The 249,051-nt window shown below is 45.7% G+C and overlaps 2 protein-coding genes across 3 annotated transcripts in view; one reads left to right on the forward strand and one right to left on the reverse strand.

Annotated features, from left to right (window-relative positions):
• The first annotated feature begins 6,032 nt into the window (after positions 1-6,032).
• LOC118570222 (sine oculis binding protein homolog) lies at positions 6,033-170,816 on the forward strand. Of its 2 annotated transcripts, XM_036168576.1 has the most exons (7): positions 6,034-7,197; positions 20,582-20,720; positions 23,345-23,530; positions 52,752-52,903; positions 104,007-104,102; positions 150,476-152,404; positions 169,078-170,816. In XM_036168576.1, exons 1-6 carry the CDS (start codon positions 7,102-7,104, stop codon positions 152,399-152,401), a joined length of 2,595 nt encoding a protein of 864 aa, XP_036024469.1. In that variant the 5' UTR covers positions 6,034-7,101; the 3' UTR covers positions 152,402-152,404; positions 169,078-170,816. The 2 variants fall into 2 exon arrangements, with proteins under 2 accessions (XP_036024470.1, XP_036024469.1); XM_036168577.1 differs by lacking the exon at positions 104,007-104,102 and having other exon boundaries at positions 6,033-7,197; positions 169,078-170,361.
• A 46,113-nt stretch (positions 170,817-216,929) lies between these two features.
• Scml4 (Scm polycomb group protein like 4) overlaps positions 216,930-249,051 on the reverse strand; it is a 115,166-nt gene continuing 83,044 nt past the window's right edge. Inside the window, exons 4-8 of the mRNA XM_036168981.1 lie at positions 248,441-248,641; positions 244,880-245,074; positions 230,644-230,928; positions 221,194-221,339; positions 216,930-219,573 (exon numbers count right to left, since the gene is read on the reverse strand). Of these exons, the coding sequence (XP_036024874.1) occupies positions 219,448-219,573; positions 221,194-221,339; positions 230,644-230,928; positions 244,880-245,074; positions 248,441-248,641 (953 nt within the window). The 3' untranslated portion in view covers positions 216,930-219,447. The remainder of the gene's footprint in view (positions 219,574-221,193; positions 221,340-230,643; positions 230,929-244,879; positions 245,075-248,440; positions 248,642-249,051) is intronic.

Raw genomic sequence — 249,051 nt, forward strand, 5'->3', positions numbered from 1 at the left:
CTTTTGTACATAAAAGGCTATAGGTTACTTCCAGGTCATTGAAATACATAGTATGAGTCATCATAGCAATATTCTAAAATATAAATTACAGTGCTCATTTCACAAATGATCAGTAAACTAGGATACCATATTCAGGGGCCCCCATAAAGATGAGATCCCCCATTCTACTGGGAGTGCCTCAAGTTCACATGAAGCTGATAGGAACCGGAGAATCTGTGTGCCTGTCATGGAAGGAAAGCCCACCCCTGTTCTTCTGGTTGGGTTTGTCTTCAGCTGGCATGGCCAAGGATGTAAGTGTTCCTGGAGCAGAAGCAGGAGGGGACTCCACTCAAGGGTGCTGGGCTGTCTTGGTATTTAATGGCAAAGCTTATCAGGGCCAAGTAGCCTGCACACATAATAGAACTGGAAAGAACTTGGGCCTTCCCAGGCATAGCTGAATGAATGTCTTTCTACATGAATCTGTCCACCCCACTTTTCAAGTCTCTTTCCTTTACCATGACTACAGGCTCCCTATAATCTTGCTATGTATTCCTTTCTCCTCACCATCTTCATCTAGCTCAGGGGTTCTCAACCTGTGGGGTCACAACCCCTTTGGGGTCAAACGTCCCTTTTGTAGGGGTCACATTCAGATATCTATATTGTGATCCATAACAAAATTACAGTTACGGAGTAACAATGAAATAATTTTCTGGTTGTGGGTCACTACAACATGAGGAACTATATTAAAGGGTCACAGCATTAGGAAGGGTGAAATAAATGAAACACTTCTCAGTATATCAAAATCTTAACCGCACCACAGCCACCTTGCAAAGTCCTCAGCCCTGCTGAGCAGCTGTGCTTCATTCAGCTCTTATAAAATTCTGCCCACAACACTTACTCCCAGAGTCTGGGATCTCTGCATGGCTAGCTCCTTCTCGCTTTTCCAGTTACAAGTCCAAAGTTTTCTCTCAGAGGCCTTCGTGTCTTAGCTAAAGTAGACTTGCCACCACCACATCTTCTAAGTTCTTTTTAACAGTTGATCGTGGTGGCTGTAACCCCAACACCTAAGAGGCTGATGCAGGAGGATTGCTACAATCTAGAGGACAGTCTACATGACATAGTTCTAGGCCAGCCTGAGCTACCAAAATGAGAAAAAAAAATCCAGTCTCAAAACTAACTAGCTAACTAACTAACTATCCAACTAAGTAACTAAACAATAAAATAACACCATCTGCTTTGTTACCTTGCTTGCTGTTTTACTTCCAGACTCTAAAGTCTTTGAGGGTTGAACATGCTGCCACACACTTGGACATGCTGCCACACACTTAGACATAGTGTCACACACTTGGACATGCTGCCACACACTTAGATATGGTGTCACACACTTGGACATGCTGCCACACACTTGGAGATGCTACCACATACTTGAACATGGTGTCACATACTTGAACATGCTGCCACACACTTGGACATGCTGCCACACACTTAGACATGGTGTCACACACTTAGACATAGTGTCACACACTTGGACATGCTGCCACACACTTAGACATGCTGCCACACACTTGGACATGCTGCCACACACTTAGATATGGTGTCACACACTTGGACATACTGCCACATACTTGGACATGCTACCACATACTTGAACATGGTGTCACATACTTGAACATGCTGCCACACACTTGGACATGCTGCCACACACTTAGACATGGTGTCACACACTTAGACATAGTGTCACACACTTGGACATGCTGCCACACACTTAGACATGCTGCCACACACTTGGACATGCTGCCACACACTTAGATATGGTGTCACACACTTGGACATACTGCCACATACTTGGACATGCTACCACATACTTGAACATGGTGTCACATACTTGAACATGCTGCCACATACTTGGACATGGTGTCACATACTTGAACATGCTGCCACACACTTGGACATGGTGCCACACACTTAGATATGGTGTCACACACTTATAATTCTAGCCTTGGGGAGACTGAGGAAGGGAATCTCAAGTCCAAGGTCAGCCAAGGCTACAAAGCAAGACTGTCACAAAAAAACAAGCAAGCAAACAAAAAGCAAACACATTGTGAGATTTGAAAACCTGTCAAGTTATGCTTGCTGCTGCCAAGCACCCAGAAACAGTGCTGGGGCCTTCCACACGTATTTATTGAGTTCATGAATAAATAAGCAATAAACCCGGACAGGTACCCATTCTCAAGAAAACAAAAACAAAAAGCAAACAACAACAACAACAAAACCCACAAAGAAGTAGAGTGTCTGTGTAATTTCAGGTCTCAGACTCCTGAGAACCCCTCTGTTGTCCATAGTTAAAACCCCATGTTAACTAGAAATATACTGTTTCTACGACTCTTCTTTAAATTTATTCTACAATTTTGTCCTTTGCAGTTGAACATAATCACAAGTTCTGAAGCATATTTTAATAAAAAAAAGACCATCATTGAGCTGGGCGGTGGTGGCACATGCCTTTAATTCCAGCAGTTGGGAGGCAGAGGCAGACCTCTGCGAGTTCGAGGCCAGCCTAGATTACAGAGTGAGTTCCAGGAAAGGCACAAAGCTACACAGAGAAACCCTGACTCAACCCCCCCCCCAAAAAAAAAGACCATCATTGTACATTTGGTCTAGATAAAAAAGAGTCCCAACGTTTACGCTGGTAGGTCCTAACAACTACATTTCAGTGAACTGATGATGTGTTTGTGATACAAACACTAGATACTTGCCTCTGCTTCTCCAATCTTCTGGAGGACTTGGAAGGATTAAACTTCGGGCAGATCTCTGTGACTAACTCTAGACAATGTATATGTTCCTGCCATGGGAAGTTCCCCAGGCCCTCATTTTCTCTATAGTGACCGTGAAAGCATGTACATGTGTGATGTTCATCCCAAGCCATTGCACAGAGAATAATTGCTAAAGAGATCCACCATGACACTTAGACGACTTTGTTAGAGCTAGAAAACAAATCTTGTTTTAAGCCTCTGGGATTTTTCCTAAGATTGGTTGTTGCAACCTAACTCAAGGAAATCTAATGTGCTACTGAATGGGAAATATGTTGTTAGCCTATGTACCATTAGCAAGAAATAGATACCACTTAAAACGCAAGAATTCAAGGTAAAATGCATTTTAATCTTATATCTGTGGGCCTTAGATTAGGTAAAACATAGATTGTTATAGGAATTCATTTAAATCAGATTAGCATAGTATTTAAATCTCCAGAACTGGAATTGGACAGGAAGTTATGAGTCCACATCCCAGTACTTCTCACCAACTTGTGTAAGATTCAGCTTCCTTATGTGACTTGGAGATAACAAAGTAGCTTCATGGGTTTATGAATATTAAGTGAGACAATTCCTATCATGTGTTCAACATCATAATTATATTTTAATCCTCACCTTTAGCTAGAGCACAGAGTTTGTTCAAGATGAACACTCATTTCAAATATTGCACAGGAAAAAAATTAAGATGTCTTTTAGGATACACTAGTCAATGCTGCATGATAACAAATATCTATAGGAGGGGGTCTATAGATAACAAATACCTACTGAAGACCACTCTGGGGTCTTCCCATCTGCTTTCTGATGTGTTTTCTAAGTAAAGTAGCCTCAAGTAAAGACCAAGAGCAACCCTTAAGAGGAAAAACACACCAGAGGAATACACAGAAGATGGGGCCTGTGTCCATCGTGGTGATTGGCAGGGCTAACAAGAGGAAAAATGAGGAGTAACTGTATACTGGGAGGCTTGGGTACTGTGTGGGGGTGGGGTGGAGGAGTCTGAGGACTAACTGTATGCTAGGGAGGCTTGGGTGCTGTGTGGGGGGTGGGTGGAGGAGTCTTCAGAGAATTGTTTATGTTATCGTTTCTACCACAGTTATACTTTTACAATGAAGCTATCCAGGGAACATGATCTGACTCGATTCCAAGTGCATACGGCATCAACTCTTGCTCTACTGACGTTCTGTAGTACATTTGGAAAAACACAGATTCATGCACAGGTAGCAATGGCAGCTCCGAAGTTTATGTGAGATCAGCAGCTTTCCTCAGATATATTTTCTGTGCTTCCATTGCCAGTAAAGATGTGCTTCATGGTTCTGGCCCAATCTTCTTACCTCAGTTTTCTAGAGGGCACAGAGGAACAGGGGGCTGATTAATGTTATTATTTTTATTAAACACCTGGGCTATTTCTTTAAAGTCCCTTTCTTTGAAAAAAGTACAGCTGCTTCTAAATATAAGTCTGGGCAATAGTTTACCTTTTCTGTTTACTTGTTTCTTAACTTGTGAAACTGTATCTCAGATTCAGGGTATACAACTTGTTACTTGATATCAGTGAAGCAACAGTGAATCAATTGTGACAGCTCTGGCACCAAAGGAAACAGAGCAGACTTAAATATGTTTCCAAGAGACAAAGGCGTCCTATTGCATAGTTTATTTTACAACACGTGTCTGAAGTTTTACACTTTCCCAAAGTAAAAAAAACCAAAAGTTTTCCCAGCACTTCTTTAGCTAAGAGGACAGAATACAAAGAACAAACCTGCTCCCATCCACATATTGTCTGGGTGAAATTCTGATTTAAACCCCCAAGGATTTCCTCCTTTTCCTCTCCCAGCAGCAGTATCATGGAGGCACTCCTTGCTTAAAGCTCAGCCCACCAAACACCACACAAGTTAGCGATCTGGAAAGGGGTGTAGACATAAATAGGTCTGGGCTTCTCTCAGCCTTCTTACTACTGGGTCGCTGAAGGTTTGCCAAGGTCTACTTACTGCAAACAAGGACTTAGGGCTCCCAAGCTGGGTGCACCTGGATATGCTCCCGTGGCTACTGTAAAAATCTCACGGAGGCACAGCTGTAACTGAAAATGCTCCCTGGATGCATTTCCATCCCCCCTTTCTTAATTTCTTGAAAACTTGCTAAGGGTCCCAAGTGTTATCCGCCCCCCCCCCCCCCCCTGAGTCTTTCACCAGGACCTTAACAGGGAAAGCTGACTCCAGCAGTTCCCTCAGCCCTCCTGGAGGGCTTGGGATAGACGCTAGAAGGAGTAGGAGGAGCCGGGTACTGCTTCCCTTTGCACGTTCAGCAGTGCAAGCAAGAGTTGCTTTCCCTAGTACACTCCCGAATATTTGGAATTCGGTGTGTACGAAACAAATTATGCTAAAATGCAAAGCAGGCTTCATAGAGGTGTTGTTCAGCCCTCCGGAATATGCTCACAGATATTTTTAATTCGACGCTTAAGAGACAAAACGATGCTAAAATGCAAATTAGGCAATGCAATACTCAGAATGAACCCCACTTGATAGGCCGAGCTGAGATTTTAATGAAAAGCTTACTCATACCCCCACACCGATTTCATTCTATCTTTTTAAGTGCTTAAAAATGTGTAATTTTAAATTCCACCACTGTCATAATGAACACTCTGTAATAACAAGCCGCGGAACAATGGACACCCCCATATCACATTGTGTCAGGTAATTACAAAGTGGAGCGGCGCGGGAAAGCTGAACCTGAACTGGGAACATCGAGGTGTCCCTTTGCAGTGTGTAGGAGCTTTCAGAGCTATGTGTTGTCGCTGGAGCCTGATCAAGTGGTTCACACCAATATCTCAACCCAAAAGGCAGGGACAGGCGCAGCCGACCTTGGCCCAGGGCGTGGACAGAGGCGGCCAAGAGGGGACACGTGAGCGCATCAAGGATGAGCTGGGCTCTTGAAACCTGCAGATTCGAGTCTGGTGGAAGAGTGTGGCACCCCGCGGGGAGGAGAGGGTCCTGCTGGGCGTGGCGAGGGCGTCGGGCTGCTGGAGGGAGGGGTCCTGCGCAGGATCCTGCGCGCACAGCAGTACCCACTAAGTCCAGGGCAATGGAGGGTGCACGCGGGGTCACCGGGTAAAGACGATACTTTGTAACAGGGCATAAGAGTGCTCGTGGGGCGGAGGGGGAAGGGAGAGAGAAAGAGAAAGAAAGAAACCATAGAGCTGAAGGCTGAGTTGTCCTACTTCTAAGTCGGGCTCAGGAAGGCGAAAGCCTCCTGGCAAACAGTCTGAGGGCACGCGGCGCTGGGGACCCCTCTAAGGGACATCCAGCCTCCGCACAGTCTGCCGTGGCCCCTGGGGCAGGACACTCGAGCCTGAGCGGTGGGTCGGGTCTGTGTTTCAGTCCGCTACTCGGCTCTGCAATCCCAGGGCCGAATGCTCGCTCCGCTTTCGGGTCCTGCGCCCTTCCACGCTCCACCTCCACCCTTCACCCCCATACATTTTGCCTTAGCGGCCTCTAGGTCAGACTCAGAAGCCAACTCTGAGCCCACAGGAGCCCACGTCTCGAAGTTCAGGAGCAGGTAGGGGGTCTGCCCGTCGCCGCCGAGCAGGGATCGTCGCGGGGAGGCGGCGGCCTCGAGGAGTGCCGGTGCCCGGCGCCCAGGAGCAGGCGGCCGCCAGCAGCCCCCGAAGCGGCGTAGCATCCGCGTCTACAGCGACCGGGAAGCCACGCCCGCTCGCGAGCGGGGGGCTGGCCTAGTCCCCCCCCCCTTCAGCCTCCCCTCCCTCGGACCCCTCCCCGCGCAGTCCCTCCCTCCGCCCGCGGCTCAGCTCGCGGGAGGCGCAGGGCGCCGGGGCTGGCGCGCTCTCCCGGGCGCACACACATATCCACGCACGCACGCCCAGAGCAGCTGTCTCCGCCGTGGCCGGCGCTCCTCTCGCCCATGCGGACCGACAGAGCTCAGGAAGATGGCTGACGACTCCGTGGGGCCCCGAGGATGCAGCCCGGCGGCGGCGGGAGCGGGAGCGGCGACGGCGGCACCGGCAGCGGCGGCAGCAGGAGCGGCGGCGGCGGCGGCAGGAGCGGCGGCGGCGGCATCCCCGAGACTCCCCGGGCTACCCTTCCCCGTGACGGCCACTGACGGTCTCCGCCGCTAGAAGAGACCCCGCTCCTCCCTCGCCTGCCTCCCCCCTCCCAGCCCCGGACCCGCCAGTACCGCTACCTCCGCCAGTGTTGCCACCATCAGCACCACCTCCACCTCCGCCACCGCCACCGCCACCGCCGCCGCCACCACCACCACCGCCGGCGGCGGCAGCAGCCATTTCATCTCCACAGAAACCAGACACAAAAACATGGCAGAAATGGAGAAAGAAGGGAGACCGCCGGAAAATAAACGGAGCCGGAAACCGGCTCACCCCGTGAAGAGGGAGATCAACGAGGAGATGAAGGTATTCTCGGACTCGAGGGCCGGGGAGACCGAGCTCTTTCTTCCGTCTGCTCCCTTTCGGGCTGTTGTATAGGCTTGGGGGCGGGGGGGGGGGGGGACGACGACGACAGGGGCGCGCTTGTCAGTTTCTGTCGGGTCCCAGGGACGCCTCAGCTCCCCCTCCAGGTGCAAAACCGAGGCCAACTCACGGGCTGCATCCCCGAAATCTGCCAACCTCAGATCTGATGGGGGCGGCGGGGGGGGGGGGAAGCATACTATTTAACCTCACAAACCCTAGATTAGTGCAGATGTTTCAAGGCGAGGGTACCGGACCCCAGCTGCGAGTGGGCATGGCGCAGCGGCTTTCCCAATGGTCCGTGTAGCCTTTCTTCCCTTTTCGGAAATAAGACTCCGGACCCCTCCAAAGTTAAGAGCTGCCGAGCCGGGGCACAGGGATACCTGGATTCCACCCCTCTTCCCAGTTCGTCCCCAAGCTGGATGATCCCTCTTTGCTCCAACTCGCCAGCTGCGACCGACCGCGTAGCTGTCAGTGCTCGAGGCTTGGGCCGGAGCGGCGCCGGTCAGGGACGGTGCAGCCAGCGGGCTCGCCTCTGCCGCCCCCGGCCGCTCCTCTCCGCTGCTGCCCCGGTCTCCAGCTCGCCTCTGCACGCCTCACTTTCCAGTTAGCAGACTGGGCAAGCCCGGCTGAAAGCCAGCTGTCTGAGGGGCGGCCTTCACAGCCGCCTGCCCATTGTTCATGAAGGCCAGCCCCGAGTCCTCTCTGCGAGGCCGGGCTCCCTGCCAGGCCAGCGGTGCTCCAGAGGTGGCGAGCGCAGCCTCCTGGCGCTCCAGCTGTTCGCGCTGAAGCCCGAGAACATCGGTCAGCCTGGACCCCTCTGTCACCCCCACTTCTTTATTTTCCTCAAAGTTGTGCGTTTTGCCTGGACGAGGATTTTTGTCTGGTGTGGATTTCACGATTTTTTAAAAAAAATCTCTTTATGTATATAGTTTTGTTTCTATGACTTACCAAAAAAAGTATAAGGCTTGCTTTTTGCGTTTCTTGGTGTTCCCCACTTATGCACAGAATACTCAGCATAGTCAGGTGACTTGGTCATATTCAGTTAAGTTTATATTTGAAAGGCAAACTGGTTAAAAATGGGACTCATTCACTGCGTTTTGGCGTCTTGGTTATAGCAAGCGTATTTAGTGAGAGTGCCGAGGTGTAACCCATGCTTAGAAAGGGCAGACACAGCTTATGCGTTTGTGTAACTAGGTGCATGTTCATAACTTGACCTCTCTCCCGGAAGTCTCACCAGTATTCCACATTTTGGAAGTAGGGCTTTTATTTCTGGGGTGAAGAATTAGTGTCTGGAAGCAGAGGGAATCGGTCTTGGAAAGTAAAGAAGCTTTGCCTTGGAAATTAATACCATTCCTTGTAACAGAAGCCACATTGATTCCAATGATAGACAGTGAGTGTGTGTGTGTGTGTGTGTGTGAGAGAGAGAGAGAGAGAGAGAGAGAGAGAGAGAGAGAGAGAGAGAGAGAAGAGAAAGAAAAGTAAAAGTTGTTTTCTCTCCACGAGGCAGAGTGTGCCCTGCAATTCTGGCCCTTCCTTCTTGTCCTGTGTTTCTACATTACTTTTCCGTGTGGTTTTAAATGGACAGTGGGGGACGACAGGAGAAGGCCACTAGGAAATCACAGCTAGCTCTAGCCCTTTAAAATGCTGCCTAATGCCCTCTATATGGATGGCAGCTTTTAAGTTTCATAGGTTCTAGAATTACAAATTAGCTAATTTTAATCAAAACATGTGAAACGTTATCCCGGCTGGATATAAAGGCTGACTGTGATCGGTGCTTGGGGCGGGTGCTGTTGGCTTTGGCTGCAGGCACACTCCGTGGTTTGGGAGATAGTTTGTCCTTCTGCAGTATAACAGATGTTTGTCTGAACTAGTGAGGAAGAAACAAAAACAACATTGTGTGAAGGGGAAAATGACAGTGTTCAGCCCATGCTGCAGGGCTGAGTGTGGGATTAACCTGGATGCACAGAATTTCCTCTTTTTAAAATGTTATTTTTTCCCCTCTAGATTGCTTTCTACTATTTGAAGTCTTAATTCTTGTTTCAATCTGTAGCATTAAATGAGAAGATTTCTTCTTCTCCTCCTCCTCCTCCTCCTTCTTAGCACATAGTTCAATTGTGGCATTGTCTCTCTAGTTTGGAACAATATGAAAGACCCTGGCATGTCCATGTATACCATTCCAGGGTGTCTAGTGGGTTTATAGGCATTCTTATAGTATAACATCACCAAAAAAAAAAAAAAATCCTTACTTAAAAAGTAGGTTCTGAAAGTCACAGAGTTATTTTGAGCACATTTCTATTTTCTGATTTTAATATTAATCACCACACCAACAGAACCCCTCCCTACCCCTCACGGTATTATCCCTTCAGCTTCCTGAACTGAAGTATAGGGTAACATAACAAGTTGGTTGCCCTGTATAAAAATGTGTGCAACAAAATGTCATCGAGAACACAATGTAGCCTTGTACAGCTTCATATCAGTGCCGCTGGGGCAGCTTGGCTGTATTTGCCTTCATCTGAACAGCTTTCATCTGGACCAGTGTAAACTAAGCCCTGGTAAGTAATCACTGCCCAGCAGAGAGAAAGGAATGTATACAGCTAGCAGGGCCCAAGCTGTAAAAACGGAAACCTGAGCCCCCACCTCGGATCACATATCAAGGCTTGAAGGTAGGGAAATGAAAGGGGAAAGAGGAGAGAGCGAATGGAAAAGTCAGCCTGGGAAGTGGAGGATCAGGAGGAGGCCCCCCTTGGGGAGATTTGGCCCGGGGATTAGGGAATTTTATCGTGGTGTACAGTGACCTACTCGGGTTTCAACACTGCTTGGATTGAGTTGCTTCTCTGTGAGCTGAAAGAAAAGGGATTGGTGTGTGTGTGTGTGTGTGTGTGTGTGTGTGTGTGTGTGTGTGTGTGTGTGATTTTTTTCCCTCCTCTGGGTAACAGAAAGGACACTGGTACAAGTGTCTATTTTAAGTGCAGCAAATGTGGAGGGATGAGAATGACCAGCAGCACAGCCTCACCCAGAGACTTTCTTCAGGATTTCCTGAGCATGGCAATCACACAGTTAGTTCAAAACGGCCAGAGAAGACAGCTGGCTGAGGGTTAGCTGAGCGCAGCCAGGGCAGTGGAGGTGGTCTTCCTGTGGCTGGAAGTTGCTGCTGCTGCTGCTTCACTAGATCAGATATCCAGTGCGTTTTCCTTATCACTGGTTTAATGGCTACGCGGTTGTAACCAATTTAAATTTGATACAATATAATTTCGTGTGTGAAAAGTACACGACTTGGCATAGCTTGGCTACGATGTACTTGCGGGAAAATGTCTTCCCGGCAGGAGCGTGTGTCTTATTGTGAGATTTATGATGTTTCTTCATCTCCTTTTCACTCTAATTTTTCCTGGCTTGAGGAAAAACTACATGCTCTACTCACAAATAGTATGCCTTACTAGTGACCAGTAAAGAGGATCTTAAAAACAGATAGCAATCAAAAAGGTTTTTTTAAAAATTACTCTGGACTTCTAAAACAACCATGGGGATTCTAACTAAGTCAGTGGGACCCTGATACACGGTCAGTTCACATGAAAGTCGAGATGGAGGGGTTCAGTCTGTAGGAAGTTAATTAGCTTAGGAGGATTATATTTACCAGAACATGGTAGATTTAATGTAGAAACTGTGTATTAATGAATGGGCAAATATAAAGGTATGTATAAATTTTCTGTGATCAAGACATGTATTTGTGCACATAAATCTTAGTGAACTGTGGTCAGTAGGTCCCAAACAATGGCACAATTTTTAAAAATTCTATAAGTAGAGATAATGAGTCAATTTTTTTCCTTTAAAACTCTTTGACAAAATTAATGTGATCAGATTAGGCACTCTGGCCTGGAAATCTCTTAAATGCCCCATTATTAACTTACTTACAACATTTGTTTTGTTTCATCAAGTATTCAACTACAGGGTCATTTGTGTAAGATGTCACAAGGTCTCACGTTTGCTGAAGGTTGCTGTCTACAAATATCTTCAATAGCTAATTTGTACTTAAAGTTATACCTTGATCTTGCTTCCCACAACTTGAGGTGTGCACATCTGTTAGTGTTAGCAGGAAACTTTCCATAGGATTCTCGAGTTTGTTCTCTGATGGTCTCTGTGGGGCTTTAGAAATGGCCTCTGTTGGTTGCAGGAACAGTAAAGCAAGCTGCAGAACTGATGAGCTGAATAGCTTGATGTTGCAAATGAAAATTAGAGAAGTTAGAGTAGGGATTGGAAAAGCCTGTGTGTTTAAGGCTGACATGAACTTACGCCCAAAGCAGTCTGATCTTGGGAAACACCATCCTGGTGTCAGCTGCAGTATGTCCCAGGAACTTAGTAAGTGGGCTTGCGACCAGATCTCACCTTCACACATCCTGTCAGGCTGAGCAGGAGCCTCAGGTGTGCTGTGTGACTGAGCTGAGTCCCTACTCAGGTAAGTCAGGCATGGTCCTCGCCTCTTGGGAGCAGAGTTGGGATGTTGCCAAGCCTTTGGCATGGCTCTCACGGCCCATCTCGGGGATCCAGGCTATAGCCATCGGAGATGGTGCAGTAAGGGCTCGGAGACTAAGCTCCCTGCTCTGGTGGGATGGAGGTTTCTAGAAGAGTCTCCACTGGTGGCCTGCCGAGTATGGTGACTAGGAAAGTGCCATTCTCCAAGCCTTAGACAACTTGTAGGTTCCAAATACTAGGAAATGGAAAGGAACCGCTCCACTTCCTCCCGAATCTGAAATAAACATTTGAAATAGAAGAAAATGAGTCTGACAGACTCAGTCCCTTCTGTGTTTCCTGCCTCTGCGCTTGCCAAGCCCTGCTCCGAGGAGCCAAGCCCTGCTTTGCTTGTGTGAAAGACAGACTTATAGGAACCAAGAGGTAACAGAGTTGTAAGGAAAGTCAAAAACAGAGCCTCAATGAAGAGTAAATATTAGTGAGTGCAAGTGACCTCTCCAGACGGAGACTCCCAGAGAAAGGCCAGACTCTTCGGAATTTGGTGTCCAAGGAAATGTCCATTTGACTTATTGAGGCTTTACACTTCTTTTTGAAAAATAACATGTTACAATAGAAAAGTGAGACGGTGAATCATAAACAGTATTCCTGTCGGCTAAAACTTCCTCTCTGGGACTCAGATGTCTGCCACACTTGCTCTCTCTAATGAAATGACTGAATATTTTCCTGAGAGAGACGGGATAGTACGGCGTAGAAGGAGGGGAAAAAGAGACCACTTTTTAAAATTGTGCCAGTTGTAACACAAAGACATAGATGCTCACGTGAGCAGAGCCTGCTGATGTATATTTTAGGGTCTGTAGACGGATGGACGGTCATTAATAGCTCTCATCTAAACCAAAGCCTAGGGAATGTATCGCGTGAAGGCCAGTGGCTCCGGCACAGGCAGGAAAATGAGGCAACAAGTTTTGGCGATTTTTGTCTTTAGGCTAGTTCTGCAGCTGTGATAAGGCACAGCTGCATGCAGCTGTGCACCTGCCATGGCTGCCCCGGGCCAGCAAGGGCCAATATCCACAGTTTCACAGTGCTCCTTTGGCCCTGTTAGGACGGTTAATGTCGTGGCAGCAAAGTAAAATGTGGCACGTGATGGTTTGCTGTCTATCTCATGGAAATAACCCAGGCTGTATTGTGGCAGCACATGGTTTTGGTTTTATATGACGATTGTATAGCCATCGAGTTTGGAATCGTATCAGTGGAAGAGTAAAACTGTCCTCAGCTGTGCAGCGTTGTTAGAATGCATCCTTTGCATTAAGGTTAGCATGGAGATGGCCGATGACAGGGCAGCAGAGTGACCCAGAACAGCACAGTGGTTGTCTCTAAAGGGTTTGAAGCCAGGAAGCTGTCGCCAGACCCCCAAAGCAGAGCTCAGTGTCTAAAGTCTGTGCCATGAGTGCCAGTCAGGCCACTTTTACTAGTTTGTGCCCAGTGGTGGCTACCTCATCAGTCATCACTGGGAGTCTGTCTTACGCCGGCTGACCCAATGGGACTATAAATATGGAAGTACTTTGTAACTGGTGAGGGGCTCTTTACACATCCCCTCTGCACTATCTAAATTCCACTCCATGACCTTTTTCTTAGCGTAACCATAAAATAAAACTAGTCCACTGGGTCTGTGTTACGGGAGACAACCCAGACTCAGCTCTGGGCCCGTGCTGGAACTGATCTAAGCAAGTTCATTATCACCTCACTCTGGAATGGAGCAAGGCCCGCCTCTCTCCCTTCCCTTAAATCTCTCTTAGCAAACCTATGAGGCTTTGAGGGCCAGCCCCACAAGTCAGGCAGAACATATGGGCATAACCAGAGAGAGAAAACTAGTTATCACCCTCTTATCCAAAACGGTACCTAGCGGAGAGTGGCGGCATCCCCCTCCCCAGACTCTTACCCAGCTTGTGACTTGTTCAGGATTGGGAGTTTCCTTTTCCTTTGAAAGTATTTCTCAAGTGCGCTGCTTCCTTGATAATACATGTCAGAATGTTGTGAAGTCAAGTAATGTAACTGACAGATCCTTTTTATTATCATTTAAACGGTGGATCTGACTGATATAGTTGCCTATGAGTGATACTATATGTTAACTGATTTTTAATTAAAGTTAGCCTTTTGTTTTTATAAAAATGGCATACTGTCATGACAGAAACAGTTGAATGAGTAATAGAAATGGGCAAAAAAGTGGGGCTGAAGAGATGGATTAGCTGTTTGGAGCACACATTGTTCTCACAGAGGCCTGAGTTTCGTTCCAAGCACTCATGTTGGATGGCTCACAACTGTCTGTAGCTCTATCTCCAGAAGATCTATCTGATGCCCTCTTCTGGCCTCCATAGGCACCTGCACACACATGTGCTTATACACTCACACACATACAAATACATATACACCACAAATAATAAAAGCAATAAAATAAGTATTAGACAAGAAATAGACAGAAAGCAAAAAAAGGTTTGATTTTCCCACTAAACACAATTATTGTGGGCATCATATATTTTATGCTCTTTTCCATGTGATATAAATTTTTTTGAAAAAAAGATCAATTTTCCTTTAAAACTTAATGTATTGTTAATAGCTTTTCAAGTCACTAAAATTTATTTACTGCATATATTTCAGTGGCAAGATAGTATTCTATTGTATGATTAAACTGAAATTTCTAACCAATTTACAATTGTTTGGCAATTAGTTTTTTGTTGTTTTTTTGTTTTGCTTTGGTTTTAGAAAACAACATTGAGATAAGTATTTCTGAACATAAATCTTTTTGTACCTATTTTCTTAGGCTAAAATGGATACAATAAAATTACCAAGTCAAATGGTATTAAATGTTTAAGCCTTTTAATTCATGGAGTCAAATCATCCTTTCTTTATTTTATTTTATTTTTTAAATTTTTTCAAATTATCCTTTCTAAGAGTTGTAGGGATTAGAGTTCTGTTCAGAAGTATGAGGGTGTTCACTAGTATTATCATTCTCTTTGAGTAGCCTAGGCTGACCTCAGCCTCCTTGTGTAGCAGAGGTTGGCCCTGAGTTTCTGCCCCTTCTGCTTCCACGTCCACAGGGCTAGGATTGCAGGCGTGTGCCACAGTGCCCGGCTGTGCAGTGCTCAGGGCTTCGTGCATGGTAGGGGAACATTCTACCAATTGACCTGCATTTCTAGCCCAGAACTTTGACATTTGTATAAGACTTCTAGTTGAATGAGAATGTCAAAGAAATGTTATGAAATTAAGGTTCAACAAGAAATACATATATACATGCATACACACACATACAACTTGCTAGTATTAAAAGAGCTTGAGAGGGGCTGGAGAAATGTCTTAATGTGTAAAACTGCAAGCCTTAGGACCTGAATTCAGACCCCCAGAACCCATATAAAAATTCAGGTGCAGCACGCATGCCTTTAACCTCAGCTCTGGAGAGCCTTGGGGACAGAAAGAAGACTCGTAGGGCTTTATAGCTGCCCAATCTAATTGAATCAGTGATCTCCAGGGTCAGTGAGGGAACCTGTCTCAAAAGAAATAATGTGGAGAAGCAATTGAGGGCACTCCAGCTTCTTCCTGTTCTCCATACACACGTGCACATGCACCCACATACACGCGTGTGCGTGTGTGAGCGTGCATACACACAAACAAATAAAAAGGAAAACAAAAAAGGAACAAAGAAGCAGTAAAATTTCTTCCTACAGATCGATGACCTAGCTGTTTACTTAGCTCTCTGAGAGCATGCCTTCTGACTAAGTGAGAGTGGGGTGATCTTCGGAGGCCCAGAGGAAAGGAAGGGAGCTAAGAGAACATGGAAGAGACAGGCAGGCGGCGATTGGCAAGACAAAGCACTCAGCTGCATGCGATGTCAAAAAGTTGCAGAATGGGAAGATTCAGTTTTAACTGTGAAATTTGAACATCCCATCTCCAACAATACAACTAATTATGGAGAGTAGAGGCCAATGAGCCAATCCCAATGCAAGCACAGTTTCACCAGCGGCAGATGTGTTCGAGTTGGAAATCACGTGATGACTCTGACAGCCTGTGGTCCGATTTCTCTGTAAGTTCTTGATTGACCCAGGAGGTAAATTGTTTGGGATTGCTGGTCCCTTTGCCACTGAATCTCTAGTAGAATTAAGCCTGGCATGAGAATCAGAAGAGTGACCTCAGCAACGTGGCTGCCCAAACCAGACCTGCAAAATGACACCACCAGTTGACACACCAAGGATGGAGGAACTCTCGCAAGGCCCCACCGCTAAGTGAAGATCTATGGCAGTTAATGGCTGCTGAGATGGGGAGACACAGTCTTCTCCAGGGATAAGCCCTCCGATAGTATCCAATCTCAAGTGGTCAGCCTTAAGCACATATAACATGTGCACAATAACCAAATGGACCCAGTAGTAGTGTGTGTGTGTGTGTGTGTGTGTGTGTGTGTGTGTGTGTGTGTATTTACATGTGTTTATATGTGTAACAATAATAAAGAGGAGGTAATAAATTTGAGAGGGAGTTTGGGGTCATTGGAAGAATTGGAGGGGAGAGAGGGAGGGATGAAAATAGTGTAAATATACTACTCACGTGTGAAAATTTTTTAAAAATTAGAAAAGAACGGGAAAACCTCGTTTGGTTTTATGATGCTCCATAATGCCATGCTCTGATTTTCTGTTGTCAAATGAGGATTTCACGTCAGTTCACCAGGAGTTTATTGTGGAAATTAAACACCCAACACACAGGGCCGTTGAAAGGAACATAGATTTAAAGGATGTGGAGACACTGCTAAGTGCTCTAAGACTTAGAATTACCATTATAATTTTAGTGACCTATTTTCCAAACCCAAATTGGACCACATAGTATGAGAGAGGATTTTTGTGTCACTTCCAAAGGCAAGAAAGCAGTCTGCAAACTTCAACTCAGATGCCAAAGCACTGCAGTTTTTGGCACGTTTTGATGGTTCCTGAGAACAATGATAAAGTATTTGAAATAATGACTGCTCAGTAAAATTCATGTTGTGTCATCACCGTCATTTCAGATTTATTTGCAAAAGCTGCTTTGTTTTTCACATAAGTAGAACTTCCTTGATTTCATTTAATTCTAAAGCTAGGAGGAACTTTTAAAGAAATTTTATTTTATGTGTTTGGGTGTTTTGCATACATGTATGTCTGTGTACCACATGTGTGCCTGGTGCCTTTGGAGACCAGAAGAGGGCGTCTGAGTCCCAGAAATTGGAGCTACAGGTGGTTTCAGGGCACTATGTAGATGCTGGGATTGGAATTTGGGTCCTTTGGAGGAGCAGCCAGAACTCTTAACTGTGGAGACATTTCCCCCACCTTAGGTCTTCAGGAGAAATGCTGCTTGAAGATTTGAGGAAGCACATTCCAAGCCCCAGTCCTCTCCTCCCCGGTCTAGCAGCATCTGTCTCCACTTCATATGGAGCATTGTTGCTTTTGCAGTTATCCAGAGTTTTAACTCTTATCATCTTTGCCCACCCCCTTTAAATAACAAGCAAGAGACAACACAGAAAGGACTAACTTTTAAATTGAAAATTGCTTTTTAAAGGTCATTAATGTAAGAATGTTGGAACATGAAGCAAGGTGCGCCTTTAATCCCAGCACTCGGTGGCAGAGGCAGGCAGATCTCTGTGAGTTTGAGGTTAGCCTGGGCTACAGAGTGAGTTCCAGACAGCCAGAGCGATATAGTAAGACCCTGTTTTGTTTTAAAGTTGAAACAATAGTTATTGGAATTCTCTACAAGAAAGGCTTGAAAACTTGTCTGGGCCATAAATGTTTCATAATTTTCCTCTCCTGGAATGTAAGGTGACAGTGGCAAAGATCTCCCCTTTCATTTATTTGGTTTGCAACATAATGAGTTCATGTGCTACCAAGCAGATTAAACTCTGTCTAGAAACTTAGGCTATTAAATGATTCACTCCTTGAGGACATTTGGCTTCTTAATTCAACAGTGGGTACAGGAGAGTTTATACTCTATCTCTTTTTTTGTTTTAGTTTTTTTAAAAAAAATTATTTATTATGTATACAGCATGTATCCCTGCAGGCCAGAAGAGGGCACCAGATCTCATTACAGATGGTTGTGAGCCACCATGTGGTTGCTGGGAATTGAACTCAGGTCCTCTGGAAGAAGAGCCAGTGCTCTTAACCTCTGAGCCATCTCTCCAGCCCTTTTGTTTTAATTTTATTATTTATTTTTATGTGTGTGGTTGTTTTGCGTGCTTCCACCTGTGTGCAGTACCCCTGGGGGTCAGAAGAGGGCATTCAGATTCCCCCTAGAACTTGAGTTACTGACAGTTGTGAGCTGCTTTATGGGTGCTGGGAATTGAACCTGGGTCCTCTGGAAGAGCTGTCAGTGATCTTACCTGCTGGGCCATTTTTCTCACCCCTCTAGTCTATTTCTTATGAATATGTTCATATATATATTCAATTTTGTTTGATCATGTTCTTTCCTTCTCAGATGGTTTGAGATTTATCATTTGAGTTCCTATATGCCCCATGTTTCCTGACCCTGCACTCATACATCAGAACAATATGGCATTTGAGTTCCTATATGCCCCCTGTTTCCTGACCCTGCACTCATACATCAGAACAATATGGCATTTATTTTCATTTTCAGTGACAAGAAAAGGAATATTTCATAGTTACTTCTCTGACATTTATAGTAACTCGAAAATCATGGACTAGATCAAATTCATATCAACTGTTTCATGAAACCTCTGAGTTACAACAGAAAACAAATAAACTGAGGGGTTTTTTTTTGTTGTTGTTGTTAAAATGTCCAAATACTGTGACTTTGGTATTAATAATCAGTTGAGGTTTCAGTGTTCATCTGGTGTCTGGAAATTCTGCATGTATCGCCCAGATTGGTTCTGATGGATGGGTTTGCAGCTGGACTGAAACAAACATCTCTCCCTCCTCAGCTGGGAGGTTGATGCAGGAATTATGCATCTGTAGCCTTTGTGTGATTTCAGACCGTAGACACAGTGGAGAGAGTAGTGTCTATCAAGCAGGGTACCAGGAGCCTTCAGATTGAACTAGGAAAGGGGACACAAGACCAGATGTAGGAGCTGGGAGTCACTGTGCAGAGGAACATCTATCTTGTTGGCACAATTCTCTTAGAGATCAGGACAAGCAGCAAATAGACCAACGGGATGGCTTGAGCATGTCTTTTAATACTGCTGGGAATAGATTTTGATGCAAGGCAAGAATCATCTTCGGAGATTTCTGCTGCCAGACCTCTGGTGGAGGACCTTGGTTTGTGTGCTGAGATGCGTTCATTCTAGGGTTAGTGAAAGAACTGGGTCTGAGGGGAGAGTGGCATCTCATTAAATGGATCTCCCTTGATCAAATGGAACAGCACTTAGCCCAGTCTTCCTCAGTGGTATTCCTGAAGTTGCTATGCTTATTATTCAGAGTGAGCATGTCATCTTCGTGCATTCATAGAAAGAATGTCTATTTAATGTGGACATGGGCAGCCATCAGAGAGGATAAATGACTCACTAAAGATTGATATGACTGGCTGTTGGCCATGTGGATGGTGACACTAAATCAAGCTGGCTATTTTTTTTTTAATTGCTAGTGCTCTAAACCATCATAGATAGACCCAGTTGGATCTTAGAACTTAAGTGGGTACTAAAGAAAAAAATAAGTAGCATCCTGTAGGTGGTTTGAAATGTCAGGTTTTATTTCTGTGGGATCAGCACTGTAACAGAACCCTTCTGAAATCTGAAGTCATAGAATTTAAGGAAAACGAAACACATGCTGAGGGTCCCCACACTCAGGTTTGGCCTTGGTGCGTCATTTAGGTATATAAATTATATACCCCAGTAGAATTCAGAAATGACAGTATCTAAGAAGAATGTAAGATTCTCTGAACTACAAAGGGTTAGGATATATAGTTTCCCAGTTCAGTCTAGGAGGCTTATGGTTGCTTGAGACCTGTTTAAGCATAAAGATCAATAGCACACACAGGCTCACATTTTGTTTCTGGATCTAGCAATTGATAAATTGGTAGACACAATCACTTGGCCTAAGTATTAAATCTGTCAGCCATATATACACTATTTTCAAACTTTGATATCTCCAGTAACAACAATAACACCTTACAGTCACATATCAGCTTATAGTTGGTAAAATTGTTTTATCCAAAATCTAGCTGACTCGTAACCTTCCAGTGTGTTGACACTTTTAAGTCACTTATCAGAAGAGGTAGTGACCTTGATTTCATGGAGAATGAATCTGTCACTAGGACAATTTATAAAGCAAAATATCCATCAAGTTAACAAATACCTTTGTAAATGGAAAATTGTAAAGAGGGACCCTTGAAATTTAGTCATGTTTTTGTATGATGCTGGTTGACAATTGAGAAATTATTTTTTTTGTTGAGACTGTTTTATTTGCAGTAAGAGGCACATTAAGTAACAGAACTTAAGTAACATTAAGTGAGTCAGAAAGCAATTCTAATTTAAATTAATTAGAACTACAAAAAGCCCATTTTTATTTTCAAAATATTTTCTTAGTTTTTTTGCATGTTACAATATTTTTGTATTACTGCAGAATTTAAACTTTGCAGAATGTGCTAAAGTAAGTTTTCCTATTCGTAGATGAAATCGACAAGTACCTTTTTATTGTCTTTAAATTACCAGTGTCTGAAGACCTGTCATAATTAGATGAATCATTCTGCAATTTAAATGCATTACAACCTTGAACATGATTGAAAAACGTACAGTCCTCTAGGGGAGTGGGGCTGCTGTGAAATGGGATAGGCTCAAAGAATTGGACTTGTACATTCTTTTCAAATGATTATTGATCACAGAATTGAGTAGTAGCTTCTTCTTCTCTTTCAGAACTTTGCAGAGAACACCATGAATGAACTTCTTGGCTGGTATGGCTATGATAAAGTTGAATTAAAAGATGGAGAAGACATTGAGTTCAGGAGTTACCCTACTGATGGGGAGAGCCGGCAGCACATTTCTGTTCTCAAAGGTAAAGGTGTTTTGTGGCTCTTTGCTCATGCAAAGAAGAATGAACCATCTCCACCTGCCAGAACTGAATTCTTGCGGGTCTCATTTTGTTGTTATGCATACAACTAGCTTAAGGCTCAGCTCCTCACACTGTGGGCTGTGACCCACATGGGACTGTGTAACTAAATGTGGGAGCTGGCAAACTTTGGCAACAGTAAAAGGTTTTTGAAGATATAGTGGCCCCAAACTCATTGCAATGTGTAATGCATCTGAGGTGTTCCTGGAAGTGCATGCATGTGATGCATCATAGGACTTCACTGCAACCCTGGTTCCAAACACACAACATGAGTGCTTTGCCTCATGCAAGCTGTCACGACACACAGTGACAACAAATGCCTCCTGAAACACCAAAGCTCAGATTCAAGAGTATTGTGTATTATGAGTTGCATTGCTCTTACTATATATACAAAGTTCTCTGATCTTGTAGAAGGCTAATTGCTTAATTATGGAAAGCAAAGACTTCATATTTTCCAATGTCAGTACTCAGTATTTAAGTACCAAATTGGTATTTTTTGGATTTATTGTCTTAGAATATTTGACTTTTTAAAAATGTCATTTGGGCAGCTGACTTGAATTACATTTTAAAAATCACTCAATGAAGTTTGGATTGGGATTAGGACAGAATTTCCAATAATTCCCAAAATGGCTACAAACATACTAATGCCATTTTGTAATATGTATTCTGTACAGTGGCATTCTCAATATTTATTATAAGTCAAAATATAGATCAACTTTGAGGAATGTTGAAGATATTCTATATCACACTGTATCAGATATTCAGCCAAGATTTACTTCCTTATGTAAAATCGCAAAAGTACGTCTGTCTCATTAATATACAAATTTGCCTTTATCTTTAATAAATGACAAAATTGAATGTATAATGATAAAAGAACTGTCTTAAGATAATTTCTGTATGATGTGTTATCAGCAAATGTCTGATTTGTACACATATTTTACATACCTATACCTCTAGTGTGGTGTAGAATTCCTTGGTGAAGGGAGTTGGGAGAAAAGGTTCCAGAAGTGCTGCTGTAAGTGTATTCCCACCGTGCTTTCCTGTCAGCAGAGCTGCACAGAACAAACAAAAACAGACATGGCTCCGTGTCCTTGCAGCAACGGGAAAACCAGGCCAGGACCGAGGCCCGCCCTTAGTCCTGTGGTCTTGCCGAAAGTTCAGAGAGACAGTGTTTGCTGACTTTGAGCTCCATGGACCTTTTAACTCATCTTCCGTGCTGGGGACTGGGGCTTTCTGTGCAGTGCAATGCTGGGTGTATGTGTTAAGATAGCAGGGGGAGTTCGCTGTGTTCTTGTGAACCTCCTTCACTATGTGTGGATGGGAATTCTGAAAGGAAGCCTTATTTTCGTTCTGCGTGTTGTTCCCCTCTTCTGCTGCCCCGGGGCTCTTGAAGAGGGTAAGGAGAGCAGAACAAGTTGTAGATGGTTAGCTCAGAGTCCAGCGAGAGCATGGAGATTGCAGAGGAATGGCAGAGTGGAATTTACACGGATCCTGAGTGGACAGCAGGAAGCCTGTATGACTCCAGAATTAGTAAACCTAAATTTGGAATGAGAGTCTGTGTATAAGATAAAAGAGGAGGAACATGTGAAGGCATTTTAGTCAAATGTGGGTACAACTAACTGTTCATTATCACTGGCTCTTGGCTCAGTGTTTGTGTTACATCGAAATCTATTGGCATAATACCTGTTCAAATATTTCCTTCCCAGTCTTTAAGAAAGAGTATTTTCTTCTTAGGTGCCAGGCAATGAGATGTAAATGAGCCGTCCTACAGGCATGTGGAATTGAATGTTCATGAGAAATTTTATGTTAAGCTTGCTATGAAATTGTACACATCACGTTATGAAGATAGTATCATCAATTTCACTGTAAATGAAAAAATGCAAGTCCTGAGCTTATATTCTATAAACTAACAGCCTCTGTAGAACTTCGCCTGGGTAATCATCTTTGCCTCTGGGGAATGTGGAAAGTCTCATGCTTCTCATGGTTGAAACTCTTTCTCCTCCCTACCTCCTCTCTATTTCTGTGTGACCCAAGGATATAAAATACACTACACTGTAAATTTTATTTCCATTTTTGTTAATTTTTAATGTGTATTACTAATACCCAGTGCAATAGTAGGTTTTTTGTTTTTAAAATCACTTGGTTTATTTGATTATACCATGGCTTAGATTTATAATGTGGTGGGACATGGTTACCGTTCTGGGATACATTTTAGGCTTCCCCCACATAGCCAGAGAGTGACGCTTGCTATATATCACTTTGTACAAGGAAAAGGTTAATTGCCTCTCAGTTTTCTGTGGGATTTTACAGTGCTAAAATTCATCACCATGATTCAACTGGGATATTAGCTATCATAGTGGAGCAAATTATAAAGAAAAGCCCTTTGGGAAATGTTGGTAGCAGAACTATAAAGCTTCAGGATGGACTGTGGAGTTCTGGGAAATTGCTTAAATGTTTGCAAGGAAAATTTTATTCTGTTACATAACCAATGTACTTGAAGAAATAAGGAAAAATTAAAGGCTAATGAATAAGTTCTAGGTTATATTGAATGATTTTTTTTTCTCTTACAGAAAATTCTTTGCCAAAACCAAAATTACCAGAGGACAGTGTTATTTCATCATACAATATAAGCACAGGCTACTCAGGCCTTGCCACTGGGAATGGACTCAGTGAGTCACCTGCAGGGTCAAAGGACCATGGCAATGTGCCCATTATTGTACCTTTAATCCCACCACCTTTCATAAAGCCGTCAGCAGGTAAGCACCGTTGGGATTCCCGACCGTAACAATCCGTATGCGCTTGTTTTCACTGTCTTGAGAGAAATTATTAAAAACTCAACTGAAACGAGGATGGTTGGGCAACTGCTGTAGATAAGTGTTAGCTCACATATTGTTTAAAGGATTACTGCTGTTATCCAAAACCTCTCCTCTTCTCTTTCTGCTTGGGCTATATAGCTTTCAACTGGCTCCAGACTCAGAAAAACGATGCTTTCCTTTTCTGAAGTCACTTTTTTCTCCTTTAAGAATAAAATATATACCATGACTGGTAAACAAAATGTACACATGATTGAACAGGGTGGTGCCTAAGGAGGGCCAGGTCTCTGGGGGTTTTCTGAGGAAAGGGACAGCTCTGTAAGAAGACACATGGCAGACATGTTCCTGCACGTGCCTTCCTCTAAATCCATTCAAGAAACAAGTTGTATTTTACATTGTCTCCACAGAATTCTCTCTTAATTCCTGGGAAGCTGTCTCTCTGAGCACTTGAAAGGATAGAAATCTGAGTTCCACTTGTATGAAAACGTAATCGGTTGTTTTATATTTCCAGAAAACTAGATGGCTGTGCATTAAATCTTGGTGTTGGAGGACTGAGCACCGTGATGTTCATTGTTACTTCCAGATGTAGTTCATGCAAATACTCAGTGATACTCTGGCTTGCTGTACATGTTGGAATTATGCTGGAATGCTTTATTACTAGTGATTTTTGTGTGTGTTGAATGGAACATTGACAAATACTGAGTTATAATAGCAGGATTTATTGTAACATGCTAGTGCCGATGCTTGTGTTCATATTTGAAAGGACAGATGTTTCCATAAACAGTGAGGGCATTTTCAGGCACGAATTCCTCAGCTTGTGTTACAGATGTGATAATGCATTGTCCCAAGCATTCCTTCATGGTGTTGGCCACATTCTCTTGTTGGCCTACTATATTTTAACAAATAAAACTGACCTATCATACAGAGGTCATTAGATATCTTAGTAAATTAAAACTCATTTGTCATTAAAATCATCATTAGTGCCAATTACTATCATAATTGGCATATTATCTACTTTTTTCTTTATTGGTGAGCCTATTTCCCTTTGGTAAATTGTTTTAATGATACAGGGGGACCAGAGTTTATCTCCCAAGGACCAAAGATACATTTTGCACAGGCCAGTTGGTGAGAAAAGGGTAGGTAATTTTGTAAATGTAGTGTTCCCAACTGAATGCATAGTCTGTGGCTTAGATGAGGCCGCAAGTGTGTTAATTAGTGGGTACGATGGAATAGTGGGAACTCAGGCTTCAGATTGAGAAAACCTGGGTTTGGATCTGCGCTTTGTTACTCACCAACACTGTGAAAGGGTGCAGGTTCTGCAGGCACTGCTCCGTCCAGTTCCCCAGGCCTACCTCGGGGGTTGTGGAGATGAGGAGGTTTACCTGGCACCTGGCGTGATAGCTGCCAAGAGAAAGTTAGGGAGCAACCCGGTACCTTGTTTCCTTTTTTCTTTCTTTTCTTTTTTGAGCCCTAATCTGCACTCGAGTCTTCATGCACATAATTTGTGCGTAGAAAGGTATGCATCCAAATGCAGATTCATCTCTAAGATGTATTTGAACAAAGAAAATGGCATATGGAGAGATTAGCGTAGCTGAGGCATGGAGCAGGAGTGAGGCCGGAGGACCTGCCCTGAAGTCTCCTGTGGAGCCAGCCACGTGGAATTCAAGCACACAGCTTCTATTTAACTGGAATTCCACACCAGATCAGGAAATAAAGATGCAAAAGGCTGGAGGCCAAAGACTGAGCCTTGGAAGCCTTAGCCGGAGGAACTCTGAGGAGTTAGAAACCAGGGTAACCAAACACCAGTGGTTTTCTGCTGTCTGCTGTGGAACTCCAAGGCACTCATCTGTGGAAAACAGAGTGTAGAGAAGGACATCTTTACTTTTCTGTGTCTGTTCTAACCCTGCCCTGTCTGCCTCGAGGTTCTATATGACAAGGTCCTGGATGTTCTCTGCCTTCTAGGTCTTACCAAACAGAAACTCACCAAAGAGACGACTTTCGATTTCATCAACTAGAGCCAGTCTAGCAGACCTTTCTAGTGAAGAGTCTGGCAGTATCGTAGACTTTGTGAGCCCTACTGTCTCTCACAGCTGCCCAGAACGTTGCTGCTGTAGCAGGAATGCAACCTTAGATGATGCGTTAAGGAGTGTGCCTGTGTTCCAGCAAAACCTTATTTACCAAAAATTGAAACTCAGAATACATGGTGGGCAGGGCTTTGGCTGGACCTCATGCTAGGTGGGTTAAGATTGGTCAGTTCTTACAGTGCCAGAAAGCTGAACAGGGCTCCCGAGGCAGGCTGTGGCTGTGGCAGGTGTCCTGGGTAACATTGTAAGCACTGGCTAGGACAGGGAAGCATGGTTTTCCTGGGCTTTACAAAGTGGTCTGCTCTAGTGTTTGTTGAGTGAATGTTTTAAGTTTAAATTTTTGTGTGTGCGTGATGATGTGTGTGGGAGCATGTGCAGTGAGGAGGGACAGAAGGACATCTTTGTGAAGCTGGTTCTCTCTTTCCACCTGTGTGGATTCTGGGGATCCACACAGTTAGATCACCACCTTTCCACGGCCAACGCTTCACCTGATGAGCTGTCTCATTGGTCCTCCTCCACATTCTTTTATTTAATTCAATTTTTGTAGTAACTGAGCAATAACATGTCAGGTGTCATTAAAGACATGAACTCCAAGCAGGTTAAATAGCTTCCTTGGATCATGTGTCCTCTAAGTACTCAGGGTCTCCTGACTCCTAATCCAGCATTCTTTTTCTTATAAAGTAGCTGTTTCATTCCAAGCTGTTTCAGACTAATCATGCTTAGTAACCTGCCATTACTTCTAGGTTCCACAGTGGCTGGAGGTACAGCTTATCCTTGCAAGTCCATCCTAAAGGTCCCCTGTCTTTGGACGAGACTCAATCCCTTCATTGTCCTTGAGAATCTGTGGGGTTGTGAGTCCAATGCTCATTTAGAGGAAGGGCCTAGCTTCCAAGGGCTGCTGTCTGAGGCACTTGCCTGTCTTCTGGGTGTTAGTGGCTCTGTCTGGGCAGGCACTGGTTCCCAGCAGTTTCATGGCTGTGGCAGACTCACCACTGGATCCCATTCACGTCTTGGCAGCCAGTAAACCCAGTGGAATGCTCGTGACTGGGAACACAGAGATACCACATTCGCTTGGATTTCCACTCCCCTTGTACAGCTGCATACAAGAAGTTTGGGTGAGCTCACTTCTGGGCCTGCCCCACCTCCTCCTTTTCTCTGGAGAAGGGAGCTCCCTGTTTCCATGATTACCTCGGCGGTGGCAGCGGCAGCGTTGACCCGGCTTTGGCCTCACGGGCTTGTGTCCCTTTTCCAAAGCTAAACTGCCCTTCCCCCTCAGAGACAGCTCCTGGCCCTGGGTGTAGCATTTGTGACATCACAGGCGTTACTATGGCAATAGACTTGTTATAAACACAGGATAATAGCCCTGCTTTTGCTGTTCTTTATTCCCCCATGCAGTGAAGGGAATCACCGTGATTCTTAAATAATAATCATGGACTTTTGCTGCAGTCTAGGAAGGGAACGGAGTGAGGCTGTGATGCAGCCGTTTAGAAAGCTGTTTTAACAATATCAGAAAACATTAAAAAGCAACGACCAATTCTTTTTATGCCAACACATCTTTATCCTTTTAACTTCAATAGATTCACAAACCTCCAAGGCTAATTTTTGTAATCACATCATGAACACAGTCTGAATTGGCAAAAAAAAAAAAAAGTATATTAGCAAGACTTTTGAAATAGTGCTCAGGTTAATTGTATTGTCACCTTGCTGCAGGTCTCATCCTAGAGACTTTAACACAGGCTCAACCCTTCCGGACTTCATTCAGACAGAATTATGCCCAGAGAAGGTGCTGGCAAGGAAGCAGGACCTACTATAGCAGCTCTCTACTAGACCCCCACCAAGTTGGAGAATGGAAGCAAGGCATTCGGGATGGATTTTTTAATAAAAACTGTTGGTTAAGACCTTATGATCGTTATTGCTTTATAGTGTAACCGTCACATTTAGCCACTGACCACTGATCAGTCTTTGTAGTAGTACTTTCTCAAAAGATTATCCCATAACAAGTCCTCTGCAAACATTAGGCAGGCTTAGGTCTCTCTGCCTTGCCAACCTCTGTTCAAAGGTATGTGGTACAGCTGGGACCACATCTAAGCCCCCCCCCCTTTTTTTTTTTTGGTCTGGGGCTTACTTCATGATAATATTTTACTAACAAGAACTAGAAAAAAAACAAATAAAAAAATCAATGCAACTAGTGGTGTAATTAGTTTGTTCACAAGGAAAGATGACACGAATTTGTGTACTGAAGGCACCACCACTGTAGGAAACTCCACGTGGGGCAAGCACAGTATAGATGAGAGTCTTAACAGGTCTCCCCGGAGGCTCACAACTTGCCCGTTCTGAATCTAGAATCCCTGTAAATCCCTGAATACTTTTAAAATGAAATGAAATGTAAAAAAGAAAGGACTGTGCTTCTCTTGGTGCATTTATGTGGCCGTTTTGAATAGAATGCCTTTTACCTCAGATGATAAGTGTGCTTATTTGTGTCCCCCTCGATGCTCCCAAGGGGGAGATAAAATGTGGAGCTATCTACATAGCACACACGGGCTTGTGTGGAGGAAGTTGAAATCAATCTCCAAAAATCAGCTTGATTTCCTGTACGCAGACACATCTTGCTTTTCTTTGAAAACAATGACCATTTCCTGTGTCCCCGCAGGGGGTTTACATTCAGTGCGCTTTCCCAATTTGTGTTCAGGGAAAGTCATGGAAATATGATATATTTTTTTTTTTTCAAGGAAAATCTTGAAATTCCTAAGTGATTTTAAGAACTGGGCTTCAAGGAACTGTTAGCTTAACTGAAAATATGGGAACCCCATGTGATCTCTAAGCTCTATGTAGATAGCTGAGTAACCCACAGTTAATAAGCATGATACTTTTTGGCTCTTGCCATTCTTACATGGACTTGGTATAACCAGGAAAGTGGGAATCAGAATGTGGTTTGCATTATGGTCATTATTTATTTTATCTGTTATTCAATAGTCTTGGGGCTTGCATGTGAGTGATGTATTCCAAATAACCATTGAGAAAACAGGATTTAATAAAAATTGCTTTGGCATTTATTTATTTGTCCAACTTGAAATATGATTATTAAATAAAATTACTTCGAGTTAATGGGATTTGGATGACTTACTATTTATGTACTAGATATATTTATCGAGAGAGAGGGAGGGAGAGAGAGAGAGTTCACTGAAATCTTGGATTTTTAAGTAATTTTGGATAGGCAGGAGGGGTAATAATGAGTGGTAGGAATGGAATAGGAAAAGTTAATAACGCAAAATCATTTTGTCACAGCTAATACTTTTAAACAGTCATTATGGGCCAAGATAATAGACAACGTCACTTAACTTTCCCCAGGAACTATGAGAGTGTGCCTACTAAAATTGCTTTACAAACAAGGAAACGGAGACACAGCAACTTGGCTGGGTCATGTAGGTCATAGTTGGTAGACCTGATACTTGAACTTGTGTATTATGTTTCTTATATTCACAACTGCGGACTTACCCAGAGCTCTGTCAATCTTCCGGTTGGGGTTCAGTTACTTAGTTTGTTGCTGTGACAAAATAGCAGAAGAAAAGCCAGCTGAAGAGGGTTATTTTAGCCCACAATGCAGCCAGCATGGCGTAGGAGTTGGAGGCGGTTGGTCACACTGTGTTCACAGTCAGGAAGAATTAGGAATGATTGGACTCAGCCTTCTTGCACAATCTAGGGCCTCAGCCCGGGGAGTGAGTGGTACAGCTCACAGTCAGACTGCATCTTCCACTTCCATTAACCTAATCTAATAATTCCTCAGAGGCATGCCCAAAAGCTTGTCTCAGATCTGTCAAGTTGGCAGTCAGTATCCATTAGTATTTCCAGAATGCTACTTACATTGCATCAGACAATATGGATATACATTACAACCCCTGGTAACCAGGAACTTACAGTTTACTTAGTATATAATGGAATCATTTCACCAAAGCCAGGTGTTGCAGTGCATGCTTGTAGTCCCAGCACCTGGGAGGTGAAGGCAAGAAGATCAGGAGTTCAAGTCCAGCATGGGCTATGTAGTGAGTTCAAGGATAGTCTGGGTTACGCAAAACCCTGTCTTAAAATCTAGAAACCAAGCCAGACAAGCAACAAGCAAACAACATAACAAAATAAACAAGCAAAACAAATAGCATCATTTCAGTTTGACCTTGAAAGTATGGCACCATTTTACCTGAAGTTGTAGTGGACATAGTGGGAATAAAAATGCTGTGAAAGTTCTTAGTACATAGGAGCAGAAAGTCTCTTGACAGGCAAGACTTGTACATGTGTGCACTCAAATCGGAGGGATACCGAGTCATAGTAATTTGAAATTCAATGTGATTGGAGGAAAAACATGGAGCCCAAAAGTCTTCGCTACTATGGTACAGGTCCTGATTTATCTCTGTCTACCTGTCTGTCTCTCTGTCTATCCATCTATCTATCTAATCTATCTGTTTTGCTTTGAGACAGGGTCTTACTCTGTAGCCCAGCCTGACCTGAAACTCACTATGTAGCTCAGGCTGAGCGACTCTGAGAGTAATTCTCCTGCTTCTGTCTCACAGTTATGGGATTACAGGTGTGAGTTGCCAAGCCCAGCTCGTTATCTGTATACAATCAAGAAGAGAGGGGTAAGGTAGATTTTAGTGTGATCATTCTTAATTCCAGAAGGAATGTATAACCTGAAGGGTAACATGGTACAGTGGAGAGATTGTCAAGGCAGTAACCAGGCAATCTGAGTTGTTGATCCTGGCTCTGTCATTATTGCCTACATAATGTTAGATAGGTTACTTAGTCCACTCATATTTCCTTGCCTGCAAAGTTATACAGTTAGTTAGTTACCTGATGACTAAAATTGCCTATATCTATACATTCTTACCACCTCAGTTAGATTCCCAGAGCCACATAAAGGTGGGAAGGGAAAACTATCTTCAAAAAGTTCTCCTCTGAGCTCCACATTCTTAGTGTGGCACATACTCATATGCACACACAGATACACACACACACACACACACACACACACACACAATTAAAACAACTACAAAATCCCAATTTTGTGTTTATACAGCTGCTTACCTGATTTTATTCCTGGAGGGAGTATATTTCAATATGTTCTCACATGTACTTGTTAATTGGCCGAGCAAGGTCAAACTAAATGTACCCACGTGTTGAGTTACAGCAGCCAAAAGCCTGTGGGAGCTTTGTACCACTTGGAAAAATGTGTTTTTTAAAGAGATGCATTTTGTGTGTTTGTGTGTCACACCCATGCCTGCCACAGTGAGTGGACAGTGGTTGGTGCTCTCCTTCCATCATGTCATGTGGGTCCTGGGGACATAACTCAGGTTGTCTAGTTTGGTGGCCTTTACCCTCAGCACCATCTTATTCCCCTCCCTTTTAAGTGTGTTTTGTTGTGTTTATTCATTGCATGTGGGCCTCACATAGGACATTTTCAAACAAGAATGTAATATACTTTGAGCCTATACCCCCCCTCCCCTTTCTCACCTTCTCCTCCCCATCAGTCCTCATTTGTTCCTTCATTTCATTTCTGTTTTCATGTCATATGTATGTGTCAGTGTGAAAATCTAGGAACCACAAATGAGAGAAATAGACTGTAATTGTCTTTCTAAGACTACTTTATTTGTATAATATGATTATCTCCAGTTGTACTCATTTTCTTGCAAACAACATTAACTACATTTTATTTTTTATAATTTTACTTTTTTGTTTCCGAGACAGGGTTTCTCTGTGTAGTTTTGGTGCCTGTCCTGGATCTTGCTCTATAGACCAGGCTGGCCTCGAACTCACAGAGATTCACCTGACTCTGCCTCCCGAGTGCTGGGATTAAAGGCATGAGCCACCACTGCCTGACTTTTACTTTTAATTAAGTTATTACATCATTTCTTCCCTCCCTCTCATCCTTCCCATGTTCCCCTTTCCTCTCGAAATTTCACTGTTTATTTTTTTTATTATTGTTACATAAACACACACCCACACAAATAAATAAATATTTATGAATACAACCTGCTGGGTCCATTTAATGTTGCTTGTATGTATATGCTTTAAGAGCTGACTACATAGTATTGGATAGCTGATTAGGGATCTCATCCCTGGGGAGACTGATTCTCCCTCTCTTAACATGACTATTAATATTAATTAATATGAACATGACTATTAATTTCATGTAGCTCTTTATCTAGGGGTCAGGCCTCAAGAGCTTTCCTTCATCCATGTTGGGATGGCACTTGGTATTGCCTTTGTCCAGGTCTTGTTTAGGCCGCCATGTTGTTGAGGAATCATAGGTGCAGTTTCTTTGTTACATCTAGAAAACACAGTCTTGCTGCGGACTTCCTGGTTCTCTGGCTCTTACAGTCTTTCCGCCTCATCTTCTTCCATGCGCCCTGAGCCTTGGGTGCAGGGGTTGTATCATAGCTTATCATCTGGGGTTGGAGCACCCGCCGGTCAGTTGTTCTCTGCACTTTGACTAGTGATGGTCTCCATCTGCTTCATCTTTGATGAGGGGTGAGAGTTACACTTCCCTGTGGGTCTAAGGATAAATATCTAGAATGTAGAATGGTTTAGGGAAGTGGCATAGTAGGTTCTCTTCTAAGGTTCATAGTCCCACTAGCCAAGGGTAGTTAGTTGGCTAGATTTACAGTACTGGGCACAATTTCCCTCCTGTTAAATGGGTCTTACGTCCAATAGACAGCTGTTAGTCACCGCCCGAAACAGAAGTGCCACTACTACACCTTTAGGGATCTCTTGCTGTGCTGGTCATTGCTGTGGTTAATCGGCATCACAGCTGGGTAGGTCTACTGAGTGCTTCTCCTCCTTTGTGCAGCCTACATTGTACTGGAAAGTACTATGAGAGGTAGTCCTCAGGGAGGAGGCTTTTAGGTGAGATCCAGCTTACTGTCCTATGTCTGAAGTGCATGATGTCCTCAGCAATGTGGTCTTTTTTTTTTTAAAACCTTCAACACCTGGGAAGCAACCAAAGGCAACAGCAATAGTCTATGTTGTTTGCGGGATGTCTCTTGGACTTCTTTAACCAACAATTCAAAAGGACCACACCTGGTACTAGGGTTTTGGTAGATAATCCATGGCTCTTGGTGGGAGCAATACCCCAAGTAGTTAATCTCTCATCTCTCTCTGTCTCTGTCTCTGTCTCTGTCTCTGTCTCTCTCTCCTCCCTCCCTCCCTTCTTCTCTCTCTCCTTCCCTCCCTCTCTTTCTCTGTGTATACATATATACACACTATTTAATTTTATGTAAATATAAAATATTCTCTGTCTTCTTCAAATATCCTTAGTACTATTTATCCCTCTTCCCTCTCTCTTCCCTCCTGCTCCCCAGTTAAAGTCTCTCCCATTTGTCTCATTCTCCCTTCATATCACCTGTATCTCACTTCTCATCTAGCTAGAGTTTCAATCCCCTCCCCCCAAGTTATGGTCCTTTTTACCTTTCTGATTTCTGTGGTTACTCCAGGCTATACACTCACATCTGAAGATTGGAGCTAGAGACTGCAGAAGAGAGAGAACAGTGGCATTTGTCCTTTTGGGTCCAGGTCATCTCACTCAATATGATCTTATTTAGTTTCATCCATTTACCTGAGAATTTCATGATTTCCTCTTTCTTCACAGTTGAATAGTATTCCATAGTGTATATGTACCACATTTTCACCATCCATTCATTAGTTGAAGGACATTTAGGTTGGTTCCATTTCCTAGCTATTGTGAACAGAGCAGCAGTGAGCATGGCTGAGCAGGTATCTGTGGAGTCAGATGGCAAGTCCTTTGGACATATGCCAAGGAGTGATATAGCTGGGTAATATGATAGATCTATTTTTATCATTTTGAGACTTCTCCACACTGATATCCAGAGTGGCTAGACCAGTTTGTAGCCTCACCACCAGCGGATGAGGGTTTCCTTTTTCCTGTGTCTTTCCAACATGTGTTCTCAGCTAACTATGTTTTTCTATATGGCTGAAAAAATTCTACTGTGTCTATACGTCACATTTTCTTCATCCACTCCTCTGCTGTGGACACCTAGGTTGATTCCATAACTTAGTGCTGAAGAAAACATTGATGTGCCAGAATCTCTGTGATGTGTTGAATTAGAATCTGTTGACTGAATTATTCCAGAAGTAGGATATCTGTGTCGTATGGCAGATCTATTTTTAGTTTTTACAAAAAATACATATTTGCTTTCTGTCTGCATCCTTGTCAGCATTTGCCTGCTCACATGGTCTTTCCTTCCTTTCCTGCATACTCCCCTCCCCACACCGCACGCAGAGCCTCATGTACTCCAGGCTAGTCTCAAACTTGCTGTGTAGTGGATGGTGACCTCAAACTTTAGCTGCTCCTTGCCAGCACCTCCTGAGTGCTGGGATTGCAGGTGTGCACTATCATGCCTAGTTTTGTGAAGAGCTAAGGATTGAAATCAAGGCTTTGTCCATACTGTTGGGTATTTTTTATCAATTGTGCTATATGCTGAGGCCAAGTTATTTTGTTTTCTTAGTGACTGTGATTATATCTGAAGGGAAATAGGGGCTTAATAAAGTTTCCATTTGTATTTCTCTAATGTTGGTGAGGTTGATCATCTTTTCATGTTTATAAGCTATTTGTAGTTCATCTTTTGAGACTTTTTTGTTCATTTCGTTAGCCTATTTGTTGATTAGGTTGTTTGATTTCTTGCTTAGAGTTCTTTGTGTAGTTTTAGCTATGAATCCTCTGTCAGACATACAGCTAGCAACTGTTTGCCCCATTCTGTAGGCTGTCTCTTCATTCCATTAGTTATATTTGGAACAACTTTGAAAAAGAGTTAGATTAATTATACAAAATAATGAGTGTCATTGTGACCTTTGTATACATCTCCATGACTTATTTCAATTGTATTGAAACATTTTTTCTTTCTTCTGTTTGGAACGGTTTTTAATGATTATTAATTGTTACTCGGAACAACTCTGAACTGAAATAATAGATCTTTTTAAAGACGAGAAGTGCTAGAAGGTGAAAAGTGTCTAGATGAAAGGATTGCCGTTTCTGTCAGGAGACTTGCTTTGGTGTTACACGTGAATAGTGACCACTGGAAGTAATTCCTAGAATTTCTGCAGAACAGAAGTCATATTCTATTTAATTTAACTTACCAAACCATGCACATGAAGAAGTAGAAAAACTAAATAGTCCTATATCTACTAAAATCAAACGATTAAATCCTTTTCTCCAAAGAATAGTCTAGATATAGATGCCATCAGTGATAAATTCATGGAAATATTTAAGAAAGACAGACTTTTCTAGAGACTAGAGAAAGAAGACTACTACTTACTTAATGATCTTAGCACAGCTTTGACCACTTTGCACAGCAAGGGTGTTCTAATAAAGAAAGGTGTATTTTAAAGTATTTATTTAGGTGACATTGAAAACTTCTGTTTGACAATGTAAAATCCTAAACAAATTATAGCAAACCAATGGCGGTGATATATACAAAAGGGTAGTGAACTGGGACTAATTTATTTTTTTGCCCCCTACGAGCACAAGGCTGATAAAATTGATATAATTCTAAAACTTAGTCAATATAGTTACATTAAGAGAATAATTCAAAACCTTATAAATCTTAATAGCCATAGGAAAATAATTAGATTAGAATGTAACACAATAAAAATCCGTGGCTAAAAACAGACGAGTGCTTCTGTAACATGAGAGAGGAATCCACAAGCACCTGTGGTGACTGTTCAGGAGGCTGAGAGCATTCCCCGAGAGACCAGGAGGAAATGAATCTCTTTAGGTGGTCACTGCCATCATTTGTATTAAAATATAAACATACTAGAATTCACAAAAAAAAAAAAAACTTGGAAAAAGAAATGAAGAAGATTTGGAATGTTATTTTGTGTAGATCCACAACCTTAATCTATAGGTAAGTATTATAATTAATGAGAAGCTTTATCAAGATCTGTATATATATTAACTATGAAACATTTTCTAAAACTTACATAATACTATATAAACCAGCTTTAAATACTTAAAGAAAAAACTAGCAAAATATATCTAAGATTGCTTCAAAGATTTCATTGTTAAGAAAATTAAAGAAGACATAAATAATTGAGAAATATATTATGTTTATAGACTAGAGACTAATAGTGTAAAAAGGTATGTTCTTCCCAAATTGATTGATATATTTAATGTAATTGTGATTAAAAATTCAAGCATAAGTTTTTGTGGAAGTATGAAAGCTGTGGTGGCACATGGAAATGAGTCTTTATGAGCGAAAGATGATGGTTGGATGAGGTCACTGAGGTGAGGTTCTTGTCAGAGGATTAAGTCCCTCATAAGAAATTAGAAACTTTGTCCTACTCAAGACTGTGCATGCTCTCAAGGAGACCAAAATTTCTTAAGTTATGTACTTAAAGCACTTATAATAAAAAGACGTTGTTTTGATTGATGATTAAAATCAAGTTCTCAGTTGATTAAAAGATACTTTTGACTTGGCAGATGGCTCAGCTACTGAAGGTGCTTACCACTAAGCTAATTACCTGAGTTTAATGATCGGAGTCCACACAATAGAAGGAGAGAACCGATTCAAGTTGTTCTCTGACCTCCACATGTACACCCCACGCCTTGGTGCGCGCGTGCGCGCACACACACACACACACACACACACACACGCACACGCACACGCACACGCACACGCACACGCGCACACACACACACACACACACATACACACGCTGTTTTATCAAATAAATGTAATTTACAAAAGATACTCATTTGCTTTTGTTTTTGTCTTTTGAGACAAGGTCTTGTTATGTTGTCTTGTCTAGTCTAAAACTTGCTTATATACTCCATATTGGCCTCAAACTTATAGCCATTCCTTTCGTATTTCCAAACACTGACATTAGAGAGATATGCCACCAGGTCCAGCCTTATAAGGATTGTGAATCCAAACCTAGCCTGGGCTATATAGTGGTCTTGTCTCTACATTTAAATAAAATGTATATGTATATATATAATTTATGTATATTTAAAGATTTATTTATGTATATGAGTGCTCTATTTGCATGTATGACTTTATGCCAGAAGAGGGCATCATATCCCACTATAGATGGTTGTGAGCCCCCATGTGGTTGCTGGAGATTGAACTCAGGACCTCTGGAAAAGCAGCCAGTGCTCTTAACTGCTGAGCCATCTCTCCAGCCCCTTAAATACATTTAAAATTTTTATATATTTAAAATAAAATATAAGAATATATATACATATATATATTAAAGATTATTTTTAATGTGCATTGGTGTTTTGCTTACATTTATGTCTGAGTGAGGGTGCCAGATCCTCTGGAATTGGAGTTACAGACAGCTATGAGCTGCTATGTGGATGCTGGGAACTGAACCCAGGTACTGTAGAAGAGCAGCCAGTGCTCTTAACTGCTGAGCCATCTTTTCAGCCCCATCTACCAAATACACTTTTTTAAAGAAGGTCTCACTGTGCAGTGCTGCATGGCCTGAGGTCAGACTGGCCTCAAACTCATGGAGAGCTGTCTGCCTCTGCCTCCACCACACACTGGGATTAAAGGCGTGTGCTATCATACCTGGATTTTTTTTAAAGTTATCTTTAAAAGAATGAAAGATGGGGCAGAAGAGATAGCTCAATGGTTAAGAGCACTGGTTGCTCCTCCAGAGGTCCTGAGTTCGATTTCCACCACCCACATGGTGACTAATAACCACCTATAATGGGATTGGGTGCCCTCTTCTGTCATCCAGGCATACATGCAAATAGAGCACTTATATACATAATTAAATAAAATAAATCTTTAAAAAAAATGGAAAACTTAATCACTGAGTAGGAGATGTTTTAATTTATGCCCCAACAAAGGATCCATTTTTTAAAATGTAGAGAAGACATATATAAAATATAAAACTACCCAATATGGTAATGAACAAAAACTATGAGCAAAAACACTTCACCAAAGAAATATCCAATGAACTCATAAATGTTATAAAATTGTTCAATCTCACTAGTCATTAGGGATATAAAATTTAACATTATAATGAGATGGGCCTGGAGAGATGGCTTGGACCCAGGTTCAATTCTCAGCACCCACATGACAGCCCGCATCCATAACCCCAGTTCCAGGGGCTCCAGTGCCCTCTTCTGACCTCTGCCGGCACCAGACACACAAGAAAGCAAAACACTCATCCACATACATACATCTCCATAATTATAATGCGTCAACATTCACACCTGCTAGAATGGCTGAAGGGAAAGTGACTGACACTGTCCCAGTGATGGGGAGGACTCTCGTGTGCAACCAATGAGAGTGTAAATTAACGCGCAACTCTTGTTGATACTGACAACACATAAATCTTACTACCTGATAACTGCATGTTAGAAGATGGGTCCTCGAAACAAGCATGGGTATTTGTAGGAAAGACTGAAGAACTGTCATTGTTACATTAACTTATCATAATGGAAAACAAGGAACAAATTCACCAACAGTGCTTGGCCTGGACTCCTTCAGGTCTTGAACTTGGCCATAAAATTGTGTGTATAACATTTATTCACAGATTAAAAAATATCAGTCCTTCTTTTCTTCTAAAAATAAACCTTCGTCTCAAAGATTACTAAGAGTCTTCCTGATACAGTACTCTATTTCCTCAGCTTTACAAAAGTCTTTTAACTCCCTATAATTTAAGCAACTGGACCTTAGAATACAATTTTCACATTTAACCTGTATCTGATTTGCTTATAGCCACCCTGAAACAAGTAGATATTTGGGGGTGTGGGGTATAGGGCCTCTAGCCCAGACTGGCCTCAAACACCATGTATAACTAGGATGACCTTTAATTTGGGCTCGTCCTGCCTCTACCTGAGTGCTGGAACTGACAGGTGTGTACCGTCATTGAGTTTTATGTAGGATGGAACATTATCCACATTGGGGAAGCACTCTACCAATGAAGCTACATCCCAGCCCCCACCCCTTACTGAGGCATTACCATCTAGTTAAGTGCAGGTGAGTCATGGTGAAGTCTGAAGGGTAAGATACAGGCAGTGTGGGTGTGTGTAGTCAGGAAGCTCCTTGCCTCATACAGGTGGTGTGTGTATCTGGACCCCTGGTGTGAGGCTGCTCTAACATGGCAGCAGAGTAGCCTGTGGGGACTGTTACATTGCCACTCACACAGACAAACCCTGAGAGTGTAGGGGGCTTATCACACTAGATTAACGGGGAAGAAAAGCTGAGGGATGCATCTTCCTTCTTTTGGCCCTGGGTGGGTAGCTATGACATATGTTTAATAAACTCAAGAAGAACCGACGTGATTGCACGCCAACCTCCCTCAGCAGTGGCTGGTTCAGCAACACAAACTTCTGCCGGCTCTTCCCCTTGGTCCTTGCATCTACTTGCTGGAATCACAGGCCCATTCGAACACTTGTTTATCTTTGCCTCAGCTTCTATTTTCTGGGACACTTAAGATGAAAATAGCATGTGTGTGGAAGACCACAGAGAAAGACCAGAAGCTGATGGAAGAGAATTTAAAAAGTTCTAATATGAAGAATGTTTGTCTTTCCATATTAATGTTTAATATACAATAAAGGAATAAAAAGCAGAGTACTGTATTACTGGTGGTTCAAACATTGTGGTACTCAGAAAAGCTCATTTATAAAACTGTCTCTCATCCAGCTAGTTTCTTAAACCTCCTCTGGTGAGGAGATGGAGTAACAGCAAGGAAGTTAAGTCAAGGACAAAGAACAGCCTTTGCCTATACTTTTTAAATAGATAAAATGACCTCCTCAGGGTTACTGCTTCCGATAATGGAGGGCCCAGGACTCCTTTTTGGAAGGGGAAATGCCATCAGATTGTGGGTCCTCTGTGATTCCACAGGCAGCCTTGAGACTGTTCTTTTGTGTTTGTGACCCGGCTGGGATTGGACATTCAGGATACCCTGCCCCAGGTCACCAGAGGGTAAGATTCTGAGAGGAAACATCAGATCCCTCCCTTGCTTGTCAGGGGTGGCTGTTTCTGGAATCTTTTGTTATTCTAGGGGCATTCCCAGTGCTGACTTCTCTAAGTTCCTGTACAGTTGAGAAGACTTGCTTTGTGGACTTGGCCAAGCAGCATGGAAATAATGATCCCATTTTGTTCCGGAGCTTTTCCTTGCCCTTTCCCTGTGAGGCAACTTTGTTCTGTGTGACTTCCAAAGATGGCGTTGTTGGCTTCATCTCTCCATAGCACCCCCGTGTCACCCATTCAAGGTGTGCTCAGCAAATGCCTTGTTTTTCTTCTTAGGATGAGGCCCCAAACAGACATTTCATTCTAATGAACAGAGCAGAACAGATTCCCATCTTACCTGACTTGTAATCTAGTAGAGGAGACAAGTATTAAAACATAACAAACAAAATCAAATCCCAGTAATGTCTGAGGGTTATCAAGCCCAGACTGTTGTAGGATCCCTCCAGGTGTGAAGACAGGAAGCTTTTGCTAAGATGAGGTTTAATATAAGCTAGAAAAACTTGCACTGGTTAAGGATTTGGTATAAGGAAGGATCACAAGGAATGTTTCAGAGCTTCAAGGAAGCCGAGAAGCCAGAGCCTAGAGAATAGACAGGCTGAGAGGCTGGTCGAGGGAGCCATAGAGACCAAGCCAAGGATGTCCACCTTCCAGGGGGACGAGGGACCAAGCTGATGAGGGCCCTGAAGAATTTTCTGCGTGAGAGAGAGAGCAATGATCATATTTTTGTTTAGAATTCCTTGCACGCCAAGTGGGATGAATTGGGCAGGAGTGGCGTAGAAGGCTACGTGTACTTTAAGTGAGAGATGCTGGTGACTTTGCTTGGATGGGAAGCAGTAAACTCCACGAGGACAAGACGCTTAGAGTGGCGCCTTTCATATAAGTGGACTAGGATAATATTTAGTGAGTGAATGGATAGATACGTTTTGAAAATTTTTAGTGTATTTAGCATTCTTTTTCCTTTCTTTCTTTCTTGTTTTTGTTTTTGTTTTTGAGACAGGGTTCCTCTGTGCATCCCTGGCTACCCTGGAACACACCCTATAGACCAGGCTGGCCTTGAACTCAGAGATCTGCCTTTATCTGCCTCCTGAGTGCTGGAACTAAAGGCGTGCACCCCGTTCCTGCTGCCGGCGGCTTATTTAGGGTGTTTAGGACATGGGATTATTCAGAATGTGGGAGGTTGAACGGCAGAAAGGACACCAGACTTCCGTCACTAGATTATGGGTGGATGGTGGGGCCGGGTACTGAGGTAGAAAGCATGACAAAGTGGGCTGGTTATGGGGAGGGGTTCATGTGCAGCATCTGATGTGATGTCTCGGGGGCAGTCGCCATGAGTGAAGCGAGGTCATTTTCTTTGTTAACAATGTCCTAACCAGCTTTTCTTGGTTCTTTTAACAGTGTTCTTATTCTGAACTCCTGTACAGACAGGCTTGTTAACCTTTTGGTCCCTATATGCTGCCAGGTTTTTGTTGTTCTTTTTTTTTTTTAACATAATGTCCTTTGAGGAAGGGCAGGCTTAAAACTGCTTCTCTCCCGCCAATGGAGATGCAAGGACACATTTTTTGAGTTTATTTTCTTGTTTCTAATAATGTGTGTTTGTGAATTAGCTACTCAGTGAGCTTCAAGTATGAGGAGAGAACGAATAGAGATTCTGTGATTATAGTGTCTTTGTCCCAGGGCATCTTGGGTTGGTCAGACCTGAGGCACAGGTGTGGGGACACGGTTTGACTTAGCTCCTTGTCTGTGGCAGCCACCCGGGGGTGTGATTTAAGTGTTAAGAGCAGTATTTTCTTCTTTTTGCTCTATTGTTTATATTTGCCATTTCCCCCCAGGATCTTTACAGGGAAAGGGTTGCCTGCTCTGTATTTGATGGCTGTAGCAGATACCACGGGACTTTGTCATCAAAGATACCCAGGCTTAGCCACATGACCATCTTTCTACCCAGTGCTAATGAAAGGTGTTCTTGGCAGCTGAGTAATTCTACACAAAAAGGGGCAAACCTGATAATTAATGGCTCACAGAGAAGTGCTTATGCCTTGGGGTAATGTAGGCGCTGACCTGGTGCTAACTTAGCTGACCTAGGGAGGGGCTTCCTCACAAGTTCTATCTTGAGAGTTTTAATGAAAAGATCCTCAATTATGTGTTGGTGGGACCAAAACATCCTTCATAAAAAAAAAAAAAAAAAAAAAAAAAAAAAGGCCTGTTGTTTGCTTTTGTCTAGCCCAGTGTTTTCCACACATTTGACTATGGAAGTCTTTTTAAAAATAACAGTCAGTTAAGTTCCCCATAACATTAGTGTTCTGTGGGCTATGCTTTGGGAAATGTTCCATATAGGGCTCTGGTTTTGCTTATTCTGAAGTCAACCTTTTCCACTTCCTTTTTGAGTCTCTTGGGTGATTATATAGGGAAGACACACTGTCTACAGTGAGTACTGAGAGGCAGCGGAAGGCTGTCACAGAGACCTGTGGGCTGAAGCCTCTTCACTCGTGAATCAGCTGGCACCAGGAAGCCAGAACCATGTGCTTAGGAGGGTAGTGCTGAAGGTTCCAGGTTCCGTGTGCTATTCAAGAGGGACTTAGAGGTTGTGGATCCCTTGGATCCTCCCCCAGATTTGAGGATATTTGCATGTGCATAATAAGATAATCTAGGGGTGACATGAAAGTCTAAAATCTAAATTCATTTGCACTTAATGTATACCTTGTATTCATAACCCGAAGGTAACTTTGTGTAGTAATTTTCGCGCCTCTACATTTTGACCAGGACCCATCAGGGGATTTTCCGCTTGTGTCACGTTGGCCTTGAAGGATGTCAGAGTTCCAGGCTAGGGTTGCTTGGTGCCCAGCTTTGGGGATTCGTGGGCTCTCCTTGTATTTTCTTTCTCTGTCAGGTGCTGGAAAAATAAGCAGGGAGGGATGGTGCGTGGAAAACTTCATTCTGTGTGAACTTGATTCCGGAGTCAGTGTCCAGCAAGAACTCTCTGGATGACTTCGCTTTGACTAGAAACACAGTGATATGAGGTGTCTGTAACTAGAGTTGTTTCTGGGTCAGTTACACCCCTGCATTCGGGTCCTTGTTTAAATTTCACTCTGAAGTCCCAACCTGTTTTCACTATTATTCTATAAGAACAGAACTGCATCACCTTTCTCCTGCGTCCATCCATCTATCTGTCCATCTGTCCATCCGTCCGTCCATCCATTTGTCTGCCCATCCATCAGCCTGTCCACTGACTCATTCATTCTTCATGGTCTAAAAATTGTTACACATTTGGTGCCAAGCACATGCAGTGAACGAGATATATAATGCTCTCAAGGTATTTAGTGAAGCCTCTTCTCTCCCATTGCAAAGTCACATTCAAGAGACCCTTCTTCATCCCTGTTTGCACCAGTATTACCTTTGACCTATCCCTTCACACTGTCTTGGTCAGCTAGATGTCTTTAGGAAACCCTGCCTGCCACTTCCTGGGTCCTGCAGTTGCCACTGCCTTTCTCTCCTGCCTTGTGCTCTGTCTCCCTCCAAGCCCTCCGGGATCCAGCTCACCCACTGTGTCATGGTCCTTCTCTTATTGCACTCTGAATCCTGCATGCTGCATCTTGAGCCACACACTTCCTGTCTTTCAAGTGATGCCATGTCCTGTTCAACTCAACCTAGTATGAGTACCTTCATGTAAACTCCTAATTATTTCAAGAAACACAACCTTGTTTTCTCTATCTATAATGACATAGGATAATAGGTACATAATTAGAAACTAGCTACAAGAGTTTCATTAGAAAATAGAAAAATTAATTTAAAATTCTATCATTTTTATAATTTGGGTTAATATGCACTCATTTCTTTGTCTTATTGGAGCCAAGTTTTAGTCTACAATGTAGCAACTAGATTTTTATTCTTTTAGTTTTTGAGGTTATAATATAATCACAACATTTCCCTTCCCCTTTCCTCCCTCCAAACTCTCCCATACATCTCTCCTTACTTTTTCAAATTCATGGCTTCTTTCTTCTATTAATTGTTGTTACATGCATGTATGTATATTCCTAAATACACAAATACAGCGGGCTGAGTCTGTATGATGTTACTTGTGTGACTATCTTTTCAGGGAAGACCACTGGTATGGATAGCCTGTTGGAGTGCTCTTCCCTGGAGGGTGACTGTTTCTCCCACTCTCCTCATTAGTTGCCTTTGTTCTTTGTGTAGGGTTGAGGCCTCGTGATGTCCATTGTCCACTTGGGCATGTCTGTAGTCATCCTTGTTCCTAATATATTTAGGTAGTCATGTTGGTGAAACTTTATAAATATCGCTTCTGACATTGCACAGACTTACAGCAGACTCTTCTATCCTCTGGCTCTTACGATCTTTCTGCCTCCCTCCCCGCCCCTCAGTGTTTCGTGAGCCTTAGGTTCAGGCGTGTTGTGTAGATGGATACATTGTGATCAGGCTGTGCAACTCTGCCTTTTGGTTGGTTGGGGTTTCCTGTAATGGTGTCTGTCTATTGCAAAGAGACGTTTCCTCGCGAGAGGGTGAGGACTATACTTGCCGTGGGTATAAATACATATTTAGAATGTAGTGGGACTGTGCTGGTTCACTACAGTGGTGCTTGTGGGCTCTTCTCCCAAACTGTGGGGATTGGCCCTGGGGATTGGCCAGGTTCCCAGTAATGGAACGTTTCCCTCTTGTTGAGCAGGTCTGAAATACAACGAGAGAGTTGTTGGTTCCAGTCAAGGAATGTGTGCCGCTCCTGTACCCTTGGGTTTTTTACCATGCTGATCAATGTTTTGGGTCATAAGTGCCATAGCTGAGGAGGACTGCTGGTTGCTTCCTTTCTTTGGAAGCTTGCTTGGTGCCTTCTGGTACCATGCAAACTAGTCCTCAGATGCATGGTATTTTAAGACAAAGGGTTTACCTTCTACTCTAGTGATGAGATTTTATCTGGGAGTTAAGTGCTACTCAATTTAGAATAATGTGGAGAACTTATATTCCTGAGATTAATTCAAATCTATTTTCAATAGAAAATTTGTGATCTTTAGGTACTTCGAAGACTCATGTGTTGACTTTCTCTTAGTTAGTTACCTTTTCAACCTGTGGCCATGAAACCCAACAGAAACAACTTAATGGAGGAACTTTGTATTTTGGCTCAGGGTTTAGGTCCACTAGGGCGAGAATGACAGAGTGGAAGAAACGTGGGGCAGAGGCTGTTCTCCTCATGGTGAACCAGCAGGCAGAAAGATGCTAGGAGCCAGGAGCAGGTATAACCTCCCAAGGATAGCCTCCTGTGACCTCTTTCTACCAGCTAGGCTTTTCTCCCAAAGGTTTCACAACCTCCCAAAATTTCACCAGCAGCCAGGGAGCAAGCTTCCACATGTGAGCCTGAGAGGGACATTTGGATTCAAGCCAACAGACCTTTATCATTTAATTGTATCTATCCCTTTAATGGGAATCACATGCATAAAATTTCAGTAATTTAGACTCTTCTCTTTGGAAAGTTTTGATAGTTCAGTTACCAAGGTGGTAGACATTTAGCTGTTACTCTGATACTTTATAAAAGAGCAAACTTCTCAGGCACTTAGAAAGATCCACCCATGTGTGGATTGTTAGTGTAATAATTACAAAGAAATTGCATCTATTAATTACAGAATATCTGGCAGTATGGTGATATATTTGGTAACATCTTGTCAACTATTAATTCAAACATTTAAAAAAGGAATAACTGTAAGGGAGGCTTTTATTAATTTCAATGGCGTTGTTCCGAGTCTGAGATAGCAAGATCTAACCAGTTTCTGGATTGCTCCTTTTATTCAAAGACAGCAAATAGTTCCACAGATGTCACCTATGGGAGGGGTGTGGCTGAAGAGATGGGTGCCTCTCCAGATTATACACAGAGGACACTTATCATCTCTTCTGTCTTTCATTTGCAGTAATTCTTGGGGTGTTTCCTGTATGGGTAGCACAGCAGTAGTGAGATGGTCATTACTACTCCAGAGATGACTCCCCTCTTCTCCAGAGACTCCCCTCTTCTCCAGCAAGAATGGTCAATATTAGTAAAAGCATTCCACTATGGGAAGAGAAACCAGGCACTGAATGGGTCATATTTGTATCCGTGTTTCTGTCTCAGTCTCGGTGATGAGACATGATGAAGTCATGCTGTGTTTCATGCAGTAGCTGCTTAAGTGTGCAACGCAATGTACGCTATTACCTTATTTGCATGAAGAATGTCACACCTTGAAGTTGTCATAAGTAGATCTGCCACTTGCTTTTCATTTCTAGTGATGATTCCTAGCTATATGCCATTCTTCCCTAGGACTTTCAAATCTGCTGTGCTGAATTTTAGCTCGCAAAAAGACTCTGAGAGCTGGGAAATAGCTCAGTCTGTAATTGCTTGAGGACCTGAGTTTAGCCCCTAGAATCCATTTTTAAAAGGTGTGGTAGGGTTCCTGTAACTTTCTGGGGAGGTAAAGACAGGCAGAGCCCTGGAACTTACTATAGTCAGCCTAATGTGAGCTCAGGCCAAACCCTGCTTCAAAGAAAATGGACCTTGTTCTTGAGGATGACATCTAAAGTTGTCCTCTGGCTTTCACAGACATGCACGCACAGACATGCATGCACACACACACACACACACACACACACACACACACACACGCGCGCACACACACAGCCATACACTTAGCAGTAGCCAACGGCTTCTTGCGTCCTCGCTTCTCCCATGTCTGCTTCTTTGCTCTTGTCATGGGAGCCCTACCTCAGAACCCCACGCCCTCAGCATCCCTCGCCCTCAGCGCCCCACACCCTCAGCATCCCACGCCCCCTTACCTGTGAACACTTTCCACAATAAATCTGAATTATAAATATGATTTACAGATGTGGAGAAACTTGTTGCTTTCAGGAAATTTATACCTGGTAGTAAGATAATAAAGCCAGCTGGGCGGAGGTGGTGCACACCTTTAATCCCAGCACTCGGGAGGCAGAGGCAGGTGGATCTCTGTGAGTTTGAGGCCAGCCTGGTCTACAGAGTGAGATTCAGGAAAGGCACAAAGCTACACAGAGAAACCCTGTCTCGAAAAACCAAAAAAAAAAAAAAAAAAAAGCCAAATCAATGATCCTCCAGTGGTTGAATTTTGAATTTACTGTGAGTGGGCAACTGAAGGATAGTTTTTTGAAACTGGGGTATTCACAGTGGCACCTTTGAAATCTGGCATGTGGGTGGTCACCCTTGCCCACATGGAAAGCCAGTCTGTCCCATGCCCCAGTGGTTCCCTCTCCTGAGAAGGGCAGTGAGGATGTTGTTCGCCTGTGGTTAGAAGAGCTGTTTCCTGCCCACCATTCCTTCTGCCATCTCATGTCTCAGTGGCTGTGGAGTGTTTCCTGCTCCAAGTTCAGCTGGAGGATTTGCAGCACATCTGTGTGTCACAGTCATAAAACAGCCAAGCTTGCACTGTGGGCTTTAACTTGTTAAAAAAATAATCCATCAACATTGATGAGTAACACTTCATCTGTCTCCTCAACGACACTTGACCCTTTAGAGTTCATGTTCCACCTACCTGCGTGCCCCTAAGCTGGGTGTTTGTGAGTAGCCCAATCAGTGGTAGCTTTTGTTCCTTTTTCTTGGGAGTTTTATGTGTGAGTGGTGTGTCATTTTACATGCTTTGAAAAGCCCTGGTCGCTAAGGTACAGCGGTCGAGGGCTCAGCCTTCTCACATACAGGCATTGATTGGTATGTGCTTGATATGCAAGCTGGAGCAAATTACTTCACCTCTAAACTCATGTCCCCATCTCCACAATGGGAGAAGATGAGTATCCACCTGGTAGTGGGTGTTGCAAGTGAGAGTAAATGATGGAGAGGAGGGTGAACCATGCTGTGCCCGGCAGCTGGAAGTACTGAATGGCGGGCAGCCATGACTTCCTTTTGGTACAGTGGTTCAAGTTTTCCATGGCCCTCTTCATGGGCTCACTTCCAGAGCATGGGAGTTGTGCAGGAGTTCCTGCAGGAATCTGTAAAACAGTGGTTCTCAACCTGTGGGTCACGACCCCTCACAGCGGTCACATATCAGATATTTGTATTATGATTCATAACAAAAATAGGATTATGAAATGGCAATGATATAATTTTGTAGTTGGGGGTCATCACAACACGAGGGACTGTATTAAAGTGTCACAGAGTTAGGAAGGCTGAGAACCACTGCTCTAGAGACTATTTATTAACTTGGACTGCCTTAAGATCTGTAGAACTGAATCATCACAAGATGAAGTTTCTTTCTTTGCAAACAGACTGAAAAGAAAATCAAATTTAAACTCTAGTTTTTCCCACCAGTTATGTATTAATTGATTGATTGATTGATTGATTGTGTGTGTGTGTGTGTGTGTGTGTATGTGTGTGTGTATGTGTGTGTGTATGTGTGAACAAGTGTGTAGAGAGAGAGCAGAGGACAACTTTTGAAAAGTTTTTTTTGTATCTTCCCTCCATGTGTGTTTTGGGTATGGAACTCAGGTCATCAGCTTGGTGGCAAGTACCTTTAGGAGCCAATGCCCTCTCACGGGCCCTCCCCTTTATCCTGTTCTTAAATTAGCTGTTCCCACCAACAGATTGACAAGAGTGTTGCCCAGGCTCTCATTTCATGGTATGAGGAGCACACAGGAGCATCTTCAGGCAACTTTGCAACGTGTTTCAAATATACTTGAGGTCTTAAAATGATTGTTTGAATGTGTGAATTCCAGGAACTGTGGCAGGAGATAGCACCCCCAGCAAATACTTCCCAATTTTCCCTCAGTTTTGGGCTCTCATGAATGTGACAATTAAAATTACAGCAGAATTGTTTGGGGCCCGTGAAGGCCCTCTTGATTTTCCTTGAGCTCTGATCAAGCAAGTCAGTATATGTGTCCACTGCCTCAGTTGTAATGGCCTATGAAAGCCACTGACTGATGGCCATCTCTATTTTTAAAAGCCACCAGGTAAGGCAATTGCTCAAGCCACTTCAGCGAGGCATTCCAGAAATGTTCAATCTCATACTTCTGTATTATAATAAATAAACACAATTTTTATTTCATCTTAGAGTTATTAACCTGGATTTTTTCTTCTGGAATGCACAGTAGAAAAGTGTATTATAGCTCTTTGAGCATTAGAAAGAAAAATGCTACAAACATTTTGCTTAATTAAATGAATGCTAAAGAGGAGACATTGACTTTCGTGATTAATCGAAACATGACTGATATATATTTATATGACAGCACATGAAAATTTTATCATGGTATGCAAACTGTTCACTTTGGGAATGTTATTTAATGCTCTAACATTTTGCCTTTGTTGCTACATTGTTCATTATGAAAATATACTGGCTAATTGCTGTAATTTAAGCCTGTCATGTGAATGTCTTCAATGATATAACTCCAAGTCTCCGATAGTGTAGACTTTTAGCCTACATAGAAGATAGGAAATAAGATATTACCCAGTTTGAAGACTTTTTAAACAAAGAAAACACTAAAACACAGATCCACTTAGGAACAGCTAAGTTGCCAAGCCCTCTCTGTCACGGGGCGGAGTGCACATGCCCTTACCAGAGGTTGCTTTCCTCTCTGTGGCTGTGTTGAATTCTCTGACCCAAAGCAAACTGGGACGAGAGGGCTTGCTTGCTTTGTACTTCCAGGTCACAGTCAGCCACTGAGGAAGTCAGCGTGGGAGCTCAAGGCAGGAGCAGAAGCTAGGGAAGAAAGCTGCTAGCTGGCTCATTCACGGGCATTGCCCACAGTGGGCTGGGCCCCTACATCAATGAATAATCATGATAGTTCTGTACAGACACACCCACAGGCCAAGCTGATCGAGGTAGATTCAACTGAGCTTCCCTCTTCCCCGTGACTCTAGGTTGAGTCAAATTGACAATAGAAGCTAATCAGCATACCAGACTTAAAGGTGTTTTTGTTTGTTTGTTTGTTTGTTTGTTTGTTTTTTAAAGACTTAACCGAAACACATTTTGGCTGTAATTTCTTAGGAAAAGTTCTCTTTTTAGGGGTGCCACTGTGTGTGGTGACACACTGGGTCTACTGACAGACTCTAAACTGTATTTTGACTGGCAAAATTCATTTAACCGTCACAATTATTTTAGTTTCCAAAGTGTGGCGTCAATTGGCTATTGTAAGACTGGAGTACCTGTCATACCTGAAACTCTTGAGAACTTTTGGAATAACCCACTCCTCAGACTCATCTTTGGGTCATTCATGGTTGACAACTTTGATGACAGAGCAGGAGATGACTGCTGGGCCTTTCCCAGAGCATTTGCCTGGAGGAAGCAGGATGGACAGGAATACTGATTTATTTAACAAGACAGATGCTAACTACCATTCTATGTCCCTACTCACCACAGAAACAGACATGCACAAATCCTTTGTCTTATTTCCCACACTGTAACTTTCTAGTAAGAATATTTTATAAGCCTAATGTGTTTTAAAATTTTATGCTTTTATTTGTTAGATCCTGTTGTAAGACGGTGTTCTGACACTCTTTAGAATATGACAAATGGGCCTATCTGGTGGCCCGGGATGCCCTTTGACCCTGTCCTCCTCAGGGCCAGGCCCCTGTGGTGGGCTCAACACGGGCCTTCCTCCAGGCTGCCTCTTGCCTTTTCTAGCCTGCTCTAGTCCATCACACCAACAGAACCAGGACTTTAACAACTCAGGCTTTCTTTTTCAAACCGGACTATTTAAAGGAAGAAATGCTGAGGGGAAATGAGTGTTCTTGAATGGCTCCTTGGGAGATGGGGTCCTTGCTAAAGTGTGAGACCGAATTATTTCCTTCATGGCATCTTTTTCCTTACAGATTTCACCAGAACCAAGACCATTGCCACTGGGTCATATGTGAGAGCTCCACGGTGTCATCTTCTTTTTCAGGAACCTAAGATGTATCAACTGGGACAATAGGAATTATTAGTGCCAGTTCGTGTAGTAGTGATGGGCGATCATTTTAAAACTATTACTAATCCAAGAACACACTTGATATGCGGTCACTTGGAGAGCTTTTGCTAACTTTTCATGCCATGCAAAGTCTGTAGACAGGTGTCATACAGAAATCACATGAAAGAGAAATAAAAGCTTTCTGAACAGAACACACTCATCCAATGCATAATTGTGTGACATTTGAATTCATATTATGACTTTATTTAAAGGATGTTACATTATCAGAAGTGTTTACTAACCTCAAAGAGCCTCTTTCATGCTGTCTTGTTTGATGATGAGCCATAGATTCCGATGTGTGATTTGAGAAATAGTATAAGTTATTAAAATGACAATGTTTATTCTTTTATGATAGATAAAGTGCTGCCCGTGGTTCTGAGTCGATACTTAGGGAGAAAAGCCATGTTGCTGCATTACAAATTAGTTTGTTTCTGATTTTGCAGACTGATGACCATAGTGCCTCAAACCAAATCTTTTCCCTGGAAATGGAATGATTACATGACAGACTCTGTGAACCATGAATATGTCAACAACTCATGGATCAGGCCTTGCTTAGCAATTAGTCTTTGGGGGATTTTACTCAGAAATCAGACACACTGCACCAGAGCTCATTGGGGGTTTTGTGATTCCCATTCATGTCTGAATTATGAGTCTGGGTTAGTACAAAACAGATTCCATAAAGAGGGACTGCTGCTAATAGTGGCAACTAGAGCTTTGCATGTTCACACGCACGAACACACACATGCACATACACACTCAGGCACATACATATACACAGACACAAACACACATGCATATACTCATGCATGCACATACACCATACACACAGACACTGATACATGCACATACACACTCAGACACACAAATATACACAGACACTCAGACATGCACACACAGACACATACACTCAGACATGCACACATACACATACACACTTAGACCTGCACACACACATATATACACATACAGACATATATAAACTTACACACAGATACTCATAATGCACACACACACACACACACACACACAGTCAAATGAGAGGGCAGGGAACACTATTCAAAATACTGTGAAAGCTCCTAGGAGGCAGCCAGAAAATATTTTAAAAATTTTCTAACATAGTCTTTTATTTCCCCCCAAAAGATCAATATTCCCAAGTTGCAGGCATCTGAGTGTCCTCAGCCCCATCCTACGGTCATCCCTTACTGTCTGCACTGCGGTTTACTCAAGATATTTTATTTAATTCATTCTCTTTGCTCTCCCTAACAGCCCATCTGTCTTAAGCAGTAATGGATGTGACAGCCGTGGTAGCTTATGCTAGTTAAGTTTTTCTTCTCATATAAGGAAATGAAATATAATATTAAAATATTAAAAATATTTGCATACCATCTAGAACCCATATGAGCACCTTGTTGACATTGTTGAGAGGGTCTTCCAGGAGCTGAGAGGACACCCCCACTCCTGTCTGGCTGAGAATACTCTCACACCCTCATTACCATCCCTTCATCTAGGGCCCAGAAATGACATTAAATGGAGCCGAGTTAAATTGGGCCCATGTTTCTCTGAGGTCACCAGTGCCTGACGGTGCATGGTAGAAGAATGCCTAGGAAGCCAGGCCTCCCCACTACTCATTGCCAGAACCTGGCCATTCACAACTTTTCCTTTTTTGATTAAACACCTGACCTGGCAGTCATGTTGTACTACTGAACAACAGCACTGTTCACTTACCTATGATGGGAGCATGGTGCTGCTGGCCCCTGTCAAAGTTCACACACAGGCTCACATGGCACAGACCGCCCCCCCCCCCCATGCCCATTTTGAAGACTTTCTGCAGGACCTTTGACTAAATGTTCTGTTAATTTACAACCTCCTTCGCTTATCACTATGGCTGGTTTGAAGTCCTGGAACTCTTGTAACTTTGCAGTCATGCTCTGGTTTCTAAGTAAAATGTCTTTGGAAACACCAGCACCCAAGTGCCCCTAAGCAGAGGAACAGACTAGCGCACCCTCCCTTTTCCCTAAGACTGGCCCTCCTACTCCATAGAAAATGGTGAGGTTTGGCAATTGCCAGCCGACCCCGGGAGCTCTGTCAGGGTCAGGGTGTGTCTAAATGCGAAGGATGTTTGCTTCTGATATGAACATTTTTCTTATACTTTTATTATAGAAGATGATGTGTCAAATGTACAAATAATGTGTGCCTGGTGCCAGAAAGTGGGGATCAAGCGCTATTCCCTGAGTATGGGAAGTGAGGTGAAAAGCTTCTGCAGTGAGAAGTGCTTTGCGGCCTGCCGGAGAGCCTACTTCAAAAGAAACAAGGTAAGCCACCATAGTGAGGCCGCTGGCCACCTCCCGTGCGCATGCGCCTCCTAGCCCTCGCTGGACATGCTGTGGCCCTGCCCCTTGCGGATTTTGATTTTGTTTTGTCCGTTTCTTCCTGTCATGCTTAACTTTTTTGAAATAAGAAACCCCATCCTAACGTAACTTGTCCACCCATCTCTCATGGCTTGGTGTTGGAGTTCTGAGAGGGCGAGTGAATCTGAGGAAGACAGCTGCTATCCTAACCAGAGGGGGCTTTCCAGCAGGAGAGGGTACAGTCCAGAGCCCACCAGAGAACAAGTGACAGGCTCCTTAGGAGGGTGAGACACTAGCTGTTGAGGCTTTAGTACACCTGTACAGTGGAAATATAGCTGCTGCTTTTGCAAAACCTGATCCACAGAGTCTAGTCAAGATGAAAACTGTCAAATCTCCCTTGACACACTGTGTTAAAGCTGATGGATCTTGACGAGAGGGGCAACGGTGGAGAGCTCACTCCTGAGAGTGTGGTGGGTAAACGCAGGAAGAGCCGTAGTTACAGTTTCTGCTTTGTTTTAAAAGACAGTTTAGGTCTGAAGATGGCCTTTTAGAATAGTTAGCCACTCTTGATGGGAAACAGGATGCACGATGTTTTAACAAGCACACGTACACAGATCTGCACATGAACTTCCCAATCCTTAAAGAACTGCTAACGCCTTTTGCCACCAAGTACCCAAGTCCGTTTCTAGGCCTTGATTATTTCTCATTGATCTGCAAAACTTCCTTAATTCATGCAACTCTATGCACATTTTTGCTAAGCACTTGCATTTCACTTTCTGTAATACAAGATACAAACCTGTCCATTCTTGCAGCAAGAACTTGCCTTTTTCAACTCTAACATTTGCAATCCTGAATGCTAATCATGGCTCACTGCGTTGCAAGCATGGTTGCAGCAGATAATCTCCTGCAAATCTGGGTCACATTCATTCTGCCAAAAACCATAATGCCGCCTGCAGAATCAGGCTGCAGAATTCAGTGGGTTGGAATTTTAGAAGCAGTCTGTAAGAATTAGGCTCATGATCTTCACTGGAGCTGGGAGGCAAGTAAGGAAATTGTCTACAAGTCTTTGGGGATGGTCAAGAGTGGGGCTCATCTTCCCCCGGGAGGGGATTAGAGTGATCTCCAGGAGCCTGGGGCTCCCCTTGTGAATGCTGAGCACTGAGGGCATCAATCCTAGGAGTGGGCCCAGTGATTTCTTCTTTAAAGCCCTACTTACCGCAACAAAATGCTTTGCATTCCTCCACAGAATATGACTACAGAGCAGGGCTTCTTGTCATTCTAGAATTCTGAAGGGCTAAGGACCTGAATCTTGATGGGCTGCTTCTAGTGAATAAGGCCAAGCAAGATGAATTTGTCACAACCCTGATGATACCAGTTACACTTTATAAAGAAAGCTTACTACTTTGTAGTAAGCCTTTGAAGAAAGGCATCGGATGCCATTGGAAAAGGAGTCTAGAATCCTGTTATACAGTAGATGTGTATAGATAGACATAAACATACATACATATACACGCATATATGCTTTTAAAATATCGTGGTAAAGTTTAAGGTCAAACTGAATTTAAGCTTCCATAACATCTATTTTTGAAAGATGGATAATGGGAAGCAGGGTAAGAACCAGTATTTCAAATTCATCGGAAACAGAATCAGTGCTGATAGGGGCCCATTATACCTTTCTTTCCACAAGGAGCTGCTGGGATGGGGGTCCAGCACCTTGCAAACCTTGGGAGTTGCTGTGGTTTGACTTTCCCAGTGCTTCTGCCTGCTGGTCTCTGTGGCCCCTCAGTGCACACATTACCTGTCTTCTCTCCTGTTTATGTATTCCAAAGCCCGGCCTGTTCAGTTTTTCCAAATGGAGAAATAAGCGTGTTACCTTACCTGCTGGGTTCCCTCTGAAACAGTATCCTATTGTGTTACTATAAACATGTACAGCTGCTGCATTTCGCTTAACTGGTAGGATTTTGTGGTCATTTCATTTAGGGATTAGGTTTCCTAATGGCTCGTATTAGATCCCAGCCCTGCATCCGGCCATTTCTAAGAACTGCTGTTATAAGCCCTGGCATGCTCCCCACTGCAGACAGTGGCAGAGAGATAGCGCCATCTCCTCTTGTATTGTTTAACAAAGTCCTTGGTCTTCATCATTAGAATTGTGAACGTCATCTTAGAACTAGGAAGAAATTCTTCCCATTTCCACTTAACAACAGCTTCTCTCTCCTCGTGTTTCTAAATACCAAGGAGAAGATGGAGGACAGTGAATAGTGCATACACAGAATAGAGTTTTGTCTTAGGAATAGAGTAGACTTTTAAAAAATGTAAAATTAACTATGCTGTAAATTATGCTTTATAATGACAGCTCATTTCTTGCTGGATAGCATGCTGGGATCTAAAAATGGCCTCCAAGTTGAACCCAAATTGCATGCATAACTTTACAAAGGAAAGCCCTCATAGACAAGGTAGGTAATTATGAGCAGCATTCAGCCGACCTCTGCTTTGTGTCTGAGCAACACCTGCATTTGTGAATGTAAATTGGACAGCTGTGCCGTGGGTCCCTGTGCCACGGGGCCCCTGTGGTGGCCTCGTCACAAATGCTTGCGTATACAGGCAGCATGGCATCGCTGCTAAAGAAAACGATAAAAATAGCCCAACACTCAAAATGAGGCCCATGAAAATGAGCTCTTTAAATTTCATTTGCTTCTCAAGGCTTCCTTTTTCCTTGGGACTCAGTCAGCTGAAAACCTGTCACATTCGTCTCTCCTAAAGCTTGGCACTTTAAAGTGAGGTGAGCTACGTGGAAGCCGAGTTAACCTGCTATGGTATATTTTAAACTGAACTTAAATTGTGTTTGGAAGCGATTTGGATTGCTACAAACATGCCTTTTGCAAACTGCTCCTGCTAACGTTCTGTAAGAGGCCCATGAGTCACAGCTGTATTCACTTAAGGAGTTCAGGCAGCTACGGGTTTACACGTCATTGCAGGGTGGTGGCTCTGAGATGTGTATAGTGCTAATTCATAATGTATCTTACAAAATCCCAATTTTTACAAGGTTCAACTGCTGGCTTGAAGGATTTTAAGCCAGTGTAGGAGGAGGGGCTTATGTAGACTGTGGGCACTGGGTGAATAATGGCAGACCAATCTCATTATTTGAGACAGGGACAACTTTTCTTTCTTTTTTCCCTCCTTTTATTAAAAATACATTTTTTTCTCACACAAGGTATCCTGTTTACAGTTTCCCCTCCCCCCACTCCTCCCAGTTCCTTCCACCTCCCCTCCCATCCAGATCCATTACCTTTCTGTCTCTCCTTAGAAAAGAACAGGCTTCTAAGAGATAAGAAGACATAACAAAATAAAATATAAGAAGATAAAACAAAAGCCATCACACTGAAGTTAGATAAGGCAACCCAACAGAAGGAAAGAGCCCCAAGAGAAGGCACAAGAATCAGAGCCCCACTCATTTACACTCAGGAGTCTCATAAAAATATATGCAGAGGACGTGGTGCAGACCCGTGCAGGCCCTGTGCATGCCGCTTCAGTCTCTAGGAGTTCATAGGAGCCGTGCTCAGTTGATTCAGAGGGCCGTGTTCTCCTGCTGTCCTCCATCCTCTCTGGCTCTTATACTCTTCCTGCCTCCTCTTCCATGGGGTTCAAGACAGGGCTAATAGCTCCAGAGGGCTAATAGCTCACTCTTTTCCAACCCCCTGTTGAGGCCACAGTGGAACAGGACTTGAGAACATTTTATCCTGGAGATTCATAGGAAGTTGGGAGGTCACAAAGCATCCTTACTGTTTTTGCAAGAGATGCAGAAACATTGAGTTTAACCTTTTCTTTTTCTTTTTTTCTTTTACTTTTGTTTTGTTTTATGTTTGTTGTATGTGTATGGGCATTTTGCCTGCATGTATATGTCTCAGATCTGAAGTTACAGATAGTTGTGGGCTGCCATGTGGGTGCTGGAAATTGAGCCTGTTCTTTGGAAGAACAGCCAGTGCTCTTAACCACTGAGCCAACTCTCCAGCCTGAGTTCAACCTTTTAATAACAGTTTTACTTTGTAAAATAGCCGAGTGCTTAAAAATATTCTTTTTATTATCCCGCTAAAAAAAGGAGTAACCAGACTGCAAATAGTAGTCTTTTCCATTTAGCGTTTATTTAATCATCTTTTCTTTTTCACGGGAAATAAATATCCTGTCGTCTAAGCCAATATCTAGAAATAAATCAGGAAATCAAAACTGAAGAAAAGCAGCCAGTGAAAGCCAAGGATGACTGTTTTCTTTCCTTGTTCAAATCTCAAGTTTGTAGTGTTCTGAATGGCATTGGAAATTTAAGAAACACAACTCCTAAGAGCATCAAAGTTTTGCTTCCTCATTTTACTTTCCATGAATTGAGACAGGAATAGGTAGATTCTTCTTCAGGATGTGCTGCTGCTCCCAGTGGATCAAAGTGATGTAGAGCAAAGGGCATAGCTGCCAGAGATGGAAATGTCTGCAGATGACGTAACTGCGGTTTCCTGAACTATAGTGACGTATAGCAAGGATCATAGCAACCAGAGGTGGAAATGTCTGCAGATGACGTCATTGTGATTTCCTGACAACTACCGTGAAAACAAACACTCTAGGGGAGGGTGTTGTGCAATAAGCATTTATTTTACTTTCATACTACATCCCTTGATACATCCCAGGCTTTTATTAGAGCTCTCTTTTGGAGGGATCCATCACTAATTAGCATCATCACTGTGTTAATTGTAGTTATACTTTATTTATACACATGGTGCTTAGTTTTTGTTTTTTGTGGGTTGTTTTTTTTTTTTTCTTTTTTAAAATTAAACTTGAGCATAGCTCAAAAAGATTTCTTGGTTTCAGACTTAATTATAGAATTATAGTAGTGTAAAAGAAATGTGTAACAATCTCTCTGCTAATCTACTGATTAACCTGTCCATTTTTTTCCCTTTAAACACCTGCAAAATTTAATTTGTAAAATGGCATCATTCACAAAGGTTTGAGAAGGACATTAAGACATTACTTGTAATTAATATCCTCTAACTGCCGGAAGCTCAGGCCAAACACTAGATTTTGCTTGGCGCTTGCACATTGGCTCCAAAGTAGATGAGGCCAGGAGCCTAGGGGTGTTCTGCGGATTTCCAAGCTTTGATTGGGCCTAGGGAAGCTTGCAAGATCTGATTGTCTGCACTTGGCCTGCAGGAGGATGACCTTGGTTCTTCAGTCTCTTGAATCAAAGGTTATAAACCTGCCCAGTGCTTAGCATGTAGGGTGGTTCTCTCTGCAGGCTTTTCATTTGGAGGCTGGAGGCTGGAGGCTGAGGGTTCCCTTTAGACACAGCAAACGGGCATCCTCAGAAAACAGGAAAAGAACAACAAACCCAACTGTTTTCCTATCCCCTGGTATTTTGAAATATGGAGTGGAATATCAGTGAGCTGCTGTAAAAGGGAGCATTAGCAGAGGAGGGACCATGCTAGTCCCCAGAAACACATTTCAAGTGGGATGAGCAGGGAGGCTCTGGCAGGTGAAGTGAGATGTAAATGGGTTTAATGCTTAGAACACAGGCTTCTATGGAAAGCCAAAAGGGGATCCAGGACAGACATTCTGCAACCAGGTGGGACACAGTGCCCTAAGAATGCCACCTGAAGCCTGGGGATAGGTACAAATCTTCATATTTACTAAAACCCATGAAAAACCTTTGTGTAAGGGAGACCCACACACAAACAGAATGGGTGAGTAAGTTTGTATTGAAAAGGATTCAGCAAACACTTCCGGTTTCTAATGGGCTACAATTTTAGAGATTGTGTGGGGAAACAAAGAAATAATTTTAACCTGTTATTCAGAATGCATACTGACTTCTGAATAATATCAAGTATTTTAAATTAAAGGTGAGGAGGTGATCTATCTTCAAGACTCAGTGTTCTCAATGAATGGAAAGCAGAGTGGGGATTTTCGATAAATCTGACTCTGGTTTCCTGTTGATCAGTAAGCACATAGGGCTATTGCCTCATACGCTGGGATGTTAATTTCCAGACACAGTAAATCTCTGGCCAGCCCCTCTGGTGATGGCTAATGCTAGTCACTTAAATCAAGTTTTTCTCATCTGAACTGCAGGTAATTATCCAATCCATCTAAGAGGCACACTCCCTTCTAACATTAACCACAGTGTCAGATTGCATCAGCCACTTTGTGTCCCAGCGACTACTGCTGCACGGTGATGAATGTGCATGTTCGGAGTTCATAGTCTGTCTGTTTGGGCAGTGGGCAGTTCAGCAGACAAGCAGCCAGGGAAGGTCTGTTTATTTGGGACGTCCATTCTCCTTATTGATCCAGTCACTTGCATTGCCAAGTCCCTTGACTTGTGAATAATGGTGTTCAGGTTTATTTGAAGAGTGAGCATTGGACGAATTATCTGAGGGTCATTTTGATGGCCTCTCTCCTCATATCCTGCCTTCAGTAATGAGCTTACTCTGTCTGCCTGGCTGCTAAAGGAAGGCACCATGAAGCATCTGGATGAAGAGAGAAGTGGGCAAGTTTGGGCAGTCTGTGTGAGCTAGCCAGAAAAACAGACAAAATGATCATGCATCTTCCTGGAGCTGAAGTTACAATCCGTTAATTCTTGCTTTGCTTAAAAATGTTGAATATCTAGATAAAAGCATGCTAAAGAGGCCTGGGGGCTTGTGCTGAGATATTTTAAGGTAGTAGAATGAGTCCAGAGGGTTTTTTTTTCCATAGACATTTGCAGTATCTTATTCTAAAACCTAGTATACTCAAGGTCATGTACACCAGATTCCAAGCTTTGGGTATGCCTGTGGTTTATTTCCAGTTCCTTTTCATTTCAATACCTCTGGGTGGCTTTTGAATACATAAGGAAAATATGAACTGGGCAGGCTATGTATCCATCTTTGTTCCATGGGTTCCTGGCTTTCTGCTCATATTCTCATGGACTGGGATGGACTAAAGAAAAATTTTGCTTCAGAGAGCCACTTAATTTCTGCCCCTGCATATTGGATTGAGTAGAAATTCCCTTGTCACAATCCACTCTTAGGGTGACTGTGTACACAGTGGAGTCTAATGTATGTTAATGGAGAGGTTTACAGACATTGATTGTGGGCATGCCTGAAAAGGCTCATCAATGGTTTAATGAAGCCATAGAAAACGCCCAGATGCTGCTATAGTTTCTTGAGCACCCTGGGTAAGCGACACTCCTGTAGTCATTAACAAAGATGGAGATGGTCAATGGCTGGGATGGAGGTCAGTGTCCAACGTTTGTCTCATTGCTCAGATTCAGGCTGAGGCTCACCAAGTCAGTGCTGATGCTTGCTCACGTGGGTTTTTGTTTTTGTTTTTTGTCTTCCTGTTTTCATCCCTAATACTGGGGATTGAAACTGGGGTCTTGCATATATTAGGTAAGCATATACCACTGATATATATATATATCTCCCCAGTTTTAAAATTTTTTATTTTGAGGAAGAATCTCATTAAGTTGCCCAAGCTGACCTTGAACTCACTGGGTAGACCAGGTCCCCTTGAACTTGTGGTCTTGCTTCTTTAGTCACTTTTTGTAGCCACTGTTACAAGCATGTGCCACTGTGCCTGGCTCATACTTGTTCAATGTTGGATTGCTGAATTTAACCCAGAGAAGACATGATCTTGGTAGTGAGGACTGCTTTTAACCTGTGTAATATTATTTAAAATAACATTTTTTAAGTGATGAGATTAAGCTCAAGAATGACATTTACTTGAATGTATGGTCTTCGTCAGTCACCCTCCAAATGAAAGGTAAATAGGGAATAAAATCCACTCATGATTGAGTCCCTCAAATGGCAAATTGCATAGTGTTAGAGAGCCCTGATTAATCCTTCCTTGGTAAAATATTCCTCATTAGTTTGCTGTGGTTAAGGGTTAACTACTCTATTATAAATTCAGCTATTAATGTATTTTCTGCTTAATTCATCTCCAGATAGATGTAAATTTTTTACTTCCAAATGTACTTTGGAAACATTATAGTGATTTATGAGAAAGCTTTACAGACATGTAGGAGAAATCATTCATAAATATGTTGAAATGTATTTAAATCTATTTAACCACTTTTGATTGTGGGAAAAAAAAACTGCCTTGACTTCGAAATGATTATTTTTCTACAGCAAAAGAATTTATGATATAAATGAAATATTTTACATGTAGTTTTTAATCATACAAATTTGAATTTTCTTTTAAATTTATTTTTAAATTATCTCTTTTAACTTCTAAATTTTTTGACTAGCTCATTAGCATTAAGAACTACACCCTCCTGGGTTTGGTCCTCAGCCCTGGCGGGGGGACTTAAAAAAAAAGGGGGGGTTGGGGATTTAGCTCAGTGGTAGAGTGCTTGCCTAGCAAGCACAAGGCCCTGGGTTCGGTCCTCAGCCCTGGGGGGGGGGGAGAACTAGGGATTTTGAGATATTTATGATCTCTAAAATCCCACCAAACATTCAGGATAAAGTGGTGATTTCTGTATAGATCCAAGAAGAGATGTTATCTTGCAATGTGCCTCGACAGAATCATTTCTAATTGAAAGATGGTGCAAAGTTTTATGATTGTACCTGTAAGGCCCTCCAAGCATGGGCTCTGCCTCTGCAGGTGTGTATGTTGTTAAAATTGCTGCAATGCTATGTGTATTGGCTATGTGTATTGGCCCGTGGGATTTGCCTGGTGGGAGGTAGCTACTTCCTTCCTGCTCTTATTTGTTTTCAGTCTAGGAAAAAAAAAAGCACTCTTAAGATTTGTTACTTATTCATCTAATCATTGTAAAAAAAAAAAAAGTTAAAATCCAGATGTAGTGGCTCATGTCTGAAATCTCTGCATTTGGGAGGTAGAGACAGTATTCCAAGCCTGCCTTGGCAACACAGTGAGTTCCAGGACAGCCTGGGCTATATGAGATCCTGATTCAAAAAAAAAAAAAAAAAATCAGAAGATGAAATAAAATTATATGTGAATCAGAATAAAAGAAAGGCTTGAGCCTTAAAGGGACTTTCAAAGGAAGTTATATTCCAGTGGGCTAGATAGATGTATAAATGTAAACATATGTCTGTGATATAATTTCCAGTGTTGATAAATGCTATGAAAAGGGTGGCGTGAGGGATGGACAGTGATGGGTGCTTTACATCTTGTGATTACTAATGGCACCGTAGAGGAGGCGGCATGTAGAACAGAGGAAGTGATAAAGCGAGTTGTATGATGGGCTAGTAGCAGAAGCTTCCGGAAGGGAAGAGGACTTGGGAAGTAGAAGGCAGAAACAGGCTTGGCGGTTCTGAACAGCCCAGGAAGGGCGGGGTGTCTGGAGATGAGTGATGTGGATGGCTAGGGGCCAGACAGTGGAACTAGAGAGGAGGTCATTTGGGTTTTGTTCTAAGTGCAATGCAACCCCCAGAAGCTGCTGTGGAGGGTGGTGAAATGAGCCGGTTCTCGTTGCTGATTGAACTCCCATTAAGGCGGTAATTCATGTAAGATCCTGCATGCAAACGGGTTTTGGAAAGTAAGAAAGGCAACAGAATTCCCATCAAAGTTGGGTGTGCCTGGTATTAGAAAACTAAAAATATCTTATTTGCTGAATTATTCATTAGTAATTATGAAACATTTCCCAGTAGCTAAAGTCAAACCAATTCAGTGCAGTTTCTTCTTTAGGGGAGGAGCCGAGGTGGAGGAATGAGCAACGCTGGGGCCTACCCCCAGCCTGGGGGGAGGTCAGGGCTAGCGCCTCACAGAATGGCACCCACAGGCTTCTCAAACACTGCCTGTAGAAGCCAAACAGTGAAAGGAAGCAAAGACCTTGCAGGATCGTCTTTGGGTACAAGGATTATTTTGAAGTTTATGCTGTCCAAAAAACCAGATGTACTTGGGTAACCACTTCTAGAGTATAGCAGGCCTGACTGGGGCTGGTTTAAACAATACAAGGCATTTGTGCTCCTGAATTAGTTCAGATGTTGGGGTTGCTGGGCACAGCAGTGTGGCAGTCTTCCATGGACCCTGCTGTTTTACCTTCGCCGTCTTTATAATCAGTGTACAGTGTTGGCTGTATTCCAAGGCAAGTGCCCAGATGTCGTGGAGGGTCTGCTAGCAGCGTGTGGACTCCACGTTTCCTTGTTCTCACATCCATCCGGGTGAGTGGCTCTGTGCTAACATTGCACCTTTATCCACACCTGCAGCACAGGCTTGTCCCTGAATGAGGGAGCCGGGTGAGGGCTGTAGAACTCTGGTTATATGGAGCAAGACTGAGCTTTCCTCCAATCTAGATGTTGTTCTTGTCTCTCTCTAAGCTCCAAAGGCTATGTGGGGAGTAGTAACTGTGACAGTGACAGTCTGGGAAGAGAGAGAGGGGACCCAAGTGAGAGCTGATGGTGGGGGATGCACGTCCAGAGAGCGAAAGCAGTGATCTCAAGTTATTTCATGAGGTCAAATTCTTTACTCACAGACTGTGCTGTCTATCTAGTCTTGTAATTTGGAATCTCAATGTGGCATTATAAGCTTAAACTGTGGTTAGCACTCAGGTGGCTTAGATGAACAACCTCTTCTACTCAGGACCAGCTGTTTGTGAAATCTGGTTTTTTAGAATGCTGTAGTACCAGGCTTAAAGAGTTGACTCCCTTTGCTGTTTTCAGTTTATACAGACCCAAATACTCTGTGGTTAGTTGTTACTTTTCTCTATTCACAGGGAGTAATAAAGGTACAGTTCAAACAGAGAGCCTGTACATAATGTGTTTTCATTAGAGTGAATGCTCTGGGTTAGGCTGGCCCGGTACCATCTGCAGATGCAGATGCTTTGGCCTGGATATGTGATGGGCTGGGCTGCTGTTTTTAATGGCTCACCATCTCACACATTGAAGCCACTTTCTTTGTCGCTCTAAGCCATCTCTGCAAAACAGAAGGGAAAGGAAAATGTTCAGAAAGAGTGATGCACTTGACCATCCTGTTCAGGTGGCTGAAAGGGAACCGCAACCTTTACAACATCAGTCTACAAGTCTTCCAACAAATATTTGCCAGGCAGGTACCGTGAGTTAGGCTGTTGTGCTTACGGTGGCCAACGAAAACTTGGTTCCTGCCCTTGTGAAGATCCAGGTTGAATGATAACACAGACGCGAAGGTCACTGTGACGTGCTAGGACAGTGGGGGTGGGGCCAGGAGAGCTGCAGTGGGGATGTGACTAGTCGGGACATCTGGACGTTTCACGGATGCTAGACTTGGAATCTGAGGAGAGAAGAGCTGTTGCAGAGGAAGAGTGGAAGGAAGGGTTTACTGTGCAGAGGAAACATGATCTCCACCTCTGCACTGACGCCTTCCTCCAGCCCTGCCTGTTTGGTGAGTTCTAGGCCACTGAGAGGCCCTGTCTCAACAACAAAAATGCGGGCGGCACCTAAAGACGGACCCATAATATTCTCCTCTGACCTCTGTGTGCAAACATGTGCACCCACATACGTGCATCCATGCACATATGAACATGCACACACATGTAGACATTGCATATACATGTACACATACAGACTCACAGGGGAAAAAATCAAGCAAATAAAATGTCCCTCAAACTGTAACTCATGTATCCATTTGCTTGTGGTTTTATTCATGCTACCAACTCTTGGGGGTTGTTACTCACCTGCTGGCCTTGTCCCCTGCCCCCAACTTTTCATTTGGCATCATGTTCTGTAGTATTAGCCAAGTATTAATAAGCTCATTCATTTCATAGAGGATACAGACAGTTCGAAACTCCTGAAGGAAATAATAAGAACAGTGATAACTGTAAGAGAACTGGTCTACATGGTCAAATATGTCAGAAAAGCAGCATGCAAACCAAAGACTGGAGAAAAATACCCTGAATGAGGGGCGTGAATGAGGGGCTGCAGTGACGGAAAGAACCCCCCAAAGGGCACATGTCCATCACCCCGCCACCATCCTGTGTGGGGCGAAGAGGTACAGTTATGTTGAGTCTATAGGCAGCACTCTGTAGCTATGGCATCATTAAGGCAAGGGCAGACAGGAAGTTTAGAAATGCTGATCGACACGCAGGTCCCCAGACTGGACGACAGCGATCAAATGGAAGAGTGTAGCCTATCTCCTGCCACAGCGATGGAGGGTGATTTTTGTGGCACAGCAGTGTGGCGGGAAGACACGGGTTCTCCTCCTTCCTTCGTATCCTTTGTTCTAGTCTGCCATCTAATTTTAGTACCTGGGATCATGATGATAATTCTGTAGAAATGTAATAACAAACAGCCAGGTAAGTAGTTCAGATGTTACCACCCCGGTTCCTGACTGGGTGATGTGCACATGAATATTCCTAATGAGAGATGTCTGCTTTGCTGTTCAGGATGCCAGATGGAGGAGCTGGCCCTCACCAAGGCTGCCCACACCTGCAGCTGCCTCAGGTGGCTGTGAACTGCCAGGGGGCCTGCAGTTCGGCTGGAGATGGCAGCCCTCTCTCCAGTTCCAGGAGCGCCTGAAAATCACCCAGAGTGACAGCCATTTCCAAAAGAGGCTGATTTTAAAACTGTGATGAAAATGGCTAACAGCAGGCTGAAGGTTAAAGTAAAAAACTTAAAAACCATAAAATCTGCCTGGAGGCTATTTAAGCAAACTGTTTTAGAGGCACAGATGGTTCACATACCTCCGAGCCAAAAACAAAAAGTAAAAGGAGGACAGCAAAGCTGGCGCGATTAAGCAGACAAGTATGAAAGTTTTATTAGTGCTGAAAAGGCACCCTTTAGAAAAGAGAAAGATCTGGCCCGGGAACCCAGAAGATTTGTCAAAGACCAATGGGGAATGGAGAGGGCAAATGGACGACATTTCAGAAAGCCAGCAGAGATGGGGACCCTCGGCACCGTTGTGGGCACTGGGTACCAGAAGCTAGGCTCCGTGGTAACGCAGTGGAAGAGACATGGTATAAAGTCGGGTGTGGCTCCTGTCCTGGGTCAGTGTTTCACATAGAACAGATTTCATAAAGGCTGGGTACAACCTAAACGGTAATTCGAGCGTCCAGATGTCACCAGTGAATTCAAGAAACCCAAGTTCCAGAAAGCAGAGGGCCCAAACCTATGATGGAAATAAGTGTTGTTGACAGGACCCAGTGAGCACCCACAAGAGTGCTGAGGGACACAGTTCTCAGCGGTGTGAGCTTGCTCGTCACACACACACACACACACACACACACACACGCTGGCTTTTGAGACTGATGACTGGTTATCCTCCAAATTTTGAGAAAAGCTAGATGTTGGGGCCCAGTGGGACAGTACGGAGGCCTCAGGGTCCCCTTTCAAGGAGTCTCCCCAGAGGAAATATGTAAACAGACAGACAGAACTTGTGTCTTGAGTTAACTTTCAATATAAATCCAAATAAAAATGGCCAAATATAACCTGACCAAAAGTAAGGTTGTCTGGCTTTTCAGCAACTCACCTAATTCTCTTGAAGTTTGCTGACTCCCTCCACAGGGCCCCTTGAGGGAAATACAGAGCAGGAGATGAGGACAAGAGGCTTGTCTTGGATTAAGAACCTGGGTGATACTTGTTGGGGTACAGATGATTTAGCAGCTCCTCCCCTGAGGGTATGTATTGGGAGTTGTGTTCTTAACAAGGGGGCTGCTTATTTGGAAGTAGAAATCATGGAGTGGATTTCACTACTTCCTTTACGGTGCTTTAATGTGAAAACCCACAGATTATGCACCATGGGCCTCCCCTCAAAGCCAATAAAAAGTTTTCACTGTTGTATTTGCTCAGTATCAGGAGAGGGACTCTTGGTCTGGTACACTGGGGGCTCGCTGTGGTGTCTTCCTAGAATGAAAGAAGTCTTTCATATGCTTGGCTGTATTAAGGATCAGTTTTCAAAAATGGATAAAAGGTATGCCAAAGTGCATGGTAATAACTGAGCTATGACCCACTTTCACGGCAAACATGTCCGTTCTTCTTAACCCGGTGTTATGAAGGGCTAACGCTGAACTTTGAAAGAGTTGATATAGAGGACTAGATAGATTTTCATTAAATTCCGGGTTTCACACACACGAGAAACGAAAGGCTGCACACTCGCAGTGCTGAGGACAAAGGAACTGACCATGAGGCTTCTCTGCTCTGAGTGTACCCTGCCTCTTGACACTCAGGGGTAACCTTTGCAGTTGGCCACTTCAGTGAAAGTCTGGGTCAGACTCTGTGGCAGATGGTTTAGTACACGGTGCCTATATTAATCCGTGGAGGCAGCCCTGGAAACACAAGCAGGTTGCTAATGACCATGGATAGCGCTTGCAAGCTGCTTCTGCTCTGGCTGAGGGATTCTGGTGTCTTGCTCCAGGGTTTAATCTGGTGAGCTGGGTTGGGAAAACTTTGTGTTAGTTAGCTTTCCATCACTACGACAAGTATCTGAGATAACTAGTCTATAATGAGGTTTAGTTTGGCTTGGTCTGGGAGGTCCTGTGCATCACAGAGGGGTGGGGCATGGTGGAGCCAAACTGCTCATCTCCCGGCTGGGCAGCACAAGAGGAAGGACAAGGGCCCCACAGCACACTGCAGGGGCATGGCCTCCAGTGACCTAACACTTCTCACTAGGTCCTACTTCCTACAGGATGTACCATTTCCCAAGAGTTACACCCTGGATTCAAGGCTTTAGCACACGGGTCTTTGGGGGGACATCTGTGGCCTAAACTCCAGCAATGTCCTTCTGTACAGTGAAGGGCCATGCCTTAGGAAGAGGTAGTATCACTTCCAGGTGAATGGAATCGAGAGCAAGTGGCACACATCCCATGTCCACGATTTGTTTTGACAACTTTTTTCTTAGGCTTTATTTGGTGCCATTGAAAGAGAACATTGAGAATGAGGAATATGAATCAAAAGTGATCAAAAGTGAAGGCCCCAGACACCACTTCCTTAAACCCAATATAACTCTTCAAGCCTAACTTTATGTGAGCACAGTTAAAAAGAATACCTGATCTTCTGGATTATTGGCACCAGAAGGAGTCTTGTATTGGTGGTATAATTTTCAGGTTTTTTTTTTTTTAAAATCCTAGATTACTTAATAAGTAGAAAAAATATTAGCCTCCCAAGTTCCAGTGCAAACTTGACTTTAAAAAATGAATTAGCCGGGTAGTGGTGGCCCACGCCTTTAATCCCAGCACTTGGGAGGCAGAGCCAGGCGAATCTGTGAGTTCGAGGACAGCCTTGTTTACAGAGCAAGATCCAGGACAGGCACCAAAACTACACAGAGAAACCCTGTCTTGAAAAAACAAAAAACAGGCCAGGCGGTGGTGGCACACACCTTTAATCCCAGCACTCAGGAGGCAGAGCCAGGCAGATCTCTGAGTTCGAGGCCAGCCTGGGCTACCAAGTGAGTTCCAGGAAAGGTGCAAAGCTACACAGAGAAACCCTGTCTCGAAAAACCAAAAAAAAAAAAGGAAAAACAAAAACCAATTAATTAAAAGGGCTGGGAAGATTGTTCAGTCAGTAAGGTGCTTGTCATATAAGCGTGGGGACCTGAGTCTGATCCTAACTCCCACATAAAAGCTAGGTACTAAGGCACTCATCCAAAAGTCCCAGTTCTGGGGAGCCAGAGCAGGGGGGTCCTTAGGGTTCCCTGGCCAGCCCATGTAGCAGACTCAGTGGGCTCCAGGTTCACTGAGACACCCCGCCTCAAAAACAATGATAGGAGGGTGGCTGAGGGGACCCCAGTGTCAATCTCCGGCCTTCACATGCATGGGCACACATGTGCTCGTGCATCCACGCATATGTGCATACACACAAGAATGAATTAAAACCCGGAGAGATAATTAAGAGGAGGCACGTGCCAGGTGGAGCTCAGAGAAATCATTTGGATTTATTGAAGTCTAAATTCAGACAACCAGAATTAATTGGGAATTTAGAAAGAGTTGGACAAAATGCTTAGCTGCCTTAAATGTTTCATTTAGGGTGTCAGCATTAATTGTGATGAGAGACGAAAATGAAAGTTTCTGGCATAAATGGAGGTGGAGTTTCAGCTACCAATTCTATCCTCCATGAGCACAGGTCCCTCCTGTTCAGCATCTTTGCTCACTTTCTTCACATTTCCCACACCGAGATCTAACACACAGTACATACCAGCGAAATTGAATTCTTTATATCTGTGGAATTCAGCTTGAGACAAGATGTTTGACATTCCCATGGCTACATATGTGACTGAATGTTTGGCCAGGGGTTAATAAAAGTGATGCAGACCTCAATTTCTTTCTTCTTATGTACATAGGGAGATGAGGCAACATATTGAATGAAACCTCTGTCAAAGTGATTATTACAGATGGCCCCTATAACCTGACCACTCTGGGGACATGAGGGCCTGGAAAGTGATTACCATGGCTGTGTGTCTTGAAGAGGAGGATTCACGGATATCTGGACCTTATTACCCTGGGCAGTGCACTCAGAGAGGATGGAGGAAGCTGATGCCAGAGTCAGGCAGTCTGATCTACTCTTCTGGCTTAGACAGAGGTGTTGGTATAGGCTGGGGAGGGAAGGCTGGAGACTGCAAGGATGTGTCTTCATATACACATCGGCGTCTTAAATGAATGCATGAATCAGGCACTGAGTGAGGTCCTCAGAGTCTGGGACATGTCCCAGAGCCGGGTATGTGGAACCCAGAAATCTGCCTGATGGTTTCTGTTTAAAGAAAGTCTGAGTGTGTGTCTGTGCTCAGGTGGACGTTGATCTCATGCCCCACATTTATTTACTGACTCTTTTATTCAGCCAGCAGTCTTGATGATCCCCAGCATGCCCGGCACTATTCTGTGGCCAAGGATGCAAAGATAGATAAGGAGATATCTCCATCTCTAAGGACCTCAGAGTTAAATGGAAGAGACAGGTAAGCATACGAGTGCTAGGATGTGAGACCTGCCAGAACAGATGTGAGTTTAGAACCAGGGACCATAGTGTGACTTACCCAGCCCAGGGCCAGTCCCTCTGTATGAATGAACACTGCTAGTGTGAAGGCCAAAATGTAAATTCAGGAAATGGGGCGAGAAGAACAAAGCCAAGAATGGCAAGTCTCAGAAAAAGATGAGAGTCAGGAATGCAGTGCCCACATGCCCCACATTATACCGCAAATATGTAACATACAAAACCCTTATCATATTCCCGCAATGCGTGTTAACCTCTCAAGACATTGCAGGCTCTATAGAAATACTTGAACCAGTGCAATCTAACTTAAAATGATATTGGTGGCTTTATGAGAAAGTCACCTTCAGGGGCTAAAAGAAGAGAAGTATAGATATTAATGGACAGGGCTTGTGGTTATACCAACAGAGAGGCTAATACACTCTTTGACAATTTCTTACCCGCACTAGTCCTGAGCTGTCCAAATGAAAAGTAATGTTAGAATATTTCTCAACTTCTTTTAGTTACAGGCGAGAATGCTGTGGTCCTGAGAAGTAGGTGACTGGAAGGTGTCACTGGGTGAATGACACCAGACACATCAGCTCTGATGAGGGCATCAGGGGCAGTGATGGGAGGCCTGTAGCCACGCTTGCCAGCAGGGTGATAGAAACGTTGTCTTCAGTGGTTAGTAGCTGGACACCTGGGCTTTCCGAAGTGACTTGGTATGCTGATTTTCAAACTTGTATTGACCGTGAGCCAGTAGTAAGAAAACATTTTGCTTGTACTTACTTCTGTATGTGCGTGCACACGTTCATACCTTATTTCATAGACTGAACCACCAACATGCTGTGTGTCCTTGGTCTCCCAGCCGTGTCAACAGAAGATTTTCTTAAAATATCTTTACTGCTGCAATATGGCTAAAACTAGAATTATAAAATATATCATGGCTAACAAGAATTATAAAATGCACCATTGTTTCAAAAGTGCTAAAATGTGGGAAATATTTGGGTCTCAGAACATCCACACAAAACCCAGGACATAGTTATTAAAATCCAAAAAAGTTCAATAAGACTGAACTTAATTTTGATGGTGTGTGCTGTGATATTTTCTACTTTGCTCCATGCTGTCAAAAATTGCTGATTGTAACTGGGTTGAGAACTTATTGAAAATACTAAGAGACTTATTTGTATGAACTATCACAATTTTTAGAAGGCTAGGGGCCTTCAAGTTCTCACCATTGGCTCCTTCTTGACTTCAATGGCAACCTCTCCAGACTAGATGGAGGTGTTATGAATTAGTGTAAATTTCCACTGGAGGCTGTCTTAATGGAATCATATTTATCCTTTAAAATGGCCAATGGCTAGTCCATTGATTGCTTTTTGTGAAGTGTGCACTTGTCTTGTTGGAGAATTGGGAGCAGTGGGTATATTGATCCCATAGTGAAAGGGAATGCGTGGATGTTAGGATGAGCTATTTCAAGTTCTTTTTCAGGTAATAATGAAGTAAGAGGAAGCAGGAGTGTCCAGTGGGGAAACAGCAGGGCTAAGAAAGCCATACACTTGGAGGAAGAACAGACAGTGAAGGAGAGGGGCAACCTCTCAAACAGCTTCTCACTGTAGATCTGAGCTTTGGGGTCAGAGGTCAGTGGGCTAAGTCGAGAGAGACACCATCACCATATTGACCTGGTGTCTTCTTCATTCCACAAAAAAGATGGGGCCCAGGTCTATGCCATCGAGCTGTGCTGTTAGCTGTGGCCTGCGGCTCATTTTTCATAAGGACTGATCAAAGTTAGGGATGGGGGAAGGGTACCTTGGCTACTGAGGAGTGGTAGGCTCTATTTTAAAGTAGGTTGATGAAGAGCTGGTGCAGTAGTGCATGTCTATAATCATAGCACCCAGATAAAGCAAACTGAAAGATTGCGAATTTGAGGCTAGCCTGGGCTGTAGAACAAGACCTTGTTTCAACCCCTCCCCCTCAAAAGGGCCAGTTGTAAATAAATGGTAGCAAAGGTTTCCCTGCTGAAATAACTTGACTTTCAAAGCCACATTGCAAGTGAGATAGAGTGTGGAGTGGCCCATTAAACCCATATGGACAACTGTCTGAAGTGGGCATTCTCAACCTTTTGTTTGAATCAGGGTCTTGGATGATCTGCAGAAAGTTTTGCTTTGGACCCATCCTGGAGGGGTAGGCATGCACAGAGAAGCTGACAGATGATCCGCAGGAGTCAAGGTTCTAAAGCCCATTCGTGGACCTCTGAATTCAGGCCTTAGGATCTTTAGAGTTATGGATGTAGGAGAACTCAGTTCCAAATCTGCTCTTAAAAACAAGGTTCCCCGGCTTGAACAGCAGATAATGGGAGGTTTTCTGACCTCTGTGGCCCAAGGCCTGAAATTAAGGTTTAGAACAGGTGGAGGCATGCTGTGCATCTATCAGCATGAGGGACAGTGTGGCCAGGTGAGGGTGGTGCTTGGCATCAGGAGGCAGAGTTTAGAGTAGCCGTCCAATTATAAGTCTTACAAGATTAGGAGAAACAGTCTCCAAGCTGAGTGTGATGTGCCGTCCCTGTGTAGGCCTTTGGAATCAACTGTCACTCTTTCCTAACAGTTTGATCACTACTTAGAACTGGCCCACACCTTTTGAAATGGATGGTTTTAAGGTTACAAAGCTGGTGATGTGACGCAGACTTTGCTCCGTTTGTATTATCTAGATATAATGGATGCAAGTCGCTCCCAGGCCTGCTCAGTGAGATGTGGGGTTGAGTAACTCTTGTTGCCCGCCATGTCCTGTCCGATGTATTGTACCATTTAACAGGACTCTGCCACCTCTGAAAGGAATTTAAACGGTCAGCCCATTGAGTGTTCATCTCTAAAGTGAAATTTGTAGTTGGAGCCAACTTGGCTTAATTTACCAGGACAAGTCTTCATGACTGGGGAAAGCTAGTGAGGGAGGTGGGGGTGGGATCCATCAGCACTGCCTCTGTGTGAGTCTGGAACACACAGGGCACAGAATGGCTACTGTGGGGGCTCTGTGGCATCTGTCAGGGAAAAGGCACACTGCCCTGCTGCTACTATTCCTTTCTCGGGAAAGAGCACCATAGGCTGCCATCCCAGCATAACGGGAACCATCCTGAGTTTGGGGGAATGTTTTTTTCAGGGTGGGCTGGGGTGGGCCAGGGAGGGGCTCTTGTCTGCAAGCCTGACTGAGCTGCAGATGGAAAAGCTTGTTCAAGTACAGCAGCATCTTTGTGTCACAGTTAGTGGTTTGGTTTTATTTTTTTCTCTTTAAATCTCCTTCTGAGGGAAATCTGTGATTACATTTTTTTTCTCTGCACAGGTGCTAGAATGCATTGCGCAAACACAAACATATCCCACTTCATGAGCGAATTTGGAAGTCATTTGCCTTCCATCTGTCTGAAGTGGATTGTGCTCTAAAACCGGCCATCCGCCTACCCGTTCTCCCACGCACCTTCTCGGTGACAAGAAGGAGATGGCATTGTTAGAGAACGAGAAAAGGAAGATAAAGCCGCAAGGCATTTCAAAGGGTGGCTTATTAGTATCCCTTGGGCAGCTATGAATAACGCATGATAGCTTCTGGGCTGCAGGCTATTCACAGAACAGAACCCCAAGTTTCTCATTCAGTGTCCTTTCAGAATAAGTATTTTTCTGTGTCCAATTCCCAAATCCTTGCAGAACCTGGGTCTTCTTTGACCCCAGATCATTTCCGTGTGTCCACGGTGAGCTCTTTCCCCCATAGGTAGACTAGCAGTGCTCTTTCAGAAAGGAAGGCAGAGGATGATGCAGCTGTACGTGCTCCGTGCTCAGACAATCAGAGGCCCAGCAGGGCACCTTCCAGTGCAGCTGCACAGCGTCTCCTCGGGAGCTCTCCGAGGCACTGCGCCCTACGTGCAGATTCCAAGCTACATTTAACACAATTGCCCATCAGCACTTAGGAAGCAGTTACCACAGAAACCCAGCAGAGACCAATTAGTCACATGATTAAATTAATTAAAATAACCCAGGGCATCTGCCATCTTGCCTTTTTCTGCTACAGATAGCGCATGACCCAGACCAAACTGCAATTGGTTAGCTGTACGGCTGTGCCACCAAATCCTAGAATTGCCCTCTTACCATGGACAGGGGTTCTCCCCACTTGCTTTTCTGGCCTTAAGAATTCTGTTAGGTTGTTTTGCAGGATATTTCTCTTCTACAAACCAGGTAGTATTAAATTTATAAAATGTCAGGTTTAATAAACAGTAGGGGTTTGTTGTCTAGGGGGAAGAGAACTTGAAATTTTTTGCTGCATAGTTGAAGGCTATAGTTTTGGAGGCTTTTAATGAGGACGTTCACAGTACATGCCAGGGGGTGCTCTGTAACACACATTTACACTTGACCTGAGAATTCTGTGACAAGTTGCAAAAACCAGATCATTGCTTCCTTGTTAAAATAATAGGTATGTTGCATTAGGTAACAGCGCTCTGTGCTAGGAGATTGCTTTAAGTCAAGCATGGTGTCTAGTGATCCTACTCGGTGGCTATCATTTGTAAAAGGCAGAAACATATACCCTGAAGCTGATCCAGTAAAGCAGCTCTTTGTCCTTGATGTGTTGAATGACCTAACCATGCCCCCACAAACTCTGTGTAGTCAAGGGTTATCTGTTATCAAAGGACCATCCTTCTGTTACACCCCCCCGCCCCACACACATATGCTTACCTGGGATCTCACAATATGAACAGCAGTGGCAACTTCTGTCAACTCAGATACTTGCTAGAGACCTCTCCTCAATCATATCCAAGAGCCAAGTGCCCAAATACAATTTGAAGGTATTAAAAGAGTTAATGGTATGGTTTCCAGGTAGGTAGGTAGCTGGATGGATGGATGGATGGATGGATGAATGGATGGATGGATGGATGGATGGACAGATAGACAGACAGACAGATGTGATATGGCCTGGCAAAATGACATAGATTAATTATATTGCTCTACATCTTTTATTTGTGCCTAACAAAAGGTGGTACAGCCTTGTCTGTCAGCCTTGCCTCTGAGACAGAAGAATTATACATGAAGAAGAGGTAGCATGTAAGCAATCAGCTTGCACAGCCAAGAGCTGTCGACATTGGGCTACTTTGAACCTTCTCTTTCCCTGGGTGAGAGAGCCTGGTCAGATCTCAGAACAGATGTGTCCATATGGCAATTCTGAAAATCAAGGGATTGATAAAAGAGAGCCATGTGGTCATTCAAAAAGCTGTGGCCCAACATATTACATAATAACCCTCAGAGTAAATTAGTTGATATCCTGCCATCAATGGCACTAAAAATAAGAATATGAATTTGAATCACATTTTATCATTTATAAGACATTTGGATAACTCCAGACTTCAACTTAATCTGGCTTCTCTAATCTTTACTAATACTGTTATTTCGTATGCATTTTTGTGTACATGTGATACAGTTACTTTGTTAGCACAAGTGTCTGTTTTGTGAATGAAATAGAGATCAATGAAAAGCAGAGCTAAAACTGGAGTATGGAAAATGTTTCCCTGTTTTAGAGTTTTTTTCTCTTGAAGTCAACAGAAGAATGAACACACAGAATTTTATGTGCATAAATATAATTAATGAACACCTCTGGGGAGAAGTGATTTCAAAAACAAAAATTTATTTCAAATAAATGTTTTTTATATATATCTAACACCAAATATTATTGAATCTGTAAACTGTAGACTTTATGTAAGCAAAATTTTATTTCTCTTATATAGGAGTATCATTTTTCTCTATTAAAATTATGGAATCTAGCCATTTGAAAATGGTGAAGATTACTCTTTTGAGATTGGCAAAATGAAGCACAAGTTAATGTATATTTCTTTTAGTTGTATACAAGGCTTGGTCAAAATAAGCTAAGCAATCAAAAATTATTATATAGTACTTTAGTGGGTTTGAACAGATTTTACTGTATTTGGTCACATTTTGTGTAGGAGACTCTGCTTTGTCATGAACTGACTTTCATTCCAAGTTAAGGCATTGCCCATTGCTGCCAGCAATCTGAACTCTGAGGGGCGGGGGCTGGGTGTGATGAGAGCACCTGGTCACATGTCCTGTTGTAAATTCCAGACTCCCTTTGTCGTCTTCCATCATTCCACGTCGTCCCATGTCACCAAGGAGGGCCAGCGAAAGGCCGCTCTGTGTAATTTATAAGTTATTTCTCCATTCTTACTGTCTCCACTGTCCCATGTTCTATTGACATATTGTATGGAGACAGGAATGCAAATTTCAAGCGTTGTAGACTTAGCATGTTGACTTACAAGATCAATCGTGACGTACTTCCAAGGCTGGGGCCCTGTAAAGGAAAATCACAAAGTTGACTGGAGAAATCTGTGGTTCTAGGAAAGAGTCGCTGCGATATTGATTTTCCATCCCTCTCATTTCATCTTCCTGGCAAATCTTGGTGCTGAGCACTTACTGACACACTCAGATTGTCAAAGAAATCAACTGGAGATGAGTGAAAATGAATTACTTTGGAAATGAGTTTGTGTCTGTATTTTCATAAAGATCGAGCTCTTTAGTAGCAAAGGGGCAGGCCAGCTCCTGCCGCTGCCGCCTGGCCTTCCCATAAATCCTTCTGAGAACGAGGCAGGTACAATAAATTAGTAAATGAAACGGAATTAATAAGTAAAACTTCAGAAGACCATGGCTAGTGTGTTAGTCTTAGCATACTAATTCACAGCACTCTGGGGAGATAAGGAAAAGAATCAAGTCTCCCGTGTAATAGTAAAAATGGGCAACTGGGGGAAGGAATAAAAAGACAAAAGAACTGAGCACCATCTGATTGTGTTCAGTAAATAGCCTCTTGGGTTAGCAGCCTCCACTTCCCCCCACACAACTGCTTTTGTTTTCATAGCGCATGGTTTTACTGGCCATCATGTGTTTTTATGGATATTTATTTTCCATTGTATGTGTTTCCTATTATCATAAAAACCCCACAAATGCAGCAGTTTTGTCTGTCTGGCTCACTGCTTTATCCCCAGTGTTGAAATCTGCATCTACCATGTAGAAGATTTTTGATAAATATTCATTGAATGAATGAATTGAATTCATTTAAGGATAAATATTCATTGAATGAATGATTAAACTAGGTTCAAATTAAATGAGGAGCAGAATGAACTAGGCCTGGTGTTTTGAAATAAGAAGTATTAAAAGGAATGTTAATTTGTTTACCAAATTAGATTAGTTAAAGGCTTAAAGAAAGGCCAAGGAAGCTACCTGTAAACACCTTAGGAACCGCCTTCTGGAACAGTTTTGAACTGGGGCTCCACATAGAGGATGTGGAGGCCCCAGAAGCAAAGCCTGTCCTAGTTGATCATCACGCTGCCTTTTCTTCTTTTCTTTATACAAAGAACATAAATGGACCAGGGATGAAAAACAATTAAGATTTAATTTCCTTTAGGAAGTCAATAGAAATGTACATGAAATACAGAAAACAGGAGAGATCACAAGAAGGTTGATATCTAAGATGTATGCATTCTCCTGTTTGGAGGTAAACAGTCTCTGGGCCCTCAGTCCCTCACACATCCACATGGCTTCATCACGGAGTCACTACATACACAAAACCTTTGTAGACTAACTCATTGGTCTACCAGGCTTGTAGGAGGGGGGACAATTATCTTAGTCTCAGTCATTCAGTGACATTGTCCTAAGGAGCCTCTTATCTTATAGCGTGTGAGTGAGTGGATTCCTATGACATTTGGGTGACACATTGATTTGGTTATTTGCTCTTAATACCCCCCACATGGAGTTTGTACTCTCCCACCCCAGCGAACCCTAACTATTGGAATCTGAAGTGGAAATCTTTGTCCACAGTCACTCAACCCTCTGTGGTGTGCATGTCATTTCTTTCTCTCTTTGATGCACTTCATAGAATTTATTTATAATCTTTTTTGGGAGGAGCAGCAATAAGGAAGGGGTACCTGATGCCCTCAGTGTGTATCAGTTGTAACACAGGAAAAAGTATAGAATAGTTCGAAAACCTCTCTTCAACTAGTGGAGGGATGCTACACATCGGATAAGAACCATTTGGGGTTTCACTGTTTGGTTTTCTTGTCTGTGGTCTAATTTTTCATTCTTTGCTTTCACCTCACCATGCTGTTTAGAAGCAGGGTTTCCAGAGTCTTAGATAACTGCCCCCATTCTGTGTGGCCTCCTGCAGCCGTATCCTGGTCTCCTGTGTAGATACCTGAGGTCCAGGTGGGACTGATCCAGAAAAGATTAGAGGATTTCCTGGGTACCCACTTTACAGGACAGCACAGGGTGTGAGAGCCCAAGAGTGACCCCAGAGAGCCACCTACTCTCCTCCAGGTTCCCTCCTCTGCCCATCCCACAGGGATCCCTACATCCGTGGTCTCTGCAGTCCCGGGCTCTCTGCACCCATCCTCCTTTCTCTGGCCCACAACAGTTAACACACCAGTGCCCTTCCCACTCAGCTGTGGTACCCCAGTTATGTCCGTTTTTCAAGTTGTCACTATGTCAGACACTGGGTTAAGTATCTGAGGGTACTGAGTCCCAGAGGACCCTGATGAAGATGATACTGGTATCCCCATGCTTACTGGAGGCAGTGGGATCCAGGGAATTCTTATGACTCACCCAAGGGAGCTGGCTCATAAATGACCAGATGAGGCATGGACCCAGGTCTCCTTTTCACTGGGCTCTGCTTTTGACTACCCCATGCTAGGCTGAGGGTTGATGCTGACCAGCAGTTCTGCTCTTTGCCTTGTATCCAACTAGCATACCCCAAGTCACTCCAGAAGTCCAGCCACTGGCCCAAGACCAGATCTTTTTCTCTTTCCTCTCCTCCTGCCCCCTTTCCTTCACATGCCTCTGAGAGTTCTCTACCACTAACCCAACCCTCTCTAAAAATGTCTTTATTTTGAGACAGAGTCTTACTACTTTAAAATTCTTTTGTATCAGACTCATGAGTACCTAGGATCATAGCCCTGTGCCACCAGGCCCAGTTGGCTCATTTCTTCCTCTCCCCTCCCTCCCTCCTTCCCTCCCTGCCTGCCTCTCTTCCCTCCGCCCTTCCTTCCTTCCCTTCTTCCTTCATGCTGGGGATGGGACCCATGGCTGGTTAGCAAATGTTCTACCATGGTGCTACCCCAGCATCGTGTCTGATTTCCAAGAGACCCCAAGTGTGTACGTCCAGCCACTTGCTTGCAGCTTCATGAACACTTCTGGAGCCCTCTTCTGGAAAGTTCTCTGTGCTGTCCATGTGGCAAGATGTCACTAAACCTGTGCGGAATCTAAACACGTCCATATGCAGAAGCGATCAGGGTTAGGGTTCTGTGAGGTGTTTTGAGAATAACCACACTGGTGAAGGAAGTTTGGAGGGATGTGTCTTCTGGTCTTGAAATGTTCCAGCTAAACGTGTACTGGAAGACACGGCACAAAGGGGATCAAGCAAGATACACTTAATGGGCTCATTAAAAAATAAAATAAAAAACCATACCTGGTGACACATACCTATAATCTATAATTGTAGTAACTGTGGAAGCAGATTGCAAGTTTGAAGCCAGGTCTGTGAAATTTAAGTGTAGTGAATTCAAGGCCAGCCTGAGACCCTCTCCCCCTCAAAAAAAAAAAAAAAATCTAAGCTAGGTATTTTATCACTGTCTAGAGGGCAGTTTGGAGAGATGAGGTTTTCGGTCAGGTGTGTGAATTACTTCCCTAGTGAAAGCTCCTTAACAGGAGCTGTTTTCCACAGTTTTCATTTCCTAGGTTATGCATGTGTCCCTGCTTCTGAAACCACCTCTCCTGACCTAGTAAGCCCTCTCCAGGAGGCTGAGGCCCAAGTCACTGTGGGATGGGCTGGGGCACTTTCCAGGGCGAGGGGAGGCCCCCCTCTTCACTGGTTCTGTATTGCTGTAAGGCTTCCTCGGTGAGGCTCTGCATATAATAAAGGAGGAGTGTGGCAGGCCAGATCCATTGTCAGGTTAAGAAGCCTTTGTTTCTGTTTAGTTTTCTGAAACAAGACAAATTATGATATTTTCTGTTAATTTCTTTCCTTAATGAGTTTCATTAAAATCAAAGCTTCCGGAAGACTGAGCCTTGACAGCTGTCTAAGGGCTGTTTCATTTACTGGGGGCTGCTAAGACTGAATAATTATTACAGCTTGATAGTCGGTAAAGAAGTAAGAACAACAGGGAGAAACAGATTCCTTGAATGGTGTGTCGTGTGTGTCTGGGGTTCTGCGGTATTCAAAAGAGATCATTACAGCTCTGTATTCTTTAATCAATAATATTACAAAATCATCCTACACTTGCTTCTTAATGGCTCCCTGATTCTTAAATACTGAATTCCAGTTAATGATGGTGTATTAAAAGGAAGCTTTTTAAAGGTTAATAATAAAAATATATTATCTTCAGGCACTAGCAAGCTGTTTGGCACACAATGCCTCGAGACTGGGCAGCAGTGTATTTCACGTTGTGTTGGTTGAGGGTGGTGGGTAGCACAGTCACTCATTCCCTCCAAATGATTTTTATCTTTGGCATAATAAAAAAGAATTTTGAAATCATGTTCAGAATTTCATGTTTCCTGCTGGAGAGAGAATGTCTCTTATTTGGAGGTAGACTTTCTTTCCCTCATAGTGTTTACACAGGTCAGGGGACAAAGTATGACTGTCACGTTACCACGGCCCCTTGACTGGTTTACGGGGGGAGGGGGCAACCTGAAAGATCTTAGAAAAAACAAAAACATAAAATTCCATCAGAAGTGATCAAATAAAATGAATATCGCTGCACATGCTGTGACGTGCATCTCAATTCACAGTAAGGAAGGAGAGAGGGGCAGGGAGATGAAGTAAGTGGGGTGTGAATCTTGATAACTGTCCTCCTGGATAAGGAGAAATGAGGCTTATAGGTGTCACCACTTCCTGAGTTATTTTTGAGTTTTCAGAGAGAGAGAGAGAGAGAGAGAGAGAGAGAGTACACGCACGCAAATGTGTGGATATATGTGTGTGTTGCATGCACGTAACATGTAGGTCTGCAACTGTGCATGCACATGCTGAGGCTACAGGAAGACAGGTGTTTTCCTCTCTCTGTCTGCCTTATTCCTTTCAGACAGTGTTTCTAACTGAACCAGAAATTTGCTACTTGGGCTAGGCTGGCTGCCCAGCGAGCTCCTGGGACCTGACTGTCTCCGTCCTTCAATGCTGAGATCACAGGCACCTTGGTATTGGTGAAATTATTAAGGCCACTCCACGTAGTTAAAAGGGAGGTTTATTTTGTGGGGTAACTTACAAATGAAGGGGTAGGTTACAGGGTCTGGCAAGGGTGCAGTCTGGCGGTGTTCTCTGGAGAACTTTGCTCGGTCTACCTCCAGCGTCCAGAGTCCCGGAACCAAGAGCGAGACCTCTTCCCGATCCTTCGTCTTCCGCTTCCTCCTCCGCCCTGCCTTGTGGGCGTGACCATTACCGAAGCCTCAATGGGGGTTGAAACTTCCAGGCCAATGCTGGGATGGCTATCCACTACACCTTGGTTATGCTCAGCTTTCTGCCTGGGTACTAATGATTTGAACCCAATCCTCACACTGTACAGCACGCGCTCTTACCCACTGAACCATCTCTCAGCCCCATCATAAAAAGTTAGGAAAGATAAAACAGCAATAGAGGATTTGTATGTGTAAGAGGAAAGAATAAGACTGCAGAGATTTGATGTTCCACGCTTTCACCCCAAAATCTTTACATTATCTGAGGTAATTTTTTTGTCATTGGCAAATTTATATAATCAGATAAAAATGTTTTTAAGATTAGGAAATTTATATCCCTAAAAAAAAATTAATGAGGTAATGAGGTGCAACCCATTGGTCACCCTTAGCTCTGGCTCTTCTTCTTAGATCAGAGTATGCAATACTGGGGAAGTACTCTTTGTTAGGTGAGAATTTCTACAAGTGCGTCTAACGGTTCACAGGGAGGCACCATTGCTGACAACCAGCTTCGAGGCCCATGTGAGAGGAAAGTCAGATAAATAGTCCGGGCCTAACCACAGGAGAGAGGAAGCATTTCATTGTTATTTTATTACTAAAATAAAAAACCTGTAACGGACAACAAGGCATCTCCCAGGGCTTCTCTGAGATGCTCCCTCCCCACAGTGGATATTACCTCCTGAGGACAAGAGTGTCAGGAGTGGGAGGCTCTGGTAGGCTCAGAGAGTCCCCTACGACTTCATGCAGAGAGTTGACCAGCATTGGTCCTCTTGACCATGGTGCACCTTGGCAGTTTCTTGTAGGGTTGTGGAGCCCCTGGGCCAGGGAAACTGATTTGCGTTTTTGTGTCGTTCCTCTGCAGTGATAGTGTGAGGTGGATAATTGAACCCGAGAGTCTTCAAGTTTCCTTTGCATGCTGAGCTCTGATGCTGAAATAAGAGAAATAGAGACATTTGAACACGAAACAGGTGTGTCTGTGTAAGTGTGACTGCGCAACAGATGTGTGTGCACCTCTCTGTTGAAGACGTTGTGTCCACGGTATGAACTGTGGATGGTTGTTCACCAAGTAGCAGACTGAATGTAATCAGGCCTTCCATTTCTTAAATCTTTTAATACGAAGGAGCCTGGTCTTTCTCAAGAACTCCTCATTAAAGTGTAAAACACTCTCGTAGTCTTGACGCTGGGAAGGGGCCCTTATTCCATGAAGTCTACCACTATCTTATGGAAATCTCTCCCTCAGGAGGCCATTGAGCCCAGGGCTGCAGCTGTGTTTTAATAAGGGCTGGATAATTTTATGACCAATAACATTTGTCGTTACACATGCTACAAGAAGGTTAATCAAATCTCAGCCTTCAGGGCATAATCCGGGTTCTCCTAGGAATTCCTTCCAGAATCTGTTCTTGGCTGGGGACCCCACTCCCGCTCCTCATACAGAAGTTGTTGACTTTGGTGCCACAACTCTGGGTCTCACAGTCACCAGAATATTCCAGTATCAAAAACTGGGGGCACAAAACGCAAGTTGCAAGCCTTCAGGAGATCAGCTTTCAGAGCTCAGGGCATCCAGGCTGTTTCTTTATTTTTCTTTTGATGGCAATTCTCAGTCTCTCTGTTTCTTTTGCTTTGGGGAGCCAAAGTTAGGACGACTCATAGACCTGAGATACCAAATATTTTTCCAGCATTTCTCTGTTGCTTAGGAAACCTGTAAACCGGTTCAAACATCTCACTTGGGGAAATACTGAAGTGACATTTAACTCAGAAACAAACTGCCTTTGGTTGGCTAAAGAAAACAGCAGTGCTGCCGGAAAGGGCAGCGCTCAAAACAGAGAGGGCGAGGCAGGGACGGGAGGCCTTTGAAAGCTGGTGTTTAGATGTCGGCGACGCAAGTTTTGAGATGGTCAGTGTTGCTCCTTTGGCTTGGATTATGTGACAAGATCAATCTATGACATTTCTACTGATGCCATCCGGAAGGAGTAAAGGCCCCTTGTCATTTGAAGGGCAAAGGAACCCCAAGATGACTTCTGAAGACACAATGATGTTTAATGAAGCAGTTGGGCTGCCATTGGTTACCAGAAACAGGGCCTGTTTATCTGTGTTCCCGAGTCTCTGTCAGGCCTCACTGGGTCCTCTCTCTCTTGACCCAGGGATGTCCTTGCAGAGTTAGTCTGATCAAGGCCAGGTCACCCTCATGATGGTCTACGTCCCTCGTCCCATCTCGTGCTGGTTTCTCTGAATTCAATGCAAGGCTGAAAATTATCTGACCGCAGTTGGTATGAGTGTGTGTTTGTGTGTGTGTATATGTGTGAATGTGTGAGTATGTGTGTATGTGAGTGTGTGACTGTGTGTGAGTGTATGTATGTGTCTGTGTGTATGTGAGTGTGTGTGAGTGTGTGAGTATGTGTGTATGTGAGTGTGTGTGACTTGTGTGAATGTGTATTCTGTGTGTATGAGTGTGTGTGTGAGTATGTGTGTATGTGAGTATGTGTGTGACTTGTGTGTGAATGTGTGTGTATGTCTGTGCATGTGCACACCCGCGCGTGTCTGTGTGTGTGTGTGTGTGTGTGAAATGCTAATACAGAAGTAGGTCTACTTCTCGTGTGGTCATCTGGGTAGGAGGTAACTCAGGCTGATGCTAGGTTTCCAGGGCTCCTGGACTGATAGATATGAGCTGGATGGGTAGGTGGAAACCAAGGAAAAGAGGCAGAATTCTAGACAGTGAGCCTCTTTATCCATTAATACTTTCCTGGACATTGGGTATCATTCTGGAAATAAATAGGATGAATGAATCATATAGTCACTAAAACCAAACTAAACAACAGGCTCTTAGACTGTAGAATGTGTGCCTAAATTTAGGGTATTAGAGCTAATACCCCGAGTCAGCACGTGTTCAGATGTATTAGGCAGACTCAGCCGCTTTCCAGGCAGCTCCAGACTAGGAGCACACATGAGGACCCCTTCTACCTGTCCTGGTGGAGGATGCAGGGGTGGGGTGAGAGTAGGGGTGGGGTGAGCAGTTGAAGCAGAGATTCCCATGACTACAAGCACCATCTTGTGCTTTCCCCTAGTGGGTTCCTGCTCACTTTATGTCAGTCTATGTGTACAAACAAATTTTTAAAAATTGTCCCCTGCTCGGGAAGCTGACATCTGCCACTTTCATGAATTGGGAATGACAGACACCCCGAAGGGTGGAAGGAGAACTAGTCAGCTGATTTTCCATCAAAACTAGAATGCATGCAGGCTCCACAGCTGACTGAAAGAGCAGCATTGCCCCGTCCATGCATTCAGTGGTGATTTCAGGTGACCAAGGAATGGGCACCATCTCATTCTGACTGTTAATCCTGGTGCCTTCCCAGAAAAATTGAGCAGAACCTTTTCCAGCCCCGCCTCCCTAAACTGGTTTGTGATGGAGATTGGGGATGAGTCCAGCATGCTTTCAGATTCCTTCACGCCTCTGCTTCAGGGGGCGTGGCCTCTTCCCCTGTGCCCGCCTCTGCTTTCAGGGGGCGTGGCCTCTTCCCCTGTACCCGGTGTGGGAGGGAAAGCCAGGCTCTGCAGGAAAGAGGGCCATGACCACCTCGCCACCTCTCACGATGTCTCTGATCTTCTCTGGCTCGTTGCCCCATGTTTTTCCCAGTGTGGATAGATCACATGTCTGTTCTTCCCGGTAGATCCTGTCTGCGTGCCCTCAGCACCCACCGTGGCAGCTTCATGCACAGTCCACACTGGTCTTACCTCATTCTCTTGACGTATTCTAATTCATGCTCCTGAGGGAGGATGTCTGATTGAGTCAGGTTATCACTTTACAACAGGATGTATCACGGATTATTGGACGCCTCACCTAGTGGCTGACCTTGGATCACATGTCTAACGTTTTTCTAGTATGCTCAGGCTGGGTTATGTGCAGCAAAATGGCTACCCAGTCCCCCGGAAAGGGGTGTGGTGGGCAGACACATTGATTGATAGCCCAAGTCCTCTGCCTGATGTTTATTGTACATGAGTCTAGCACTAGCCAGCATAAAGGATGGGGAGTCCTTCTGAACCCTGAAAGACTTGGGGCTTTTGATCACCCAGATTTTCAAATGTACAGTAACATTTATCATAAATTATCATTAATAGACGAAATTAAGTGGTAAGAGACATTTCCAGTTATTGGCTTCATTATATTGTCCGTGTATTTCAACTCATCTTTAAAAAGCAGCCACACACACACACAAAAACACAACAAAGAAACATAAATCTGGACAGGGACTGTGCCGAACAATGGAAGTGTGGTAAAATCGCCTGTGGAGTCCTTATAAAACCCAACCTAGTGAATATGTATTTTAATGTTTCTAGCAATTCCACAAACTGAAACCATATTGAAATGAACAACTGATTCAAATAAGCCAAAGCCTGCCTCAGGCAACTCTAAGCTTCGCACCAGTTTGGGGTTAACTCCCGTCACTCCTAACATTTGTGAGAGTCTACGGTTCTAAACAGCACAGAAATGAGATCACAAGTTCTACACAGAATAAATTAGGTTGGGAGCACCGCAGACTTGGGCGTTGTGAGCCGGGGGCCGCTTCCTCACATTGGCTGCTTCTGCAGACCAAAGAGCCCTGACCGTCCCTGGATGAGAGGCGGCTGCCTGCAGGTTGTCGGGACACTGCTGGGCGTTTCTCCAGGTACCCTCTGCCCTTTTCCTTTTGTACTTTAACCTGTCGGTATCCTGTGAAGAATTCTGTGTTATAATTCATATCTGTGCCTCCCGTTGGATCCCCTGGCTATGGCTTAGTGTCTTCATTTGTGAAACAGGAGAGCCATTCCCAGCAGGCTGGAAACCTTCATGTGCTGACCCCTAGAAAATGGTCTCCATTTATTAAACATCTTTAGACCCCTCCATTTCCCCCTAACATATTTAACACTAAAAGAAAAGAAAAGATCCATGATTTTAAGTGAAATAAGGTTTTTTTTAAAAAAATCATTCTACATACCTAGAGACTGGTGTTTTAAAAGAGTTGTTTTTTAAAAACCACGGTGAAGAAGGCAGGAAAAGAAGAATATAAAAGGAAGAATGGTTAGACACCCCATCCTTGCCCCTCATGTGTCCCCAATAGAGGGAATTTTGCATCCCAAGCAGGATCAGATTTGGCCTCCAGAAACACGTGGGAAGTGAAAGCGATGCCCGTGACTGTGAGGGCAGATGTATCCCGTTGCAGGACAGTGGGCTGAAGGTCCAGGGACAAGAGAATAAAGATAACGATTTCACTGCTATCCTCTACTAAGTAAATCAAAGAATTGCCACATAAATTTCAAACAGTTCAACAAAAACAAAGACAAAAAGTCAGAGAAGCGTTGAGTGGATCCCAGCAGAGGCTCCCAGAGGGTTCTTGTGTGTGGGATGAAGACCCTCACTGGGCTTGAAAATAGCCTGACACGGAGGCTGGCTGTGCAAGCCCACCTGGCCAGACTGCCTCTTTGTTGCAGAGTATGAAGCAGGCACCTTAACTTTTCTTACTGTTTTTTTTGGCTAGCGTTGCATCTTATAAGTCAGAGTCTAGTTTCTCCTGTCCATATTTTTTTTACTGCACAGAAGGTTTCCCATTTTGCAAGTGTTTGCAGAACGGCTGGGCCCGGAGCTAAAACACAATGCGTATGGAGTGCAGTATGTATTCAGTTCAGCAGGTTCTTTCCACCATATGGGCTGTGCAGGGTGCTTTTCACTTGAGATGCCACTGCTGAAGTTGCCAGGAGCCCAGAGTAAGTGGAGGAGAGGTGGGAGGCAGCCCTGGGCTTCACCACACCTGGGAGAAGAGCCTGGTGTTGCGCAGCTGCCTGCATTTTTGACTTGTCTGTTTTCCACTCATACACAGTCCTGTCGTCAGCCTTCTCTCGGGCCCGGCCCGCTGTACCAGTCATTGTTAAGGCAAACATGGAATCCCAGTTGAACTTCCAGGAAGAGAGCAGAGGAAGTAATTAGTACTTGTGCTAATGAGGCTAGCAAGACTGTGGTTAAAACCTCATCAGTTACAGAGGGGACATGACTGGAGGGCAAAGCCAGTCGATGTGTCTTTTCTTCCTCCTACACATTTATTGTCTCTTATTTCCTGCAAGGCACAGTGCACAGAGCACTTTGATAGGAAAGCAATACTGGTCTGATCTTTGTGGGAGAATTTCAGCGGAGCATCCTTCATGCTAAGTATGATTTCATGGTGAGAAGGAGAGTTAGGGGTGTCAGGTTACACATGCACGATGTTCTGCATATCCTTCTATCTTGTAGCCTAAATAGATCCATCCAGGAAGCTTCACTTTGACGTTGACTCCTTAAAGAACCACAACCTCTTTGACTTGGTTGGGAAATTAGTGTTCATTTGTCTTTCTGGCTTTCCCCCCCTTTTTTTTTTTACCTTCCTTTAACCCAGCCACTAGCGTAGGATGGAGAGCTCTCCACCCCCAGGCCTGGAGACAGGGTGTGTTACATGTGATGAAGATCCACGTCAGTCACGTAACAGTGCTGTTCCAGTGACTGGGTCAATCTCTCCACTTGCTCACTGACTTCAAGTTTCTCACATGCTTTCTCCCTCAGCCTGCTAACACCTACCTTTTGGCCAATACAAAGGGATGTTTGTGCTTGTATTTTTCATGAATCTTGAGGGAGTCGTTGCTGTCGACTGTGCGCCTGATCCAGAACACTTCCTATCACAAGAGTGATAGGTGGGTCTGGGGAATCCCCTTGCTCGGTGAACTTCTCCTTGAAACAACAAGGCTTTGGTGGTTTAGTTTGGTGCATTATCACTCAGTTTTGTCTAGCGGAAGGTTATGAGCATTCCAGAGGAAAGAGGAGGCCAAGGCAGATACTGTGGAAATCTAGCTGGACAGAGACACAGCTGTGGCAGTGGGTACTCCATGAGATATGAAAGTAACATGCTCAGACTGAGTTCAAGGGTGGTGAAAAAAGAAATGGCCGTCCTCTGGCTTTGTTTTCCCTCTGTCAGGGCTAGCTGCTACTTGTTCTCCACACCTGCTTGAATGAGCAGTTAGAACCACAGAAAATGTTGAGGATACTGTCGGATTGCCCAGGAAACAGAACTGGGCATATATGGTACATGTTGGCCTCTCCGTTCTAAAGCAAGGGCCAAAGGGAAGAAAATGCCTTGAAATTAATAGAATTCACTGGAGTAGTGGAGGGGTTCCTCAAAGTCTTAGGGTGTATCTCTGGCCAAGGAAAAGCCACATTAGAGTCTCCCAGTATTGTGGATGACAGAGCATCCCTGAGCAAGGGTAGTGACAGCCACACTGGAGTTCCAGTCTCATTCATTTGGTAATTGGTTATTTTAACACAAACTGTGACTGAGGAATGTGATTACACACCTGTCAGCCATCTGATGGGAAAGAGAGCGCTCTGTGAGCAGAGGGACAGGCCACATATCTACTCCGGTCTCTGTGGAGTCTTCTCCATCAAAGATGTCATTTTTCATTTCTACTGAAACAAGACAGACCTGATAGCTACGGCCTTGTCTGGGTCGTTTATCAGAAGTGCTGCCACAGAGGCTAACCTAAACTAATACAGTTTCATTTTGATCGCATCTTTGCAGACATCAGGTCCTAACACCCAGGAGGGCAGGTGTGATATTAAGAAACAAATGACTATAAACTCTGAGCAGTACCTGCACAGCGTACCTTTGACAGGGGGAAGTGGTGGGGAAAACTAGGAATCAAGATGTTTTCTATGGGAAGATGAAATCAATCAGGGAAATAAAAGGAAGCTTTTCCGGTTGCTCAGATGAGCAGGGGAGTGTTTTCTCACTTATGAAGAAGAAAGTACTATGATGGGTCACACTGGGGGTTATGAAGAACCAAAGGTGTGCTGGAAATGTGGGCATGTGAAAAACAAACAAACAAACAAACAAACAACTCAGGAGCCATCAAGGCGGCTCGGTGGGTAAAGAGCTTGCTGCCAAGCCCGACAACCTGGGTTTGACCCCAGGAACCCACATGATAGAAGAAGAGAACTGGTCCCACCCCACCCCCAGCTGTCCTCTGACCTATGGCATGTACCATTCTCCAGTGAACAAATAAAGGCATGACAATAATACTTTTTAAAACCCCAAACCCCAAAGACAGTGATTTTGAATTGAGTTCTAAACTGAATAAAGACCCAATAAATGCTACAGGGGTTAGTTCTTGTCTTTCAGCTTAAACAACAATTCTGCTAGTTTCCACACATTCTACAAAAAGGTGACAGTGCCAGGTTGTTTGGACACCCTCCTTTGTTTCCTCCATTCCTGGGCATCGTTGATGGGACTAGAAGGCTGAGAAAAGGCATGTGAAATTACAATGTGTGTGCATCCCACTTAGATACATACAACATAGTCTGCCGAGCACAAATATGATGACATACTCTGTTATTGGCTTAGGGACAATGCTTATACAAGGAGATGTTAATACATAGAAAATACAGAATAAAGAGAATCAGTGTGAATGATAAGCACAAAGATTAATACCAAAGACTTGCTGAGTGAAGGATGAAGAATTTGACCAATAGCAAGCAATACCCAAGAATCCTGGGTTGCTCATGTGGGAACTGTCTGTGGGGTAGGGATGTTGTTTGCTGATGGAGATGATATACAAGAAACATCTAAGAAGAGATGAACAGGAAAGGGAGGGCCATTGTGATGGCCCATTGGGTACAGGCTCTTGCCACCAAGCTTGATCCCCAGGATCCACATGGTGGGAGGAGAGCTGACCCCATGCATTGTTCTCTAACTTCCACACACAAGATGTGGCACATGTGCACCTACATGAACATATGGGCCTACACACAGACAGACAGACAGACAGACACACACACACACACACACACACACACACACAAACACACACACACATACATACACACACACACACACACACACACATGCACATATACACACACACACAAGAACAGAGTAAATAAATATAAAAATACTCCTTAAAAGCCAGTTTGAACAAAATTAGTGGAAGTGGGAAAGGGAAGACACATGGACAGAGGATGCCTGTGTAGGAGCAAAATAGGCAATCCTATGGCAAAAGGTCTAGACATGGTCTGCTCATATCAACTGCAGCCACACTGTGTGCACGGTTATAATCCTGATTAGCGCGTGTGCACACATTTCCAGACCTCCTTGGCACTTGGCCAGTGGCTCCTGATGGGCATCTGCCTTTGGTTGCTAATCATACTCTTTCAGCTGCACACAACTTACATTTTAATCAAAATTTCAGTGTAAACAAAGACAGCGCATCCCCATGACTTCCTGCCAGCTGATCTTTTCCTCTCTAGGAAAAAGAAGAAGACAGATTTATGACATTTAAGTCACTGTCATCCGTTGAGTGCTTACCCTGGGGCATGGTTTGGGTTCCTGCCTCCACTCTCCCAGGGCTGACATCAAATAGGCCTCATCACTGCTGGATGCTAGCATTCCAGTCAAGTTACCTACCCAGAGCCGCTTCCCGGAGGAAGTACTTGTGGAGACTCATGGCTGGAGAAGGCTCAGTCCATTGCAGTGGGGAAGGCATAATAGGAGACAGCTCAAAGGTGCTAGGTGACTCATGTCTGAGCAGGGATGTAGCATGGGACTGACTTTTCCCCTTCCCCCTTTTATTCTTCCTGGGACCCCAGCCCTTGCAGTGGACACACCCACGTTCAGGATGGGCCATCCTACCTCAGTTAATCCAAAACACCCTCACAGACACACCCAACGGTGTCTCGCCCAGCCTGAGGTAATTCTTGGGCCAGTCAAATTGATAATAAAGAATGGCCGTCATAGTCATACATGTTGTCATTACCTCTGAGGAAAATACTTCTGACTTGACCCTAACTCTGTTTATGAGAATGTCTTTATCCTTGGCCCTTGGTAGATTGCCTTAATATAAAAATTATGATCATGTAAAAATCCAAAATTTAAACAAGATAGATGTGCACTTTAGACTGTGTGTGATAAACCTCGGCAAGGGACCTTTTCTTTATTGTTATTGTTGGAGTTAAAGTGTGTTGAATGTGTGAGCCGAACACAGTTCATTTTAGGTGCTCACTTATTCTGTTACCTTCTACTGCTGGCCTTGTAGTCAATGCTCAATAATGGTAACAAAATGAATGAATGGAGAGAAGCAGGAGAAAAGCATTGTGTAAGGACTCTTACCAGTGCATCTGGTTTCTGTTTGGTCACATCTGGTGGTTCTGTATAAATATAGTGCAGTGCACGTTATAGTTTGTAGGACCATCCAAAGCATTCTTTTGAGTCTCTCATTACTTAGGGCATGGAAATTAATTGTACTAGGACACTTGGTTACATGTAAATTCTACTTGCTTTTGTTAATAAGGGAAAACTCATATTAGTAACAGATTTTATCAAGCAGTAACCCTTAATCCTTTTTTACTATTTTCCAAATCAAACCAGGTTTGTTTTTTTTTTTTTTCTTTTTTTTTTTCTGTTTCACAATCAGCCAAGAACCACAGGAAGAGGTTTACATTCTGGAGTCTGGTGTCTTTGAAAACATGCCTTCATCTCTCTAGGGAGAACAGATTTGCACTCTTACCTTTGAATCCTGGGCCATGCAAAGGAAATGGAAAGAGACTACAAAGCAGGCCCTGCCCCCACCTTCAGCTGTTTGTCAGCTTCATGTTGTCTCCTGTCCCAGCTCCGTGAAGGGTTTCTTTCTAGCTCCTGGCACCACACCTGTCATCCTGCCCTCTCTCTCCTCCCATGTGTCCCAATCCTCAAGAGCAGAGCACCCAGAGAAGCCAGTCCCTTCCACCCTGGAGGCGGAAGCTTGGGTCTGCTAGGCCTATTGGTGTGTTTTGGTGGCCCGTGCTCCTCTAGCCTGGCACAGAGACCCTCAGCCTCCTAGCGGGTGTCACTTCCCTGCTACTGCTCTGTTTGATGTCTGCTGGGCATCAGAGCTTCACTGTGAAGAGGGAAAAACAGAGGCAAGATTTCCCCCTTGTGCAAGGCCCCACAGGGACATGCTAGCCATCCATGTCTCTGCCCTCTTTCTAGTAATGCCTGCAGCTTCTGCCGCCCTTTGTCACCAGGGGTGCTCTGTTGACTGTGCCTGTCTGGAGTCAGCAGCCTGTGCCTGGTGACCCAAACCAGCACACAACCCAGCTTTGCCTTCTGGAGCACTTGAGCCTTGGTGAAGTCACAAGCAGCTTGAGGTGGTGGGGTTATAGACCAGGTGAAGATTTGGGACACTTTAATGAGCTGCAGTCTGTAAGGGGCTCAGCCTGGTGCCCAACACAGAAAAATAGTGAAATACTATTATTATTGCCAAAGTGACAACTGTATTGAGTATCCGTTTATGTCTTGTCACTGAGGTGGATGTGGTGGCTCCCCGGGGGACTCTAGTCTTGAGAGCCTCTTTCTGGTGCATGACACTAGAAGGAATCACGGGCAGTTGAGACATTAGGGTCCTGAGACCTACAAGATAGTTTTTGAGTGACTGGAACAAACAGAAGAGGCTGGCTGTTCACAGGGGGAAGCACACTGCGTTATTCTCAATTTATCCCAAGAAGGGATATGGAAATGCAGGACTGCTTTGCTTTTCTTTGCTTAGGCTTTGATCACAATGTACCTCCCTGAAATAAATTAATAATAATAATAATAATAATAATAATAATAATAATAATAAAAGAGAAGCAAGAAGTACTTAACATTGACCTCTGAAAATGGACCATGGCTTGATGATCATCTGTGGGCTTCGATGGAGCCATCTGTAAGCCCCAGTCAAATTCTGCCTAAATGAGTCTCTCCTACTTCAACCCACCACAGTCCCAACTTTTATTACCCCCATTCATCATCTGCAGAGTGGCTGGGACTTAAGATGAAGACTCCAGAGAGTGTCATTTGAACAGAGGTCGTTATTTATGGCGTCCTGCTGCCGCCATCTTTACAGTCAGCTCCTCCGAGAGGTTGATTGGCGCTGAGTATGGAACGGCAATTTAGGCAGTTTTTCTTCTTTAAGCCTGGTGACACCTCCGTTAACAGGTCAAGGGGCACACGGCTCGTAACTGAAGCTGTCAGGAAGACCAGCATGTTTGGAATGACGTCTGGACTTTGCACTCTGAAAGACCCAGGGGGCAAAACCAATGGATGTGTCACCCGTCTTTCTCATTTTCCTGCATCCATGGGCGTAAATCACAGTATCCCTGCATGGTACTCAGAACATCCACAATGCACAGCAAAAGTAGAGATTCACTCTGGCCCTGGCTTTAGTCTTTGTGGTCAGACTACTGCAAGTTTGTAAAGCAGTATGCAATACTCTATTTCTTCCTAAAGAAATCATATTTTTAAGAGAAATTGTATTGGGGACATAATTAATAGATGTCCCAGGCTAGAGCAGTGATCAGAGTGAGACAGGTGGGCCATGGTGAGGCCCAGAATGTCAGGATCAAGGCCACATCTACAGGGGAATGGCACACTCTGGGCAGGACAAGTATACGGAACAAAGATTCCAATGTAGGCCATGGGCAGGGTGAGATGAGCTGAGGGGAAGGGAAATGGCGTCCAGATGGGAGTTGGGAGGACAGCAGCTGCTAGAGAAGAGTGTGACGGCCGACGTTAGCCCCGGAGCTTCCGCAAGCCTGCTCGGTTGGTTGGTAGTTAAATGGGAGGGTATGGACTGAGGTTCAGCTTAGGAGAACCAAAAGACGTAGCTAACTTTCTCTTATCTATGCCCCAATGGTGGAGTTCCTTTGCTGAGAGAAAAAAGTTGTAAGAGGGAGTACTGAGACATTATCACTAAAGATAGTTGTGACATCATGCTTTTGACAAGTATTTCTATGAGTCCAGAACTGACCACTCTTGACCTCAGAATTAGAAGTGAGGTTTGAAGAGACCCTTCATTTCATCTCGTGACTTGCCTGTGACTGCCCTCACCAGGTGTGCCCTCCGAGCTGTTTCTTCAGAAGTAGAGAGATGTGAGCACTAAGGCTCACCCAGATCCTCTCACATATTCCCCAGGGCCCATAGCCTCTTCTCAGGGGAACTGTCCATGCATGGTATGGTGGGTATCATGAAGGGTGTGTTCTGTAAACATGCCCCAGAGCAAGTGAACTCATCCAGAACCACAATTCCAGTCCCTTGCATTGTTCTCCCAGCAACTGAGCTAATTAGTCATGCACCTGCATTGCCTGCATCACCACATCTGTCTCCTGGGGGTGGAAGGCAGTGTGGATTGAGCAGAGGCTGGCACTTGGCCTCCGGCTCTCTGAATCACAGCCATACCTCCATGAATGATGACCATAAACTAAGTTTAGTTCTCAGCAAATGTTTTTTTTCAGTGTCTCCACTTTCTCCAGGAGTAACCGGTGTCTTGGTAAACTGATTCATATTAACCAGAGTCACAGTTACAAGTTACACACAGTTACACACTGGGCTGGTGTACCATAGTGCCAGGAAGGAGTGAGACAGGGTGGCACAGCACCCCTTGTGGTCTGCTCAGCATGACTTGCAGGGTTAAAATCAGTAATATCCTCATGCTGGCGAGGCTTTAAAAAACTCACAAAGGAAATCTGAGAGCATCTCAATAGTTGATCAAGGTCCACAGACATTCTCTTCTGGTATTGAGGGACCTCAGCGCCATAATTAGTAGTGAAACCTGCTTGTAAAGAACATAAAGAAGTTGCTTTAAAGATTATTTTAAAATCAAATTTAAAGTTCCTTTTCTCAGGCTGTGCAGAGATCTGCTGACACACAGCCTTATCTCCCTTTTCCTGGATTCTTTGCAGACACCCACCCTACTTCTGTTAGATCAAACACCACCACCCCCTTCCCTAACTCCCTTGGTTCATTCAATCCTGGGAAGTAAAAACAAGAGGATTATGAGAAACACACACACACACATACACACACGCACGCACACGCACACGCACACACACACAATTTAATGACACTGATGTTCACAATTAATGTATATAATATAAAGACACAGGGACTTCTTTAGCTGACAGTACAGAAGTAAGCAATCAGGGTTTTACGGAGTTAGATTTGAGAGCCATACTGCCTGGGTGTGAATTCTGGTTCTACTACTTGTTAGCTGTATGACTCATAAATTGCATAAGCTACCTCAGTTTCCTTATAAATAAAATAGAATAATAGTGGCTGTGACTAGGGTTTTCTTTTGTGTGTGGGGGGGTGGGGGAGGTGATAAATACCTGTGTTTGTATGTTAATATAGAGACAACACTGGTCCAGAGCCTGGTGTGTGTGAAGAGAGTAAAATGTTGGCTGTTATTGCCAATCTCTGATAGCATCCAGAGCAGTATCTTAACCTGGTTAGTCGTACACTTCCTAATCTCATTTTTGGCCAGGCTGTTTCTGGGGGAGACATCTTGTGGGTAAGGATGCCCCTCTATAACGTCTGGATCCTTTCGGAGCCTTGCAGATGGGGTCCCGGAGTCTCCATGCAGCCCGCGCCTGTTTCCTATTTCCTCCAACGTCTCAGGTCCAGCCCGAGGTCTGCACACACAGATACATGCCCAGCCCCCCTCTGCCCAGTGATTGGAGAGGGCGGGAATAAAGGGACTCATTGCCGCGTCTCGAGGAGCCCAATTATTGAAGCGTTTTGTGGGTGCCAGCCGGTAGCAAAGCGGAACCATTTCTGCTTGCCTGCCTTTTGTTTCCCCCTTCACAGGTCCCAGGGTAATAGATGCAAATGAAAGGTGGAAACGCCAAAAGGCAGGCAGTGGGCGGAGGGTGGGGGAGGGGAGCAATCAGGGAGCTGGGATAATCCAGTGTGGATTAAGGTTCTGGAATAATCAGAAACCGCCAGGGTGTGATGATGGCACAGCTTTCATGGAGAAGAGCAGAGAGACTAACTGTATGCTGGGTCTTACCTGTGGACATTTTGAAATAACAGTTCTTACAGAAAAAGGCATTCGTGTGGTCTGACAAAGAGCTGTGAAGATAAATGCAGAAGGCTCACCTGTCCAATAAAGGAAAAAATGGATTTAACAATAAAAAGTAAAGACAGAGGTTTTCTGAACCACTTAGAAGTCACCCTGGCGATCGCGCAGCACGCTGTTGTAATGTGCTGGGGCGAGCGTGATGTGTCTTAGTTCATAGGGCAGCTGTGTTTCAGGCTGATGTGGAGACTCTGCTGCTGTTCTGTGTGGAACCCTTTAGGGCCCCCAAGAAGGGCAGCCATTAATCAGGCACAAGCTAGCCGGGGCTTTGGTGGCTCCGAGCAGTTCTGCCCTGACATCTTTAAGACGCTCGTGGAAACCATAAACATGATTCAGTTCCCATTATCTTCATGTTGCATATTTGTTACCATTATTCTTTGAAGACTCCAAATTGGATATTAAAAATTTATGATATATATAAAGATTTGCACGGAGTTTAAAAAAAAAATCACTGCAGCCAATAAGACCTCTCATCCATCAGAGGTGTGCAAGCTGCCAGGGAGCCTGGAGAGCCATGGGGGGAGCCAGCCTGCTGCCCACAGAGGAGCCTGGAGAGTTAGGAGGAGATATGCTGGGAAACAGCTTTTCCTTCCGTCAACACGGAAGCTAAATGGGAGTTTAAATACATTTTGTTAAGAGAACAAAGTAAAACAGCTCCATCACAGGACCCCCACAGACTGTCGTCACCAGTGGATGATAGAGGAGCTCTCCCGCACAAAGATTAGCAGTAGGTTCCTGGGTCTGGAGACTGATGTTCAGGGATGGCTGGGTACTGTCCAATGCAGAGAGCCTGATGCCAGGTAGGAGAGCTCTGTCCACCAGAGAGCTCTCTGTCAGAGCTGTATGCAGACACACAACTCAGACTGCACAGACCACTATTTGTATGAAAGGCAATGGGAATAGGAAAAACAAAGTATTTCGGAACATTGCTTTCAGCACAAGCAGGGGTTAATGACCGCATCTGAACTGTATTTACAGGTGTCCTAGTCAGCGTCGCTACTGGGAAAATGAAACATCCTAACCAAAGCAATTTGGGAGGAAAGGGATTATTTGGCTTATACTTCCACATCACTGTTAATCGTAGAAGTCAGGGCAGGAACTCAAACAGGGCAGGAACCTGGAGGCAGGAGCTGGTGCAGAGGCCATGGAGGAGTGTTTGTTCCTCATGTCTTACCTGGCTTGCTTTCTTCTTATAGAACTCAAAACCCTGAGCCTAGGGGTGGCACCACCCACAAAGGGCTGAGTCCTCCCCATCATTAATCAAGAAAATGGCTTACAGGCTTGCATACTGCCCAATTTTATGGAAGCATTTTCTCAATTGAGGGTCCCTCCCCTCTGATGACTTTACTTTGTGTCAAGTTGACATAAAACTAGCCAGTACACAGGGTATATGTTATCTAAGCATGGCCAGGGCTTCATATTTAATATGCAGTCTCTGCCCTCGAAGGATTAGAAAGGATTAGTTTATAAGCGAGAGAAGACATGAGTCATAAGCAAGATGAGTGCAAAGGAGGCACCCCAGACTGGCGTGGGACACAGGAAAAGGTGCACACCAGGAAGCGGTACGCTCTGGGACCCAAGGAAGAAGGTACCTAGTGGGCTAGTCTGCTTTAGGAATGGGCTTATGGGTGAGACATTATCAGAAAGGAACAGAGGTTTGGTCTAGGGGGAGTAGAGAGAGAAGTGGGGCAGAAATGTTGCTTGTTACCATCCAAATCAGGTACAAGGCCTGCTGTGGAGCTGAGAGCTTGCTGAGGAGAAGGGATAGGCATTAGGCAGAAGCACATGGAATAGGGGGAGAGATATAGACATGAGGCACGTGGAACTCAGGCAAGGCGGGAGCTCCGGGGGATCAGGACTGGAGTGCAAAGCTGAGTGTCCAGTACTGTGGTTGATGGGTAGGAATTAGTTCATTCACTCCATCCACCAGGTACAGAGTTCCTGTAATATGCCGGGTGCTAGACTATGCCCTGGAGATTTGCAGCCAAACGGAATGCAGTTTGAACACACAGGGGCCCCACTGAATCATGTGCTTCCGGGACCCAGGTTAGGACTCAGAAGAAGAGTTCCCAGGCGACTAACATAAGGCAATGCAGTTGAGAAGGCTCAATGATGTGTAAGAATTTTCCAGAAGTGGAAAGGAGAGATGGATTTCTATTTTTACCCATGAAAATAAAGGTAAAGGACAAGAAACAGTTGAGGGATCTGGGGACTTATCCTGGAGGACTGTCCCACTGAGATAAGAGCAGCTGAGCTATAACTCAGGGGAGGGCAGGGAGCCACTCCAGAGACACCCCCACCCCCCGCCATTCCAGCAAGGGCAGCAGGGCAGGGCAGAGCTCTGGGGGTCTGCCCCTGCAGGACAGAGGCGCTGGCTGACCTTTTGTTCATAAAGCCATTTATCGTCCTATAGAAGGCAGTCTGTAGCAGCTGCCAGTTCCTCTGAGTGCCCTTGATATATTTGCACACGGTATCAGAAAGGGAAACAAAATTTTCCCAAATGGAGTTCTTATTCACTTACTATGAATTTGAAAAAGTTTTATTGCTTCTGGTTCAAAACATTAGTTATAAAATAGAAAGCTGACATTCCCCTTATGTCTCTATAATGAAATGCCTCATCTCTAAACCTACTCCCACAACTTTGAGATGTACTATTTTTGATGTTCCCAAGTCTGGTACCAACACCACATGCGTAGGCTGACACAGCCGCATCTGCTGTAGCACTGGAAGAATCTGGAACCTCCACCACATTCTCTGCCCCCTAGTTCTGACTCCAGGCAAAACCTTTTCTTGTTTCCAAAATAAATGACAGCACATTGACACTGAAGTATAAGCTCTCATTCATCATGGGGAGGTGTAATTCCAAAGCTTCATCGTCTTTCTACTTATGATAATGACATTAACAACCTGTCCATCAAGGCAGAAACATCCCTCTTGTTGGAGGTAGGTCCAAGGAGTTGTTTCTAGGATGTTCCATATTTTCTAAAGGCACTATCCAGAGGAAAGAAATGCTGATTTTGCTTCAGTGTGAACATTGCACCAAGACTTTTTCCCAAAGAAAGAAGTGAGTTCTTTGAAGAAGTAAAATTTGTTACAGAAGAAATTCAAAATAAAACAAGTCGTGATTCATAGAGAAGTGAACGGAGAGTACTTTAAGGCAGAAGGTTTTGGAGTCTAGAGTCATGCCATTAACCAGAGTTACAGCATCTAGTGTTTATTTAAATAATGCGACATGAAAACAGATGTGTGAGGCCAAACATGGTGGCACATACCTGTAATCCCAGCACTCGAAAAGCTGACGCAGGAGGATCTTGAGTTTGAAGCCAGCATGAGCTACATAGCAAAACCTTATTTCAGAAAACAGAAACAGGGCTGGGAGGCAGCTCAGCAGTTAGGAGAACACACGCTCTTGCAGACGACCAGAGTTTTATTTCCAGCATCTTGTATGTGCATGGGGAGTGGGGGAGGATGCGGAGCTCACAGCTGCTTCCAATTCCAGGTGTGAGTGTGTGATGGGGGGCACTCACAGCTGCTTCTAACTCCAGCTTCAGGGACATCTGAGACCTCTGGACTCTGCAGGCACCTGCCCTCGCTGTGAGAATGTGCACACACACACACATAAAGAATTAAAAATCAAAACAAATCTTTTTAAAGCACAACCCTACGTAGAAACCTTATAGTTTTCGTGAAGACTTTTTACTTTTGTTTCTTTTATATTAAAATGTGAAGCTTTCTTAGAGCAGTAGGTCCAAAATGGACCTTTGGCGTGACAGCCACATGCTACCCACTTATGTTTCCCTTTAGTAGCACAAATATCTAGCACATTAGTCAGAGGAAAACTGTTGGGAATAAGACACATGGAGTGAGTTAGCCCATCATCCAGTGTCTCTCGATGACATTCCTTCATTTCAGAACTTGTCACTCCAGAACAAAGTCAGACATTCACACTGTCCTCCCGGCCCCAGTGGGTGCCAAGAGCCACCAGTGGGGTGGTCTACTCCTGACAGACAATTGCTGGGTATTGTTCGTAGAGAATTTAAGAACAGTAATAAAACTGTATGCAAGTCTGTCTGCTCTGTGTTGTTACCTGCTGTTTTGGAATAATTTCAGTGTCCACATGCTCATCTGCAGGGGTAGTTGGCTCCCCCTGTCTGTATCTCACCATTGTCATTATCTGGTACCCAAATAGAACAGATGTAGAATAAGGCACAGGCACCAATATATGAGATTCTAAGATGTCTTCAAATATATCTACCTGTAAGATTAGTAGAACTGCATGGAGTCTACCTGACATTGCCACCAAGATGCCAGGGAATGGTGAGAAAGTGCATTTTTGAGGAGTGTTTAATAGACAATGGTTAAAGATAGTGATGGGAGATTCAACCCTGCCTTGCCCTCTACAAAACTGTACCCTTGTTGGGGAGATGGAAGTCAAGTTAAGAGAAAGTAAAGTGTAGGTACTGGTCTTGGTTGGAGAGGGAGAAGAAGGAATTTACCAGGAAGTGAAAGGCTCTCTAGGTCTCTTTGTTCACTAGAAACCAAGAGGCAAACCTGGACAAACATGAAATTTTGCCATCATGGCAGCTGGTCCCCTGACCTCTCACCCTTTAGAGTAAGACCCATCTCCAGGGCCACATCTACTGAGCCTTGCACGGTACCTCAGTGTCCTTTTTATGCTGGTGGATGCCCTCCTTAGCCCAGAGGTTCTTAGCTCTGCTTGTACATTGCTGCCATCTGAGAGATTTTTATTGTTTTGGTTTTTATTCTATTTTTTTTTAATGAATTCACAAAGAACTACACTCTGGGCCCTACGCTGGACCAGTTTAATTAGAATTGTGGAAAAGGAGAAGAATCAGGAAATGCTATGTTAGCAAACAGACAGGAAACAACCTACCCAAGATGGTTCTAACATGCAACCAGGGTAGAGGGCTACTGCCTAGTTGAATGCACTTAATTCCACTTAGGAGTGATTTAAACTTTCATTTTAAAACTTCATCATGCAAGTGAGTTGCTTTGGTGAGAGGTGTGTGTCAGGGTGCACATGCACACAGATGCGAGGGTGGTGGCTCTAGAGTCCTTGGACTTTGTGTGCTGTCCACTCTGTGCCATAGGTGGGAACACAGGAAATGGCTAGACAATGGGATTATTTCGTTTCTTTTTCATATCATTTATTTATTTATTTGTATGTGTGCATACACATGTACTGGTGCCTTGCTGTGGTACACACGTGGAAGTCAGAGGACAACCTGGGAGTCAGCTCTCTCCTTCTACCATAAGGGTCCCAGGGATTGAATCAGGTCCCCAGGCTTAGCCATAAATGCCTTGTCCACTAAGCCATCTCGGTTGACCTGGAGGATAGCATTTCTTGGATTCTGGAGTCAGGCTGAGTGTCCGAGGGAGCTATGGGGGGGGGGGTTAAACACAACAGATCAATGGAGATCCCTTTATCTGGCTTCCCTTTATCTCCCAGTGTCCTCCGTCCTCTAATTAACAAAACCCCCTAATAAGGCTTGATATGAAACCTATAAAGCACAGTCAAATCTTAGATAATGGGGCATGTTTGTCCCCTGAACACATAAAAAGTATTGTGAGCACCTTGCATGTAAGTGGAATGAATGTATTTTTGTCACTTATGTTGAAAATATCCCTAGGCATCTGGTGTGTATGAATGTGTATACATAGTACATGCATAATAAACATATTCCACCTTATGAATATTTATACACAAGATACATATATATTGAATATAGACATACATATGTAAATAGTAGCCCTTGTAAACGATATGCAAATTGGGCTTCTGAGCATATGTATCACAGTGCATCAGGAATATAATAAATCCACCACCAAGCAAGACATATTTTGAGATGGTGTTTTCTTGAGTTGTTTATGATAGGGTCCAGTTATTATCCAGGTAGGTGTTATTTTTCATTGGTGAAAAGCGAGTCACTGGACATGGCAGCATTACTGGGAACAAATGTGGTTCCTTCCCTTAAGAGGTCTGTTCCTCACACAGTGGCTTAGAATTCTGCTATAAAGCAGTTGACATCGTTGCCACCCGTAGGCATCTCAAAGCCTTCTTCCAGCTGCCCTGGTCTGGGTCCTCATGGCTGCCTCTATCTATTGGGGTTTGAAATGGATTCCCTTTGAGTTCCATTAGCCTGCACTGTGACGTCACTGCAGAGGCAGCATTCTGACGCGGTGGGAGGAGCACCATCGGCTTCAGTTGACTGTTCAGCCACAGGACACAGTGCTGGCTTCTTTTCTGCCACAGTCAGCCTACCCTAGGACACATTTTAATTTGACCCTGGTTGTAGAGGTAATAATGGCATATTGAAAAGTCAACCCATTACAGAGATGGCCATAAAAAAGATACCTTAAAAATGAAGCCCCAACAGAGCAATCTCTTTCCACACAGACACGTTATAAACCAGCCGCCCCGACCCTGTCATTCCGTTCCCGGTCCCACCTAGAACCCTCATGATGAGTAGCAGAAACCTTGATGAAATATAAGCTATACAGTTTCCAAATGTGCAGAGTGTGGATTCCTTCTTCAATGACAGTCTACAGCGTGGCTGGGGAGCTCCAAGAGACACTTGTCAGGTCAAATTCTGCTCTGTCAGGGAAATAGTACGTAAGCATTGTCACTGCTGCATCACCAACCCTGCTCACGCCCACCCCACCCCATATATCACAACAGGTAGTTCTCAGCTGTTCCCTTGGTGCCAGACATACATTTTATCTAAAGAGATGGCAGACAGAGCTACCTGCTGCTTCCTGCACGGCTCTCCCTGTGTTTTCCTCCTTTTTCCTACCTCATTGGGGCCTTTAAAAATCAGCTGGCGGGGAGCCAGGAGCTCATCATTTTAATGCAGTGCAAAATGGGATATGCATAATTATATGCAAGCCATATGTGAGGGAGGCAAGCTCAGCTGTGGATTTTAGGAGGCTAGGAGAGAGAGAGGGAGAGGGAGAGAGAGAGAGAGAGAGAGAGAGAGAGAGAGAGAGAGAGAGAGAGAGAGAGGAGTTAGGGCTAAGGGAAGATGAGGGCTGCAGAGTCCAAGTGTCACGGATGAATGGATTAATGAGTGTGCTACGGACACACCCCTTTCACCCACCTCTCCCTCACACCAGCTCCTAACCAGAAACCAATGGCGATTAGGAAGAGAGACCACAATCGGTGTTGCTGATGGATACTAATGCTAATGCCTCTGTTGAAATGGCAGCTTTCTTAATTGACAGCGTAGATCAAAATAACCAGTGGCTTTTAATGCAGCTTCTGAATTAAATCTATTTTTTTTACTGCATTTGATTGAAGTATTATTGTTCTTATGAGATCATTGATCCTTTAGGATCTTTATTTAAAAATCGAGGGGAAGCAATTTATCTCTAATAGTATTGCAGTTCAAAATATAACTATGCAAATTGCTTTTCTTATGGCCTTGCTATTAGAATTTCTTAAAAGTGCATTATCTAGAGATTGCTTAAGCATGCCGAAACGTTTAAACACGTATGTATGTCACACTATCCTGATTGTGCAAAGAATCCTGTCACCATGTCACTGCAACACTCAAGTGGTGGTGATTGCCAACAAAATTAGTTGATTTTGGTTTGCTTCGTGTCGTTTGAACTATGACACCACAACGAATTTGCTTGTTCAAACTAAACAATATAAAGAAAAACAGAACTCAAATTTTGATATCTGAAAGGCATACTGCGTATTTAAACAAACTTCTTAATAATGTTGTTATTTCTGGATTCCCGTTTGTTTAATGATCTAAGCTGTTATGCTTTTAGCTTTTTTTTCTTCCATTATTTGTAAGTCCCTAAATAGGCCATTATATTTCCCTTCAGGCTAGAGATGAAGATGGACGTGCTGAAACTTTCCCCCAGCAGCACTATGCTAAGGAAACTCCAAGGCTTGCCTTCAAGAATAACTGCGAACTACTTGTAAGAATAACATACTTACGACAAGTCTAGAATGTTACTTTAGCACAGTGAAAACAGTTCTTGCGAGGGTTTGTTCTTGATTACATAATTTATGAAATATTATATTTTTCTGTGTAGAGTTCTAAGTGCTAATTCTGATATCACTGCATATTAATTATAAGATCTCAAGTTGTTTGCAAATCTTTTATATCTGATTTTAGAGCTTGAATGGCCCTGTCTTTATTAGCTTGTTTTGTATTGTAGTTTATAAGCAGTCACTTGGAGAATGGCTAGTAAAGTTAAAAATATAACTTTGATACATGGAGCTTGGAGAAAACCCCACCCCACCCCACCCTTCCTCCTACGCCCCAAATATGCGCTATTGTAGCAGACAACAGTTGCTGGGTTGACTAGGGAAGAGTCCGTTTGACACACAGCATTCCCTTTAAGATTCTAGTATTCCTCCACTACCTTGCCAACCTCCACAGTCTCTCCCCTGCAGGAGTCAGTAGTGACAGGGTGGGGGATGTTTACTGTCGGGAGAGAGGGGACATCAGCTGTGATGAAACTCGGTTCCAACGGAAGGTTAATTTGCTGTTCAGTTTAGCATTTATAGTGAGACAAGATGAAAAGCAAGCATGAATGCCTATTATATTTCTATTAAATGAATCTGTTGGGACCTAACATTCTTGATTAGCTTTTGAAAACGAGTGCTCGGCAATGCATTTTCTGTTTACCTAAAGTAAACAGAGAATGAATTGTCATTTATTTAGAGAATCAAACACTATTTTAGAAAATGAAGCTTTATGAAGGATCTAGCCTGTTGCCCCTCAATGTTCTTTTCTTTTCGATGGCATTAAAGCAAAAACATTTGCTCCAGCTAAATGAAAGCAGGGAAGGAAAATGAAGATGCTCGGCTGTTACATTTTGAGGTAGTTTAATTCCTGTTTGGATTTTTAGCCAAATAGAGGAGAGCTTTGCCAGGTCTCTGCCTTAGGAATTCCCACGTGTAACAACAGCCTTTGGATTTGGCTTGGATACCAACTGTTCATTAGAAACAAAGTGGCCAGAGCGCAGGAGAAGACATGCAGGCCTCCCCATTGCAGGGGCGGCAGCTGCATGCTGACAGCGAGAACCTCCTCCATGCAGCTCAGCCCGCACCACCACAGCAGCTCCACTCAGCCTGTGTGTGCAGTGTCCTTGACCAACCAACCTGCAGGCAGACTTGCTGCTCATAAATGCAACTGTTCACATGAAAATTTAACTCACCTGATACTTTATTTGAGGGCTCTTAAACGCCCTGGTCTGCTACAGCATTACCTATTCTGCAGGAAGCCCTTTGCACTTGGTTTTTTAATGCTTTCTTGGTAACTGCAGTTACCCACGCCTGAGATGGGGTAGTGGTGGCATTTATCGTGTTTTGGTATCAGAATGCTTTCAGAGGTGGCTTACTCCGTTTTACAAGGATTGTGAAGACCTATATACCATACTTAACTCCCCACTATGTATTGGAAAAGTAAATATGCTTGAGTGTATACTGGAGAAATTTTTTTTTTTACTGTGAATGTTGTCTCCAGATACCTTTAGAGTAAATGAACGCTTGCAGCAGGACTGTGTTGGCAGTAGTTTTGAGAGGCTTGGTACAATCTTCATCGTAATGCAGTCGCTGTCAGAAATGCTTTGTTTTGTTCGGTATACTTTCCTGTGATTAAAAAGAAGCAGACACAAGTAAGCTTATGTCTCGAAGGAGAAATTTAAAAATAGACACACACACACACACACACACACACACACACACACACACACACACACACAGCTGCAAGAAAAGCAATGTGTTTGCTGTTGTGAACGCCTGAAAGGTTATGCTTCTTTGCAAAAGAATTGTTCATTCTTAAGAGAGAAATGGGAGGTCCTTGGAGTTTTCTTACTACAGTTCTGAGGAGATTTTTAGGGAATCTGGCAGAGAGGGTTGCAAACTCTACTCCAAAGTGCCTTTTTAGCTTAAGGGTGGTTCTGGCCTCTTCTTCCATGGCTAACTGCAGCCCCAGCAGCAGCCGGTTGGGAGAGGGAGGAAAGTCCTCGGGGCACAGGGGTCTTTGGAGTTCTCAGATGATCAGAAGCACACAGCTGGAAGACTTGTCCCATGGGCCCCAGGAACTGACAGAAGAGGGTTGAGGCCAGGTAGACAGGACATTGACTCTCTATTATTGATGGTTGAATGTCTCTGTACCCCTCCCCTAGCCCATGCTTCTTGGAAGAGGCAGAAATATTGAATAACTTACAAACAAACAAACAAACAAACAAACAAAGCAAAGTAAAATCAATGCCTGGAATACACAAGTGTGTGTAATCAGAAGGCACCAACAAAGAAAGCATTGGCTGTAGTAGATTCTGCTGTGCAAAAGTAGAGTTCCTGTAGGGTATTGATATTTCCATTTAAATCTCAAATTGTGATGTGTGCCTTCACACCAATGTACTGTACACATGACTAGATAATTAGCTTGGTGGCCAAGGTTCTTTCTTTGGTGGTAACATAGTGGTGTTTAAATTAATTTAGAAAGTACAAGGTCATAAAGACCAATAATTACATAAACAAGTCCTACGTGATGGGCCACAGTTCAGTGTGGCCACCTTGCTCTTCTTCATAGAGAGGTGTGTGTGTGTGTGTGTGTGTGTGTGTGTGTGTGTGTGTGTGTGTGTGTGTAAGAGGGGGGCTTTCCTACATAATCAAGCCATGACCAAAGAAGACAACTTTCAGTATAAGATAGTGTGGGTGATTGGTGTCATCTTGACACCACAGCAACACAGTGTTCACGAACTGGGGCGGGAGGACAGTTAGAGCTAGCCATGGCAACCGGCACTTACACCAAGTTCCAACTCCATTGGCAGTCATTAAGTTTCTCCTGGAGAAATGAGCTCGGGACTGCAAGGTTTCTCGTCTCCCCTAATGAAATCCCCGTTCAGTGGGTGGACTGTAGGAGCCAAGGAGAGACGAAATCCTTAAGGATATTTTGAGTTCATATTTTCTCATTAGCCAGTTTTATTGTTACTTCCCAAGAACTGGCTGGGTGAAAATCTTGTAGAAATAGAATGTAAAATTGGGCCTGGGAAGGGAAAGGCCAACAACTAGGAGTTGTTGAAAGGCTTGGAGAAGGAAATGAAGACAACGGAATTGACATCCCAATTTGTGTGTGTGTGTGTGTGTGTGTGTGTGTGTGTGTGTGTGTGTGTGTGTGTGCTTGTTTAGGCCAGGCAACAGACCGGTGAGCCTCTGGGATTCTTGGCCTCCCCAGGGCTGGGATTACAGGTTAGAAAGCGAGCGAGTGTAGGAAGCCCTGAGAAGGAAGTGCAGGGGAAAATAAGCTTGTCCAACCCGGCTTCAGCTTCCAGAATCATCACCCAGAGTCTGGATCTCTATGGCTACCTCCAGCTGGAAGGGTGAGGGCTGTGGAGAAGGAGAAGGAGGGAGCCCACAGCTGGGAGGCAAAGTAAAAATAGCATGGGAAAGAATTCTTTCTGGTCACTTACAATGCCAGGGGAGGGAGAAGATGAGAACTATTTTAGTGTGGTGGCCTCATAAACAGAGATGATGGGGAGGAGAGCTGATTGCTATACCTCAGTTCCTTTTGGAGGCAGGTAGGTGGGTTAGAAGATGTGGGCACGTCATTCTCCAGCTTCAGAAATTCCGGTGTCAGCGCAGCGTTCGGCTCACAGGTATCTCTATGTGTTGTACTACATGAGCAGAGAGAGACATAGAATGGGAAAAAGATAACGTTCCTGCCCAGAAGGAGTAAACGCACTGTTCAATAGAGCCAGGCATACCCAGCATGGTAGCCATTAAGTATTTGGGTTCTTGGGTAAAACAGTCAAGTTTGCCCCATAGATCCAAAGGCATAAAACACATAAGACATCACAGTGGACTCAGGTTTTTATCTCTTGGGCCTCTCTGAATTTACAGTCTTCATCTATAAAGCCTCAGGGGAGATTACAAAGACGACACAATGGTGTATTGAAGGTCCCTGTTGTCGGTACAGATTAGCTATGCAATTGGGATTCTTCTTATCATCTTGGTTGTTGCCACTGTGTGATAATCCCTGTCCTGGAAAAGTACTAGGAAAGTTCCCGTGTGTGAAAGAGAATGAAATGCTTGTCGCATGCAGTCTTCCATGCCCTGGAAGACGCTCTTGTTCTAGGCCTTGCCACAGGTGGCTGTTGGTTATAGGAACTGGTGTGGGAGGGAAGGGGTAGTAGTGAGGAGCAGGAAGGCTGGATGGGAGGAGAGTGCAGGCCATGTCCCCTGTGGCCTGTGTAGCATCTCAGTTGGCCAAGTATGGAGAACCTGAAGACTAAGGAGAAGGCAGATGGGCAGGTCTGTGAAGAGTCCTCATCCATGACCAATCCTGTGGATTCTACTTCATAAGAATTCCTAGTGTTTCCATAGATTAAAAATTACTATGGAAAGTTTCTAATGTTCAAGATGATAGGAGTTACCATGTACCCCGTGTGCATTTCCCCAGTGCAAACACTCATCAGCTAGAGGCTAATCTTGCTCTTGATAGATGATGATGATGATGATGATGATGATGATGATGATGATGATTATGCTTTCCCCCTCCCATTCCTCCTTTCGCCCTCCTCAGGTAACCCCTCCAACCTCTCTCATGCTTCCCCTCAAACTGATAGTCTCCTTTGCTTTGATTATTATTGTTATACACGCACACACGCACGCACACACACACACACACACACACACTGTGTCTATGTTTGTTGGTTGTGTGCATGTGGTTTCAGGGCTGGCTACTGTCACTCTGCACTGGACAACCAATAAGGGACGCATCCCTGAGAGAGGCTAACTCTCCTCATCGTGGCAGTCATTGGCTTCCTGTGGCTCTTTGTCTAGGGATGGGGCACTGTGAAAACTTCCACATTAAAACATCGTTTTACGTTAAAACGTTGCTATAACCGTTGCCCCCATCTTGTCGATGCAGCCACATCTAGGGGAGACTGTTTCACGGTGAATTTCTTGGTATTCTGGCTCCTACAACCCTGCTACCTCGTCTTCCTCAATGATCCCTGAGGCCCGGATGCAGGAGCTGTGATGTCGATGCATAGGTTGGGCCTGGACTCTTCTTCACAGTCCACTGATCTTTGCCGTGTGTCCTGGTGTGGTTTGCTATGGCGGTCTCCATCTGCTGCAAAGAGAGGCTTCTCTGCTGAGGGGTGGCAGCTCACTGGCCTGTGTAGAAGGATAAGATATAGAATGCAGTAAGACATTCTGCTGATCTACCGAGTGGAGGGAGTGGATTCTTTTCTAAGGTCCGTGGCCTCACTAGCCCAGAGAAATTGGCTTAGGATTATAGTACTAGGCACGGTTTCCCTCCTGTTGAGTGGGGTTTAAGCCCAGTTAGACAGCTCCTGGTTACGGCCAACACGTGAGTTCAGTTTATTGTACCTTCACAGATATCTTGACATGCTGGTCACTGTTGTGATTCATAGGTGTTGCAGCTGGGTAGGACTTTTACCTCCCTCCCTTACAGCTTGCATGGTGTTTTCCCGGAAACATGGATGCTTGACCACAGGAAAGGACTTTCAGGTCAGATCTATCTCAAATCATCCAAGTCCTGTTCACTAAGTATGCCATGTTTTCAGCAATAGGGGCTCACCCTCAAGCCCTAAGAGGCAGCCTAGAGCTACGCTGACAGTCCGTGTGGTTTGGGGGTCACCTGGACTAGCCTGACCAACTCTTCAGAAGGGAGCTTCTTGTGCCTGGTACAGCAGTTTTGTTACTCTGTAGTTCTTGTAGAGGGAATTGTCAGCCCAAGAGGCTTAACTTCCTTGAGTGTGTGGGGGATCTGGGGTAGGGGTGGGCGTGGGAGTGCATGCACACATGTGCATGGATGGATGTGTGTCTGCATGTGTGTGCGTGTGAGTTTGTATATACACTTGTTTGCATTGAGCATAATTTTAAGTAAATATAAACTAATATGATTCCCTGAGGCTTTTTTTTTTCTGTTTGTTTGTTTGTTTGGTTGGTTTTTGGTTTTTTTTTTCGAGACAGGGTTTCTCTGTGTAGTTTTGGTGCTTGTCCTGGATCTCACTCTGGAGACCAGGCTGGCCTCGAACTCACAGAGATCCGCCTGGCTCTGCCTCCTGAGTGCTGTGTTTAAAGGCATGCGCCACCACCACCAGGCCTGATTCCTTGAGGCTTTATCAAATAACACTAATATTTGTCCCTCATCCCTCCTTCTTCAATACTGACTTCCCTCCCTCCTTCTCAGTTGGACCCCCCCCCTTCCATTTCCCACTTTGTATTACCCGTATCCTGCTAGTCTGCCCCCAACACTGCCTGTGGTCCCTGGTCTCTGTGGTTACTCTATGTTTTATATTTACATCTGAGGATTTGGAGCTGGGATCCGCAGATGAGGGAGAACACATAATGTTTGTCTTTCTGTGTCTGCCTTACCTCATTCAGTATAACCACTTCTAGGCCTATCTATTTACCTGCAAATTTCATGATTTCATTTTTCTTTACAGCTGAGTTGTATTCCACTGGGTATGTGCATTGCCTTTCCATTGTCCATTCATCTGTCAGGACATTGAGGCTGTTTCCGTTTCCTCGCTATTGTGACTAGGGCAGCAGTGAATGTGGCCGAGCAGGTATCTGTGTAGCAGGATGATGAGTCCTCTGGGCATGTGTGAAGGGGTGGAATAGCCGGGTCATCTGGCAGGTTTATCTATAGTTTTAATTTTGTCCTGTGGATTGTCCATACTGATTTCCAGAGCGGCTGCACCCATTTGCATTCCCGTAAACAGTGAATGAGTGTTTTTCTCTTTGTCTGCAACCAGGCCAGGGTATGTTGTCAATTGTTTTGTTAATCTTAACCATTCTCTCTGGGCTGAGACGAAATCTCAAAACTGTCTTCATTTGTGCTCCCCTAATTGCTAAGGATGACGGGCAGGGACTTCTGGGGTGTTCCTTAGCCATATCTATTTCTTCCATGCAGAATTCTGTTTAGATTCCTAGCCTGTCATGAGCTGGTCATTCCCCCAGAGGATTATGAAGTGTGTGTTCTGTGGTGAGGTTTTGTTTGTTTGTTTGTTTTTGGTGAAGGTTTTGGTGTGCACCTCCCCTGGTTGGGAGTCCTGTGTTGATGCTAATTAAGAGGGGAATTGGAGCTAGTCACATAAGGCAGATGACCCTCGCTTGTGCGCTTTGTTCCTCCTTGCCCAGTATAACCTTGTACGGCTTGGACAATCAGGCCACATTTCCAAAGCCCTAAAGATGAAGTGTACATACCCCAGTTCCGGGAATGGCTTGACTCTTTGCCCTCTTGCCTCTACTTCTACATTCATTTATTTTAAAAGAAGATTAACTTTTTTTGAACCCAGGGCACCCGCCAGCCCCGTCATAGCAATGAAGGGAGATTCTGGATGGCCATCATGTACTTGGATTTGTCATGCCATGCTAGAACCGTTGTGTCATGGACACACAATAAAAACCCTTAAAATGTGCTAGCAGCCGCCACATTTCATTTGGAATGTAATCAGCTCTTCAAAATAGTTACAAGTGACCGAAGTCCTTTCCCCCAATGCTGTTGTTCTAACCAAAGCCGTACGGGTGACCCCACTCAATTCAAACGTGAAGATTGTTGCTTTGAAGTTGCAGCTGAGCTACACAAGCACTAACAATGGGTTCATGTGGCACACCTGAACTACTGAGGCACATGAATCGTCCTAGGCCATGAACACGTGTAGCATGCTGTGTATCAGTTTCCTCCAAGAGGAACTTCAATAGCCCCAAAGGGTAGAATGGCCCGGGAAACCGCAGGGACTGACTGATTTGTCTCGAGAGAACTGGCCTATCCGACCGTCTTTCTACCCATCTTCCTGATCCCTCTACTCTTGAACTACTCCTGTGTTCCCATAGGATTCTGGGATGGCTTTCAGACAATTAAAGCCCTTCTGGAAGTGAAAGCAATGGTCTTAAACTAAGCAAGATATGGCTCTGACAAGGTGGGCTGTTCATGCTCTTTGGCAAGACCATCTTGATTCTACCCATACCGAAGGGATGGCTGCCATACCAGGTTTCCTGTTTCGTCAGCACATTCCTCTGCGGCTACCTGAGTGGTGGTGATTTGCTCCGAGGCCTCAGTTGCCAGCGGACTCTCCTCTTCCAAGGCTTGGAGAAATCTCGGCCTTTCTAGTTTCAGCTGCATGGGGAGGTATGAGGTGGCCTGGTTGGGTTTTCACGCTGGCTTCTCACACAGTACATGCAGACGTTCTCAGAGCCAGCGAGGCAGAGTGAGGCCATGTGCTCTCGAAGGGTGACGCTGTGGTTTGGCAGGTGGGAGCAGGAGTCTGTCCCTGCTCTGCCAGCTCTGTGACACAAGCGAAGTTCCCGTCCCAGGGCCACGAGGACAAGAGAGCACCCGCACTTCATAGGTCAACCTGGAAACCAAAGCAGATCAGGTATAGGAAATACTTAGCGTGCCTGCACGCGGTAGGAGCCTTGTTTCTAATAAAGCAGAACTGGAAGGACCCCAGGTTTAAAGAAAGCCTTGGGGCAGATGTTAGAAGTGTTCCCCTCTCCACGAGCCTCTTCCCACCTGATCTATAGAATATCTTAAAAAAACAAACATGGTGTCCTGTTGTTGTTTTGGTTTAGAGACCAGGTTCTTAGTCATAGCTAGATTAGCCTTCAACTTGCCATCCTCCAGCCTCGACTTTCTAGGAGCTGGGGTTACAGATGTGCACCATCCTACTGAGCTTCCAAGTGTAGTGTTTGAACGGAAGTACAGGAACTCTGGGGAATCCACACAGCCATTCATTTGTCTGTTTGTGCCCAAGGAACTAGAAATGCCTGTTGACTGGTGGTCAGTGTTGCCGGTTGGTGAAGGACTACAGTGTTTGAGTCCTGTTCTAGGAAGATCCTAAAAGTTAGTTTGGTGAATGAACTGTTGCCAGATTTAGGAATCTTTACCCCTGTACCCATAGGCTGTGTGACTTTGGACACATTATGGAATCTCTGCTTCTGTGTCCTCCCCTAAAATGAGAACAGTAACAGCTATCCACTAAGGCCAGTTGAGGAGTAAGAGAATGAATTTCTCTAAGTTGCTTAGAAAGGTCTTTGGCAAACACTTGGCACTTACTTGTGTTGTTATGATTGGGCTTAGTCTGACATTGCTTGCTTTGAACCCCATCTTAGATTCCTCCTTGCCCAAATTTTCAAGCAAATCTGAATTTTTCATATGCATATGCATTTGGAAGCCATAGAAAAAGGTGGGTGCAAAGTACACCATGTAACTAATTCTTAGCATACACTTAAAATATATATTACTCTCAAGAAATATTATCTACATAATCCTAGACCTCTTGAACCCGCCTAAGCATTTAATAGCGAAGGTGTTAATCTTAGAATGCAAGTAGTTGGGTGTGGTGGAGCACACCTGTAATCCTAGCATGCTGGGAGTCCAGGCAGGGGAGTGTTAAAAGTTCAAGGCCAGCATGAGCTATAAAGTGAAATCCTGTCTCAAAACAAAATAATTAGTTTAATCCAGAAAATAATAGTAAAAAAAAATGTGACGTGTGCAGAGAAATGCCTGTGTTAGCAATACTGTGCCTCTGGCCACAGTAAGAAGACAAGAAACCCTGTGTGGGTCGCTCCAGTGAACAGTGTGGTACCAGGTCTAGATTTACATTTCGACCTTAACTTTGTTAAGGTGATACTGTTTCAACTTTGTAGACAAGGAAATTAAATTACAGAGATGTCACTCTCTGGCTGGTGGGGAGGAGGAAAGTTTCCAGTGGACCGAGCTGGTTTTGACCAACTTCCCTCTGACCACACACCCCATCCTGAGTTCAGGCCAGCATGTACTTCTGCCTCCACAGGGTTTTATATCATTTTCCAGACCAGTGCCAGAGGAGCTCAACCTGTAATTGTGGGATGCAGGAGTCAAGTCTTCATAGCCCCTCTGTAGTGACAGGTCTTACGTCGCCCCTGAAGCCGAGAAGAATATCTGTGTGACAAATAACAGTTTATTCAGCCAGAGAGGTCGAAGTTTGAGAATTCTCAGTGCATCATAAAGTGGGGAAACAGAGCCAAATCAGATATTTTTTTTTAATTCTGTAGACTTGGGGCATTAACAGAACAGCTGTAAACTATAGAAGAAATATTTTAATTTGACATAAATTTTGAAAATCTGAGAATCATAGAATATATGCAACTTCTAAGTTTCCTTTTGGAGATTTTTTATAATTTTTTATCACTAAGGTAAAAATTTTTATTAAATTTTATATGTATCCATATATGAGTATGTGCAGGTAAGTGAAGATGCCCTTAGGGTCCAGAACAGGTTGTTGGATCCCCTAGATCTGGAGTTACTGGCAGTTGTTATTATTTATTAAGCAGCGCTGTTTGCAATGCAAGAAAAGCCATGAGACACAAGACCCACTATAAGGGTTTATTAGGGGAAGGGGAGCAGAGAGGATGTGCTTCAGCCTATGGAAATGGTCCTGCAAGGAGAGAGCGGAAGGGGTCTGGGACCTGCTTTTATGGATCCCCCACACACACACATGCACATATGGGCTTATGTAGCTTTGCCACACATGCTCATAGATTACATGATCACGCTGCACGCAAATTATGTGACCATGCAGAGCACAGATTACTTAAGGCCCCAGAATGACTAAGAGTCTTGCTAGAGCATGCGCGGTCATGGGGAAGTGGCTAGAAATTCCAACAGTTGTGAGCCACCTGACATGGGTGAGAACCAACACTTGGGTCCTCTGCAAGAGTGTGTGTGCCCTTCACCCTGGAGCCATTTCTCCAGCCCATAAGACCATTTTAGGCTTTAGCTACCATCTTTTTTAATGCTAGAACTCAACAATTACCTAAAATAACAGTGAGAAGCTGCCTCTGACATTTTCTAGGAAACTATAGATCATATAGCAAGTAAAATAAGGAAATCAAACAGGATGCCCATTTATCAATATAAAAGTACACAAATAACAAATAACCAACCAGAACTCAATCAATCACATTTTGTCGTGAACTTGGTTTCTATTTAGAAGAAAAAAGCTAATGAGAGCCTGTTGTGGGGAAGGAGAAAAATATATAAACACTAGAGCTGAGAAAAATGGTGTGTGAATAAGGAAGGAGGCAAGAAATTGAAGCAGGGATGTGGGGTGGTGAGAGCCAATTGGAGCCAGGAAGAGGGACGGGAAAGGGCGGAGACAGGCAGAGTCAGGAGAGCAAGAGCCATTGAGATAATGTCCTCCAGTGCGTTTGGCATCTGGTATTTCTCCTAGCTGTGGGTTGGTTGGTTTGTTTCATGTCCTGCTGTTCCGGTCTGAAGCATGGAGGACGTTTCATGGAAGGCCTCCTTCCAGGCCCTCCAGGCAGACCCTCTTTCCGCTTGAACTTCCCAGAGGACATTTTTCTCCGTTCCTCATGGGCCGCCCTGGCTGAGATCTCTGTGTGGCATGTTGTCTGTTTTATCTCCTGACCTCTGGAACTGTACTTGTCTTATTATTTTTTTTTTTATTCCAAGTCACATATTACATTTGATGACCTGTCATTGTTTAATTGGCAGTGCTTTCTCCCTTGAGGTATTAAAATAATGGCATCTTAACAGCCCGTTGGTGATAGAGACTCGTGAGCTGTGACGCGGCCGCTCAGGAATTATTTGTCGAGTGAGTGAGTGCCTGCGCTAGCCCACATCCCTGGTTCTAGTCCTGAGAAAAATGAAATGTCTGCCAAAAGTTAGTTGTGTATCTGCTGAGGTGGAGTTAGGGGGCGGGGCGGCCTCTGATAACCCCGACCCAGCAAGGTCCTTGCTGTACACTTTACCACGGCGCGGCCCTTGCAAACGAAATGTTGAACTGGCTAAGCTGGCTTTCAAACAATAAACAGTACTTTTGTCTTAATTATCTGGAAAATGCTTATCTGTCAATATTTCATGAAGATGCTCCTCCTCCATCTCTTTAGTAGGAAAAGCTGTAGATTGCATCAGAATGATGTGGGTAATGTCATTTTGTACATTTTGTAGATTAAGATGGCCATATCTCTCACCATTACCATTACCTGCATTATTTAGTGATGTTCCCAGCCTGCAGAAGAGACAAAGTACTCATGTGTGTGTTTCCTTCATCTCAGAATGTTGATTGACAACTAGTACCAGACTATGTTGTGGATAAAGTTATACAAGACCCTTCACTGAGAAGCCTCTGATGTTCTTGGTATCCTCTACTCATGGTTTGGGTTCCTCTGAATGGAAAATTCAACTCTAAATTTGATTCTAACATAGTTTGAAAAATGTATCAGGCATTACCAGTGAGATAAATACCACTTTTGGATTAGAGAAATATTTGTATATTTACTAAGTAGCTTAAAATTTGAAAATGAGCAACATTGGTAGCATAGATATATGAAACATAAAATGTGTAGGCAGATTTATGTATCTGTGCAGAAATGTGGTTCTGAATATAAAGAAAACTGAAAACAAGCAAAGGCATTATTCAAGTGTTTATGAGTTTATGGCATTTAACTCATTTCAAACATTTATCTAGCATTTTTCTCAACTAATTCAATGTTTACATATGAGTACATAAAAATAAATAACATGGAAAAATCAAGTTGCAATGAAATTTTTATCTTCATTTTTTCCTTAGCCTTCAATGCATTTTGATTTTTAAACAGTGTCTCACTGTCATCAAATCAGCCAAGTTGAAAATTGAGCTGCATCAGTGGAGGCAGTCAGTCCTGATAATTCAAACCAAAAATACCTTCTCTCCAGGGAGATAGTCTCCCTGGTTTATATTGTCTGAAGAGTTTCTGTCTCTAATTTATTCTTTTGTACATACTACATGAAAATAGATCTGTTATGCAACTCGGTGTCTATAGAGATTTCAAGCCCTCAGAAATCTGTATATTTAATGTTATGGACACATCTCAAAATAGAATTAATACAAGACTAGGTGGGAGAGGGAGAGAGAGATTTTGAAGACTTTTTTTCTTCAATGACTTGTATTTATTGGACACCTAGTGCAGTAGGCATAGGTCAAATTGTAAATTTAAACTGTACTTATATGAACAATATATTCCAGCGTGTTGTAAGTTTTCAGGGCACTCTGGGGACTAGACACTAGAAACACACACACACACACACACACACACACACACACACACACACACACACACGAACACAAATGAAGTTAAGGGTCACCTAATGAGGAAGAAATGATGGGCTGGTCTTATCAGGAAAAGGTAGGTTCTCAGGAGAAATGGAACCTGAGCTGCTCCTTGGAGGATTGGGGGTAGGGGAAGAGTGTCCTTTGTACAAGGGAAGATGTAAAATGATGGTGTGAGTGGGAGCACAGTGCACCAGGGAGGGGGAAGCAGGTGGACACTGGGCTGGTGTCATTCTGTGAGCGAGAACAGAACTGCCTTGGCATTTTCAGAAGACAGAGAGCAAAGCAGCCAGTTTTTATGTTTTGTGTTTTAGGCTGTAGGGACCTGTATTAGATGTCTAAGCCAGGAATTACTCTTATGGAAGAATGCTTTCCCAGATTGGAAGAGGAACTGGGAAACTTCTAGAAGGCAGGCAGGACAGTCCAGGCTGTGGTGAAGACAAAGACTTCTCATGGGTGGGAAGTGATAATGAGACACTGCAATTGATGGTCCAAGGCCTCGACCGTCAAGTTCTTCTGACCACCTTAGCATGGAGAGCTGCGGAGGTCTTTCTCAGGCCAATTGCCTCATAAATCTAAACTTTTGAGCAGCAGTCTTAATTAAGTCACTAGTTGTGTCCAGTGGGGGAAAATATGATCAAAGCCAAAGGAGGAAACTGGTTTAGAAATACTTGTGATCTAGGGTGATTCTGGAGCCATTGTGATTTAAACAAGAACAAGCTAGGGAAAGGCCCCCAATCTTGAATGACTAAAGAGGGACTCTTCAGCTGCAAGGATGCAGCCATCCCTACCCTCTGGAAACTGCATACAGGCTTCTAGCATACATACCCTGGTGTCTAGACTTCGCTTTGGCTGTGGAGTTCTTGGCTTTGGAGTGTTGGGAGGATCCATTTTTATACTTGTCAAAGGAATGCTAACTGTACATGCCAGTTAGGGTTACTGTAAAAGTTAGATAAGGTAATAAATACCAAGTGTTTGCATATAATGAGTGTTCAGTAAAAGGAACATTCCTCTTTTATAGTCAACTTTTGAGAGATAGAAGGAAATAATGAATAAAATCCACAAATCCTTCAACATTTGTCCTTAAAGATGGCAAGAAAAAACAATGGCATGCAGTGGATATCAAGATGGGTTGGCCGGTAAAGGCACCTGCTGCCAAGCCACTGTCCTGCACGAGGTCCCTGGGACACTTGTTGGTAGGAGGGTATCAACTCCTCCATACTGTTTTCTGATCTCCATATCTGCTGTGGCATGTGCACATCTTCTCTACAAATAACGTAATTTTAAAAGGGCAAAAGACTCAGGAGACACAGCTTGGCTTGCATGTTTATGGGTTCTTTACATCTTAAACTGTACACAGGACTCCAGCTGAAGGAATGATATCCAGCCAATAATAAAGTCCTAAAAAATTACGAAGTCTTCATCCACTAAAAACATCGTGTTGAATTTACTGGGTTGACCGTCATAGGGCATTGCACTAACATAACATGATTTTTTTTTTTTTTTGAGAAAAAAAAAATGAACTCACCAGAAAAGATTTGTTAGGTCAATTCCCCCAAATCAAATTTCTTATGTTACCACATTCATACAGTATCTAATTATAACCATTTAAAATCCTACTTCCCTCTTGAAAGTGAACAAAAATCACTGAGTTTTTGGTCTCCTCCTCCTCTTTTGTTGATAAGTTTCTAACACATGAGTTAGGCATTTCGTAATTGGCTGGGAATCTGTTTTCCTTTGGTCAGTCTGGAATATATATATATATATATATATATATATATATATATATATATATAAAGAGTGAATCAAAAATCTAAACTAATGTGAGGGAAATGTCACAGAGTGAGCTTGTCTGAGCTCAGGGGTGACAAATAGCCCCCTTGATTAGGCCCCTCCCTCTTTAGTTCTTGTTTCATTTTTTTGATATAGGCTCTCAGGTAGCCCAGACTGGCCTTGAACTTCTAACCCACCCCCACCCTAAGTGCTGGGGTTATAGGCATGGGCTGCCACACCTGCCCAGGACTCCTCTTTCAAATAGTTGAGCTGCTCACATTCAGACGGCCAAGGTCATGTTCAGGATTAAGATGAGCTACAGGACAGTAGGTGCCTGTAAGAGCAGAAGTGGTTGGTACACAGGAAGCAAGAGTCGCCTTTTCTCTTTCTGCTCCTAGTCATGGACTTAGTCTGATATGATTTTAGCTTTGTTATGCTTTCTAAAACTGTCAGGGTTTTGAACGCTTTGTTTTTCTACCCCAGCAGGAATTAGACGACATGTAAAGTGCCCTTTTCTTCTCCTACAAGGAGGGGACAGTGAGAGTCCAGTCTAGTCTAATCAGGGTAGCCGTGTGGTGCATCTCATGAGTTCCAAGATGTGACTGGCTTCTCCAGGAACCATCGGGTCCTATTGCTCTGTGCCTGGCAGGCTGGTTTGCACCTCGTGGAAGCATGAGCCCCAGCAAACAATGAAAACACCTGAAATTCAGATTTCTTTTTCAAACTGTGGCTGAATCTACCATTCAAACAAAAATGACTCAAATTCATGGGTTTACATTTCAGGGTTTTTTTTTTTTGCAGAAAGGTGGTGCTGGGACTATTATGGTTGCTGGTGATTGGAGCTAAGCCTGCGTTTAGGAATCTCCTTCTTCACTGTTGGCTGCCACCATCACCATATCTTTAGTGTGTCCTGGCCAAAACATTGGCATCTCTACCTTCACTGTTTTCCTTAATTCGACTCTGTGCACGTGCTCGACCCTCATGCTGTCCCCAGAATCTCTGTCACAGGTTTGTTCCACCATTCCATCAGTTGGGAGCCTACTATGTGCAGGGCACAAGATCATCTTAAATGGCTACAAGATGGTTGTTTTATGATAAAGTCTCATGCATCCCAGGCTAGTCTCAAACTCACTATGTAACCTTGAACTTAAGATTCTGAACCCTGTGGAGTGATGGGATCCATGTGTGCCCTACCACGCCTTTGTTGCCTTGCTTTTGTTTATTTGTTGCTAGGCATCAGACCCAGGGGTGTTCTGTATGCTAGGTGAGCACTCTACCTGTTACACTACATCCTCAGTCCTTCTTCCCGAGTGTTACAAGATAAGTTACCTTGCATGATCAAACGATGCACATACAAATGATATATATGTGTGTGTATATATATGTATATATATATATATATATAACTATTTGTATGTACAAAGGCCTTTTACTAAGAGCTTTGAGTAGATACTCAAGAAACACCTAACATATGAATGAATCAACAAGCCATGCTTGGTGTGGCTCCCTATTGGCCATTCTCCACAATGTGCTAAGACTCCACAGTCTCTCCCAGTTCTATGGGATTACTGGAAGTGTCTGCAATGAGGCTGCAGTGGCTGACTAAGACTTTCTTTTCCACACATTGTTGAGTTGCTAGGTTCATGGGTTCAAGGGACAACGGCCCCATCCTTAAGCTAAGGCACACTTTATCCCTTCCCCCACCCTAACAATCCAGATTTGTTTCCCATGAGAGCGAGATCTGTAAAGAATTGTCTATGTGTTGTGTTGTATACAACTCCGTGTCCATTTTTATGTTGGAAGAGCATGTCAAATGTAATATTCAGAGCATTATGTTTTAAAATCAGCATTTCAGGCTGAGAATGTGGCTCAGTTGGTAGGTCTCTTGCCTAGGACACAGAAAGCCTTGGATTCAGCCTTCAGCACTACACAAAGCAGGTGTGTTGGCACTCACTGCCTGTATCCTTCGTAGTGTCATCCTTGGCCACACAGAGAGCTCAAAAGAGAAAAAAGTATTCTTTCATGTTCTACAACTATTCACATTGAGCTTTTAAGTGGAAAAAAAGTGATTCTGGAAATGTTACTATATTCCTAGGATGCAGCGGCACACTTTCTCTGGCTGGCCTAGGAGGGCAGGCAGTGTGTCCACACACACCACCCCAGTCAGGATTTTCGTACAGAATGTTAGTGAGCCTAAGATACAGTTTTCTCCACACTGCTTCTCTGCCTCATAGAATTACCATGAGAGGATCATCATACTTCCCTTGGAAATAGAACTATGCAGAGTCTTGGATTTTATTACAGGATTTTATACCAATAATTACCTAAAATTTAATGAATTTCACTACTGACTTAATTGCTTTTGAGTAGTTCCACTTAACTTATTAAAGAGAAGCAAGGACATATTCATTTAATGAGCAGCAGAAGTCTTGCCCTCACATCTGCCTACATTCTCTTTTCAATTAATCAATTATAGTTCGATGGTGTGTAATTACACATTAAGAAAGTTATTGGATATCTCAGCATGCCTGTCCCAGGGGGCTCATGAATACACTAATATAACACACCTGTAATGACCTGCTCTCAGATCTGCAAATTATACTCATTTCTCTCTCTCTTCCTCTCTCTCTCTTCTCTAAATTAAGATAAGAGCAATCACCATTAGCTTTTTGAGTTGCATCTAGTCAGTGTGATGGAAAGGGAAAAAGAAGGATTGGGGGTGGGGGACACACACAGTAAGAAGGGAAGGGACAAGATCCTGCTCTTGTAATCCGTCTGCCTTTTGCAATTAGCTTCCCGAGACTCGTGCCTACTGGAGAGCAGCAGAGGCACAGAGGTCCTCCATCTGAGCTGTGTGTACTGAATCATACCAAATACTCAGACAAGCAGGCAGCATTACAGGGGCTCCGCTAGCGACCTGCCTCTCAGCTCCCTTCAGTGGCCTAGTGAGAGAAATAGGAAAACAGGAAAAACCTGAAATCACATGCAGGCAAATTTGCTTGGCTTGTTTCAAATCAAACCAAAGTCTGGAACTGATCCCCACTCGGGAGCCCCAGCATAGCAGCTAAACCATGCTAGGAGAGAAGAAAAAAAATGCATCATGCACAAAGGGCAGATTTTACTACGTTAACGGCCTGAAAGCTCTCGTTCTGCGAAGGGCTCTTCTATTCTGGTTATGTCCTGATTTATGTGAACCCAGTAAAACCCAAGGAGAACCTCTAATCCAAATAAGAAAGTCAGAGGCATTCAAAATGCCTAAACCAGCCACGAGATTTTAAGTGAAATGCCCTGTTAAAATAAGCTTTTGATGTCTGCACAGCTAAGACTCAAGAAGCAATCTGTTGACATTTTCAGCAAATGCTATCTTGGTGTGAGACAGAGGCAGCGATGGCTTCCTGTGAGTGCTCTTCAGTGCAAAGGGGTTTTTCCCACATCCTCCCAGCTCCCCCGCAGCAGAACCCCTGACTCCGGTGGCTTAGGTTAGATCTGTTGTGACTAATGGCTGTCCATCCAAACAAAAGGAGACAGTTGGACTCAGTGAGCAGATGTTCCTGAACATGCAGATGAGTGGCGAGCCCTCTGGGTGGGGATGAGTTTGCTTCGTTGATGGTTTAAATTCAACAGCCAATTTCGGGTGTTTTTGTGTTCTGTTTTCCCTGCCTACAGCCACTGGTCACACACACCCTAGTGGTCCATTGGGCTGAGCCTGCCTCCCAGTGTGCCTTTCTGAGAAAGCTCAAGACCCTACTGGCCTTGAATGGAAGATGTATGTCAGTGACAGAGGCACCCCATGTACTTTCAGGGTGTGGCCTTTCCTGGTACTCCAAGCCTCCTGGGACAAATGTCTCTGCCCAAAGGGCTGTCTTCCTGTGTGGGCTGCATTTGTGGCATCTCATGGGCCTCCATTGGGGCTGAATTGTAAATAGTGGCCACCACATAAAACATGCCATCTGTACCCCTGTGGGTAGTATGATGGAACACAAAAAAAGATTTATTCCAGGAATATGAACTGATGTTTATAGACATGCTGGGACTGGCTTTTAAAACATAGTGGAAAACTGTCTCAAAGGCAATTTAAGTACCAAGTAATAGAAGCCTGAAAAGGGGCTGTGGAGGCATGGGGAAGACTCTGCGCTTGGAAAGAGATGTCAAGCTGATATAGCCACTGACCCCTTTCTGATACCACACAGAGGCACCTGCACAGTTCCCCTAACCCATAATCACTTAAGGGGCTGAGGACAAGGAGGTAGTGTTAGGTTAAATGAATTACCTTACCTTGGGAAAGTTCCTTTATTTTCTGGGCTGGGATTCGGGCTGTGTTGGAGGGCATCACTTGTTGGGGCATATACCTGCAACAGATACCAGAGTGTTGGCTATAGGGTGATGACCACATGACTCAAGATTTGTCCAGCCTCTCCTGTTTCAATATATTGTCTGTTTACATAAAACCTCCGTTCTCCAACGGGCTTGAGGAGCCCAGCGTTTGGAAATGGTGACACCTTTTGCGAACCCCGTGAGTTATTGACGTAGTTCCTTTCCGTTGTGTGAGCTGGAAGTAATCTCTGCCATCTATAATACACATATGAGATATAAAGGTTGTAGACAAGAGCCAACAGGGTCACAAATCTATAATCAAGCTGTCTGCATGGGACTGGCTGTCCCTGGTTCCTCTATTAGCATTCCCTTGCATCACTGAATGCCTGTTAGCACTTCCAGCCGCCTCAGTCTGTGAGACGGGCAGCCTCTTGGCGGTGGAGTTGGGCAGTTCTCTTTATATGTGCTGTAGTTATTGTCTTGTGATGTAATTTTGTTTCACTGCGCTCGACTCTATAAATACCCACTGCCTTTATAGAGTGAGGTCTCCCCTGAGCACAGGGCTCTCACATTTCAAAACTCGACTCTGGCCCTCCATCCCTGCTCAACTCATACCTCTATCCATCTTTCTCTCTTACTCCACTCTGGATTTCTCCTCTGCATCATATTTGCTTTGATAAGGAAGGAGGGTGAAGACGGAACAGCTAGGCCCGTGAGAGCGCCCCCTGGAGACAAATGCCAAAACAACACCCTCCAACTTGGCCCTGAAGTGAGGTGTCTGGACTCAGGCCGGAGAACTGTGCCAGCACTTTGGAGCCTTTGAGTTTGATATTTTAGATTCTTTAAGCCAGACTCTGGCATGTGCATGGGTCCTCACGTGCATGAACATGTGCACACAGCAACTTTTATTGACGGTTCAAGTTACCAAAGAGCTTTTTTAGCATGATGTTGTGAAAAACTTTAAAAAATAAATGTGATATTCCAGTTCCTAAAGATTTTTTGGCCACCTGGCCCCAGGAATTTCTCCCTGGCCACAGCTCCCTGCAGGTCTCTGCCTCCTCCCAGCCTGTTCTGGCCATCTCCCCGACTTCACACTTCTTCTGTCTACATGCGTAGCCCCTGTGCTTGCATTTGCCTTGACTTCTTAGCTGAGCAGATTAGAGACAGCCTTGTGCTTCCGTGTGGTCCTTCGTACACGTCCCTTTGTTTTTACGTGTTATGACAACTCTTTTATGTGCCCATAGGAATAGAACAGATCCAGAGAGGGTTGGTTGGCATTTGCACAAGGGTGTGGAAGTCCAGGCGGCTGGTCTGCAACCCCGCACTGGGGCCACAGGGCTGAAGGGAGATGCCTAACCAGCGATGCACATGGGGCAATTGCTTCTTCCTGTGCTCTCTGCCCTGCTACTGTGAGTGTTGGCAGGGACAGAGACATAGCTCCATGCTGTTGTCCACAGGGGCCTGAGGAGTCCCCGCAGCCCTTACAGACCTAACTCAGGTAAAACCAGATCCTGGGCCACACCACAGAAAAGAATGTTTGGACCAAGTAGGATGAAACAGAGTTGGAGTTTGTTAAAAGTAGAAAGTTCTCAGGGAAAGAAAAGGATCTCTTGGGAGCAGAGAGTAGCACTTCCATGTCTATGGGATTCTGGAAGCTTTGAGAATTTCACCATTTAACTAATTTCTAAAAGACCCTCCTTCTCTCTCTCAACTCCCCTGTTTGCTAACTGAGATTATAGAGTGCCTCGATGAGATTAGAATTTGACCAAATAAAGCTAGGAGCCACTAGGATTGCCCAAGAAGTTTAGGACATGTCCTTTTGATGCAGGTGGCGTTTCTGGTGACAGTCTCAGGAAACTGCAGGTTACAGCGTAGGGAAAGGAGAAGGCCTTCAGCAAATGTTGCTCCATTGGAATTCTTGATTCTGAGCTGGGGAGGGGCTTCATTTAGACTCCAGAGTGAGGAGATCATTTCCAGGTCCCTATAATTTTCCTTGTACTTCTTTCTCCCCTGCCACAAGCACGGGAGTACTCTGTCACAGCTTGGCCTTGAAGGCTTTTTTTCATTATTAAGAATTTTTTTTTATTCATTTTACACACCAATCAAAGCTTCTAACGAAGGGTGAGAAAAATCCACTGGAGCGAACCTGCAAAACTGGTGCCTTGGCTCCTTCCCTGCAGTCTCGGAGAAAGCAAAGTTGCTTGATTGCAGTAGCAGGCCGGCTGGTCCAGCTTACAGAATGTCCTCAGCCAAGTTTGCGAGCCCCACCCCCACCCCAGCCCCACATCTCTGAAAAGGCCCTGGAAGAAGGAAGCTTAGCTTCCCGGTGTGGCTCTCACACTGCCTCTGGTGGCTACGTAAACCAATTCATCTTTCCTCTGACCCCAAGACGCTTGCACAGCCCTTCAGAATCGCTCAGGGACATGTGACAGAATTCTTACCGTGCTCAAGAGGGCATTTGTGGAGAGTCCAGAAGCAGCAGGTTGAAGCAGTGACAGGGGAAGGGGGAGGGGGGAACGGACGGACGGACAGACAGATGGACTCATCCCAAGTCACCCTTTTTCACTGTGTCTGTGTGTCTGATGTCTGAATTTTAAGGCTTTAATACAACACCAAAAGGCGAGGCAGCTAATGGGAAGCTAAATTCCAAACTGTCTGTCTGAATGCTGGAAGTCTGGGTCCCATCCTTCAATGCTAAGAACAAGTGTTCTGTCTCCCAGAGCTGAGGAGATGGGAAGGATGCGCAGGGCTCTCCACACACCCCTTGCAGGGAAGGCAAGACTCAGCTGACTCATGTCCACATGACATGCTAACATGCACTTGGGAGGGCCAGCCAGGTCTGTGCTTAAAAGGACTCAGTGGATCCCAGCTTGGGGTTCACCCACCCCGCTCCGTGGGCATTAAACAGCTGAGGCGGCTAGCTTGTGGCAGACTGAGGACTGGGGTTCTCGTATTCTGGGGAAAGGCTCTCGTTGTCCACACAGAGAGGGGACTGGGGAGAAAGCGTGTGTGAAGAGGCACTGGGACCGATAAGCATTTGACCTTTAACCCAGTCCCGAGCATGCATCCAGGCAGATTGTTGATATGGCACCTGGTTTTAAATGTTCTGTCTCTTGTCACTCCAAACCGCCAGTGACTCTTCCCTCTGGGCCTTGCCTACTCCTCCCACCATGGAACAAGCATTGTCAGAGGATGTGTCCTGACCCTTTTCAAGCATTCAGTGATGATGTGTTGCACAACAGGAAATGGACAGTAACTTAAAGGATCATGTGTATGGCCACCTGGAATTCCTGGGACAGGCCCAACAGGAACCACTCTGCTCTGTTGCCATTCATTCCTGGGAACACGGTGCGCCTCCAGCTGGCCCTTCATTCTTTGCTGCTGATGTCAGATGCTGGCAGTGCTGCAGAAAAAAAATTAAGTTAATGAATATAATTTTTCCCATTTAAGAGCCCTCTCCCACTTTTTTCTTACACATTTGGCATCTGGCACCTATTGTAGAAAGCATGTGCCTGTAAAACCGAACAAGCAATAGAAAAAAGCAAGTGTCCAGGAACGGAGCCCTGTGTCGTTCAGCAGCTCTCCACATACACATGGGCAGCAAGGCCTGGGACCTTCTGGATTCTGTGCCCAGTGCATCAGGACCTCCTGTCTGCTGATCTTAATCGGATGATAGAGTTCACCATATCAGCACTTCACAGTTCTCTAGAGAGCGTCCCTGGACTGAGGATGAGATCCCTTGTGTTGCTGAGTCCAGAGTCCTATGGCCTCTGAGTCTATAGACCTCTTTATGGGGTGTCTGTAGAGAGTAGACTGGTTTTCAGTTGGGGGTGTGCTGTGATGTGTGAGGCACCTGATGGGAAGGGCGGGGTCTCCCACTCCTGAAATTCCACTCTGAGAGGATATTTCCTGTGTGTTGATTGCTGAGAATTGACATTTATAATTTTTCAAATTATATTTTCTTTATTCATGTGTGTGTGTGTGTGTGTGTGTGTGTGTGTGTGTGTGTGTGTGTGGGCACATGCATGCCATGCACATAGGAGTCAGAGACAACTTGTGGGAGTTGGTTCTCTTTTTGTTAGCATGTTGGCCCAGGAGTTGAACTTAGATCATCCGGCTGGCAGCAAGCGTCTTTGCCTGCCGAGCCAGCTTAGCAGCCCACTTCTGACCTTGTGCTGACTCTGGAATCTGGAGCTGGGTAACCACTAGTGGTACCCAGTGACTCGCTTTAGAAGTGGGCGTCTCTTTGGAGTGTGCTCTCCAGGGTTTTCTAGATGCACCTTTGTGTACAGTCTTTGCGAGTACAGGTAGGGCAAACACTGTGTAATGGCAGAAGTCACATGACCTGAGCTTTTGTTAAGGAAAATGTCAGGAAGGTTCCAAGGAAGAAGAAGTCAGGTGGACAAGGAGAGGAGCAATGGGTGGGTCTGTTAGATTTGGCATCAGGCTTAGTCTATCCACCATGGCAACCCATGGGAGTGCACATCACCCACAAGTCTCTTCTCCCTCAGATAGTTACACACAACCACCCTTCTAGTTGCTATGACAAGTATAGGACAAAGGCAGTTTAAAGGGAGTATTGGTTTGGGCTCACAGTCTGAAGGCTCACTCGATGGTGGAGGGGAAGGCATGGCGGCAGGAGGCACCATGGTAACGGGAATGCCTCCAGGAGCCCTCACCCTCTCACATCTTGATGTAACAGGAAGTAGAAAGTAGATAGGAAATGCAGTCAGGCTGTGACTGCGAAGGCCTAGGGTCCCACTTCCTCTAGTGACGGTCCATCTCTTCGAGCTCCCTAACCTTCCCAACCCATGCCACCAGCTGGAGAATTGGTGAGGGACATTCACATTTGAATCACAATATCTGGTCTTCTGCCGGAACATAAGCCTGTGATGTGCTTGTTCAGGAACCTGAAGCCAGGTAAGTGCAGTGGGGTGACCAGTGACCTGCTGGAGAGATAGATGTTCTTCAGTATGTTTCCTAAGATTCCCCAGTGAGGTCAGATGTGTCTCACAGAACTACAGTTTCAGGAGGTTTTTTTATTACATACCCTAAACTTGAGGGGGGAGTGAACACACCCTCAGAATATTTATCTATGAGGTTTGAATGTGTACAGTGGTACTAATATGTTCATATGTGCATTGTGAGTTTCCCCCCCAAGTGATGTCCAAATGATGGACAAGAAATGGAACTGGCATCCTAATACTCTCTTCTCTTACAAGTGGATATCTTTGCGCCTGGTTTTGTTCTGCAGTCCACCTCCAAAACACCCTCCAGGAAGTGTGTACAAGCTGTCCAGTGAGGTTCTCAGAAGCCCAGCATGACCTCGGATCATCACTGGCCCCAGGGAAGGTCTAAACCAGATCAGAAGCACTAAGGACTGGGCAGTGGGTCATGACCTGAAAGAGTTACTATATCAACTTTCCATTACCAAAACCAAATACCCAACACAGTTAATTTAAGAAGAAAAAAGATTTATTGTCCCTTACAGTGTAGGAGTTTCCGGTCCACAATCAAATGCCTCCATGCTTTGGGCTGTGATGGAGTAATCATTCCCTTTTTCCTCTAGGAACCAAAATGGACTAGAAGAGGAAAAAAAAAAAAATCACATTTTCCTCTTCAAAGGTCTGCCCCAGGGACCTAAGAATCCCTCACAAGGTCCTAGCTCAGAAGGTTCCACTATATCCCAGTAGCAACACCCTGACAACCAAGCCCTGAATGATGGACAGTTGGGGGATGCTTAGCCAAGCTGAAGCTGATACCCGAGGGACCCCAGCTGTCACGATGCCCTGTCATTTTAAGTCACATCCCCGTTCTATGTGGAGCCCCAATGTCACTATAAATGCAAAATCTTCAGTTACCATGTAGCCAAGCCGGGATCCAAACAGGCTCACTTCGACCACCTCTTCTTGGTCACATCTGTCCCAGCCGGAGATGGCTTTTATAGTCACAAACGGTTTTGAGCTCCATGGGAACTGAAGACACACCGTCAGCAAACCTCCTCCATCACTCTTGCCCAGGGTCAGGTATTAGGGATGGCTGGGAGTCAAAAGGAATGAGGCAATCACTCCTTCCCACAGAGCTCACTGGGTCTGGAGTTAGTGGGGGGAGGTGCAGGGGGCAGGGTCTCCCTGAGTGTGATAGTCCATGCAGGTCTGCAGAGCTGGCCCCTCTTTCTTGGCTGGGACCTCTCTGGATTGTCTTCTGTAAGAGGAATCCTTCCTGGATCCTGAAGTGGAGGGTGGCCTGAAGGGACAGTAGAGTGGGGGGGGGGCAGAAACAACAGTCTGACATCTGTGTGCTCGTGCATGGCTGCTCAGAAGGTCTTAGAAGATTCTGTAGGGTTACCATGTAATCTCCGGGGATCTCTCACCTACTGCTAAGTAGTCGAATCTGCATCCTGAAGTGGAGGACAGGAGCTGAAGAGCTCACTGGTGCTATCTGCTGTGTTACAGTGCTGAGAATGTCTAAAGGCCCAAGTCTTGTTCAAACATCAGCTTCTGGCATGTTCTCTCTCTCTCTCTCCCTCTCTCTCTCTCCCTCCCTCCCTCTCTTCCTCCCCCCCCCCTCTCTGTCTCTCTCTAACACACACACACACACACACACTCACACTGAGCTGGAGTGAGAATTAATAAAAACAATTTTGAATGCTTGCCTTGAAAAGAATTAAACACTTGTCCCCCTGGTAGTTTTTAAGTGAATACATTATAACCTAGGTTACCATTTGTAGAGTGTGATTTTAATACCTAGAAGACAGAATGATTCCAGAACGCTGGTGGGAGCAGCTGTCTGCTTGGCGGCGCTACACGGAGAGTCCCAGAAGCCGATCCTTCTGGTTTGCTTCCCGGCTGCCCGGCCTGTAGCATCAGCCTTCCAGCTTTGCTTCTGAAGGTCAAATAGCTCTCTCTGCCCCTGCTGCTGCCCACCTCCCTCTGTCCCTAAGACTGCAGAAGGGAGGCTTGGGTAATAACGGAGAACACCCATGAGGCCTTTGTTGAACCATCTGAGCTTGGGATGTTTATTGGTTTCCCGGGGAAGGGGAGAGGGAGGGGACCCTGGCAGAGCCAAAGAACAGTAATCTTCAGGAAAGAAGGAAAAGGCCAGCAACAGCAACAAAAACTTCCTGCAGATGTGGGACTTGAAGGAACCCAGAGAGAGCAAGCCTATTTTTAGCAGGCGTGAGAGTGCAAACCGTGTTAGACGCCACAGGCTGCTGTCACTAACATTTGGCTATAAGCAACATTTTCATATTTAAACATGACAGCCCAGCAAGTTGGGGAGGGAAAAAGTGCTGTCTGCTTGCTGAATAAAAATGATCGCCTTCCCTCGGCCCAGGGGAAGGACCAGCTCCGCACGGTGGCCAGCCAGCCAGAATTGGGTTCACCTGTATGGTCATGAATATTTATATGTCAGCCATTGATGTCAGGATGCTGAGAGGTGGTGGTGGGGATGCTGCTCTTTCCGGGTGGAGAAACCGTGCCATGTTACCTCTGCAGGGAATGCATCCAGCACACTCAGCTCAATTAAGCGTGCATGTGTAGAAATACAACACTCAAATAAACACGAATAAAAATATATTAAATTTGAAGAAGTTAAGCAATACCATCGGGAAAACCAGTGAACTTGAGGTGAACCCAAGAACGACAGAAAAGAGGATTCCAGAAACATGAGCTCTGGAGCAGTTTGCCAGACCCCAGAGGAGACATCTGCCTTCCGTCCTCAGTGCCCTGCACAGGTGTCCCACTAGGGCTGCTGTCTAGAGGCCTGGCACACACATCCCCTTGAATCTTTATGTAGCAAGCATGTCTTCAAGTCCTGTTAGGAATTAACACTGGTGGTGTGGGTTTGGAGTTGGGGACATAATTTCTGAGGACAAGGTCTGAGTGAGGACTTCTTTGCTCCCCAACTACCCATTCTGATTGGAGTCTGCTTCTGCCCTGCTGTGGTAGCTGTCGATTATTAGTGTCCCTGCTGTCCAGAAGAGGCTTGGGACTGAGTCAGAAGCAAAAGGCAAGATCTGCAGGGTCCAGCCAGAGCCTTTGGTTGGCATGAATGCAAAATATCAGGCTGGGATTTTTTTTTTTTTTTATAATTTCCGGCCTGTGTTGACATTGGTACACAGGCCCAGAAGCTCGGACATTTCCAGACAGCCAGCAGAGCAGAGAAAGAAGAGATTTGCTAAGCCTCCCTCTTTTGAGAAAAGAACAAGAAATTAAAATGTCAGCTCCCAAGTCTCCAGCATCACCTGGGGCCTCGTTATAAATGAAGCTTCTTGAACTCAGCCAGATTTAGGACGTAGGCCTGGGGAGCTTAGGGGTTAGACTACTGGATGTATGCTGAATGCATGTGGCATGGCATTTGCCATTGGAAGCATAGAGTCTGATGGCATCTGCAGTGCTGTGGAGCTGTCATTGGCCTCTGTTGACAAAATTTTGTCATCGCCCTAAGGAATCAGTAGGCAAAAACTCATTACTCCCAAACCTCCAGCCCCTGCTAACTTCTGTTCACTCTGGGGATTTGCTTGTCTCTTCTAGATATTTCACACACTTGAAATCATGTGTGCTCTTTTGTACCTGGCTTTGTTCACATTGTGTATTTCCAAAACACAACCACATCATGGCACAAATGAGCACTTTGGCCCTTTTATGACTGAGTGATAGTCACTGTATGGACATACCACATCTTCTTTATTAATTACTGATGGACACTCGGGTTGTTTCTGCCTTATTGCAGGCTGTATGCTGAGAGCAGCAGACTGCAGTTTAACAAACCCTCTGGGTGCCCGAAGCCCACTCAGTTGTGAACAGCCTTGGCCCAGAGCCCTGGAGCTGTGCTTCTACGCCTGCTGGGGCTCCTCTGTCCCAGCTAGGGCCAAGGCTGGGGCCACTTACATTTCAGTGCTCCGGTTGGAAGCAATAGTTACCATTTCTAGGAGATTTTCCAAGTATTCGCAGGGGAAAAAGTGCCTCTCACAATAGGAGAGACCTAAGTTTTAGATCTTATTTAGACTTTACTTCAAGAGTGATGCCTTAAAATATTTCATAGGGGTAGTATAAAAGTACTGATTTTAAAGAGTACATAATCATATTCAAGAGAGAGGCAGGTGGATCTCTGTGAGTTTGAGGGCAGCCTGATCTACCTTACATAGTGACTTCCGGGCTAGCCAGGGCTACATAGTAAGACCCTGTCTCAAAACAAAAACAAATAAGGCCTCATCCAATTATTTTAACTAGGCATTCGGGACCTAAGCTCTGACTCCAGCCAGAACTCAATCTTATCTGGAGAAACCAGGACTGCTTCCTCAGAATGTAGAGGACATGGGAAGAAAAAATAAATGTGTTTGCTAGAAGCTTCAAACACTTGCTAAAATGAATGGTTGTTGCCTTTAAATGCCCATGCCCATATACATTCCCCTAAGTAATTCTTTTCTTCTCAGACAGATTAAGTAACTTGCCTGGGGAAATGACGAAGTCAAGATTGGAATCTAAGTTCAAATATAAGTTGCTGAATAAATAAATTCTTAGAAGATGGTGGAGACTTAAAGCTTTGCCCCTTCAGGGATATCTGAAGGTTTCACCTGGGCTCCGGAATATGTAATAATTCAACCTAAGGAAGTAACTTACTTATTTGTTTATTTATTTACTTATTTATTTATTTAAAGGCAGAGTCTTTTGTTGCCCAGACTGGCTGAAAATTCACTATGTAGCCTAAGATGGCCTTGAACTTCTGATCTCCCATCTGCTAGATGCAGGGGATCAAACACAGAGCTTTGTGTGCATGCAACTGAGCGACATCCCAAGCCAAAGACATAACTGTAGACTCTTATATTGAGGAAGAGGAAAGGAAGGCTCTCGGTGATCAAAGTCAGACTTTCCTGTAAGCAAACTCTCTTGTAAGCTCAGCTGTTGCGACCCCTGGTATGCAGGCTCAAAGAATGTTATGTTTCCTTGTCTTGTTGGGTGTGAAACAGAGGCATGAGACATGGTGTCCTGGACCATGCTGGTCTTATGTCATGATGTCTTATGACCATGGAAGCATCTGAGGATGTCCCTACCCTGGGATGAAAATCACAAGGGAGCACACACCTATTTCAGATGTATGCAGGATGAGATGCTGTGCTCTGCTGGGGGTGGTGGTGCAGGATGGCAGTGCTCATATCAGCAGTTTGCAAATGAGATCACCACTCGAATGCTTGGAGTCGTGAGCTTCTTGCTTCTCATTGGTAGAAGCTTCATAGTTGGGTGATGAGCCAGGTACATGATAACGGAGCTCCCTGTCCTGAACGAAGTTGGGTGATGCCCTCATACTGCCCGATGAACCTCAAGGCATTAGGTCTCTGGGCTTCCAAAAGTTGCTCCGGTGTTATTTGTTGGATGAAAAGTCAGCATCAAGAGGGAATTTGATAGAGGTCTGTCGTGTTAGCCATTTAAAGTATGTTCCTCCTTAAGAAACAAAAACAAAACAAGAAAAACCACTAAGCATCAGCAGTAGGAATTTCAGAAATATTTAATTAATCACTCCTTGGAGGTGTATGTACTGGTGTGCTCCCCAGGGGAGCACCAACTCGGGTGATTCCTGATACCAAGCAGGGTTGTCTCTCACCATTCCCATTTCTATACCGAGAAGAAAAACTCACAGCCAGCTAGGAGTGGTGGCCCACTCCTTTAATCCCAGCACTTGGGTGGCAAAGGCAGGTGGTGACTCTTTGAGTTTGAGGCGCTGGGTCTACAAAGCAAGTTCAGAGAAAAACCCTGTCTTGAAAAAAACAATGAAAAACTCACAGCCCACTCTGGGCTGGAGATGTAACTCAGTCAGTAGGTTTCTCGCTTAGTATACACAAAGGCCTGGATTCGATCCCTAGTACCACATAACCCTGGCATGGAGGTACATGCCTGTAATCCCAGGCCCAGATGGAGAGTAAGATGAGTTACTTACTCTAGGCCACATAGTAAATTTGAGGCCAGCCTGAGGGAAGGAAAGAAGGAAGGAAGGAGGGAAGGAAGGGAGGGAGGGAGGGAGGAAGGAAGGAAGGAAGGAAGGAAGGAAGGAAGGTCTGACAAAATGGAGTCCTCCACACACAAACTTTTTTGATGCCAACGAAGGGAGAAAGATCCAACTTGAGCTTGAGGCATCTGAGGCGCACATGGTGACTGTGTGTTGTTCTTTATGTGCTGTACAGACCACACTAGTGAGGCCTGAGGGTCAGGTGGCTGCTTGGTGGTCCTCAGACATCTGAAAATGTAAACACCAAGGAGGGAAGTTATGCAACTCAAACCGAAGGGTGCAGTTAGGGTAAGAGTGATGAATTAAAACTGAAGAAGCAGTGGTGGCCACTTCCAGTAGCCTTATTAAACTTTTGAGTATTTGCTAGGCGGTGTTATTCTGTGTTTTCCAAGTCACTAGCAAATCAGAAGGACAAAGCCTGAGATAATCCCCTTAGGGAAAGCAGGGCCTTTGGAGATTGGGAAAGGGGATAGCTAAGCTTTCTCTATCAGCTCCAGTTTGTCCTAGATGTGGTTGGAAGGCCCAGTGGGCAACCCTCCTCTGAATCACCCTCTCCCGGCTGGAGCTGTTTTCCTGTTCTTTTCTTCAAACTGGGAGTCATTGAAAAGATAGCATGTTCTCCAAGGGAAAACCCTGATGTGGAAGGGGAGTTTCTGCCTGTCCTGGGATGAGAAAGGCCTGACTCCTTGTTAGTCTGCCCCACAGAGGATTAGCAGAGGGGCAAATCACACCAGTGCAGACCACTGAGGGAAGAAGAACCCTGAATCTGAGGACAGAGCTGCCTGAGTCTAGAAGATGGGAACCCTGCTTGCTGAGGGTGCCTATTTGTTGGGCGTAAGGGGAACGCTCAGGTGTTCATAAGGTCAGGGCTTTTCTCTAGTGTATTCTGTCTACTCCAGGAATTACCTGTCTTTTCTGAAGTCAAGTATATATGGCCACCTCTTCCATGGAGTAGAAGATACCCAGGTCCTGGGACCATCCATCACAACTTCAGGACCCATGGCTCCCTAGACTAGGCCTGTGGGTACCAATCATTATCTGGACCGGATACAGAGACCCAGACTTCCTTTAGAGACAATAGCATGGGCAATAGTGAGGTATTTTGCATACACAAGCCACTAATATGGAGAGACAGAACAAAAGAAAGATACACTGACATTTGTAGATCTTCAACACATCATCTTTCCTCCATGGTCACAAGGATGGGCAACCAGAGAGGCTTTTTTTCTCTATAATATCGCGCATATAATTTCCAATAATAAAAATTATGTTTTGCTCTTTAAAATAGCTGAGTATCACAGCTGGTCCATGCCACTAGCTTTGTCTCAAAAGGGAATATAATCCTTAAATTGAAAGAGATCACATTGTTTTCTGGAGCTCTCCACCAGGGGCTGAGCTCAGATGTAGGTCTGATGATAACCTTGCCTGAACAGTGGGTTCTGTGATCGCCTGAGCAGTGGACCCTCCCAGAATAGGATCTCCCGTTCCTTTAGTTGAGCCAGACTTGATTGTCATGTCTTGCCTAGACCCCTGTGCTGCAGGCCATTGTCTGGACCCAGTTTACATTCGTCTTTGAGCTGGGCTCAGAGAATGGACAGGCAGCAGGAACTCGGCGCCAATGAGAGAGGGTTGCCCAGGGAGTGGCTAGGCCATCGCTAGTGCGTGATTCTGACAGGGGTGATGAGACAGAGGGAGGAAGGCCACGTGGAAAACCACGTTCTTCACCCAGAAGGAAGTCGCTGTGAGCACCTGAGGAGAAGTCCTGCAGGCTGGGGGCACCATGTGAAGCAGGGTTATCCCTTAATGAGCTTTTCTTGTGTGCTTCAGGGCTCTGCATTTTCATGCTGCAGCCTCATCACAGTGTGGGGTAGCATCCAAGGAAACTCTTTACACACCCTGCACATCCATTTCCTGGCTCTGACTCCGAAAGGGTGGGTGACTCTGTGACCTTAAAGGACATTAGAGAACTCTCATGATAAGACTAATTTGGATTCTTACCCATTTAAAATGCCAGTGCCGCACTGGGGAATGTGGGAGGGTGTTAAGAAAATGCAGCAAGCTTCCCTCTCAAAGGTGGAGCAATTATTGCCCAGGATCAGGTTGAACAGAGGGTTAGTGTTACATTCACTGTGAGCAAGCACCAAAGATGTCTTAAGCTAAGAACACAGTTGTCTGTCTCAGTGTGACTCCCATTTACTGCGTGTCAAGCTGCGGGAAGTCCAGCTGATGTAAATAGATTAATATTTAAAAAGTAATACAGAAGAATGAGGTTCCAAACATGTAATGTTTAATTATTAAAATCCCGTAATGGAATTCCAATCCAAACTCATCTCTCACGTCTCACTGGTGCTGAGCACAAAGCTCAATTAGCTGGTACGCCTGCTTAGCCCACAACTCACCGTGACTATCCCAAGGCCAAGACCAGGGTCTCTTAAAGTATCCAATGACACAGATACAGCCAGCTTAAGAAGTTTTATGCTTTCTCATTAGAGGATTGTTGCAACACTTTTAAACTGATCAGCAAAAAACTGTACAGTGCTAATAGGGCATGGAATAGAATTGAAGTTATTCCGACTGGTAAGGCTTAGAAGTCCAGTTACCATCTAGGAGTCACAGACCGGGGAATGCACATACCTTTGGCTGCATCAGACACTGAGATCTGTGTTTCAGGATGCTAGTGCTATGTTGGATTTTCATTCCAGGTCTGGGGATGGAGCTCAGTGGTGGAGCACTTGCCTAGAATACACAAGGCTCTGTGTTCAAGTCCAGCACCATATGCAGAAGGAATTTTACTTTGTCCTGGGTAGCTGGGCACCAGGTCCTCTTTTCAGAACACAGCTCTTCTGGCTCTCTGATAGAGACAACTTTGCCCAGAGGTCCGGACCAGAAGATGGGCAACACAAGAGAAAAAAATGTTCAGTGAGTCAGAATGGAATAAACCAAATAGATGGGTCAGATTTATTTCAAAGCCAGTGTGCCGGCAAGTCTAATTGAGCTGATAGTTCTTTAATTTTATGTTTTGATTCACCAAGCCAGACAAGGCAGGTCCTTTGTGTATAAATAGGAAAGTACTGATACACCTTTAAGTTTGCCTGTGAATTTCAGCAGTGTGTGGAGAATTCCTTTCTTGTGAAATGCTCATGAATGCATCTGTCGCACAGAAAATGCAGTGGTGCCACTGAAATTGCTGTGGGGTGGCATCTCGGGGCTTAGAAGGTTGTACCGAAGGTCACAGTGTTGGTGACATCCTGTTGGGGGTATGGGATGCGTAAGCCAGCTAGAACGGAGAAGACAGAAATTGAGTTTGTCATGACCACAGAAGCTGAAACCACAGACTGAGGTGTAAGAGGGCCTCAGCCTCTGTGAGCACGGGAAGCCTATCACAGAAGGGGTGGGGCTCAGGCTGAGAAAAGTGCCATCAGGGCCTGAGTCACCTTGATTCCTGGCAGGATGGTGCTGCTGACTTGTAGAGGAGCCAGGCGTGGGAATTACCTTCCCCTTCTCCTGCCGTTCAGTCACAGCTGACAGGTGTGTCCTGAGCCCTCACCATGTGTGGCCTGATCTGCTTGGACATAAAGGCCCAGAACTACAAAATGAAGCTTTGTTTGAAGTCTAATGGTGAGGCTTAGGTTTTCTGGAGTGCCCCATCTTCCAGGCACTCAAGTCATTAAAGTGGAGTTTTCCTAAGTTTTTTGCTTTATGATCCTACTAGGAATGAATGGATAGATAGATAGATAGATAGATAGATAGATAGATAGATAGATAGATAGACAGATAGATAGACAGATAGATAGATGACAGATAGATAGGTAATAAATGGCCACATTCTAAATCTGAAGTTGAGGCTGCTCAGGTGAAATGAAGTTCCGCATACTTCCTTTCTTCAGAGCTTCTCGGAGGCTGGAAATCAGGAATGCATGCTGAGAATCCCCAAAGAGTGCTGTGGGCTGTAGCACTCCCCAGCCTGTGTGACATGCAGTGGGTGCAGGTGGTGATTCTCAGGAAGCACTTCAGAAAATGGAGTAAGGTGTAAGTGGTCAGGAAGACAGCAGGCTTGAGCTAAGGATTAAATCAGAAAGTCAAGTTGGACTGGACTCTTGATTTTGCTAAAAAGCTCCACACATTAAGATAGGAATAGCCGTGGCCACTCATCCTCATGGAGTCTGGACTGTAATTCTGACTTCAAAGTTGGTACCAAAGTGCTGGTAACCAGGCAACGGGGAGCTCTTGCTGCCTCCAGGAAGTGAGCATCATTGCTTCTGGGTTTAACCTGAGGCTTAGATCCAGCCACTTCAGCAACTGTCTGCCCACTGTGACTCATGACCTCTTCTGTCCTTACCTCCTGCCTTGCTCTCCTGAATGGTTCCTGACCTCATGACACTGACCATCATCCCCACACTTCTGAGTCATTTCAAACTGCCCCAAAAGAAAATCTCATTGGCTCATTAAATTGCTCTGTCTCCCTTAAGCAGAAGCCCATGCTAACATCTTACATCCAGTCCACTGTGACCGGGAAGGCCAGGAACAGAGTGGGCACTCAGATGGTAGTGGGTTCTCTGCTGATATAAAAGTAGTTAGCACACAGTTCATTTTCTTCTGTCTTCCTCTTCCTCTTCCTCTCCTCTTTGGCACATGCAGTACAAAGGCTTACTTTTGATATGATAAGTTCTTCCACTTACCTAGATAATAAGCGCTGAAGGAAAGGCCTGGTCTCACTTGTTTAGATTAGTCCTCCAATGCTCTTTTGTGAATCTCCCCGTGTGTACGGGCTATTTAGATTAGACATCTCTGCCACGCTCATTTTTCTTTCGGTACAGAAGCTGAGAGTCCAGTGTGCAATGTAGGATTCTCCTCTTCAGAGGGGGCCAACAGATGATGTAGTTAATCTTACAGGAGTTTGTAAGGCGGGGCTTTCACCCAAATGCTGACAAAATGTCACTGCTGCCAGCTTTGTTTGCTTATCTTTAAAACAAGAGATGCTATCTGGCCGCTTGTCTCTTACAGACTTCTGGTAAGTGGATTGTGATCAGTCTATTGAGCTACTGAAGTCATTGGAAATGGCTGCCTAGTTCACAGTTGCGTTTAAATGCCCACAAATGCTGTCTATGCATCTGTGTCCTAGGCTGGCTTGCTTCACAGCACTCAGCCACCAAGGACTTTGCCTGGATGAGCAGATTAGGTTGGGCTAACCTAGGATTCGCTAATGAGAGCAGAGTTATGTGCATGATGCTCAGTGCAGGATGTTCAGTGGAGGATCCATTGGTGGGTGTTTTCAACCTGGCAGCTACTCTGCAGAGTGGCTAAACTCGGAGAACAAAGGTGAAAGCAACCAGCGGTCCCCAAGCAGAGGAGACAAAGAAACCAGCTTGCTGAGCTGAGAAAACCCACGGCAGTCCTGCCCTGCCCTCCTCACTCAATGGACCGCTGTTATCACACGGGTGTTAATTAGCAAAAAGATAAAACAATAAATAGGTACCTCAAATTAGTCCTTCTTCCCAGGTGTGTAAGCCCAGCACACTGGGCATTCTGAATGTTCAGCAGAGTGTACCAGACAACATAAATGTCACATTTGTGTGTGACTGAGCATAAGGGATTATGTTGGTGGAACTGGCCTGGGTGACTGGTGCTGGCCTGAAGCTGAGCCTTAGGCTAAAACATCCCTAGTGAACTTGAGGCCACAGCCCGGCCTGGAAACCTCCTCATTATTGTAATTATGTCCTGTCAAACTCTCCACAGCTACTGGGAACAGCAGAGAACTGAGGGTCAAGTGTTCTGCTGATCTGGGTTTCTTGGTTGTTTTGTGGCATATTTTTGCTTTGAAGAACACATCACAGGAAATCTACACCACTGTAGTTTTCTCTTTGTTTTTGTGGAGCAGATTCAATACAAGAATAAATAGGAATAGAAAGTAAGAGAACTCACATTTACAATAAAATTAAAAATAAAATCTATGTATAGGTTCTTTGTATTTTTCAGAGGGCATCATTTGCACTGTTTGTTTTGATCCACACAACAGACCTTGAACATAGGGATGGGGCTCATGGGCACAGAAGAAGGACAGAAAGTTGGTCAGGACACAGGTGGACAAACCATGCTGCTTCCCAAATACAGCATGGGATGTCGTAGCCCAAGGTAGTGGGTCCAAACTGGAAGATAACCCTGAGAGATTAAAAGTTCTCATCAAGGAAACAAGATGAGGTGCTGGAAGATGTCGGCCATTAAGAGCACCTACTGCTCTTGTTGAAGACGCAGGCTCAGTTTCTAGCACCCACATGGTAACTCACAACTGCCTGTTCCAGGGGATTTGATGCCCTCTTCTGACCTCCGAGGACATTGCATGCACAAGGTGTAATGCACTCATGCAGGCAAACACTCACACACATAAAATAAAAACAAGTCTTTTTTTTTTTTTTTTTTTTTTTTTTAAGGAAACATACAGTAATAAGATGAGAAGGAGAGGCAGGCACAGAAACTATCCCACTGAGCCTGAAGAATCAGATGTGATAAAGGCAGCAGGTCTGAGCTGGGAAGAATGGGAGAGTGGAAAGGTCAGTGAGGGCCAATTCTGCACCATACAGAGCCACAAACAGGAACAAATAGATGGTTCCCAGTGTCTATCAACACAGAGTAAGAAAGACCATATCATTTGCCTGATGAGTGTGAAATAAAAACCTCAGTGATCTCACGGAGACCGAGAGGAGGCCCTGATATTAGGTGAACACTAGCACAAATGTGATGGCATTTCCACCAGTGTGTCTCACAGGTGGGTAAAATTCAGGAAAGTGCATCCTTGCTGGCAGGCTATGCCCATAAGTGGGAACACAGACAGGATCAGGAAACTAAAAGGAAGCATTAAAAGAGTACCTTGAAGGGAAAGTAGTTGTGGGTCTTCAGTACACAATCTGAAGCAGGTATTAGAAAATAAACTATCCTGCCGAGGATATTGTTCTCTCTGAAACACACTTGAGAATTCCCCGATGCCTGGTGTGTGGCTCTGAGAAGGCAGAGCAGCAGGGAGGGAGCCCCTTCCCAGACCACCATGCTTCCGGGTGGATGCAGATGGAAGGGAAGTGTCAGCCATCTTGAGGGTACAGTGGCGGAAGGGTAGACTAGATGCTGGACCTGGTCAGGCACATTCTCTAGAGCTTGGGAAAGCAATTATTATTATTATTTTAATTCCAAAGAAAGGTGAATTTGGTCCTACAACCAGAGGTTTAAGGCAAGGTGTTTCTTTGTTTCTGTTTTTATAGCAGTGGAGAGATGGTAAAAAGGAGGTGGGTTTTAAAACTGAGTGTTAGGAAGTCTGAAGTCCAGAAGGAGCTGAGTGCCTAGAATAAATGCTTAAGTTACCGACAAGAGTCAGGAAGGCCAAGCCCACGGCAGGGAGAAGGAGAGGTCTAGATCCATGTTTATAGCAAAAACAAAAACAAAACAAAAACCACCCTTAAAATAGGAGTCAGTACGGGTTCTTTATTCTTGTTCATTCGTGCATTCATTCATTCGTTTATTTATTTATTTATTGTTTTTTTTCAAGACAGGGCTTCTTTGTGTAGCTCTGGCTGTCCTAGAACTTGCTCTGTAGCCCAGGCTGGCCTCAAACTCACAGAGATCCACCTGCCTCTGCCTCCTGAGTGCTGGGATTACAGGCGTGCACCACCGCTTCCTGGTGTCAGTATAGGTTTTGAAGGCACCACATTTCAGAATCTGTTGTGTGTGGCTAATCTTGGGGAAGTGAGTTCTGGTGCTTTCATGATGGTCATTTGTTTCACCAGCATAATTTATTAGTAGTGCATCAAATTAGAGCTTGTAGTAAGAACTGTAGGATAGACATGACTTTTGTGGTATGTCCTGGAAAGATCTGAGGATGGATAGAAGTGGACACCAAAGACTAAAGTTGAGCACCTGGAGAATCCACACATAGGTCCAGCCTGTGGTCCAGAGCTAGAGACACATGCAGGAGACTGTTAGAGTGGACCGCACAAGGCAGCGTGAATAAAGCCATATAGCCTGGCGCTTGGCAGATTCTGGGAAATCCGTGTATGGATGGTGAGCAGCTAAGACGCCAGGAACTAACTAGCTCAGGTCATCAAGAAGCAGCCAGGCAGTGTGCTGACGCAGAAGACAATGCAGGGTTGTCAGAGCATGCCCCAGCCTCGTCCTCCTGCATAGCCTGCAGAGCTGTGGTCCTGTCCCGTGCCTCTAGGAAGCGTTTTCATGGCTAAGACAGAGGCCAGTGGCAGACTCATGGACCGTCTCTAGAGGGGGAAACTGCTTTCAATATCGCTGATAACAACAGCACTTTCCTCAAAGGGCGTGTTGTTGATATATGATCAGCTCTGTCGTGGAGCTAAAACCCACATGTTTGGAGATATGACTCCTGACATTTTCTAACAGTCTGCATGCAGGAAGACATGAAGTGAGATACTGCCCACAGAGGCCAGTTCTCTCTCTCTCTCTCTCTCTCTCTCTCTCTCTCTCTCATTTTGTTATTTTGAGACAAGGTTTCTCTGTGTAACCTTGGCTGTCCTGGAACTCACTCTGTAGACCAGGCTGGCCTCAAACTCAGCGACCCACCTGAGGCCATTCTATTTCCCTCCCTCCCTCCCTCCCTCCCTCCCTCCCTCCCTCCCTCCATTCCTCTCTCTTTTTTTCTGTGCTGAGGATGATATCAAGCATGCCCAGTTTAGGAACCCGGGGCCTGTGACTGCTAGACAAGTGCCATACCATTGAGCTACACTCCCCGGCCTTTTGTGCCCCCCTTTAATACACCAGATTGATGGACACACACACCCCCAGTACAAATGGATGACCCAGGCAGGGAGTCATAATCACAAATCATGAACTGTCAAATATCCAAACAGACATGTAGTGGATAGGGAGAGAAAAAGAATCAGGCCCAAAGGTAACATTTGAAAAGAAATTCAAGCATCTATTTGGAATACAAGAAACGTTCATGTCAACAAAGCTTTGACGCTAGCTAGACACACATTTGAAAACAGTGACCATACAGGAGTGGGTTAGAAAGCAGGTTCAAGTCTGGTATTGAAAGAATAAAGCATAAGGGATAGTTTTTAGTTAGAAGTTGTTAGTTCAGCACTGGCCTTTGGGGCGAACTTGTGGCTGGGTGGGCAGGTATTGTGGAGAAGCTGATTTTCCTCACTGGTGGTGAAGAATAGCAGGTACTGGCTCTGATTCTTGCACAATTGCACAGCCCAGGGCCGCCTTATGCATACCTTGGTTCTTATGTTGGAATAAACACAAGCATTCTCGTGCATTTCAATTTGCAGCAAAGATGACCCAATAAAACTAAAAACCTGCCCTTCCCATTCCCACAGGGGACCTCACGCAGTGAGGGGAAACACAGTTGATGAGGACCTTCCTTCTCCCTTCTCCAGTGCCCAAGGCACAATGAGCTGTCAGTCAAGGTTCACCAGTGAATGTGTCAAGAAAATTATGTGATACACAAATTCTTCGGGGCAGGCGGTTGCTGTACCCACTGGAGTTGTTAAGAGCAGAGAACACGGCAGAGCCGCCTTGTGACTGACAGTGGGAGGTGGCTGGGACTCTGCCCTCTGCTTCTGTGCTGTGTTTTACTCATTTGCTGGGCTCTTTTTTCCCCTGAGCATCCATCCCCTGACAGTACTGTTGCCACTGATGGCCTTGTTTTACAGATGAACATGTGAGGTCCCTGGCACACCGGGGCTGGAGAAAGAGATGAGACGGCCCCTCAGGTTCTGTCAGCTCAGACGGTCACCTCTCTGAGGTCTCTTCTGTGTCCTCTCATGGCCACATTGCTGGGACACAGAGAGGTAGAGAGATGTCTGGCACCAGCTAGACCGTGTTTCCTCAGGTGTTTCTGTGTTTGCTGTTGGAATGATTCCTGCTGTGAGGATGAGCAGAGCATCCCATCAGCTCAGACCCATTGGATGCTGCCTTCCAAATTGCGTGTGTGCCTGTCGGCTTGGCTCTTTAGCCTCTGAGTCCAGGGCAGGGGTCCATCTTCTACACTGGCTATAGAAACAGAGGCTTGGATCAGTCATGAGCCGCTGGCCAGAGTTTACTAACATCCTGAAAAACAGGGACATTTCTGCTCTGCTTTATGGAGCTCATGGCACCATATTGTCCATATTGTCCCTCAAGCGGGATCAAAGAGCATCCTTCTTAGAACAAAAAATCTCAGTAGAAAACTGCCATCTCAGGCAGATTCCTTCCCTGAGAGAGATGGGCGGGAACAGACAGGACAGTGGCCAACACCTTCCTGTCATCACGTTAGGAAGTCACCCCGCAGAAACTTTCTTGGGTTGACAATGAAATTCTTCCCAAATTGCTCCTCTGTGGGGCCCTCTCCCTTCCTAAATTCCTCTCCAGGTTTCCTTATGGCCTTCCATGTCTGTGGCCAAAGCATCTTTTTCCTTCTGTCGCTCCCAGTTCCAGCTTTGTGAGGAAACTTGGACTGGTGGCTTGGCCACCCCAACCCCACTTGTGGTGGCCTCTCCCACCTTCTGACCCAGCTAGGCGGGGTCAGTCTGGCTTTAAGGCATCTAGACTGCGCTCTGGTCCTTCCTTTGGAAGATAGTTCTGCCACATAATGAGTCCAGCAGCTCATTCATCAGCTCTGCTTTTTAATAAAACATGAATAGCACAGTTTATGGCTTCCACTATTCAAACAGCAGTTGAGCCTAGGAGGAATCACTCATTTTAATGGTCCTAGCGCTCATTTCCAGGCTACCATGCTGCTTTGTCAAGCTTTTCTTAAATTAGAGCCTGGCTGCAGAGCAAAGGGTTCAGGTGGCACTGAATGGGACCTCATGGGGATGGTGAGCAGCTGGGGTACAGACCTGTCACCTGCCTTCTTGTCACTGTGAATACACCCCCTCCCCACCCCGTCATCCCTAGGACAGGATCTCCTGTGTAGCAGGGGGAGGGCAGGTATCTGTGAGAAACACTGATTCATCAAGACAGAAATGTATCTTGTTTTCTTTCAAAGACATGTGGGTCATAGGAAAACAATCATTCCCCTTTCACACTGGCAGACTGGAGATTAAAAAGGCAGACTATAACAAGCCTAGCTGGCACACAGTTGTTACTATTACTAGTCCCATTTCACAGATGGAGAAATCGAGGCTGATAAGTCAGTGCCAACTCCTTCCTACATTTTGTCATCCCACACTCTATATGACTTTTGTTGCATCTAGTGTCCCAGGTACAAGGAACTGGAGCCCTCCTGGAGGCAGTGTCAAGACCACAGAGAAGGTCTGGGCACTCCAGAGGAGTGCTCAGTGAGGGATCAATCTAAGACCCTCAACTCATGCTATGAGGTGATGGCCTACAGGCCTTTACAAGCTTGAGCACCCAGCCTGTGTCCCTGCACCCTCCTGCAGGTCACTCTGGAATGAGCTCATGGTTCTGTGAGCTGGTCCAGATCAATGTCACATTTCACCTGTCAGGGCCCAGAGACTCACCTGCCTGTGACAAAATACAGTCTAGCTTGCAGAGCTGGAAGTAAGTGCATAGCTGCGGTGGTGTCAGTGGGAAGTCAGGAGTGCAGGAGGTTGAGGGAGGGTACTTTTCAAGTTGTTGATGGCATGCAGGAGAAGCTAATATGTTTTTACTGTTTCATGGCTGCAAACCGTCTTTACAGAGAAGACAGATTTCAGCAAAAGAATTTAATTAAATATTGCCCGATGCCAGATTCCCACTCAGAAAGCAGCAGTGGGTTCCATGAAAGGATGAACTTTACTCCTACAGCTGACAGCTGATTAATGTGTTAATTAGAAGTCCCGCCCCACCCCCAATAGCCCGGACCTTCTCTTAAGCCCAGAAGAATGTATGTATATATTGTGCCATGTGGGTAACCTAATGGCTTATGTGGCTCTGACCTCGGACATTTGTGTGAAAAAGGAAGTTCAGTTGCCAGCGTGAACAGTGTGAATAGCCTGCTTTCTTCCTATAGCTCTGGGGGGGGGGGTCATAGGAACCTGACATTGTGCCTTTCAGGGTGCTCCTATCAAGAGCAAGGGAAGCTCTGCTGAGGTGGTGTCTTTTGAGCAGTGGAGTGGTGTAGGTTACCACATATTTATTTCACAGGAAAGGAGGGAAGCCATCCAGCCACTGAGCATCCAAGTACTGACCTGGCAGCCTGCCAGCAAAGCGCACCAAAGGAAATGTTCCTTCTCTTGTGTAGAACCGGACCCATCTCAGGAAGGGGAACTTGATCTTCTGGAGGACGGTTGTGCTAGGCTCGAAGGGAACACACGTGTGCTTATCCCTTTGCGATCGATCTTTGTGTCTTCCTGGAACCCTGGCATGGATCTGTGACCCGAAGCATTGCAGCAGTCCCACTCAATGGCTGGCATTAGCTGATTGATTGTTCGGCCCCCATATTGGCATAGTAAAACAGCAGCAGCTAGGTCCAATCTGGGGCTTGTTAGGGAGAGTGGAACTGGAGAGGCCAGATTCCAACAGACGCCAAGGTGGCATGGGAATCATGCAAATCACTGCAGAGCTCTGGGAGTTGGGCATATCTTAAGATGTCTGAAGGAATTTTACTACATCTTGACATTATGTGTGTGTGTGGTGGGGTGGGGGGGAGCTGAAAAAGTCTCAAAAATTAAAATAATGATATGACAGAATTTAAGTCTGCCCACAAAGAAGGGGAGAATACCTCCAACACCACAGTACAAAACCATAGCTTATGAGGTTTTCGCCGTGTGCTTTGCATATGCAAATGTTATTTTATTAAAAAGAGATATGGTATATATTTTCACAACCATTGCTTAAATAATCACCTTGGGCTCCTATGATTAAGACTTTAATTACAGAAGTGTCGTTAGCTGGATGTGGAGTGAATAATGGTGCTGGGTTTTTCTGCTGCACATGAAGTAGCCATTTGCCACATAAATCCATTGACCTCATCTTAAATGATGTGTCCTGTCAGGCAGACTTGATTCATGACTTCTTAAGTGACGATTCTTCCCCCTTCTAATAATCTTTGGCTTCTTCAGAAAGATTGCTTTTCCGTATTTTTAGGTCTGTGTTCTGAACTGAAAGGTAAGGCCTTATTACAGTCAGGTTCACAGTGCCCCAGAACAGCACAGTTGGGGCACACTGCAATGGATGTTCTTTCCAGAGTCAGGACAGCAAGTACTAGCACTGGGCCTTTTGGGTGGTGGCAATGGGGGTGCATGTCTTTAATCCCAGCACTCAGGAGGCAGAGGCAAGCGGATCTCTGTGAGTTCAAGGCCAGCCTAGGCTACCAAGTGAGTTCCAGGACAGCCAGGGTACACAAAGAAAACCAAAAACCAAAAACCAAACAAAACCAAAAAAATAAAAGAAAGAAAAAGAAAAAAAACATTAGGCCCTTCCTTTGCTTTTATAGAAAAGTTGGAAATAAGTAGATTTTTGCTGCTGATATCTGTGACTATTTTTCTGTGGAAAAGGGTGAGTTGTGGTGGAAAATTCTCATTGGATGATTAGGATGATCTATGAGCATCGTTTATTAATGATTATTAGCAGTGAAGGGTGTGAAGGGAGAGCTGTTAAGTTATATTTAGATTATTATGTTTTTTCACCCCATTTGAAAAATATTTATCTAGTTTGAGAAAACACGAACCCTCTGGAGGCAAAAAAAAAAAAAATCAATCTGCTAGTTTAAAAACCAATTAATGATTTCATAAAACTCTTCCCTATTATTGTTAAAGAGTAAGAACCAAAGGACACGTGCCAGGAAAGTCACATGTCATTTAATTAGTTTAACTCGTCAATGATGCTTTTCCATTCCTGAAGGAAGAAGCTGTGTTTGGCCCCTCACTTCAAGCTTACACATCATGTGTTCGACTTTCTATGCATACCCGCTAGTAAAAGAGAAACAGGTAGTTTTATTTCACAATGGAATTTAAGTGCCACGTGATTATATGTTAACTTTGGAGACAAGGTCTCACTTTGTAGCTCTGGTTGTCCTGGAACTCACAACGTAGAACAGGCTGGCCTTGAACTCACAGGAATTCTCCTGCCTCTGCCACCCAAAAACCAGGATTGAAGGTGTGTGCCATTACACCTGGCTCTAACTTTATTTAAATGTATACATCAAGTGTTCACTAACAGTTTGCTTAACCTTAATCTAGATAAGAGATGTGAAGATCTGACATATTCTTTGAGGGAGGCTCTTTTCATCAGAGGCAATTTTTGCATGTATCTGTAAGATGGGCATCTCACTAACAACACAAATGTCCCCTTGAGTCCCAGAGAACCCTGAACACTGTTAGTGGGGGAAACGAGAGATGAGCATTGACATCATTATGTTTTAACCACTTTAATGGCGGCCATGGTTTTGATAGCTACATTGAAGGAATCCCCTTACCACTGAAGCCTACTCAGGACCGACCGGCCTAGTCTCATATTTTTGGAAGAAGTATTTTGAAAGGACAAACAAAAACTAATGTGTGCCAAAGCATGCATCTTATGCAATCTCACATTGTCAAGTTTATCAACCAAAAACATCACTGGAAAGAAAAAAAAACCCAAAACACAGAGAAGGGAAAGACTGGATTTGCACATGCAGACCCACATCTGCACCCACAATCACATGCTAGCACGTCACCACTGTTTACAAGCAAGGGAAGCTGCGAGGTAAGTGAGAGGAGAATCAAGCACCCCCAGCGTATGTTGTTTGTGCGTTGTTTATGTGACCAATCATTATTAAAGTTGATCATATTTTAATGATATCAGTTATGATCGTTAAACGCACACACACACATATGCATGCACACGCGTGCACACAGCAATAGAACAAACGTGCTTCAACACTGAAGTCCCATCTAGAACAATCCTGGAAGCATGGCTCCAGTGCAGGAGAAAGTTCCATAACCTCACAATGGTGCAGAATTCTGCAGTTCCTCCTCTTACGCTGTAGGGCTTGGATGCTATGGAAACGATAAAGAAAGTAGGAAGAAGGAAGAGAAAAAAGGGTGTGTGTATAGAATTCTGTCGAGAAAAGTGAGGCAGAAGAGGAGCTATTGAAAGTTTGACATCTGTTTATCTGTTTATAGCGATGGCAAGATCACTCATATTAATTCTTGTTTAAAATGCCATATGAAGGGAAGACATTTGTGCAAACAAGAGTCATATTTGAATTGTAGATCATGTCTTCACCATCTGTGAGAGCTGATGGTGTTGCAAAATTAATGTGTTAATGAAATCACAATAATTTCTCCAAAGTAATGGGCTCTGAAGCCGAGAATGACTATTTTTTGAACTTTGGTGTCTAGTGATTTCCAATTGGGAAAGGCTCTGCGTCTTTAATTAGCTCCGCAGCCCAGCTCTGAAATAAATTTGGTGATATCTTTCTTTTGCCAGGAGTAGATCTGAAGGGGGCGGGGTGGAAGCCATAACAACTTTTGGAAAATGTTCTCTGGTGTTTGAAAAGTTGTTAAATAAGACTGCCTGCCAAGAAATGTCACCAAAAATTCTGACTGCTGAGAAAGAGTGGGTAAACAGCTCAAAAAATAATTCTAGCTTGCTGCAACATCACAGGTTGGGAGAGCTAAACCTCACACAGACTTCATGCCTAAGTCCAAGTTGCTCCTTGGAAGGCAGACATAAGGGTGTTCAGCACTTTAACGCTGTCCGTTAGAACAGCACACCCTTTCCAACCATGTTACTGGATACAGTCAATAGCACAGAATGATTTACGTAAATAAGGGGGATTTTAAGAAGTAATGTTTCTTGCATGACCATTGAACTCTGGAGATTCCTTTTTCCTGCATTATTTAGATGTGTATTTCTGGTGAGCCTGTTAAGTAAGTGGAACTCTGAAGGCAAGTGTATTGAGTTAAGTGTACTGGGCAGGTGCACTCTGTCTTATCTGAGCCATCAAGTCATTTTTACACTGTTAATAACGTGTTTTTTTAAAAGAAAAAGAAGTTAGTATTTTGAAGATAGTACTTGTAAAAATTCATCATTTCGCAAACATTTCAGAAATTTACCTTTTAAAAGGAACCCCTTCAACTATTTGACAAGTTATGATACAATTTGAAAGAGCCTTTATATGAAACATGAACGCCATCTGCCCGAGAAAGCTTATCTTACCTGTTGTGGTTTTTATTGCTGTGTTGTAGGTGTGTGACTGGTGTAAACACATAAGGCATACAAAAGAATACCTGGATTTTGGGGACGGGGAAAGAAGGCTTCAGTTCTGCAGTGCAAAATGTCTCAATCAATACAAAATGGACATTTTCTACAAAGAGACACAGGCCAATCTTCCAGCTGGGCTGTGCAGCACATTACACCCTCACATGGAAAGTAAAGCCGAAGGCACCGGGGTGCAGCTGCTCACTCCAGACTCTTGGAATATCCCGCTAACAGATGCTCGGAGGAAGGCTCCCTCCCCAGTGGCTGCAGCTGGCCAAAGCCAGGGCCCTGGCCCATCCTCGTCCACCACCGTCTCTCCATCTGACACTGCCAACTGCTCTGTCACTAAAATCCCCACGCCAGTGCCCAAGTCCCTCCCCATCAGCGAGACTCCAAGCATCCCTCCTGTCTCAGTCCAGCCACCTGCCAGCATTGGACCTCCGCTGGGCGTCCCACCTCGCAGCCCTCCCATGGTGATGACCAACCGCGGCCCGGTGCCGTTGCCCATCTTCATGGAGCAGCAGATCATACAGCAGATTCGCCCGCCCTTCATCCGCGGGCCCCCTCACCATGCCTCCAACCCCAACAGCCCCCTGTCCAATCCTATGCTCCCGGGCATTGGACCTCCCCCAGGTGGTCCCAGGAACCTGGGCCCCACTTCCAGCCCCATGCACCGACCCATGCTATCACCCCACATCCACCCCCCAAGCACCCCTACCATGCCTGGGAACCCCCCGGGACTGCTGCCCCCGCCGCCCCCCGGCGCGCCCTTGCCCAGCCTTCCCTTCCCTCCGGTTAGCATGATGCCAAACGGCCCAATGCCGGTGCCCCAGATGATGAACTTCGGGCTGCCGTCGCTTGCCCCGCTGGTGCCGCCCCCCACGCTGCTCGTGCCGTACCCAGTGATCGTGCCCCTGCCGGTGCCCATCCCTATCCCTATCCCCATTCCCCACGTCAACGATTCCAAGCCCCCCAACGGATTCTCCAGCAACGGGGAGAGCTTCGTTCCGAACGCCCCGGGCGACTCGGCGGCGGCGGGAGGCAAGTCCGGCGGACGCTCCCTGTCTCCTCGGGACTCCAAGCAGGGCTCGTCCAAGTCGGCTGACTCGCCTGCGGGAAGCTCCGGCCAGGCTCTGAGCCTGGCGCCCGCGGAGCGCGGCCGTGGGGAGGTGGTGGACCTGACCCGACGCGCCGGCAGCCCCGTGGGCGCGGGAGTCCAGCCCAGCTTCGCGGGCGTGCTGCACGGCCCGCAGGACGGCGTCATCGACCTGACAGTGGGCCACCGCGCCCGGCTGCACAATGTGATCCACCGTGCGCTGCACGCGCACGTCAAGGCGGAGCGAGAGCCGGGCGCCACGGAGCGCAGGACCTGCGGCGGCTGCAGGGACGGCCACTGCAGCCCGCCCGCCGCCGGGGACCCGGGCCCGGGCGCCCCCGCGGGTCCTGAGGCTGCGGCCGCCTGCAACGTCATCGTGAACGGCACCCGCGGCGCCCCGGCCGAGGCCAAGGGCGCAGAGCCGCCTCCCGAGCAGCCACCGCCCCCTGCACCACCCAAAAAGCTGCTGTCGCCCGAGGAGCCCGCGGTGAACGAGCTGGAGTCTGTCAAGGAGAACAACTGCACTTCCAGCTGCCACCTGGACGGCGAGGCGACCAAAAAGCTGATGGGGGAGGAGGCCCTGGCGGGAGGCGACAAGTCGGACCCGAACCTCAATAACCCCGCGGACGAGGACCACGCCTATGCTCTGCGGATGCTGCCCAAGACCGGCTGCGTGATCCAGCCTGTGCCAAAACCCACGGAGAAGGCTGCCATGGCGCCGTGCGTCATCTCCTCGCCCATGCTCAGCGCAGGCCCCGAGGACCTGGAGCCGCCGCTCAAAAGGAGGTGCCTCCGAATTAGAAACCAGAATAAGTAAAAGGTTTGTATGTCCACCTGGGCGCTCCTCCAAGAGCTGATGCCCTTTGCCTTGCTTCTTAGAAGGCGGAGGCGAGATGTAGCCATTATGATCCTGTCCCTTACCTCTTTCACTGTGCGTGCACTTTGTGTGACCGGGTACCATCGACTTGATCCCACACCTATGACACCTGGCAGTGTTTAGTACATCATTACTAAGTGCCACGATCACTCAAGCCCTTGAGCCCAAGTTGAAAACACACTCTTTTGTTACACATTTGTTTTCTTCTTATTATTGGGTTTATACCTAATTTACCCCACTGGAAAGGGGGAGGGAGGATGTGGAAGGGAAGATTACTTTGGGTATCTTAGTGTTCAGTTATGAGGTTGCAGGGCAATATTGAAATGTCTGGGGAACCCATCAGGTGGGCAGACATCTGGAGCTGGTGGCCTGCTTGGCCGACTCTTACCTTAGCTTGTCAAGATGTCAATAGGAACTCATCTGTGGGCTAAAATTAAAAACTAACCTTCCTCCCAACCTGCCATGTCCCCCTTTTGGACTCAATGGCTGTGCTGGTGATTCTCACATCTACATATAGTCCTTGATGAGGTAGGAGGTCCCATCTCTAACCATGTATGATTTCTGAATCCTAAGCCAGTGAGGGTGAGTCCAAGCCTTCTGTGAGATGGTGGGGACCACATGTGAGACACTGTAGTGACTCCTCCTGCCAGTCCTAGTGAAGTGGGTGTTTCCATTACTGTGAAGAGATTCCATGTTCACAACAACTCTTGTAAAGGAAAAACATTTAACTGGAGTGGCTTACATTTCCAGAGGTTTAGTCCGTTATCATCATTGTGTGACATGGTGGTGTGCAGGCAGACATGGTGCTGGAGAAGTAGCCATATTCTACATCTTGACTTGCAGGCAACAGGAAGTGAGCTGAGTGTCACACTGAGTGAAGCTTGAGCAGCAAAGGAGAACTCAAAGCCTGCTCCCACAGTAACACACTTCCTCCAACAAGGCCACACCTACTCCAACAGTGCTACTTCCTCATAGTGCCACTCCCTTTGGGGGCCATTTTCTTTCAAACCACAACAGTAGACATCAGAAGCATACTACCAGAAGGAAGCTGTGGTTTAGAGATTTTTGCTTAGTCAGAGCTGGTCAGTGGGGAACCCATTGTTGATTTCAGGCCTGTCCACCCAAACTTAGAATGTGAGCCTTCCCATCTACCCAAGCAGCCAACAAGCCAAACCTTCAATTGTTTATTAACCATTTATGGAAAGGAAAAGAGAAATGGGCATTCCTCCAGTGGAGACACACAGAAGATTGTTCTAGTGTGCTGCCTCAAGGCAGGTGCCGTCCTGTGGTGAGGGATGTAACCCAGGCAGGAAGGGGGCCTGGAGTAGGGGAGGCAAGAAGAGTATTCTCCACACTGGGGTGTACAGGCTCTTCTGAGTGTTTTTCCACTATTATTTCTTTGTAGCTAGATCCATAAAACAATGCTATTCATTCTCTTGGTGGAGAAACAGAGATCCATAGAACAATTGTGTTCATTATCCTGGTGGAGAAACCAATACATAGAACAATTATCTTCATTCTCCTAATGGAGAAACAGATACATAGAAAATTAGCTTCATTCTCCTAGTGGAGAAACAGGATTGGGGAACTTGACCAAGACTACCTAACCTGTGAGCAGAGTTGTGATTCAAATCTAAGTTGTGAACTCCAAAGCTAAATTTCCTTTAAAGCACAGTGAGAGAATCAGCTAATGAGTTCTTCCATCACTGTATTTACAAAAATTCCCTTATTACCTTGGAGCAGAGTTCATGAAATATGACAAGCCTCTACTTACCAGCTTCCTCAGTTTTTCATCACAGACACAGTTCTAGGCTACCAACCTGCTATTTCATGGTGGGGCACCTCACTTACAGCCAGAGGCTTGAGTGGAAGCCCTGAACCAGAGCAGAAGGCATATTGCCTAGCATGAGCATCTTCTCTTGGCCACCATGGTCTGAGTGAGGGCTTCTTTTCTGCGGGTGGTTTTGCTAGTAGGCACAGACCACCAGAAGTGAGGCCAGCATTCCTTCCCAATTAGCGCTACAATTTATGCAGGTTGAAGACAGTTGGCCACGCCTTTCTCATCGGAGCCTCAGCTGAAAAGGCCCCAGATAATTTAATCTGCTTGACATTGCTTTGAGTGAAGGATTGATGTGACAAAAACAGCCAAAGAAACAAAGAAAGCGCCTCCAGAAAGCACTGGGGAACATCATTTACACACATTCAAGGTGTTAACGGAAGGATGGGGGTGAGAGAGGTCACTGCCATTACTGTGGTGGGAAGTGACCAGGACAGAAGGAACAGGGACATTGCCCTATAAGTTAGCTAAAGACCAAAAGATCATTAAAAGCATAGCTGTGTGAATGACTGTTTGGGTGATCTATGTTTCTGAATGAGTAATCAGATGAGGGTCTTGTTTGTAGACCAGCATCACTACTAAAAAATGTTAACTTAGCCTTAGCCAATTCTAGAAGATGGTGTGACCAAATTGCCTCTTAACTCTTATGACAGGAGAATCCTTTTTATGATGGGTTCCCCCAAGAAATTACAGCTCTTTTTAAAAGTCAGAAATAGGTTTCATGGGCTGCAGAGAGGAGGCAAAGCAAGAGATTTAAGGAAGGGGACTATGGCTCCAGGAAGTCAGCATCCCTCCCATTGGTCACTAATTGGTGGCACGGCACCTCACGGCACAGTTTTCACCTGCTGTAATTCATCCACACCCAGCCTTTCTGATTTCCTAGACACAGGAGCCGCTGTTTTTGCTCTACCCCTCCAAGAACTCAGTTTGTTCACGTGGTTGGGGAAATTGGAAATATATCTATTAACTAAGGACAGAGTAGCTTTTGTGCCATAATAATGAACACACTTTGGCAACAAGTTAAAGCAAAAAAAAAAAAAAGCAAGGGCTGGGGAGATGCCTTGGTGGGTGAAGTACTTGTCACCCAAACACAATGGTCCCTGGCACCATGTAAAAAATGAAGCACCATGATACTAACCTGTAATGCCAGCAGTGGGAGACAGAGACAGGAGGATCCCCGGGACTTGCTGGACACCCACTGTAGCTAAATCAGTCCTCTCAAGGTTAAGCAAATGGCACCATCTCCAAAAATAAGATTGGATACGAATGGGGACTATTTCAACCTCTGGTACCCATATCTCCCTCTCTCTCTCTCTCTCTCTCTCTCTCTCTTTCTCTCTCTCTCTCTCTCTCTCACACACACACACACACACACACACACACAAGTATGACAAGACAGGCTGTGAGGCGCACGTGAGACTACCCACGTACTCTTTGTGATGCATCCCAGGATGGCTCCTAGAGGGGCTGCTGCACCTGCACCGTGTTCCTCATTCTTTCCACCACGTCCTCCTTTTTCATACCATACCACCATTTTAAAGCACATATTCTGAAATCAGCAAGCCGGCTACATTTGCCTTCAAAAAACTCTACACATTTGTTAGATTTTTTAAATTAATTTGTTTGTTTGTTTGTTTGTTTGTTTGTTTGCAAATCACAGCCTCCCTCTCCCATCCTGAAATCACCCTGTCCCTGCTTTCCCGGCTTCATTCATCCTTGTCTGTTCAGACGGCTTCAAATGATCTCAACAGGCAGATGTTTCTCCCAGATGCAGAACTAACTGATGAAGTTTAGTTGAAGATTTTTAAAAGGTTATAAACTCCCTTTTATCTCCGCTCTTTATAGATCTGGGTACCAGTCCTGCAGCTTCAGTAGCTAGGGGGAAAATCCTCCAAATAATAAGGAAAACAGTGTATAAACACCGTCCAAACTATTGTATCCACGAAGAATTCCATTTATAAATGGGATAGTCCCTTCTTTGTTGTCTGGAAGCTTGGTGGATAGCTGTTTGTACTCTTACATCTTCCAAATGCCTACAGTTTATAATTGTTTATAGTACACTGGGGAGTTCAGAGGAACCATGTGTAAAGTTTTGAAAATATTCTAAGAAAATATCCCCATTCCTTTGTTTTCCAAGGAAATAACATATCTTTAAACAAAATAATCAATGGAAAAAATGAAGACCAGGAATAACCCTTTCACTCCCGTTCTTTGTGTTCTCCTGGAGCAGAAGAGCCATACAGCTCACCACCCTCACCCCCACCCCTGTGGCTCTCCAGTCTCTTACATGTTTCTAGAAATACTCTCCCCTGCTCAGTGGCAGAGGCTCCACTTTACATCTGGAGAAAGCTGGAGGAGAGTCGTGTAATCTGGGCTCCTTGGAGCTTAGTCTGATCCTTGTGCCACGGCCCCCAAGTCACTGTTTCAAAGCACAGGGTTGGCTTCACCGGGAAAGCCAAAAGGGTGGAGGTGAAAAGGTGCTGGTTACCGTGTTTTATTTCTCATACTGAGAAATCCAAGAGAATAGGAATCCAAGAGGACAGAGTTTCTGGGAGGAAGTGGAAAAGAAAGTAAAAATAATCCCATGGGTGCCCACGTTGAAAGAAAAGAACAACAGAGCAAGGAGAGGAGATTGGTCCAAATGGTGCATCTTCAGCTTCTAGGCCAGACCCGGCTGTTTATGCTGCAGTATTTAATGATTAGAAGTATTCCCTGGGTGACAGTCCCTGAGTTCAAGGTTATCCTCTCTCCAAGTGAGCGCTTGGCTGCATGATTCTAGATGGAAGTGCTGTAGGATATCTTTCTGTACGCTGTGAATGTGTTGCTCTGATTGGTTGATAAATAAAGCTGCATTGGCCTATGGCAAGGGAGCTTAGAGGCAAGTGGGAAATATACAGAGAGAAGAAAGAGAGGAGAGAGAGAGACACGCCAGCCACCGCAGAAGGAGCAGCAAGATGCCCACAGACTGGTAACACCACAGCCGTGTGGCAAAACAATAGAAATGGGTTAATTTAAGATGAAAGCTAGTTTGTAAGAAGCCTGAGCCATAGGCCATATAATCTGCAATTAATACTAAGCCTGTGGTGACAGAAGAGAAGGAACAAAAGAAAATACAAGCTAGATACTCCCGGTGCCTGGACCTCCCATAAGTATCTATATGAACATGTCACCGACACCAAGAGAACAGGCTGGCTGCAGTCACAGATGTGGGCAGGTGAGTGAAGCTGCCATTCAGGGCACGGACCTGGGAGTGGTAACCATTCTCCCCAGTCTCCCAGCATGAAGAGAAAGAGAGAGGGGGGCCAAGGGATGACAAACAGGAAACCTTTGGCTCACTATTAACAAGCAAGCCCTAGCCCAGAAGAGCCCTGGAAATAGGTGCTGTGGCTGGGTGTGATGACTGAGTCCCATGACCAGGTGTGATGACTGAGTCCAGTGGCAGGGTGTGATGACCGAGTTCCTTGTCACACTAGAAGGGGCTGTCTGCGCATCGTGACAGTCACTCACACCTTCTTCCACACAGACAAGCCTTATGGACAGGCAGAGGTGTCTAAAGGGCCCAAACACTTAACTCAAGTGCACACCCCCCTCCACACCAACACCCTCCCCTCTCCAGACTCCCCTGTCCAGAGATCCTGCCAGGGATGGAAAGGCCGTTCACTTTCCTGCACCATGTCCCGGACGGCAACCTCTGCCTCCTCCAGTTCCCACACTAGTGCATTTCACCCCCGGATGGATGCTAAGGAGGTGCGTTTGTGCATGTGTAAATTATTTTAGGTGATTCAACAGGCATAAGGGCAATTCATTCAGACAGAGGGATAAGCAGTTCAGTATGGGCTGTGTGTAATGGGGCCAGTCAAAGGGCAGATCTAAATACTGAACAAGTGGTGCTCTTCTTCAGATAGCACCGATCTGAGAAAAAGAGGGAAGAGTGAACTCAGAATTGAAAATTCATGGCCAGCAGCGGGGTGGGAACAAGATGTTTTCAAATTTTTAGAAATTTTTTTCTTTTTTCTTTTCTCTCTCTCCCTCTCTCTCTCCCTCTTTCCCTCCCTCCCCCTCCCTCCCTCTTTCTTTCTTTCTTTCTTTCTTTCTTTCTTTCTTTCTTTCTTTCTTTCTTTCTATTCTTTTTTTCTGACAGAGAGTTTCTCTGTGTAGCCCTGGCTATCCTGGAACTAGCTCTGTAGACCAGGCTGGCCTCTAACTCTGGGATTAAAGGCATGAGCTACCACCGCCCGACTAGAAATGTATTTTTATGTATAAAGATGTTTTGCCTGCATGTATGTCTGTGTACCACATGTGTGCAAGTGCCCATGGATGCCAGAAGGCAGCATCAGATTCCCTTGGGACTGGAGTTACAGGTGGTTGTAAGTGGGTGCTGGGAACTGGACCCCGGTCCTCTGGAAGAGCAGATCATGGAGTCATCTCTCCAGCCCCAACACAGATTATTTTAAGGTCTATTTAGAAAATGTTACTTAAGATGATTGGAGCAAAATCAAACTACAAGACAAACCTTGGGATTAACAGTTAGTACTTTCAAATAGTTCCTGAGTGTCCACCTAATTGTTCTCGAGTTGCCCAAGCGTGCAGCCCTGCATGAGGAGGTAAGCATTCTTGCAGCCTTCTCGAAGCCCCAGGTCAGGACTGTGACAAATCCAAACTTGGCTGTACCCACTGTTGTCTCAACATTGTCCCTTCAAAGCTCCGATGACAAGCTGTGCTTTGCTTTGGGTAAAGCAGAAAGCAAAGAGGTGATTGCTGGTGTTTAAAGAATCAAAGGTGAAAAGATGCTTAGAAACTCAGTTGGTAAGAGTCAGCCCTAACGTCCAAAATGCAGGACTGAAAAGTCCGACAATTAAAAAGCGTCTCTCCGGTTGGTGCAGCTCCCTTCATCAGCCAAAGACTTTGTCTTGACAATGAATGGCATTCCCATCTAGCATGTGTGTCAATTTGTTATGATAGCCTCCTGGCAGCTGCCTTGTTCTCCAAGTATTTCTAAAATGTTACAGTCTTACACTTGAGACAACCCACAATAACAAACTATCTAGAAGCGGAGCTGCTAGGCTGCATTTGGTGAAGAAGGGGAACCCGGTATTTTTATCCTTCCTTTCCTGCTTTACAAATTCAGACTGTAACAGGATCATTTTCTAAAGGAATCTATACTCACGTGCTTTAAAAATTGTGCAAATTGGGTGTTGTGTGAGCAAGAATGATCAGGTTTAAGTTTCCCTGCGAAGTTCTACATGCCATCAACAAGCCCTTTTGATATTTTAAACCTATATTTAGAGTAATTTCAAGATATTTGGAGCACATGTGGTTAAATGTAAAACTTTGTCATTACGATTTGTTAGATGCTTATACTTTAAATATTTATAAGCCGTTTTTAAGGGCTTGATCCAAAAGCCGTCTCTCATGGAATACTGTAATTGCGTGGTATCCAAGCACCATTATGGAAGATTCAGGAAAGTCGTTGCATGCAGGCACATTCTTCCTGCTTTTCTGGTTTTAATTCAAATGCCATTTTTAGTGAATTCAACTTTTCTTCTTTTTCTTTTTCTTTTCTTCTCCTCCTCCTCCTCCTCCTCCTCCTCCTCCTTCTACTTCTTCTTCATGTGTTAAAACTCTTAAACTGGATTGGTTGTCTGCTATTAAAAATGATAATCTCCCAGTACTCAAAAGGTAAACTCTTCTAAATTGAACCAAGTTGAGTTCACTTCTCCTGAGCGGGGTTGGTGAAGCTCCCCTCAGAGGGTCAGGTCTCAATCTGTCCAGCTGAGCTTGAAGCAACAGAATCTTCCTCCAAAACATTTCAGGGGCAACTTGTTGGTGGAGAGAATGGATTCTTTCCTCTTGCCTCCAGCCATGTTGGAAGGTGAGACTTAGCAGTCTTTGTTAGCAGGAGCCTGTTTGGGCAGTTAGAAAAGAGGCAGGGAGAATGCCTTCCAAACTTACAGTCCCCTGAAGCTTCAGAGGTCATAAATCGCAGACTGATCACATGCCTCTGGGGCTCACACTCGTTTATGGCTAGCAAAATACAACCTTCTGCTAAGGACAGGGGAAAAGAAGGCTTAAGAAGGCTCATAAACCTGCCGGGACATCTATTAGCGCTTACCAAACAGGGTTTTCATGAGCCAAGTGTAAATGAGTCAGAAACATATAGATAGAATTTCTTTTAAAATACACATGGGTTTAAAAATTAAAGCCAAAGTGCTTGGCAAAATAAGGCTTGGTTTTAGCCAAACCCCAAACTTTTTTTTTAAATAGTTTTAGAGTTTGCCAAACCCAAAATATAGCCAGGTCCCTCCATTCTCCCTTTTGATATGATGACATCATAAACATGGGACGTAATGGCTGCTTTCATATCCTCTAAGGTTTGAGCAATGTGAGTACCAGATACTGACTGAAAACCATGGAAAATTTGAGTGGAATAGCGTTATGAACTTGCGCTGAAGACCAGGCCTGCTAGCTCAAGGTCTCCTCCTGGTTCTGAGAGCATTTCCTACTCACCAGTGGACACCTTGTTGTGTGTCTCAGTGCTCTCTCTCTCTCTCTCTCTCTCTCTCTCTCTCTCTCTCTCTCTCTCTGTGTGTGTGTGTGCGCGCGCGCGCGCGCACGCTATCTTTTGTACAGAAATAATTTTTTGTTTTGGTTTTCAAGACAGGATCTCATGGAGTCCAAACTGGCCTCAAACTCTCTGTGTAGCTGAGGGTGACTTTAAACTCCTGATCCCCAGAGCTCTTTCCCCAAGTGCTGGGATAACAGAATGCCCAGTTTATACAGTGTTAGGCCGTCATGCAAGCTAGGCAAGCATTTACCAACTGAGCAACATCCCCAGCCCCCAGGAGTAAAAACTTTAAAAATCCCTTATTTGATATTTATAAATCCTAAATTTGAACTTAATTTATATATTGCCATCCATAAAGCACATTACTGTTATATCCAAAAAGAGGGAGGGAGGCAGTTCTTTTTGTTTATTCACTGTTCAGAGATAAACTTCACTTCCCCAGAAGATAAAACACCCATTTCCCACTAGCAATGTCTAATGCTTTCTTATTGTGGTTATTCTATTAATAAAGCATGGAGAGAGAAACAGAGAAAAATAGGGAGATGGGGGTCCTTATTTGGGGAGAGTTAAAAGTGGCAAGAAATAGCCAAGGTCACTTTTAGAGGCACCATGTAGAATGTACAAGCTCATATGATATGCAAATGTTAGCCTCATGGAAGAAGAGGCTGGGGCCAAGTTCCTGCTCTTGTTCTAACATCCTGCTTGGGGTCAGACACAGTGGACATTATTGAGCAACTCAGGGAGAAGGGTCTCTTGATGGCGCTGTTTAAGGCATATGAATTCAGTTGGCTTCTCAACCCAAGAAAGGACAGAGGCTAGTGGGTAGGGCTGCAGGCTGGAGGGAGGCAGCCAGATGTCAAGGCACAGGTATCTCTGGCACAGGGCTGAACCACAGAGGGTGGAGAGGAGCGGGGAGGAGAATGAGCTGGCACAGGAGGTGGAGGGATTGGTTTTGGTTGTGGTAGTGATTGTAATTACTGTGACCTGGTGCAGAGGAGCGAGGGTGAGATCTGTGTTTGAGGGAAATTACTTTAGCAATTGTTCATAGACTGAAAGGAAGCAGGAGAAACCTGGCCTGGCTGATCGGGGAATCCTGATGACATCTAATTACCAGCAGTGGGTGTTATCCCTAGAGGGTGAGAGTCACCGGCTGCCATGTCTGTGTCTTATAGGTGAAGAGATCAGACATAACAGAGCAGTGGAAAGCTTTCCTTGTCCCAGGTAGGCCTAAGGTGACTTCATGGCTCTGGTAGATGGTAATCAATCTCACAGCCAGTGGGCATTCTGTGCTCAATAAAGGGTATGCTGATGGGCCTTTGGTTGTCATGGAAACAAGAGTTCTACATCCCAGCAGCATGAGCTGAGGTCAGCTGGGTAAGGCATGTTGTATTGTCTGGCAGTCTTGCTTTGTCTGGGGAAGTTGAGAATATTAGGGGCTGTGTGGAAGTCAGGGATGCCCTGGACACAGACTTCCCTGTTGAGGGCCTGGAAGCCTCCAGGGACACCCAGTGATGCCCAGCCTTCTATCCTCGGTCTGAAGGGCAGTAAAAAGGCTCCAGGGAAGGGCACGGTGAGACTGTTAACTCTCAGACACCTACCGACACTTTCTGGGAAACTGAGTCGAAGGAGTTTGGCCATCTGTTAGAGATGCTCTTTAATCTATTTTCGCCTCACAGGCTGTAGACCCTAAGCCTCTACGCGATGTAAAAGCAGACTCCTTGTAGAGAAGGGAGGTGATAGCATGGTTTTGTGGGGAAAAACTTGATTCAAGCCTCAGAGGATCCGTTTACTAGGAGGAAGAAGTGACTTCAGCTTCGGGAGCTCCCTCAGAGTGTCAGGGCAAGATGTCAGTGAGGGGCGGGTAAGGGAACGTGTGACGTGTAGGTGCCCAGCTAGTAAGATTAGTAATAGTAAATCGCATGTAATTTCGTGTAATTCTGTGTAAAGAGTGAATAAAGCTGGGGTTGGCTTCAGAGGCTCCATGCAGAGCTGTTGGCTATGTCACGCATGTAAAAGTGAAGCAGTGACACCCCCCCACACACACCTCATGAAGCCACCAGGCCCCGGGAGCGCCCTGGCTCAGACACACACTTGCTATAAACGTGCCCCTGTGGCTCTGCAGTCCAGAATGTCTGTCACCGGGTGTGCTTTGGAAAACAGGTATTTTCCATGTTGTCCAGCTCAGACGTTAGAGAAGGCGTAGCACAAGTTCCCATCAGATTGCTCATGCCACCTGGAGGACAGGCTGAGACAAGAAGCCACTGTTCAAGGTCATTTAGAACCCGAGTCCTCATCTGCCTTCCTTCCCTTCCAGGACACCGGATCTGATCAAAGCTACTTAAGTTACACACCCTGGGCCAAGCACTAGGGTCACATTTTGCCAACCCCCTGCATGGCAGTCTCACACTGAGCAGCTTACTTCTCCCTGAAGAAATTAGGCAGAAACGCACATCCCGCCTGAGGGGCCGCAAGGCTGAGGAAAAGCAGCCATTGACCACACGCCCCGTCTTCGCCTGGTACACGGGAATCAGATTTCTTGCTCTGACTTTTTATAGTGTTTTCCTCACTAATCTCAGGCTTTCTCCCTCTCTGCTACTGGTCATAAAGAATAAATAAAGCCTGGGAAAATTGCTTTTCTAAACCCTCCCAAAGTCTTAAGATCTGCCGTGAGTCCTGGGGCCACACGTGACTACTTTTCCTCTTCAGTGTCCCTTATCTGCCACCTAGAATGTCTATGTTCAGATAGCACTCACAGGCTCAACCTTGACACAGCCAGCATCTGCCTTTTTTGTTCAAGACAAGAGTTTTGGCAACTGCTTTCCAAGATCCTGAGGTAGAAATCAGAGGTGTCACTCAGCCCCTCTAGGATTTAGCACATGCAGCAGGGACACAGTGACCCTGCTCAGATCGTCACAGAGGGTGTGGTGAGCTGTAGGCTGACCCAAGAAGGTCTGTCAGCCAGCCGGTCATGGGCACTGGATGGGACGTGAGTGAAAACACAGGGTTTTCTTACCAGAGAACATTTCAGAGCTCTTGTGTGCCGAAGCAAAGGAGCCCAATGGTGTGCATCTCTAGGGCTCCTTCCAGCTCAGACATGACCTACCTCCTCAACGGTCAAGGTAAAAAAGCAAAGAGATGAACATAGACTGAGGGCAATATCCCCTGTGTTGGGCGGGGATCGTGGACTTGGGGGTTCTGGAAGTTAGTGACCCCCCAGCAGGTTATCTCCTTAACCTTCCGGGTAAACGGTTTTGTGTGAACTGAAGACAATCACTGATGCATTGGCAATGGTGTTTCTGTGTGAAGCAGGTGCCTAAATGAAACAAAGAACGAAGTATACTTGTTTCCATCTTGGGGTGCTGTTGTACATAATCTGGGAGGTGGAGGCAGGAGACTGCATAGTAAGTCTGAGGCCAGACTGGGCTATATGAGACTTTCTGAAATACAAAAATAATGATGGATGGATGGATGGATGGATGGATGGATGGATAGAGATGCAATATACTTGGTTTAAAAAGTAAATATACGTGTGTAGTAGTGTGTCAGAACAGCAAGGTGAGTGATAAAGTTGAAATCCAGAAGCCAGTGTAGGGCTAAGCTGAAGTTTACCTCAACCCCTATATGCCCTCTAGGAAGAAGGGCTGTTCTTCAAGTATTTTCATTCGATGAGATATAAGAAAAGAGATGGCATCCATTTCAAAGATTAAAGATGTGCACCCTGATAAAAGCCATTTCAAAATTGTCCACACAGCAATGGCTGACATAGAAGGTGGGGATGCCTTTTGGCAAAGCCCGGTCAAGCTGTATAGCCCTGGTTGTGACGGGGTGGGTGAGGGACCCCTATCTGGCATCAAGCTCAGAGTTTATCAGCTGCTGCAGGCGGCTCTGTTCATTGACCACAGGGTTCTACCCTTGTGAGTGTCCCAGAATAGCCGCTGCTACCTGAGAGCAGTCTGTCCTCAGGGACTGGTTATTGTCCCAGATAAACAGCGAAGCCTCTGCCAGCACGTAATGGCTGTATTTAACTCTGATAAGTGATGGGCAGCAGTGTTCAAGTGAGTGGATTTCTACTAGGGCCAGAATAATTGGGCAAAGGCAAGCCAGCTTGGCAGTGGGCATTTCTTGCCCATCATAGGGTTGATGCCATGGGGTTTTAGACACCTGGAACAAATATGACAGACAACAGGAGCTTGCCTTATAAATAAGCAAGACAAGACAGGCCTACTAGATTTTGATTATGCAAATTACAAAGGTATTTAAGAAATGAGATAAGAGTAAAAATTTGGATATTAGCCTAGATTCAAAGAGGGTCACTTCTGGGCAAAGATGACATCTCGCATCACAGAAAGGTTAGCCTGGAACTGTTGGGTTTAAGATGAGACTGGGTTTTGTTTGTTTTTTCCAGGTTCACACTTACTTTTAGGAGTGGTTGTCTGGAAATTTTCTAAAATGCAACAGCATGCATCTTGGGTCATAACTCAGAGAGGTACAAATGAGAACGGTCATGTTTTGAGAGTGTTGGCATTAAAGAATTTACCAGTGTCAAGGCTCAGTTTTGCTCTCAGCCCTTTGAAAAATTTTATGTGGCAAAGGAAGATGGGTAATTAAATCACATTTTCAGTAATGCTTCCCCCGTGAACTTGCCAGGTGGGCAGAGTATCTCTCAGCCTTTTAGTATGCAATTGTGATTCCATAAGAGACTGTTTCACTCTTCTGGGTAGATAGGGAAGGCATGAAAAAAAGAGAGAGAAGGCATGTCTGGAAATTGAGGACAGCTGGCCTCCCATACCCCATAGAGACCAAGCATGGTAGTTCTAGGACTTGTATATGAGAAATACACATAGAAGACATGGGCTCGTGTGTGTGTGTGTGTGTGTGTGTGTGTGTGTGTGTGTGTGTGTGTGAGAGAGAGAGAGAGAGAGAGAGAGAGAGAGACAGACAGACAGACAGACAGACTCTGGGGAACATGGATGATATCCTGCCTTTAGACAAACCCATCATTCAGAATAAACACAAACTGTAAGGTACAAGTATGGACACTTTCCCAGAATCCTTTGCATTCAGAGGCACTCCAGAAATCTCTGCCACAGAGTGTATGCACATGCACACATGTGTATGTGGGTACTCATGTCCACAGAGCAAAAGAAACTCTTAAACTTTGAAGATCCAGAAAGGGCACCTTCCTTATGTAGTGACAAACATCTGTTGCTCAAGGTACGAGACTGTATATTTGGTACTGACGTTTGTCAAAAGGTCCCTAACCGGCCTGAGGGAGATGAGAGATGCAGTAGAGTCCCACTCAGGCTCCCCTCAGCAAGCCTTAGGGAAGTGAGAAACATGTTCAAGAACACACAGGTAGCTAAGATGGGCACCCGGGACTGCCTCTCCTGTTTCCCATCCTTAGCTTCCTGACATGACCACTTTCTAAATCCCCAAGGCTGTTTCTCCCCTGCTCTTCAGGTCTCCTTGTGTTACCAACCATGAAAACAAAACAAAGAGAGTGAGGCCCGCCCTGGTTCCCGTGGCACTAACACCAGGCTCATGGACTGTGTCCCCAACAAGGGGGCTGCCTTGAACTAACCAAAGAGGCTTACTTTCAAACCCCCCCACCGCCCCCAACCCGCCTCAGAAGTTGCCAGCAGAAAGAGACTGCCACCCCCTGGCCTTTGGGGATGTCCCAGGTGCACACGTGTGCCAAGAGACGAAAGCAAGGGCACACGCGGTCTCCTTCTCACTCTCTTAAAATAAGCTCCGTGTAAGTAGGCTTGCAAAGGAGCAGGCCTGGGGCTGCAAAAAATAGAACACCATGCAGCTGCACCCTTTGGAACTTGGGGGGAAAACACATATTATTTACCAGACAATAATAGATACCAGAGAATAATAATGATTATTATAGTGTTTGTGATGGCAAGCGCTGTGCTTTAGGATCCAGAACGGCTCTCATTATAAGCCCGATTTCCCAGTCTCTTATGAAAGCCTAGACATTTCCTCCACACAGGCTGATGCTGGGCATATTTGGTCTTTGTCCAATGGTGATTTGAATACAAAGACACTTATTTGAGAGATATTCCTTCCTCTCCCCCTCTCCCCACCCCCACTCCTCACTCTGGGTTGTGATTGAATTAAAGAAAAAACACTATATACATCACAGAACAAACAGTTGCAACAATTAAAAATGGTGGTGTATTCAAGTCACTGGAAGGAAATCTTAAAACCCCTCTTCTTTTCTTTTCCCTTTAAAAGGAAGAATTTGGACACCCCACCCCCACCCCTGCCTCCCAGCTCCAAGATGTGGTCACTCTTGGTCCCAGGCCCAGAGGTGGGGATATTTCCCGGCCTCCTCAGCAGCCTCTGGGCTGTGCTTGACAGAGCAGAGGAAGCGTCCCCAGAAGTGGCCCTGCGTCTTCTAATCCACTTTTCATTGCTCAGCTCTTTGGCAATCTCCTGTGGCTTCTGATGGTTTCTTGATGGTTTTGTTTTGGGATCTCCTCCTCCAGACAGAAAGGAGGGTTAGGGGATGCATTCATAGATAAACATCCCTATATCCAAGCTTGTCTGTGCCAAATGAAAAGATTTCCAAGGTCTTGTAACTCCACCCCCTTGCATATTTGTGGCCTTTTCCATTTTCACTCTGGTTATTTAATATACATATTAAATGCACAGGGGTCTGGTGATTTAATGTGATTTGGGGAACTCAGGCATTTCCTGCCGTGCACACTGAGAATTTCAAACCTTGTTTTTGGCTGATGATTATTATCAGTGCCATTAACACCAGGATTTGAACAGCAGGGTTCAAAGCACAGCCTTCTGTGGAGTCTTCCCAGCAGGTAGCTGACCTCCCTGCTCTCATGCTAAAATCCTGGTTTGCACACCTTGAGCAGGTTCTGGGCTCCACAGCCTCCATTTCTCCTTCTAGAAAGTGGAATTGTCATATTTCATCTCTGGGGTTCCCTTGGACTCCTAAATTGTATCACCTCTGTGAAATTATTTGTTCACTGTTCTGAGATTTACAACCATTAATCTCAATGGTTGTAAAGATGTTTATGAGTCTTGGGTTACCACTTCATATTAGCCAAATTTTACCCTTTTGTGTTTCTGACAACCACATTTATTGGTGGAGGGCCTCGTTGGAGATGTAGTGGAAGACAGCTACTTAACTCATTTATTTGACAAAATAGTGGAACACCCATGGCCAGCCAGCCAGCTAAAGTAGAGAGGAGAGGTAAACAGATGGCCCAGGCCCAAGCCCTGGGGGGGGGGGGGGGGGGGGGGGGGGAGGACCGCACACTTGGCAGGGCAGGCTCCTAACTGGCTGCTTCTTGGGAATGCCTGTGCTTCAGGGGAAGGGCCTGGTAGCAAAGGATAGAAGCCCAGTCGGATGCAAAGGTGGAGCCTAAACTATGTGGTGAACGTGGGGGTGGCAATTCCTAGGAACAGGTTTACAAGTTCAGTTTGGACCCTCTGGCCACATTCGCCAGGCGTGGGTGCTTTGTTGTCTGCCCATCTTGTGATCCTGTGTTGCCCGGATGTGAAGAGCTCTTGGTGGTTTACCTTTGACAGGTAGAACCCACAGATGGGGACAGCTAGTTCTTCCAGCTTAGTTACCTCCATAGGAAATTCCGAAGAAAAGGGTATGTACATGTATGCATGCGTGTGTGCGTGCGTGTGTGCATGCATGTGTGTATGTTTTCTACCAATATGACTTTATTTACTAATTGTGACTCTCTGAGACCTCAGTCCTCGAACACCAGAGTTAATATGTGAAGGACAGCAATGAGGTTTGCAGATCTGGGGACTCTCTATGACCTTGCCTGGCTTTGGAGTGACCCTGGGCGACTCAAAAGACCTCCTGTTGGTTACTCATGTAGTCATGTGGAGGCCGAGAGCTGCTGGTGGCAAAGGATGCTGTGGTCTTTGGGAGGGCGTGGTCCACCGTGCTCATTATGGTTTTCCAAAGACGGCTGGAGTTTCAGTTGCTCACACAAAGCTGGCAGGACCGACCCTGAGCAGACTGAATGAAGCTCTCTGAGATCATGCTGCTGGGCCTCAGCTCTGGGCCTCAGCTCTGGGCCTCAGCTCTGGGAACTAGTGCTGGAGTTGCAGCTCAATCACTCCTGACTGGGTCCCTGCAGCTTGGCAGGGTGGGAAGAGGCGGATGGGTGGGGAGAGATTTGGTCCAGTGCGTTCTCATGGCTCCTTCTCATCTTTTCCCAGGAACACTCGCTCCCAGGGTACCTTGCATGGTGAGAGGGCGTGGAATAAATCATGTCATGCCATCCAATGACACCAGCTGGTCAGCTCACCGCCCCCCTCTGGCTAAAATTCAAGCAAATAACACAGCTTCCTGTCATTAAACATCTTGGAGGAAGCAGCCCTCCCTGGTGGCCTCCAGGCCAGAGAAGCCAGCTCGTCTTGGACCCACCAAGCTTGGGCCCAGCATTCCTGCTCCCCCATCTCTGCTTCTCCCCAGAGGAACTTAGGGATTTCGCTGGTTGGAAACAAACACACACCAACACACCACAAGGACCAATGTAGGTATTCTCACCCCATCTTCAAGGCTCTATGGCTGAGGCCGGAAGATGTTAGGGACTGGAAAACAAGAATCTTTTTAAAATCTTTTTAAGAACTGCTGTGGTTTGCTGCTACGATGAGAATTGTGATTTGCTTTTCTGGTTTAGGAACAGAACGTTTTGGGGAGAAGGGATGGTACTGGAGTCCCAAAGCTTCAGATTTGTCTCTACCCCAGCCCACGATGCACTTTTAAATGAAGAGGTAGAATATTTTATTGGCTAATAAACTTTTCATGTTATTTTTTACAAAGGCCACCTTTATCCTTTTTGATGCCATATTTTCAGTGTTACACTTTTATGGCTTTTAATTTTCGATCCGCCAGATGTAAGAAGCAGCATGGATAGTTTATACTGTGGTTTTACAGAGACCGAATGCCAAGAGAACTCCGTAAATGTTTATTCTTCTCAAGCTTTCTCTTGAAATGCCCCTAAATAGCGCCCCATTTGGGAACAGAGCAAGAGTGCTGAACTGAAGACCGAAATGCCCTCAAGGTGTAATATAATCTGAGGGGGGGATATTTGCTGGGCGTCAGGAAAGACTCGGATGAAATTTCAACCCTGATGGTTTGCGGAGATCCAGGAAGTCAGTGAGACAATCTCTCTATACGCAGAGTCCTTTCATGATAATTGGAATGGTATGGACGAACCAATGAAAACAAGAGGAAAAGTGAGAAAGATGGCCTGGGATTCTGTTTCACTGTTTGCTTTCTCCTGTCGTGCTGAAGAGAAATGTGCAATTCGATCCTCGGTCAGTGGGTGGAGGATAACAGGGTAGATTTACTTGTGTGCACTTGTACAGTTGTAGCTGGGAGTCCAGAAGTCCTCTAGAACATGTGTACTGGCACTGAGTCCGTGAGACAGTTGTGGAGTGTCCCAGTCTGATGAGTATAGAAAAAAAGAAAAGAAAAAAATTCAAAAAAAAAAAAAAGAGAAGAAAACCTTAAAAAAAAATCAAATCAAATCACCTTGTGATTCAGTGTATCTGTTTACTAACTCAAATAAAAGCAATTGTTCCCTCGGGAGGGGTCCGGGTGCCCCACCCTCCAGGCTGTGGGGCCTGTGCAGGAGGGTGGCTGTCATGGTCGGGGGGCTGGCAGGGCTGGTGTCCCCCGTGCTTTACGGCACTGGGGCCATGGATGCGTGTACATACTGTATTTCTATATACTCTTTGTACAGTCGAGTCAAGCTACTGTCTTACAGGTGCTCCTTATTTATTAGAGCCGCGAGAGCTTGGGGGACACACCTGGCGAGCAAGCTCGCTTTTTAAACATGAAATGGGGGGGGGGGGGAAGGGAGGCGGGAGGGAGGGGATGCTCACAAACCCAGGGAGAGATTTATAAAAAGGGAATGAAAAAAAAAAAAAAAAAAACTTCCAACAACAAATTAAACCAGCCAAGAACCCAACACCAAACCCACCTGTGAGGAGGCTGCAGCCCCTCTGGGTTCTCCTCTTCCTGCGGTGTCAGATCCATCAGACAAAATAAACCTCTAAGAAACAGCAACAGCGCATCTACATGTGCTTCCTTGGCTTTTCTCATTATTATGATCATTGTTATTTGCCTTGTTATAGAAAGTACCTCTTCTTGCCCCCTCAGCCCCTGGAAACAGTTTTTAAAATAACATGATGAAGTATGGGGCCGCATGGCCCTGCCAAAGAAGCCACCGTGGCTCACGCATCTCTGTGGCCCACACTGCCATGTCAGAGCCAGCTCCCCCGGCACTGTGACCATTGCAGGTGGCATGGTGTGTGCACAGTGAGCTCCGCTGTCCACATGCCTGAGTCCTGGCCTCAGCTCTGAGTCTCTGGCATGTGATGGACATAAGCACTTGCCTTGGGTTCCACTCACAGCACACCCTATCGCCCCCTACTTGACCCCACCTCACCCTCTTGCTCCATGGGTTCACGGAGGGTGGGGTGGGGAGTGGGGGGGCTGGCTTTGGTTGCATCCTTGCACAGACAGAATGGGTTCATCTGGGAACATGCGAGTTCAACATCAGGAGATTCCTAAGGTAAAACATGCATCAGTTGTGGTTCTAATCAGTGTAAATTGAATCCAGTCCTCAGATTCTGTATAAAAACAATACAACTTTAAACTTAGGAAAGCAACTGGCTGTCCATGATCCCACAACTAGCTAATTTAGTGTGTCTAACATAAATGTTCATTAAAATATTAGACACTGTCGACTGATCCTCCAAGCGGCCAGCTAGTGGAGTCTGGAAGCCTGGTTTCTTTCTCTTCTGGAGCCTGGAAAGCTCTTGCAGGCTTCCAGTTGAAGGTTCGCATTTGAAGTGACTCCATGTGAGCTGCACAGTGGAAGGCCTAGTGGGGATAAAGACATGTCAAGACCCGGGGCACCTTGTGTGGCTGTCTGGGTCAAAGTCCTTTATAGCATTATTCATCTAGACTTGGCCGTAGAGACAGGCATCCAGGATATTGATCTTGCTTCTGTCTGTCGTCCAAGATTGTCGAGCAAACATTTTGACCCTCCTGGAAATAAAGGTCCCTTTGTTCCCACGGGAAGAGTCTGTGGCATCTCATTAGCCACCGGTGCCCTTTCCCCCTTCCTCCCTCCTGATCCTGGTGCTCTCTGAATGCATCCCTCTCTGGAGCTGTCAAAACCACACACAGAGAACCAGGACAATAATGGAAGCAAGAAGCAGTGTGTGGTAAACACGTGAACAGGAGCCTCACTTGCTCTTTGTAGCAACCAGGGAAGAAAGGCCTGCTTTCCTTCATCACATACAAAGGAGCTATAGCTCTGTGGGTTTAGTTACCAGCCAAGGTCACACACCTGGTAAATTGCAAGCCTAGCTAGACCTGCATCTGACCTGGAGGACGTTGCTGACATCCTCAGGAAGAGTCACTTTGACGTCCTTTAAATTTGCAGCAATGAGCAGTGGTGAGTAGTGGTGCACGCCTTTAATCCTAGCAGAGGCGGGCAGATCTCTGTGAATTTAAGGCCAGCCTGGTCTACACAGTGAGTTCTAGGCTAGCCAGAACTATGTAGAGACACACTGTCATAAAAAAGAAAAAACAAAACAAAAAACTAGTGATTCAGCTGTATCCGGAAGTGGTCTTTATTTCTGACCATTGATGCTCAGCCTGTGGTTGTGACACTTTTGTGAGTCAAGTGATGCTCCTACAGGGCCACCTAAGGTCATCAGAAGACACAGATGCTTATATGACGTTTTAGAACAGTAACAAAATTACAGTTACGAAGTAGCAATGAACATAATTTTATGGTCGGGGGTCATCATGCCAGGAGGAGCTGTATTAAAGGGTCTCAGCATTAGGAAGGTTGAGAGCCACTGTTGTAGACTAAACTGTGGGGTGAGTGTTGGGGGTATTGTCTACGGCAGCGGAGTGAACACTGTGATTCTGTTCTGAGAAGTGCAGCAGGCCGTATTTTTCTTAAAAGTTGTCAAATGCCACAGAGCACACCGCACATGCCTGCTGCCTCAGGCAGAGCAGAGAAGAATGAAGCTCACGGGCTCTGTCCCAGTGGCTTCTCGTGCTTTCCAGGATGACAGGGCTATGAACAAGTTGGACCACTTCTTGGCCTCACCACGACTTTACTTGGATGTTTCCTGGGGCTTATATAATTGCACCTCTGGACCCTGCAGTGACAGGCTGCAAGCCACCTTCCCTCACAGCTGGAGCTGCAGGCAGGCCCTGGACACCAGAGCCACAGGCCCCGGCTGAAGCCTAGCAGCCTCCCAGCCCCACCTACTCCCTCCCCAAGGCCGACCTCACCTACAGCTTGTGTCTGAATTGGGAGCCCTGCTCTCTCCCTGTGTCCTATGCCTCTGCCTCCATTGGCTGACCTTCATGCTCATGCAGGTCACACTGCCTGTTCAGCCTCACACTTCTCCACGGCCTTTCTAATAGACAGTCTCTGAGAGTGGGGATCATGCCTTATAGGCCTCATTTGCTAGTCTCAGTGAATGGGAAATCATCATTATAAATATTTATAATCCACTGCTTTCAAGGCTCACTTCACATGCCAGCCCTATATACAAGCCTCATTCCCCGAGGTACAGTAGGTGGCTTTCCTCCAGGATCCTTTGCCTCCCATTTAAATGGACTGAGGTCACTTCTGCTGACTTCTAGCAGACAGTCTTCCCATGTCCTCTGGGTGCCTCAGAGGCAGGGTATGTGGCCCACCTCACTCTGTATCTGGAAGAATTGCTGAGTGCCCTTGGGACAGAAAGTGTTGGCTGAGTTGAATCACTTTGATCCTACCAGCCTAATGCTGGAAAATAAAGAGTTAGTGAAGATCATGGAGAGTAGTGGAGATGATGGAGAGTAGTGGAGATCATGGAGAGTAGTGGAGATGATGGAGAGTAGTGGAGATGATGGAGAGTAGTGGAGATGATGGAGAGTAGTGGAGATGATGGAGAGTAGTGGAGATCATGGAGAGTAGTGGAGATCATGGAGAGTAGTGGAGATCATGGAGAGTAGTGGAGATGATGGAGAGTAAGTGGAGATGATGGAGAGTAGTGGAGATGATGGAGAGTAGTGGAGATGATGGAGAGTAGTGGAGATGATGGAGAGTAGTGGAGATGATGGAGAGTAGTGGAGATGATGGAGAGTAGTGGAACCCTGCAAGCAGAGGCTTGTGCAGTGAGTGTGGGAGACCAGTGTTTCATCTTGTTTTCTCATGCCAGTGCAGCAGAGGGCACAGTTACTCCCATGTGCAGAAGAGGGCAAGGTCACTGCCCCTTTGTTCCTGTGCTGAACAGAGTCGAGGTCACAGAACAAATGTTTCATCAAGAAGAGCCTTAGCAATAAGATCATGCCTTGCTCCTTATACTCATTTGTAGATGGCAAGTTAGACTACAAACCCACAAAGGGACTCTTATTCTGTCTCCCAACAAGCAGTTACCACCACAAGACACCCTCTTAGTGAAGGAAGAATCTTGCTGAGGAAAGAGCTCACCCATTAGGGACTTACTCCACAGAGAGCATTGTGCTAAGGGCTTCATTCACACTCACTTTACCTCTCATCATCACTACCATCACCATCATCACTACCATCACCATCATCACTACCACCTGAATATCATCATCAATATCATCACCACCACCATCATCATCACCACCTCATCATCACCACCACCATCATCATCACCATCACCACCATCATCATCACCACCTCATCATCACTACCACTGCCACCCGAATATCATCATCATCATTATCATCACCATCCCGACTTCACAGCTGAAAAAACAGGCCTGTAGATGAAAGGATTTTCTGGCCAAGGCACAACCTAGCAGGGCCTCCAGGGCTGAGTGGCTTAGTCAGCCTGCGGCACTTGGCAATTATAATCAAAGAGTTCAGATCATCTCCATGGTGCCTACACAGTGAGCATAAGATATAAAGGTGTCAAAGGACCTTACATTGTGTCTGGGGAGAAAAACAAAACATTATAACTATTTTTCCTGACACCTCATTCCAAACAAGACCAACTCTATGGCTGTCCCAATGTCTGTGAGACATTGAGGTGCGTGAGTTAGCGCTCTACGAGCAACTCAGAGAAAGGAATGAGAAGTAAGGGCCACTTTGTTACCCATGTTACATTTCCTGGGACAGGAAGAACAGCCTACCTGGGAACAGAGGTTCTTTCAATTTTTCACTGTTCTGTTTTTTGTTTGTTTGTCTTTGTTTGTTTGTTTTTAACTGCCTGTTAAAACATGGTAATTAACTATTGGGTGAAAGGTTATTAAAGGAGAGCCAGTAGGGCAGTATCACAATGGGGCTATGTCCTGGCTAGCCAGGCAAAGCAAGAAACTGGACAGATAAACGTTAAGACTCCTGTGTGCCAGACCCCACACAGTCACTGGGACCAGCTCAGGCAATTCTCAGTGTGAGCCTCATTTCCGGGTGAGGAAAACACAGCCCAGGTAGGGTTAGAGACAGCTGAGATCGGAGCCCTGTGCTCCAGGTACCGTGCTCCTTCAAAGGTTGTAGAAATGCTGCCAGGATCCCAGCTCAGCTTGTCACCCCAGCCAGTGGGAGCTGTGTCTGGTGGCTGTGCTTCTACCTGCAGCCAGTCTTACCACAGTGGATGAGGCTCTCCTTTCTGCGTCCTCTCACACAGACTTGAGTCTCACTAGCAGGCAATGAAGTCTCCAAGAGTCAGTGGCCACTACGGTCAGTTGTAACAAACACAGATCCGAAGCTTGCTAAATGCTTCAGCATTGGTTAGAGCTGCAAGGTAGGTCCCGTCATCCTCACCTCACAGGCAAGGAAGCCGAGCACACGGAGACTCGGTGGAGGACCTAGACCCATATACAGGTAGTCGAACACCTGAGCCCACCCGGCATGCTCGCACTGGGCCATCCTTCTGTGGACATGAGTGTTGGTGTGACCAAGTCCTTTTATGGGAATCACTCTCATGAATGCCATCTCATTTTTGAGAATGAATGAAGTGTCAACCCTGGAAGCTGACATGGAGGATGCAAAAGTGATTGCTTATCCCCTGAGTCATAGAAAAGGCCAAACACCTCCGTCTCTCTGCCTGAGGAGCCTCCAGTAAATTCTCATCTTGAATGAGCTTTCTGCTCTGCAGACAGCACCAGCTTTCTAAGACCATGAATGAGAGTGTTCCTGAGGACTCTCCCGTAGCTCTCTGCTGCGCTGATTTCCATTCACTGCTTTCCTGCAGGCAGCCTGGGAGCACGAAGCGAGTGTCTGATGTGTGTGGACTGGCATCTTTTGGTAGGCGGGCTCCTGGCCCCTCTGCCTGCCACCCACAGTCTGAGCCATGGACTGGGTCCTGTCAGTCTTTCTTGTTCTGCAAAATCCCCTATTCTCAGCTTCCTTCTGGACCTTTTGAAGTTGGGGTTGTTGGGAAGTCCAAGTGTTTTGAGCAGGAAGTGGGGTTCTCAGCCACAAGGCCAGCTCACAGCAGATACAGGAAAAGCATGTGTGAGTTTCTGCTTCCAGAAGGCACTGGATTTTGAGGGTAAACAGGAAAAAAGGTCTTAAACTATTTCCCTTCTCCAGTGTCTTATGTAAACATGGACACTTCACTTGAATGCTCCACGTAAAATCATTTCTCACTTCTTGTGTTGGAAATGCTTTTTAGGAAAGGATAGGTCTGTGGGTGACTGAGCTCTGGGAGCCTTTGACTTTCATAAAGCAAAGTAGATGCTGGGCATATCAGGCCCATCTTGGAACTGTATGATATCTCTCCCTCCTTTCTAGGCTTAGTTAGACCAAAGGGATGGATTATTACAAAGGAGAAATGATAAAAACAAATACAGTAGGAAAAGAAGAGTTTTATGAACCAGCAGAGCCCATTGGAGGCCTTTTACCAGCACACTCCTGAGCACCCCAGAACCAGCTCCTCAGCCTGCCCTGTTTACACTGTGTATCACCTTCATAGGCAGAGGCTGGATTAGAGCTCAGGTTTGAAGGCCAGGAATGCAATAAGATACTTTCATACATACTGATCCTTTAAGAAAGTTTGTTTTCATGAAACTTTAATTCAAACCCCCTCTCGTCTTATCCCCCCCCCACCTTCTCTTTTAGCTTTTGAGCCTAACTGCTGCACATTTTTAGCCCCGTTCTTTGTGAAATGCTAATCCAGCCCAGGGTTTTCGTTTTCCGGCTGTTACTTTTCAGAAATTGTATATCTGCATAGCAACCCCGAGAGGGCTGCCTCTGTCACGGTGTCACATGTCAGGAAGATGAAAGCTCTCCACAAACTTGGCCCTCCAATGGGCAGGCAGAACGCCTTGGCCTGCACATAAATGGCAGCAGAGACATGGCAGGGCCAGAGAGGTGCAAACTTTTATCTTGTTGATGACAGCAAGCGACACATGACCTCAGCTCACTCGGTGGGGACGATCAAACCAGAAACAAAGACCGTATTTTTCTCGACTCTCCTCTCTGCTGTCAGCTTCCAAGTGCAACCTGAGCCTGGATTCCGAACCCAGTGTCCAGATTAGAGATTGTTGACTCAGATTTAGTGGTGAAACGTGAGCCGGACCTCTGCTGATGGCAGGCCTTGAAGGAGCAGGTTTACTTAAGCCAAGAGAGAGATTGGATGTCAGGGAGCCTGGTTTTTCTTTATCACAAACTTCCTGGTCTGCCTCGACTTTAATAGTTTCCACCACCACAGAAAAGAGAGAGAGAGAGAGAGAGAGAGAGAGAGAGAGAGAGAGAGAGAGAGACCCTTAGTTCCATCTCTTCAATGTCATAAATCAGAACATTAACAAGTGTGTATCTGGCCTTTGCCACACTCAAAGACACTGAGCTTTCTTTCTGGTGGACAGCAGTTAATAACCAGTGTAGAGCCCAGAGGATGAAAAATGAGATTGACCTCAACATTTAGAAGCTGTTTCCCAATACCCAGGCTCCAATGCCGGTTACAAACTCGCCTTTCAAGTCGGGAAGAGAAATCATTACACTGCTTCCCCATTGCTGTCTCTCTCCATTTTGACTTTGGCTTCCTCTGTGCTTTTCCTTGGCTTCTGATTTCAGCCCTCGTTTAGATTCTCTGCGCCTTCAGTAATTTATGTGCAAGATATTTTCCCAACCTCCAAATGTTTTTCCATTTGGCAAAGTGTGTCCTGAAGCCTCCACACAATGTAACTGTAGAGTTCATTTATGCTGGAAAACATAAGCCCGGTTGATGGAAAAGCCTGAGCAGCCAGCAGCAGTGACCCTGTGGCCCAGGCTGTCACAGACTGATCCTCCAGGCCACCCGGGGATTTGGGAGTGGGTGCGAGCATCGGGAGGAGCGCCTTTTCCAGGTCGCCGCAGATGCTTGGCTTCCACCTTAGTCGTCTCTGGAGAGGGACGTTTTCCCTCCACACCCTTTCTCTATAGCTTTTGGAAGCTTCGGGGTGCCATATGGAAAATCGTTCCCCGAGTCTCCTGATAGCTTTTACATGAGCAGCTATAATTTGGACGGCTTCCTTCAGGTCTGATGTCCCCATGGTATCTGCTCCGGGTTGTGGGGAACAGTCCCTTGTACAGTCAGCCCTGAGCTGTTCTTCCTGGTGCAGAGCTCCATGCCCCTCTTGGCAGAGAGATGGAAACCCGGGAAGGGGCGAGGCAGGACCTTCCACAGGTCACTGGACTGATTTCACTAATGACTTCTTCTCACTCCCAAGTCACAGATTCAGGATTAAGGCTCAAATCAAGGCAGGGCCTTCCCACTAATGCAGTGCCTGGCCCTATCCCTGGGGCTCTCCCAAAACTTGGGCGGGCTGGGCCCCTCCGTGACACATTCAGAGAGGTTTATGGGTTGGTTTCTGGCCAGTCATTCAGAGGCCATAACTAGGCAACATTTGGCTTCTGAAATCCGAGCTGTCGTCATTTGGTAATGGGCACTTTTTCTTTCTAAACAGTTACAATAGAACAAATCCTCCCTATATTCCTGTTTTAAGAGGAGGCACGTGACGCTGTGCTCTCTCAACTGTTGACCCAGTAATCTGTTGATTAAATAAGCAAATCAAAGACCAAGAGTCATTCTAATAAGGAGGAGGCTGGACAGGGAGGTGTTCTGCTTAGCTGGCATGGCCTGAGCTTACAGGAGTCCTTTGGCCCTTACCAAGGCCTACGTGGGTAGGATGGGTTGATGGATGATACTGAAGGGGCTGTGAACATGGAGTGGAGCCCTTTGTTTCTGGGCATCTGTTATAAAGATCCCCCAAATCAGAATACTGAAGATGGGCTGGCTCCAGCAACTCACTCAGCTGTATTTTTAGGCTTTTGTTTAATCTTTCTTGATTGATAAAGTAATTATCAAAATGCGTTAGAAAATAATAGCCAACTGGTGGGAAAAGGAACAGTTGGAGGAAGCTGAGCAGCAGAGGAAGGCTTTCCAGGGCAATTCTATGCTAATTGTCTTCTCTCTTCCTAGGCCTGGGGGTGGGGGCTTCGGCTCCACAAAGGCCCCCCCTACCCCACAGAGTCTAATTAACCCTCCTGCCTTCTCTGCCTCTCTTTACCTCATCTCCATCCCTCACAGCTCGGAAGCCTTCCACAGACCAACCAGAACCCTAGCAGATGTTTGTGTTTTATGAGCCAAATGGAAGCTTGAGGATCAAGCGAATACCAGCCCCATCGAAAGGAGGATTCAGGCCATCTGACACCAGAACACGGAATGCAGCCTGTCCAGCAAGGCTGGGGCTTTCAGAGAGCAGAAGGAGGCCCGGATGATGAGCTGGCATGCCCACATGTTGGAACATTGTTCCATCCTTCTGAAGGGCATGCGGAGGCTCTAATGGAGGCTCAGGCAGGTTGGGGAGGACCTTCTACAAGCCCACCTCCTTGGCTGGTGGTCCTGGCCCATAATAATAGCCCCCGGTGCCAGAGTACCATGTGGCACCCTGACTGGTTCCTGGCACAGGAAGGAACAGGAGGTTGAGGACACCTACTATCGAACCAGCTTGGAAGTGCCATGTTGTCTCAGTAGATGTCCCTGGCCTCTGCATCATGGCGGAGCCAAGTCAGGAGAATGGACAGAGTGAGGTGGACAGATGGAAAAGCCAAGCCCTTGTGTAAGCTCCACCATTTACTACTGGATGCCACTGGCTCTGGAATGTGTTCAAGACTTCCTTTCTCCATCAGTGATCTGTGGATTCTGATAACTACCCCTGAGGTTGCTTCTGGGGTCAACTTAGAATGTGCTGGCTGTGGAGCTGTGTGTCCTCAGATCTGTGGCTCATCCCCCACTGTGTGGCAGGTGACTTGAGCTCAGCCAGTGAGAGGCTTGGGAGACGATGTCTCCATCTCTTTGTCTCTGTCTCAGACAGCCTCCTAGCAGCAATGGTTTCTTTCCTCCGTGTCTCCATGGTAACTCCTTAAGAACGGCAGCTCTGCCAATGGCCTCATATCCTGGGACCACCTGTCCATCTTCAGTTCTCTATCACCTTTGTAACCTGTTCACATGCACACCCTTAGATGTAAATGCCTTGTGGCTTTCTATACCATGGTTGGATCAGGGAAGAATTGTAGTCAAAAGTTTTCTCCGGTCCCTGGCCCTGTGGTCCTGCAGCTGCTTATAAAATCATCATTCAGAGGCTTAATATTATTCATAAACTGTATGGCCTATGGCAGGCCTCTTGCCTTGGAATTCCTGCCTGCCTCTAAGCTGCCTTGACATAGGCCATATATTCACAGCATACAAAAAGACATCTCTCAGCAAAGAACATGTGAACTTATGTCTCCCAATTAAGTGGAAGCAGTATTCTTGAAGAACTCACTCTATAACGTACAAAGGGGCAGGGTTGCTGAATGTAGGCATCAGGTTCCCAGTTTGACCATAATGGTTTCCATTTCTAGAAGGGTTTTTCAGCTTAGGAGTTTACAAAGGTTTTTAAAAAATGGAATAAAAACCATGCATGTGGTTTTTTAAATCATCTCAAAATAAAAATACAGACTATCATGAAGAAAAATGCCCACTAGGCCGGGCAGTGGTGGCACACGCCTTTAATCCCAGCACTTGGGAGGCAGAGCCAGGTGGATTTCTGTGAGTTCGAGGCCAGCCTGGGCTACCAAGTGAGTTCCAGGAAAAAGGCGCAAAGCTACACAGAGAAACCCTGTCTCGAAAAACCAAAAAGAAAGAAAGAAAGAAAGGTAGATAGAAAGAAAGAGAGAAAGAAAAATGCCCACTGGATAATTCCATCTGTGTGCTCCTGGATGGTGACACTACAGGCAGAGTGGGCTGGCATGCTGGACCCTCCCACATTGTTCTTATCGACCCCTTCCCCAACCTCTCCAGGCACAGCAGGCAAATGCTCTATCATGGAGTTGTTGCCTCACCTCCTTTTATGTTTGTTTGCTTTTGTGAGACATTCTTTGCTAAATGGTCCAGGCTGGCCTCAGGCAGGCTTTGAACTTGCCACCCTCCCGCCTCAGCCTCCCGAATAGCTTCCATTAACAGGCTGTGCCACCATGCCTGGTTTGGACTCCCCCAGGCTCTGCTGGCTCTCCTCTGTGTCCACTAGTCCTGCTCACACCAGGGAGAAAGCTCTTGTTTGGGGGCTGTACTCTGCATCTCAGTGGTTATCTGGTTAGAGCTATCTCCCTGCACCGTGCAGACAGCCCGCCTCCATAGGATACCTGCTTCAACCCAGGCCACGTGTCAGGGTCCTTCCTCTCTGCCTATGGCTCTCTGGGTTCTGCACAGCTATGAGTCTGGGAAGATTGTTCACTGCTTTTGGCCGGAAGACTAACTTCCGTATTGAGGTCAGAATTGAAAATGGATTTCCCCATTGAGCAGAGACGGAGGCCTATACACTTCCTGTGCAGTGTAATTAATCAGCTGCCCAGGCTCAAGGCCCTCCCTGATTAACCATTTCCTGCCCTGCCCCAAGGAGGCTACAAAGGTGCTCTCATCTCTAAAGTGATTCCAATTACGTGTCTGTCAGTATGCTGTGGGCTCCACTTAGCTTGTGAAGTCAGTGGGGAGAGCCGTGTCCTGGCACCCGGGAGAGGTCAGGGCTGGAGCCACTTCATGGAACAGGAGAGCCTGCATGTAGAAGAGGCTGGGGACATCAGGACAACAGTAGTTAGGAGCAGAGATACTACATCTTATCCATTGCCATGGCAACAGGAAGAATTATGTTATGTCATCTCAAAGGGACAAGGCTAGAAAGACATTGGTTCCCCCTGACTGCCTACATACTGTGTAATCTCCATTGAAAGCACAGTCACCAACAGCCTTTTAGATACACTGTGGCCTCATAGATGACATAGGTGGTATATGTAGGTATATGGTACAATTGCATATGTAGGTGGCATGTGTAGGTATATGGCACAATGGCATTTTAGGTGGCATATGTGGTATATGTAGGTATATGGCACAATGGTATATGTAGGTGGCATATGTAGGTATATGGTACAATGGCATATGTAGGTGGTATATGTAGGTATATGTCATGATGGCATATGTAGGTGGTATATGTGGGTATATGGCACAATGGTATATGTAGGTATGGTGTTCTTAGATGGGTGCATTCCTGCTGTCAAATCCCACTTCCATGCATTTGTGCACCTCAGAACTGTTCCTTTAGGGAAAGTGCGTTCGTGAGAACATCTGAGAGCCAGAAAGGCCTTCCTTGATGGCTCATTCTGTTCAGTGTCACCATTTTTGACACTAGGTGACCTGAGCATTCAGTAGCGATAACATGTGACCAATGGTGTCCAAACGAGACCCTGGGTCTACGTGGACCCTCAGGGTTTTGCTCCTTTCGCCCATATCTCATGGCAAGTTAAACAACTGAAGGGTTTGCTGCTCCGGTGGATACAAGCCATGCTCCATGCATGTAAACATCCAAGAAGACTGACGGCATGCGCTGAATAGTGCCTGATGAATGAACATGATTCTGACATAATGTCTAATAATATAATCTTAAATGCCAATATATCAGATAAAATGAAATGTTTGACTGTAGGCTCTGTAGGGAAAAACACATAGACATAGGTACATAAGTGTATTATAAATGTTGCCATTATACAGAACATATAGCCCTCCATTTTAGAAATAATAATGAAATATGCAACATTCTTTGTTATAAATTCCACAGAGCCAATTCACTCTCCCTAAAGGAACTTGTTCGTTTTTGCTGAGCTCTTGGAACTGTGCCTGGCTGCAAGTGGTGAATGAGTATGGCTATGACATAAACGTTGACTAATATCTCCTTAAATGTTAATGTATCCGATAAAAGGGAGCCTGAAGACACCGGGTGGAACTCGCACATTCATCAATGACATGAGTGACTTCTAAGTCAGGTGACAGTTTTCAAATGCTAGGAAAGTAGTTCCCGAGACGTCTGGGATAGTCACAATACAACACCACAGCTGGGATGCACTTTTCATTTCTTTGTACATGGGCGTTTTGCCCGCATGTATGTCTGTGTACCACATTCATGCAGTGCCTATCATGGCCAGCAGAGTGCGCCAGATGCCCTGGACTGCTTGTGAGGCTCCAAGGGGGTTCTAAGATTCAGAACCCGGACCCTCTGGAAGAGCAGCTAGTGCTGCTCTTAACAGCTGTGCCATCTGGTCCAGATATGATACACTTTAGAGTTTAATCCATTAAGATACCCAGCATCTGAGTCACAATGCGTACCTACCATATGGCATTTCAGGCTACCCGAGTGATGTCATTGTGCTTAGTTGTTAGGTCATGCTCAGGAACACGTCATTACGTAGTATTCAGAGATAATAGCAAGAGCATAGACACTAATATAATGTAGGAAAAGAATTGAAGCATACTATGTTTTTAGTACTTATCACTTATTTAGGTGTGTGCAAGCCAGAGGACAGCTGTGTGGAGTCAGTTCTCTCTGTCCACCTTTCTGTGGATCCTAGGACTTGAACTCGGGTCACCAGGCTCACATGGCAAGCACCTTTACCTGTTGAGCCGATCTCACTGGCCTCTACTTTTCCTTTTAATATAATTATTTAAGTTTTGTGGCTGTTGTTGTTTTGAGACTGAGTCTTCCTATATAGCCCAGGCTGGCCTTAAACTTAGGGGTCCCCTGCATTAGCCTCTCCAGTGCGATTACAGACAGACATCTACTACCATACCTGGCTTTATGTATTTATTCAGCTTTCCTTGTTGTAGTTTTCTTGTTTTTGAGACAGGGTTTCTCTATTATGTAGCTCTGGCCGTCCTGGAATTCTCTATGTAGACCAGGCTAGCCTCACAGAAATCTGCCTGCCTCTACCTCCTAAGTGCTGGCATCAAAGGCATACATCACCACGCCTGACGATTTATTCAATTTATTTTTTTTGATACAGGATCTTTCTACGTAGACCTGGCTGGCCTGGAAGCCACTATGATGCCAGCCTGGGCTACAATACAAAGTAGGACTTTATCTCAGTAACCTAAAACAAAAGGCAAAGAAAAGAAACAGTTTCAAGGAAACTGGGAGGAAAAAGAGGCAGAGATATAATGAAAAATAATGATTTTTTTAAAAAAGGTTTTATTAAGAAAGTAATTTTCTGACACAAAATTCTAGGCCTGCTTTTGTGGGTGCCCCCTGCACAGTGGCTTCTGGGGCCCTCCCACAGGCCTGCTGTGGTGACGTGTGCAGGCGCCCCATGGGCGTTCCCGGTCTGAGGACCTGACCTCTCGCTTCTTTGGAAGGAGAGGATGAGATTACCAGAGCTTTGGATCCATTTTTGGATCAAATGAAAACCGCAGGCTAGTCCTCTGAGTAGCCTTCTCCTCTTACCAAGCTGGCGGGGCTGTGTGGGCGGGGCTGTGTGGGTTGTGTGGGCGGGGCTGTGTGGGTTGTGTGGGCGGGGCTGTGGCGGGGCTGTGTGTGGGCGGGGGCGGTGTGGGTGTGTGGGCGGGACTGTGGGCGGGGCGGGGCGGGGCTGTGGGAGCGGGGCTGTGGAGGACGGGACTCCGGAAGGCTGACTTTTCTTCCCTGGATCCAAGGCACAGTCACGTGCTGCTCAGGAGGTGTGTAAGACTCCTCCGTCCTCCATCAGCAGCACTTGGCACATGGGAAGCCCTTCTTTCCAGACTCAAATCCACTAGCCCTGTTTCTATGACACCCCAGTTACCCCAGGTGGTTACCCACTCTCTCCACACTTTCATTTCCTTGTATCTGTTCTGAGTAGTGCTTCGTGAGGTCCTTTGGGGCAAAGATCTCACCGTCAGTGAGACTTACACAAGTCTCAGCTAGAGCCTTGGCCACTTCGTTTCGTGATTCCTAGAGACTCTCCCCGCCTCAGACCAGTGACTGTAATCTGCATCTTTTAATAAGACCATGTGTTCATGATACACGTATGTTCACAGAACACTCTTTAAGAAATCCAGACCGTTCATCTTCTAGGTGAGGAACCTGCGTCTGGACTCCTGGCTGTAATGGGAACCAGCATGATGCTTTCAGATAAAATCACCCTGAATTCTTCCAAGGAAATTAATTTAACTAATCACAGCCATGCTGGTGATCCCCACTAGGAATATTAATGGTACCTTGAACTGAAATTATTGTGTACCATGTTTTAAAATGGCAAGGCACCACTGTTAGGTGGACTCAGCTAGCAGAGGCCTCTGCATTTAGACATCTGGCACCCCTTTGCTCTATCAAGGATGCCTCTTTAGAATGCATTGCTTTCTTGCTAGCATCAGAGCAAGCTCCTTGGTGACTTCTGCCTTTAAAGTGTCATTTGCCTTAATGGTATTCACAGAAGGCCACTTGCCACACAACCTATGTCCTGCAGGGTGTCCTCTGACCTCCTTCTCAAGCCCACTCGCATCCTATGGCTACAGAGACAGAGCCCCCAAGTAGACCCACCATTGAAGTGTCTAGCTCAGGCCAACTTTTATGTTAAGTCTTTATTTTGGCTATCCATTGTTTGGAGAGGGCTATATGTGTGGGCCCTTCCCTTGAGCAGCAGGTGACACCCAGAGCACATGTGACTGTGGCCCTGGCTTGGCTGGAGGTAGGCAGCTGCTGCCGGAGGAAATTCAGCAGACCCCACTGGGTTTTGGGGTGGGGTCACCAACCATCAACAGTCGTAGCACTCGATGCTCTCTCTCTCTCTGTCTCTGTCTGTCTGTCTGTCTGTCACTCTCTCTCTCTCTGTCTCTTTATCTCTCTCTCTATGTCTCCCTCTCTGTCTCTCTCTGCCTCTCTCTCTGTCTCTCTGTCTGTCTCTCTGTCTCTGTGTGTGTATGTGTGTGTGTGCACCAATTCCTAACAATTTGGCCCCTTGGCTTGATGCAATCTAGGAAATGAACAGGTCTTTTTCTCGACCACAAGGTGTCAGCAGTGGGCTGGCCAGGCGGTAGCTCAAGGCACAGCCCTTCTGGTGTGCAGAGAGGTCACTGGCCGCTGCCCTTGAAATTCCTAGTTTGGAAAGACTTCTCTACTCATTAAATTAAGTTACTAAAAGCTCCTCCCTTGATCCTGCTGTGTCTCCTTAAGATCATCGCCTCTGCCAGACGTCCCGACCATTCCTGAACTTCAGCTGAAGGGGTCAGTGCAGGTAGGGGCACAGAGCACAGTCGGGAAAGCAAGGACCAGGGGATGCTCAAAGGCAGAAAAGTTTAGGACAGATTTTCGTTCGTGATCTCATGTGAATTTGGGCGTGTATGTTCACTAGCTATGGGGGTTTGCCTCCTGTCTACAAAATAACATCTTCCCTACTTTTTAAGAGGTAGTAACCACAGGGTAATGCGGTTCAAGTAACATGAAATGATTTGTGTATTAGATGGCCTTGTGGACACATGGGTGCAGTTTTGGGGTGTCATCTTCCCCCCTGAGCTGTGTCATGAAGCTTCCTAAAGACTTCAAAGCAGGAGGAAGCTAGCTGACCTGGCTCAGAGTGGGACAGATGGCATCTCTAGGTGTGAGCTGCCAGCCATAAACTTCAGCTCCAGCCTCAGAGAGTCATCTTCCTACCAGGTTCTTCCTGGATGCCTTCTGTGGCTCTTGTCCAAGGGAAAGCTGGCAACGAACACTTGCTCTTTCCTCTTCAATGAGCTCTCTTTTCCATATTGGAAGAGGATGGAGTGCACATCTCAGAACGTAAGTTCTCCTCAGGACACTATCCCCAGGGATGGAGTGATGGAGGAAACCGAGGTGAAGTCAGGGAGCCACTGAGTTAAACTCACGGAATTGAATGAAGGCATTTTTTCCACTGGTGGTGTTATTTATGATGTCCTGGCTAGCCAGAGCCCAGCATAATGGAGGTTTTGGTTCCAGAGTAGTAGAAGTAGCCGGAACGAATTTTCTGCTTCGCAACTCTGTTAAAAACATTGAACCCAGTTGATATTAAAATCCAATCCTGTCATAGGCCAGACTCCAGACTTCACCTGCTCATCACCTTTGCGGAGGTGGGGCCCAGAGCATGGGTACATTATGAGAGGATGGCAAAGAGCAGCTGAGGGTGTCTCTACAGTGAATTGCTTCACACAGCTTTCTTGTGGTCTGAACTTGGTGGGAGGGAGCTACTCTAGGAAAGGAAAAAACCCAGGGTAAACTTGAATGGGATTTTGAAGGAACTTCCACTGAGTTACATATTAATTCATGGGAAAATGATACCTTTAGAATGTGGTTTTCCATCCACAATCATTGTGTACCTTTCCATCGAATCAAATTTTCTTTTATATTTTCGGTACAAAATTTTATTTCCCTATAAAGAATCAGCAAAACAGGTTCACTTTAAAGTAAAATATAATTTTAAAATTGAAATTATAATGGAGTTTTGAATAACTACATTTTTATATTATTATACCCATCAGGTAAATATTTGAGAGAGAGAGAGAGAGAGAGAGAGAGAGAGAGAGAGAGTTTTGATAAATACTGACAAAAGACTTGATTTTAAGTTTGTCTATTATCATATCAAATAATGCCAACTTATTTTTCATTTTTATTTTATTTATTTATTTTTTCAAGACAAGGGTTTCTCTGTGTAGCCCTGGCTGTCCTGGAACTCTCTCTGTAGACCAGACCTCAAACTCAGTGATCTGCCTGCCTCTGCCTCCCCAGTGCTGGGGCTAAAGGCATGGTGGTACCTGGCTTAATGATACCAAATTCTTAAACCATTGTTTCTAGAGATAGCGTGGACAATGCCTGCTTTGTTTTGATTTTCTCCCCTTTTGATCCTGATAAAACTTGTTTCTTTTTCTCTTCTTTCCTGCTTTGTTTTTGCATTGCCGGGGATTGAACCCAGTGACTGGCTGTTCATGTAGGGCCACCGCTCTGTCTCTGAGCAATGGCTCCCTCTCACTCACTTCGGTTTTCTTACAGTGCCAGTCAGCATCTTGAGGTCATCCTTCTACTTGTCCTAATCTTAAGGGAAAGGGGAATTTTGGAGGTAGGTTTCACTGTACAGCCCAGGCTAGCCTGGAACTCACTATGTAGCTAATGCTGGCCTTGAACTGGGGTTTCTTTTTCCTCGGCTTCCTGTACACTAAGACTACAGGCTTTAGTCTTTGCTTACCTCACTTAAGGAAATTTTGACATAAGTATTTTTATTCTATATTATAATTATAGATTTATAAAAGTGTTGCAAGAATAGTGCACTGAGTTCTCATTTACCCCACCAGATCCCCCATTGCTATCATATTATACAACACAGTACCCAGAAGCCCAAGCCACCAACTGTGAAATGTCAGCGTCAGCTAAACACTCCCCTTCATTCAGATCTCGTTCGTTCTTCTGGTAACATCCTTTCTCCATCCGGGATCCAGTCTAGGTGACCACTCAGTTACTGCGAATCCCTAGGGGCCTGTGGTCTGCATCAGTTTCTTGTTCTTCTTTTGTTTTTCATGAACTTGAGTTTTGAGGAGTACTAACTAGTCAGCTCTTTTGTAGGTAGTCCACAAAACTTTAATGTTTTTCTTTCCCCCATGGACGAACTGGGGTTGGCAAATGCCCTTTTCATCATACTATGTCAGAAGGCTCCCAGTGCCACTGACAGTTGCTAATGAAGTTAACTTTGGCCACCTAACTAAAGCCAAGGCTTTCCAGAGGGAAGCTGTCTCTCCAGTGTCCTTCTACTCTCTTTTCCAACCACGTGTGTGTGTGTGTGTGTGTGTGTGTGTGTGTGTGTGTGTGTGTGTGTGTGTGTACACATGTACACATGTCAGGGGCAGCAAGGAAAGAGAGTAGATGGATGGAGGATTGAGTTTCACCTCCCTCCATATGAAACATTTACATATATGACCTAGCATACATCCTATAAGGAAGATTTGCCTTTTATGTTTGTTTTCTTATCTTCTTTTTAGAAACAATGTAACATGCTCTAGGTCCCTCTGTGTTTTCCCTGTCCTGGACTCCAAACTGGCCATTTCTTAATTTGGAAGATCTGTGTGAGGTGTGTGCACTTGGGAGCCGAAATGTCGCTGCTTTCTGGCCTTTCAGCAGAGAGAGCTAAGAACACACACATAATGCTTGCCCATGCACGAGAAGCCACAGTTGTGTTTCTGACTATCCCTTTGAACATTGCAAAGCTCAGCATGAGTTTACCCTGCTGTCTCTCATCATCCCAGGACCACGGGGTCCATTCCCAGCTTCCCTGCCCAGTCTGTAACCTCCTTCTCTCTCAAGGAGAACCTGGCTCCTACATCCACCCTTTGATTTTCTCATAGTTTTGATAGTCTATCACTGAGTTCGGTGCCTTGTTCTTTACTGAGCTAGGGATATTTCCTTTCTCCTTCCAATCTGATTAAAAATGTTTAATTTTGAATTATGAAGTTATATATTTCCAACTCACCATCTCCTGCCAGAGTAACACGGCATATTAAAATGACTATATGAAATGCTAAGCTCCCTTGGTGTCTCTGTGTTAAATCTACCTGGGTAAGAGAATTTCTCTTATACCTGAAATTTTGTACATGAAATTGCTGGGACTTAGTAGGTCAAAAATAGTCAAGTATTAGCAACCCACGTTTGATTTGCTAATGATGTGTTTAGAATTTCTGTACGATGCTTCAAAGTGAAGAGTAATGCATTGTTCTTTGCTCTTCTGTCCTGAGACTCAAGTGCTCCGAAGCCAGGGATGTAGTTAACCATCACCAGGGAGGGTTAAAGCTTGAAGGTCAGACCTTTTGGGAGAAAGTAGGTGAATGAAAGAGGGATCCAAGAGAGGAGGTGTCACTTGGGGCCAAGGAGCAGCGTGAGCCAAAGAGTCAGGCTGCTCCCCACCCCAACCTTCTAAACAGCGGCAGCGACCTCCATCCTTTTTCTGTCTGAGGTTGCCTCTACCTCACATGCTGTCCACACACATCCTGAGAACGATGTGACCTGCAGAGGACAGGACACTCGTCACTGGAGATGCCTCCATGTGCAAAAGAGATGTGGGAGAATTGGGCTTTCTGGCATTCATACCGTGGGTGGAACCTCACTGTTGTCCCCAGCCTGGTCTGCTCCTCTCCTCGGGTTAACAGTACACTGCCCTTCCTGATGAGCCAATGCCACACTGCACGAGCCTTGGACATCATGACACCCTTTCCTCTGTCCTTAACAGCTGATCCAGATGTGCACAGGAGACCCGAGTGGGTCCAAAACAGTCCTTCCAAGAGAGTGGCTGTGCTGATGGTGTTGGAGAAGTTCCTCTCCACATCTCTAAGATCCTGGGCAGAAAGGGTGTGAATCTGTGTGAGTCTAGAACTGTTCTGATTTCCCTTCCCCTGTTCAAAGGCAGACAGAGCTAAGATTTGGAGCCAGAGATGGCCCTGCTGATCTGCTTTGAGTCCTGGAGCCCTCTGTGAATAACTCCCCTTTGGCTTGAGCTAATTATGTCCCCTGACAGATTTATGGTGGAATCAGCTAAATGTGGCCATGACCTAGGGTTTGTGCTACGTTTCAGATCTCCATCTCCATTGTTTTAAATTGAGCCAAGGGAAGTGTGTCACCACTGAGCTCCACCTCAGCTGCAGTGGCAGCACAGCTGTGATGTTGGGTAGTGGTGGCTCAAACAAGCTGTCCTCCCTCCTTGGAAGCAGGGAGTGGATGGAGTGACAACCTCAGTCTATTTAGTGTAAAGAGCTTGTGGTTTGAATGAGAAAGGCTCCCACAGGCTCTCGTGTTTGAACGCTTGGTCCCCAGCTTGTGGAACTGTTTGGGAAGGATTGGGAGGTGTGGCCTTGTTGGAGGAGGTGTGTCACTGGAGGTGGGCTGTGAGGTTTCAAAATCCTATGCTGTTGCCAGTGTGCTTTCTGTCTCTGTCACAGGTTTGGGGATCAGATGTCAGCTCTCAGTGCCATGATTGCCCACTTGTCTCCTTTGATTTTCTTCCTTTCAATGACTATTATATTTCTAAGATTTATTTACATTGATACATCTATACCATTTACTTCTTGTACAGCAGTCCTTTGAGTGAAAATTGGAATTTATGCCTCCCACTGTTAATAGATTTCTAGGCCATGCCAGTGTTTTGTTATTTGGAGCAATGGTGCTGTAAACACATGTGCTTGTAGAGGGAAAATTTTCTGGTCCTGCCCAGTTCCACTCAGGTCCTGCAGCTGCTTGGTCCCAAGTAAACACACAAAGGCTTATAATTCCTCATCAGTACTTGAGAATTTCTAGAGGTAAATGATCAAGGCTACTGTTGTGTAGACACAGCTTCAGTTTTATTCAATATGTCACCATGTTCTCTAAGATAGCTGGGTCCCCTAGCATGCAGGTTTTGGAACAATGCTGCTGAAAGATTGTGTCTTCTGGAGGGAGGCTGTGGCCCCCAAGACTCACAGCTTGTCCTTAGTTTTTAGTAGGTTAAGCATCCACTTTGCTATCCCTGCCATCTTGGAGCCAGATGGCTGCTGCCCCCTTTATCATAAGTGTGGACCAAGAGACCTGCTTGTAATCACAAAGTGACGAGGCCTGTGGAAGAGTGTTTGTACAGACTGCTATAATGATCCCTCTCACTGCTGTGTGAGTTCCAGTGAACTGGGCTTACGTTCTTCCTTCCATCAAGCTCTCTTTCCCTTTTCTTGAACCTGGGTTGGAATTTTGACTTCTTTGATTAACAGAATGCATAAATATGATCCCATGTGACTTCTGAACTTCAGGCTCAAAAGAACCTGTTACGTTGTGGCCAAGTCTAGCTCAACCTTCAGACAGTCCTTGGCATAGAGGAGTATGGATTGAGAAATAATAGATATGAAAAATAGAGACATAGACATAAAAGAAAAAAAACAGAGACACAGGATAGCTTTAGGAGGGCTCTGGGTCAATACCACAGTCACCCTCATGGGCTTTTTATACACCAGCAAGGGGAGAGGCAAAAGAGCTCCCCCTTTCAAGGTCACCATGGCTCAAGGTACAAAGTACAGATAAATAGAAACACTTCCTTAATTCTCAAGACATCTAGTAGTCATGCCTTATGGCAAAGCATCTTGTAATTAGGCCTTGAAGTGTAAGACACCTGGTAACCATGCCTTAGACCAAAACATCCTATTCTGCAGCCTTGTGGGGCCAAACGAGCTCGGACTCTCTGACCTTGAGTTAAGATGGAATAAAGCCACACTATGGAGTCTGTGTTGGCCCCCACATGTTGTCATGTCAGGACCCCCCAAATCTCTGTGAGGATGAATGAGCAAGTGAAGAGAGATAACCGTGAAGCACAAGCATGCAGTTAACTCCTACTGCCCAGCTTGTGCTTGTGGACATTTGTGTCCTGTGGCTCTATAAGTAAGGTGACTCATGAGTCATTTCTGCTAAAACCAACAGAAGTACCACTCAGCTGAGCCCAGCTCAGATTGCTTAGCTATAGTGTTGAGTCAATGAAATGGTCGTAGTTACTTGTTTGCAGTCAGTAAGTAATTGGAGTGTTCATTCAGGCTATAGGTGGCCGACAGGATGCCTGTGCCGCATCCCTCACGCCTCATCTCTGTCACAGGCTTCCCTTTTATTAAAGATGCTGGGTTGGGGGATATAGCTCGGGCCGAGGGCTTGTCCAGCGTGTACAAGACCCTGGTTTGATCCCTAGCATCACAAGGGGAAAAAAGATGCAAGGACACACCTGGCACTTTCCCCACAACCCAGAAATGGCAATTGGCAGACTGTGACCAATGGGATATTGGATGGAAGACAAGCTCCTCCCCTTTCATCCTCCAGGAGGGACTGTCAGTATCATATGTGGTCTCTGAGGCCAACAAGACTGATTCAATATCTCATAAATCTGTTGGCACCTTGATCACACACTTCTCTCTCTCTCTTCCCCTCTCCTTTATGTCTTTGCTTTGCTCTTGCTTCCCTGGAGTTTCACCGACCTCCTCCAGTCTTCCCATGTAAGTTTTGCTCAGTTGCTGTGTTTGAGGGAATCTGGCTGTCTTTGTTTTCTATTGCTGTGATACGCCATTACCAAAAGAACCTTGGCACTCACTTGCTCCCCATGGCTTGCTCAGCCTGCTGCTTTCTTGTAGCACCCAGGACCACCAGCCCAGGGGTGGCACTACCCACAGTGGTCTGGGCCCTCCCACATCAATCATTAATCAAGACAATACCTCACAGATGCACCTACAGGCCAATCTTATGAAAGTATTTTCTCAATTAAGGTCTCTTCCCAGGTATGTCTAGGTTTGTGTCAAGCTGACAAAAACCATCCAGCACATTGCAAATGACAAGCCCAAGGACTGTCCCAGAAATCAGAGCCTTGGAATGGGATTTTGGAGCTAAACTGCCCATTTGCCTGAGGGTACAGAGTCTGATAGGAAATGGACTACTAAGACTCCTCTGGTGCAGTGGCATCACCAGAGCCTTCACCCATCCTTGGCTGTGAGACAAGGGTTCCAGGGAGGAGTAGATGACAGGGTGAGTCCAAGGTCTGTCTGTGTTACATAGCAACCTCAAGGCCAGCCAGGGCTAGGATGTGAGACCTTATCTCAAAACAAACACACAAAATACAAACAAAACCAATGTGACAGCTTAGTAAGTTGACATTCCCAAGTCTCATCTACCAGCTCAATCAAAACACCTACAAAGAGAGGCCAGCTAACAGCACTTTTTAAGAAGATCCTTGGGGTAGGGGGTGGGTGTTGTAGAGATGGCTCAGCAGTTAAGAGCACTGGCTGCTCTTCCAGGGGTCCTGAGTTCAATTGCCAGCAACCACATGGTGGCTCACAACCATCTATATTGGGACCTGATGCCTTCTGGCATAAAGGCATACATGCAGATTGAGCATTCATATACATTAAATAAATAAACAACTCTTTCAAAAAAACAGAAAAAAAAAGGAAGATCCTTGGGTGATTCTGGACATCAGTGGGATTGGTGCTGATTATGGCTCTTGACTGTAGAATGCAGTCATTACAATTCCCATTGTAGGTGCTGGGATGCTTTTGATGGCTTTGGGATGCCAAATGAAGAACCATTCAGGCCCACTTACTGCAGAAGTAGGATGTTCTGGGAAAGTTAGGATGCCTTTGTGGCTGCTAGCTAGCAGCCCTTCATTCTGACCCCTGCACTCACAGGACAGACTGTGTGGAGAATCGGGCATTGGTCTTTACAGCATAATAGCAGAGCTATGAGGAATACTGAATTTGCAACCCCAGGTCAGTATGCCAAATTCAGTCTCAAAGCTTCAAGAGTGGGAATTGTGACTGAGGTTAGGGACATTGTTAGACTGGAAATACTTCAGCATCTCTGTCTGTCTGGGGGTCGGGGTGTGCATCTTTAATCTCAGCACTCAGATGGCAGAGGTGGGTGGGTCCTTATGAGTTTGAAGCCAGCTTGATGTACATAGCAGGCTCCAGGCCAGTCAGAGCTACACAGTGAGAACCTGTCTGTCTGTCTGTCATCTGTCTGTCTGTCTCTGTCTTATATTTGTGTGCACATGTGTATACAAAATCAAGTGTCACCCCCATAAAAGGGTCTCAATGGCCCGGGACTTGCAGATCAGATCTGCTGGCTGGCTAACAAGCCCCAGAGACCTACCTGCCTCCACCTCCCCAGCACTGGGGTTACAAATACACCCCCACACTTGGCTTATTTTTTAACACAGGTTCTGGGACTCAAACTTGGGTCCTCACACTGGCACAGCGGATGCTTAATGGACAGCTGCCCATGCAGCCACGTGCAGACCTCCCTTCCTGCACAGGACAGTGCTTTCCTTTTGCTTGCAGACAATGTAAAAGCTTGCTCTCAAAGCCCATAACCATCTGTAACTGTCTGCTTTGGGAGCAGAGGGGTGCAGCCAGGGCTCTGTAGGATCAGGTGAGGTGGCTATGGGGAGGAACAGGAGACAATTGAGAGTGGATCTAGGGAGGGCAGGGAAGGTGGGCTGCAAGGATCGGTACAGAAGACATTGCAGTGAGTCCCTATTGTGCCTCAGGATTCATTGTTCTAGCAAGGATGTTGACAGTTAAGCAGGGTGACAGCCCACAGGGATGGCTCGGGGTACACCTGCTGCTCACCATCATAACTGAAATAACTTTCTTTTATGTGGGCCAGTGTAGCCAACTTTTCCATCAGACCATCAGCTCCCCGATAACGTGGAGCTTTATTATTAATTATGAAAGCCTGGCCGACAGCTTAGGCTTGTTTTTAGCTATCTCTTACAACCTAAATGAACCCATTTCTATTAATTTACTTACTGCCCAAAGGCTCGTTTACCTCATCGACGTACTGTCCATCCTGCTTCCCTGCTTCTTCCACCATTCTTCTTCCCAGCATCCTGTGTGCCTGGGAATCCTGTCTAGCTATTGGCCTTTCAGCTTTTTATTAAACCAATCAGAGTGACACATCTTCACAGTGGGCAAAAAGGTTATTCCACAACAGGCCAGGTGTCCAAAATCAAATCTCTGTTATTGCCTGTCAGATCAAGAGCTCTTTGGAGAGTCAGTCCATGTAACTGTGGCCAAATACCAGAAAAAAAAGAAAAAAGGAAAGATAGGTTTTTGCTCATGGCTTCAGGGCTTCCCGTCCATGGCTGGCTCAATCACTATGGCCTGTGGTCAGGTGGAACACTGTGGTAGAAGGGTGTGGTCAGGAAAGTTGCTCACATCAGGGCAGCCATGAAGGGGCCAGGGCCAAGATGCACCTCTAGAGGTTTGGCATCAGTGACTTATTCCTTTAATAAGGGTGCAACTTAGAGTTTCCATCACCTTCCAGTGATGCCATCAGATTGAATACATCAGTTCATTGATTTGGTTAGCATTCTCAGGATTCAATCACCTCTCCATGGTTGGGTCCACACCTTGGCACCAAGCCTTCCACATAGGAGCTTTTGGGGAACAATTCATATCCAAACTGTAACACCTTTCATGCCCATTCCTACAGATCCTGACCAAACAGGACTATTCCTAGCTAAAATTTAATGTGTGCAGAAATGGCTAGATGTTCAATAATCTCATCTCTCAGCTTGCACTCTGGGGAAGACAATTCGATCTCTTTTCTTTGAAGTTGAGTTCATGCCAGTACAGGCAGAGTGATATCTGCTTCCAGGCCTGGGACAACCCTCCCAGCACTCGTTCTTGTCCTTTTTTATTCATGGAAACTACAGGAGACACATATGAAGGACAATGACCTTACAAAATGAGAAGACACTGAATCCTTAGGCTTCATTTGAAGCACATCCCTCCAGCCTTCAGTGGACTATGATATACCTAAGACATAAGTCCTATGCCAAGCTCCTGATTTGGGGTTGCTTGTTGTAGTAATTTGCATAGCTTATCCTGGCTAACACAAGTCTGGGGTGTAGTAGGCATTTGTTAATGCCTGTAACAATCTATAGAAGGGTTACTTCTGGCATACAACAGTACTGATGAGGATATATATGTTGGAGTAATTTGTCTAAAGGATTACAACTAGGAAACGGCAGGGCTAAAAAGCCAAATCCTGGTAGCCCAGGTCCCAGATCCCCCTGCTTGGCCTCTAATTGAAAACTATATCCATAACTACCTACTAATTCAGGAAAACTAATTCCTCCAGCCACTGAAGATATATATCTCCTGGGGTCCCTTTCCTATAAGCGCTAAGTCAGCAGTTCCCAACCTAGGGGTCGAAAGACCCTTTCACAAGGGTCACCTAAGACCATGGGAAAACAGGTACTTACATTGCAGTTCATAACAGTAGCAAAATTACAGTCATGAAGTAGCAACAAAAATAATTTTACGCTTGGGGGTCACCAGAACATGAGGAACTGTATTAAAGGATCACAACACTAGGCAGGTTAAGAACCACTGCTCTAAGTAAATGCAGGGGTTTATGAACCTGGAAGAAAATAACAAGAGAATTATTAAAAGAGCGTTATGAGTAACTAAAATAGCATCTTTTCTTGGGGCTGGGCTTGCCTCTAAACAGTGCACCCCACATGCTTACCACAGGCACAAGGCAGTCTCATGAAGACTTTGGGATTTCAAAAGCTCAAGTCAGGTCCAGTCTCTCTCTGTCTCTGTGTCTCTGTCTCTCTCTCCCTGCTGCCTGCAGGTCCAAATGTAGAACTCTCAGCTCCTTCTCCAGCACCTGCATGCCACCATGCTTCCTGCCGTGATGATAATGGACTGAACCTCTGAAACTCTAAGCAAGCCCCAATGAAATGTTTTCCTTTATAAGAGTTACGGTGGTTCATGGTGTCTCTTCACAGCAGTAGACTATCAACTAAGACAGCAGGTTACCTAGGTAACCATGAGAAGATCAATTTGGAGTGAAAAACCAACCCAGAAAAAAATCTTTTCTGGTGATTTTCCCCATCCTGGGAATTTTCTCAATCCCCACCACAGGAGAGACAAACAGGATTCTGTTTGTCCTACCAGTCCAGGCTCAGATCTGAGGACTCTTCTGTGAACTCTGGAGACGGGGCAATGGCCAGGGATCTCTATTATCTCTCTGACTCACTACTAATAATGTTACTGATTATCACACTCACATCACTAGAGACAAGACTGAAGCCTGGAGAGGTTATTGCTTGCTCACAGCCTCAGGGCTCTGAGGAGGGGCCATAAGACCGGAAGCTGATCTCCCAGCCTCGAGGCAGCTTTCTCTTTGCTCTTACAAATACATCTAAATTTCTGGAATATGGATTATATCACTCACCATTATTTTCACACTCCACTGACTGAATGAATGACTGACTTCCTTTCTCCCTTCCTTATTTTCTTTAGACAGGGTCTCACTATGTATTCCTGGCTGGCTAGAACTTATTATGTAGACTAAGCTGGCCTCAAACTCATAGAAATACACCTTTCTCTTCCTCCTGAGTTCTGGGATTAAAGGCGTGCACCACCATGCCTGGCCTCCTTCATACTTTTTAATTGTTCAATCAACCGAGGGGCTGACTGTGGCCTGCAAAATCAATTTCTCTTCTCTGACTAAAATTGAAAATGAAATAGTCCCCAACCTGAGTAGTGGCTTGCCTACCTCCCTCGCACAGTCATGTGACCTTTGTAGAGGTGATGGCTGCTAAAGGGGTTTCTTGAGGCGCCACACAAAGGGTTCTCATGAAGCTTGGAGTTGGAATCACCTGAAGGTCTTTTCTGCTGCTGAGCGATGAAGATGATATGAAGAATCAAAACGAAACGAAACAAAACAACAAAGAAACCCATGTCCTAGGGACCCTTTCCTGTGAGTTCTGAGCGAGGGAGGGATTTCTAGATGACTCAACTCCCACACTGCCTGAAGTCTTTGAGTAAAAATACAAGTTCAGAAAAGATGGTGATGATCAGGACAATGATGCTATTCCTCGAAGGCAGTGAGTCTGTGGTTATCGAGAAGGCAGAAGTTAAAGACGTATTTGAAAAGGCCCCTTTAAAACAGTGTGCTCTTTTTTTGTTTTTGTTTTTGTTTTTTCTTTTTGAGGAGCTCGCCACCCACTCCCAAATAAATCACACAGGAAGCTTATTCTTACTTATAAATGCCCAGCCTTGGTTTGGCTTGTTTCTTGCCAGCTTTTCTTAACCTAAATTATCCTGTCTACCTCTGCCTTGGCTTTTCCCTTTTCTTACCTCTGTAATCTGCCTTTCACCCTGCGGCTGGTTGTGTAGCTGTGCAGCTGGGTGGCTGGTCCCTGGAGTCCTCCTCTCCTTCTCTGGATGCTTCTGTCTCCTCCCAGATTTCTCTTTCTATACATTCTCTCTGCCTGCCAGCCCCACCTACCCTTTCTCCTGCCTTGCTATTGGCTGTTCAGTTCTTTATCAGACCATCAGGTGTTTTAGGCAGGCACAGTAACACAGCTTCACAGAGTTCAACAAATGCAGCATAAACAAAAGCAACACACCTTCAAATACTATTCTATTACAGTGCATTTGTTTCTGCAAACATACTCATGTCCCTCAGCACACAGAGTTGATGAGCTCAGAATACCGTATCCAGGGTTGGCTCTTCCACATGCTGAACTGAGGGAGTACCCTCAGATCTCTGACTTCTGTGCCTCTTGCTCCTCTCTGTCTCGGAGTGTTGAGAGAAGACACCCCAGAGCTCTTCTGTCTAGTAGAGGCCAGCTTTCTAGAGCACACTCAACAGTGAATCCCATCCCCAGAGAGATCACCAACCTAGGATGCCATAGGAGGGAACGCTAGTGTAGACAGACCCAGGTGAACTCCGTCTGTTCTTTCATCTCCCCGAAGAAATCACTTCCTCCCCATCTTTCCCTCCCACAAAGACTGTACTGAAGCCTCACCACCCAGCCATTCCTTTAATTCCATTCTTTATGTAGTGTCTTTGAGCCTGCACTTTGGTAGTTTGAACAAAAACTCCTGGAAAGAAGCTGTGTCTGTAGAGACTGACCGACTGTTAGGATTCCAGTTCTGTGGAGAGGTTGGAATGTTGCAGGTCCTAAATGCTAGTTACCTTATCTTGGACTAGTTCTAGCCCTCTGGAACAGACCTTCCTTGCCCACCTCTGTATAGGAACATTGTGTGACTAACAGATAAAAACCTTTTGGAAACTATTAACTTAGCAGACCACTAGCTTCCACAAATCCAAAAGCTAAGAATCTCACCAGACAGCATCTTGGGCCTATAGACAATCTCCCCCACCTCCCTGTAACTGCCTCTGATGTTCCACCAGTGTGTTTTGAACTTGCCTCCATATAGGAATTTCTTTAGTCTGTAAAACTATACAACTTCCTGAAACTGCTTCCACATCAGAACATGGAATTTGGGGTATCCTAAATCTGTTTCGACAGTGGACTTCGAAGTCTTCCCTCCTGTGTATCTGTCTATTGCATGTGTGTTTCAGTGGCCTTGGTGACTGGACCTCAAAAGAAAAGGCTTTAAAGTCTGTAGGAAACAGGCAAAGGTGATACAGTTCTAGGAAAGTAGGGGTGAGGCCAGGCCTGCCTCCAACCTCCGCTCCTCCAACTCCAAAACCTCGGAAAGGGTTGGGGACGTAGCCTCATAATTGAGTAATTGCCTAACATTCGAATTTCTGGGTTCAATCCCCAGTATGAGGGAGAAGGTTCAAAACAAACAAACAAACAAAAACAAAAAAAAAACCCCACAAACACAAACAAACAAACAAAAAAAACCTCCAATCACGGGCTGAAGTCGAAGACTCAGGGGTCTCCTGTAACAGAACAGTCACTCCCTATCTAAGACCCACTCTTGAAGGAACTCAGGCCAGATGTGACTGTTAGTTATTTAGCGGCACTCTTACCCGACGAGGAACATGTCCCGAACACGACAAATCCACAGAAGAGTTGTTTATTAATATAGGATAGAGGATAGAGGTGACAGGCCTGTGTGAAGCACACACGTGAGTGAGGAGAGGAGAGAAGAGAGAAAAGAGAGGAAGAGGAGAGAAGAGAGGAGAGAGACCAATGCAAAATGACGCCGCGCATGCGTACAGGACCGCATGTGGCTACTCCACGCATGCGCGTAGATTGCATGGCCGCACACGCTTTATGAAACCACGTAAAGCCACGGAGTCCTAGCCACGTGAGATGTTCTGACCTGGAAATGGCTATTTTGAGCCGGAAATAATTAGGCGGTCCGCCGGGCAAGCCCAACCGTGTGGACATGTTGTGATTTCCTAGCAGTGACTTCCTCCTGCTTCTCTGGTTCCCTCCTGTGACAGGGCAGAGGTGGCTGAGGACATGACCTGGTTCGCCATCACAGCAACCTTGTGGTCAAGGGGAGCAAAGCTTAAAGGCCCCCAGTGTCTGAGACCCAGAGGAAACAGGCTGGTCTTCCTATCCTCCTCAGGGGCAAGCTGAGGAGAGTGGAGTCTTTTCCTAACCCCAGGCTGTCCCCACAGGTCTCACAGATGGGGACTCACACTTCCTTCTAGTCCGGTCCGCTGTCCTCCAGGTGCCCATCGGGGAGCTTTTTATGAAATCAGCTGTGCCTGAAATCACCCAGGGCAAACCTGCTCCCCGCACCTGGAAGCCCTGCCCTGCAGCCTCCTCCTCCCACGCTCTGCCAGAATCAAACAGCTGCTTTCCAGGCCCAGAGTTTCCTAAGGCCTTGCCCAGGCGTTTCCTCCAGGCTCCAATTGCACTCTGCTGGGACTGGCTCACGTCAGGAAAGCGGCCTTAGAGGGGACACCGCCCAGCTGCACAATCAAACATTAGACGCCCAGATGAGAAATCACAGCTTGAAATCGCATCCACAGCCAGACCAGCTTCTCGGCCATAAATCATAATCTGCTCTTTTCTGTTGGAACACAGGTGAGCAGGACCCGTGGGCGCCTCACCAGAGTGGCTCTCAGCAACAACACAGTGGAGAAAAGAGTGGACTCCAAGTCAACAGCCCAACCCAGTACACTCAAACCTCCAGCCTCAGGGAGAGGGTGAGTCCAAGCACAGGCCTCTATTGTCTGTAATCCCCCCTCTTTCTGAAGCTCAGGCCTCCAGCAGCCTCCTCACATGATAGGTGCAGAGCGGATTTCCAGAGCGTTTTACTCAATGCCTCTTTAAAGTGTCTAATTTTAATGAAGAACCTTTCATCTGCCACCCTGTTTCCAGGAGACGGGTTTGGAAGGAATTTTCACAAGTCACGGAGGCCCTTGGAAATGTGTTTCCTGGTGGCAAATGTAAAGCTGTAAGACACAAGATGTTCTCACTCTGGGTGAGAGTAGAGGGTCCAAGAGGAGGAAATAAAACACCCCCTCCCACCCCAAAAAGTGTTTCAAGAGCCAAATGGAAGGATACAGAGGTACAAGCACAGGGCTTTACTGGAAGTGTAGAAAGGGTAATTCTACCAGAGAACAGAGCCCTTCCTGGAGGAAACGCTAGGGCATTTAAGTGAGAATGTATAGGGAACAGAGGAGGAAAAGGGTACCCACAAACTAGAATAAGAGCTGAAGACCCCCCAATACATACACAACACACACAACTGAAGAAAAAAATCTCAAACCCATCCTCTCTGCAGCTGTTTGAGCCAGAAGGGAAAAAATAAAATCAACAACGGTTGAACTGGAAAGTTCACAGCTGAACTGGGGCTCTGAACTGGGGCCGAAGCAAGACTGTAGAAATGGGGCTCAAGGTGGTAAGTGCAGAGGTGCATTCAGCCACAGCCCCTCCAGAGGTGAGGCTGTCGCCACAGCAGGGCACCCGCACCCCGGACTCCCTGACATCTCCCTCCCAAGCTCTTCTCATCAAGGGATCGTTGTTCTGCAGTGCTCATCTCCGGGGAGCTAGCATTTCCTGTGGACTGGAAGGGGCACCCTCCCCATGAGGTGATGGAGCCTCCTAGGGAGGAGTTTAGTACTACCAGAGCCCTTGCTGAGGTTCCCTGAGCCCTTTGGGCCCCCTTGGCCTTCTGGGAAAGGGATTGGATGAATATGTAGAAATACAGGCCGAGGAGGTTGGGAATGTGAGGCCGTGGAATTTTGACATCAGATGAGCCAGCAGGTGCAGTGGGAGAGGGGAGGAGATGGCGAGGAGCGTAAGTCACAGACAACTCCAAGGCCTATTGTGAAATGACAAGAGAGGCCTGGGTTAATGGCTTTATGGGAACATGGGCTCTGCAGGCTCACTAAAAAGCCTCCTCCCGAGACTGGGAGCACAGCTACGTAGAGTTTGAATTGACCAGGATGAAGATTTCTTTATTTACTTCTTTATTATTTTTTATAAGCCAACGGATTGATTCTTGGCCATGACAGTGTCCTCTGCCACTGCTGCTAGAAAAAGACACATTTCCCAGCTCTCTCTGACACACAGTGCACACCAAATGACAGGGGGACAGGAGCTAAGGAGACAGACTGAAACACAGAGACCGACCTGGTTTGTAAATGACAATTTCAATGTGTTTCTGTTTACCCTGTTTCTGCTAATGAGCTACTACTTGTGGATGCAAATTTTTACGAATGTTACTTTCAGCCTGGAGAGAAAGAAACTGTAATTTGCAGTTTTTGTCAGGAGTGATAACCTTCGTAAGTAATGGGACTCGCTGATTAAGCGCTGCTAAGGAAACATGGTTGCCAAGCCTGGTCTAAACCCAGCAAGAGTACTGCTCTTTATCCACGTTTCCACCCCTCTACTCCCCAGAGATCTCAAGGAAGTATTTCTCATTTAAATAGCCCTCATCTTTCACTGTATTTCATTGCTCCCACTAATAGGTTAGCCATAAGTTAGGAGCAGCTCCAAGACAGATACCAAGTCAACCTCAGCGAAGAGCACGAGGGAAAAAGCAATTCTACTTAAAAAATGATTTTTTAAATGAAAGGTATAATGGGGAAATGTGTGAGTTCATTGAGCACTAAAATGAATGGAAGGTCTTAGCGATCGGCAGGCTCGATCAGTCCAGCTCTGTGTGTGCAAGGGCACTCTCAATTCCCAGAATTCCCTGGAGCAACAGCTTTTTCACCCAGACTCACACAGCGTGACACCTGAGCAGGTCATCAGCTTACCTCAGCCACTTCATAAGCTCTGGGAGCCCTCACCCCGTGCAAAGCTCTGGTGGACCCTCCATCTCTGGACTGGGTGGGGAAGGGGAGGGGAGGGTGTCTTACCACAATATACTGTTTTTCTGCTAAGTCTCAGACCTGTAGGCTGATGGGCTAGCCTAGAGGTGTGAGCATGTGGGCCTTGTTTACGCCAACCACTGGAATCTGGAACGGTCACATGACTTCATTATTTTCAATGTCTTGAGATGAGATATCCTAGAAAATTACTAAGGCCTTTCCCTCCTCAATTCATGAGATTAGAGCAATATCTCTTTAAGTACATTAATAGAAAACAATGTTGCTCAAACAGTGATGAGGTTTATGTACACATACCAAAGCATTTTAAATATTTGAATTGGTTGACTCTGATGAAGATGTTTCCAATATAACATAAATTTTGTTTAAAATAACACTAGTCATGGTGAAGTTACTTGTCCAAAGCCTTCAGCTGGCCACTGAAAAACAGGACTAAGTCCAGGGTTGTGGTTTTTGCTTTAGTGGCTCCATCCATCTTCTGTCTTTAAGAAGCAGGGCCAAGGGTTTGGGGATGGGTTCCTGGAGCCCCAGCGAAGGGGATTTGGGTTGTGACAGGAGGTTCACAAGCCTGGGAGCAGCCTGTGCTACACAGGGAGACACTGTCTCCAAGAAAACAACATCAACAAGGGAGGACTGTGGGAAGAAGTGAGATGGGGCAGATACACACATCTGCAGGTTAAGGCGTGCGCACACACCTACAGGTCAGCTTCCAGACCACTTGACACGCTGTGCCAGGCCTAGACCCCAAGGAAGGCAAACATTCGCCCTACATAACTGCTCTGGTCCAGCCAGGATGCCTCCCTTCATCACGGAGCTAGTTCCTTTCTAAGATGCCTTTCTAAGACATCAGGTGTTCAGGTGGCCAAATCCACACTCAGATTTGACATAAAAACCGTAACGTTCATGCTGGGATTCTGCTGTACATTGCCCTTTAGTTACCATTCATACAGCTGTGCGAGCTGGGAATTGAGAGTGCCCTCACACTCATAGCATCAGTACAAGCTGTTTTTCAGAGCTTGCCTCTATCTGTTGGAGGGAACAGTCTCACAGAAGGGATCTGCACGCCATGAGGGAGGGCACTTGGAAGTGGGTTTCCTTGTAGACGTGAGCACAAAGGGGCTTCATGGGCATGTGAGAAGAGGCTGCCATCCAATCTGGACCTGGACTGGGGCAGGGCTTGGGGGGGCGATATGAGCTTAGAAGTGGTTTTATTTGAGTCAAAGTTCATAATTTCAGAGTTTTTAAACTTTTAAGTAAATGGAAGACAGAGGCTTTGGGGGCTTGCATCCCAACAGTCAGGAGCTACCCCCCACCCCAGGATTTTCTTCCTTGCCTTCTCCAGCTGCATGCATTCTTGGCATGAGAAGACCACTTCCTTCTTTTTCCTTATTCTTTTGTTTTATTTGTAAGATAGGGTCTTGCTGTACCCAGGTTGATGTCCAGCTTGCCATCCTCTGCCTCTGTCTTAGAGTGACAATATTAAGGGTGTACCACCACATCAGGCTACCAGAGGTTTTCTGCCACCCACCAAATCTTTTTTCAGTGGGGAGCCATTGGCCTTGTCAAGGATCATTTCTGAACACAAGGAACAAGAGAGAGACATGGGTCTGGAAGGTCAAGGTTGGGCTGGATTCATGACAAGCACTTAGTTCATTTGAATCATCCTGGATACCAGGAGGAGGGAGGGATCTGTAAGTGTTAGGGAATGAATGTTAGCAGTCAGAGCTGCCCCTTGGGGACCCACCTAGGTCATCTAATGTAAAATCCCCTTTAAGAAAAAGGATCCTCCCCTTCTCTCCTCTGTTCCTACCTCTTGCCATGAGGTAGTGCTCAACTCCTCTCTTCCTTTCTTTTTTTCTCTTCTTCCATCTCTTCCTTCTCTGTCCCCCCAATAAAACTTTCCATGTGGATGCTGTGTCCGCATGGATGAGTAACTTTCCTCTGTGGCCCCCTTGGCCGCCACCCACATGGCGTATCTCCCTCACCCGCCATGGGGCACCTTGGCTCAAACCTGCCAAGGCCTCTGGAGCCCGGGTTTACAAAAGTAAGTATACACCGGTTGTGGTGGCTCACGCTGTAGGGTTTGCAGAAGGAGGTGGAGGCAGGAGGATCACAAGTTCGAGGCCAGCCTGGGCTACACATTGAAAAAGAAAAAAGTAGGTATATATAGAGACCCTAGAAAGACTGGCCCAAGCTAATTCCAGGGGACACACCCATGGGGGCTCAGATTACATCTCCTATCCCTACCCACTGCTACCTATGGAAGGATAGGGAGGCAAAGACACTCCCCAGAGGACCCTGGAATCCTCCAGTAAGTCCTGAAAGCCTGTGTGTGGCGGCTACCTGGAGCCCAATTGGTGAGAAGCTGCCTCAGGACGGAACCAGAGAGTGGATGGGATGAAGGCCACACAGCCTCATACAGAGTCCATTCTATGGTAAAAACAGAAGTCGTTTGTTTTTGAAGCACAAACAGAAAAAAAGCTGCATCACCTTGAAATCTTAATATTTAGAAATCATAATCACACCCCACCTGATGACAGATGGCTCTAAAAAAATGTCACTCACTAAAAACGAAAATCACACACCTCAAAGAGGAACCCATGCCCTCAAACTAGTAGAATAATTAGGACCAGTGGGATTTGATCACACTGTATACACCTGACTATAATGCACCAACTATTTATGTTTATGAGAGTGCTTAAAAAACAAAATCATAGATGTGTGGTGGCGGCGGCGCACGCCTTTAATCCCAGCATTTGGGAGGCAGAGGCAGGTGGATCTCTGTGAGTTCAAGGCCAGTCTGGTCTGCAGAGCAAGTTCCAGAACAGCCAGGACTACACAGAGAAACCACGTTTCATAAAACCCAAAAACCAAATCAGACTTCTAAATAACGAACAAATTGGCCCATAGGAAAAGGTTATAAACAACAATTAAAAAAAAGCTTTGGAAAATCGAAACTTGTAGACCATGGCCTTCATATTAAGACTCTGTCCATTACAAAGGTGAATACATCCTTAAGAAGCAAAGAGCATGCTATGCTTGCAGCCTGCTTATCGCTGATGAGAAACTGGTGAGTGTTTACAGTAGGAACACATGCGTGTTCACACTGAAATCATGTGTGTCCATGAGTAGTGTGTGACCACAGTAAAGTGGCAGGTAAATAAGTTTAATAAACTCCCCGTTTTGAGGCCCAGGAGGAATAGAACTCAAGCTGTTTCTCCGCTTGGACACAGCATCTTTCCCCTGCTGTCTGCACCTTGGTGCGATGCCCACTTGATTTGCATTTAACCTAGTTATCTCGTGTTTGCATGCTTCGCAAACTGGATTACGGAACCAAATTGCCTATTACAATGTCCCATTATGTGACACAGTTACATAGGAACACCATGAGGTGAGAGGATTGCACCAGTATTGGGGAGCACTGATTGCATCATGCTTGCAAAGAGCAGAAACCAAGGCAAGGGCCCTACCCTAGGTGACAGGCTTTGGGGCTCTTTCTCCAATGTAAATACTGTTCACTATTCCAAGAAAAGCTATTCACTGCTATTTATCCTGCAAAATTACAACCATAGGTCTTTTTGAAAGTTAGCACCCAAACAACCCCATTCCCTAAACATAAAGTCCCACCCTTCCTCACAAGCACTTCTAAAGGAAATAGAGAGTTATGGTGATGTCCCAGGATCCCAAGGGGTCCACATGATGTAAAGCACAGTGACTTTTCAAGTCTCCGAGACATGCACAGTACATTCTCCAGGTCTTGCTCACGCCAGTACCCCACACAAGCAAATGATGCACAAACTTTACTGGCTCAGCTTTTCCTCAAGTCCCCAACCTCAACAGAAGCACACAGGCAGGAGCATGTGTTCCTGTGTGCAAACGCACACACACATTCACACACACATTCATACACAGAGACACAGACACACACACACACTCACACACATACAGACAGTCATACACAGACATACAAACATTCACACACAGAGACACAGACACACACAGACAGACACAGAGACAGATATACACAGACACACACACAGACACAGACAGATATACACAGGCACACACACACTCACACACTTACAGACAGACAGTTATACACAGACACACAAACATTGACACACAGAGACACAGACACACACAAACAGACACAGAGACAGATATACACAGACACACACACACACACACACAGATATACACAGACACACACACACTCACACTTACAGACAGACAGTTATACACAGACACACAAACATTCACACACAGACACACACACACAGACACAGACACAGACACAGAGACACAGACACACACACACACACACACACACACACACAGACACACACACACACACACAGAGTCTGTGCCTTCATGAGTCTTTAATCAGAAAGGAGGGGAAGATCATTTTGGATAAGGACCCTGACCTGTTTTCTCACTGAGATGGAAGGTGGCCTCACTGTGTCCTGGGCTTCTGTCTGTTTCATGCAGTACAGGGATGGAAGGAAAAGGCTGCCCAGGAACAGGGTGCAGCAGCCACCTCCCAGGTAGGGTGAGGTCATGAAGCCTCCCAAGTGGGCACATGGGGAGTGAATGTGAATAAAGAGGAGATTAGTTAAGGCTGAGATGAAAGAATCTGCAGATGAACTCGTCAGCTTACAAAACAAAAGCCACAATGTTCCGATCATTATCATTCCACCTGCTCAGGCAGCCAGGATTTCCCGGTGCCCACGCGCCCCTATTATTGAGCAAGAGGCTTGTCACATAATGACAGCCTCTTCCTTATGCTGGAGTAAAGCACACCTTCTGGCCTCCTGGAGCTTTGTGATGTTACAATAGCAGGTAATTAACAAAACTTTCCCCTGCTAGTGAAAAGAAAAAAATAGAAGGTAATTATGATAAAAAGATTGTATTGAATCAATTTATTTAGTTTTCTTGCACATATAGAGAATTTAAAAGTAACTGTATTCATAAATGCAGTTAAAGGGTGAAATCTTTATATTAATAATTATTTCTATGTATAGAATGGAGAGCAATAATCTAACCAATGTCTATAAAGTGGAAATATTTGATTTATAATGCAACTGATATTTTATATTTTCTTGAAGCTAATAGGGGCTGTCTTTTTCCCCCCTTAATTCCCAAGAAATCAAAGATAACATTAGACAATGAGAGAAAATTAAATATTGTGGCTGAGAAAATAATGGATAATAAGGAAATCTAAGTCCACAAAGCTCTCTCACACTTTAACAGAAAGATTTTCAGTTCCTGAGAAAGAAGCAAATTTGACCCCTGGAAAAGACCTTCAGGGTGGGAACTGTGCTGGGAAAGGCTAGGAAATTTATCTCTGTTGCTCTCTGCTCAGCCATTTAATATTGCTCACATCTCAATAGACTTGTAAACGCCTCGAAACAGAGCCTCACCCCAGAAAGCCTTCTGACGTAGGTGACTGTTCTGTCTTCAATGCTGGCTGGACAGGAGAAGTCCCAGAATGCTCTTGGACATTAGTATACTTCCTGCAAGTGGTAGGGGGTGGTCTGCCCCAGAGAGGCAAGTCACCTGGGCCACTTGGCATTTGACCTCCAAGACTGAGTGAGAAGCAATGCCTGGTGGGATGGGCGTGGTTCTTGCGAAGTCCAGGAGGTCAAGCAGGGGGCCACTGGGATGAGTCACAGAAGGCACATCAAAGGGAGACTTCTGTTCTATTTGCAGGTTTAGAGGGGAGCCTTAAAATGGAAAGGGCAAGTAAATATGGCGCAAGAAGTGTGACAACCGAGAAATGCTGGAGCAGGTGGTAACGAGCGGGGGCAGCCGGGCGGGGGCAGCCAGGCGGCCACCAGCCCCCCAGGGCCAGAGAGGAAGAAACAACAGATTGGACAAAACAATAAAAAGGGAGAAAAGAAATATGGAGGTAGGGAGAGTGAATTGGAAAATAAGAACGCAAGGAAAAGGATATTGTGACTGGAAAGTTTCTCCAGTCCCACCTGGTCCTGTGGTCCCGGTCCCGTAGCCGCTTATAAAATAATCACTCAGAGGCTTATATTAATCACAAACTGTATGGCCTATGGCAGGCTTCTTGCTAGCTAGCTCTTAGAGTTTAACTAAACCCATAACTATTAATCTATGTATTGCCACATGCTTTACCTACATCCCATTACATGTTGTTCCCAGGATGGCAGTCTGGCGTCTCTCTCCAGACTCTGCCTTTCTCTTTCCTGTCTCTTTCCTTGAATTTCCAGCCTGCCCCTAAGCTGCCTTGCCATAGGCCAAAGCAGCTTATTTATTAACCAATGGTAATAACATATATTCACAGGGTACAGAAAGACATCCACCAGCAGGATATCATGTCTCCATTTTGTTGTTTGTTTTGTTTTTTGAGACAGGGTTTCTCTGTGTAGTTTTAGTGCCTGTCTTGGATCTCGCTCTGTAGACCAGGCTGACCTTGAACTCACAGAGATCTGCCTGACTCTGCCTCCTGAGTGCTGGGATTAGAGATATGCGTCACCACCTGGCTTCATGTCTCCTTTTTTGAAAGAAAATTTGTTGTATGTGTATGAGTGTTGTGTCTGCATGTATGTCTGTGCACCCTGTGCATGTCTGATGCCCATGGAGGCCAGTAGAGGGTGTTGGATTCCCGGAACTGGAGTTGTGAGCTGATGTGGGGGTCTCTAGAAGAGCAGCCAGTGTTCTTAATCATCTCTCCAGCCCAGGGATGTGTGGAGGAGTTGAAGATTCAAGAGAGAAAAATATCAGGAAGTGTCTGGATGAGGTGAGCCTGGCAAAGAGGCCAAAATGAACTCAGGAAAGAGAAGGAGGCAGAGCCCACAGCCAGAACCCCACAGCAGGAGTATGGCATCAGCCTTCACTAAAACAACTAGCGGGAAAGGCTTTGCAGTTCACCTGCATACCCCAGTCACCAGTCAATGCTACGGGAGGTTGGGGTGGGCAGTGGCCAGCTGGAGAGCTTGTTTTTGTTTTATTCTATGTTCTGCTGTCTGCAGAGAATCACTGCCAGAAGACTGAAAGAAGGTTCTACCCCGAAGGTAAGCTGGGCAGGTGATGCACAATGCTCCTTTCAGCTCTGGGCTTCTGGGTTCCAGGTGTGCGGCTGGTATCCATGCATTTGAAAACGCTCACGGGATCCTCAATGAGACTACTGTCCAAAGTATACATTGACTATTTCCCATCCAAATAATGCCACCCTTTAAAATAATCTTGATAAACAAACCATGGCTTGTCTTGTTCAAATCACTGTACCAAGTAAGGAAAACACACAAAAGAAAGTCAGACTCATAGGAACGAAGACATAGACCTTTAGACTTAAGTTTGTGAACTCCTACATCATCAGTCACCCTCCCTGTGGCTTTGAATTGCCGTGAGGGACAATGATGGACTTCAGCAGTACTTTAAAGACCGTCTCCAAAGAAATGCACTGAAAAGATTCTGAGCAATGCAACATCCCCAGAACACATGCCTAGGCTTTTTAGTGGCTTCATTGAAGGTGAAACCCTCTGGAGGTGTTTGATTATGTAAAAAAATTCAGTCACTGATTCTATTCTCAAGGCTCTTCAGCAACTACTTATGTGTGTGGGGGAGTGGGCAGGGGTGAGGGAGGTTAGGGAAGCCCTTCTTATTTTAAATCTGTTCTCAAGGGAGGAGAGAAGGAGAGGGGAGCTTCCCTCCTACCTACCTCCCAGGTACTGGGCGCTCTCCATCAGTGAAAGAAGAAAGAGCAGTTTGTAGGAAGGGCAAAGGGCAGGCACCTGCCTCTCACAGAGAGGTCTGCCCAACGGAGAACCAGTCAGCTGGAAGAAACCCTCCCACTTTGAAGAGGCATCACGAGTTGAGAAAGAAAAAGGAAAAGGTTCTATCAATGTAAAGCTGTAGCTGGACAAGATGACATATGCCTATAATCTCAGCACCTGAGGAAAGGGAAGGAGGTCAGGCTGTGAGCTCAAGGCCATCCTGGGCTACCCAGCAAGATCCTGTCTCAAAAAAATAATTATAAAAACAACACAATAAGCTGAAAACAAGCAGTGGTTGCTCTGTGTTCTCGCTGTAAGGCATCAGGACAATCAGAATTTGAGGCCTTAGGGCAGAATGAGGGATTAGAAAATCCTCACCCCAGAACACATGAAGGCCGGGAACTCTCCTGTGAGCCTGACTCAGGGCACTTTTAGTAGAGCTAGACTCAGAGGCTAAGAGAACAGTGTAAGCTTTGGAGCTCAGGCCTTGCCCTGGTTACTAGCCTACTCATGACCAGGAGTGCTCCCTTTTCCTAAAAGTGGCCTGCTTCCTCTCCTGTTAAAATTGAAAAACAAAATCTAGTTCTATTTGGGAGAAAATAGGAAAATGGGTCAAGTACTTAACAAAGTGTCTTGTTGGGTGTATGCACCGTGCCACAGGCTGGTGTGGCCTGCTTTGTCCAAGTCTCTGGGTCTGAACATTTTCACTTGACCCCACTGCATCATCCATAATTTTATCTAAGCAAGCTGGATATACCACACACCCGTGTATTATGGGGTCTGATTTCTCAATAAGTCGTTGCTAGATAGTTCTTCAAAGGAATGCTTCAGAAAGCAGTGTCTTCTCTGTGTCCTTGCTCCTCTAACCTTCTACACTCTTATTGCATTGACTCACAAATGCATGCTCTCTTAGACATGCACACAGGACCACAAGGTCAAACTTGTGTGGGTTCATAAACTGCTTTTCTCTTTCTGAAACCTATGGCAGACTGTTTCTCTTCCTGTCATCGATTATAGATGTGTTTGCTTGTTTTTAATCAAATAAAGCATACATTGTGGTGATACATTGTGTACCCTAATAAACTTGCCTGAGGCTCAGAGGACAGAGTCAGCATTTAGATTAGATATACAGGTCAGGCAGTGGTGGCACACACCTTTAATCCCAGCACTCGAGAGCTCATGCCTTATCTTGGGAAGCACACACACCTTTAATCCCAGGAAGTAAGATGGCGGAACAGAAAAAGGTATATAAGGTGTGAGGAAACAGGAACTCTCTCTCTTTAGGCTGAGGATTTTATAGAGGTAAGAACTAGTGGCTGGCTGTTCTGCTTCTCTGATCTTTCAGCTTTCACCTTCATATCTTGCTCTGGGTTTTTTTATTAAAAGACCATCTAAGATTCGAACAACAATATATAGTTCCTTGTGTCACAGATACAGGGCCTCAACATCTCTGAGTGTCTTTTTCATAGTTAATGTAGCATGTAACCACCTAGGTTTATTCACCTAAGCATGTATAACTCATATGCTTACATGAATGAAGCCAGATGTATAACTATATTGTAAATTCTCCCAGCAACTCCTTTTTCTTTTTTGGTGAGACTACAAAATTTTTTTTCAATAGTGACAGGCCTGATGAATTTGAAGACTATGACATGTCTAGTTATCTTGGTCACTGTTCCATGGCCGTGAAGAGACACCATGACCACGGCAACTCCTTTACATATATATAAAATTTATTTATTTTTGTTTTATTTGCATTGATGTTTTGCCTGCATGTATGTGTGCGGGTGTCAGATCTTGGAGTGACAGACAGTTGTGAGCTGCCATGTGAGTGCTGGGAATTGAACCTGGGTCCTCTGGACAAGCAGCCAGTGCTCTTAACTGCTGAGCCATCTCTCCAGCTCCTAAAGCAAGTCTTATGAAGGAAAACATTTCACTGGAGCTGGTTTACAGTTTCAGAGGTTTAGTCCATTGCTGTCATGGCAGGGAGCATGATGACATGCAGGCAGACATGTTGTCGAAGAAGTAGCTGAGAGTTCTACATCCACATCTGTGGGCAGCAGGAAGAGAATGAGCCGCTGGGCTGTCTTGGGCATTTGAGACCCCAACGCCCACCCCCAGTGACACACCCACTCCAACAAGGCCACACCTCCTAATCCTTTCAAACAGTTCCACTCCCTGGTGACTGAGCATTCTAATATCTGAGCTTATGGGGGCCGTTCTTACTCAACCACCATACTAGTTTTATGTCAACTTGACACAAGCTGGAGTCATTTAGGAAGAAGGACTCTTAGTGGAGAAAATGTTTCCATAAGATTGGCCTGTAGAGGGCTAGAGAGATGGTTCAATGGTTTAGAGCACTGGCTGCCCTTTCAGAAGTTCTGAGTGCAATTCCCAGAACCCATGTGGTGGCTCACAACTGTCTGTAACTGTAGTCCCATGGGATCTAAAGTGCTCTTCTGATGTGCAGAAAAACACCCATATACATGAAATGATTAATTAAAGCTGAGTGTGGTGGCATGTGCTTTTAATCCTAGCGCTCGGGAGACAGAGGCAGGCTGATGTCTGTGAGTTCAAGGCCAGCCTGGTCTATATTCCAGGGTAGCCAGAGCTATATAGTGAAACCTTGTATCGGGGTGATGGGGGAGGGTGGCCCGTAGGCAAGTCTGTAGTACATTTTCTAGTGACTGATGTAGGAGGACCCATTCCATTTTGCGTGGTGCCGCTTCTGGGCTGGTGGTCCTGGGTTCTATCAGAAAGCAGGCTGAGCAGGCCATGAGGAACAAGCCAGCAAGCAGCACTCCTCCATGGCCTCTGCATCAGCTTCTGTCTCCAGGTCCCTGCCCTGTCTTAGTTCCTGCCCTGACTTCCCTCAGTGATGGACAGTGATGTGAAACTATAAGGTGTAAAAACCCCTTTCTTCCCCAAGATGCTTTTGGTTATGGTTTTGACCACAGTAATAGTGACCTAACTCCAGCACCCGGGTACAACTTCTATATGGTATCTGCCCTTCTGCAAAGAAAGGGAGCCTGTTGTTGAGACCAACTGGCCAATTTCTGTGTTGTAGATGTGACTACTGCATGGATAAACTCCATTAAAGACGAAGATTTCAGAGTTGGCTTCACCTCAGATGTTCGTGTCTGATTCACAGACATCTGTGTCTCCCCGAGAAGTACATTTTTTTATTACAACCAGAACTGTCCCACAGAGCGACAAGCCAGCTCCTGGGGTAGGGAACTCCCTGTGAAGCCGAGCAGAGCCACCTCTCAGGATCGCAGGGAAGGCACTCCCAAGTGAGGAGGCAGAGATATCACGAGATTTGAGGACTCTTCATTTCGGATGAAAGTAGCCTTTGATAGTACGTGGCTGCTGAGAAAAGACACAGTGGGAGTCATTTCCCAGCAAGCTGAAGAAGCAAGCTGTGGGTGCGTCTAACGTGGGAGCTGGTAGGAGACGTGCTTGCTCTTCTGCCTCAGCGCCAAGCACTGAGCCACAGGGCTCAGGCCATGTGGTCAAGCGGATGACTGCACAAATCTGAGCAGCTCGTGGACCTGTTTAGACAAAAAGAGGCTGCTGTCCCCACGGCATCTAGAATCATCATCAAAGCCAGTTCTGCACTCCGATGTACGTCTGTCATCTTCCAGTCCTCCCAGTCTTGCTGTGTCCTGGTCCTGCTGGCCGCGGGCCTGGGATATGGCGTCTTTCTTGACCTCTATCTTCTCTGCCTCCTGCTAAGTGTACCAAGAAACCCCAGGTCTCCAGGTACGAAGTTTAGCACCCAGGTCAGGGGCACAGCTTGGGGGAATGTGCAGCTGGCTGCCCAGCACAGCGTCGCAGGACAGTGTGTGCGCTCTTAGGCTGGGCACTTGGTGCAGCCCGTGACGGCCGCACTGTAACCACAGAGGAAGTTAGTGCAGGAAGTGTCCCAGCTGTTGCTTATTAGCATTAGAACGAAATTACACAAAGCAAATTGTTAGCAGACATATTGCCATAATCTTTAACTGGTGGCAATAAATAAGAGTGATTCTCTTTCAAGTAAATACTAGATTTCCAAAAACCCAGCTTCCAATTGTCCATGAAGGAATCATGTCGGATGAGGCTAAGCCTTGGCGGGAAGGACATTGAGGGGGCTGAGGCTCCAGCATCCATGCCCTGGAGTCGGGCTGCTGGACAGCTGCTGTTAACCTGGCACTATGGAAGCAGGCATGTTTGTGCCTCTGGACATCTGACCATCTGCTGGGTTTCCCTCAGGGGTTTTCAGTCTGGTCCTCTCATGAAATGAGAGTAAAGTCACTTTGCCACACAGAAGGGAAGCAGGGAAGCAGAGCTGGGGCTCAGCTCAGTGTGTTCATGTCAAAAAAAAGAAAAAAAAGCAGTGTTGTTTTGTTTGTTTGTTGTTTTTTTTTTTTTTGTCTCCCCTCTTCTGTCACAATTAAAAAAGAAAAAAGCTACTCCTTCACAGCCCATGTCTTTATCTGTGGTTTAAACAATGTGAGCCCAGCCCCACCCTGAGCACACATCCCATAGCTTATGCGTAGGAACACCTCTCTGTTCCTCAGGAAGAGATCAAAAAGCCCGTCAAGACTTTCTGATGATGATCATGTTCAAATAGAACACTGGTTGTTTCCAATTTTCTTCAAAGAGTCAACAAAACCCTCCTAAAAGAATCTAAAAAACTTAAAAAAAATTTAAACAGTTTTAATGTTAAGAAGTATTCTGTGACAGCACAGAGCTATGAAAATAGGTTACAGCCATGTCATGGGCCAGGGCTGTCAGAACAACTGCTCTGGAATTGTTTTCCTATGAAACATATGCTTTTGCATGTTCTGGTGCTTCTGAAACTCTCAGCCCAGTACCTCTTCCCAAGTTACTGATTTTGAACATGGTTTTGGAGGAGTTCCCAGCCCCTTTATTTCTACTGAAAGGGAAAAACTATTGACAAGCCTGTTGAAGAGAAATGGAAGGTCTATGTCCTCCTTGCTAGACAAGACTGGGCCCCTTAGGCAGCAGCTCTCTGCCTGGAGCTCCCCAGGGTGCCCTTTCCTTGGGCATCCAGGTCCCTAGGTTTGGCATGTCAAGTCAGCCACGTGAGAGGAACAAGTCCAGAAGCCAGAATTGTTCTGGTCATCTAGCTGTCCACAGGCCAGGCCCCATGACAGGAGAAGGAAATACATTCTAGTAACAGCAGTGGGATTAAACTGGCTTTGTCTCCACGATACAAAGCTGGAAAGATACCTAAGAACATGCTTTACTCCCAAGCACTTTCTTCAGTTTTCCAACTCCAGTATCAGGAGATACATACATACATACATACATACATACATACATACATACATACACACACATACACACATACATACACACACACACACACATACATACATACATACATACACACACACACACACACACACACCACATCTTTTATCTAAAATCTTCACAAAGGGAATAATGTGTTTCATAAAACATTTAAAATGCTTTAGGCAACAGAATTATCTCTTGATTTTTTCCCCAAGTGTTTAACAGACAAATGTAATTGGAAATGTTTGGAGCATGAGCACTCTTTAATTTGGAATTATGCAAAATTTGATCATTATTTACTACAACCTGAGCGAAGCTATGCAGATGGAGTAGCGAATGTGTTATCTGTCAACTGTGAGTTCAAGTCCTTCTCATCTGGACCAGAGTAACCCCTACGGCCTGACCTTCCAGGTCTGTTTAGAGGAAATGGCCTGGCGTGTTTTACATTTGAGAAGCTATTTAGCTGCCCTGTTTGACAAGGTTTTTGAGAGGGATGAAAATTAATTATAATTGCAGCATTGCTACAATGATTTGGTCAGATAATTAGATTCCATGCAAAAACAGGCAAGAAGAATTGGTTCCACTGGTTATTCTGTGGCATGGCAGTCTTCATGCCAAGAAAAATGAAATTGCTTCTCAGTTTCTTAATTTTTAAAAATTTTGGCCAAACCTTAAATGTCTGGGATTCTGCAATCAAGCTGATTTAAGGCTTTGTGTGAAATAAGACTGAACCTGACTGAGAGTCCTCATCGTGTGGGACACAGATCCAGGCCCTCCACAGACTTGAACCAGGTCCTAGCTCTCCTTCAAAAACTCCTTGAGTTTTCTATGAACTGTCTGACGCTCTTTGAGACAAGGCTTGAACTCAGAGCGGCGGCAAGCACCTAGCTCTGACAAGCTTTTGCAAGGCAGAGTCTGCTCACTGCTTTTAACTTCTTAAAGATCCTCCCCAAGTTCTGATTCAAGGTCATTTTGTCTTATGCTAAAAATAACAGACATCCAGCTCATCTGAAACTGATCAAGTTCCATTTGGTGGGCAGTTTTGGGACAGTCTTCCCCTTCTCTGCCATATTTCAAGTCCAACCACTGTTGTACACGTAACAAGATCCTGTGTGTGTCAAGCCACACTTTCTCAAACATTTTGATGTCCCCTGTAGCAAACCATGGAATATTTCCTGTGGACTTTGCCTAAATTCTAGCTAATCTGTACAGTAGGTAGCTCCATCCAAGAAGCTACCCCTATATTGTTCTGGAGCAGGACATCTGGCTGAGAGCTGAGGGGTCAACACCCCTTCGGCTCCACATGCCAGCTGAGACCTTGCTCAGGCTGCAACCTAAGTGGAGACGCCCTTGCTAATTCACGCTGTGGCCATGGGAAACCCTGTGTTACTTTTGATCCTCACCCTCCCCAGGCGCGCGCGCCCTTAAGGAAAAAGATGTGCCCAGGAGTTCTCTATTCTTTATAAACAGAGGAAAAGAAAGAGCTTGACAAAGGACAGCAGAAAGAGGTCACCCTTCTGCCCAGTAAACTGTGGCTCCGTCCCTCACTGGACACAGCTGCAAAGAGCAGAAAATCAATTTTTTTCTTATTACTTCACAGTGAAAAGTGAAAACCTATTTGTAAATTGAATTAAACCCAATAAAACACATCTGTGTATTTGTCGAAGACTAGAAAAATTAGCCACAGAATGTGGCCACATAACTCAAAATCAGCACTCTCTCATTTCACACTTTGTTGAGACAGTTTTTCTTCTCTTCTTTTTCTTCAAGAAACACACATTGATAAATGTCACCAAGATTCTTCAGCACGCCAGCATCTCAGCCCTCAGCAAGAGTCTGGGAGGGAAGGGACTCCAAATCTTTGTTCAGGCAGACAGTTGTGTCCAAATTCTTCCCTTCCCAGTCAGTCAATATTGAATTTGGAACCCCCAGATCACAATTTCTTCTCAAGTGGCAGTCTGAGATGCTGACCATGGAATCCCCCATCCCCGTCCAGGCCAGATCTTGCTCATAGAAGTCCTAACCCAGCATTGAGTCCTGAATGAGCAGACCACGACTGTCAGCATCCTGAATTCTCATTAGCGGTGTAGTCTGCCCTCTGGTGGAGCAATGAAGGACTGCAGGAGCTAGAGCTAGGAAACATCCTTTCCTCACTGTTCTTTGAGCGAGCAAAAATTTAAGTTTTCAGATAGTGCAAGGTGAGGCAAGTCATCCTCAGGAGAAAGTCACCCCAGAGCTGACTCCAGTGAGGCTCAGGCTGATAGGTCCCCAGAACAGGGAGGGGCTGCTCCTGCAGTGGGCAACCCCACACCACCTCTAGGGACGAGGTCCTTCTCAACTTTGAAAGCCCCTTCCAGGGCTCTCCTCCAGAGGCAGTGTTCGGTTATCCACTCTTTCATGACGCAAATAGCACCCATAAAGAGTGACCAGCATGTGAGGAACATTAACTGTAATAGGCCTTCTGTGATTTTTCTGACAAATCGATGAACACAGTCGAGCCTCTGGAAGGGGCCATTTGGAATGTTAGAAACGGGAAAGATGCACAGTTTGTAAAAAGACAAAGTCTTTGTGGCTGTCACTTCTAAGAAGACAGTCTACTTGTGATGCTGGCTGGGTGCTGGTCAGGCAGAAGATGATCTTGAGGTCTGGGGCTTCGTTTCCAACTCTCCCAGCTTCAGAACTTGGCTTGCTTCAGCTTGTCAATGTGGTAGCAGAGTTTCAGTGCGGGTCCCAGCTTCAGTCCCAGGTACTTCATGATCATGTCACTCCTGAGCAACAGCAAGGCATTGCCGTCAATCTCCTGGTGGGAAGGGATTGGGAAGAGAAAACTCAGGAGACAGAACAACCAGACGGCAGCTCCGGTCAAGGTGAGCTAACCGGCAGTCTAAGGGCGGGTGGGTCGATTCGAGAGAGAGCATGTGCTGTGGTTCTGGGAGTTCTTCCTCCCTGAAGTCGTTCACCTTGTACCTTTCAGATTCCCGACCTTTCCTGACTGAAGGGCTCAGAAAGAATTTCACCCACATTCCTGCTAGGCCATGTATGAAATTTGTCATTCAACTAAACCCATCCACAGACCAGTCAGCCCGAGGGGACTCCTGGCTTTAAAGAGGACTATGAAGCTGGGAAAGGCAAGCAGATTGCCCCTAAAATAAGACTGTATCCCTGAAAACACCTGGATCTTAGCCTATGGAGACCCTGGCCAGGCTCCTGCCTGACCCATAGAATTATATAAAGACAAGCACTGTCCATTGTCTTAAGGCCTTGGATTTGTAAAATTTGCTCTATCAGCAATCCAGAATTAATATAGTGAGCTGAGCAAGTAACTTAATAATTCTTATCTTTCTCCCTACTTATCATCTCCCTACTTATATATTTCAGAAGTAATGATTATAACATTTACATGAAGGCTATATGAGTGAGGCCTCATGTAACATATTTATGTGTATTTTCTCATTTAACCCTCTAAGCCAGTGGTTCTCAACCTTTGGGGTCGATTGACCCTTTCACAGGAGTTACCTAAGACCACTGGAAAACACAGATATTTACATTATGATTCATAACAGTAGCAAAATTACAGTTATGAGTTAGCAATGAAATGATTTTATGGTTGGGTTCACAACTGTATTAAAGGGTCACAGCAGTAGGAAGGTTGAGAACCACTGTTCTAAACAGTTTGCCTGGCATAGTGCAGGTGTGCTGTAAATGACTGTTGGATGCATACAGGTTGGGTGGGTGGATGGATGGATGGGTGGATGGGTGGATGGATGGATGGATGGATGGATGGATGGATGGATGGATGGATGGGTGGATGGATGGATGGGTGGATGGATGGATGGATGGATGGGTGGGTGGGTGGATGGATGGATGGATGGATGGGTGGATGGATGGATGGGTGGATGGATGGATGGATGGATGGATGGATGGATGGATGGATGGGTGGATGGATGGATGGATGGGTGGATGGATGGATGGATGGGTGGGTGGATGGATGGATGGATGGATGGGTGGGTGGATGGATGGATGGATGGATGGATGGGTGGATGGATGGATGGGTGGGTGGATGGATGGATGGATGGGTGGATGGATGGATGGATGGATGGATGGGTGGGTGGATGGATGGATGGATGGATGGGTGGATGGATGGGTGGGTGGATGGGTGGATGGGTGGATAGGTGTGCAGAAAAGCAGTCAAGGCCCAAGAGTGAGAACAGAAGAGAAAAATATGACTGTAAAACACAAAACTGTTGGTTGCTCTGCTCTGACAGGCCTACGGTTGCCTCCATCTCTCTCGTCTCTGGGTCACTCAAGACTGACAGATAGGGCTTAGTCTAGATCACAAGCATTTGGGGGATCCTGAACTCCTCTCTCACTCCGTGCACCCCAATCCCTGGCCCTCCCTCCACACCCACTCTTTCCATACATGCTTTCTGAAGAGTTCCACATGAGGCCCCAGAGCCTGAGGGTCAGCGTCCTTCACAAACCGAACCACATCTTCCACGGTCCAGGTCGAAGGGTTTCGGCTGCTCAGTCGCCTCATGTCCGGCACCTCTGGGGAGGGGCTGGAGGCTGGAAGGGAGCAAACAGAGGAGAAACCATGAGCCAGTGGAGCTCAGCACCCTCCTGGTGCTGACTACTGGGGATATCCCCTCCTGGCTGGCCTGGGAGGAGTCCTCGGTGCGCTGAAGTCCACGGTATGGCCAAGCAACTCTGTGGCTGGTGAATTCTGAGCAGCTGCTCAGTGAGGAACAAGGACATAGAAAGGCAGAAGCTGCTCTGTGCCATGCTGTCCAGGAAAGAGAGTTTGGGGGAACTTTTGTCTTCAACAAACAGAAGTTCTGGTGCAGCTGAAATTTTCCAGAGCCTCTGTTTGTGGCCCAGGGTCTGCTACAGCCAGCTCTTGGTGACTGGGGCTGTTAAGCTAAGTGGTAGTACAATGGGCCTCTGCAGGCCATGGGGCCAAGTGATACTGGGCCCTCTCTGGGTCCCCTGGAGATAGCAGCTGTGGCAGAACTGAGGTGGTTTGGGCATTCACTTTTGGACTTTGCAGAGTGGCTAATTGGCCACTTTACCTCCAGAAGCTCTGGGAGGGTCCATCTGTACTTGCTCTCCGAGGAAGATAGTGTTTCCTCGCTGTTTGTCCTTTGTCCCCAGTACTGGGTTCTTCTGAGTCCTTAGGAGGGTGTCTCTCCCGCTGGCCCTTCTCCCTGCCATCCCTGCTGAATCTGGGAAACTCATGCTGATATGGTATGGCTAATCTGTATTGTCTGCATGACTGGATTTAGAATCACCCAGGAGACACACCCTGAATGTGAGTGGCACCACCCAGAGGCTGGGCTCTCAGACTGAATGGGGGAGTGGTGGAGAAAGCCGGTGTGCTGGCTAGTTTTATGTGAACTTGATACATGCTAGAGTCCTTCTGGAAGAAGGAAACTCAATTGAGAAAACATTCCCACCAGACTGGCTGTAGACAAGCCTGATGATTGATGGGGGAGGACCCAGCTGGCTCACTGTGGGCAGTGCCACCTCTGGGCTGGTGGTCCTGGGTACAATAAGAAAGCAGGCCAAGCAAGCCAGTAGGCAGCGCTCCTCCACGGCCTCTGTATCAGTTCCTTTCTCCAGGCTCCTGCCTTGAGTCCTCGCCATGATTGTCCTGGATGATGGACTACAAGGTGTGAGATGAATTCAACCCTTTCCTCCCCAGCTTCTTTTGGTCACGGTGTTTTATCACAGCAATAGAATCTCTAGCTGAGACAGCCAGGTACATGCCAGCATTCTCCTTTCTCAGCGCCACAGTCCCACCTCAAGCAACTTCTGCTTCCACACCCTGGTCACGTGGGGCTGTAACCCCAAGCTGAGCTGACCTAGGCCCCCTGTCCCCTCAGTTGCTTCTTGTTAAGTATTTGTTCACAGGAATGAGAAAAGTACAAAATATACCTGTCCCCTGAGACGATTCCCAAGGGTCTCCTTGTTTCTGCTCTTTTCTGTCTAGCATATGACTGCCACTGTCTCAGGCTGTCCCTGAGACCAAGATTTGTCTGTATAAATCTGCCACTCAAGGTCCCCCTGAATCCTCTTGCCTATGCACTATATCTCCAAGTCCATAGGGGTATTGTGATTCCATAGTCCCTTCCCTTCCCTTCTTAGATGCAGAGGAAGAACTTTGGGCTGGGGGATCTAGGGTCAAATCCTGGAGCTTCCCTTGCTTGTGACTAAACCACAATTTATCTTGGATCAGGGCTGGTTATGGTACTGAAGTGGGCAAGAACTGGGCCTTCTGGTCAACCTACCACAGGTGTTCCACAGAGAGAAGGAGGCTCCCTCTACATCCATCTGGGCACACTGATTATGGCCCATTTTCCTATTGCTTTCCTGTTTGCTCTCCTCCTTCCCACTGATATCCCATCAACCATCAAAGCCTAGGGATTAGGAACTGGGGAGATGAATCAGTGGGTAGTACATTTGTCATTACAAGCATGAGAACCCGAGTTTGAATCCCCAAGACTGATATAAAAAGAAGATGCATAGCAGGGATGTTGCAGCCCCAGGACTTCTAAGAGAAGCTAAGAGGAGGGGTCAGAAGAGTCCCTGGAAGCCTGTGAGCCAGCCAGCCTAGTATACAGAGCAGGAAAGCAGCAAGGAGAGCCTGGCTTGAACAAGGTGGAAAGGCAAGGATCCAACACCCAAGATTGTCTCTGAACCTCCATATGAGTATGATGGCACACACAGAGTGCCACCCCCACACAAATGGACATGTACATGACATAGTCACATGTTGCATACACATACAGACAAATAAAATTACACACACACACACACACACACACACACACACACACACACACACATATATATATATATATATATATATATATAGAGAGAGAGAGAGAGAGAGAGAGACCATGAAGACAAGAGGCTGCTAGCCCAGGGACCATCAGACCCCTTTGTGAACACCACGGCCACATCCTTTGCAGTGCCATCACTCACATACTTTTCTGTAGCCTTTAGATTTTTATCCCCGAGAATCCTCAATGTTCATTTCACAGTCATGAACCAAACACTTTCTTCCCTGGCTTGGTCTTGGGAGAAGTGTTTGGTGAACAATACAACCCCAATCCCCTCATTATGGGGGTCATATATTACACTGACCCCTCCACAGCTGTGCAGACAATAAATATACTCAAAGTGTGGCTTTGACAGCCGTGAAATGGATCAATATGTTTTGCAGAAACATGCTAGCTTTGTGTGAGTGATCCTTGCCACTACTTCAAGGCTAGAAAAAGGCCAAGACTCTGAACACACAGCAGCTTCCCTACAGGAGAATTCTAGGAGCTGAGAAGCTGAGCTGTGCCCTTCTCTACGTCTTAAGAGGAAACGGTTTTCTTCCATGCTCCCCCCCCAACCCCCCCCAACCCCCCACCCCCCCCACCCCCCGCTTTGCTGTCTGAGAAGTGCCCAGTGCTCCTGCCCTGAGAGAAGCAAGCTATCACATTTCTGAATCTGTGCTGGGTGAGAACTGGGTTTACTTTGCAATTTTTTCCCTGACCTTTCCTTGTTGGCCCTGGAAGGGTCCCATAAAGTGATTTGCCACCAAGCATCTTGCTAAGGAACTGATAATGCTCCCAGAGCCTTCCAACACCGGTGTGCACTAGAGAAAGATGATTTTGACTCCACTTAAAGACGTCTGCACTCAACATGGGGCCGAAGACTCACAGAGATCACATCTGTCCCCAGGGCCCGCCCACGGAAGCATGGCTGCTAATCAGGGTGGTGATAGATGTCCTGACTACAAAGGCGGGAAGTCTTTAGTCCAAGAATGATTCTGGAGCCATGAGAGCAGAGGTCAAATCTAATTTCCTATACTTGGCAGGAAGGAGGGGAAGTCTAGCCACTGATAAGATCCCGTGCAGGGTCCTGCAATCCTTTGAGTAAGGTCAGGAGCAGTAGTGCTATCTGCAGCAGGGCAGAGGCTCCTGGTTTGTCTTGGAGGGGGATGCTCTCAGTGAGGGCTGTAGAGAGCAGACTCAAGACACCGAGGCAAGGGTTCTCAAGGCTTGGGACTCGGTGCCAGCTGTGAGCATTTTTCCCTTTTTCAGGACGGTGGGAGAGCAGCCAGGCTGTCTGAGGGGTCTTTTAGTCATCCAAGACAGGACAGCAGGTAGCCTAAATCACACCTCAGGAGCTCCTCCTCATCCAGAGCACAGAAACTCACTCTGGAGAAGGAAAACGGAACTGCCAGCAGCAGGCTTGCATTCACAGGGAAAAACTGACATGCCACCACACCCTGCTCCAGCCTCTGGGAAGGTGTCAGGAAGACAGACAGATGTGTCCAGTCCAACACAGCCAAAGCGGGCAGATGGGACGGGTGTACAGTCAGCCATGATGGGCTGAAGGGACAGAGCTCCTGTCTGGAGAACACATGCAAAGCAGTTGCCATCCACTCTGTTCTCCAGCGTGGGGAAAGCTGTGCTTGATCATGCTGCTCCCCATGGGCCGTGGAGATGTGGAAAGTGAGACCCAGTGGTGAATGGGCACACAATTCAATGTTTTTTTTTTAATGTATTTGTTTTTATTTTATGTGCATTGGTGTTCTGCCTGTATGCATACCTGTGTGAGGGTATCAGATCTTGTAGTTACAGACAGTTGTTAGCTGCCATGTGGGTGCTGGGAATTGAACTCATGACCTCTGGAAGCATGAACAGTCAGTGTTCTTAACCGCTGAGCCATCTCTCCAGTCCCCAGTCTTGTTGCTCCTGCAGCCAAATTCATGGTTAGCGGGAAAACAGCCCAGCAGCAGACCAGTGCTGGGAAGCACTCCTTCGGCCTCTTCCACAGCACAGGTACTTGTACCACATCTGCAGAGCTCTTTCTGTCTATGCGTTCCCACGAGCGCACACATAATTGGCTTTTGCTCATTCATAATTCAGGGGAAACTTTAGCAAACAGTGTGGGAGAGTGAAACAAGTGAGCGATGAGCCAGGATGAGCCGGGAGCCAGGACCCCCTGCCTCCCACAGCTGCGCACGCCTCTGCGCTTCTCCAGAGGACAGGAGAGGTGTGTGGCAGGATCTCCGTGTTCCCTCCATCCCCAAGCCCTGCCTGACCCAGTGGACCACAGGCTGCTGACACAGACACCTCTGAAGGCCTCAGGTGTGTGTCCAAGGCTATGGAGAGTGGGGTGCCCAGGCTAGCCCACAATCTGTGCAGAATTGGGTAGTTTGAAACCGTGTTGCTTCATGTTCTTTCCAGTTTGTAAGATACTCTGAGGTGACAGAGACCAGAGAGAAGGAGTCTGCATAAGTCCTTCCTTAGATTTTAATCAGGCTTTTCTATTAACCCTTGAAGATAAGATGAGCGGCCAACAGGACAGAAGATGTCTCTGGAGACCAGCAGGCCAGGCTGGGCAGTGTTCCTTCTTAGGCAGCGGCTGACACTGTGAGCCTCCTTGCCCTTGCCTCTGCCAGGAGCCTCTGGACACCTCCCCTTCAAAGGGATCAAATGTCACTTATCATTTCAGTGGGGTCCATCTCACCTCAGGGGAGCCTTTCCTGACTCCCAAGGTGAGGAGGTCCAGCAACACCCCTTCCAATACAGTGACAGCAACCCTCCACATCCAATACTGTGATAGCAGCCCTCCACATCCAATACTGTGACAGCAACCTGCTGTGGATATCGCTCTGAATAAATAAAATGCTGTTTGGCCAGTGGCTAGGCAGGAAGTATAGGCAGGACAAGAGAAAAGAGAATTCTGGGAAGTGGAAGGCTGGTCGAGAGACACTGCCAGCCGCTGCCATGAGAAGCAACATGTAAAGACACCAGTAAGCCACAAGCCATGTGGCAAAGTATAGACTAACAGAAATGGTTTAATTTAAGATAGAAGTAGATAACAAGAAGCCTGTCATGGCCATACAGTTTGTAAACAATATAAGTTTCTGTGTGTTTACTTGGTTGGTTCTGAAAGTCTATGGGCATGGTGGGTGAGAGAGATTTGTCCTGACTGTGGGCCAGGCAGGAAAACTCTAACTGCAAATGGTGCCCAACGTGGGGCAAGAGTTTCCACCTAAAACCTGAGAAAAAAGATTCTAAAACGAAGCTAAAAACAGCTTCCTAGTTGTCTCTCTCAAGTTAGCGGCAGCCTGCCAGTTTGAGCTACTATGGCGGGTTCCTGGCGTGTGCGTCTGACCTGCAGTGTGGCGGGAATGAGGAATCTACAAGCGGCACTTTACTCTGCTGCATGGTGGATTTAGCCTTTGCTGGTTTGAAAGAAAGAAAGAAAGAAAGAAAGAAAGAAAGAAAGAAAGAAAGAAAGAAAGAAAGAAAGAAAGAAAGAAAGAAAGAAAGAAAAAGTTTCTGGGCTATGCGCTGCTTTGATAGAACTGCTTCTGAGAGTTGATGGTACACATGGCTCCAGACCCAGAGCTGGCGGGAAACTGTACCACCGCCATTCTCAGACCTGAGAAGAGTCCCTGCCTAGGTGCTCAGTGGACATCTGCTGACCAGAACGCCCCAGTCCCTTAGTTACCTACCATCTTGGGCAGCGAGGATCAATAGGATAGGTTGCAAGGTCAGAATTAGCCTCAAAGTTAGTTGGGATTCTTCTACGCCATCCCACAAATATTCAGTAGATCCAGCCCCTAAATCCCCCCACCAACCAGTCCAACCCTGCTCAGAAATACGTGGTTTATAATCGCTATAAGCAAAGCCCCATCTGCCTGTCAGGACGCCAAACCATCCAGTGTGATTTCCCACATCATCACAGCCTAACTCTTCCCTCTCCACCACAGTGAGGACGCCCTTTCTTGCCTCTGCAGATGCCAGGCCTCACATGAGGCAATTCATCCTCATTCTTTTACTAGCAGAATTATCTCTGTCCCTCAGCGACACCACATCCCATGAAAGCCAACTCCATCCCACAGGAAACATCTGAGCTGTAAGGACAGTGTCGGATTTATTTTGCTTCTGATCCTACATCTTGGAGCTGCCTGCGGTTGGGAATTCTATTGCACGTTCAGGAAGCTTTTGTTATCTGAAACCTCTTTACCGCCCTTTATAGCTCTGGCTGATTGTATCTGGGAGGAGAGGCAGGAGCTCCCAAATATTCACCTGAGCAGCAGCTTCAACCCCAGGGAAACCACATCCCATGCAGCACCTTGGTGCTGGCAGAGGCTTGGCAGCCCAGGCACCAGCTCCAGGGACAGCAGGAGGATGGGCTAAGGCTTAACAAGGGAGGGAAAGGCAGCTGAGAACTGGTCACGTCATCACCCCCTCCCCTCCTGCCTGCAGCCTGGTCCAGCTTCCCAGACTCTGCGGTTTTAAACCATTGTGATTAGTAGCTAGGGAGAAAATCCATTTCTAGGTTTCTTGCAGGGTTTATGAGGTGGGTCAAACCCACTGAAAGAGAAACAGTTTCTGGATGCCAACGGATTTCAGCTGGGATGTAATTTCAGAGGAACATCACGCAGTACTCTGGGAGAGAAAAGGCTTTAACAGAGAGGAGAGAGCGAAGGACCCGCAGCAGGGGTGCAGGCTGGCTGGTGGTGAAGATGGGTTAGAAGCTAAGGCGTTCCCTCTTGCTGGTATTGTGCCGCTAGCTCGGCATGCTCAACCAGCATGGTTTCTAATCACTGGTAGCTAGGCAGGTTTGTTTCAAACAGAGCAGTTGTGGAGAGGCCCTGGATAAAGAGTCACAGTGGGGCTGGATTCCCGTCAGCCTCTTCTCCATCCCCTTCCACTCGGAAAAGGACCCCGAGGAACAGTGTAAGCAAAGATCCTGGAGTGGTTTGGATAGACCCAAACTTTGGGGTCACCCATGTCAGTTTGGTTCAACAACTGACAGACCTCTTGATCTGTGTTCCCTGGACATGTATATGGTAACACATCTTAGAAGCAATACATTAGAGCATGATAAATCATAAGGAACAGCAGAAAGTGATCCCTGGCTGATGCTCGCTAAACGAACATTTAACACAGGCTTCCTTTTGCTTGGACTGCCAGGGATTCAAATACAAATAAGACCCTTACAAAATGGAGGGCGTGGTCCCCCTACTGTGTGGCAGGACAGAGTAATACTTAGGGAATAAAGTACCAGGGGAAGAAAAATGGAGAATACCAACATTCTTACTAAGGAAGTGTTGTTCAGATTGCGAGTGGCCTGCACACCATCTCTTCCCCCATCTCTTTATAGCAGGGTCCCTGATTTCTACCTGGAATTAAAGCCACACTTCCCAGTTTCCTTTGCGGCTGTTGGCCACGTGACTCAATTCTAGAAAATGGGATGCAGCAGGAATGGAAGGTTCTTTCAGAGACGCAAGGCACAGCCTTCTGTCCCCTTTCCTCTCACCTACGCCCCTCGCCCCTCGTGCTCTGCTGAGACCGCATGGCTGAGCAGCTCGCTCCTGGGTTCCATTTCCCCTTCAGTACTCTGCAGAGGCTCCGAAAATGGAATCCTGACCCTGAAAAGTCCCTGCAGCTATAAAGAGTGAATCACTTTATTTTTCTGCCTTTTACAGCCACCTCTACCTCAAGGGGTCCCTGCTGATCTTTCCATCTTTGGCCAGCAGAGGCCCATCTGGGGCTTGCTCATCTGGGATGGGTGAAGCCATTTGAGGGAAATGTGTAGGGGGCCTTGAATTGTACAAAACAGCTCACGTGTATGACTCATGGCAGGCACAGGAGGAGGGAGCCATACCTAGAGATGTGGCTTGTCTAAGGGCACACACAGCCAGCCCAGTGGGTGATGATGGAGGAGCTAGCTGAAGATCCCCTGGGAGCCTCTTCAGCAGTTCCAGCTGTGGAGATAGTCTGTGGCCTGTGAGGGATGTACTCATGGATCTACGGTATTAGTGGTTATTAACTGCTTACTGTGGCCATGGGCCTTCTGCTAAAGCTACATGTGAACATATTTAACCTTCCTCATGATTCTATGAGGGAAGGTGGCTGGTACTTCCACTTCAATTTTTCCCCTCAGGTAGGGAAACAAGCACAGAGAAACTAGACTGGAGTAGGGCCATACAGTTAGAGAACAGCAAATCCAGAATTCCAGGCTGCTTCATCCACAAATTATCCATTCTGCTCTGTGGCTTCTAATCCACTAATGAAATACCAAAGCTGGAAAACGACTTTGTGAAGCATGGGTGTCCAGTCCTTTGAAATGGCAATATGATGTCCTATGATATACGTTATACTAAATTCATTGCTACGCTGGTTACAGGCTGCAGATTGGACCCACCTGTTGTGAAGCATCTGTCAGAATGGCCTCCACGTAGTTCCTTAGAGCATGTTTCATGTATTACCTTTCTCTGGTGAGGGAGACAGGAGGACCTAGTGACCATCACTGAGATACTTTTGTCTTTTCTGCTTCCTCCAGTGAGCTTGGGTCACAGATGAATTGATCACCCATTATGCAAAAGACACTCTTTGCCCACATCTGCTGCTGTTTTCTTCTGGGCACAGAGCTGGGCTCCTTCCTAGGTAAGTGGGATCTAATGATCTTGAGTGGGATCCATGCTCATCCCTTCCAGGGCATCGTGTGTATCATCCCCACTCCCGTCCATTAGATGCAGGGTGGCCAGAGAGACAGGCATGGTGGAGACACAAGATAAACAGAGGGAACATCTCACCAGACTCTTGAACTAAGCTGTCAATGGCATTTGAGTGAGTGGACTAATTATTCCTAATCTAATGTGTCATCAAAAAGTTGAGATTGGCTGCCTGTAAGAATGACAAAAATTCAAGGGACTTGTGGAAAGTTCCGTTTTCCCAGAAGTGTCTTGTTCAAATCACTGCAATATAATCCTGCCCGCCCCAAGCTGTGTCTCCAAGGCAAGGGTGGAGGCCATGAAGCCACTAGGAAGCTAGAGAATGTGTTACATTACCACATCTGTCTCCTTCGACATCACTCCTCTTGGGGCTGGAGGCTGGAAACCTCAGTCCAGGTGTCGATGGACCTCCTAAGGGCACAGGGTTGCTACGGGAACCACTGGTGGTAGCCGGAGGGCCTCCCCCAAGATGGCTGTCTCCAGAGTTGAGCCTCTTGTAGTACTGTGAGGAGGAGTGGGTCAAGGGGCCTCTGTGGCCAAACGCAGCTGAGGAGGTGTCCATGCTGTAGCGGTTCATGCCTGCAGGGTTTGCCAGGCACTCTTCAGCAGTGGCTGCCTGGGCTAAAAAGTAAGGGACACAGGGAAAGACATGAGAGAGCAGTCCAGGGGGCTACCCAAGCCTCAGTCCTGACAAACCCTGCTCCGACATGCTCACTACTATCAGTGAGCGTGTAGGAAGAGAAATACGCAAGAGCACTGGCAGCAGACTGAGATCTTGCCTCGGCAGAGAGGGATCAAAAGACAGGTTCTTCCATGTTTAGAAGGAACAGTGGCTATCTTTGCCCTTCATCACTTGGAAATAACCCCCTCCCCCCAAAATCAATAGTTTTGCTTGTGAGCTGTACATGTGACCAATGGGGTGAGTGTATGTGTGTGTGTGTGTGTGTGTGTGTGTGTGTGTGTGTGTGTGTGTAAAGGTACAGATAAATCACGGACAAAAAGAGGAAACCATTCTACCCTCACAGAGTCAAAACCATATCTTTTTAGCTTCATGGGTCCCACTGCTGGGGACTTCCATGGAGACTGCCTGGAAACAAAGGCCTTCAAGACCTAAGGACATGGCAGTAACTTGGTAAATTTTGCAGGTGCAAAAACATCTATTTTAGCTCTGGAGAGATGGCCCAGCAGTTAAGAGCACTTGCTGCTCTTCCAGACAACCTGGGCTCAATTCTTAAAACCTATGTGTTGACACACAACTGTCTGTAGCTCCAGGTCCAAGGGAACCAACACCCTCTTCTGGCCTCTGCAGGCACCAGGCATGCATGTGGTGCACAGACATACATGCAGGCAAATAACCCATACACATGGAATAAAATAAAACAACCTTGTATTGTAGAAGATAAACAGTTTCATGTGGATAATGATTTACCTTAAGATAGTAAAAACAGCAAATTAAATTTAAAGCAAACAAATAGAGATTTGAGCAGAAATTAATTTAATAGAAAAACACCAGGAAATAAAAATAGTGACAGCAAAAGCTGGTTCTTTGAAAACACTAAGAAAATTCACACTTCTTTAGATGACCTGACAAAAATACAGACAACTCAGGTCACCAGGTTCAGAGATACAGAGGTATTTCTCTCAACCTTCCAGGAATGAGAAAAGTTAAAGTATGTGATAAATGACTGTAATTAATTAGGTAATTTGAATGAAATGGCAAATTGCTGGAGCTGACTCGAATTGATAATCTGTATAGTACAGACCTGTAGGAAGAGACTGAATTAGCAATTTAAAAAATTACCCACAAAGAAAGAGAAAACACAAATGATTTAGAGGCAAACTCTACCAAACATTTCAAGATTTAAAAAAAAAAAAAATACGATTTTTCACAAATTCTTCCAAAAAAGTAAAAGAGGAGAGAATGTTTTCCAACTCATTTTATGAAGCTGGTGTCGCGTTGACCCCAAATCCAGATGACACCTAGGAAAAGAGAATTCCAGGCAATGCTCCTGATCACAAGGACACAGAAATCCTCCCCCAGTACTAACAAGACTGAACCTGATGGCATTCAGGGAGAGTTACACCAACCAAGGAGGAATTGAGAGGTAATTCAACATCCAAAAATAAATTAATATGCCATGCTGAGTGAGTACAAAAGAGCAAAGACTACATGATCACCTCAAAGGATGCAGAAAAACCTGGGACAAAACCTCGTCAGTCAATACCGGGACAGAAGGGAATCTCCTAACAAAGGCTCTGTGAAAGTCCACAGGTGGCATCCAGGCTGTGGGAAAAGATTGGATGCTGTTCCCTTGGCCAGCACTTCAGCCATCAGCTTTCTGCTGGAGGTTCAGCCATGGCTGAAATTTTTGCTAAGAAAAAGCAAAGACAGTCTTCCAGATTGGGAAAGGAAGTAAAATGACCTGTGTGCATACAAAGGCCTCAGGAACCCAGTTTTAAAATTATGGTAATTCATAAATTATCAGCAAAGTTGTAGGATGCAAAATCAATACACAAAAGTCAATTGTATTTCTATATACTTCTACTAAACAATCTGAAGATGAAGTTAAGAAAACAATTCCATACAATAAGATTAAAACAGTGAAACACTTAAAACCAAATCGAACAAAAGGAAATCTCAATTTATGAGCTGGAAAAATACACAACACTGTTGGAAGAAAATGCAAATGAATGGTGAAATACTATATTCATAGATTTTTTATCATTAAGGTGGCAATACACTAAAAATATTCAACAAGATCAACACAATCCCTGTTAGAATCCTCTCTAATTTCTTTATTGTAATTAACACTCCTGGGAAAATTTTCATGGTAAGGTCAAGGAGAAACACTTCCGGCCTAACACACTCAAGGCCTCAGTAGCACAAAGCTCCCCAAACAGACAACAAGAAGTGTTGCAAAGAAATCAGAGCTCTCACATACTGCTCATAAATTAAGAGTGGCCACTTTGGAAAACAGACACATAAGGCAGAATTACCACATGACTCAGAAACTGCACTCCTGGGTGTGCGCATAAGGCAAATACAGTCATTTTTCCGTACAAAACCCTGTGCGTGAGTGTTTACAGTAGTGCTGTTCACAGACGGAAGCAATACACATGTCTACTAGCCGGTGAACGGATTACACTATACAGGGACTATCTCAGCATGGGAAGAGGGAAGAGCCGACGCCAGCCACAGCGCAGATGCGCCCTGAAGCATTATGCTCAGGGCGAGAAGGTCGCAAAGCGTCGCATAGTCGATGGCTCTATGAACACGGGTGCTCAAGACAAGCATCTCTCGAGCAGCTGCCTAGGGCTGGTGGTTTGGGGAAGAAGGTGATACCTAAAAAACACGTGCTTTCTTCTTGAGGTGACGGCAATAACCTGCACTTGGCTAGGGTAACAATGCACACCTCCTGGAACTGTACCTTAAATGGGTGGATTTGGTGATACATGGACTAAATCCCAATACAGCTAGTTTTGAAGAGGCACAGTGGTTTGCAGACTGGAAGCTATGGTCAAACTCCTAAGAGCTTTGCAGCCAACTTTGACAACACTGTCCTGGTCACTAGGACACAGAAGGGTGGGCACGCTAAGAAGGAACATTCACACCTGCTGAGTACATCCTGTAGGCCAGTAAGGCTGTAACGCCAGGGAACAGAAAGGCAGCCTGTGTTCCCTTTACTGGGAAGTCCTCATAGCCGGTCCTTCCCGGCAGGTGCTTTGGTGTATGTGAAGTGGCAATAGTTCCTTCCATAGAGCTTGGCATAGGGGCGAGCTCAATAACATTTACTGGGTAAACACTGAGCCCGTGTTAGCAAGAACACGGCCATTACTCAGAAGAGTAATGCATTAGCTCATGTCGTAAAGTGGGGACATGGAATTTCAAGTAGACTTGTGACAAACAATGACAAAAATGATCGCAAGTTCCAGGCCTGCCTAGGCGACTTAGAAATCCTATCTCAAAATAAAAAGGAAACCAAAAGAAACAAGAAGAGGGCTGAAGCATAGCGCGGCGGTTCGGCACACGGCTGACAAGGGCAAGCTCTGATTTTAACCTTTGTACGGCCAAGAAATAAAAAGCAAAGGACTGACAGAGCAAATCGGCTGGAGCCTGATTAAAACAGCTTTCCTCGTGTGCATCAGGGCGAGTGCTACGCAGCATACCAAGTGGGAAATGACTAAAGCCATTCTGGGTTGTTTTGTGCCACGAACCTGAAAGGCACTGAGCAACTGGCTCGGCATTCCCCTGGTGTAGAACGTGGCCTCTGGCAGGACAAGCCACAGATTTAGATAAAACGGGGGATGAAGCATTCATCACAAACTAGATAGCTGAAAACGACAGCTGCCTTCCTCCCATGCTCTGGAAGCCCTGAGTGGAGGTGGCAGAGGGCTGAGTGTAGGGGAGGGGCCTCTCACAGGTTTTTGTGGTCACTCACGACCTGGGCATTCCCTGGCTGCAGGAGCAGCCCTCCAGGCTCAGCTTGTGTTCTCCCTGCGGGCACTGTCTGTACCCATCTCCTACAATGCAACGGGACCTCATCAACCATTGATAGGTCATTTCAGTAAAGACCCCAGTTCTGAATAAGGACCCATTCACAGGTGCTAGGGGAACACACGCCATTTGGGAGGGACACAGTTTGGCCGAGGACTAGTAAATGAGTTTTGTTGGTGCTATTTTTTTAAAGATTTATTTATTTTATGTATACGAGTGCTCTATCTGCATGTACGACTTTATGCCAGAAGAGGGAGGGTATCAGATCCCACTAAAGATGGTTGTGAGCCACCATGTGGTTGCTAGGAATTAAACTCAGGACCCCTGGAAGGGAGGTCAGTGCTCTTAACCACTGGGCCATCTCTCCAGCCCCTGTTAGTATTTTTAATATAGAATTTCACTCAGTAGCCCAGACCAGCCTGGAACTCACAATGTAGCCCAGGCTGGTATTGAAATTCTGCCGAGTGCATAAAGTGATCAAACATGGCTTTTGATTTTTTACGGCCATGTATTTTAGTATATATCCATAAAATACAATTAGCAAATCAAACAATGATATCATTGATGAGAGGCTTGTTAAAAAGGAGTTGATTGAAAGGGCTATCTAGAGCAATCAGCTCTCTAGGTATTACTCAGACAGTAAGAATTGGGAAGGTGGCATGTCAGCATTGGGACCACCTGAGCTAGATCCACCTTTGTCCTCCACAGCCAGTAACTGAGCTTCTTACTGGGATGCTTCCCTTGGGGCCTGGAGAGAGGGCTCAGTGGTTAAAGAAGACCTAAGCCCAGTTCCCAGCACCCCACTGGATGGGTTTGGAATGGAGGACCACAGAACTGTCTGGACTCTAGTTCTAGATCTGATGCTTCTTCTGTATGCACATGCACAAAGCTAAATATATACACATACATAAAAATGAGATAAAAAAAAAAAAACATCCCCAAGGGATTTTACAATCTCCCTCATAGCTAGGCCACTGTGCTACAAAACTATTGCTTAAAATTCTCTCTTACACGTAAGTCCACTTGTTCTTGCTTTGTTGTAAAAGATGGCTGGTGGATACCCTTTGCGCTACTCAATGCCATGAGGTCATTCAACAGACAGGTAGATGGGTTACAAGTAGGCAGGACTTCTAGTAACTTACACACTTAACTGCACCGTGACATACATTTATCATCTGGATCCACCATTTAAAGTGGGTGCAACAGAGGAAGAAAGCTTTCCTGGCAGAGAGAACTAACGACCCTTTTAGTTCTGTGGCAGTCAAAAGTGTGAACAGCAGATGGGGCCAGCAGACCTGGAATCATCCAGAACACAGTCCCAGAGATTGCACCTCCCTTCCACACAGATTCCTGACAAACCACAGGCCTGGCAGGTAACACGGCCAGTGTTATTCCTTCCTGGGTCCTCACAAAGCTCTTCTTATCTGAAATAAGCTCTCCGGTCCCCAGTGAGAAAATCCAGCCTAGGGCTGTAGAAAGTGGAGCTGGGCAAGGCAGGGTGAGGCAGGCCTCAGGCACATTGCAGGCCCTGTTGTCCATCTCAGAGCCCAGAGAAACCACTTGTAAATCACTCTGTGTCTCCTTGAGAGAGAACAATAGCCTACTTCTGTGTACCCACAAGAGCTTGCTTCTACAGAAGGGAAGTGCGTCCATCTCGTGCCCCTTTGGGGGTTTGAGTGTCTGAGGAACTTTCTGGAGAGCTTTGTTTTCCTTTTTCACCATTGTGATCTGTTTGGGGACTGAGGTTTCCTTGGCTGCTGGGTATAAAAGCCTGTCCATGGATGAAGCCAAAGAAATCTCTAGAACAGGAAGGGCCTCCTTGACCTGTGAGGAAAAATTTCCTCCCTCTGCCTGCCTGTGGCCTGGGGCACAGTGTGTGTGGGGTCCCTTCCAGGATCACTGTGGGCAGACCACTCACTCCACTGTCCTAGAGGGTTCCACAGGGGAAAGAGCAGAAGGGAGAGGGAGCAGAGAGGGAGAGAGAGTCCCAAAGCAAGGCAGGCCTGTGTGCAAAGCCGATATGTAGAGCAAGTGTTAGCACTCTGTTTAAGGCACAGTCTTGGTTGCTACCAGCCAAGGGAGCTTGGGCCATTGATTTACTCAATAAATCAGACCAGTATTCTCTAATGAAGGCCTGACTGAAATGCAGCAAAACGCTTCTCACACAATACCTCTCCATCCAGAGATGCCCAGAGACTCCTGACTGAGACGCTATTCTAACATTCCTACCCCCTGGTCTACCCCATCGCCACACACACACACACACACACACACACACACACACACACACACTCCACCTCACCTTATTTCTCTCACATCAATCATAACTTCCCAGTTGAGGGAGCAGCTGTACAGAGTGAGCCCTTGGTAGAGTTATTAACGCTACCTTCCCCCAGGCTGAAAGCCACAGCCTTTCTTGATGGATGGCCTGGCCCTTTGCAGCTCTGCCTAGTTCCTGGTCAGTGTCCAAAGGGTTTCAATGAGAACAGCTTGACCTGGCTACACTAGGAGCTGCCAGCACTTCAGATCCCAGTCTCAAAGCCCAAGAGAAAAGGCTGGACTGAAGCCGGCCATGCACAGCTTCCAGAGCTCTGAGGAACCAACCAGGGAGGCTTAGCCCGGTAGCTGTTCCTAGAGAGAAAAGCCTGGAGTCCCGGAGCACAGCGCAGGAGGCCTGAGGCAGGCTGGAGACAGGGCCAGGAAGGGAAGGGTTGGGGGCTCACCCTTCTCCCCTCAGCCCAGACACAGGTGCCTCCCATCCTACCTGGGTGCAGAGTCCTTTTCCTCGTGTTTAGCCCACACTCCTGGGGCTGCAGCTCCTAACATGTGACAGATGCTGTGGGAGGCAGGGGGCCTTCTGTGTGCCCTAAGGGACTCAGAGGTAGCAGAAACCAAACACCCTCCCTTCCACTCCAGCTCTGATTTGAGGAGGCTCTGGTCGCAGATTTTCTGTTCAGGCTCAGTCCCGCCCTTGTTCTTACAGATAAGCAATTCTCGTTTTCCCTTAGGGCCTCAGTGGCCTTGTGTCTTGCCTTCCTGGTTCAAAGGGCACCAGGACACACCACCCACAGGCGGAGCATTTCATTCGCTTCAATTACATTTTCCATTAACTGAGTCTCCGGCCAGTATAGATTTTTCTCCTTTAGCCTACCCCAGCCTGGCCTGAGGATCAACCTTGACTCCACTCTGGTCCATTTTGGTTCATTTACATTTTCCCCTCCTCTAAGGAGAGGCCCAGAACCAGCCATCACGTTTAACGCCTGACACCTGAATTTCCTTCATTCTCCGGCACGCTTCTAGTTTGCCTGAGACTTTGTTCTAAGCTATGGATTGCTTTTCCTTCTTTGGAAAGTTGGACCAAAGACATTTCTGACTGAAGTCAGCTGTTTAGAATAATAAATTCCCTTTGGGCTTCAAAGAGGAGAGCAGGCTCCATGACCACCTTCCAGGGGATCTGGCGGCTCTCCCAAGCCTCTACCCGAAGTGCATGGGAAACAGTCCCGGCTGTGCTTCCTCAAGGGCCCCATGCTTTGTGCTCTTTTATAAACTGGGGGGCTGCAGAGATGATTCAGTCAGCAAAGTGCTTGCTGCACAAGTGTGAGGACATGAGTTAGATTCCAGTACACACACTCACACTCATGCACACACACTCATGAGCACACACACACAAGTACACTCACACACACATACACATGTACACACACATACACACATACACACACATACATACACACATATACACACACATATACACAATACACACATACACACACATACACACATGCACACCCATATACACACATACACACATACACACACGTACACACACATACACACACACACACACACACACACACACACACACACACACACACACACACCAATTCCCAGGGCTTGCTGGCCAGCCAGCCTAGCAAAGTAATGAGCTCCAAGTCACTAAGAGACTAAGAAAATGAGGTGAGCAGGCTAGAGAAACACCTCAGCAGTTGAGCAGCAGCTCTGGAGGGCCACATGTGCTCAGCACCCTTCACAACCTCCTGCTGTGAAGGCCTAGACTTGACTTTACGGGCTCTACCTTAGTGAAAGGGCCACCATCTCAGACCACCTGCAGTACCCAGTTCCAGAAAGGACCTCAGGAATGTGCCATGATGACTGGAACGGAGACAGAGGAGTATCCTCCAAAGACATCCTGTCTGCTGTTTAGGCCCTTGAAGATATCTAGATAATCCTGCTGAGCAGTCCAGATAATCCTGTTCATTGGGTTGTGCTTCCTCGACAAAAGCTTCAAATGTGGTTTCGCGCCCAAAGTCTAGACCAAAAGTTTCTAAAAAATCACCTTGCCCCTTCTACCCAATCCCAAGTTGCTAATTCCCAGCTTGTGTTTTTTCCCTATAAAAACCCTCTACACCTGGGCTTGTGGACGCTGCCACATTTCCTTCCATCTGCCGTGCAGTGGCCCAGGTTAACCTGAACAAAAGGACCCTTATGTGCTTGCATCGGAAACTGGCTCCTTGATGGTCTCTGGGGGTTCCCCGAAATGGGTACAACACTGCAACCAGCTCCAGGAAATCCGGTGCCCTCTCTGGACTCCCAGGGGACCTGCACTCACATACATATGCATACAATTAAAAAGAAAAGAAATCTTTTCTTTTAATGAAGACTCCCAATGTCGACCTTTGACCTTCATATATACTGCATACATGTGCATCCGTATGCACACAACTCAACCCCTGTCTTAGGGTTTCTATTGCTGTGATAAAACACCATGACCAAAAGCAAATTGGAAAGGAACCGGTTATTGGGCTTACACTTCCACATCACAGTCCATCACAGAAGGAAGCCAGGACAGGAGCCCCAGCAGGACTAGAACCTGGAGTCAGGAAAAGATACTGAGGCCGTGGAGGGGCGCTGCTTACTGGCTTACTCCCCATGGCTTGCTCAGCCTGCTTTCTTACAGAAAACCCACCAGCCCATGGATGGCACCACCCACCATGGGCTGGGCCCTCCTCCATTAATCAGTAATTAAGAAAATGCCTATAGGTTTGTCTACAGCCAGATCTTGTGGGGGTATTTTCTCAATTGAGGCTCCCTCCTTTCAGATGACTCTAGAGTGTGTCAAGTTGACATAAAACCAACCAGTACAGCCCCACCCCACACATCCTAAATAAACTATATACATACACACACCAAATAAACTTGGGAAAAATTGAAAGCAGCCCTTATCAGTGAAGAAGCAGGTGTTCAGCTCTGTGGGTTCCAGGGTAGGAGGTGTCAGGGACACAGACTGATTTGGATCAACCTGTTTTTTTGTTTTTGTTTTTGTTTGTTTGTTTGTTTGTTTTGTAAGTCATCTTGAATCGGGGAAGGGCTCATGAGCACAGCTAATGTCATTTCTTCAAGGTTGACTCAGAAAGGAACCAGCTCTCTCCTCTTTGAGGAAGGCTTCTGGTCCTGAATGGAATAAGATGTTAAGAGAAGACTGTTTTAGTTTTGGTTTGGGCTAAGGCCAGAAGACAGCAGCCATTTGGAAAGCTTTGCAAAAAGAGCTGGTGGAACTCTCTGTGGTGGCCTGAATGAAAACAGCTCACATAGGCTCATAGGTTCGCACGCTCGGTTCCCAGTTGGTGGAACTGCCTGGGAAGGATTAGGAGGTGTGGCCCTTTGGGAGGAGGTGTGTCACTAGGGGTAGGCTTTGAGGTTTCAGAAGACTCATGCTGTTCCCAGTGTGGCCTCCTGCTTTCAGTTTGAGATGCGACATCTCAGCTGTTCCTGCCACCATGCCTTTGGTCTGCCATCACAGACCCCACATTCTGAAACCATAACCCCAATTAAATGCTTCCTTGTATATGCTGCCTTGGTCATGGTGTTCTATCAGCAACAGAAAGTAACTAAGACACTCTTCTCCTTTGTCACAGCATGGAAGACCCCGGTGTTACCAACAAGTGGTACCCAACGTTTCTTTTCTGTTTTGCTGAAGTGTCATGGATGCTAAGATCTGCTTCATTGACTTGGGACAGAAGGCAAAAGAGGACCAGGTCCCACTTTGTAGCTCCATGGTGACAGATGACTACAAGCAGTTCTGCTCAAAAGCCCTGGAGGTCACCTGCAGCCATGCCACTAAGTATACAGTAAAGTTACCAGAAAGATAGCTTTTGTATTGGAGCACACCTCCACCTTTTCAGTATCCTTTACTGTCCCATGTGGGAGCTGGCAGAATCAGACAGGTATATGGCTGCCTTTGGGAAGCCCCAGGGCCAGTAGCCAGGGCTCACAATGGTCACATCATCATGTACAACTGCACCAATCTGCAGAAAAAAGAACATGTCACCATGGCCTGGTGAAAGGCCGACTTCAGGTCCCCTGGATGCCAGAAGAACCGAATCTCAAAGTGGGCTTCACCAGCAATTCACTCATGGTGATTGTGGGGCAAACACATCCCCAGTCATGGATCCTGTAGATAAGTGTCAGGCCCTGTGCTTTGAGGGTCCCCATTGCATTCCCCCATTAATCATGTTCATCAATAAATATTATATCCTACACACACACACACACACACACACACACACACACACACACACAGAGAGAGAGAGAGAGAGAGAGAGAGTCTCCAATTTTTCTCCAGTAAATGATTATCCACATTTAGTGTGTGAACAAGACTGAGACTGATCAGAAGGTTGACTAGAAGCCAAATTATGAAGAGAAGTATCTGTCTCTTTCCAATGGCTTTAACATGGTCGCATGAATAGTTTGGTCTCTATCCTCTGGAGCTTGGGCTATACACTCAATTACTCTCTGAGTCCCTTGGAAAACCCGAAAGACCACAGTCAGCTGGCAGAGAAAAAGAGGAGTACCCTGCAGAGGTCAGCATGTGTGCTGAGATTGTTGGGGAAAAATATGTATGTTTCTTAAGAAACAGAAGTGGCCATCTGGAGAGAGCTGCAGAAACACCTTAGGTCAATGCTGTAGGGCAGGCTTCATCCTGGTACTCCCCTGTGATCTCACCACCCAGGAGTCATAAGGACCACAAGTTCTAGATCCTGCCTGAAAAATCCAGGGTTGGGGGAGGTGGTTCAATACTTGCCTAGCATGTCCAAATCAAGGCTGTGACATCCCAGGACCAGAGAGAGAGAGAGGAGAGAGAGGAGAGAGAGAGAGAGAGAGAGAGAGAGAGAGAGAGAGAGAGAGAGAGAGAGGAGTTGCCCCCCCAAAAGAAATGTAGATACCTGCCTAGAAGAGAGCAGCAAATATCAAGAAGCATGTGGGTGCGAGATGGTAAGGTGACCAAAGAGCCCACTCAAGAGCAATCAAACACTTGCCAGAAACAGAGAACAAATGCCAACCTACAGCAGAGCATAGCTGTCCCCTTCCTTTCCTCCTCCCCCACAAGGCTGTGAGGGGTTCAAAAATAAATCAGGATTTGCCGGGTTTGGGAAGGATGGAGAATCCAACCATGCCCACCTTCACCACCACAGGCAGGTGACCTGTAGGAAGCTAAGCTGGAAACCAGCAACACAGGAGTAAATCTCTGAGGGAAACTCCGTTAGATATCACTCACACCCACCCAAGGAACATTAGCTGTTGAATAAGAACATTTTGTACATGAAAGGAACAGGAAAAGTCACAAGATTTGTCCTAAATTTCATCTATAGTCAGAAAAGAGCTGGTCCAGAGGGCAGACTTCCAGGACAGTGGAAAACACCAACTGTGTGCTCCTGGGCATGTCCTATGGGTCTCTGTTTGTTCAACCCAACCAGGCAAAGGTTTGAGAAATGAAATCATGTATCTCTGCTAGTCTCATGTCAAGATCTTGTAGAACATTAACGCCATGTGTCACTGAGCAAACTATGGTTTGGAGGCGATAGAAAGAATACTCTGTATCCACATCTCCAGCTTCTTATTTGATGTAGGAAGTACAGGCCCGGAGAATCAAGAGAGGACCGTTTGTAGTTCACACAGAGGCATGAAGAAAAGCATACAGGTATATGGCCTCTGCCCACACTAATAATACTCAGCTACTTTTCTATGTGAATGGACAAACTTCTTCCTTCTTCCAAGGTCTATGTGGGATCAAAACAAAACTGTACTCAATGTTCTTATAGTATCCATGAGACCCTGTTTGAGGGATCTAAATGAGTCCTTCCCTACTCTCCTCTTGGGCTTGAGATACAGCCTCTTATTCATTCACTCATGTTTAAGACAGCATCACTGTGTAGCCCAGGCTTGCTTCGAATCACCCTGCCTCCACTTCCCAAGCGATATGTTTCAGGAATGTGCCAGCACACTGGCCCTGACAGATAGTCATCTTTATTGTAAATATTTTATATTCTGCTCTAAATTTGTGAGCCCAGACCTACAGATGAAGCATTTTTTTTCATGATTTGTATTTTTATTCCTCAAAAAGTTTCCTAAATGATACCTTTCCAAGACAGGGTCTCACATAGAGCTTTGGACAGAGGCAAGTTTGACAACTGATTTTAGAATCCTGATTAGTGACAGTGTTCATTGTCCACGTGACAGACTCTAGAATCACCTGGGAGATGGGGATGAGGGTGTGCTAGGCAGTTTTATGTCAGCTTGACACTAGCTAAAGTCATTTGAAAGGAGGGACCTCAATTAAGAAAATATCTCCATAAGATCAGGCTGTAGGCAACTCTGTAGGGCATTTTCTTAATTAGTGATCAATGGTGGAGGGCCCAGCCCACTGTGGGTGAGGCCATCTCTGGGTTGGTGGTCCTGGCTTCTGTAAGAAAGCAGGCTGGGCAAGCCATAAAGAGCAAGCCCATCCATGGTCTCTGCATCAGCTTCTGCCTCCAGGTCCCTGCTCTGAGTTTTTGTTCTGGCTTCCTTCAGTGATGGACACAATGTGGAAGTGTAAGCCAAATAAACCCTTTCCTCCCCAACTTGCTTTTTGGTCATGGTGTTTCATCACAGTAATGGAAACCCTAAGACACAGGACATGCCTGTTGGGATGATCTTACACTACCTGATGTGAGGAGACCCATCTCAGCTGTAGATGGTACCATTCTCTAGGAGGAAGTTGATGGTGTGCATAAGGTGAAGAAGGGGAGCTGAGCCCTCACACAGTGTTAATCATTCTCTGCTCCCCGACTTCAGGCCCAATCTAATCAGCGGCTTCAAGCCCCTGCCTCTGGACTTCCCCACCATGATGGACTCCATCCTGGAACTGTGAGCCAGAACCAGCCTTTCCTCCCTTCAGTTGCTTTTGTGAATATTTGAAGGAAACCAAGGCAAAGCAAACACCCTGATCCTGGCTCTGCTCTGTTTCCCGTGTTCTTTTCCTAGATCAACAATGCCACTTTCAGAGAAAGAAAAAAGTCAAGATGTCCCTTGAGATTCTTGCTGAATCCTGCAAATCCATGAATTTAGTTTGCTAAGTAAGGAAGGTACACCTGCCATTGGTATCTACAGAGGCAGACAATGCTGAGGCATTGGCCTCCCTGCCCTGCCCACTGGCCATTTATTCAACCTGGCTTATTCTGTGGCCATGGTACCCAAGTTGCTCAACCTTTGGTTACTTTCCATCCTGTGATAAGAGGTAAACACCAGCTCTCAAAGGAAGGCATATTTGATGCATAGCCCAATCAAATTCCTTCAGTGTAGGATCTTAGTTAAGTAGCTTCTTCAAGCAGATAAACATGGGAGACTCCACACAGGAAGACTGCATCTGCCCCATCAGCCTATGTTCTTTGGGATTGCTTAGTTCCTTGGTTTCAGAGTCCTTCAATTACTGAACAATGAAGAGCAGTTACCCAGAGTTCCCTTATAGTAGGGAGAAGAAAATCACTTGGAAGATGCAATGTGGTGTCATAGTCTAAATTCCAAGCACGCAGGCAGCAAAGCTAGAGTGTCAGCTCTCAGAAGCCGGAGAGACCATGTTTCCCTGGAGTATAGGCTGGGAATAGTCTAGACACCTGAGTCCCAGTCAGTTGGGAGTCCTCCTGGGAGCCCAGAGAAATGGGCCTGGGCCTCCAGAGGACACAGCGCTCCTCAGCAGCTGCCTCATCTGCCAACCTTGATGAAGGGCGCCTGCAGCAGGAAGAAGCAAGTCCACCTCACCTGACTCTGTCCTCCCATCCTCTCTCTCCTGGGTCTTCTCAGAGGCACTGAGGCTCCCGGGGTAGGGCAGGTGGCTGAAGAGGTTGTCACATAGGAGACTGCGGCACAGTTTGGTCAGGAAGCGGAGGACATAGCCCACACTGTTCACCACGGGCAGACTCCTCAGGTGCTGTTTTCCATCAAAGGAAGCAGAGACTGGAAAACCAGAAAGAGCAACTCAGGGCTGGCCGCAGAAAGCAGGAAGGGCGGTTGATTTCCCTTTTATCTGTGAGTGGGCTGCATGGGAAGTCTCCCTAAGGCCCTGTTCCCACTCTAGGGTCCTACCCCAGACAGCACACTGCTTGAGTTATCATGGCCCTCTATCTCCTCCTCTCCTTGATTTTCATGACGGTGGCTGCGGCTCTGACCAGTTCTGCTCAGATATGGAGACCTGTCCATCTGTTTGCATTTGTCTGATGGGTTTTTTTTCTCACAGCAGGAGTCATGGGACTGGGGCCAGGGGAGAAAGACTACAGAGACAAAGAACCCTTCACGGAACACTGAACAGGAGCCACGTCATACCTACAGGGCACTTCTGGGGGGTTGTGAACTTTCTACACTTAGTGTCCCACGCCCTTACACTCTGTCCTCCATATTCTGTCCCTGGGCCCAGCCACTAAGCCTGGGTTACCAAGCCACTAGATCTGCCCACTCCCAAGGGTCTCGGGGTGTTTGGTACAACTTCCTGACCGGAAGAGCGGCAAATCCCACATATCACACATGATTCCTCTGTAAGGAAAGCTTGTCTCATCCCCCAATCGTTCTTTACTCAGTCGTTTTGTTAAGCTTGGTGTGATTCCAGGATACATGTTTTATGTCCCGTCTTGTTCCTCACATTGTCCCAGCTTTCATTTTGGGAACTCTCCTGGGTTGACTCCTGGGTCCTTCCAATTCAACACTTTTTGGTTTGGGGCACTTCGGTATATTCCAGGTCCAGCCCTAGAATTAGTCATTCTCCAACTGGCCTGCTTCCTCTTATGAATGAAGGATGCAGAGAAACCCAATCAGAGAACCGGGTGAGCTCACTGCTCCTGAGTGTCAGTAATTTTAAACCCTCCAAGTGTGCAGAGCATTGGAAGTGTGGATGTGTGCTCGCCTGGTGTAATTGTGTATCTGTTGATATTTGGAGTCCATCCCTATCCATGTCTGAAGGAGGAGGTAGATACAGACACCTGAGCTCGCCCTGAAGTCTTCAATTCTACATGACACTTGTCACCAGAGGATCCCAGGGGGATTCCAGGGGAAGCCCTCAAGAGAAGAATCTTTAATGCAGGGCTGGAGAGATGGCTCAGTGGTTAAGAGCACTGACTGCTCTTCCAGAGGACCAGGGTTCAATTCCCAGCACCCACATGGCAGCTCACAACTGTTGGTAACTCCAGTTCCAGGGACTCCAAAACCCTTATAGACATACATGCAGGCAAACACCAATGCACATAAAATAAAGATAAATATTTAAAGGGGGGCTTTCTAGAGCAACACCGGGTTCCAGCTCTAGACAGTAACCAAATCAAGAAGTGGTGCCAGTTTCCAGAAGCACTGAGCAGTCTCTCGCCTCACAGCCCCTCACCCAAGAACTGTACCCCAGCTCCATGTGAGGGACACACAAGGACACCTCAGAGAGGACATCCTGCTTTGACCTAGGCTCTCTCCCCCCCCCCCAGCAACCCTAGCGGGTAGCCTGCTGATTTGCATTGTATGCCCTGAAGGTTGGCCGATTGCAGCGGCTGTTATTGTTAGTTTTTATTATAACCAGACACCAAAAGATTCCATTTTTCAATTTGACTAGGCCTGTGGAACCCATTTGCACATGGGCCTCCTGGCTGGCCTTGAGGGTGGGCAGGAAGGCTGCTGCCCCTTGTTGCAGAAGATGAAGCTAAGGAGAACCCTCGACTGGATTTTTCAGTTCATGTGGCTTCCATGTGGCACTTGTCTTTCATCTAAAACCCCAAGTGGCTCTGGTCCAGGGGCCAGCCACAGAGCTGTCATTGTGCTTATTCCGGACACTTTGCAAATCTCCTATTAGTATGGGCACTGTCTTAAAAGGCTGAGTGATACAGAAACTGGCCCTGAGGTGGAGGGTCTCGGGGACCTCAGGTCTATCCACCAAGTCATGCATGCATGTGTTCTGGAAATATTCATGGGATTGCACACAGGGGGGAAATCCCATCTCTTGCAAGAGGGTGTGGAACTCCTGAGTTCCTAAATTCTCCCTCTTGGGGTTGTGGCTAAGGCACCCTAACAGTCATGCTGGGAGGGATTATGTTGCTTCCTTCAACTCTTAGAGTGTCTGCCGTCCAGGCAGCCTACTTTAGCTGTTGCGGGGTGTTTGGGGAGCAGCTTCTAAATGCAGAGTGGGTACCCCGCTGTTTCTCCCTAGTCCCCCATCTCTCTGGGCCACATTGATGCTGTCCTGTAGCATTGTGGGACCTCCATCATCACCTGGAACATGAAAAGCTACCCCACACTTAATGACCTCAAGGTGGAGGCAAGAGGCGTTGCTCAGCGCTACAGTATTCTCCAAGGCATCAGGAAAAATAGTCCTCTCTGGCTTCCTGGGAATGCCCTCAGCCAATTGGAACTCCACACACATTCTGGTGTGGCCTCTCCCCGGTGCCAAGGCCCTGAGGCCACAGAGGGAGAAGCAGGAAAGCCAGACTCAGGACCAGCTCTCCCAGCTCATGGGCAGGGGGGATAGAGCCTCTAAGACAAGTGACATCATAGAGGAGTACAGAGCAAGGGACCCTCCCTCAGCCCCAGATCTTGAGCCCTACTCTGTAGCAAGGAGCAAGGGAAGAGGATGTTTGAGGGAAAGAAGACATGGAGCAGCGGGGAACTCCAGGAGGTCTGGGACTAGATTCTCCTCCTCTCCTTTGTTCACACGTCTTCCTGTCTGTACATCTGCTGAGGCCCTTAAATATCACCCTGTGTCAGACACATGCACTTGAACCTAGCCAAGGCTCCTCTCTTCCTTTTTCCTCTCCTTCCCATCCCATTCCCTCCTCTCCTCCTCTTTTTTCTCCTTTCTTTAGGTTTTGAGACAGTATCTCACTATGTAGCACAATGTCTTAGAACGCTCTGTAGTCCACAGTGGCCGCAAACTCAAGACACTCCTGTCTCTGCCTCTGTAGTTCTGTGACTCCAGACATGCACCTCCATGGCTGCTTTCCCTGACTTTTACTTGGACATAGGAGCCAGTGGAGGATTTAGGTTGAAGAACAAGTATGATCTTATCTTAAACCCACTCTGGTTGGAACTGCACGTGGATACACTCGAAGGCAGAGGCACAGTGTTGGACACGGGGAGAGGACAGAGGAGTCAGGGGTCATCCAGGAGGTCATTCTTGCTGTCCAGGTCTGGTAGCTGTCTCTCAAGTTGCCCCAGGGAATGCATTCTGCTCACAAGCTCGCAGGGGCCCAGGAGCCCAGCAGGTGAAGGACAGTCTCTGGCTGCCCCCACTGACCCCACCGGGAGACAACTACAGAGAGAGAGCCCCAGCATGCCTCCCACATCCCCATGCCTTACCTGACACCAGCTCACCGCGGTAGCCCTGCTTGACAAGGGAGAAGACCAGCCTTGGCTGGTGTGCACAGTCGATGCACGCCTGCACCGCCTGCTGTAGGACAGCTGCGGGCCGCTCAGGACCCAGGCGCTCAGGAAGCTGCTGCAGCTTTCTCCTCTCCAGGTACGGCCCCGAATCGGCCTGCTTGTTAACGTAGAGGCACACTGTGGGCACAGAGAACAGTGGGGTGGGATGTCCAGTGTTGCAAGCGCATCGGGCATGCAGGCTGCCTAGGCTGGGGGCATCTCAGGCCTGTACCAGGCCCTGGCCTTGGGAAAACTGCAAAGGGCAGACAAGGGACTGATCCTCCTGGTGTAAGAAGATAAAAAGCTGTACTTCCTGATTGTCAGAACTTGCTTGACTGACGACCTCCTGGCAGTGGGCAGGGGATAGTTGGGTCCCCTCTAACTGTGTAAAACTATACAGAAGACAATTACTGTGGCCCATGTGGACAGTGTCTATAAAGCTATTTCCATCTGGGCAGGTACATGACAAAATCTTCCTCTGCTCCTCCAAGGACAGCAGGCCATTTCCCTGTGAACTTGCACCAATAAAAAACGTGGTATGACACTAG

Source organism: Onychomys torridus, chromosome 19, assembly GCF_903995425.1.
Source record: "Onychomys torridus chromosome 19, mOncTor1.1, whole genome shotgun sequence".
Classification (NCBI taxonomy): domain Eukaryota; kingdom Metazoa; phylum Chordata; class Mammalia; order Rodentia; family Cricetidae; genus Onychomys; species Onychomys torridus.

Coding starts and splice junctions, on each gene's coding strand:
- LOC118570222 (XM_036168576.1), top strand. CDS start 7,102: ATGGCAGAAATGGAGAAAGAAGGGAGACCGCCGGAAAATAAACGGAGC. Junction 23,531..52,751: donor TTTCATAAAGCCGTCAGCAG/GTAAGCACCGTT, acceptor CTTTTATTATAG/AAGATGATGTGTCAAATGTA. Junction 104,103..150,475: donor AGAATAACTGCGAACTACTT/GTAAGAATAACA, acceptor GCTGTGTTGTAG/GTGTGTGACTGGTGTAAACA.